The sequence below is a fragment of the Rattus norvegicus genome, chromosome 1 (assembly GCF_036323735.1).
Source record: "Rattus norvegicus strain BN/NHsdMcwi chromosome 1, GRCr8, whole genome shotgun sequence".
Taxonomy (NCBI): Eukaryota; Metazoa; Chordata; class Mammalia; order Rodentia; family Muridae; genus Rattus; species Rattus norvegicus.
This window is the reverse complement of record NC_086019.1, coordinates 57400234-57688591: the sequence shown is the minus strand read 5'-3', so window position 1 is coordinate 57688591 and position 288358 is coordinate 57400234. Positions and strand designations below refer to the sequence as shown.

The window sequence follows — 288358 nt, the reverse complement described above, 5'->3', positions numbered from 1 at the left end:
GTGCATAGCAGCATTCCTCATGCCACACAGTCAGTGTACAGCAGCATTCCTCACACCACACAGCATCCACAGCCATAAGCATCTGCACAGTATTTCACAAAGCTCGAGTGAAGAATGCCTTTCACTGTTTCCTTTAAAACAAATACTGACCACATCTGCAATACCTCCTTGGACAATGACTTAACATAGATTTCCAGTTTATACTGGCCAGCAGCCTATGCAAAAAAATGGTCAGAACAGCACAATTAAATCACACAGCAGGAAATGTGCAAAATCCTGCCCACATACACCCTAGTAGCTTGACTAGTTAGGAAAGTTTCTATTTTATGGTTCCAAACTTGTAAGAAAAATACTCCTGTAAAAATGGACAATTTGGTGAGAAAATGCCCATAGACTTGTAATACTCAAAATGATTATTTATAAAGTCTGAAACAGCTACAAATCCAAAGGAATGAGAAACACCTCAAGTGACCAGCCCTTACCCATATTAGGACAGAAAACCAGCTTGGTACTAAATAATCCAGCATCTGCCTTCTCTATCTTCTATTTAAACATAAGGTTTAAATTTCAAAACAAGAAATTAACTTCTTGGAGGAAGCAGTTAACAACACTTTGTAAGGAAATATTATCCAGAAAGTGCTCTACTGGAATTCATATCCTGGGACCGAACAGTCAAACACACTTAAATAGCATTCTATGGAAAGCTAATGAAGTGTTTTAGAAAAAGTTAGGTATTGTATATAATTTCAGGATCAAAAATATTCTGCTTAGAGATCATAATATGACAACAAAAGAGCTTTGGATCACATAGGGAAGTATTAAACCATACAGTCATGTGCATGAAGCCCTACCTGGATATTACTGGAAGTTGCACAACACTATGTGTATACTTTTGTACCAACAATAAAAATAACTTACCTTAAAAACTATGAGATAGTATTTGATATAGTAAGTATCATAAAAAGTGACTTCAGGAAATGAAGAAAAATTTCTAAAGTAGCAATCAAGAAGATGTAATTTTATGTGCAAACCATCTGTGTTTCAGCCAATAGTTAACAATTTATTTTACCTTTTTCATTGATGAGAATGGTCCATTTTCTCCCCTGCAGTAGGGAGTAGGGTCCTACAAATCAGGCAGGCAGACGAAAGAGAGACTCTTCCTTCTTCCAATGTCCTTATATAAATCTCCAGCAGAAGGTGTGTCCCAGATTAAAGGTGTGTACCACCACAGCTGGAACTGGGACTTGCTTTGTCCTAGGTGACCTTGAACTCAGAGATCTCCTTGTCTTAAACTCCTGAGATTCACAGCCACTTTGCCTCATGATCTCCATGCCAAGATTCAGTTCAGAAATTTGTGTCTCCCAGCCTCAAATCAGGATCAAAGGTGAGCTTTCCAATTCTGGATTGAAGTTCATTCCACATATAGTCATGTTCACAACCAAGAATAGCCATTACAAGTATATACAATGTGTCATTATACATATACAATACATATACATATAAATTTGAAAATACCATAACATTTTATTAGTATATGTTAACCGAGTAAAGTGACAGAGGTGGCTGTGTCATTTGTTTGCACATCGTGCATGGGTGGGAGAAGAACTTATAAGCCCATGCATCAAATGAGGAGCTGCAGTTAACAACAGCTGATAGAAATTCACTCTTCCTTGGGGACAAGCGACTGGTAGGACTCTGATAATGCAGTGAATGTCTGTACACACAGTATGCATGTATGACTAGCACTAATAGGGCTTACTGGGATACAAAAAATGTGTGTATGTATATTTCCGTACACACACACACACACACACACACACACACACACACACACACACACACAGAGGAATGGTTTAGTGGTGCTGACTTTTAAGCCCAGGATCAGATTCAGGTGGACCTCTGTGAGTTCTAGGCTAATCTGATTTACACAGCAAGTCCCAGACCAACCAGGGCTGTAAAGTCAAACGGGGAATTCTGAGAGGGATCTTTTAGAAGTTGGAGGACAGATGTTAGGGTGGATATGACCATATTTTACTGTATACATGTATGGAAATTTAAATAAATGAAAAATACATAAAGTAACTGAGATGAAAAAAGTACACTCAATAATCGCAACTTTTGAACTGACATTTGTCTAGTTATGTGGCAAAGAAGAAATAAATATGCCTTTAACTGATTTCATCTATGGCAATGCCAGTTTCCTTGAGTCAAAACACTTAACATAGATGATTGGAAATGACCTTGAAATCACAGTTACCTGTGGGGAGCGGGTGTGGCGGTAGTCCCAAGATGGCGCCTGGGACTGCAGCTAAGTCTCGTGACTAGCATCTGACTTCCTCACACACCTGAAACTAGCCACGTCCATTGTGAGAGCTGTGCAGGCGCACCATGATGCAAGATCAGGCCATGTGACGTGGACCTATGAACTGAGATTACACAGTCTGGACTGAGGAGGCGGAGTTGAGGGAGGGTATAAGGGAGTGTGCTCCGGGGGCTGGGCTGGGAGGGAGACAGAAGAAAAGAAGATTCCTGTTTGCATGTTGTAAGGTTCCTGAATAAACCGCTTTGAGAAGAACGCTGTGTAGTCGCTCTTTTCTGCGGGTCGGAAACAGAAGCGACAGTTACCATCAGCATCCATGGGCTAGATTGAAATTTTATAGTTCTGATTAATGAAGCTGGAAGATATTTCAAACTTTATATTATCCACTGCAGAGGTTATTTTATAGATCTATAGAATTCCACAACTCAGCTGTTAAATCATTCCATTCTCCCAGTAAACATCCATGATACAATAATGATATTCTAATCTCTTTGAACAGGTGCTCCGGTGCAGAGTTTGCCTGAGATAGCCCAACAGCTGCATCCTGTCTTGTCTCCTTCTAGAGAGCTTCGTGACTTTTCTGAACAGAATACAAGGTGGGTTATTTGTTTGGATTTTAGTTGGGATTTTTGACTTTAGCTTTTTCCCTGATATCTTTTCCATAATTTGTATTCTATTTTCCTAACTTTGACTTTAGTTTATTTCAAGCACTTTTTGTTACATGTAATTTTAAAATAACCCCACACTAAGTCTGGCTAAACACAGGCATCAGAGTTTCACCCAGTCCCTATGGCTACTTCTATGCACTTGTTACCCTGCATCCTGAGGCTTGATTGCTAAGCCAATTGGGAACCAGTTTAACATAAAATACCTTGACTACTCAAGATGAAATTCTGCTCTTTGTTTAAGCATGTGAAAAGATAGTCTTTTTATGAGCCAAATTTAATAATAACTAATCATAAGTCTTCGTTCATGCATTGTGAACAATGGCATAAGGAATCTTTACCTTTCTTGCTTGGTTCTCTTGAACTTTCTAGTTCTTCAGGGTGGTTCCCTCTGCCCTTTCTGACCCAGAGAACCCTGGAAGGAGTGCAGTGCCTAATTACTTTTCCTATAAGCAGAAACATAAGGTCTTTCTCCCAAATTAGCATGCGCTTTAGCCAGTAACCAGAAAGATTTTTAGGTTGACATCTTTCCCAGAGGAATAGTAAAATAACCAGAAAATTCAAAATCACATACATTTCGAAAATTAAATACTCATACGAGGGAACTAAACCAAACAAGCAAAGTAGAAACAGTTTTTTCGGGCCTTTTCTAATCTGCCAAGACAGGATATTTAACCCTCTTTTGAGAGAATAGGAGAATCCTGTGATACACTGAGACTTTCCTAGAGGATTTCATCCTTATCCAAATTCTGCTGTCTGCCTTGGAGGCTGTAGTTTTTCTGTTAGCTCAGTTTGTCCCTGCACAGCACGAGCTCCCAGATAATCTGGGCCCATTTGCCCTGAGTTAGCTCTGAACCTCAGGAGGAATTCCCCAGGTGACTCTGGCCAAAATTGTGTCCTCTTCTATCTTTAAACAAAATTACACCAAATTAGCAACAACTAAACCAAACTTCATTAAAAGCAGGCAGTCTTCAGTCTCCCTCTCTGCCTGGATCCATTTATTATACTGATTCTTTTTACAAGAGGAGAACTCAGAGCCTGATTTGGGTCTGTCTATCACTGTGTTTGATTAAGATTCCCATGTGCTGGAGTCACTTGACTCATCTCTGCTCATTCAGGAATCTAATTCTCTCATCCCTAGGACAAGAATCCTAACTCCCTAGTGGATTGTTGACTACCACACGCAACATCATCTATTGCATGAAGTTTTAAATTAAACCCATGCAAATTCCTGCTATGCTCTGGTATCAGTGGTTATGCTGAACCCACATGGCTAGCTCTATGCAGCCATCTTGTCCTGTTTCCTGCTGGTAGTTTGCTACTCTAAACAAACAAATTTAATCTGAAATGCCTGGACTACTGCTTGCATTTCTCATCCCATCCACCACCTCTGGCTGACCTGCAGAAGGTTGGATAATGCTCCTTTCACAGGACTTGCCTTAGTCTTTTGAAATGAAAACCCAGAAGCTTATACTAGCCAGATTTATAGTGGTAAATCTCAAACTCCAAAAGTCCCAGTCAAAGAACAGAAAACTCAATAATATAAGTACAAGCTGAGTGCTTAGATTAGACAAATCTACCACTACACTACTCTATTGCCCATTTATGAAATCTCTAGCTACTTGTGGCTCTTGCAAGCCCATGGGCCTGCTCCATTTCCCACCTCTTCTCCCCCATCTTCTTCTTCTTGCCCGCATCATCCGTCTCTATTCTTTCTCTCCCTTTGCCAAAACATTCTGCTCTATCTTTTCCTTCCATTGCCCAATGACAGGCTGTAGCCTTTATATGGCTAATTACTATTTCACTTGACATCATCTGAATATGTGATCTATTGCACTACAGGGCCGCCCTCTTGAGAGGAAAAAATTCAAACAGTAATCCACAAGACATTTTGCTCATTTTAGTTAACACATGAAGTGACAATAGCTTCGGTTTCCAAACATCTTTTTCATTATTTTTATTCTACACTTTTAAAGTTATTTCTAGGTATTATTTGTAGTATTTTTAGCTACAATGCTTACACATAGCAAGGAGGATTTCCCACACCCTAGGCCCCAGCAGAGGGAAACTTCCACACTCAGTACAAAGTCTTAAGGACTTAAGGAGCAATGCCAAGGTCCCGATATCACATCATCGCCTCCCTAGCAGTCCCATGGCCATCAAACTGCTTGTAAAGAAGCATTGGTGTAGGCCACACATGGCCAAGGCAGAAACAATGATGATGGTCGACAACCTGAACAGCATCTCACTTCCCCAAGTAAGAGCTTGTTGAAGGACAACAGCTTTACCAAAACACCTGAAAATGGGGCCACCTAGAGGAGGACAAAGGCAGGAAATATTTAGGCAAATAATAGCAACTGTGACCTAATGCCATGAGCACGGTATAGTACACAGTGAACTGAAACCAGATAAGATTATGTTGGACATAAATGGAAAAGTGAAAATCATCGACTTTTGCCTTAGAACTCAAGTGGAACCAGGGCAATGCTGAACTGGCACTGTGGTGCTTTCTCTTTTGGAGCTCCTGAACTCTTCCTCAGAAAACTTTATGATAGTCCACAGAATGACATATGGACCATAGTTTTACATTTAATGGTAGATAAAAAAGTCAGATTTTACTCTGTCTTCATACTACAGTTTTGAAGACCGGTTGTGGCAAGTATGTATCCTAACCTCTGTGGGGTGTCAGAAGAGATAAATGTAGGACCTCTTGGCCTCTTAATGATAGTCAACACGAAATATAGGTTGACAGTCACAGATGTGATGATGTACCCCTGGTTAAAGGAAGATTGAAAGGCTTTCCCAAATCCCTACAAAGGACTGAGCTCTGTCAGGTAGACCCTGCAATTGTGGAAGAAATAGAACATACTGGGTACAGAGCCTAAGATATCACAACATATAATCAAACCGTGGGATCATGTGGCTTACTGTACAGGCAAGTTCTCCAGGTGCAAGGCTGAACAATGGAGGCTCACACATTGAGTCCAGTTATTCCCTCCCCTTGATGATGATGATGCATTCCTGTTGGGCTGTAGAGGAGTGGTAGCTACCCCGCCCTATATGCACAGGCCTCATCATCATCCAATGGTCTAGTGACTTCCTTTGACCACAATCTGGTCAAAAAGTAGGCAGAAGAGTCACTGGGGCTGCCCTTTGTTTCTTCAGGCCACACCAGATTACACCCACACTGGACAAACATACATCCACGCCAGCAGTGTCGCCTGAATTCACTCAATAATCATCCTCAGAGAGAACACAACAGCAATGAGAACACAGGAATGCAAATTCCTGCTATGCTCTGGTATCAGTGGTAACGCTCAACCCACATGGCCAGCTCTATGCTGCCATCTTGCCTGGTTCCTGCTCCTAGTTTGCTACTCTAACCAAACAACTTTAATCTGAAATGCCTGGACTGCTGCTTGCGTTTCTTATCTCATCCACCCCATCTCCCTGACCTGCAGAAGGCTGGCCAATGCTCCTCTCACAGGATTTGTCTTAGTCTTTTGTAATGAAAACCCAAGAGGCTTATACTAGCCAGATTTATAGGGGTAAATCTCCAACGCCAAAAGGCCCATGCAAGAACAGAAAACTCAATTATATAATTATAAGCTGAGTCCTTAGATTAGACAAATGTACCACTACACTACTCTATTGCCCATTTATAAAATCTCTACCTACTTGTGGCTCCTGCAAGCCACGTGTGCCTGCTCCATTTTCAACCTCTTTCTCCCCCATCTTCTTCATGCCCGAATCTTCCGCCTCTATTCTTCTTTCTCTCCATTCCCCAAAAAGTTCTGCTGTGTCTTTCCTTCCATTGCCCAAACACAGGCTTTAGCCTTTATGTGGCCAATGACTATTTCACCTGACATCATCTGAATATGTGATCTATTGCACTACAGGGTTGCCCTCTTGAGAGAGCCAAAAAACAAAGAAAAAAACAAAAACAAAAAGTAAAACAAAAACAAATAAAAGAATAAATTGCAATCCCAAAGACATTTTGGTCATTTTAGTAAACACATGCTGTGAATTTAGCTTCAGTTTCCCTACATCTTTTCCACTATTTTTATTCTATACTTTTAAGTTATTTGTAGGTTATATTTGTAGTATCTTTAGCTACAATGCTTACACATAGTAAAGAGCAGACCCCACACCCTAGCCCTCAGCAGAATTTCTGATGAGGGAAAATTCCACTCTCAATACAAAGTCTTAAGGACCATGGGACACAGGAGCAACGCCTTCGACTCAGTGGCAGCCCCAGAGCAATCGAACCCCTTCTAAAGAAGCAATGGTGCCTGACACTCATGACCAAGGCAGAGACAATGATGGTCGACCACCTGAACAGCATCTCACTTCTGCAAGTAAGAACTTGTTGAAGGACAACAGCTTTACCAAAGCACCTGAAAATGGGGCCACCTAGGGGAGGACAAAGGCAGGGAAATATTTAGGCAAATAATCATAACTGTGAGCTAATGAAATGACCAGGGTATAGTGCACAGGGAAGAGAAACCTGATAAGTTTACCATTGGACATAAATGGAGAAGTCAAAATCATAGACTTTTGCCTTAGAACCCTAGTTGAACCAGGGCAATGCTGAAGTGGCACTGTGGTGCTTTCTCTTTTGGAGCTCCTGAACTCTTCCTCAGCAACTTTATGATAGTCCACAGAATGACAAATGGACCTGAGTTTTACATTTCATGGTAGTTAAAAAAGTCAGATCTTACTCTGTATTCATACTACAATTGAGAAGACCATTGTGGCATGTATGTATCCTAACCCCTGCGGGGTGTCAGAAGAGATGGAGGACCTCTTAGCCTCCTAATGATAGTCAACATGAAATATAGGTTGACAGTCACAGATGGGATGATGTACCCCTGGTTAAAGGAAGACTGAAAGTCTTTCCCAAATCTCTATGAAGGACTGAGCTCTGTCAGGCTAGACCCTGCATTTGTGGAAGAACTGCACCATAATGGATTCTGAGTCTAAGATATTACAATGCATAATCAAACCAGGAGATCATCTTGCTTACTGTGTGCCAAAATATGCCTACCTAGAGCAAGTCAAGGCTAGGGAAATATTGTGCAAATAATAGCTGTGATGAGCCACTTCTACGGGCAAACAATACTTCACAGGGACGTGAAGCCAAAGAGTGCTGGTTTGTATATCAATTGAAAAGTCAAGATTATGAACTTTGGCCTAGTACCTCATTCTACCCAGGGGAAATGCTGAACCAGCACTGCGATACTTATACTTTTGGTGTCCCTGAACTCTTATTTGAAAAATTTTATTATGTTCCAAAGAACAAAATATGGACCTTGGGTGGAATTTTATAATTTTTGGCAGTCAGAAAGTTTCCATTTGATTCTCTCTTAATTTTGGAGCTGAGAAGACAGGCTGTAATAGAGGTATATGCTGCCTCTGGTGGGGTGTCAGAAGAGCTGGAGGACCTACTTAGCCTCTTAAAGATAGTCAACCATAAATATAGGCCAACAGTCATTGTGGTCATGATGCAACCCTAGTTCAACTAAGACTAGAAGCAGTTCCCAAATCCCTATGAGCAACTGATCCCCCTCAGGCCAGACCCTGCTAATGTGAAAAAGCAATGGAATACATTGGGTTCTAAGCCCTAGAAACTAAGGACACTTCAACCAGATAATATACTAACCAGACCATGTCATCCTACTTCCTTCTGCAATGGCAGGAAGTTCAGGGGCAAGGCAACAAAACATAGGCTTGGACAGACAGTACAGTGGATGTGTTGGGAAAAAGCAGGTGCTAAGACAGTGGATGTTCTGATACAGTGGCCTCCAAGTCCTTGTGAGGAAGAAGCACTTATGCCATCCAGTAATGACCATGGCAATGACAACAATTGTGTTTATCTACCCCAACATCATCCAGAAGTAATTGAGACCAAAACAAGTGGATACCTTGTCATGGAGCTGGGTGAGGTTCAACATCTTTACAAATGTATCTCAAAGTATAGCTACATAGTGAAGGACAAGGCCTGGCAAAGTTTATGCAAATATTAACAGCCTGGATCTACTCTCAGGGGCACAGAATAATCACAGGACAAACAAATAATATGTTGGATAAGAAACAAAAAGCCAAAATCATTGACTTTGACCTTAGTACCCAAGACAATCAGAGCAAATGATGAACCTGTACAATGGTGCTAACACTTTTGATGCCCATGAACTCTTCCTAGGATAAATTTATGACGGTTCAAAGAACCACATATGAATGCTAGAGTCTTACATTTTAAGGTAGTTGGAAATGTTGCCTCTATTTTCATACACGAGTTGAGAAGACATGTGGCAGGTGTGTATCTTGACCACTGTTGGGTGTCAAGAGAGCTAGATGACCTGCTTAGCAACTTAATGACAGTCAAACCCAGATATATCCATCATAGACATGATAATGCACCCCTGCTTCAAAGAAGAATGGGAGCATTTCCCAAATCCCTATGAGGAAATGATACCTCTCAAGCCACACCCTGGAATTTTGGAAGTAATGCAATATGTTCCATTCAAAACACAAGACATAATGTTCCTTTATATCAAAGAAAGTCTAAGCAGATCATGGCATTCAACTGATTACTGTAAGGACAGGCTATCCAGGTGCCTGGCTTCACAACCAGCCTCAGACAGTTACTCCAGTTATGGCTCCATTCCCTACCCTTGATGAGTATGCTACTTCCGCACTAGGCCTGGACTGCAGAGAAGTGGAAACCAACCCACCATTGCCACGTTGGACTTGTCATCTCCCATAACCTTGTTTATGCCTATGTCCATAATACTAGTCATAGAGGATTCAGAAGAACCACTGAGACTGGCCTTCTCTTCAGGCCACTCCAGAGGACATCTGCACTGGACAAAACATATATGCCAGGGTGTCTTCTGCCTTCAGTCAACAAGCAGCCTTAGGGTGAAAAGAAGCAGCAATGAGAACACAGAAGACAACCTATTATTCCTCTGTGCCTAAGGAGAGGGCAACACTGTCCCCAGTAGTGGCCATCCAAAAGGCTTTAAGGATGGAACAAGAAATAAAAAAATGTCCTGATGAAATGTGTTGCTGCTCTCCATCAAGAAAGAAATCTCACCTGAGGCAGAACACCTTGTCTCTTTTGAGAAATGAAGCACAGTTAGAGCATCCAGAGAACAAGTTGCAGGCACAACCCAGGTACCTTTGTGCTAAGTCCTACCCAATTTACTCTATGAGGGTCCTCCTGTGTCTCTGATTTCCATTTGTTCAAAATTGTTTCCTTTTTAACTTCTGTAAGTACTATATGATTCTTGGTCTATGCCAAGCCCTCTTGCTGTTCTATATTTCTCAGGTTCCCAGCAGGCATTAAATATGACTGATGTGTACCACACTCTACAGACTTGTCCTGCTGACCCCATGCCTTCATCTGTACTTAGAGCACCCCAAAATACAACAGCTCCCACAAGGTCAGGCCTAGAGGCCTACTATGGGCTAATGGAATCTTCCAGAGGCAACTGTTCCTAACATATCTGGCAATTAATCACAAGAGCTGAAGAACAAATTCTTAAGTTGTCAGAAGTAACATCACATCCCATTAAGCCTCAAAAGTAATAACCAACAATTCCTTCAAAACAGTGACAGTGGAGTTAGTGAACAGTGTGGATCCTGTGACAATGTAGGTCCTGCAATACTGGAGGCAATGAGATAGTGCAGGTACTTTTACATTGGAGGTCAGGCAACATTGGAGGACCAGCATGAGTAGAGGTCCTGGGAAAGTGGAGATGGGACTGGTACAGTGGAGGTCCTGACTAAATGCAGGTGCTGCAAGAGTGGAGGTCCTGCAAGAGTGGAGGTCCTGCAAGAGTGGAAGAACGGTGATAGTGGAGGTGCTGGGTCATTACCATACTGGAACAGTGGATGTCCTGCTACAGTGGCTGTCAAAGTGCTGGTAAAGAAGAAGCAAGGGTGACAGCCAGTAATGAAGATGGCACATGTACTGATGATTTTTGACCATTCCAACATCATTTCACTACTCCAAGTAATTGAGTCTGAAACAAGACAATACCTTGTCATGACGCTACTTGAAGGTCACCAGTTTTACAGACACATCTGAACAGCTGGCCAGTTGGTGGAGAACAAAACCAGGGAAACATTTAGGTAAATACTATCAGGCATGAACTACTGCCATAGTCACATAATAGTTCAAAGAAACCTCAAAACACATGATATTTTCTTGGACAAGAAAGGAAAAGTCAAAGTCATGGTCTTTGGCCTTATGAACCAAGTTGATATAGGGCAAATAGAGAACCGGCACTATGATGATTACCTTTTGCTGCCATGGAGCTCTATCTAGGCAAATTTTATGATAGTCCAAAGAATGACACAGGGAAGACATGAGTAGTCTTACATTTCATGGTAGTCAGAGGTTTCATTTGACTAGTCAAACAAGGGCTGAGAAGTCAGGTTGTAGCCTGTGTGAATCCTGCCCCCTGTGGGAGATGAGAAGAGCTGGATGACCTGCATAAGTTCTTAATGAGAGTAAACCCCAGATACAGGCTGACAGTCATGGACGCCATCATGCAAATCTAGTTCAAGAGAGACAGAAAAGCATTCCCAAGTCCCTCTGAGCAACTGATCACACTCAGGACAGAACTTGCAATTGTGGAAGCAATACAATATATTTGGTTCCAAGCCCTAGATAATACAGGTACCAAAAAAAGTATATCAAGACCATGGCATCCTATTGCTTACTGCAAGGGCAGGCTCTCAAGGGACATGGCTGCACAACACAGTGTCACCTAGTGAGAACAGTTATGGCACCATTCCCTAACATTGATGCTGATGCTGCTTTCCCTCTAGGAATAAAGAAGAGCAGAAGCCAGCCCACCATCAGCACATTAGTTTCGTCATCTTCCAATGGTCTAATTTCTGTTTTTATCCAAAATGCTTGTTATAGAGTAGGCAGAAGACCCAGTGGGACTGGCCTTCTCTTCAGGCCACTCCAGATGACACCAACACTGGACAAAAGACACTGTCTCCCACATTTACTGAATGAGCAGCTTCAGGGAGAAGAGTAGCATCAATGAGAACAGAAAAAACAACATATTCTCTGTCTGTGCTTCAGAAGAGTGCAAGATATTCACCAGCTGGTGTCGGAGCAGAGGCTTTAAGAGATGGAGGAAGAAATGGGGGAACTTCCCTGATGAACCTTTGTCATGGCTTTACATCAAGAAAGAAACTTCACAAGAGGCAGGACAGAGATTCTCCCAAAAAAGAAGGAATAAGGATAGCATGCAGAGAACAAGGACCAGGTACAGCCCAGGTACCTTGGTGCTTTGTCCTACTCAGTTGGCTCTGTGCTGGTTCTTCCTCTATCATTTCCATTTCCTTAAAATTGGTACCTTCTTACCTTCTGTAAGTACTGTTTGATTCTTCCTCTATGCCAAGGGTTATTCCTGTTCTGGATTTCTCCTCTTCCCATCAGGAACTCAATGTGACTGATGTATACCCCACTCTACAAAGTTATCACTTGCTGATCCTATCCTTTCACCTGAATTGCATTACCCTCTGAAAGGCAACAGCTCCCACAAGGTGAGGAATAGAGGGATATGAGCTCTTGTGATCTTCCAGGGGACAACAGTCCTAGAACATGTGGAAATCAGTCACATGTGCTAAAAAAAAACAAATTCTTGGGCTTTCAAAAGTAACATCACATAGTAACATCACATTCCAGTAAGGGTCAAATATAATAGCTAGCAATGTCAATAAAAATTGAAAGTGAACTTGATGCAGCTGTGCCTATCATGAGTCAGTGTAGGTCCTGGAACAATGTAGGCACAGAGATAGTGGAATTACTGTAACAATGGAAGTCCACCATTATTGGCAATCATAAAATATTGGAGATAATGAGAGAGTGGAGATTAGGCTGGAACAGTGGGTGTCCTATAACAATGGAGGCACTGTATAAGTGGATGTCCTGCAACCAGAAATGTCCTTCAATAATGGAGCTACTTGGACTGAGGAAGTCCGTAATACTGGAGGTCCTGGGACAGTGGAGGTTCTGCAAGAATGGTATTCCTTTCAATGTAAAAGTAATGAAACTGTGGAGAACCCTCAACAATGGAGGTCATGTGCCAGCAGAAATCCTGTAAAAGTCTAAAAGAGTTGATATCCTGTGACAGGGGAGGCCCTGTGACAATGGAGGTCCTGCCCCTGAGGCAGTACAGTTGCTCCAACATTGGAGGTCCTGAAACAGTGAAGGTCCTGAGACAGTGGAGGTTCTTTGATAGTTAAGGTGATTGGAGAGTGAAGGCCCAGTGTCAGTTGAGGTCCTGCGTCATTGGAGGTCCTAGAGATATAGTAGAAGTCCTGAGACAGTGGAGATGAGCCTGGAAGAGTGGAAGTCCTGTGACAGAGGAGGTCCTGTGACAGCGGTGGACATGCAACAGTGGACATCCTTCTACACTGGAGGTCCTACAAAGGTAGAGGTCCTGAGACAGTAGATTTTCAGTGAGAATGGTGGTCATGCAACAGTGGACTTTCTGTGCCAGTTGACATCCTATAAATTCTAGTTGGTGAGATAATCGATGTGCTTCAACAGTGGAGGTCCTACAATAGTGAAGGTCCTTCAAGAGTGGCGGGGCTGAGACACTGGAAAACCTGCAACAGTGGGCATCCCTTAAGAGTTGAGTTGCTGCAACAGTGAAAGTCCAGCAAATGTGTACATCCTGTGCTAGTAGATGTCCTCAAATTTGGAGTCCTTAGAAAGTGGAGTTGCCTAGACAGCAGAGTATCTATCACAGTGGAGTTGCTGCATAGTGGACATCAAAGTCCTGCTAATGTAGAAGCAATGATGCCAGCCAGTAATGACCATGGCATTGATGATGATGGGTGACCACCTCAACATGATCTCACTTCTTCAAGTCATTGTGAGCAAAACAAAATTATGTCTCATCATGGAGCTTGTTGAAGGTCAACAGCTTTCCAAATTCATCCAAAAGTATGGCTACCTAGAACAGGACAAGGTCAGGAAAATATTTTGCAAAGAACAGCAGTGATGATCTACTGCCATAGGCACACAATGTTTCACAGCTACCTGAAGCCATATAATATAATGGTGGATTTCAATGGAAAAGCCACAATCAGCAACTTTATCCATAGTACCCCAATTGAACAGGGCAAATGCTAAACCGGCACTATGGTGCTCACAATTTTGGTGCCCTTGAACTCTTCTTTGTCAATGTTTATGGTCAACCATCATAATTTTCTATTACTAACAGTAAACTCCAGATGTAAGCTGACAATCACAGATGTAATAACGCAATCCTGCTTCAAAGAATGGGAGGAAAGTAATAAAATATATTCAGTTGTAAGCCTAAGATATAAAGAATCTTTATATCAAAGATAGTATAACCAGACCATGGCCTCCAATTGCTTACTGGAAGGGCAGGCTATCCAAGTGCCTGGCTTCACAACCAGTCTCAGACTGGCTCCATTCCCTACCCTTATGATTATGCTGCTTTCCCACTAGGACTTTAGAGTGGAAATCAACCCACCATTGGCACATTGGACTTGTCATCCCCCCTGGCCTCGTTTCTGCCTATGTCCATAATGCTAGTCATAGAGGATTAAGAACCACTGAGACTGGCCTTCTCCTCCAGGCATTCCAGATGACACCCACGCTAGAAAAAGCATACATGCTAGAGTGTCTGCTGCCTTCAGTCAACAAACAATCTCAGGTAGAACAGAAGCAGCAATGAGAACACAGAAGACAATACATGATATTTTCTTGGAAAAGAAAGGAAAAGTCAAAGTCATGGTCTTTGGCCTTATGAACCAAGTTGATATAGGGCAAATACAGAACCAACACTATGAGGATCACCCTTTGCTTTTATCCCTCTGTGCCTCTGGAGTAGGCAAGTCTGTCCCCAGCATGGCCTGGCCCAGAGGATTTAAGAGATGGTCTAAGAAATTAGGAATATCCAAATGAAGCAGTGTTCTTTTGTTCGATCATGCAAGAAAACTCCCCTGGGACAGGACAGTGTCTGTCCTGAGAAATGAGGGATAGACACAGCATCCAAAGAACAAGCAGCAGGCAGGCACAGCCCAGGTACCTTTGTGCCTTGTCCTGCCCAGTTTGCTCTGTGCTGATTCCTCCTGTGTCTCTGGTTTCCATTTCTGCAAATAGTTTCCATTTAACTTCTGTAAGTACTGTCTGTTTCTTCCTCCTCCCCACGCCTTCTCCCTCTTCTGGATTTCTCCTTTTCCCAGCAAGGACTCAATGTGACTGATGTGTACCCCGGACTACAGAGTTGTCCTGCTGACCGCATGCCTTCTGGACTGTAACACCCCGAAACAAAACAGCTGCCACAAGGTGAGGTCTACAGGGCTGTGGGCTCGTGCAACCCTCTAGGGGCAACTGATGCTAGCACATCTGGTAATTAATCACAAGATGTGCAGGAAAAATTGTTATTTTTTCAAAAATACCATCACATTCCATTAAGCCTCAAAACTAATAACCAGCAATGCTTTCAAAAAAGGGACAGGGGAATTAATGAAACAGTGCAGATCCTGAGACAGTTTGGGGCCTGCAACTGTGGAGGCACTGGGATAGTGTAGTTTTGTATTTGAGGTTGTGAACATTGGAGGTCCTGTAAGAGTGGAGGTCCTGAGACATTGGAGATGGGACTGGTACAGTGGAAGTCCAGAGACAATGCAGGTGCTGCAAGAGTGGATGTCCTGGAACAGCGGAATTCCTTGGACAGTGGAGGTCCTGCAATAGTGGATGTGTTTAGACAGGGGAGGTCCTCCAACAGTGGAGGTCTGTGATGGTGGAGGTTCTACAACAGTGGCATTCCTGTGATAGTGGAGGTTTGGAGACAATGTAAGGCCGGCAACAATGGAGATGCTATGCCAGGAGAGGTTCTACAAAAGTCTAGTCGGTTATAGAGTGGATGCTCTGAGACAGTGGAGATCTGGTGACAGTGGAGGTCCTGCACCATTGGAGGTTCTGGAACAATCGAGGTCCTGAGACAGTGTAGTTGCTCAGGCATTGGAGGTTAGGCAACATTGTAGGCCATGTGACAGTGGAGGTGCTGGGAGAAATAAAAGTGATGGGACAGTGGAGGACCTGTGACTGTGGTCCTGCAACGTTGGAAGTCCTCCATCAATTGGGGTCCTGGGATGTTTGAGGACCTGAAATATTGGATGTTCTGCAGTGTTGGAGGAGCTGATTCAGCAGAGATGAGCCTGGTACAGTTGAGACCTGGCTAAAATGGAGGTGCAACCACACTGCAGGTCCTGCAAGAGTAAATGTCCTAATACAATGCAGTTGCTCCAAGTTGATAATTCCTGCAATACTTGGTTTTCTAGGACAGTGAAAATCCTACAAAAGCAGAGGTTGTGTGTCAGTTGAGGTTCTTTGACAGGGAATGTCCTAAAACAATGGACATCCTTCAACATCAGAGGTCTTGCAACAGTGGAGGTCCTGAGACAGTGCATTTGCACTGTCAGTGGAGGTCCAGAACAGAGGAATTTTTTTGGGCCAGTAGAGGTCCTGCAAAAGTCTAGCTGCTGAAAATGTGGATGTCCTACCACATCGGAGGTCCTGCAACAATTGAGGTAATGCAACAGTGTAAGTATACCTACTGTGGACATCCTGTGCTAGTAGAGGTCCTGCAAGTTGGCGTTGCTGAGACTGTGAAGGTGCAGGGACACTGAAGGTTCTGCAACAATGGAGGTCCTTATAACAGTTGAGGAACTGCAACTGTGGATGACCTGTGCTAGTAGAGTTCCTGCAATTTGAAAGTCCTGAATCAGTGGAGGGACTGAGACACTGGAGGTCTTTTGACAATGCAGGTCCTTGTCACCGTGGAGGTGCTGTGATATAGGAGGTCTTACAACAGTAGAGGTCCTTGTAACAGTTGAAGTGCTGTGACAGTGGAAGTCCAGGGGCAGTACAATTCCTGTGCCAGTAGAGATCTTGCAGTTTGGAGGTAATGAGACTGTGGAGTTTCCTGACAGCTGCGGTACTACCACAGTGGAGGTCCTGTGACAAGGGAGGTCTTAGGATAGTGCAGTGACTGGGACAGTGAAAGTCCTGCTACTGTGGTTATCAAAGTGCATGCAAAGAAGCAGCAAGGGTGACAGTCAGACAAGAGCATGGCCAATATAATGAAGATATACATCCACCCAATATCATATTGCTTCACCAAGTAATTGAGTCTGAGACACATCTATACCTTCTCATGGAGCTAGTTGAAATTCTATAGCTTTACAAATTCATCTGAAGTCTTGCCACCTCGAGGAAGACAAGGTCAGGGAAATATTTAGGCAAATATTAGCAGACTCGATATACTGGGATGGGCACAGTGTAGTTCACGGAGACTTGAAATCGAGTGATATTTTGTTACACAAGAACGGAAAAGTCAAAATCATCAACTTTGGCCTTTCCTACCAAAGTTGAACCTGAGCAAATGATGAGCTGGCACTACGGTGTTCACAATTTTGATGCCTGTTATTACAGCCTAGGCAAATGTTGTAATGGTCCAAAGAACAATATTTGAGTTAAGGAGTAGGCTTATAATTCACTGTTGTAGGATTTGACTCAGTTGTTATAAAAAGGTGAGAAGATATGTTGTGGCCGGTGCGTATCCTGCCCACTGTTGGGTGTCCGAAGAGCTGGAGATCTGTGTAGCATCTTAATGGCAGTCAACCCCAGATATGGGCTGATAGTCATAGAAGTAGTGATGTACCCCTGGTCAATGAAGACTGGAATTGGTTCCCAAATCCTTGGAGGAACTGATCCCCCTCATGCCAGACACTGCTAATGTGGAAGCAATTGGATATTTTGGGTTTTGAGCCTAAGATATTATAGATACATCAAAGAAAATATTACCAGACCGTGGCATCCCATTGCATACTGTAAGGGCAGGCTCTCTATGGGCATTGCTGCAGATCCCAAGGTCAGCAAGTTTGTCCAGTTATGGCAAACATTCCCTACCCCTGGTGATGGCACTGATTTCCCTTTAGGACTAAAGAGAAGTAGAAGTGAGAACACCATAGACACATTGGTCTCCTCATCTTCCAAGGGTCTAATGTCTGCCTATAATAATGAGGCTAGTCAAAAGGAAGCAGAAGAGTCACTGGACTGCCCTTCTCTCCAGGACACTTCCGATGACAGCCACACTGGACAAAGCATACATGCATGACAGAGGTTTGCCCTGCATTTACTCAGCAAGCAGGCACACTTACAAGAGCAGCACCAATTAGAACATAAAGGACAACCTATTCTCCAGGTGTTTGTCAGCTGAGAGCAGGCCTTTCCCCAGCTGGGGCCTTCCCAGAGGACTTAAAGGATGGACCAAGAAGATGAGAAAATCCCTGAAGTTGTGTTGCTCCTTTCCATCAAGAAAGAAACCTTACTGAACTGAGAATAGGTCCCCTATTGAAGGAATCAGAGAAAGAACTGGAAGAGCTTGAAGGGGCTCGAGACCCCAAAAGTACAATGCCAAGCAACCAGAGCTTCCAGGGACTAAGCCACTACCTAAAGACTATACATGGACTGACCCTGGACTCTGACCCCATAGGTAGCAATGAATATCCTAGTAAGAGCACCAGTGGAAGGGGAAGCCCTGGGTCCTGCTAAGACTGAACCCACAGTGAACTAGTCTATGGGGGGAGGGCGGCAATGGGGGGAGGGTTGGGAGGGGAACACCCATAAGGAAGGGGAGGGGGGAGGGGGATGTTTGCCCGGAAACCGGGAAAGGGAATAACACTCGAAATGTATATAAGAAATACTCAAGTTAATAAAAAAAAAAAAAAAAAAAAGAAAGAAACCTTACATAAGGCAGAACTGTGTTCTCTCATAAATGAGGCACAGGGAGAGCATACCGAGAACAAGCAGAAGGCACAACCCAGGTACCTTTGTGCTTTACCCTTCCCACTTTGCTCTGTGGTCATTCTTCCTCTGGCTCTGTTTTCCATTTCCTCACAATTCTTACCTCCTTATACTCTCTAAGTACTTTACGGTTCTTCCTCCACCACAAGCCTTCTCCCTCTTGTGGATTTCTCCTTTTCCCAGCTGGGACTCAATACGACTTAATTGTACTCCACTCCACAGAGTTGTCTTGCTGATCCAATCCCTTCACCTGAACTGTATGACCCTCTAAGGACAACATCTTCAACAAGATGAGGGCTACAGAGCTATCAGATCAGGGAATCTTCCATAGGTTACTGGTCCTAGCACATGTGGCCATTAATCACAAGTGATACAGGACAAATTCTTATGTTTTCAAAAGTAACATTACATTCCATTCATCCTCAAATCTAATAACTGGTAATGCCTTTGAAAAAGTGTAATTAGAGTTGCTGCAACAGTGCAGATCCTGTGAAGAGGTAGGTCCTGTAACAGTGGAGGCACTGAAATAGTGCAGGTTCTGTGACAGTGAAGGTCCTTTGAAAGTGGAGGCACTGCGATAGGGGAGGTCATTCTACCTACAGTGGAGATGCTGCACCATTGAAGGTTTGGCTACAGTGGAGGTCCTGTGACAACTGAGGTCCTGCAAAATTGTAATTGCTGATCCAGGAATATTCCTGTAAATGTAGAGATCCTGTGACAGTGAAGCTGCAGCATCATTAGAGGTCCTGCTTCAGTTGATGTCCTGAAACACTGTAGTTGCTTTGACCCTGGTAGTGCTACAACAGTGGAAATTCTGGGACAGTGGAGGTTATAGGCTAGTGGAGGGCCTACCAACAGTGCTTATCCTGTGCCAATGCTGGTCCTACAAAAGTGTAGTTGCTGAGTCATTGGAGGTCCTGTGACAGTGGAGGTCCTGCAGCAATGGAGGTCCTGTGACAGTGGAGATTCTTCAACATCTCAGGCTCTGGGACAGTGGAGCTGGTTGATGTATGGACAGTGGAGGTTCTGCAATAGTGGAGGTGTTTAGACAATGGAGGTCCTGTAATAGCATTTTCTCAGTTCTGGATTTCTACTCATCCCAGAGGGGACTCACTATGACTGATATGTAGCCCACTCTACAGAACTGTGTCCTGCTGATCCCATCCCTTAACCTGGATTCAACTTCTCCCAAAACACAACACCTCCGACCAGGTGAAGACTGGTGGACTAAGGGCTCATGGAATCTTCCAGGGGATATCAGTCCTAGAATATGTGGTCATCAATCACATGTGATGCAGAAAAAAATTCCTGTGTTTTCAAAAGTAATATCCCATTCCATTAAGACTCAAATCTAATAACCAGCAATGTCAACAAAATGTGAAAGTAGAATTGGTGCAACAGTGCAGATCCTGCTACGGTGTAGGTCCTGCAACACTGGAGGTACTGCAACAGTAGAAGTCCAGCAACATTTGAGATCCTGCAATAATGTAGGTCCCGAGACAGTGGAGATGAGGTTGGAACAGTGGAGGTGCTACAAGAATGGAGGCACTCTAAGAGTGGAGGTCCTGCACCCATGGAGGTCCTTCAAAAATGGAGGTACTTAAGACTGACGTTGTCTGCAATAGTGGACATCCTAGGACAGTGGAGGTGCTTCAACAGTGGAGGTTCTGTGTTAGTTAAGGTTCTGAGACAGTGGAGGATCATCAGCAATGGAGGTCCTGGGCCAATATAGGTCCTGCAAAACTCTACTAGCTATCCTGCAACTGTGGATATCTTTTAACAGTGGAGGTCATGCAACATTGGAGGTCCCTGAGACAGGAAATTGGTCCGATATTGGAGGTCCTGCAACAGTGTAGGTCCTGCGACAGTGAAGGAGTTGGGACAGTTAATGTGATTGGACAGTGGAAATCCAGTGTCATTTGAGGTCCTGTGACATTAGAGGTCCAACAGTTATAGTGTAGGTCCTGAGACAGTAGAGATGAGTCTGCGAGAGTGGAGGTCCTGCAAAAATAAGTGTGCTAAGACATGGGAGATCCTGCAACAGTGAATGTCCCGAGACACTGGAGTTTCTGAGACAGTGGATGTGCTTGACCAGTGGAGGTTCTCCGAGAGTGGAGGTCCAAAGCAATGGAGGTCCTGTGATTGCATAAGTGCTGAGAGAGTGGCGATCCTGTGACAGAGAAGGTCCTGTGACAGTGGTGGCCCTGAAACAGTGTATGTGATTCAACACTGGAGGTCCTGCAACAGTGAAGGTGCTGATACGGTGGATTTATCATGAAATTGAAGAACCAGCAACTGTGGACTTTCTATGCCAGTTGACATTCTGCAAAATTCTAGATGCTGAGAGAATGGATGTGCTGCAACAGTGGAGGTCCTACAATAGTGGAGGTCCTTCAAGAAGGGCAGTGCTAAGACACTGGAAATCTTGCTAAAGTGGATGTCTTTTAAGAGTTGAGTTGCTACAAGAGTGAAAGTCCTGCAAAAATGTACATTCTATGCCAGGGGAGGTCCTGCAATTTAGAGGTCCTGAGAAAGTGGAGTTGCCCTGAGAGTGGAGGTTCTACCACAGATTAGGTCCTGTGACAGTGGCTGTCAAAGTCCTTGTAATGGAGAAATAATAATGCCAGCCAGTAATGACCATGGCAGTGATGATGATGGGTGACAACCCCAACATCACGTGGTTTCTTCAAATAATTGAGACCAAAACAATATTATATCTTGTCTTGGAGCTTGTTGAAGTTCAACAGTTTTACAAATACATCCAAAAGTATGGCTACCTAAAGCAGGACAAGTCAGTAAAATATATTGCAAATATTAGCAGTGATGAACTACTGCCCTGGGCACACAATATTTCACAGGGACCTGAAACCAAATAGCATTTATCTTGGTTATTAATGGAAAAAAACAAAATCATCGAATTTCGCCTTAGTACCCGAGTTGAACCAGGGCAAATTCTGAAGCACCACTGTGGTGCTTACACTTCTGTTGCCCCGAACTCCTCTTTGTCAACGTTTATGATGGTCAACCATCATCATTATCTCTTAATCACAGTAAACCCCAGATATAGGCTGACAGTCACAAACCTCATAATGCAACCTCAATTCAAAGAATGGGAGGGTTTCCCAAATCCCTATGAGGAAATGGTATCTCAGGCCACACCCTACAACTGTGGAAGTAATGCAATATATTCAGTTCTAAGCCCAAGAAATAAAGATTCTTTAAATAAAAAAACTATTAACGGACAATGGTGTTCAATGGATTACTGAAAGGGCAGGCTATCCAGGTGCCTGGCTTCACAACCAGGCTCCCTCACTGAGTCCAGTTAGGGCTCCATTCCCTACCCTTAAAGATTATGCTGCTTTCCATCCTGGACTTCAGAGGAGTGGAAACCAACCCACCATTGGCACATTGAACTTGTCATTCCCCATGGCCTCGTTTATGCCTATGTCCATAACTCTAGTCATAGAAGATTCAGAAGAACCACTGGGACTGGCCTTTTCTTCAGGCCATTCCAGGTGACACCACACTGGACAAAACATACATGCCAGGGTGTCTTCTGCCTTCAGTCAACAAGCAGCCTCAGGGAGAACGAAAGCAGCAATGAAACCACAGAAGACAACCTATTATCCCTCTGGGCTTCAGGAGAGGGCAAGACTGTCCCAAGCAGGAGCATGCTCAGATGCTTTACAGGGTGGACCAAGAAATTAGGAATATCCAAATCAAGCAGTATTCCTGTGCTCAATCAAGCAAGAAAACTCTCCTTGGACAGCACAGTGTCTCTCCTGAGAAATAAAGGCTAGAGTACATCCAAAGAACAAGCAGCAGGCAGGCTCAGCGCAGGTACCTTTGTGATTGGTCCTACGCAGTTTGATCTGTGCTGGTTCCTCCTGTGTCTCTGGTTTCCATTTCTGCAAAATTGTTTGTTTTACCTATTCTAAGCATTGTATGATTCTTGCTCCACCATAAGCCTTCTTTCAGTTCTGGATTTCTACCCTTCCTAGCAGGAACTCAACACAACTCATGTGTACCCCACACTAGAGTTATCCTTCTGACCGCATGCCTTCACCTGGACTTTAGCATTCCCAAAAGACAACAGAACACCACAAAGTGAGGCTTCGAAGGCTATCGGCTCATTGAGTCTTCCAGGCGCTACTGATCTAGCACATCTGGACATTAATCATAAGAGCTGAAGAAGAAATTCTTAACTTTTCAGACGTAGCATCACACTCCATGAAGCCTCAACACTAACAACAAGCAATGCTTTCAAAAATGTGACAGTGGAGCTGGTGCCGTAGTGCAGATCCTCTGACAGTGTAGGTCCTGTAACAGTGGAGGCACTGAGATAGTGGAGTTACTTTCACATTGGAGGTCATGCAACATTGGAAGACCTGCACGAGTGGAAGTCATGATACAGTGGAGATTTGACTGATGTAGTGGAGGTCCTGAGACAAGGCACATGCTGCAAGAGTGGATGCCCTGCAACAGTGGAGTTCTTGGACAGTGGAGGCCCTGTGACAGTGAAGGTTCTACAACAGTGGCATTTCTGCGATAGTAGAGGTCTTTAGACAATGTAAGACCAGCAACAATGGAGATCCTGGGCCAGTAGAGGTCCTGCAAAAGTCTAGGTGGTGATAGAGTGGATGTCCTGAAACAGTGGAGGTCCACGACAGTGGAGGTCCTGCATCATTGGAGGTTCTGGATCACTGAGGTCCTGAGACAGTGCAGTTGCATAGACATTGGAGTTCCTGCAACAGTGTAGGTCCTGTGAGAGTGGAGGTGCTAAGAGAGTGAAGGTGATGGACAGTGTAACTATTGTGTTCCTATAATGATGGAGGTCCTGCAACAGTTGAGGTCTTGATACAGTGCAGTTCTTCTAACTTTGGAGGCCCTGCAACAGAACAGTTCCTGGGAAAGTGGAGGTTCTGGGACAGTAAAGGTGATAGGAAAAAGGAGGTGCTGCATCACTTGAGGTCCTGGGACATTTGAGGCCCTGCAATATTGGAGGTCCTTAGAAAAGTAGAGGTCCTGAATGAGTGCATTTGCACTGACAGTGGAGGTCCAGCAACAGTGGACTTTCTCTGCCAATAGAGGTCCTGCCAAAGTGTAGCTGTTGAGAAAGTGGATAATATCCTACAACGTTGGAGGACTGGCATTAGTGAATGCCCTAAGACACTGGAGATCCTGAAATAGTTGGTTTGCTTGGACAGTGAAGCTGCTACAAAAGTGGAGATCCTGTATCAGTGGAGGGGTTTTGAAAAAATGGAGGTGCTGCTACACTATTGGTCCAGCAACAGTGAATATCATGAGACAACGCATTTTAAATGACAGTGGAGCTCCAGCAACAGTGGAATTTCTGTGCCAGTAAAGGTCCTGCAAATTCTAGAAGCTGAGAGGGTCCATGTCCTGCAACATTGGAGGTCCTGCAACAGTTGAGGTACTGCAACAGTGTACGTCCAGCTACAGTGGATATCCTGTCCTAGTAGAGGTCCTGCAAATTGGCCTTGCTGAGACAGTGGATTATCCTGTGAGAGTGGAGGTCCTATGACACTGGAGGGGATGGGACAGTGGCGGTCATGCCAAAATTGCGGTCCTTGTAATGGTTGAGTGGTTATGACAGTGGAAGTCTAGCAACAGTGGACATCTTGTGTCAGCAGAGGTCCTATAACATAAAGGTCCTAGGACAGTGGAGTTACTGAGACATAGGCGGTCCTGTGAGTATGGAAATTCTTTTAACAGTTGAGGTGCTGTGACACCGGAAGTACAGCAAATGTAGATATCCTCTGATAGGAGAGCTCCTGCAAATTGGAGTTGCTGAGAGAGGGGAGGTCCTGCAACAGTAGTGATCCTGAGACAGTAGAGATCCTGCAACAGTGGAGGGGCTGAGACACCGGAGGTCCTTTGACAGTGGACTTCTTTGTAATTGTAGAGGTGCTATGACAAGGGGGTTCTGCAATGGTAGGGGTCCTTGTTATAGCTGAGGTATTCCAACAGTGGAAGTTTAGGGACAGTAACTTCCAGTGCCCGTAAAGGTCTTGCAATTTGGAGGGTCTGAGACAGTGGAGTTGCCTGACCGCAGACGTCCTACTGCAATATTGGTCCGGTGAGAGTGGAGATCTTGGGATAGTGCAGGTGCTGGGACAGTGGAAGTTCTGCTACAGGGGTTATCAAAGTGCATGCAAAGAAGAAGCAATGGTGCCAGCCAAACATGACCATGGCAAATATAATGAAGATTTTCATCAACCCCAACATCATCTTGCTTCTCCAATTGAGTCTGAGACAAGTCTAATAACTTATCATGAAACTGGTTGAAATTTTACAGCTTTACAAATACATTTGAAAGTCTTTCCCCTTAGAGGAGTACAGGGTCAAGGAAATATTTGGGTAAATTTTAGCAGACTTAATCTACGGCTATGGACACTGTAAAAGTACACAGTGACCTGAAACCAGATTATATTCTATTAGAGAAGAATGGAAAAGTCAAAATCATCAACTTTGGCCTTCAAGGCAAGTCAAACTTGGGCAAATGCTGAACTGGCAGCATGGTGCTTATCCTAATGGTGCACCTGATCTCTTCCTAGGAAAACATTAGGATGTTCCAAAAACAAAACAAAACAAAACAAAACAAAACAAAAAAAACAACCCCCCCAACATATGGACTTAGGAGTAGGGTTACATTTTGTCATACAAGTGCTGAGGAGACAGGTTGTGAGTGGTATGTATCCAGCCCACTGTGGGATGTCAGAAGAGGCAGCTTAGCCTCCTAATGACAGTGAATCACAGATATGGGCTAACAGTCACATAGGTGATGACACACCCATGCTCAATGAAGACTGTAAGTGGTTCCCAAATCCCTATGAGGAAATGATCCCTCTCATGCCAGATACTCCACTTGTGAAAGCAATGTAATATATTGGGTTTTGAGGCCAAGAGATTATAGATTCACTGTATCAGGGAAGGTACAACCAGAGCATGGCATCTTACTACTTAATGTAAGGGGAAGCTATTCACCGGCATGGCTGCATAACCCAGGCTCAGCAAGTTTGTCCAGTTAGGGCCCCATTCCCCACCCTTGCTGATGGCACTTATTTCCCTCTAGGACTAAAGAGGAATAGAAGTGAGTACACCGTAGACACATTGGTCTCATCTTCCAATGGTCGAGTGTCTGACTTTGATCATCACCTAGTCAAAGAGGCAGAGGCGCCTACCCTTCTTTTCAGGATACTCCCAATGCCACCCACACTGAATAAAGCATACATACATGCTAGAAGTGCCCTGTGTCTTCAATCAACAATCAACCACACTTAGAAGAGCAGTCGCAATGAGAACACAGAGGACAACCTACTTTCCTGCTGTTTCTCAGCTGAGAGGACTTTCCCCAGCTAGGGCCTTCCCAGAGGCTTTGAAAGAACGAACAAATTTCAATGGGGAAATTCACTGATGAAGTTGTGTTGCTGCTTTCTTTCAAGAAAGAAACTTTATATGGGGAGAAGAGAGTGTTCTCCCAGAAATGAGGCACAAGGCGATCGTCCAGAGAACATGCAGAAGGCACAACCCAGGTACATTTGTGCTTTGTCCATCCCAGTTTGCTCTGTGCTCATTCTTCCTCTGGCTCTGTTTTCCAGTTCCCCATAATTCTTACCTTCTTATATTCTCTAAATATTTTATGATTCTTCCTCTAACCCAAGCCTCCTCCCTCTTCTGGATTTCTTTTCTTCCCAGCAAGGACTCAATATGACTGCTGTGTATCCCACTCTAGAGCGTGGTCTTGCTGACTGCATCCCTTCACCTGAAGTTTATCACACTCTAAAAACACCAGTTTCCACAAGGTGAGGTGGAGAGTGCTATGACCTCAAGGAATCTTTCCATAAGTTACTGGTCCTAGCACAAGTGGCCATTAATCACAAGACGCACAGAACACATTCTTATGTTTACGAAAGTAACATCACATTCCATTCAGCCTCAAATCTAATAACCAGTAATGCCTTTGTAAACGTGCAATTAGAGTTGTTGCAACAGTGCAGATCCTGTGAAAAGGTAGGTCCTGCAACAGCGGAGGCACTGAAATTGTGCAGGTTCTGTGACAGTGAAGGTCCTTTGAAAGTGGAGGCACTGTGATAGGGGAGGTCATTCTACCTCTAGTGGAGGTGCTGCAAAATTGAAGGTTCGGCTACAGTGGAGGTCATGTGACAACTGAGGTCCAGCAATTGGAATTGCTGATACAGGAGTATTCCTGTAACTGTAGAGATCCTGTGACAGAGAAGTTGGAGCATCATTGGAGGTCCAGCTTCACTTGATGTCCTGAAACAGTGTAGTTGCTGTGACCATGGTAATGCTACAACAGTGGAAGTCCTGGGATAGAGCAGGTTATAAGACACTGGAGATCCTGCGACAGTTGTAGTGCTCCTACAGTGGAGGTCCTGTGACAGTGGAGGTCTGCAGCAATGGGGGATCTGCGACAGTGGAGTTGATGTATGGACAGTGGAGGCCCTGCCATAGTGGAGGTGTTTCCACAGTGAATGTCCTGCAATCATAGTGTTGTTTGGACTGTGCAGTTCCTTGGACAGAGGAGTTCTTGTGACATTGATGGTCCTATAACATTGGACGTTGTAAGACACTTGAGCTCCTGCACAGTAGAAATCCTGTGATAGTTGAGATGCTGAGAAACTTGAAGTCCTGTAACAGTGGAGTTGACACACAGACAGTGGACTTCCTGAGGTAGTGGTGGTGCTTAAACAGTGGATGTCCTGTGACAGAGGAGGTCCTGCAATATAGGAAGAACAACATATGCTGGCTGGACCACGCAGTGCTTCCAGTAAATAGACCACCAACCAAGGGGTGTACAGGGATGTGATATATATCTATATCTATATCTATATATCTATATATATCTATATCTATATCTCAGAGGATGGCATTATCTGAAACCAATAGGATGAAAATCCCTTGGTCCTGTGGAGATGTGATGCCCCAATATAGGAGGATGATGGAATGGTGGGTTTGGAAATGGTGGTGGGTTTAGGAGCACCATCATAGTGGCAAGATGGACTGATGAGATTGAAGATGTAGGAGTGGGAGTTTGTGGAGTGGCACCTGGAAAGTGGGCTATCATTTGAGATGTTAAAAAAAAGTGAAAATGATAAGGTTTACATTGTCTGACCAAAACCCAAGGGACACTACATAAGGAACACAAAAACCCACAGGTGCTCACCAACAATCAGATAAAATTTGGCCTTCGGTGGTCTACTCCAAAGAAACTATTCCAAGAATACTGTTTAATTTTTTCAAACACAGTTTAAAACTCTTAAGTGTGCTCTCAAATCTGCCCTAATTCACATAAATCAATCAAAACTGTTGGCTTTGTAAATAGTTCTCTCGTGTCCCAATGTTTATATGCTGGTCACACCAACAACACTATACTTGTCTACATGTGACTCAAACAATGTGGGATCCTTGTCCCAAGTGGGCCAGGCAGACCCTGAGCTCACCTTCAGGTTCTCACATACACATACAAGCACACACACACACACACACACACACACACACACACACACACACAAACACACACACACATACACACACACACACACACAGAGAGAGAGAGAGAGAGAGAGAGAGAGAGAGAGTGTGCTTATCATCTATTTCTAAGGCATAATGTGTGCTCTTGGAGTTGGGCACTAGGACTTGCACATGTAAACAAGTGCTGTACACCTAGGAACATTTTCTGATCTGTATTTTCTCTTTTATATGCAGTTCCTTGGATATCTTCAAAAGCAAGTAGGGCATTGACATACCATGAATTCTTGAGCCTAAAGGTAAATTTTAATACAAAGCTCACATGTCACTCACAGATGACTCTAATAGGAAGTACATTAAGTTCAGTATCATTCAATCTGAAACCCTCAATGTGTATACACCACTCTCACTGCCCTCATGAAATCTCATGTTTGAACCACTCTGCCTAGCTGGAGATACCTGTTTATCTCCCAGAATAAAAGGGAGGCTCCAGGCTCAAGTGGAACAGCAGATTCAAGGTGGGACTGTTGGGTGACATTACAGTGAACACCAGGGACTTCCCCTGAGAGGCAGGAAGTGGTCCTTTCATTCCTGCTGGGGAAACAGTATCTAGATTGTCCTGCATGGGACAGAATCCTCTCATTCTAGCAGATATCCTGGGTGACAGAAGGAATGTAGGTAGATTATGAAATCAAACTACCACATTTCTTTCTGAGGCAGAGACATTTGAGACCCTTGGCCCAGGAGTTAACAGCTCCAGATAGCAAGGTGATGTCAGTGTGGGCCCTGTATTGACCTATGTATAGTTATTTATGTTAATCACCAAATATTTAAAATTTACAGCACTTAAGAGCAAAGTCTCCCAGGAGACTCAGCTAAAACTAATCAGTGAGTTTTTAAGGGCGGCAATGGGGGGAGGATGGGGAGGGGAGCACCCATAAAGAAGGGGAGGGGGAGGGATTAGGGGGATGTTGGCCCGGAAACCGGGAAAGGGAATAACCCTTGATATGTATATAAGAAATACTCAAGTTTAAAAAAAAAGAAAGAAAGAAAGAACACAAACAAGTAGGAAATTTAAATTCATGTGACTGCTAGAAGTAAAGCAAGATGCTCTTGGTAGATAAGGTGATAACCTTTGTGTAAGACCCCTAAAATCATACCAACTTAAGATATGAAGTGCTCAGCTAGGATGCTTAGTGCCATGAACCCAAGACAGAGCTTCTCTATGTCTCATCATCTCTGAAGCACAGTCCACAAACAGTTGCAACAAACCTTCTCTTTCTCCAAGTTCGAAGTTACCTTTACTCTTATTGTTTCCACAGTTAATTGAGCTCTCCTGGATACACAGGTTTGACTAACCTTCTCTGAACTTCTCCCAACCATGTACAGATGGACCTCCCTCTGCACATGAGGCCTGTTCCTCTCAGGCCTGCTGTTCTCCCTCCCAGATTAGAATTGGACACCTTTCAAACCTACATTCTTAAGTCATCTATCAACATTGGGTACATGATAGGCACAAGTTGACTTTGAGTGCAAAATGACACTTTCCTACCGGACAATGAATAGGGTCCAGGGGTTCCAAACATGAAAACTGGCCAGGTAAGGTCAGGTAAACCTCATACTGTCTTTATGTAGAGATAAAAATTGACACACCTTCCCAAAGCAGACTTGCTCAGCTGTCTCAGTCCACACAGCAGTCCTTTCTTGAGCTTCCTTACTTCCAGTGACTGATGAGAGTACATGAGAAGATGCTTGATTTCTACAAAGACCTGGGCCCCATGAACCACAGTAGCAGCAGCTTCTGATCAAAAGTTATACCAGGAACTGAAAATAGCTAATGTTCATGTGGTGATTTAAATATGATCAGCCCAGGGAGTGGGGCTATTTAAAGATGTGCCCTCATTGGATAGGTGTAGCCTTGATGGAAGAAGTGTGTCACTGTAGATGTGACCCTTATGTTCCTTGTCCTAGCTGCATGAAAATCAGTTTTCTAGTAGCAACCTTCAGATGATGATGTAGAACTCCCAGCTCCTCCTGCAACATGTCTGCCTAGATGCTACCATGCCCCTACCTTGATGATAATGAACCAAACTGCTGAACTTGAAGGCAAACCCAAATAAATGTTCTTCTTATAAGAGTTGCTTTGGTCATGGTGTCTGTTAATAGCAGGAAAACTCTAAGTAAGTCACTTTCTACCACAGATTACTAAGTTAGTTGAGTGATGTCTTCACCTGAGGAGACATGGCCTCTTATTAAGGTGCTAATCTCCAAGCAATTTCAGGCTCTCTTCTGGTATAGGCATTGGCTATAATATTAATCTTCCCAGTGTCTTTTTCTTTCCCAACTCTACATTTTGTATTTCTTTTTGCCCCATTTGTTCTTTTTCATTGAAGACTTATAACCACAGTAAGACCGAGGCCATACTGGGCCCTCTTCAAATTTTCATCAAAGAAATTTGTTTATTACTTTTAAATTTAGCCTCAGATAAGTTTTTAGGATGTGGGCAGAAAGGAAGCCACATTTTTGTAAAAGCTTTGTAGGAATTATCCTAGACCAGTTACAAACATTTTTTCCTCCTGAATCCCCTTCTCCTGGGCTTCCACAGTCTGAATACCTCTTGGCACTCCTGACTCCCAAGTGCCTGCCAGTATAGCCCATTAAACTCTTCTTAGAGCACTGGAATTCTTACATATTTCCCAAAACAAGAAACAACCTGGCATCATGAGGTGTCACACAGCAAGAGTCCACTCCATTATGTCACCTTCTGCATTTGTTACCTTTGTATTTCTGTGACAGAAATGCCATGAGCACAGCAAACTATAAAACAAGTAGGACATTAGTGATTCTATTTCAGAGAACATGTGTTAGCAGAGGTTAAGTTCCATGACTACAGGGCATGGCGGAAGGAGGAGGAGGCTGAGGTATGACATCTAGAATCACAAGTACAAAGCAGAGAGTGCACAGGGAGTGGTGCAGAGCACTAAAACCTCAAAGCCCAGCCCCGCTGACATTCTTTCTCCAGCAAGGGCATACCTCCTGGATCTTCCCAAACAGAGTCACCAACTGGGAAAGGAGTACTCAAATGCCCGAGACAGTGGAGGATAGCTCATGCAAAATGTCATGGTGATTCAGGAATTCGAATCAGTAACAGAGAGAACCTTCACTCTGGGTCACTGTGTGCTGATGCAGAGCCAGCAAGCTGCTCTCCCTCCTCTTGCACATAAGATGTGGATTAAGTAAAAATGTAAACAAGCATCTCCATGGAAAATCAACAGCCCTGTTAATCTGGTCACACTTACAGTATAGGTCTAGAGGTATTGGACACTGAAATCGCAGAAGGAGCCAACACAAACTAAAACCCTTTAGTCTATAGGAATAAAAGTACCACAGAAGGCAAAAGGTGCAAGGACATGAAGCAAACACTCACTCACTCAGCAGATAAAATTACAGCTAATCCTAACCCACAGATCTACTTCTTAAACAGCGTACATTCTGCTGGTACCTATTCAACATGATCCTAAATGCTGCAGTCAGAACAAATGGTTTCTTACTTTGTGGAGTATGACTTAAAAACACTAAAGTCGTCTGAAGGAAGCGAATGGAATCTTCTCAGGGCTTAGGGAGGTCGGCTAAGGGAGTACAGAATAACAAAACAACACCACCCAATTTCCCCACCAGCAAGCAGAAACTGGTCTGCTGTCAGTTGCCAATTGCTGCAGGTTTAACAGAAGCCTCCACACTGGAAGGACTGAGGAAGTTGAGGTTAAAATACAATTACACTGAAAGGTCACTTTAGGAATGAGAAGGGTAGCAACTGGACAGTGCTCTCTCTCGCTCTCTCTCTCTCTCTCTCTCTCTCTCTCTCTCTCTCTCTCAGTGTGTGTGTGTGTGTGTGTGTGTGTGTGTGTGTGTGTGTGTGTTCCATGCACGTGTTTGTGTGTGAGTGTGGTTGGGTTGTTGTTGTTTGGTTAATTTGAGACAGAGTGTCACCACAAACTGAAGCTGTCCTAAAACTCACCCTGTAGATAAGGGAGGTTTGGACAGTAAAGAGACCTTCTCTCTCCTGAAAGGTGGAATTAATGATGTGTAGTACAAGCTATGAGTGAATGTAAATTTCAAATTCTGAAGGTTTTGTAAATCTCTTTTTGCTTGCCTTAACAATGCTGGTGCTTACAGCAATACATGGTACACTGAGGACAAAAAAGAATATACTGTGTGAGTTTGTGAGATGGATAGAAGTGAAAGGAACTAGCTGATTGAGTTTAGTTCCAGAGGCACTGTCAATATTCAAAAACAAATATAGTCAATTTTTATCATTTGTAAAAATCATTAAGGGCATCCAGTAAGAGATTAAACTATTTTTGGTGTTGTGATGCTACACAATCATAAGACTGATTCCTGTGGAACAGGCTGGTGGAGCAGACAGTAATCAACAGGACATCAGAAAACCTTCAGAGCAAGAACTAGAGAGATCGCTCAGGGTTTGAGAGCACTAGTTGCCTTTGCAGAGGACCTTCGCTTGTTTTCCAACAACTCTAAGTCAGCTCACAGCCATCTGCAACTCAACATCTAGAATATCTTACCCTCTTCCGGTTTTGTGGGCACATACTGCAGAGACAAGACAAGTCAGCCTCAGCAAGGCCTGGCCGGCTACTCACACACCCCATGGCTCTGAGCCCATCAGCACCAGACCTGAGGACTACCAGGGGTGCAAGCTTTACACTCTGGACTCTTTAACCTTTGGTCAGGAAGGTACCATGGAATGTAGCTGGGAAGCAGAGTTTACAGAGAAAGCCACAGAAACAGTTCAGCCTTAAAAAACATAATCTGATCCCTTCAAAGCCAGGTGTATGTGTCTGTCTGTCTGTCTGTCTCTCTCTCTCTCTCTCTCTCTCTCTCTCTCTCTCTCTCTGTGTGTGTGTGTGTGTGTGTGTGTGTGTGTGTGTGTGTGTGTGTAGGTGATCATAAGACATAGGTGGTTTGGAAAATCAAGGAGAGGAAGGATTTATTGAGAAGCTGAGATGGTGGGGAATGAAGGGTGGATGTTGGAAGGAAGCTAGAGCATGGTGGGATTTTAATAGCCAAAGAAGTGAAATTCGTATTTAATTCCCTTAGACAACTGGTCCAGGTGCAGTGTTCCTGGTGGTGGCTCAGTGTTCCAGCTGTGGATTCAGGGAACTCAGAACATCATGATGAAAATAATCTCTCAGACTACAGAGTCAAATTCCTGCTGGTGCTCCAGTCTCATCAGAGAAGAAATTAAGTCCCTCCTCCTATGGATCCTCTCATTTTTGTCATTCTCGCCTGCAGGAGATTCAGTCCTTCCTCTGAGGGGGCTACTCATACCTGCAGGTGATTTAGACCCTCTTGAAGGGAATTCTGTTTCCAGATTGGGATGCGGACCCTCCTGTTAGGGAATTAACTCTCTAAATCTTCTCACAGAGTATGTGTGACTACCTGGAGACAGCATTATCTGCACTTCTAAACTCTGATTGGTAAAGAGAATCCACGATATGAGTTTGAAAACCTCTGAGTTATATACTGAGTAATGAAAACTTATGAGTTATACACTGTTAATTTCTAAATGTATTCTGTTGAGTATGAAAATCTCTGTAATATTTTGATGAAATTTACTTACTTCCTAGATTTCAAACAATAATAGAAGCTATAGTTAAAAGTTTAGTATATGCTTGCTCAAAGTAATTTGAAAATATTTTTGATTTTTATTAAAGATGGTGTATGACATAGAAATTTTCCCAACTATTGTTTTGTTTACTGCTAAGATATAGAAATGCTTTATTTCTGCTGACAGAGCTCATATTCATTGGTCTGGTATAACTCACTGTTCAATGCTAAACTTTAGCAGATTCCTTAGGGTCTCTGCCATTTATAATAGGATTCCATCTACAAGTTGACTGCCTTGTTCTTCCTTTCTCATGGGATGCCTTTTGTGCAATTTCTCCCCATAAATGACAAAGTCATATCGTGAGAACAATGCTGGATAGCAGTGCCAAAAAGACCTGGGACACATTTACAAAGTCTGGTCCAATTAGAATGGGGCTCTGTGAGAAATTTCTGTCAGGTTTGCCCTGACCCTACGATTCTCTCTTCAGTGCCTTAGCTTGGACAAGATACCCCAATTCATATGGTGAAGGATGAAGTCCCTGACACTCAGCAGGTGACACTTAAAGACAGTGCCTTCAAGGTGATTGATTCAAGGAAGCCTGAAAGGTGGGCTCTGTTGTAATGTCTTTGGGGTCCTATGAAGGGAACCCTAGAGCCACAGACACTTAAAGGGTGCAGGGAGAAACCACAGAACACCAAGAGGAATCAGCTACCTACAAACTGAGGAGAACTGGAACCAACTCTTGGACCTAAGACTTCCAATCTCAAGCCCACAGAAACCTCTGCTCAGTTCTTCAGGCAGCCCAAAAATATTACAGTGTGCGTTCTTGGTGTGTCCTGGAGCCTGAAATTCACTGCTGTAAGATCAGGTCGATCTTGGGGTAGATGGGACTAAGTATTAAGTCCTAAGATTTGTCTCTCGAGGTGAGATAAAGTGGTCCTGAGTTGGGTGCTAAGGTACAGTCCCAGGGTGAAGCTTCTGGATAGCTGGGTTGGGTCTTGAAACAGACAGAGCTGTGCGGTCCCCAGGGAACTTAACACTTGTTGCTGGAACAAAGGTTTCTTCTTTCAATGTCCACTTAGGCAAATTTGCAAAGATCAAAAATGCTGATTGTGGCTCTCACCACTTTCCCTTGGAGCATGCCCACAAAGTGCCTTGTTTTCTACTGGGAAGTCAAGCCTTCTCTTATAAGGAGCTGCTCATGCAGTCATCTCACCTCTCTGGTCAGGAAGAAAACCTGCTACAAACTCACCTTTAAGAGGCAGAACAGATCGTCTTCTCTCAGGTTAAGGTCACAGCATAGTCTTTAGATATTGGCTAGGACGGTGGGGCTTGAGCTCCCATTCCCTCAGCCTCTACCTTGTTTCCAGTATACCACAAGCCCTGGCTGGTCACATATCACTTTCCACAGAGACCTCTGTCTTCTAATCCCTCAGTCTCCCCTGTTGAACAGGAGCTTTCTGTCCCTGCAGCCCAGACATGGACTCTAATTTTAGGGTGGGGCTGAGTTTAGATCATGTAATGTTCAGACTCTCTGCTTGGCAGCCATTATCAGGCATAGTGTTTATATTTTTGTTCACTTTATCGGTCTATTTTTTCTACTGTGTGCTCTGAGAAGGGAACGCGTATGGTTACATAATTCTTGGTATTAGTAGCTGTACTCCCAAATCCTGCTCAGTATGGAGTCTGTGGATGTTCAGCATAGGTGAGGGAGGTGCCAAGTCAGGAGACCTTGATGTGCTGATGCAGCAAATGAGAGGTCAGAGAGGACCCAAGTGGCAGTTGGAGAAAGGAGCCATAAAGACAGTGGGGAGTAAACAGGTCAACTTCCCTAAGATTCCTGAAAAGAAGCAGACCTAATTGGGCTCCATCCCAAGGGAACTCAAGATAAGACTCACAAAAGAGCGCTAACAAGCCAATCCCAATTCTCTTACTTTTCCCACATTCCTGAGAGCAGATATGGGCGGTTTCAAACTCCCTGGGCTCCCTTCATACTCACAGGTATTTGATGCTGAAACTGCCACAACCTCTGTTCCGAAAATCCCCTCAGTAACGAATGAAGGGCGTGGCTAAATCTGAGAGAGGGGGGCGGGTATTGTTCACTGGCCACTCATGCACATGCGCACTATGCCTACCCACAGAAATTTTCCAGTCTAGCTTACTGGTTCATTGAACACAGGATTTTGCTCCTGTCCTCTCAAGAAATACAAGGTCGCCACAGTACTTGAGAAATACAAATGAATTTACTGTGGCATTGCATACCCAAATCACCTGGAGGCATCTCTTTCCCAGCCCACTTGCGATCCTGCCTCAGACTTCCCAGAGAGCAGGCCCTTCCCCTTCCGCTCTACCATCTTGCGAGCCTACCTTACAGATAATGTTTTGTTGGGTCCTTCAGTCAACCACACAGGTTCTATGTTCATTTCTCACACCGTTAATTAAATTAAAATTAAATAACTGTTAGGCTGAGAAAGAGATGCAGACTCAACTGCGACAAGTGTTCTTATAGCACTTAAGGCACAGGAGGCACAGCAACACGCTTCTTCCTTTCCTGACAGTGTATCTACATCTCCTTATTAAATGTTCAAGGTCTGAGATAGCTGTGTTTGCCTGCCACCCACGAGCTCCCATTCTTCTCAGACGCCTTTGCTCCTACCAGCAAGAAAGCTCTGTAATGCTTTGAGAGCTCTAGATCCTTTGGAGCCTCTGAAATATTAGTTAACTTTAGAACAGAACTGTCATCTTTAATTTCCACCAGTGATTAGTCTAATGATGATTTGTATTTTTAAAATTAAATCCCTAGGATCAAATCCAAAATCTTTCTTTAGAATTTTTGAAATTAAATTATGAATTAGATATTCAATCTCAAATATTTACAATAGATAGGGAGGCTCACATTTTTGAAGAATGATGTGTTGTGCACCTTACATAAAAACCTCCTTCTAGCCACCTCATGCAAATTAAAGCACATACATTTCACCTGCACTGAGAGACTTTCTCCTGCAGACAGGGTCCACTATAACACAGTAGTTGTCTGAAATTCTAGGATATCAATCTCTGGTAGGCAAATGGAGTTTGGAGAAAGAAGGGAAAGATAATTTCTAGGCCTACTGTCCTTGGAATGACAATGGAGAAGAGAGGGTAGAGGAAACACCCTGTCATCTTTACAGCCCTTCATTCTGCCCTCTGAGTCCAAGAACCCCACAGCTAACAAGAACAGGAAACTTCACCTTAGTCAGATCACTAAGAACTAGTCAGGATTTTTCTTGGTAAAGTAAAACAAAGTTTCTTGGATTTGGAACATCTCTCAATTGCAACCATTTCAGAAAAAGAAATTAAACATCACTTAGAAGTACATTTGTTCCTTCTTCTTCAGGCCCACTCCCACAAATCCACTGCCTAGGTCAGACCTGCTTGAGTACAGGTGACCTCTCTCTTCTCACTTACTGTTCAGTTCATTCTCAAGCTCTGTTAACGTAGGAGAGGCTTTCATTTTGTCAGACACATCAGGACCTTGTGAAAAGTGGGGCAGATGCTCTTTAAATATCAGGTTTGCAGGGGCTCCAGAACTGCCAGGTAAGTCTGCATCTTGGCTGGACAAGAAGAAAACACAAACGATCATGCATAAAAATACAACTAACTTGCCTAACTAAATTTTCATCAGAATTTTCATGTTTCAGTGAAACTTATTCTTTGTTGCATATTATTTCAGTAATTTTATGTATTGCTGCTGAGATAAGCTACACCTACGCTGTGGTCTGAGCAGAACTTTAAAACCCAATCTGTGCTCATCAACTAAATGTAAGTTCAAGGAAAAGGGCAGGGTTTGTGACATAGGCCCATAACCAGTCTCCCAAAAAGTTATGAGTAGAACTTAAAATATAACAAAAGTCTAATAAACCAAGAAACAATTCCATGTAGAAAAGGGACAATATATTCTCTTGACAGTAACTTTCAAAAATAAATATGCACACTACAGATGGCCCAGTGGTCAACTGAAGATTACATAAATGCTAGAAAGACAAGGCAAACAGCTTAGCCATTGAGAGACCCTCTCTCAATGAGTAACAGACAGTAATCTGAGGATAATTTCTGTCAAACTCAGGGCAAGCCTCCCCATGCACCTACGTACACAGATATATATGGTAATGCAACAAACCCACACTAAAAATGGAGAAAGAAAATAACAAAGACAGTGTGCTCAATTTCAGTAAGCAGGCAATTTGCGCCACCTAAGCAAGCATAACTACGGGGGTAGTTTAAAAGTACAGCGTTTCCACAAACTTTCCCCAATCTAATATGGAGAGTCAGACCAGCCCTGATTAATGTAATTCAGTGTTACAAAGGCAGAGGACATCTAACCTGAATGGATGTTTAACTATATACATATATACTTATGTAGATATATAACCTTATACAACAAACAGACAATATCAAACAAAATGGAGAGAAATTTGAAGCAATCCTACTAAAATCAGGGACAAGGCAAGCCTTCTCATTCTCCCAGTATCTATTCAGTATTTTATGGGAGGTTCTAGCCAGAACAATTACATAACAAAAATAGATCAAAGGACTACAAATTGGGAAGGAGGAAGTTAAGATATCACTATTGGTCGATGATATGATAGTATCAACCGGTGACCACAAAATATTCTACCATAGAACTCCTTCAGCTGATAAACAATGTAAGCAAAGTGGCTAGTTAGAAAAATTCACTCTATCAAATCAGCAATCTTCCCCTACTCAAAGGAAAAATGGGCTGAAAAAAATTAGGGAAACAGCACCCTTAAAATTAGTCGCATATAATATAAAATACCTCAGGGTGACTCTAACAAAGCAAGTGAAAGATCTGAACAATAAGAACAAGACTCTGATAAAAGAAATTGCGGAAGACCTCAGAAGATGGAAAGATCTCCCATGTTCTTGGATCAGCAGGATAAACATAGTAAATTGGCCATCTTACCTAAACCAATCTATAGAGTCAAAGCAATCCCCATGAAAATTCCAACTCAATTCTTCATAGAGTTAGAGCAATTCTCAAATTCATCTAGAATGACAAAAAACACAGGATAAAGAAAAATATTCTCAACAATAAAAGAAACTCTGGGAGAATCAGCATTCCTGACCTCAACCTGTACTACAGAGAAATAATTAAAAAAAAAACACAGTTATTGATACAGGGACAGGCAGGTAGATCAAGGTAATACAATGTACAACCCAGAAAATAACCCCATACACCTATGTGCACTTAACCTGTGACAAAGTAACCAAATCTATCCAGTGTAAAATAGACAGCAGTTTCAAAAAAGGTTCTGGTTCAAATGTTAGTGAGCATGTAGAAGAATGCACATGATCCCTTATGTTTATACAAGTCTTATTTATAATACCCAGAACTTGTAACCAATCCAGATGTCCTAAAATGGAAGAATGGATATAGAAATTGTGATACATTTGCACAATGGAGTACTACCTAGCTATTATAAACAGTGACTTCATGACTTCATGAAATTTGGAAGGAAATGGATAGAACTAGAATATATTAACCCGACTGAGTAAACAAGACGCAAAAGGACACACATGCTATGTACACACTGATAAGTTGATATCAGCGCAAAAGCTCAAAATGCCCACAATAACACTCACAAACCATGTGGAGCTTAAGAACAAGGAAGACCAAAGTGTGGATGCTTCAGTCCCACATAGTAGGGGGAACAAAATAATAACAGGTGGTAGAGCAAGGCAGGGACCAGGGAGCGAGAGAGGAGGGGAAGAGAAATATGCAAGGGTTGGAGAGGACAGGATCAGATTTTAGAAGGGAAATGGGCAAATTAGATTTTCAGGAAATTGATTAAAAACTGGGTATAGCCACTACAAAGTCCCAGGTGTTAGGGCAGTGAGAGTCTCCCAGGACGCAAAAAGGATTAATTTATCTGAAGTATGCAACAAAGGGGACATACAACCTGTAGAGACAACCTCAACTAGATAGACACGGCCCCAAGTTGAAGGATTGGGACACACGACCATCTCAAAAAATTTTACTTAGATATGTTCCTGTCCAAAGTAAACACAAAATAAAAACTGGAACAGACACTGAAGGAAAGGCCATACAGAAACTACCCCACCTAGGATTCCATCCCATCAGCAGATACCAATTCTATACACTATTCCTAATGCCAAGATGTGTTTACTGACAGTAGCTTGGTATTGCTGATCCCTGTTATATCAGCATCTGACCAATACAGCTGCAGATACTCACAGCCGACCATCAACCTGAGCCTGGGGACCCCAAAGGAAGAGCTAGGTGAAAAACTGAAGTAGCTGAGGGAATTGAACCCCATAGGAAGAACATTATCAGCTAACTGGACCACCCAGAGCTCTGATAGACAAAACAGAAACTAAAGAGTATACATGGAAGAAACCATGATTCCAGACACATGGCCTTCGCTGACATCAATGGGAGAGGAGGCCCCTGGTCCTGTGGAGGTTTGATGTGCCAGAATAGGGGGATGTTAGAGTGGTCAGGCGGGAGTAGGGGAGAGAATGGAGGAGCTCCCTCATAGACGCCAAGCTGAGGGGCATGGGGAAGATGGAATGGGTGGTTGTGGAGGGGCAACAAGGAAAGGGGATATAATTTGAAATTAAATGAATAAATTGATTAATTTAAAAAAAATCTCATGATCATCTCAGTAGACTCTGAAAAGGCCTTTGACCAAATGTGACAGTCCCTCATGTTAAAAGTCACGGAGAGAGAGGGTTACAGAAGAGTACATGAACACAATTAAGGTAACATACAGCAATCCACTAGCCAACATCACATTAAATAGAGAGAAACAAAGCAATTGTCCTAGGCTCAGGGGCAGGGTAAGGCTGTCCACCCTCTCCCTATCATTTCAATATGGTTCTTGAAGTTCAGGCTAGAGCAATAAGAAAACTAAAGGTGAACAAGGAGATATACATTGGAAGGGAAGAAGACATCATATTGGTATTTGTAATGATATCATTGAATATAGAAGAGACACAAAAAATTCTATCAGAGAACTCCTACATTTGATAAATACCTTCAACAAAGTGGATAGATACAACATTAATTAAAAAATTCAGTATCACTCTTTTAAACAAACTATAAAGGGGCTGACAAATAAATTAGGGGAACACCACTCTTTACAATAGCGACAAAAAATATAACAAAAAGGTCTCAGTGAAATTATAAGAAAATGAAAGATCTGTATGACAAAAATTTTAATCTCTGATTAAAGCAATTGAAGAAGATATCATAAGAAAGGTCATGGACAGGTAGGATTAATAATTTAAAAATGACCATCTTACTAAAACCAATCTAAATTGTGAATGCAATAACCGTCAGAGCTGAAAACAAGTCTTTACAGACCTTAAAAGAGCAATTCTCAACTTCAAGTGAAACATTTAACAAATCCAGGATAGCTAAACCTTTCCTGAACAATAAATGAATTTCAGGAGGAATCACCATCTCTGATTTACCGCTGTCCTACAGAGCTATAGCAATAAAACTACATGGTATTGGCATAGGAACAGGCAGGCTGATCGATAAAATGAAATCCAAGACCCTGAAATAAACCCACACAACTATGGATGCTTATTATCAACAAAGTAGGCAAAATCATATGACAAAAAATAAGAAAGCATCTTCAACAAATGGTGCTGTGCTAATTGGATGTAGGCATATAGATGAATGCAATGAGCCTTATCTATAAACCTGTGCAAAACTCAAGTCCAATTGCATCAAAAACCGCAACATAAAACCTTATCCATCAAATCTGATACAAGAGAATGTGGGAAATACGCTTGAGCCCATTGTACAGGAGACAACTTCCTGGATAGAACACCCATGGTGCTCAGACATTGAGATCCACAATTAATAAATGAAATTTGATGAAACTGAGGAGCTTATGTAAGGAAAAGAGTACACTTAATGGGAGAAATAACAGCTGAGCTCAGGTGTCCTGGAGTCCTCCCTAGTCTGTGTCAGTGATCTCAAGTCCAAGTCACAGCCGCCTGATTTGTAGTATCAAACACAGCAATGTTTCAGGCCAAGGGAGCTGTGAACACCATGTACACCTTGCTGTTTGAATTTTACTGGAACTGCTGAGCACCAAAGGAAGCAAGGGCTACAAGGTCAGGTACTACAGGACTGGGACAGAGCTGGAATCCAAGTTCCCTTCTTCCGCTGCTATGGGCAGAAAGTGGGCCTGGTAATTGGTTCTTGGTGTGTATAGGGGACAGAATCTAAATGTCCTATGGGAGCCCTGGCACAAGCCTGCCCAAGCCTGGCTTAGGGAGCCTCATACCATCCCAGTATTTGATGTGTCCCCAGGTTTGTCTACCACCTTCTGCTGTGTGTCATATTCCCTACCACCTGCAAGGGACTCTAAATATCTTCCTACAAAAGGTTTTCAAGGAGGAGTTGTACAAGACACATGGTGGCTCTCTGGTGAAGTTAACACGGACCAATAGATTAGAGGGCTAGAGCCCCTGGACTGATGCTGGGTGGACACTCTCCTCTGAAATGCAACACAGAGATCTTTGTACAGAAATCAAGGGAGTGCTCTGAGTAGCTGTACAGAGCACCTCTGGCTCAGGGACTCAGGACTGACACCCATAGAATGCTGTAGAGCAGCCGTTTGTGATACAATGGGTCATCTGCCTGGGTCCTGAGCCTCTAGAGATGATCCCAGGACTGGGCTGTGGCTGGTTATGGGCTCAGATGGGAGGGTGGGAGGGGCTTTGTCCTTGGCTCCTGGGAGTAGAGCAGTTTTTCTTTCCCTGCCCCTGCTTTTTGGATTTTTTCACCTTGGCAAAAAAGGAAGGACTGGAAGAAGTCTGTCTATGGAGAGTGAGGCTGGCTGGGAAACTGCTCGCTGTTCTCCATTGTCATCCTGCTGGGGGTTTGGGGTTGTTGGCAGGTTAGCCTCTCCACCATTCCAGTCTGCTTCTCTCCATTTAATCCATGCATCTCTGTCTCTTCACTTCGTGACATGGATGCACAAGTCCTACCTGTAGCTGCCACTCCAGGGCATAAGTCCCTCAGTGAGTGAATTCCAGATGGTTCTGTCTAGAGCAGCATGGTCCAGGGTAATTGCTCAGTATGTAGGTACATGGAAGAGGATACTGCATGGCATCCACACACATTTCATATAACATCAATCCTCATACTCTGGTACTCATCGGTTCTATTTACACCTTTCGCAATTATTGCTATTCACTGTACTGTGAAGTGTGAATTTTTATTATGTTTCACTTCTCCAAAGGAAGAGACAGAGTTTAGCACTGGAGATTCCCTAGGGCCTGGCTGAAAGAGAGGCCTTGATACACATGTGTGGTTCTGGGAAAAAGCTTTTTCATAAAATGCCCCGTTGAATCCCATTATGTGTGGAGGGCTCTGTGCCCTATCTAGGGTTGACCTCAGTATATTAATGGGAGCTGAGCCTTCTCTCTGATAGAACAGTGCTACTCTCCTGGAAGATGTTTGTGATGGTTTGCATATACTTAGCTCAGGGAGTAGCACTATTAGGAGGCATGGCCTTGTTAGTAGATATGTTACATTGTGCATGGGCTTTAAGACCCTTTTCCTATCCACATGCAAGCCAATCTTCCCCAAGCAGCATTCTGGTGAAGATGTAGAACTCTCAGTTCCTAGGCACCATGCCTGCCTGGTTGCTGCCATGCTCCCAGCTTGATGATAATGGACTGAACCTCTGAACCTGCAATCCTGTATCCATTAACGTTGTCCTTATAAGAACTGTATTGGTTGTGGTGTGTCTCTTGTCAACAGTAAACCCCTAACTGACACAATGTCCACGTTCCTTTCTTCAGCTTCCAGACTTTAGAAGCTTCACACATGAGCAGAATTCTCTTGGGACTATGGCCCTAGGCTCTAGGCTGTCTGCTTGATCTGAGATGTAAGGACATCCTGCACACCCCTATCCTGTGTTCTGAAAACTTTTCAAAGCCCATTCATCTGAGACTGGTGAGTTCAGGACAGTAGCCCCAAGTGTCTGTCAGTTCACTCTCATGAGGCATCACCTGCCCTTGACAGCGGATTTTACTAAGGGGCATTGGATGTGCAGGAGAACTGTGTATGGTGAGACTTGTCAGATTAGCACAGGAGGGAATCAAGGTCCCATTGGCTTGTGGTTTTTAAACTCATGGTCCTGGCACTGTCTTGTTGGAGTTTAGGTCCCTGTCAGTCCTCAATTGAACTTTAGCATTGGAATCCAGGGCAGTTGTCTTCAAAGATATTCCTAGCATGGACCACATCTTCACCTCACCAGACATTAAGCACAACAAACACCAGGGAGGCAGAGAACCCTCAGGGACTGGAACTGGCATGTTCAAACACTCTGGCTTGACTTTGACCAACACAGGTTCAGAGAACAGCCTCTATGTAGAAAGATCTCCTTCCTCCTCTCAGAATTTACAACATGTAGACTTAAACTAAGGTGCTGGCACACATGTGAGCAGAGGCACCAGCCTAGGCTTGTTCAATATCAAAGCCTACATGCCACCCCTGTATCACAGTCACAGCAGCCCATCTCATGAGAATACTAGGGGTGGTGATATTCTGGGTGAATAGTCTGTGTTCTGCTGCCAGTTTCTTTGCTTCCACATGTCCAACTGTGAGAAGGGATTGAGAAAGGGAAGGTGATGAAGCCCTGCTAATATCTACTTGGTGCCACCAAAGACAATGGGGTCTGACTGGCAAGATCTTTGAGTTAGATTTTATAAAACACAACCTCAGGACAGTTAGTAGGTACTCTCAGGAAAGTGTAGAATGGTAGGTACAATGGGACAGTATCCCTGAGGCTGGTGCAGTGGGCCAGGAACCCTGAGGCAGGTAAAACTGGGTAGGGAGACTGGAACAGGTATAACAGTGCAGGGACCCTGGTGCAGGTGCAGTGGAGCAGAGACCCTGGGGGAGGTGCAATGGGGAAGTTGTCCTGGGGAGGGGACCTTGTATTAGTGATCCTGTGGCATGTATAACTGGCATGGACCCTGGGGCAGGTGCACTGTGACGTGCTCCCAAGCTAGAATGTTCAGACAGGTATGTGTTTGCTTCACGCAGCTGCTGTCTGAAGTAGAGAACACTGGCAACAGCCCCAGAGGGGATTTTGGGAGCTCCTTTCAAGAACACCATAGCTCCTAACTGAGAAACTATACATTGCACAGATGGGCCTTTATTGAGATGAGCAGATTCTAAGGGGGCTGCCTTGAATAAACAGCCAAAGAAAGCAGAAATGAATAAGAAGCAATTGCACCAGCCATGTCCAAGGTGTTTTTGCTCAGATAATAGGCCCTGATGAAATCGGTTAAGTCAAATCGTCTGTCTGTCTGTCTGTCTGTCTGTCTGTCTGTCTGTCATCTATCTATCTATCTATCTACCTACCTACCTACCTACCTACCTACCTACCTACCTACCTACCTACCTACCTACCTACCTACCTATCTATCTATCTATCTATCTATCTATCTATCTATCTATCTATCTATCTATCTATCTATCTATCTATCTATCTATCTATCTAATCTCCCTGAGGGAAGTCAGCTTTTATTTGTAGGAAGAAGGTCACATCCGCGCCCTCTTGTGGTGAAAACGAAGATCGCATGTCGTGAGATGGGTTATTTCTTCCTTTGTATCTTTGTATCTTTCTTTGTTTCTCTCTCTCTCTCTCTCTCTCTCTCTCTCTCTCTCTCTCTCTCTCTCTCTCCTTCCTTCTTTCCTTCTTTTTTTTCTTTCTGTACTTCTTTATTGCTTGATGTCCCTATCAGTATTGGCTGTACCACAGACCCAGTCACAGTGTGATCCAGAAGAAGCCTACCAGGAAAGTTTGTCCTATCTCTAAGATACACTGTATAATACCATAATCTGGACTGCCGGTCAGACAAGACCTGTGTTTAGGAGACTTGTGGACAGAATGAATGTCTGTGAGTCTGGACGTAGACTCTGTGGAAGGCTCAAGTCTCCTGACTGTCCTGAAGCTTCCCACTGTGATTTATTTCCCTCCTACAGAGACAGCCACCTCAGCAACTTCATTTCCTGGTCAGCCTCTAATCCTTTTGCACTGTGTAGAGTGTTCAATCTCAGGGAGGGCCTGGGAATCTGAGAGACACCACTGAGACCCCTGGGTCTGGCTGACTCAACTTGAGGTTGATGTGGGTTTCCTCATTTTGCTCACCCACTGAGGACCTCAAAAGTCAGCAGTAAAGTTGCTGAGAGGCCAGGAACCTCCATATTGGCCCAAGAGCAATTGTCCTCTTTTACAGGTTCATCCACAGAGCACGTAATTCTGATTGGTGCAACAGACTGGAAGAGTGAAAGACGTCATCTCCCAAGGGCAAGTGCTGTGCTAGTGGACACTGAGGAGCTGCAGGGATCAGACCCCTCCCCATCCTTCTCCAGCCTCTTTTGTTCTTCCTTGATATGTTTCCTGCAGATCTGAAAGATCCATGCAATTCATGACATGGGTTTGAACTTAATCTCAGGACATTTTATTCATTGCCATAAAACTAAGACCAGGTAATTCATTTGTTTGTTTGTTTGTTTGTTTGTTTGTTATATATAAGTACACCGTAGCTGTCTTCAGAAACACCAGAGAGGGCATCAGATGTCATTAGAGATTTTGTGAGCAACCATGTGGTTGCTGGGATTTGAACTCAGTACCTCTGGAAGTACATTCAGTGCTCTTAACCACTGAGCAATCTTTCTAATTTCCAGGCTAACTTTTTTTAATTCCAATAATGGTTTCTTTATTCAGGTTACATCCTGATCCCAGCCACTTCCCGTCTTCCTTTCTCAGTCCCACCTTACAAATCCTTTCCACCATAATGCTCTCCCTTCTCTTTGGTACTCCCTTGGGTACCACCCCATCCTGGGGCATCTAGTCCCAGCAGGATCAGGCACCTCCTGTCCCACAGATTTACAATCAGGTAGTCCAGAATGCGTAGGGTTCTAGTGGCAGCAACAGAGACTGAGACAGCCCTAAATCTACTTGTCAAATGACCCACATGGAGACCAGCTCCAGATAGCTACAGCAGGCTCTGGGGTTGGTTGCCCAGGCTCTAGCATTCTCCATGGTCCAAGGCTAATTGACTCTGCGGGTCTTCTTGTAGGGTCTTTGACCCCTCTGATTTGCTTATCCCCCACTCTTCCTCAAGACTTCCTGAGCTCCACCTGACATTTGGCTGTGGCTTTCAGCTGCTGAGTGAAGCCTCTCCAGAGACAGGTGTGCTACTTTTCTCTCTGCAAGTAAATCAGAGTAACATAAATACTGTCAGAGGTTGTGTCTGTCACATGAGATGGATCGCATTTTGGGGCAGTCACTGTTTGGTTCTTCCCTCAATCTCTGCTCTCTCTTTATCCCTGCACATTTATTGGCAAGACAGATTTTGAGTTGAACATTTTGTGAGTGTATTGATGTTGCCTTCCTTTTCTAGAAATTCTTTCTTGCTACAGGAGGTGGCCATTTCACTCTCTTGCTCTGGTTGTAATCTAAGGTAGAGTCACCCTCATAGACTCCCCCTATCCTCTACTTTACCAGGCATCTGGCAAGTCACCATAGATCCCTGCCCCTTCCTGCCAAGACAGTTTGCATTATCAATCCCTTTCCTCTCCCAACTCCTTCTCCCTAGACCTAATCACCGTTTCCATCTCCTTTCCTGTCTCTTCTCTTGTCCTGTTCCATCACTTCATCCTTCTGAGGACTGGGACTATTTTTTTTTCACTTTCTGAGTGAGATTCACAACTCCTTACATAGGACTTCCTTCTTCCTTCATTCCTATCAATCTGTTATCTTCAACTTTATGGTAATGTCCACTTACAAGTGAGTACACACCATAAATTTCTCTGTGGTTCTGGGTTACCTCCCTAAGGATGACATTGTCAACTTCATCCATTTGCCTACAAAATTCATAATGTATTTATTTTTAATAGCTGAAGAATATTCCCTTGTGTAGATATTCCATATTTTCTGTATCTTATATTCAGTTGAGGGACATCTAGGTTGCTTTTAGTTCTTGGCTATTGCAGATAAAACCACTATGAACATAGTTCATCAAGCGTCTTTGTGGGATGGTGGGGCATCTTTGGGTTTATGTCCAGGGATTATTTAGCTAAGTCCTGAGGTAAAACGATTCCCAGTTTTCTGAGGAACTGCCAAATGACTTAGAAAGTGGATGCACAAGTTTGCAATCCAAGCAGCAATGAAGGAGTGTTCCCTTTTTTCCACATCCTCATCAGCACGTGCTGGATGTCACTTGAGATTTTTATTTTAGCCATTCTGATGCACATAAGTTGGAATCTCAGGGTGCTTTTGACTTGGATATACCTGATGACCAAGGATGGTGAACAGTTCTTTAAGTGGCTCCTGGCACTTGGAAGTTCCTCTGAAGAATTTAGCTCTGCACCCCTTGTGTCACCATAGGCCCAGAGGAAAGACAGAAATAGAATCTTTATGGGACCCACGTGGCTTCTCAGGGTCAGTCAAAGGTCTTGGCTCCTTTATTCTCTGTAGACACAGGGCACAGGTCCTGACCTCCATGCACATGCTGCACACACTAAGGATGAGTTATGCTGGCCTCTGCTGCTTCTGGGAGTACTGAAAAACATAATCCCTGGGCCAGGGGAATAATGGGGGACAAGTGAGCTCAAGGCTCCTGCCACCTGCCTGAGGATAGAAGCCCCAGCAGGGTTCTCACTGCTGTGTTCCCCAAGATAATGACAAGCAGCTGTTACAGCAGGCCATGCTCTGGTTGAAAGGGCAGACAGGCACATCCAGGCCCAGAGGTGTGTACTGTTGCCGTGCTGGTTCTGTCTGCTCTTTACCGGCATACTCAACCATGCCACCCAGGATTTCCCAAGTTCTGTCTGCAGTGCTTTGGTTCCACAGAAGCTCTGTGGTCATGGAGAGACTGACAAACCAAGGACCAAGACCTTGCCAAGTACCTATCCACACTTGACTCCTGCTAGAAGCCAGCAGTATGGGCAACCATGTAAAAGTGGAGATATGGACTACTTTTTTCCTCGGGAGTACTTGTGAACCCCAGGGTCAGGTGAAAAGCTTGATGCCAGGCAAGGATAAGAAGGAGCAGAGTGACCTCACCTGAGCTTGAGGGATAGGGAACCCTTTGACTCACAAACTTCAGGGACATATGTGGTGGAAGGCGAGGCAGGCTGTACACACCCCCATGGTAGCAGGTGGTGTGTGTGTGTGTGTGTGTCTGTGTGTGTGTCTGTGTGTGTCTGTGTGTGTGTGTGTGTGTGTGTGTGTGTACCTCTATGTGTGTCCATGTATGTGTGTGGGTGGGCCTGTCTTGACACTTGTCCTGACTGATGCCAGATACCCACAGTTGGCACAGACTCCACTTAACACTAGGGTTTTTGTTCCCAAAGGTTTTCTAATGGAAGGTAATATGCTTCTCGTCAGGGCTAGTTCACCACATTTTGTATGAATGGGGAACACTTATCTATTGGGATTGCATCCTGAGCTAGCCTTGTGGGCCCTCCTCTTCCCACTGTTCCCAGTCTGTTCGGTGTCACAATGTCCAGGGAATAGAACCCTCAGATCTGTCAGCACCTCTGTGTGGGTCATTGCATCAGCTGACATGCTCAATGGTTGTGCCAAACTCACATGTTCTGGATGAGCTCAAGATGCGCACAAGAAGGCCTAGATGAGGAGGTGCTGTACTACCCAGCCAGTCAGACTTAAGTTCCACTCTGACAAACGTTAGGAAGAGGTGCAGATGTGACTCACAAAAATGCATCCACTATTGGGCTCAACTAGCAAGAACCTGTGAGCAGCAGTGACATTCAGTTTCCTCTTATCCAAGTAAAGGGACATCAAATATTTCTTTGGACCTTGGGCAGTCAAGAAATCTTGAAGACTCCATGGCTAAATAATGGACCATGCACCATCCCAGAACCCCAGGACTGAACCTGCTTGATGCCCCTGGACCTCCTTGGCTAAGGTGAGGAGAGGAGACCCCAAACAGCCCTTTACCAGTGCGTCAGCAACACTGTCTCACCAGATGGAGCAGACTCCATAGCCTGAGGTGTGCAGTGAGGGCTTTTTTCCATTTCATGCAGTGGTGTCTTGTATGTATGATCTCGTATGGAACTGAGACATACTGCAAGGGAGGCTTTGTGTTGGGTACAGTTAAAAGCAAGACATGAGAAGAGGAACTGCAGAGTCGTGATCTAGGAGACCCTGCAGTAACCAGCTCTGGGTCCTTGGAGCCTAGGCAGGCTTTGCAGTCACAGAGCTCCATCTACTGCCCAAGTCCCATTCTGACACCTTCTCTAGCAGATAAGACAAGAGCCCAAGCTGCTTCAGGGCTAACAAGACAGTTGTTTCTCTCAGACACTTTTGCTCCAGAGAATCCTAGGAGCTTGGAGACAGAACCAAGAAAAATAGGGTCAATCCCAAGCCCTAGGCTCATGTCAGAGCAGGGTCCTCCCCCGCCCCCGCCGTCTCCTACAAGTGGGCAGGGAAAGGACTGAAGTGGTGGGCAGAAGTGCTGAGGGCCAACAACTGACTTGCATGGAAATGGCTGGAGGCTGATCATGCTGGAATGCTCCCAAACCACCTTCAAGGCTGGCTGGCACAGACAGGGCTGCTATATGGCTCTTGCCCAGACCACAATGTCCTCAAGGGTAGGGTCTTCCCCAGGCAAGTATAGTTCCTGAACTTCATGCCATTGAGAGAGCTAACCTCTTGAGGACCCAGCTGGTCCACCAGTGTGCAGTCTCAGGTTGCTTTGGGTGAGAGAGTCGTGAGCCATCTGTATGATTGAGCAGACACTTGTTGTCCAGGCTGAGGACATACTGGTCACCTCTGCGGTCATTCTCTGCCTCTTCCACCTGCAGAGAGATACAACAATATGGTGGTAGTCTTCACCCTGACTTTTGGTTCTTTCTATGCTTCTACATTTCCAGGATACCAGGTCTACACAGACCACCTAATTCTGGCTATTCGATCTGTCCTGGGCCCGATAGGCCATCCTGTTGGTTTCTCTGTCTCACAACACATTTCCCTCTATGTTGCCTCGGGCTGTCTCCTCTAAGCATCCCAGCATGCATCAGCTCCATATCCTGCCCAACCTACCTTCGGGTCCCTGAGAATTCCAGATACTTTAATGTTCTCCCAGGATGGACTGTGGGCTCTTGTCTTTGCACATTGATCCTGGAAGTTCTTGGGAGCCTCCATGCCATGGCATAGGATGTCTTTGTGTCCTCAATGGGCCGAGTGATTCCCTCCAGTGCAGGACTCTCTCCTTATTGTTGAATTTTGGCACTTATGTTTTTCAGGAATGGCTCTGGATGTGTTCACCACACACTACCCTGGAAGACTGGAGAGTTCAAGGATGGCCAACTTTCACTTAATCAAACTTTTCCATAGACTGTGTGGGTCCCATCAGCTGAGAGTAGCCTCCACATTGCAATGATGTGCAAACTTTTGCTTTTCAGCTATGATGGACTTTAGGATCTGCCCTGAGGACCCTACACAAGCCACAGGTAGGAGATGTGTAAATGGCACATGTTACTGGGTCAGGTTAACAGTACAGTGAGGCTGTTCCAGACGCTGCCAGTTATCTTCCCACGCAATCATGCAGTCACTGTGGGCTCATCCACAGACACCTCCCACTCTCCCTGCTGGGAGTTAGGCTGGATGCCTGCTATGTGGGAGCTGCCTTGGCTTGTGGAGCAGAGTCAAAAGCAGTGGAGGAGATGGTGTCTGCTGCTCTTAATGTCCTCAGTGCCCAGGGCATCTCTGTGGTCTGGGTTCAGGTCCAGCTCCAGTGAATCATTGATGTAATTTCAGGCCATAGATGCTCCAGACACGATGAGGTACAGGGTAGACCAGGAATGAGGGGGAACCAAGCAATCCAGGACCCTGTGGGGACCAGGGAAGCCAATATTCCATGTCATGTCTCAGGCATGATGCAAGGCCAGGAGCACTGTGTGCCCAGACAGAGGGGGATGGGACCCTGACTCCCACAAAATGCTCCTTCAGACCTATTACACCATCAGCTTTGAGAAGGTCTTCCTCATTAAGAACATTCCACACAGCTTGCCTCTGCCATCGGACTCCATCTTCCAGGGGTGAACCCCCTCAGGAATATTGACATGTCTTCTATGAATGGTTAATATTCTGTTAAGTCGTTCTCATAAACAGTGCTCAGCAGAGTATGGGTATCCACAAGAAGTCATTTTCAATTCTCTCAGGGAAAAGGAAGCAAAATCCTCCTCCTCCTCCTCCTCCTTCTCCTTCTCCTCCTCCTCTTCCTTCTCCTCCTCCTCCTCCTCTTCATCCTCCTCTTCCTTCTCCTCCTCCTCCTCTTCCTCCTCCTCTTCCTTCTCCTCCTCCTCCTCCTCCTATTCCTCCTCCTCTTCCTCTTCCTCCTCCTCCTCTTCCTCCTCCTCTTCCTTCTCCTCCTCCTCCTATTCCTCCTCCTCTTCCTCTTCCTCCTCCTCCTCTTCCTCCTCCTCTTCCTCCTCCTCTTCCTTCTCCTCCTCCTCCTATTCCTCCTCCTCTTCCTCTTCCTCCTCCTCCTCTTCCTCCTCCTCTTTCTTCTCCTCGTCCTCCTTCTCCTCCTCCTCCTTCTCCTCCACATTTTTCTCCTTTTCCTCCTCCTCTTCCTTCTCCTCCTCCTCCTTCTCCTCCTCCCCCTTCTCCTCCACATTTTTCTCCTTTTCCTCCTCCTCCTTCTCCTCCACATTTGTCTCCTCCTCCTTCTCCTCCTCCTCCTCTTCTCTTCCTCCTCCTCTTCTCCTCCTCCTCCTCCACTTCCCCCCTCTTCTCCACCTCATCTTCCTCCTACTCTTCCTCCTTCTGCTACTGCTACTGCTGCTGGTGCTATTGCTTCTACTCCTGTTGCTGCTGTAGCTTCAGCTGGTGTCTTTTCCTTGGCCATGTCTCTGATGTCATCTCCTGTTTATACTCCGGACATGACAGAATTTCCAGATGGCACTGTGAAAGAGACAAGACAATTTATTCCAAGCCAAAAAATAAAAAAATAATGAGTTAGAATACTTAGATTACTATTTGGGGCTTTGATTGCCTTACTATTTTATTATTTCTCCTTTTCTACTTCCCAGTTGAGATCTTTGAAAGAAATTATTTAGAAATGTTACCTATAAAATCTTATATATCACTAGGTCTTAGGAGCAAAAAATCAGTATGCAAAAAACTATGCATGCATGCACGATTCTGACCATCAACAATAACCAGCAAACTAGACTGTTGATACTTATTCAATGACAAACCTTGTTATTAGTTTTGAGACTTACTGAAATGTGATGTTACTTTTGAAGAGATAAGAATCTGTTCTGAGGCACTTGTAATTAATGACCACATGTGCTAGGACCAGTAGCCCAAGGATGAGGCTATGAGCCCATGACCCTCTAGTCATCACACTGTGGGAGTTATTGTCCTAAGGGAGAGATAGAGTCCATGTAAAGGGATTGGGCAGCAAGACAATTCTGTAGAGTGGCATACATATCATTTATATTGAATCCCTGCTGGGAAGAGGAGAAATCAAGAAGAAGGAGAAGGCTTTTTGTTAGGGAAACATCATAAAGAAATTAGAGAAGGTACAAGGTAAGAATTGTGGGGAAAATGGAAACCAGAGACAGAGGAAGGACCAGCATAGAGCAAACTGGAAAGGACAAAGCACAAAGGTACCTGGGCTGTGCCTGCTGCTTGTACTCTGGACTCTCCCTGTGGCTCATTTCCAGGGCTAGTTGCTGTTCTCCCCCAGGCGAGGTTTCTTTCTCCTTGGCAAGCAGCAACACAGCTTCATTAGGGCATTTCCTTTATTCCTGGTCCACCCCTTAAATCCTCTGGGCCAGACCCTGCTCAGGATGGGCTCATCCTCTGCTGGGGCTCTGTGGGAGAGTAGATTGTCTTATTTTCTTACTGCTACTTTTCTCAGTGAAGATGCTTGTTGGTTGAAGGCATGGGATACTCATGGCACATTTGTGATAGTGGTTCTGTGTAGGTGTCTTCAGGAATGGCCTGAGAAGACCAGGGACAATGGATCTTCTGCCTCCTCTTGGAGTAGCCTTCTGGCCATAGCCAGACCTTGACCATGGGAGGATGACAGTAGCAAGGTGACAAGAAGTAGCACAATTCCACTCCTCTTTAGTTGTAATCTGAAAGCAGCAGCAGCATCAAGGCTAGGGAAATGGGGCTGTAACTGGACTCACTTGCTGTGCCTGGGCTATGCAACCATACCCTTGGAGAGCCTGCTCTTGTAGGAAGCAATAAGTTGCCATTGCCTCATTATATTTTCTTTTCATTAAAGAGTATTTTATTACAGAGGCTTGGAATCCAATACATTCCACCGCATCCAAAATTGCAGGGTCTGGTGTGAGGGGGAGTAGTTCTCCATAAGGACTTGGGAAACCCTTCCAGTATTCTTTCAACCAGGAGTGTTTCATCACCTCTGTGGCTCTTGATCTATAGCTGGGAATTACTCTCAGTAACAGACTAAGGAGGTCCTCCAGCTTTTCTGAAACCCCACATGAGGAAGCATACACTCTTGCCACAGCTTGTCTTTGAAGCTCTTGGATGATCAGTGAATCTAATTCGAACTTTCCCACCACCATATAACACAAGACCACTCCTATGGTCCACATGTCATTCTTTGGCCCGTCTTATAGATGGCCAAGGAAGAGTTCAGGGGCACAAAAAGAGTACGCACAGCAGTGCTGAGTTAGCATTTGTCCCGGTTGAAATTGGGTGCTAAGACCAAACTCGAGGACTTTGACCTTTTCGTTTTATCGATCATAATATCATCTGGTTTGAGGTCCCTGTGAACTATACCAGGCCCATGGCAGTAGCTCACTGCTGATAATATCTGTTCAAATATTTCCCGGGCCTGGTCCTACTCTATGTGCTCTGACTCTCTGTTGGCCTTCCACCAGCTCCATTATGAGGTATATTCTAGGTTTGCTCTCAATGATTTGGAGGAGCGAGATGATGTTCAGGTGGTTGGTCTTTCTCTATATATTTGCTTCCGTCATAGCTTGCTGGAACCACTGCTTGTACTTTAGGAGAACTTTGACAGACACCGGGGTGCCTGTGAGCCAGTGGTGGACCTTGGCGTGGCTCCCTTGCCCAATTGTCCCCAATAATTTGTATTGGGAGTGAACGTTTCCCTCCTCAGAGATACTGGGCTTGGGGATATGGAGTGGTAACTCCTCCTCACTCTGTGTAGACATTTGATCAGTACTGATGCTGTCTAAAAATAACATTAAAAAGTAGGAATCAAATAGTGAAAAAGATGTAGCAATACAGGAGCTAAAATTACACATGTAAATAATCAAAACAATAATATTCCACATAAGAACATAAAAACTACCACAATAAATAAAACCAGACACCCTAATAAAGCATAAAAAAAATCGAAACCTCAGTAAGGAAATAGCCAGTGGTCCTCCAAATATATGGCCTAAATCTATCTCTTGTATTCATACAAAAATCAGTCAATCTATAAATAAGAAGCCAGCCATCTACATAGGCCTTTAATCTGATATTATGGGTTGGCATACCAAAGGCCTGGGAGCGACTGGTCATCCAGCCCAGATAATTGGCCAGCTGCAGGCCAGTGAGAGAGCCTGTCTTGAAAATAAGGTTGAGGACCTACCTCAGGAACAGCAGCCGGGGTGACTTCTGGCTTCTACACTCTCTTGCACTGAGGTGCAGATAATATAGATACAAGGGGCAAAAGGGGATGGAGACACACACACACACACACACACACACACACACATACACACACACACACATCTCCCTGACATACAGGCCACCACGTAGATGTAAGAGGATACTGCACTGCACCCAAACACTTTCCATATAAAGTCAATCCTCATGCTCAGGTACTAATCTGTTGTATTTAAACCTTTCACCATTTTTGCTATTCGCTGTATTGTGAAGTGTGAATTTTTATTTTATTTTCTTCTGCAAAAGAAGAGACAGAATTTAGCCCTGGAGACTCCCTAGGACCTGGATGGAAGTGAGGCCTGGAGAGTCATGTGTGCTTCTGGAAACAAATCTCATTCATATGATGCTTCCCTGAGTCAAAGGATGTGTGGAGGGCTCTGTGCCCTATCCAGGGTTGATCTCAATATATTAATGGGAGCTGAGACTTCTTTCTGATAGAACAGTACCACCCACCTGCAAGATGTCTGTGATGGTTTGTATATGCTTAGCTCAGGGAGTGGCACTATTAGGAGGCATGGCCTTGTTAAAGCAGGTGTGTCACTGTGGGCATGGGCTTTAAGACCCTTTTCCTATCCACATGCAAGCCAATCTTCCCCAAGCAGCCTTCAGATAAAGATGTGGAACTCTCACTCTCTCTGGCACCATGCCTGCCTGGATGCTGCCATGCTCCCAGCCTGATGATACTGGACTGATCCTCTGAACCTGCAATCCTGTGTCCATTAATGTTGTCCTCATAAGAGCTGCATTGGTTGTGTTGTGTCTCTTCACAGCAGTAAACCCCTAACTGAGACAATGTCCGTGTTCCCTTCCTCAGCTTCCAGACTAGATGCACAGAACACATGAAACTCAAGAAGGATGACGAAAATGTGAATGCTTTACTCCTTCTTTAAAAGGGGATCAAGGGGCTGGGGATTTAGCTCAGTGGTAGAGCGCTTACCTAAAAGGGGATCAAGAATACCCTTGGGAGGGGATAGGGAGGCAAAGTTTATATCAGAGACTGAAGGAACGCCCATTCAGAGCCTGCCCCACATGTGACCCATACATATACAGTCACCAAACTAGATAAGATGGATGAAGCAAAGAAGTGCAGGCTGACAGGAATTGGATGTAATCTCTCCTGAGAGACACATTCAGAATATGGCAAATACATAGGCGAATGCCAGCAGCAAGCCACTGAACTGAGATCGAGATCCCCACTGAAGGATTCAAAGAAAAGACTGAAAGAACTTGAAGGGGTTTAAGACCCCATATGAACAACAATGCCAACCAACCAGAGTTTCCAGGGACTAAGCCACTACCCAAAGACTACACATGGACTGACCCTGGGCTTCAACTGCATAGGTAGCAATGAATAGCCTAGAAAGGACACCAGTGGAAGGGGAAGCCCTTGGTCCTGCCAATACTGAACCCCCAGTCAATGGGATTGTTGGGGAGGGTGGTAATGGAGGGAGGATGGAGAGGGGAACACCCATATAGAATGGGAGCGGGAGGGGTTAGGGGCATGTTGACCTGGAAACCAGGAAAGGGAATAACAATTGAAATGTAAATAAGAACGAAATTTTTAAAAAGATTAAAAAAGGGGGGGATTAAAAAAAGAAGTGAATGACTGGGACTGGGTTGTGGCTGAGCCATACATCACTGCTTGGAGTATAGTTATTTTCTCATTACGAAATATGGCCCAAGGCAGCTGAGGGAAGGGAGGGGGCTTGCTTTGGCTCATGGTTTGAGGAAACACAGTCTAGAAGAGAAGGCGCTGTGATGGGAGCATAAAGTGGTTGGGCAGATGGTGACCGCAGTCACAAAACAGTGGCTATGGAGTGCTGGTGTTCTTCTCTTTCCCTCTCCTTTTCTCCTTCAGGGTGGGATCCTAACTCATAGAATGCTGCTGCATTCATTGGAAGAAGGGAGTCTTCTCTCATCAGTTAAGCCTCTCTGGATACATCCATAGAAGTTGGCCAGAAGTGTGCGTCCTAAGTGAGTCTACATCCTGTCAAAAGGACCATCAAAATTAAACATCGCATTTAGTATGGACATTACAGAAAAATGGTAGTAAAAAGGAAGGAAGGGGAGAGAGAGAGAGAGAGAGGGAGGGAGAGAGAGAGAGAGAGAGAGAGAGAGAGAGAGAGAGATAGAGAGAGAGAAAGCAGGTGGGAGAGGGAGAAAAAGGGAGAGGGGGTAGTGAGGTGGGAGAGAGATCTAGGAGTAGAGTCACTATTGACTTGATTTCATCATTCATTCTACCAGGACTGTAAAGTATAAACTATTCTTGTTTTTAAACCTCTACATTTATGGAGATTTTAAAGGAATAGGTGAAAGGTTTTGAATGGGGAGTCGTCGGGAGGGACACTGAAATGGATCTCTGGGGAGTGAAGAACTTTTCATAGAAGTTATTAAAGCTGTGGACAGACAGAGAGGCAAATGCATCACTGTGGCTTCAAGGATCATTCAGGACCCACCAGCAGAGACAGACTGTGTGGTGGTGTCTTGGAAGAGAGGAAACTATGGCCTCACTGCAGAAGTAGGGATATCTTTTTCTGATTTCTGGAGATAGGGGATGTCTCACAGTACAAGTCTGCTGCCATACGTTCTAATTCCTAGGCAGGTGTCAGGGAAAATGATGGGAATAGAATGTCTGGCTTCTAATGCGCCCTGTGATTTAACCTGATGTCCCAGGTGAGAGATCCTGATACTGGGAACTCTGTCAGCTTAGGGCCCCAGAAACAGGGTCTCAGTGGGATGCTTGTCAGTATCTTCAAAAAGGCAGTGGTGGCATCTGCAGATATTGTGATCTGAGCAGCAACTGGGTCTCACAGGACATTCTTATAGCAGGAATAAAAAACTGATGCAGTAAGCAAAATATTAGAGAATCAACAACTGACATTGTGGTCAACTGAAGTGAGCACTTAAATGATTTCCTCAGTGTCAGAAAGACCCTAACGAGCCCTCGGAGTCTGTCAGCACAGCACCTTGAGTGGTAACTAGTACAAAAAGTGGGGCCAGGGTCCAGGTGAAGGTGGTGTGCGGGTGTTGGGGTGGGGTGTGTGTAAAACTGTCTCCTCTCACTAGTCAGGTGACTGCAGAAATGCCCTGGGTAGTTGGTGAGCGTGCGTTCGTGTGTGTGTGTGTGTGTGTGTGTGCGTGCGTGTGTGTTCATGCACACATTTGTGTGTATGTAGAGCCCAATCTAAGCAGGCTTTGGGGATGACTCGATTTCTCTACCTTTTGACCATCACTGCTTCCTCATTTGGAAGTTGGAAACAATTCTTCATACAAAGTAGTAATACTGACATGAAAGTCTGCTGTGGAGAATGCTATAGCCTCCATTGGAGACTGACTTCTCAATCTTCAAGGACCTTTGAATAGCCAAATTGAAGTCTTCAGTGTGAGGGAAGGTGTTGAGCTGCTGGGGAGCATGTGAGTCAGGATATGGAGCACTCACTTCCTCAGCAGGTCAAGAAGAGCTGAGGCCTAGCAGGCTCCTGCTAATGACTTGTCTATCTCCACACACAGGTGATGGTTTTAAGAAACATGTTCAAACTGGCTCTTTACTATGTGGGAGCAGATAAGGAGAAAAAGTTGGCTTGGCTCTCTCTGGTGGTACATATTCCCGTGCCATAATGGACCAAGGTACTTTCAACACTCACCTGCAGGGTTCAAGAGGGTTGAACCACTGTTATGGAGATCCCACTTAATGGAATTCCATTTTTGTTTCTCACTTAGTTCTGTGGTCCACATGCTGATGTCTGTTTGGAGTGCCTGGTTTTATAAGATATGCACACAGTCCCTAAATGATCCTGAACAATGACTGTTATTCTTTACTGGGCTTGGGGCTTGCTCTATGCTAGATGCTCATGGGTTTTCTTCATTGTTAGTTCTAGCTGTGGTTTTGATCACAATGCAAAGTTGGGTGAATGCCAGCCACTGCAGCATTCCTAGAGGGAAACACTGCTGCTCTCTCTGTTGGAGACATCAATGACTTCATTAACTTGCAGAGAAACCATGCTGGCCAGGGTTTTCTCTTCTGACATCTGGAGACCAAGGTGGAGAAAGTTCTCAAAGGGCCTCAGACTCCTTATCTTAAAACACAGGGAGCTCAGGTTCCTAGAAAGCAGGAGACACAGCTGGCAACTGATGCATCACGAGGAACCAGAGCAAATGTAATCAACTTGTGGGCTTCAAGAGGGCCCAGGGAGTGGTCCTTTGTCATCTGGCCCAAGAAACTGCCTTTCCCACAGGGGACTCCCTGTTTCTCAGAGGAATGTTCTCCTCACAGGATTTTACCCAGCCCAGGAAGGGCTGTGGCTGAAATGGAAATTTTGATCTTTTAGTAACAAAAACATCAGAAAAAAAGCTGAATCAGTTGTTTGAGGCTTCAGGGAAAAAAAAAAGCCTTCTGACAGTTTCCCCTCCAAGAGCTCAGCACAAGCCAGACAGAAGGTTCAGAAAGGAGCCTGCTCTCCAGGGCAGAGGCAGCATCTGTGTTCTGCAGGAGGCCACTCATTCGAGCTCCTTTCCTCTGGGTTTGAAGCCGTGGGCATCACTGTGACCTGCAGCAGTCCCAGGCAGGTAGAACACCCAAGGCCTGGCCTGAGACAAGCCAGCAGACAGTGCCCGGGATGATGGCCACCCCAGTGGAGCTGCCCCAGCTGGCCTGTGTTTTCCTGACGGTCCTGCACCCTGAAGCAAGACTAAGCAGGCAGGGGAGTCCTGTGCACAGCTTCTGTTTCAGTTCTGATAAAGCTCTTTCCTCTGTCAGAGAGGAATCTCATGGGATTCACTGTCTTGAAATATACGTGTACAGCCTGAAAACAACCTGCACTGCCACAAGTCAAATAAATGCCCAGACTGGAAAAGTCAGGGTTTTTCTTAGAAGATATTCTTTCCTTCATCAAAGAAATTGCTCAGCAGACTTTAGGCCTCAGGAGCTAGAGGCCTGGAAGTCTAAAGACCTTCCTTGCTCAGATTCTTGGTTACAATGAGCCTGCTGGGGTCTTTGCTGAACACTGTCAATGGTAGTAAACCCAAGTCCCTCAGAAAGACATGCTACTGTGGCATGCTGGCACTATCAGCAACCTGACCACACACACTAAGAAGCATAAAATAGGAAACTGCATTTATTTCTGGGCCTGTGTCTGTTAGTTTACTTTCCTCTGTGTTCTGACAAAAGCCACTTAAGGACGAATTTGTTTTGGCTCACAGTTTTGGACTACAGTCCATCACAGAAAGGGAAGCATCCACCCATCCATCTTCCATCATCCGGGTTAGGGAGCTGCTCACATTGTGTCCACATTCAGGAATCAGAGTTAATGAATGTGAGCACTCAGCTAGCTTTCTCCCTTTTAATTCATCTTAGGAATCTCAGGACATTATTACATGGTCTTCCTATATCTGTTAACTCAGTTTAGAAACTCCTTACAGATATTTCCAGAATGTTCTTTCCTAAGTGATCCTATATCCCATGCAGTTAGCAAACAGTAGTAACCATTACACTCCCTGACCATTCATCTATCCACCTCTCCATCCACTACCCTTCCATTCATCATCAATCCATCCATCATCCATCTCTCCATCACACATCCATGCATCTATCATCCATACATCATCCATCCATCCATCCATCCATCCATCCATCCATCAATGTATCATTATCCACCATTCATTCATACACCAACTCATGCACCAGTCCATCCATCAATCCAGTGATCCATTCATCCTCTATCCAAGCATTTATTACTCAGTCCCTCCCTTCTTCACACGGTCTATCCACCCATCCATTCTCTGCCTTGTTCCAATACAGGGCCAATTACTGTGAGTTTCTTGATACCTAATGAGTAGAGAAAGAAGTTGAAACCGAACAAAATAGACAACAGAGAAACGGTAAAAAGAAAATGAAAGCAATGTGAAGTCAAGTTGATCTTTTATTGGAAATCTTCCATTAAGTTGAAAAGAAATAAAAAGAGAGAGGGAAGAGTCAAAACACAGTTCTCTGTATTTAAAAAATAAGTCTCAAGCAACATAATGGTAACAATTAATAAAGCATGCAGCTGTGAATTAATATTTATTTATTTATTTATTTATTTATTTATTTATTTATTTTTGAGACCACATCTCACTATGTAGTCTATGCTGTCCTCAGCTGTGGAATCAGTGGGATCAAGTCTCATGCTGGTTTCATATTGAAAGTAAATCAAACACATCTTTCAAAATCAAGATAATTTTCTGCTAGAAATATCTAAATTTATGTGGCTTTTTGCAACAGTGTTTATTTTAAACTTAAAATCACACCAAGAAAGGAATGCATTTTTTAAAATCATTATCAGAAAAAGCACACAGAGAGGGTGTGTTTGAAAGGAATCAGGGACATCTGTCACCATGAAGGTAGAGCTGTGCAGTTTTAGCAGGTACAAGATCTACTCTGGACACGGGCCTCGCTATGCCAGGACCGATGGGAAGGATTTCAAGTTTCTTAATGCCAAATGTGAGTCTGCATTCCTTTCCAAAGGAACCCTCGGCAAATTAACTGGACTGTCCTGTCCAGAAGAAAACACAAGGAAGGACAGTTGGAAGAAATTCAAAAGAAAGGAACCCGTTTGCAGTCAAATTCCAGCAGGCCATCACGGGCGCTTCTCTGGCTGATATAATGGCCAAGAGGAATCAGAAACCAGAAGTTAGGAAAGCTCAGCGAGAACAGGCTATCAGAGCTGCCAAGGAAGCAAAAAAGGCTAAGCAGGCATCAAAGAAGACAGCAATGGCTGCTGCCAAGGCCCCCACAAAGACAACCACTAAACAATAGATCGTGAAGCCTGTGAAGGTCTCTGCTCCCCGAGTTGGTAGGAAATACTAATTTGGTAGATGAGAGTTTAAAAATAAAGATTTGTCTTTAACTCAAAAAAAAGAAAAGAAAAGAAAAAAGGAAAAAGAAAGAAAGAAAAAGAAAGGAATCAGATGTTGGAGTAGTTCCTGGGTTTGCGTTGGGTCAGATCTCCCCCTCGTCGATGTGCCTCCATCTTCCTTTCATGTCTCTGTTTCTTTTCTGTGACAAAACACTCTGACAGAAGCTCCTTAGCAGAGTGCGGTGGGTTTATTCCTGCTCACAGTTCTAGGTAACCGTTCCTTATTACAGGACAATCACAGATGCAGGAGCAGGCTCATCTGGTCACATTGCAACCACAGTCAACAATAGAGCAGCCGGATTCCTGGACTACAGACAACTTTTTCAACCTCATGGGTCAGCACAGAAAAGAAGCTCTGTAGAGGCTTTCTGTCACCCGTGGGCAAACAGTTTCAGGAGGGAGAGACATGGGTTATGGCTTCAGCATTTCCTTAGTACCAAGCCCCATACCTGACTCGTGTAAGGATTCATAGTCAGTGTTTCCCCCCTGGCAGGCCCCTCAGTCTTCCTCAGGAGAGAGGCTGCCCCTTTCTGTGTGCACTAATAAACACAGTCCCATCTGGTGAAGGTCGGACTCCTGTGTCTTTCTGTCTTCCATCTCTGTATTCTACCTTAAAAAGTAACAGTCAAGCAGCAGAGAGCAAGGCATGCAGCTAGCACAGTCCAGAAATCTCAGCAAACGACACATAGGACCAGGCAAGACAAACTAAGGGACCAGCCAGTCAGATTCCAAGACCTTATGAATTTAACCCATGTCAGGCTTTCAGAGGGTGAACACACTCGAAGACAGAAGGTGCATCAGTAGGATGGGTGGGGGTGGGGATGCGGTGGAATTCCCACAGCTGAGTAAGACCCACAGGAGTCTGGACACAGTAGCCTGGCATATTAAGCTGTGTGCTGGCGAAGACTAAATCCTGCTTCCTTTGTTTTAACTGTGGAATAAGGTAAACTTCAGTTTCTCTCTGTGTGACATTTTTCTTCACAGACGGAATCTTAAATGTAAATGTGGGTGTTGTGTGTGGTGGGAAGCATCTGTGTTATCTGAGAGCTTCAGTAACTAAGAGCAGCTGAAGCACAGAATGAGGACTTGAGCACTAGTGTGCTCTTGGGACAAGAGAGTGTCCACGGGACATTCACAAGTATGAAAACCTCAAGAGAGAGGCGAATCCTCAGTGAGAATTGGACATCCCAGGGGAGGGGAGGGGAGGAGACCCAGCAGTGATGGAAGTGGGTGGGAAGGTCCTGGGACTGCAGAGGGCTTTCTCCAATGGAGGTTGATGACAAAACCCCTGGGCAAAAGAAAAGGCAGTGCTCTGACTATGAATAGCAAACAGTACACACAGACTGGTTAGCACTTGATAATAGCAGCTTACCAGATACTTTGGGGATGTGACCACACAGTGCTTTTAGACCACCTTAGGATCACCTCAAGAGAGACAAGTAGGGGCCCATTCCAATATGTAACTTGAGGAGGGAAAGTTAAAGAACAGAGTTAGAGCTGTTCTGCTATTTAGACTTAGTGATTGCCTTTGTTACTATAGCAGTTCTCCATTGTGGAGTGCATTCAATGGGCTGGGTGCTTTCCCACGTACTTATGAACTTCATTTTTAGAAGAAGCTACAATGTAGATTAAGTTTTTAATTTATATCACTTAATTAGGTAATTCTTTGACTGAGTACACACACACAGACACACACACACATACATACACAGACACACACACATACATACACAGACACACACAGACACACAGACACACACGCAAACACACACAAACACACACAAACACACACAAACACACACACACACACACACAAACACACACACACACCACACATTATACAATTAGCAGAAACAAAGGACTCATAAGGAACAGTGTGTGTACAAACTGCCAACACCAGGGAGTCCCACAGGGAACTCGGTGCTGACATAAAGGGCGGCAGGCCCCGCTGGTGCTCTGCTTGTACTGAATGAGGCTCCCTTCATCCCCACACAGCAGAGCCACTCCTTTGGAGACAAGTGCACATCAGTGCACACACTGCTGCTCTGCTGTCTTAACGATTGCATAGAATCCCCTTCTACAAATGAGGTATAATTTATTCAGCCAGACCCCTTTAAGGAATGTTTGGATGGCTGCCAATCCTTTGCTTTTAAACCCCATTGTACAAGGGATACCATGATTTCACAAATGGTCAACTGCCCAGACTCAGCTTCTCAAATCTGATTCCAGCATATCCTCGACGTCCTCATGGGGCTTGTTTTTCCATCTCCAATCCTAAGCAAGGCCATATTTTCTCTCTACAGACAACGAAAACAATACATCGCTGTCTGTGGACAGGAGCTAAACTGGGACCCAGCTGTCTCCGTAGGCCAAACAATGAACATACTGTCATATGTAAAACAGTGCCCTCTTCCCACCGATTTCTAACAGTGTAATTGCCATGCGATGGAGTTATTTTTATTTTATGATATAGTAAATATCTATTCAATTGCTCATTTTAGCAAGCTGGGGAAATGAATAGCATACTCAGTAAAGTACTCACCTTGTAAGTCTGAAGACCTGAGTTCACTCTCTAATACACATATTAATAAAACAAAACAGCTGGGTGGGGCTAGAGCTGCCTTTAATCCCAACACTCGATGGGCAGAGGCGGGCAGATCTCTGTGAGCCTGAGGCCAGCCTGGTCTACAGAGGGCATTCCAGGACAGCAGTGGCTACAAAATAAACCATGAAGATAGAGAGGGAGAGGGAGAGGGAGAGGGAGGGGGAGGGGGAGGGGGAGGGGGAGGAGGAGGAGGAAGAGAGAAGAGAAGAGAAGAGAAGAGAAGAGAAGAGAAGAGAAGAGAAGAGAAGAGAAGAGAAGATCCAAGCATGGTAGTGCACACTTCCAATCCCGGGACTGGGAAGATGGAGCCAGGCAAATCCCTGGGGCTAAATGGCCAGTCTAGTGCTCTGACCAGGCCACCCGGTGTTGCCATTGGCAGGAGTCAGGGGCAGAATTTCTATACTCATTTCCTCAGGCCCTGCTCACCTCCACACAATCAAGGTTCAGGGTCCTCTCTCCCATGTGCTGCTGCTTCTAAGAGATTGGCCAGCTCATGGAATGACAAAGAGGGCACATATGTGTAATATGTAAGCGGTGTTGATTGCTTTCCTGGGTGTGTATCCACGCAGAGTTCTCCAGCAGAGTGCAAACTGGTGCACAGGGCTCATCGTGTGGTACAGCACTTGACTTCACCCATCCAGCTGATTAAAACCATCTGTGTGTTTTAATTGGCATCTCAGCACTGTGCGTGCACCCAGGTATTTCTGGATGTTTATGGACTGGTGATGTTTCTGTAAACCATGCATTCTTACCCCCTTTAATTTTCTATTGAGTAATTGAAGCACTTTTTTCCCTCTTGGCCACTTTTGGTCATAGATACTGGGAAGACTACTTTTTTATGTGGAATCACTCAACCACCCCCACCCCTCATGATATTTTTTTCCTCTTTACTTTGACACATGCTATTTTTTCTTTTGTATAAAATGTTTCAGAAAATCTATGTGTCCAAATTAACTAATTAATTGCATCTTTTATGACTTGAAGTTTACAAGCTATTTAAAAAAAACCTTTTGTGTTGAAGTTTATGAGAAGGAAGTTTTCTCAAGTATCACACAATACACAGGAAAAGGAGAAGTTACTTGAAACAATGTATTTCTAGGTACGATTAGTCTCAGTGGGCATCTGTGCTTGCTTTGTACAAGCTGCTTTTGCTTAATGAAGAAAACTGAAATGGGTCTGGGAGGTAGTGGTGCACACTTTTAATCCCAGCACATTGGAGACAGAAGCAGGAGGATCTCTTCCAGTTTAAGGCCAGTCTGACTTATGTAATGAATTTCAGGACAGCCAGGGATGTCATTGAAGGACCTCATGTCAAAAAAAAACAAAAACAAAAAAAAAACAAAAAAAGGAGAAGGGAGGGTATGTGGGGAGGGAAAAGGGAAACCAGGAATGGTGTAGCCACACACTTCATTAAAATGAGATTTGCTGGAGCTTCCTAACAGGGAATATGGGGATGAAATGGTGAGGAGGGTGGAACTGAGGGTGAGTCATTCATTACCAGTGCAATTCCTGAGTTCTAGTCATTCATTAGCAATGGAAGACAGTCTTGTCTCGGGTCCTTACCATTAACCACACGAGGGAGCCTGGCTCAGGTTGTGACCTAACTCAGGGACTATGAAGACAGGAGTCAGTGATTCCAACCTCCTGCTGACCCAAGGAACTCAATCCCAAGTGGCTGTGGATGGATGAACCGGTCAGTCACAGGCTCTCCCTTATCCACAGTCCCAGGGCGAGCTCTCCAGCGCTGCTCCATAGGCCACCCAATGCTGCCTTTGGCAGCACACAGGGTCAGCTCTCCTGCCCTCAGGCTCACCTCTATTCTAGAGTCCAGAGCCAGCTCCCAAGTGCTGCTCAGTCAAGGCTCAGGGTCCACTCTCCCAAGAGCTACAGCCTGGGAGGGACTGGGTGTGTCTCAGGGCGCGAAACAAAATAATTGGGACTAAGGAAAGGCAGAGATGGCAGAAGAATTGGTAACTGACGAAGGACTCTGTAAATATTTGTAAATATTTTTAAAAAATTTGTGTACAAGTGTGTGTGTGTGTGTGTGTGTGTGTGTGTGTGTGTGTGTGTGTGTGTGTATGTACATGTGTATATGTAGTACCCACGGAAGCCAGAAAAGGCCACTGGATCCTGGGACTAGAGTTACTGATGACTGTAAGTCACCATGCATGCTGGGTAACCTTGGTCCTCTGCAAGAGCAGCAATGGTTCTTTGTTACTGAGTCATCTCTCCTGACCCTGATAGGGAAGATTTTGAAAAACTGTTTTAAACATGGTGGTAGGCACCATTCAACATATGTGCCAACACTTCCAAATCGTATAGGTCTCTTAACTGTCAAGAATTATTAAAATGGACACATGTTTAAAGAATAATTTTTATTTAAAAATCCTAAGTTCTGAGAGGAGCAAAGGAGAATCCTTTCTGTTCCTCGCCAAACAGCATCAACAATAAGAAGCTCCCAACTCTTGATTCGTTTTGTGAAAACATAGGAGAGAGCAACATGATGGGGCCTTACATTGTACCTTGAATGAAAAATGTCCAGCCGGGACAGAAGGCAACCAGTTCTCCCCAGACTGCCATCTTCCTTGCCTCCTGTGCACATAGCACTCTCCAGCTGAGGTGCCTTTCAAAGGATGGGAATCGTCTGCCCCGTCTTCCTGCCAGTGCAGGTCGCCAGGTGGGACCCTGAGGAAGGGACCTGAAACTTCTGAAGAACAGAGGAACTTGTGCCACTTGATGCAAGCAAAGACAGTTTCTACCTGCCTGAGATTTTTATTACAAAGGTTGTTGAACTGTACAATTACAACTTGAGAATGGCCCAGAAATCCAAGCGTCCTCCTCCTTGCCAGAGTACAGTCTCTAAACACGACCACCACTGTCTGCTAGGTCATCTCTGAGAGTGCTGTCTCACCCAGATGAATACTTGGCCTAGATAGGCTGTGACTCAGATGGTGAATAATGTGGTTCTCAACCTTCCTAATGCTGCGACCCTGTAATATCATTCCTTGAATTGTGGTGACCCCCTAATCATAAAACTATTTCTGGTGCTACTTCATAACTGTAATTTTCCTGCTGTTATGAATCCTAATGTAAATATCTGTGTTTTCTGATGGTCTTAGGTGACCCTTGTGAATTGACCCCCAAAGGGGAACGACCTACAGGTTGAGAGCTGCTGATGTAGAAGAATGAGAGCTGGGCCTGTCAGGAGGGGCTCTGAGGGGTTTCCTGGGAGGAAGCCACCTAAGGGTCCAGGGTTGAGGACCTAGTGCTCTGCACAGAGGAACCCACCACACCCAGTCCAACAGTCTCCTGGAGAATTCCAGGGTCTGTCCGGATTAGGCTGGATCTCAGAGGGCTGTGAGTGAGAAAGGGAGAGGCCCTGTTATAAAAACTGAAGGCCTTAGGAGCACAGTGTCCTTAGCGAGCTCTTAGAATGTTCGTTGTCATGGCTCAGTGCTGGGTTCCTGCGTCCACGGCCCTGTCTGTCCATGATCGTGGCCTCAGTCATTTTAGACACCTAGGTCTGTGCAATGGTTGTCTCACCATTGCTAGCTGTGCTGAGAGAGCAGAGACTGGGCTGACAGAGGAGGCGATTGAGGATGCAGAGCCACTTGGAGGCCTTTGGGCATCCATAGAGGCGATACCGGAAGTGGGGGCTCTGCCTTGTCACTGGTGACAGTGAAGCATGCCGGTGAGGCACCTGAAGGAGTAACAAATTTGACAGAAGGGACAGGAACTCCCAGCGCCCAATCCTATGGAGGCCACTTAGAGGCAGACTATGACCAGCACACAGTGGTCCAGCATGTAAGGACCCCATTAGGACACATGACCTTCTTGGCCCTGAGGTGGGCCCTATTACCCAGCGCCAGATAAAGGAGGGAGAGGCTGGGACTTCCTGACCGCCTTGGGCCCAGGAGTAAGTATTTCACATGACTCCCATCTCACCCCAGGCCTTTTGCTTTTGCATCTTACTTGCCCCCAGGCCAGCCCTGCAGACAGAGAGGCCCAGTCCCCTTGTCCTCATCTCATGCTCAGACAGACAGGACTGTAGGACAAGCTCTGGAAGCCCAGAGCAGCCAAGGGTCTGTCCGGTAAAGTGTACCTGTGCAAGGGGGCTGGTGGAACATTAGGCGTGCAGGAACTGGCCCTGCTGCCTCCACATGCCTCACATAGAACCTCTTAGCTGGTCTCTGTGCTGGTAACTCAGAGGGAACGAGAAGAGGGACCCAAGTGCTGAGATCCAAAAGCTTTTTCATCACGGGACTTGTACTTCCTGTGAGAATTTTTGGGAAGGAAGCTGTGCAGGGTTTCTAAGAAGAACGTGTCTTTCTTTAAAATCAAGTTAATCGAGTCCCATGGAGGAGATAGAGGAAGCCAGTGTTCCAGCGGAGTAAAATAAATACTCATTTCTTAGCCATGCTTCTTGGTAGAAGCCAGATGTATTTGAAATGGGAGTGGGAACTGCCTCTGCAGGTCAGAACAGGGCTCCTGTGACCACAGTAGACACTGAGCTATGGGGTGGATGCCACTCAAACAAGGATAATTACCTCAACAAGAATACCACTTGGCTGGCTGCTTTTGCAGTAGGCTTAGGGGCAACACTTTCTGATGCCTGTCCTTCCTGATGTCCTCTGTTGGCTCCCTGACAGCTAAATAGGAACATAGCAAGTGCTCTATGCAGCAGTAAGCATTCTTCTTCATCCCAAAGGCATGTAGCTTTTCTCAGGGTATTTCATCACAACAAAAGTACAACTGGAACAGGGTGCTGCTGGGAGGGTAAAGTCGAGTGGTAAGGGGCATGCACAGTCCTTACACAGAGGATGGAGGCACTGGTGTCAAGACAAGACATCATCACTGGAAAAGAACCAGCTATGTCACAGATAGCTACGCTGAGCCTCGAGGAGACAAGTTGTGCTAGGCTCAGGCGTGGGAGTTGTTAGAATTAAGGGCAGGCCTCACAGGTTTGAGTTCCCTGCCCTGTGGTTCTTATTTATAGTTAGTTGCTGGGTAACAAGCTGTAAGACACTGAAAGGCAAAACTCCAAGCAGGCTGACTGGTGTTACTATCTCCAGAAGAAGGCCTACTTTAAAGGGATTAAGTTCACTACAGCAGCATCTATCCATCTACTCTGTCTCTCTCTCTGTTTCTGTCTCTGTCTCTGTCTCTCTCTGTCTCTCTCTCCCTCTGTGTCTCTCTCTGTATCTCTCTGTCTCTCTCTCTCTCTGCCCCTCTCTCTCCCTCTCCCTATCCCTGTCCTTCCACTCTTCCACCTCCCCCTCTTTCTGTGTGCTTGTTTCCTTTTCCTCCTTTCTTTCTTTCTTTCTTTCTTTCTTTCTTTCTTTCTTTCTTTCTTTCAGAAAGCTCAAGGGAGTCTACGAGAGTGATGAGACTACTAGCAGTTGGGGTTGGAGAGACTGAAGTGGACTTCTGTAGGCAGGCAGGATTTCCAGTATGGGAGGGAGACAGTAACCAATCCATAAAAGCTTTAACCCCAAATTTGTCCCAAGTGCAAGATGTTCAGGGATAAAGATGGAGCAGAGATTGAGGGAAAGTCCAAGCAGTGACGTTGAGATGCACCCCATGGGAGAGAGCACTATTAAAGATAGTCTAGGAATTGCAGACAGGACCTGATGTAACTGTCTTCTGCCAGGCTTCCTCCAGCACCTGATGGTAACAGATGTAGAGACCTAGAGGTAAATGTTAGGGGGAGAGTTGGGGATTTAGTTCAGTGGTAGAGCGCTTGCCTAGCAAGTGCAAGGCCCTGGGTTCAGTCCCCAGCTCTGAAAAAAAAGAAAAAAAATGTTAGGGGGAGCTTGAGGAGTCTTGTGGAAAAACGAAGTAGAATTGAGAAAGTCAGAGGGACAAGGACACCACAAGAAGAACCACAGAGTCAACCAACTTGGGCGCATGAGGGCTCACAGAGATTGAACCACTGACCAAACAGCATGCGGGGGCTAAACCTAGGCCTCCTACATATTTGTAGCAGATGTGCAGCTCCTCTTCAGGTAGGTTTCTCAACAATTAGAGCAGAGGCTCGCTTGCAATGTTGCCTGCCTTTGATCCCTTTCCCCTAGATGGGCAGCATTTTCTGTGGGTGAGGATATGCTTATTCCTGGTAGGACTAGATGCCCCAGGGCAGGGTGATACCCAAGAAGCTGGGCTCTCCTTTTCTGAGAAAAGAAGGGACTTAGGGAAAGAGAGGCATGTGAGGTGGGTCTAGGAGAAGAGGAGAGAGGGAGAGACTATGATTTGGATGTAAAGTGAATAAACAAATAAATAAACTTGAAAAACATAAGGGAGACGCTTACCTTAGAAACAATGGCCAAGGTGACTGATGGCCTTAACACTTTTCCTCACACAGGTGTTCTCACACCAACAACTAGTAGACATACAAGGCACAGACACTCACACACACACACACACACACACACACACACACACACACACACACACAGATGTACTCACAGTCATCCACAGGAATACCTACAGAAACACACATACACACATGTATACACACACAAACAGGTACTCACACATTCAAGTAAAGGTAAAAGAAAACACACACACATATACACACATGCGTGCCCCCCCCCCACATACACAAGCCACCCTCCTCCCAAACACACACTGATCTAAATACACATACAGAAGCTCACACACAAACCAATCAAAAGCAAAATCCATACACTGCTCGCTAGATACAACAAAATCACCGAGGTCTCCACTCTATGACTCTTCTCAACTCATTCAAAGATCCAGGCCTAGCCGCAGTTTACATCTGTTGACTGGACTGCCTCACAGTCACTCCTCATGAGTTAATAGCAGGGCCTATCCTGACCCAGCTCAGGTGGGCTATAAAGACTGCCATTAGGCTTTTAGAAATCAAAGCATGTAGAATATGATGCTGTCCTTAGATTTGAGCTTCTACACTTCCTACACTTTCCCCATTCAGGTACATTAGAGCTTGGTCCCTTCCAAGGCACTTTTAATTTGATGGTTTGAGGCACGAAGTTATTCTTCCTGGGGCCTTGGAATGCCACAGGGCCAATTTTCCTATGTGAAGAAGATGCAGAAAAATCTACGAGGTCATCTTTCACAAACAGCTATTTTATTCTCAGAGTCAGATAAACACATCAAGAAGCCGTATATCCTCCACTAAGAGTGAGGCGAGAACTTGTGCCAAGAGGAGGTGTGTGATGTGACCCTGGTCGGCAAAAGGGCTCTGGTCTTTACCAGCTTTGGACTGGTTTTCAACCTCCACCAGGAAGAGTGATGCCTTTGAGGTGCTCTCTTGCCACCTGGCATCTCTTCATTTGCTTTCATCCTTCGACAGCTGACCTGGAACGTGACAGCTCTCACAGCGCTCCCTTCTGCAGGTCCGTGTCCACACGTGGGTCCTCTTCAACACTGGGACTGCAGAGATGCAGCATCCGGCATCCTCTAGTGATCTTCTAAAAGGCAATGACACATGTGAGAGGGACTCTGGGACCTCTGCTGGACAGGGCATCTCTCCAGCTGTGGTCACCCTGTTCCAAACTGCTCTCCAAGCTTCTCTGAACCTCTTCCCCTCATCTCCTAGCCTCCACCCCATACCACCCTCTCCTCCCTCAGCATCTCCTTCTCTTCCTTCTCCAACTTTATCCTCCTACATTGGTCAGTATCCTGCTGTCTCTTTCTAGTTGAATGTATTTTAGTATTCCCATGAGCAGGATAAACATGGGAGTTACTGTCGGCAATGACAGATGTGCTGGTAGCTTAGACTTAACCATCGTCCCACGGTGTTTTAGACCTAGCTTCCCCGTGCATCATCCCATAGACATACACACTATGATAACCTGCCAGTTGACTCAGACATGAGCAAAATAGATACAAATACAGCAATGTACCTGGGCAGTGTTGGATGCTTGCTCTCTGGATTCCTTCTATGTTCTTCATTTCTGGGGAACAACTCTGTTGTGCCCCAGGGGAGGTTTTTTTCTGGACGGAATGCAGCAACACAGGTTCATCAGGCCATTTCGGATGTTCTTGAGCCACCCCCTAAATCTTTTGGGCCAGGGCCTGCTTGCGACAGGCTTAACCTCTGCTGAGGCACTGGATTTGTCTTCTGTGCTTTTAGTGTTGATGGTCTTCTTGCCTTTGCTGTGCACTGAATAAAAGCAGGGGTCACTAATAGAAATTCTGTGGGTTAGCTCCACTGTGGGTGTTATCTGATGTGGCCTGCAGAGAAGACTGCCAGGCCAACTGGCCCTCTTGACTAATCCATGACTAGCTGTCTGGCCGAGGTCAGAACCTTGACTATCAGAGGATGACCCGAGCCATCTGGGCTCGCTTCCTCGCCTTCTGAGCCCTCGCACTGAAGTAGCAGGGTAATCAAGGGTCGGGAATGGGGTCATGCATGGATGAGGCCGGGTTGGGATGTCACACTCTTGAAGAGCCTGCTTTTCCAAAAAGTAGTAACAAGCCATACTTTGGTTGAATTTCTTCTGATCGAGGGAGTCTTTAACCTCTTGGGCTTCAAATCCAATGTCCTGCATTGCTCTAAGAATGGCTGGGTCTGGCCTGAGGGGGATGAGTTCCTTACAAGGTTGTGGGAACCCCTCTGAGTCTATCTTAAGCCAGGGATGAGTCAAAAGGTCAGGAATTGTGGGCCTCTGCTGGGAATTCACTTTCATTAAAAGACTCAGCAGGTCTTGTAGCTCTTCTGACAGGCCAAGTGGTTCAGCATAAGTCCCTAACACAACCTGCCTTCGGAGTAGTGGTAGCCCGACAGCCTCAAATGGGAGTTTTCCAACTGTCATATAATAAAGAATTACTCCTAGGGCCCACACGTCGACCTTGGGGCCCTCATAAAATTTCCCGAGGAACAGCTCAGGAGCAGAAAATGCATAAGTCCCATAGTGCGTTCTCAACTTTTGCCCAGGCCGCACTTGAGTGGCAGAGCCAAAATCAACGATTTTAATTCTTCCCTTGGTATCGACTAGTATGTTATCGGGTTTAAGGTCCCGGTGTATAATGCCTTCTTCATGGCAGTATCCCACAGCACTTAATAATTGTCTGAATATGCCCCGTGCTTCATCCTCCTGCAGATGGCCAGCCTCTTTGATGCGAGAATAAAGCTGGTTCCCCTTGGCCAACTCCATGATGAGGTATGTTATCTTTTCAGTGTCAATGACTTGTATGAGAGATACAATATTTGGGTGGTTGATCCTCATCATGATTTCTACCTCAGATGTGACCTGCTGGCACCACTGTTGTCTCTTGAGGAGCATTTTGACAGCCACAGGGGTACCTGTGAGGCGGTGCACGGCCAACTTCACGGCCGCGTGGAAACCATGGCCGATGGTATTCAAAACCAAATATTGAGAGCAGAAACTCTCTGTGCAAGAGCTGCCCTGAGATCGGAGCCTTTCTGACTCCCGTTTGCTCCGGAAGCTCATTGGAGGTAACAGAGTATAAATGCTACCTAAGAGGAAGGAAAAAGAAATAAAGGGAAGAAAGAGAGCTAAGATGGAAAGTAAAATAGTGAAAAATAAGAAAAACAGAAAACTAAAACCAACCAAAACAACAATAGAAACCCTCAAAAGTAAAACAACGTACAAAGCCAAGGAAATCCTAAGTAAAAAACTACATACTAGTCACTAGGAGGGAGGAGCACAGCTCAGCCACACTAAGAATCAACATCACTGATCGTGTAAGAAAAAAAAATGTACAACGAAATATACGAACAATCAAAGGAATTAAAACTATTAACAGTTAGAAAACCCAAGCTACAGAAAATGAAATGAAACAAAATCAACCTCCAAACAAGCAAAACTACATAAAAGCTAAATACCTAGAGATTAAAACAAAATAGAACGCACTCATCAAAACTCCTAGAATATAGAAAGTAATAAAGAGACAACTCTAAGGGAACGTCCCAGTGAATAATTGGGATTAATTGAGATAGGGGTCTTCAAAGGGTTTTTCCCACAAGTCATGCATGGCTAAGGAATGTATGGCTAAGAAATATATATGTATATGTTCACCATCTTGGGCCATTAGGGAGATGAAAACTAAAACTAGTTTGAGACTTCATCTTATTCTAATCAGAATGGCAAAGGCAACAATGCTGGGGTGGATGTGGGGGATGGAGACCCTCATGCACAGTGTCCGTGGGAGGCTATAAACTGAGGTGGCCACTGTAGAGTGTGGGGGTTCCTCAGAAAACTAGAAATAGGTGTGCCACCTGATACAGCTACGCCATTCCTGGGATATACTCAAGGAACAATATTTCCTGCTGCAAAGACACTTGTTCATCCATGTTCACTACTGTTTCATTTGTTCACGGTGCAGGGAATGTAGACAGCCTAGGTATCCATCCAGCTGATGAATGACTAATGCGAGTGTGGTACCTACACACAGTGGAATGTAATTCAGATGTAAAAGAAACTGAAATTATCAAGTTTCCAACTAAATGCTTGGAGCTAGACAAGGTTACACTAAGTGAGCTCACCCAGACTCAAAATAACACAGCATGTTCTTACTCATATGCACATCCTTGCAAGAAGTCTTCAGATTTAATAGTACAACTCTCATATCTCAGAGAAAGTTCTTGGTGCAATAGCACAGAAACTCATAGCTGCTAAAAGACTGGAGAATACCTGTTGACAAAGTACTCAGGCGAAACAGGTGTGGGGGGTGTGTCCACATTCCCTCCCTCCCTCCCTCCATGGCTCAGGGATTATAATGGAAAACAAGGGCAGAGAAATTGTAAGATCCTGGGGTTGGGAAGAGACATATCAAAATATCTTCTCAACACAAGACCACCTCATTCATAAACTCCCAACAGCTGTGACTGCCTGCATCAGATCTCCACAAAATCAAGCAGTCCTGCATGACTAACCCAGAGAGGGAACATTGACAGTTGACGACACATAGGGAAGAGAGTCATTCCCCACACTCAGGAACACAGGACACCAGGTTATTAAAAAAACCATGAATTTGTGGGTTGTGGCAAGTGACTGTGAAGATGGATATGGGAGGAGTTGGTGAAGGATGCAGGGAGTGAAGAGGATCCAAATACATTCAATGGAAGTACGAAATTCTCCAAGAATTTATGTAAGATTTAAAAACCACAAATAATCACAAACTCAAATCCCCAGTTAGAGTAAAAACAGCAATAACCAAAACTCCCATGCATAAAGAGTCCTATGAGAGGTACCCAAATCCCATGGGGGAGACAGCTGGACTCTCAGAAGTGAGGAGAATTCTGGGAGCATGGGGGAGGCCACCAATTCTGCTCACGTTCCTGGCAGAAGAGGAACCTGCCTAGAGCCCTGTGCACCCAGGATCCTAGGAGCAGTCAGGCAGTCTCTCCCTGTGCAAGAATTGAAAGCCATTCACAAGGGGCGAAGACACACTAGAGAGCAGTTCTAAGACCATCAGTTCTGCTCCAAGGGTCCTGCCTGAAGCCCTCAGGACACACCAACCCAGGAGCAGTCTGGGATAGAACCCTTTCAATTCCTGCCTCCAACCAGAGCTGAGCCAGTCCCAAAGCTCTCTGTACCCAGAAATGACCGTGTGAAAGCCAGTCTCCAGGATTGCTGATACACAGGCTTACAGGAGGGTCAAGCCACTGTTATCGTCAGCAAGACCAGATAACACCAGAGACAACCAGTTGGCAATTGAAAATTGCAGCAACCTAAGGATAATAGAGATGGAAGAGAGAAAGATTCCAACTTAAAGGGCCAGTAAATATCTTCAAAAAATTATTGAAGGTAACTCCCCTAACCTAAAATAAAAGATGCCCATAAACATCCAGGAAGCCTAGAGAACTCCAAATAGATTGGACCACAAAAGAAACACCAAATGCACAAAACAAAGACAGAATATTAAAAGCAGTAAGGGTAAAAGGTCACGTAACATATAAAGGCAGACCTATCAGAATTGCCGCAGACTCCTCACCAGAGACCTTGAAAGCCAGAAGATCCTGGGCAGATGTCAAACAGACCCTAAGAGAACACAAATGCCAGACCAGGTTACTGTATCCAGCAAACTTCTCAACTACGATAGCTGGAGAAAAGAAGATATTACATGGCAAAACCAAATTTACACAATATCTTTCCACAAATCCATCCCTAAAAAGGATAACAGATGGAAAACTCCAACACAAGGAGCGAAACGACCCCTTAGAAAAAGGAAGAACGTAATCCCCTTGCAACACACACAAAAGAGAGCCACACAAACATAATTCCACCTCTAGCAACGAAAGCAACAGGGGACAGCAATCACTATTCCTTAATATCTCGTACCAGCAATGGACTCAATTCCCCAATAAAAAGACATAGTCCAACAGACTGGACATGTAAAAGACTACCCAGAATTTTGCTGCATAGAGGAAACATACCTCAGTGTCAAAGACAGCCTCTACCTCAGAGTAAAAGTCTGGAAAACAATTTTCCAAGCAGATGGTCCCAAGGAACAAGCTGGAGTCGCCATTCTAACGTCTAACAAAATTGACTTTCAACCAAAAGTTATCAAAAAACTTTCATATTCATCAATGGAAAAATCCACCAAGATGAACTCTCAATCCTGAATATCTCTGCTTCAAATGCAAGGGCACCTACATTCATAAAAGTATACTTAGTCAAGCTCAAAGCACACATTGCACCTCACACAATAATCATGGGAGACTTCAACACCCCACTCTCATCAATGGACAGATCATGGAAACAGAAACTAAACAGAGACATAGCTAGTCTGACAGAAGTTTAGGAACCAAATGGATTTAACAGATATTTATAGAATATTTCATCGTAAAACAAAAGAATATACCTTCTTCTCAGTACCTCAAGTTACCTTCCCCCTAACTGACCATATAATTAGTCACAAAACAGGTCTCAACAGATACAAGATTGAAACCAACACTAGCACAAAATTCTCCAAATTGTAAACATAAGAAAAACAAAAGAAGTAAAAAAAAAACCTCAACAACTCTGAAAGCCAAAAACAATCCAAGCAAAGAAAACCAGAAAATAAAATCAGAAGCATAAAAGGTTAAAACTCAAATAATCCCTGGGTCGTGATGGTCCATACCTTTCCTCACAGCACTCAGGAGGCAGAGGCAGGAAGATCTCTGAGTTTGAGGCCTGCCTGGTCTATAGAGAAAGTTCCAGGGTACTCAGGGCTAAGCAGAAAACCTAACCTTAGGAAAATAAACAAAGAAAAATCCCAAACCCAAGTACAAACCCAAACCCTCCAATATCCCCAGGCTAGGGAGATAGTTCAGTAGTTAACTAGCAAAACTCAAGGGAAAATGTTCTGATCTTTAAAACTAATATAAAAACTGTCAACTGTATAATTTTAATTTTGGATTATGAAGTAGATCAAAGACCTCAACATAAAATCAGACACACTAAATGTAATACAAATAGTGTTGAACTCATTGGTTCAGGAGACAACTTCCTGAACACAACACCAATGGCTCAGATACTAAGATCAACAATGGGACCTCATGAAACTGAAATCTTCTGAAGTGTAGAGGACACTGTCTTTAGGACAAAACAACAGCCTAAAGAGTGTGGAAAGATCTGCATGATCCTACATCTGACAGAGGGCTAATATCCAAAATACATAAAGGAGCCAAGAAGCTAGACATTGTGAATGCAAACAACCCAATTGAAAAGGGGCACAGAGCCAGAGAATTCTCAAGTGAGGAATCTCTAAAGGCTGAGAAGCACTTAAAGAAAAGTTCAACGTACTTAGTCATCAACGAAATACAAATCAAAATGACTCTGAAATTCCATTTTACACCCATCAGAATGTGTAAGATCTAAAACTCAAGTGACATCACATTCTGTTGAGGATATGGAGCAAGAAGAACACTCTTCCATTGTTGCTGGGAGTACCAACTTGCACAACCACTCTGGAAATCAATTTGGCCGTTTCTTAGAAAATCGGGAATAGTTCTAACTCAAGACCCACCTATACCACTCCCAGGCATATACCCAAAAGATGTTTCACCATACCACAGGCAACTTCCTCAACTGTATTCATAACAGCCTTATTCATAACAGCCAGAAACTTGAAACAACCCAGATGTCCCTCAATGAAGAATGGATAAGAAAATGTGGTTCATTTACACAATGGAATATTACTCAGCTATTAAAAGGAGGACACTGTGAAACTTGAACACCAATGATTAGAAACTGAACATGTCATCCGGAGTGACGTAACCCAGACCCAGAAGGACAAACCTAGTATGTATACACTTATAAATGGATATTAGCTACAAAGTGCAGGATAACCATGCTATAATCAACAGACCCAAAAAAGCTAAATAAGGATGACTCAAGGCAGGATACTTGAATCTCATTCAAAAGGGAAATTCAAAAAGTTGAGTGGAGGGAGGGAACTGATGGGGAGAGGATTGGGGACAAGAACAGGGCAGGGCACAGAGGAAGGAGAAAGGAGAAGGCTGGGTTTGGGCAATGCATCTCTGGCATGAAGGAGACTGGGGGTGGGAGGCTCCAGGGAGTCTCTTAGAGTGATGCTAGCTGAGCCTACTAGCAGCTGGGGTTGGAGAGACTGACATACCCATGTCCTGTAGGTAGAAAGGATTTTCACTAGGGGAAGGGGGACACTAACCAACCCACAAAACCTTCAACCCAAAACTTGTCTTACTTATAAGATGTTTAGGGATAAAGGTGGAGCAGAGATTGAAGGAAAGTCCAACTAATGATCGGCCCAACTTGAGACCCAGCCCATGGGACAGAGCATTGTTAATTATATTCTATGACTTGCACACAGGACTTAATATGTCTTCTGCTCCTAACAATTGGAGCAGAGCTTGTCTCTTACTCTGTTGCCTGCCTTCGGATCCCTTTCCCCTACATGGGCTGTTTTTTCTGGGTGAGGATAAACTAAGTCCTGCTAGGAATTGATGTTTCAGGGCAGAGTGATACCCAAGGGGTTGCCCACTTCTCTGAGAAGGGAAGGGAATTATAGGAAGAGGGGCATGTGAGCCGGGAGTAGGAGGAGAGGAGAGAGGGAGAGGCTATGATTGGGATGTAAAGTGAATAAACAAATAAACTTAAACCAAAATATGCTTACCTTAGAAACAATGGCCAAGCTGACTGCCGGCCTCAAAACTTTTCCTCACACAGGTGTTCTCACACCTACAACTAGTGCACCAAGAGGGCACAACAGACACTCACACACAGTTGGGCACACACACACACCCACACTCACAGATGCACTCACAGTCACCACCAAGAATACCAACACACACACACACACACACACACACACACACACACACACACAAAAGCAACTGTCCACACAAACACTGACCTAGACACTCATACACAAGCTACACACAAATCAATCAAATGCAAAATCCACACACTGCTCACTAGATCCACCAAAATCACCAAAGTCTCCACTCCACCACTCCTCTAAACGCACTCAAGGAAATCCAGGCCTGGCTACAGCTTAACATCTGTTGGCTGGACCGCCTCACACTCGCTCCTCATGAGGTCACAATAGGACCTGTCCTTGCATGGTTGGGAAGGACTCCAAGGCTCTGGCTTAGGTTGGCTATGGGGAGCCTTTAGGCTTTTAGAAATCAAAGCCTGTAGGATGGTTTGCTGTCCTTAGTTCTCTGTTTGAAGGTTTGCTGTGCCTCCTGCTTTAAAATCCTTATGTCTACCTTCCATGGGTCCCTTTTGCATTTCAACTATGGGTTTAAGAATAAACTACAGATACATATATATATATTAATTATATACACACACACGCGTGTGTGTGTGTGTGTGTGTGTGTGTGTGTGTGTGTGTGTATAATCTTCTCTTTAAGACGGAGGTGGCTGCTGCCTTTCTGACATTACTCTATCCACTTTAATACCTGTCGCCAGCCATCTTACATTATTACAGAGGACCTTTCTCATGCCCAGCTAATCATTAACTGCATATCGCACTAAGTTGTGTGGTCTGTTGTTCCTGGAAATTACCCTAACCTGTGCCCTCCTTTAGGGCCAATCATAGTTAAGTTCAGTTAGAATTGCTTTGTATGCTAGTAACAATAACCTTGGACCCGAACCAACCACCCAACTGCCTGGGAAGACTTTCGGCACCTGTGTATGAGCTCTTAGTTGCTAAGAGCTTCTGTGGTTTTGCCTTTCATACTGCAGTCCTTGGAAATAGGGTTGCAGTCTCTACTCCCCTGTGTGACATGTGTCCCTGACCAATCAGTCCCAGGATATATGTTCCATAAACTGTCCCTGCTTGACTGAAATGGCTGTTTGGTTTGTGGGGTGATTCCTGCACCCCAACACTGCTCATGAGACATAATAAAGAAGCTTATTACTACCTGTAGGGTGACAGGAAGATGCCTTCCTCACAGCTTCCAAGGCTTTTGATTCTCATCTGCCCTGCAAAGGGTGAAGACCTGATTTTGAACCCATGCGAAAGTTGAGCACACACCTGTAATATCAGAGCTTTTAGGAAGCAGGAAAAGCAGGAGAGACAGAAATTTGCCTGGGAGCTTGTCATTCAGGCAGCCTGCCATGTGCAACATCAAACCACACACCTAGTTCCAAACAAGGTAAGATAAGGTCTGACAAAAATGTCCTCTAACCTCCACACACATGGTGGGACACATCCATAACAGTGTACATACAAGATTGCTTCATTCTCTTCTCTTCTCTTCTCTTCTCTTCTCTTCTCTTCTCTTCTCTTCTCTTCTCTTCTCTTCTCTTCTCTCTCTCTCTCTCTCTCTCTCTCTCACACACACACAAGCACACACATACCACACCACACACATTCCCACCCTTTATTACAAACACACAAACTTACACTCACACGGACACACAGAATGGGTGAGTATACACAACACTATACAAAAACAGCAACACAAACACTCTTTAGGAACTATGATTTTCTAGTAAAATTTTCCTTCAAAATTGAGGAAGAAAACTAAGAAACTCCCACAGATGAAGACCGATTTAAAGGATTTCAGAATCTCAAGAAGAAATAAAGAACAGGTGATCCCCGGACAATCCCCAAAGGCAAGGTGAACTTCTGCTTCCTCCAAGATGTGAGAGTTGCCATGTTACATGACCCCAAACAGCAGTGCCACCGAGGCTCATGTACACAGACATCTCCTTCATTGACATCAGAAACTGAAGAAGTTGTTCAGGGCTGTCAAAATAGCAGTAATACAGTTCACATAGGACTGGTAGTATTTTAGCATTTTCGGTATGATCTCCATGGTAACAAAGAAAAAAAGAACCAAACCCCAGATCAACAGAAAGGAAGAGAAAGTCAAGCATTTCTTTACAAAAAAACCCAACACAGCAGAAAAGGCAATAATCAGGGAAGAGAGACAAAGCTGTAAGGCTAATGAAGAATACAGGAATGCTTCTTTGGTGGCTAGTGCATGTTCTCTCTCTCTCTCTCTCTCTCTCTCTCTCTCTCTCTCGCTTGCTCTTGCTCTCACTCTTGCTCTCTCTCTTGTTCTGTCTTTCCCTCCATCCATCCCTCTCTCTCTCTCTCTCGCCATCCTTCCATCCCTCCCCTCCCCCTCTTTACACACAGAGGTTGGCAGGATTTTATAGAAAACCAAGTCCATCCTGAGTGTAGGGCTTACTTTAAGACACTAAGGTCCAATAGTGGAACAGGTGTGTGTGAGGACAAGGAGCTCTGTGCTCCCTCAGACCAGAAGGAACAGAGTTCCTGTGCTGACACAGTTAAAATAAACTCTCAATCACAGTCTGTGACAGCCAGGTCACAGGACCCAGGCTGCTGTGTTATTTGTGAGCACCCAGTGCAGCCAGAAGTTAACTATTGAGCACTGACTGGCCCAAATCCCAAAAGGGTCTCTGTTTTTCAGAGTGCTGGGGGAAGTGCAGTGTGTAGCACTTTCCTTCTGAAGACTCTTCTGGGGTTTTCAATCCCCTGTAGAGGACCCTCATGGCTGCAGACACTAAGCCTGGGAGGAAAGATCCTCATCTGTAGTGTTCATTGAAAGGCCTGAGAGCAGAAAAGGAAAGAAACAGCAAAATGTGCCCCTTCTGCTCACTGTGGTTCAGTTTCTGCCTTTGCAGCTGAGCTCAGGTGCCCTGGAGTCCTCCCTAGCCTGAGTCAGTGATCTCAAGTTCAAGTCCCAGCCTCCCAGTTTGTAGTATCAAACCCAGCACAGTGTCAAGCCATGGGAGATGTGGACACTATCTAGGCCTTGCTGTTTGCATCTGAGTGGTGCTGTTGAGCACCAGAAGAAGCAAGGGCAACAAGGTCATGTAGAGTACTGACAGGCACTGGGCTACTAGTGACTATTAAGTCACCCTTCACCCCCACCAAGGTGTTCAGGGACATGCAGCCTTGAGCTAACCTTCCTCCCAACCTCGATTTTATGATCCCTCTAGCTCTATATTTTGGTTCTGCAACACCTCCTAGCCTCTCCTCAGACAGTTGTATCTCTGAAAGAGAAGGTAAATTGCCCTTCACCAACCCCTCCTTTGAAAGATGTCCTTTCTAATACACAGTGGCACCGCAGAGACTGGAACAGAACGAGACCGCCCTTCACGGTGGCATGGTCAGAGCAACAGGGTTTGCTGGTTCCCTGAGCAGCAGCCCTGAGTCCGTGTGAGCACTGGATCCTGGAGACCTGCATTCAGAAGGAAGATGGAACAGAACGAGTTAGACTCTTTGGCATGCTCTCCATCATGTCCTTAATTCACCCAGTGCCACAGGACAATCAGAGACACATTACTGACTTGTATTAGACCTTTATATGTTGTTTCCAGTTAGAAAGGAGACATTTGTGTTGTCTCAAGCATTCTGCAAGCACTGGTTGACTTAATGTACCATTGGTCAGGAAGGTGGTGTGGTGCACAGCCAAAAGCCTAAGTACCCAGTCCCCAAGCCTGCAGTATCCTATGGAACTGGGAATGTCCCCATTCTGCTGTGCTGGCACAGGCCACTCACAGTGCTAGAAGGGCAGAAAAACATCCACTAGGTTCACAACATAGAGGGTAGGTGCTCAAGTCTCCACTCTACCCCACACCTCCTGATTCCTTGTCCACAGCATGGACTGAAAACAAGAAACACCCTAAGTTGCTAACATGGCATCCAGAGGGTTCTTCCCACGGATACGACATCTACTGGCCTCATGCTTACTATCGTGCCTATTGGAGTGGACAAGCCAGAGTGCCTTACAGCATTTACATCTGCATACCATGCTCTGCCTTTCCATACTCCAGGGCCTGTGCCTCTTCTGAGTCCTCAGTTCACTTCCCTGAGATGTGGCCTTGGTGTTCCTTCTACACAGGCACTGGCCCTGTTGTGAAAGTAGCTAAAAGACCAGACCGCAGTTGACTGTAACACAGAGGGTAGTCATGCCCAAGCCTATCATACCCTGACTGCACAAGCCTCCTTTAAAATCTCTTCACTCATTTTGGTGTTCCTATATACATGTGTGCATGGCAGGCATGTGTGTAGAGTGAGGTGTGCATGCATGTGTGCATATAAGTACAAATGGCACGTGTGATGTGCACAGTGTATATATGTCTGTGATATATGTAATGTGCATGCACATCTGACACGTGATGTGTATGTTGTGTGGGTTTAGGAATATGGAAGATATATACATATATATATATATATATTTGTATAGTGTGTGTGTGTGTGCATGCGTGAGTTTGTGTATGTGTGTTGTGCACTGTGAACATCTGATGGGGTCCTTTAGTTTTCATACTAGCTGGCCTGCTGCAGAAAGGAAACAGGCCTCCCCAGGAGAGTCTAAGCATCCAGCCGTCCAGGGATGGGCCTGCACATGAACATAGTCTGGCCAGAAACACCCTCTAAGCTCTTAATAAAGAACATTCTCATTCCAGAAGAAGCAAGAGAAAACTAAAAAGAAGCCAGACAGCAAACTGAGCTTCCACCACAGAAAATTCTTATATGGGAAAGCTCCCAATTCCCTGAGAGTGAGATGTTTACGACCCCACTGCCTGCTCTGGAAGCAAACCCACTCCCCTGCTGAAAATTGGGGCCTTCCTGTAATCTCCTACCCTGAAGACAGGCAGAGGGAGAGTGGCTTGGATCAGGATGTAACCTGAATAAAGAATACATTCTGGGAATTTAAAAAGTTAGTCTGGAAGTTGGAAAAATTGCTCAGTGGTTAGGAGCACTGAATGCTCTATCAGAGGTCCAGAGTTCAAATCCCAGCAACTATATGGTGGCTCACAAATATCTCAAATGAGACCTGATGCTATCTGGTGTTTCTAAAGACAGCTACATTGTACTTACATATAACAAATAAATAAACAAACAAATGAATTACCTGGTCTTAATTTTAGAGCAAGGAGTAAAATGTCCTGAGATTAAATTCAAATGCATGTCATGGACTGCCTGGATCTTTCAGATCTGTAGGAAACATCTCAAGGAAGAACAAGAGAGGCTGGAGAAGGATGGGGAAGGGTCTGATCCGTGCAGCTCCTCAGTGTCCACTAGCACAGCACTTGCCCTTGGGAGATGACGTCTTTCACTCTTCCAGACTGTTGCACCAATCAGAATTACATGCTCTGTGGATGAACCTGTAAAAGAGGACAGTTGCTCTTGGGCCAATATGGAGGTTCCTGGCCTCTCAGCAAGCTCACTGCTGACTTTTGAGGTCTCTGGTGGGTGAGCAAAATGAAGACACACAGAGTAGCCTCAGGTTGAATCAGCCAGGCCCAGGGGGCTCAGTGGTGTCTCTCAGATTCCCAGGCCCTCCCTGAGATTGAACACTCTACACAGTGTAAGAGGATTAGGGGATAACCAGGAAATGAAGTTGCTCAGGTGGCTGACTCTGTAGGAGGGAAATAATTCACAGTGGGAAGCTTCAGGACAGTCAGGTGACCTGAGCACTCCACGGAGTCTAAGTCCAGACTCACAGACATTCTTCTGTCCACAAGTCTCCTAAACGCAGGCCTTGTCTGACCTGCAGTCCAGAGCACTGTATATACAGTATCCCTTAGAGAGAGGACAAACTTTCCAATTAGGCCTCTTCTGTGTCACACTGAGACTGGGTCTGTAGCACAGTGGATGCTGATGGGGACTGGCCACAACTGGCATTCTATCCTACCAAAAGCAAAAAAGAAGTAAGAAAGAAAGAAGGAGAGAGAGAGAGAGAGATAGAGAGAGAGAGAGAGAGAGAGAGGGGGGGGGAAGGAAGGAAGGAAGGAAGAAAGAAAGATACAAAGAAACAAAGATACAAAGATATAAGAAGATACAAGGAAGGAAGAAAGAAATAACCCATCTATCTCACTCCCTGCAATCCTGGTTTTCACCATAATGGGGCGCGGATGTGACCTTCTTCCTACAAATGAAAGCTGACTTCCCTCAGGGAGATAGATAGATAGATAGATAGATAGATAGATAGATAGATAGATAGATAGATAGATAGATAGATAGATAGATGGATGGTTGATGGATGGATGGATGGGTGGATAGAGAGATAGAGATAGAGATAGAGATACAGAGATAGAGAAGTGATTTGACTTAATCAGTTTCTTCCAGTCCTATTCTTCAGAGCAAAGTCACCTTCGACATGGCTGGTGCAATTGCTTGTTCTTCATTTCTGCTTTCTTTGGCTGTTCATTCAAGGCAGCCCCCTTAGAATCTGCTCATCTCAATAAAGCCCCATCTGTGGAATGTATATCTTCTCAGTAAGGAGCTGAGGCATTCTTGGTAGGAGCTCCCAAAATCCCCTCTGGGGCAGTTGACAGTGTTCTCTACTTCAGACAGCAGCTGCACGAAGCAAACACACACCTGTCTGAACATTCCAGCTTGGGTGCACATCACAGTGCACCTGCCCCAGGGTCCCTGTCAGTTGCCCATTCCACAGGGTCACTACTACAAGATCCCATCCCAAGGGCTCTTGCCCCATTGCTCCTCCCCCAGGGACCCTGGCCCACTGAACCAACCTCAGGGATCCTGTTCCATTGTACCCACCATGCTGCACCTTCCTGAGAGTACCTACTGTCCTGAGGTCACTTTTTATAAAATCTAATGCAAATATCTTGCCAGCAAAACCACATTGTCTTTGGTGGCACCAAGTAGATATTAGCAGGACTTCATCACCTTCCCTTTCTCAATCCCTTCTCACAGTTGGACATGTGGAAGCAAACAAACTGGCAGCAGAATACAGAATATTCACCCAGAATATCACCACCCCTAGAATTCTCATGAGATGTGCTGCTATGACTATGATACAGGGGTGGCAGGTAGGCTTTGATATTGAACAAGCCTAGGCTGGTGCCTCTGCTCACATGTGTGCCAGCAGCTTAGCTTAAGTCTACATGTCGTAAACTCTGAGAGGAGGAAGGAGATCTTCCTACATAGAGGCTGTTCTCTGAACCTGTGTTGGCCAAGGTCAAGCCAGAGTGTTTGAACATGCCAGTTCCAGCCTCTGAGGGTTTTCTGCCTGCCTGGTGTTTGTCCTGCTTTATGTCTGTTGAGGTGAAGATGTGGTCCATGCTAGGAATAAGTTTGAAGACAACTGCCCTGGGTTCCCATGCTAAAATTCAATTCAGGACTGACAGGGACCTAAATACCAACAAGACCGTGCCAGGCCCATGAGTTCAAAAACCAAAAGCAAATGGGACCTTGATGTCCTCCTGTGCTGCTCTGAAAAGACTCAGGACACACAATTCTCCTGCACATCCAATGCCCCTTGGGAAAATCCTCTGTCAAGGGCAGGTGATGCCTCATGAGAGTGAACTGTCAGGGTAGGAAAAGACACTTGGGACTACTGTCCTGAACTCACCAGTCACAGATGAATGGGCTTTGAAAAGTTTTCAGAACACAGGATAGGGGTGTGTAAGCAAGTGCAGGTAATCCTTGGGAAACACATAGTTCCTGAGGAGGTTCTGAGAGCTGTTGGATCCACTCCTGTAGAAGACAGCATTGTGTTCAGCGGGTAACAGAGCAGGAGCCTGCTGATGCTATAAACAGTATTGCAAGGGAGCGGTAACAATGCCCTTAGGAGCAGGATGTCCTAGCACTCTCAGATCAAGCAGACAGCCTAGCGCCTATTAGGGCCATATCCCAAGAGTATGCCGCTCATGTAGGAAGCTTCTAATGTCTGGAGGCAGAAGAAGGGAACATGGACATTGTTTGAGTTAGGGGTTTACTGCTGAGAAGAGACACACCACAACAAATGCAGCTCTTATAAGGACTACATTAATGAACACAGGATTGCAGGTTCAGAAACTCAGTCCATTATCTTCAAGCTGGGGAGCATGGCAGCATCCAGGCAGGCATGGTGCCAGAGAGACTGAGAGTTCTACATCTTCATCTGAAGGCTGCTTGGGGAAGATTGGCTTGCATGTGGATAGGAAAAGGGTCTTAAAGCCCAGGCCAATGTGACACACCTACTTTAACAAGGCAAAGTCTCCTAATAATGATACTCTAAAGCTAAGCATATACAATCACAGACATCTCCAAGGAGGGTGGCACTGTTCTATTAGAGAGAAGCATCAGCTCCCATTAATATATTGAGGTCAACCCTGGATAGGGCACAGAGCCCTCCACACATCCTGGAACTCATGGAGGCATCCTATGAAAGAGCTTTTTCCCAGAAGCACACGTGTGTCAAGGCGTCCTTTCCAGCCAGTCCCTAGGGAATCTCCAGTGCTAAACTCTGTCTCTTCTTTTGCAGAAGTAAAATATAATAAAAATTCACAGTACAGTGAATAGCAATAATGGCGAAAGGTGTAAATAGAGTGGATTAGTACCTGACCAGTAGGATTGATTTTATATGAAATGTGTTTGGGTGCAGTGCAGTATCATCTTCCATGTTCCTACATACTGATGAACGACCCTGTCCAATTTCTCTCTAGACAGAACCATCTGGAATTCACTCACTGAGGGACTTATGCCCTGGAGTGGCAGCTACTGGTAGGACTTGTGCATCCATGTCACGAAGCGAAGAGACAGAGATGCATGGATTAAATGGAGAGAAGCAGACTGGAATGGTGGAGAGGCTAACCTGCCAACAACCCCAAACCCCCAGCAGGATGACAATGGAGAACAGCGAGCAGTTTCCCAGCCAGCCTCACTCTCCATAGCCAGACTTCTTCCAGTCCTTCCATTTTCCCAAGGAAAGAAAAACTCAAAAAGCAGGGACAGGGAAAGAAAAACTGCTCTACTCCCAGGAGCCAAAAACAAGCTCCCTAGCACCTCCCTGTCTGAGCCCATAACCAGCCACAGCCCAGTCCTCTGCTCATCTCTATAGGCTCAAGGACCCAGGCAGATGAGCCCTTGAATCACAAACGGCTCCTCTACAGCATTCTATGGGTGTCAGTCCTGAGTCCCTGAGCCTGAGGTGCTCTGCACTGCTATTCAGATAAGAATTCTCTTGATCTCTGTACAAAGATCTCTGTGTTGGATGTCAGAGGAGTGTGTCCACCCAGCATTGGTCCTGGGGCTCTGGCCCTCTAATCTATTGGTCCATGTTAACTTCACCACAGAGCCACCATGTGTCCTTGTACAACCCCTCCTTGATCACCTTTTGTAGGAAGATATTTAGAGTCCCTTGCAGGTGGCACAGAAAATGGCACACGGCTGAGGGTGGTAGACAAACCTGGGGACACATCAAATGCTAGGATGTTGTGAGGATCCCTAAGCCATGCTTGGGCAGGCCTGTGCCAGGGCTCCCATAGGACCCTATCTTTCTGTCCCCTATACACAGCAAGAACCAGTTACCAGGCAGGGGTGAAGGGAACTTGGATTCCAGGCCTAGCCCAGTCCTATGATTCCTTACCTTGTAGCCCTTGCGTACTTTGGGGCTCAACAGTTCCCCTACAATGCAGACAGCAAGGCATACCTGGTATTCACAGCTTACCTGGGCTGAAACTGGGCTGCGTTTGATACTAAAAACCAGGAGGATGTGACTTGGCCTTGAAATCACTCACTCAGGCTAGGGAGGACTCCAGGGCACCTGAGCTCAACTGCAAAGGCAGAAGCTGAACCACAGTGAGCAGAAGGGGCACATTTTGCTGCTTCTTTGCTTTTCTGCTCTCAGGCCTTTCAATGAACTCTACAGATGAGGATCTTTCCTCCCAGGCTTAGTGTCTGTAGCCATGAGGGTCCTCTACAGGGAACTCAAAACCCCAGAAGAGTCTTCAAGAGGAAACTGCTACACACTGCACTGTCCCCCAGCACTCTGAAAAACAGAGACCCTTTCTGGGCTTGGGCCAGTCAGTGCTCAGTACTTAGCTTCTGGCTGCACTGGGTGCTCACACATAACACAGCAGCCTGGGTCCTGTGACCTGGCTGTCACAGACTGTGATTGAGAGTTTATTTCATGTGAGTCAGCACAGCCACTCTGTTCCTTCTGGTCCCAGGGAACACAGAGCTCCTTGTCTTCACACATTCCTGTTTTAATGTTGGACCTTAATATCTAAAGTGAAGCCCACACTCAGGATGGACTTGTTTTTCTATACATCATGCCAACTTCTGTGTGAGAGGGAGTTTTTTCGTGTATATGCATACCCCCTTATGTGCCTAGGTGTCCATGTATATCCATGGTACCCATGGACCAATTGTCTCCCGTCCCCAACCCCACCCCGCCCCTGGGATGCCCAGCACAGCCACAGTACAGCCTTCTGTGGGTCTGGATGTGCCTGTCTGCCCTACCCACCAGAGCATGGCCTGCTATGACAGCAGCTCTTCATTATTTTGGGAAACATAGCAGTGAACCCAGGTGGGGCTTCTGGTCCTCAGGGAGCTCACTTGTCCCCCACTAGTTCCCTTGGTTGAGGGATTGTGGTTTTCAGGACTCCCAGAAGCAGCAGAAGCCAATGGACTCATCCTTAGTGTGTGCAGCAGCTAAAGGTGCATGGAGGTCAGGACTTGTGCCCTGTGTCTTCAGAGACAAGAAGGAGCCAAGACCATTGGCTGACCCTGAGAAGCCACTTGGGTCCCATAAAGATTCTATTTATGTCCTTCCTCTGAGCCTGTGGAGACATTGTGGGGAACTATACCAATTTCCTTGGATGCCAGGCTGTGCAGAACTGCAGACTGTGGTCACAATCCATAGGGAATGAACAGGACAATTAAAGGCCAGGCTCTGCCATGTCTCTGCCAAAGAGAGTTCAGTGGGGTCAAGGTGTGGGCATAAGGAGGAGCCCAGGCAGATTCCAGAGTCTCTTTCCTATATTCATCTGAAGGCTGGGGAAAGAAAGTCACCACAAAATCATAGTGACTTTACATGACTGCCTATTAAAAGAAACATCAAAGATGACAGGCGTAAATCATGAAAATGGCATCTGTGTGTGCGGAGACAGCTGTCTGCATGGACAGAGTGTACCCACACTCCAAGCACAGACTACAGGCATGGGGAGTGTCTGTCTACACTTGCAGCAGGGCATACATGCTACCAAACACACAATAAAGGCCATCATGTGGGGCTGGGGATTTAGCTCAGTGGTAGAGCGCTTACCTAGGAAGTGCAAGGCCCTGGGTTCGGTCCCCAGCTCCGAAAAAAAGAACCAAAAAAAAAAGAAGCCATCATGCCCAAGCCTTGGGTCTATAAGTCACTGAAAGCCTCTCACCCCTCAGTGGGGTCCGAACTCCAACACCTTAGAGACATCCACAGACTGTGCCTGTCAGAATATGGAGAGCCATGATGAGAGTCTCCCCCGGGAACTCTGTAGTCTTGCTGGAAAATCAAGAGGAAAGCCCAGCCTATAGGCCAACGTGCAGCACAGTTAATACACAGTGTAAGCTGCATTGACACACAAAGATGCTGAAGACAGAACATGGGAGGGCCTGGCAGAACTGTAACTCGGCCAAAGGTGGTGCGGCTTACAAAAAAGAGCAATCATGCCTGTGGTAGCTCCCTAAAGCCCAGCTCTCTGCCCCCTGTATTTTGGGGTCTCTGAGGAAGACAAACTGATGGACTCCTAGAGCATCCTGTTGATTAGCTTGCTGTTCAGATGTGGGATGTGGTCACAGTGCTCTGACAAGGCCATAAGGGCATCTGTTAGGACAGCCAGACTCTAATTGATAAAGAAGGCCTCCTTCAGGGCAAACCCAGTCACCACAGACACAGCTGTAAAGTAAGCAGTCCAGTCGCTTGTGAGCATGCTATCCAGACAGGAACAGGCAAACAGAGGTGGTTCTTGGAGGGACCATGGGACCCACCCACTTCCCAGACAGGCACCATGGCCTGGTAGTCATTGAGGTCCCTTGTTGGATACCACAGTCCTTTTAACTGCAGGTAACCCTTTTTCTAGACACAGAACAACATAAGGCCCATCATGGAGTATAACATGGCCTTCTGTTGACAGTTCACAAGCTCTCTCTACTGTGTTGCCCTTTGATGACTCTGGCATTCTTGACTGGGCAGATGTCGTCCCCCGTTCACCTGCATACACACTGCTGGCCCAGTCCATGTGCTGAAACCTGCCCCCAGGAGCTGCCCAGCATGGTCGGGTGGGTCCACTGGAGATGAAGCCCAGTGCAGTGGTAATCCACAAATACCTGCCCTTGCTTTCTCGAGAAGGTCAGCTTGGCTGGACTTTGGGGCTGTGGTCCGGAGAGTGGAAAACAGAAGGGTCACAAAGGTCTGTCAATCATCAGACAGAGCTGAATGTCTGGGAATCCATTGGCAGACAACTGAGACTCCCTAAGCACCATGAGGCAGGCTTTGCTCAAGCACTGTCCATAGGGGGCAAGTCCTGGAGGTGGATGTGCCTACTAAACAGACAATGCTGCCCTAAGCAGTCTCGTCCCTTACAGAAGTGTCACTGTAGCAAGATGGAGAATGTCCATCTATACTGGCTTTCCATAGGAGTGAAAACTAGCCTGGGTGTGTCCTGCTGTGCCCAGGGCTCTGCACTCTGGCTTATGATGTGGAGGCCCAGAGCAGCTGTCCAGCATAGCATGTGAGACCTTGAACGCACTGCATTTAAGTCCTAGGGTGAGTCTCATGTGGTCAAACTGCATGACTCAGGTGGCTGACATCTAACCTGCTGTGATTGACATCGCTGGCTTTTACAATGTGGGTGTAGCCTTAGGGGCCATGTTCTCTGAGTTGCATACCTCTGTGGATGAGGCCCACAAACTCCAGGGCACTGGTGACAGACCTGGAAAAGGACAGCATGAGTCAGAGGTAACCCCCTGGATGATCTGACAAGGGATAAGCACTCTGCGCTCAGGGTAACCTTACCTTACTCATCTGACAGACAATTCTCATGTGAACCAAGTGTGGTAAGTTTAAGAAAATAGGCTGGGGCTGGAGAGCAGGCTCAGTGGTTAAGAGCATGGCTGCTCTTTCAAAGGCCTTGAGTTCGATTCCAGTCACCATATCATAGATACTAACTATGTATTATTAGATCTGATGCCCTCTTTGGACACACAGATGTACATGCAGATAGAGCACTAAAGTAAATGAATCTTAAAAGAAAGGAACAAAGGAATGAAAGAAGGAAGAAAAGAAAGATAAAGAATGAAAGAAAGAATGAATGAAAGGAAAGAAAGAATGAAAGAGACAGAGAGAGAGAGAGGGAGGAGGAGGAGGAGGAGGAGTAAAGAAAGGAGAAAGCAAACAAGCAAGCTGCTCAGCTGTAGAGAAATGGGCCTGTAATCCCAGACACTCAAGACACACAGTAGGGAGGGGGATCAGAAGTTCAAAGCTAGCCTGGTCTACAGCATGAGTTTCAGGTCTGCTTGGACAACTTAGTGACACCCTTTATCTAAAGGTGAGGAGGGCTAAGGCTACTAACTCAGTGGTAGAGCACTCATGGGGGAAGCAGACTGCTGTCCATTGATAACTCTCCTTTCTTGCTCTGAAATAGACAATGGTGTTAGAAGAGTCAAAGGTCCCTGTCTTAGCATCCACTATTCTATTTGCTACAACGTTAAGGGTCCAATTTTTGGTATTTTTTCAGTGATCAAATCTATGAAACAAAACTTAAGCAATACTCTTATTGCTGTCAGAGTGGCAGGTGGATGATAAATGCTTGCCCACCTGCATCAGTAAAAAGCTGGTTCCTTGGACTCCCTGCAAACACATCACTGCTAACTGTACGCCTTGTGTAGGCTTTTCCAGCACTGTACGTAGCTTGAAAACCTTCCCTGCTATGGACCCTTGAGTGGGCATCCTGCCTCTCAGTCTCAGAATGGAGCAAAGATCCCCTGGTCACCTCTAGGCTCACAGGTCAGGGACCTCTTCCATCCCGTGATGAGGAAGACTGGCACGGCTGCACACACCTTGGAAAAAGAACATATTGGCAACCCTTATCGAAAATGATGCTTCTCACTTTCCATTATGGCATTCTATAAAATATGGGTATTTCCAGGTATAATTAGACGTGTTGTTGATTGAGTGTGTGTATGTTTTTGGAGGTTGGAGGCGGATAATTCGTTTCTCCAAGCCCCTTCCTCAATTTTGGGTGATAAACATTGACTCTCATATAGACTTTTAATAATTTACAGTTATTTATATATTTTTAAGTTTTGCTTATTTTTACAAACTTTTTGTTCCTCTCTCTCTCTCTCTCTCTCTCTCTCTCTCTCCCTGTCTCTGTCCCTCCCTCTCCCCCTCCCTTCCTTCCTGTCTCTCTCTCTCTCTCTGGGTAATTAGATATAATACTCAGGGTCAGGACATTCTACCCTTGAGCTACCCCAAACAGAAAAAGGTTATAAACAGCTTTATTATATCTGTGACATATAAAGCTGAAACGTGTTAAGACGTGAGCATCTTGATGTTCCTAAAGACATGTACTTTCTCAGATACAGAATTCCAGCGGGCTAAAATTCCTGCTGTTACTTCAGATTAACCTTTGTCATGAACTGAACCAATGGGGAACATAGTAAGCACAGTCCCTGAGCTGCTTCCTAGGTCGGTAGCACTGGCTCCATCCCAGGCACAGCTGGAGTGGGCAGCTGTAAGGTTGAGGACCTGCACTCAGGAGACTGGGCTCCAGGAGCACCTCACCTTCAGGTCATCCTGTGTACCTCTGATCGTCACTCCTGGGTTCTCACTGCCTGGCACTTAACCATAGACATCACTGTAGAATTATCTAAGGCCAGAATGTCAAAAACATAGTTGTTATGAATTTCTACTTTGAAAATGTCAAATGTTGGGCTGCTTGAACAGTTTTCAAGAACAGGTTCAAGAAATGAACCTGGGAGAAACACAAGAAATATAGCCTGAAGTCTCTTCCAAAACAGCCACTCCAGCATAAGCTTCCACAGGCAGTCACTCTCCTCTGCACTACCGTCCCCCTTGTTTTGCAGCTCATGGATCTCCTTGCTTAGCATGTCCACAAGGTGCATTTGCTGTTGCTTCTCCAGCTTCTCCCTGGCATCTTGTTTCCATGGGTCTGGAGACAGACTATCCCCACAGGACAACTCCTCTTTACTGATAGTTTTCTACTGCAGATTCCTGTGCTCAATAGTGGGGGGCTGCTGCTGGGGCTACAGCTCCAGAGTAACTGTTTCTTGGGGCCTCTGCAGTGTGGAAGGTTTTCCTGGTTGGGCCGGTGTGGCCAAAAGAGATAAGGAAGCAGGGATCAGGGAATGAGAGTGCATCTGCCCCAGATTCTTCTCCTGCTCACCGTGCTTCCTCTCTGCTTCCTTATCCAGGCAGGCCTTCTATATCTCAGACCACCACTGCTGCTCCTCCTTCTTTTTTGCTAGCCAGCAGCCACCTGAGCAGACTGGGATCCTGCCTTGTTTGCAGAAGGTGGTGGGAGGGGCAAAGCCACTGAAATGCCATCAAAACCACTGGTGTAGGTGGACATGTGGTGGAGGAGGTGGTGGAGGGAGGTCTGTTCATATGGGCTGGAAGACAGTCACAGGGGTGGGCAGCACCTCTGCTGGGTTTTCCAATGGCCAGGACCACTCTTGGTAGAGTGGAAGCAGGGGTAACTGACTTGGAGGAATATTTCAAGTGCTCCTGGCTGGATGTCATAGAGTCCACTGAGGAGCTCTGGATCCACATATCATTGTCACACTAGAGATCCATGCTGGCCACTACTCAATGCAGCTCAAGTTGGTAAAACTCTTCCTGAAGTTCTTCCATTGAAGGGGTAACACACCGAGAAAAGAAAAGACGAAGATCTAATACTTCAGAGACTCACCAGAGATATTAACAAAATTTCATGCATGTTTCTTTCTCACAGAGGAGGTAAGAAAACTGAGGAATGGGTGTATAACCAGACCTGACACTGCTTTATGGCTCACTCTCCAAGTAACCAGCTGTACCTGTGTGTACAAAGGAATAAAAAGATTTTTCTATACACTGATGCATGCTGTTTGTGGCATTGTCACTCCTGCAATTTAGCTCCTAGCTTCAGGACTACGTAGAGGGGTCTGTTCTTGTGAAATGTAAAGAAATAAACAATGAGATTCATAAAACTGCATAAAAGGTGAACTTTGTCCTCGGGGATCTGTTTTACAATCTTTAAAAAAGCAATCATGGGGGTTGACACCCCAAAAGGAGCTTTGCCATCTCAGGAAGAGGTGATAGACGGGTTTGTATGAGGGGTTATTGGCAAGACAGGAAGGGCTAATATTGGATTATAAAATAAATAAATAAATAAATAAATAAATAAATAAATGGTTTTTTAAAGAATATATTTTAAAAGCCATGATAAAAAATGTAATTTTGACCTTATGCTTTCAATAAAAAAAAAATCTTTTTTTTTCTGAGCTGGGTACCGAACCCAGGGCCTTGCGCTTCCAAGGCAAGTACTCTACCACTGAGCTAAATCCCCAACCCCAATAAAAAAAATCTTAAATTTTCTTATTTACTCATTTACACTAATTCTCATGTTCCCCGATTCATTAATTTATTTGACTAGTGTAATAGAAATAAACTTAAATGACCAAAATTCAGGAATGATAGTTAATGTAATTTGTTGAGAACTGTATCAAAGAAGTCAGATATTTCTCAAGTAAGAAAGTGTTCCAGCTCATCTTAGACCTCAGTACAGAGTTCTCCAGTGAAGACAGATGTTAGCTGCTGTTCTAGTGCTATATGCACACTTCTCTCCAGGGATAGAAGGCTGATGTATTAGAAATAGTGTTAAAAACCCAAGTGTCACATTAAATAACAAGTAAAATAAACATAACAACATTCCTTTAAATGCAGGAGCCATGGCATACCCATCATACACTGAGGGCAGGATGTTTAGCACTGAGCCAGAGACAAAGATGTACCAGAAGTCGGCTTCACGCACCCCTACAAGTCTCCTGACGCCACAGACCAGGAGAAGGACTTTCTCCAGGACCAGATGAGATCTGGGCTAGAGACATGAGAGTAAATACGTGAAGCCTTTTGGAGGTTGAAGCCTTTTGGACGTTGGGGTCTCTATTCAGTATACTCCATCCTCACTACTTTGTTAGCAACTCTTTTAAGTGTAAAAATGATCTCCACTAACTTGGAAACCCGATCCATTTTGAAGACACATTTACAGTGCATTTTGATCTATAAGGTCAAGGGTTTTCCAAATAAAATTCTAATTTTGGACTAATATGAGACCTCTATGAAAACTGTATTCTAGCTGGCCAAGGGACACAAAAAACAATGATCAAAGTATAAACAATGATCTGGGTGACAAGGTGACTTAGAGAATGCCTCTTCTTACTTGTCACATTGGAGCTGAAAGGGTGATCTGCTCTGTTTTTCATCAGCCTGTCTTTACCAGGCAGCTTCGTTGGATGACTGTGCTCTGTCCAAGGCTCTTGAGGACTCTCTGGGGAGCCGTTTTGAGCTGAATTATTATAGAGCTCAAAACCTTTACTCTTCCACCTATCGATGTTGGATAATGCCATCCTCTGCTACATAAGTGGCTGGAGTCATGGATCCCTCCTTGTGTACTCATGAGTTCATGGTTTCCTACCTGGTAGCTGTGGGGTCTGGTTGGTTGATATTGTTGTTCTTCCTATGGGATTGCAAACCCCTTCAGCTCCTTCAGTTCTTTCTCTAACTCTTCCATTGGGGTCCCCATATTCAGTGTAATATTCAGCTGCAAGCTGAACAGGGCATTGAGATGGGAATGGGTGGGTGGGAGCGGGATCATACTCATAGAAGCATGGGCAGGGGGTTGGGAGAGCATGGGAAGGGGGTAACATTTGAAATGTAAATACATAAAATATCCAAGAAAAATAAAACTCATAAAAACTTCACTCTGTGCTCTGGGTTTACCTGAGCCATAACGATCTGAAACTGAAACCAAAGCCAATTCACTCATTCTCTCTCCGTCATTTTTTCTAAGATGAAGAGCTTCAAAGGATGCATCTAAAATTCTTATATTTAATAACTGCTCTTGGTATAATAGGGTGATCTTTTATATACATTCTTTGACCAGCCTAAAAATGCAAAAACGAGCAAGCAATCAGAAGAAACCATAGCCCAGGGTCTCACTATATATTTGAGGCTGGTCTGGAATTCAGTACACAGGCAGGAGGGCCCCAAAGTCACAGAAATCTGCCTCTTTCTGCATCCTTAGAGCTGGCATTAAAGGTACATGCCACCACAAATAGCTTTATACGAACATTTTGAAAAGCTTTTACATATATTGTCTAGAAAAACTTTTCATTCACTTAGTATTGTATCTATGGGAGAAATTGACCTTATTTATTTTCTCAGATCTGACTTATAATTTGTAAATAACAAAGTAACTATTTTTCGAGTAATATTTAAAAGTACTCAACTACTCTTCTCTCACCTGATAACACACATATTATTTTCCATCAATCAGTATGACAGCATCACATGGTGCTGTCCCCTGGTGTGATTATCAATGCCTGTTCACAGTTTAGTCTTCCTGTCTGCTCACCCGGGACTCATTCGTTACCCACTTCCCTCTTTGAGTTTTTAAATGGTGTTCTGCTTTAACATGCCAACACATGGTCTAGCCAGGATTGTTTCCTGTTCCTCGCTTTAGTATACAGGATTCTAGGCTGTCAGACACTGATATTGTTGTTGATACTGTAGCTACAAAGGTTAGGCGCTAAGGTGTGCAGGTTCCAAAGCTGAGGCAGGGTCAGAAGAGAGTTCACAATACTGCACTTAACAGACTGTAACTATATCTAGGAAACTGTACCATTAGATCTGATCTGAATCATGATCCAGAAGTATTTCTCAGCATCATGCACTCAGTCTCAACTAACTTCTTCCTTGAAGAGCTGAGCAAGAGCTGTGGTAGGAGCTACTACATGGGAATTTTAGGGCCTCTCTTTATAAAAATAATTTATGTGTATGAGTGTTTGCCCAGCATGTGTACACACGAATGCTTGACTCATGTCCAGAGAACTTAGAAAAGTGCTTTAAATCCCATAAAATTAGAGTTTTGGGATAACACTGGTGTTGTAAAATACTGAATCATCTTTCCAGCCCCAGATTTTGATAACTTTTAGGAGTAGCCATATCCCAATACAGGATCACTATATGTTGGCTAACCTGGCTTGAGTCACTAGCTCTTACCTCTCTGCACCATGGAGGACAATGGCTGGGTAAGAAAGGTGGACAGGCAGTGAAAGAGGATGCCTTGATTTGCAACTTCCAGGGTAACCATGGGACTGGTACTAGTCATGAGTTCTGCTGCCCTAGGAAGAAAATATAAAGAAACAGCGGTCACTGTCACAGTAGAGTCTATGTTCAGAATACTTGTGCTTAGGTTCCTCAGCCTGGTTGCTCTTTGGGGAAATAAACCAGGCTTTCAGAAGATTATGTCCTGTCCACATCACTTATGATAATTAATTATAAAACAGGTAAGTATATTCTATTCTATAACATTAACATTAAGATATTTAAACATTTTACAAGCTCTAAGTATATGTGTACATATTTATATAATTATTTAAGGTAATACTCTATACTAATATACATTCTTATGAGTGAACACAAATGAGATTCATGTGCTCTAACAACTAGGATTATTGAGGAAGGTGAGTAAACACAAAGATCTTTTACATCACTACTTTTTGAATTCAAATTTCAAAATGCAAAATATCACTTCAGTACATTAAAACTAACCAATCAGTTGAGGCTTTAAAGGAAACAATTAGTCATACCTTTCCTGAGAATGTCCAAATAGACTAAATCCATCCACAATGAGGACTTGGTCATGGGCACCTAGTTGTCCAACCTGAACCACCAGAAGGATGCAGGGGTAGGGAGAAAAGAAAAAAAGGCAGCAAGTCAATGCACCACAGCATTCCTCACACCACACAGTCAGTGCACAGCAGCATTCCTCACATCACACAGTCAGTGCACAGCAGCATTCGTCACACCACACAGTCAGTGCACAGCTGCATTCCTCACACCACACAGTCAGTGCACAGCAGCATTCGTCACACCACACAGTCAGTGCACAGCAGCATTCGTCACACCACACAGTCAGTGCACAACAGCATTCCTCACACCACACAGTCAGTGCACAGCAGCATTCCTCACACCACACAGTCAGTGCACAACAGCATTCCTCACACCACACAGTATCCACAGCCATAAGCATCTGCACATTATTTCACAAAGCTCGAGTGAAGAATGCCTTTCACTGTTTCCTTTAAAACAAATACTGACCACATCTGCAATACCTCCTTGGACAACGATTTAACATAGATTTCCAGCTTATACTGGCCAGCAGCCTATGCAAAAAAAATGGTCAGAACAGCACAATTAAATCACACAGCAGGAAATGTGCAAAACCCTGCCCACATACACCCTAGTAGCTTGACTAGTTAGGAAAGTTTCTATTTTATGGTTCCAAACTTGTAAGAAAAATACTCCTGTAAAAATGGACAATTTGGTGAGAAAATGCCCATAGACTTGTAATACTCAAAATGATTATTTATAAAGTCTGAAACAGCTACAAATCCAAAGGAATGAGAAACACCTCAAGTGACTAGCCCTTACCCATATCAGGACAGAAAACCAGCTTGGTACTAAATAATCCAGCATCTGCCTTCTCTATCTTCTATTTAAACATAAGGTTTAAATTTCAAGACAAGAAATTAACTTCTTGGAGGAAGCAGTTAACAGCACTTTGTAAGGAAATATCCAGAAAGTGCTCTACTGGAATTCATATCCTGGGACCGAACAGTCAAACACACTTAAATAGCATTCTATGGAGAGCTAATGAAGTGTTTTAGAAAAAGTTAGGTATTGTATATAATTTCAGGATCAAAAATATTCTGCTTAGAGATCATAATATGACAACAAAAGAGCTTTGGATCACATAGGGAAGTATTAAACCATACAGTCATGTGCATGAAGCCCTACCCGGATATTACTGGAAGTTGCACAACACTATGTGTATACTTTTGTACCAAGAATAAAATTAACTTACCTTAAAAACTATGAGATAGTATTTGATATAGTAATGTATCATAAAAAGTGACTTCAGGAAATGAAGATAAATTTCTAAAGTAGCAATCAAGAAGATGTAATTTTATGTGTAAACCATCTGTGTTTCCAGCCAATAGTTAACATTTTATTTTACCTTTTTCATTGATGAGAATGGTCCATTTTCTCCCCTGCAGTAGGGAGTAGGGAAAAGACAGCAGTCATCAAGTATGCAGTGTGTTACTGTTTCATAGGCATACAACCTGTGTTTTATTTACATATAAACATAGGGATGAATATAATAATATTATGAATAAAAAATAAATTACATTATCTATCAATAGAAATTATATATTATAAAAGAGAATTGTCTTATACAGGGTTCTTTAGAGACACAGAACTTATGGGAAATCTCTGTACAGTAAGACAATTGGTTGATGACTTGCAGTCTATAGTCCAACTCCCCAACAATGATCAGCAACAGGTATGGATAGGAGTCCAAGGATCTAGCAGTGGCTCAGTCCTACAAATCAGGCAGGCAGATGAAAGAGAGACTCTTCCTTCTTCCAATGTCCTTATATAAATCTCCAGCAGAAGGTGTGTCCCAGATTAAAGGTGTGTACCACCACAGCTGGAACTGGGACTTGCTTTGTCCTAGGTGACCTTGAACTCAGAGATCTCCTTGTCTTAAACTCCTGAGATTCACAGCCACTTTGCCTCATGATCTCCATACCAAGATTCAGTTCAGAAATTTGTGTCTCCCAGCCTCAAATCAGGATCAAAGGTGAGCTTTCCAATTCTGGATTGAAGTTCATTCCACATATAGTCAAGTTCACAACCAAGAATAGCCATTACAAGTATATACAATGTGTCATTATACATATACAATACAGATACATATAAATTTGAAAATACCATAACATTTTATTAGTATATGTTAACCGAGTAAAGTGACGGAGGTGGCTGTGTCATTTGTTTGCACATCGTGCATGGGTGGGAGAAGAACTTATAAGCCCTTGCATCAAATGAGGAGCTGCAGTTAACAACAGCTGATAGAAATTCACTCTTCCTTGGGGACAAGCCACTGGTAGGACTCTGATAATCCAGTGAATGTCTGTACACACAGTATGCATGTATGACTAGCACTAATAGGGCTTACTGGGATACAAAAAATGTGTGTATGTGTATTTCTGTACACACACACACACACACACACACACACGAGGAATGGTTTAGTGGTGCTGACTTTTAAGCCCAGGATCAGATTCAGGTGGACCTCTGTGAGTTCTAGGCTAATTTGATTTACACAGCAAGTCCCAGACCAACCAGGGCTATAGAGTCAATCGGGGGATTCTGAGAGGAATCTTGTAGAAGTTGGAGGACAGATGTTAGGGTGGATATGACCATATTTTACTGTATACATGTATGGAAATTTAAATAAATGAAAAAATACATAAGTAACTGAGATGAAAAAAGTACACTAAATAATCGCAACTTTTTGAACTGACATTTGTCTAGTTATGTGGCAAAGAAGAAATAAATATGCCTTTTACTGATTTCATCTATGGCAATGCCAGTTTCCTTGAGTCAAAACACTTAACATAGATGATTGGAAATGACCTTGAAATCACAGTTACCTGTGGGGAGCGGGTGTGGCGGTAGTCCCAAGATGGCGCCTGGGACTGCAGCTAAGTCTCGTGACTAGCATCTGACTTCCTCACACACCTGAAACTAGCCACGTCCATTGTGAGAGCTGTGCAGGCGCACCATGATGCAAGATCAGGCCATGTGCCGTGGACCTATGAACTGAGATTATGCAGTCTGGACTGAGGAGGCGGAGTTGAGGGAGGGTATAAGGGAGTGTGCTCCGGGGGCTGGGCTGGGAGGGAGACAGAAGAAAAGAAGATTCCTGTTTGCATGTTGTAAGGTTCCTGAATAAACCGCTTTGAAAAGAACGCTGTGTAGTCGCTCTTTTCTGCGGGTCGGAAACAGAAGCGACAGTTACCATCAGCATCCATGGGCTAGATTGAAAATTTATAGTTCTGATTAATGAAGCTGGAAGATATTTCATAACTTTATATTATCCACTGCATAGGTTATTTTATAGATCAATAGAATTCCACAACTCAGCTGTGAAATCATTCCATTCTCCCAGTAAACATCCATGATACAATAATGATGTTCTAATCTCTTTGAACAGGTGCTCCGGTGCAGAGTTTGCCTGAGATAGCCCAACAGCTGCATCCTGTCTTGTCTCCTTCTAGAGAGCTTCGTGACTTTTCTGAACAGAATACAAGGTGGGTTATTTGTTTGAATTTTACTTGGGATTTTTGACTTTAGCTTTTTCCCTGATATCTTTTCCATAATTTTTATTCTATTTTCCTAACTTTGACTTTAGTTTCTTTCAATCACTTTTTGTTACATGTAATTTTTAAAATAACCCCACACTAAGTCTGGCTAAACACAGGCATCAGAGTTTCACCCAGCCCCTATGGCTAGCTCTATGCAGCTGTGTTACTCTGCATCCTGAGGCTCGATTGCTAAGCCAATTGGGAACCAGTTTAACATGAAATACCTTGACTACTCAAGATGAAATACTGCTCTTTGTTTAAGCATGTGAAAAGATAGTCTTTTTATGAGCCAAATTTAATAATAACTAATCATAAGTCTTCGTTCATGCATTGTGAACAATGGCATAAGGAATCTTTACCTTTCTTGCTTGGTTCTCTTGAATTTTCTAGTTCTTCAGGGGGGCTCATCTGCCCTTTCTGACCCAGAGAACCCTGGAAGGAGTCCAGTGCCTAATTACTTTTCCTATAAGCAGAAACATAAGGTCTTTCTCCCAAATTAGCAGACACTTTAGCCAGTAACCAGAAAGATTTTTAGCTTGACATCTTTCCCAGAGGAATAGTAAAATAACCAGAAAATTCAAAATCACATACATTTCGAAAATTAAATACTCATACGAGGGAACTAAACCAAACAAGCAGAGTAGAAACAGTTTTTTCAGGCCTTTTCTAATCTGCCAAGACAGGACATTTAACCCTCTTTTGAGAGAATATGAGAATCCTGTGAGACACTGAGACTTTCCTAGAGGGTTTCATCCTTATCCAAATTCTGTTGTCTGCCTTGGAGGCTGTAGTTTTTCTGTTAGCTCAGTTTGTCCCTGCACAGCAGGAGCTCCCAGATAATCTGGGCTCATTTGCCCTGAGTTAGCTCTGAACCTCAGGAGGAATTCCCCAGGTGACTGTGGCCAAAATTGTGTCCTCTTCTATCTTTAAACAAAATTACACCAAATTAGCAACAACTAAACCAAACTTTATTAAAAGCAGGCAGTCTTCAGTCTCCCTCTCTGCCTGGATCCATTTATTATACTGATTCTTTTTACAGGAAGAGAATGCAAAGCCTGATTTGGGTCTGTCTATCACTGTGTTTGATTAAGATTCCCATGTGCTGGAGTCATTTGACTCATCTCTGCTCATTCAGGAATCTAATTCTCTCATCCCTAGGACAAGAATCCTAACTCCCTAGTGGATTGTTGACTACCACAGGCAACATCTTCTATTGCATGAAGTTTTAAATTAAACCCATGCAAATTCCTGCTATGCTCTGGTATCAGTGGTTATCCTGAACCCACATGGCTAGCTCTATGCAGCCATCTTGTCCTGGTTCCTGCTGGTAGTTTGCTACTCTAACCAAACAACTTTAATCTGAAATGCCTGGACTACTGCTTGCATTTCTCATCCCATCCACCACCTCTGGCTGACCTGCAGAAGGTTGGATAATGCTCCTTTCACAGGACTTGCCTTAGTCTTTTGAAATGAAAACCCAGAAGCTTATACTAGCCAGATTTATAGTGGTAAATCTCAAACTCCAAAAGTCCCAGTCAAAGAACAGAAAACTCAATAATATAAGTACAAGCTGAGTGCTTAGATTAGACAAATCTACCACTACACTACTCTATTGCCCATTTATGAAATCTCTAGCTACTTGTGGCTCCTGCAAGCCACATGGGCCTGCTCCATTTTCCACCTCTTCTCTCCCATCTTCTTCTTGCCCGCATCATCCATCTCTATTCTTTCTCTCCCTTTCCCAAAACATTCTGCTCTATCTTTTCCTTCCATTGCCCAATGACAGGCTGTAGCCTTTATATGGCTAATTACTATTTCAATTGACATCATCTGAATATGTGATCTATTGCACTACAGGGCCGCCCTCTTGAGAGGAAAAAATTCAAACAGTAATCCACAAGACATTTTGCTCATTTTAGTTAACACATGAAGTGACGATAGCTTCAGTTTCCAAACATCTTTTTCATTATTTTTATTCTACACTTTTAAAGTTACTTCTAGGTATTATTTGTAGTATTTTTAGCTACAATGCTTACACATAGTAAGGAGGATTTCCCAAACCCTAGGCCCCAGCAGAATCTCTGAGGAGGGAAACTTCCACACTCAGTACAAAGTCTTAAGGACTTAAGGAGCAATGCCAAGGTCCCGATATCACATCATCGCCTCCCTAGCAGTCCCATGGCCATCGAACTGCTTGTAAAGAAGCATTGGTGTAGGCCACACATGGCCAAGGCAGAAACAATGATGATGGTCAACAACCTGAACAGCATCTTACTTCCACAATTAAGAGCTTATTGAAGGACAACAGCTTTACCAAAACACCTGAAAATGGGGCCACCTAGAGGAGGACAAGGGCAGGGAAATATTTAGGCAAATAATAGCAACTGTGAGCTAATGCCATGAGCACGGTATAGTACCGAGTGAACTGAAACTGGATAAGATTATGTTGGACATAAATGGAAAAGTCAAAATCATCGACTTTTGCCTTAGAAATCAAGTGGAACCAGGGCAATGCTGAACTGGCACTGTGGTCCTTTCTCTTTTGGAGCTCCTGAACTCTTCTTCAGCAAACTTTATGATAGTCCACAGAATGACTTATGGACCATAGTTTTACATTTAATGGTAGATAAAAAAAGTCAGATTTTACTCTGTCTTCATACTACAGTTTTGAAGACCGGTTGTGGCAAGTATGTATCCTAACCTCTGTGGGGTGTCAGAAGAGATGTAGGACCTCTTGGCCTCTTAATGATAGTCAACAGGAAATATAGTTTGACAGTCACAGATGTGATGATGTACCCCTGGTTAAAGGAAGATTGAAAGGCTTTCCCAAATCCCTATGAAGGACTGAGCTCTGTCAGGCTAGACCCTGCAATTGTGGAAGAAATAGAACATACTGGGTACAGAGCCTAAGATATCACAACATATAATCAAACCATGGGATCATGTGGCTTACTGTACAGGCAAGTTCTCCAGGTGCAGGGCAGAACAACAGAGGCTCACACATCGAATCCAGTTATTCCCTACCCTTGATGTATACGATGCATTACCTTTGAGCTGAAGAGGAGTGGAAGCTACCCCACCCTAGTCACACTGGTCTCAACATCCTCCAATGGCCTTGTGTTTACCTTTGGCCATTATCTTGCCGGCAGAAGAGCGAAGAGGGCTGTTCTTCTCTTCTTCCGGCCACTTCAGATGAGACCCACACTGGACAAACATACATCCATGCCAGCAGTGTCGCCTGAATTCACTGAATAATCAGCTTCAGTGAGAACAACAGCAGCAATGAGAACACAGGAATGCAAATTCCTGCTATGCTCTGGTAGTAGTGGTGTTTCTCACCCCACCTGGCTAGCTCTATGCAGCCATCTTGTCCTGGTCCCTGCTGCTAGTTTGCTACTCTAACCAAACACCTTTAATCTGAAATGCTTGGACTACTGCTTGCATTTCTCATCCCATCCACCACCTCTGGCTGACCTGCAGAAGGTTGGATAATGCTCCTCTCACAGGACTTGCGTTAGTCTTTTGTAATGAAAACCCTAGAGGCTTATACTAGCCAGATTTATAGGGGTAAATCTCCAACCCCAAAAGGCCCATGCAGAGACCAGAAAACTCAATAATATATCTACAAGCTGAGTGCTTAGATCAGACAAATACACCACGACACTACTCTATTGCCCATTTATGACATCTCTACCTTCTTGTGGCTCGTGCAAGACACATGGGCTGCTCCATTTTCAACCTCTTCCTCCCCCATCTTCTTCTTGCCCGAATATTCCGTCTCTATTCTTCTTTCTCTCCCTACCCCAAAACATTCAGCTCTATCTTTTCCTTCCATAGCCCAAACACTGGCTGTAGCCTTTATTTGGCCAATTACTATTTCCCATGACATCACCTGAATATGTGATCTATTGCACTACAGAGTTGCCCTCTTGAGAGAGCAAGAAAAACAAAACAAAAAACTGCAGTCCACAAGACATTTTGCTCAGTTTTAGTTAACACATGCAGTGATTGTAGCTTCAGTTTCTCTACATCTTTTTCATCATTTTTATTCTATAATTTTAAGTTATTTCTAGGGAATATTTGTAGTATTCTTAGCTACAATGATTCCACATAGTAAGGAGGAGTTCCCACACCCAAGCCCCAGGCAAATTTCTGATGAGGGACACTTCCACTCTCAAAACAAAGTCTTAAAGCCCAGGGGACGCAGGAGCAACGCCTTTGCCTCAGTGGCAGACCCATGGCCATGGAACTGCTTCTAAAGAAGCAATGGTGCCTGTCACTCATGACCAAGGCAGAGACAATGATGATGGTTGACTACCTGAACAGCATCTCACTTCTACAAGTAAGAGCTTGTGGAAGGACAACAGCTTTACCAAAACACCTGAAAGTGGGGCCACCTAGAGGAGGACAAGGGCAAAAAATATTTAGGCAAATAATTGCAACTGTGAGCTAATGCCATGACCAGGGTATAGTACACAGGGAATCTAAACCTGATAAGTTTATGATGGACATAAATGGAAATGTCAAAATCATCGACTTTCACCTTAGAACTCAAGTGGAACCAGGGCAATGCTGAACTGGCACTGTGGTCCTTTCTCTTTTGGAGCTCCTGAACTCTTCCTCAGCAAACTTTATGATAGTCCACAGAATGACATATGGACCATAGTTTTACATTTAATGGTAGATTAAAAAAGTCAGATTTTACTCTGTCTTCATACTACAGTTTTGAAGACCGTTTGTGGCAAGTATGTATCCAAACCTTTGTGGGGTGTCAAAAGAGATATAGGACCTCTTGGCCTCTTAATGATAGTCAATACGAAATATAGGTTGAGAGTCACAGATGTGATGATGTACCCCTGGTTAAAGGAAGACTGAAAGGCTTTCCCAAATCCCTATGAAGGACTGAGCTCTGTCAGGCTAGACCCTGCAATTGTGGAAGAAATAGAACATACTGGGTTCAGAGCCTAAGATATTGTAATATAAAATAAAACCATGGGATCATGTGGCTTACTGTACAGGCAAGTTCTCCAGGTGCAAGGCTGAACAATGGAGGCTCACACATTGAGTCCAGTTATTCCCTTTCCTTGATGATGATGATGCATTCCTGTTGGGCTGTAGAGGAGTGGTAGCTACCTCGCCCTATACGCACAGGCCTCATCATCATCCAATGGTCTAGTGACTTCCTTTGACCACAATCTGGTCAAAAAGTAGGCAGAAGAGTCACTGGGGCGGCCCTTTGTTTCTTGAGGCCACACCAGATTACACCCACACTGGACAAACATACATCCACGGCAGCAGTGTCGCCTGAATTCATTCAACAATCATCCTCAGAGAGAACACAACAGCAATGAGAACACAGGAATGCAAATTCCTGCTATGCTCTGGTATCAGTGGTAATGCTCAATCCACATGGCCAGGTCTATGCATCCATCTTGCCTGGTTCCTGCTCCTAGTTTGCTACTCTAACCAAACAACTTTAATCTGAAATGCCTGGACTGCTGCTTGCGTTTCTTATCTCATCCACCCCATCTCCCCGACCTGCAGAAGGCTGGCCAATGCTCCTCTCACAGGATTTGCCTTAGTCTTTTGTAATGAAAACCCAAGAAGCTTCTACTAGCCAGATTTATAGGGGTAAATCTCCAACGCCAAAAGGCCCATGCAAAAACAGAAAACTCAATTATATAATTATAAGCTGAGTGCTTAGATTAGACAAATCTACCACTACACTACTCTATTGCCCATTTATAAAATCTCTACCTACTTGTGGCTCCTGCAAGCCACGTGTGCCTGCTCTATTTTCAACCTCTTTCTCCCCCATCTTCTTCATGCCCGAATCTTCCGCCTCTATTCTTCTTTCTCTCCATTCCCCAAAAAGTTCTGCTGTGTCTTTCCTTCCATTGCCCAAACACAGGCTTTAGCCTTTATGTGGCCAATGACTATTTCACCTGACATCATCTGAATATGTGATCTATTGCACTACAGGGTTGCCCTCTTGAGAGAGCCAAAAAACAAAGAAAAAACAAAAACAAAAAGTAAAACAAAAACAAATAAAAGAATAAATTGCAATCCGAAAGACATTTTGGTCATTTTAGTAAACACATGCTGTGAATTTAGCTTCAGTTTCCCTACATCTTTTCCACTATTTTTATTCTATACTTTTAAGTTATTTGTAGGTTATATTTGTAGTATCTTTAGCTACAATGCTTACACATAGTAAAGAGCAGAACCCACACCCTAGCCCTCAGCAGAATTTCTGATGAGGGAAAATTCCACTCTCAATACAAAGTCTTAAGGACCATGGGACACAGGAGCAACGCCTTCGACTCAGTGGCAGCCCCAGAGCAATCGAACCCCTTCTAAAGAAGCAATGGTGCCTGACACTCATGACCAAGGCAGAGACAATGATGGTCGACCACCTGAACAGCATCTCACTTCTGCAAGTAAGAACTTGTTGAAGGACAACAGCTTTACCAAAGCACCTGAAAATGGGGCCACCTAGGGGAGGACAAAGGCAGGGAAATATTTAGGCAAATAATCATAACTGTGAGCTAATGAAATGACCAGGGTATAGTGCACAGGGAAGAGAAACCTGATAAGTTTACCATTGGACATAAATGGAGAAGTCAAAATCATAGACTTTTGCCTTAGAACCCTAGTTGAACCAGGGCAATGCTGAAGTGGCACTGTGGTGCTTTCTCTTTTGGAGCTCCTGAACTCTTCCTCAGCAACTTTATGATAGTCCACAGAATGACAAATGGACCTGAGTTTTACATTTCATGGTAGTTAAAAAAGTCAGATCTTACTCTGTATTCATACTACAATTGAGAAGACCATTGTGGCATGTATGTATCCTAACCCCTGCGGGGTGTCAGAAGAGATGGAGGACCTCTTAGCCTCCTAATGATAGTCAACATGAAATATAGGTTGACAGTCACAGATGGGATGATGTACCCCTGGTTAAAGGAAGACTGAAAGTCTTTCCCAAATCTCTATGAAGGACTGAGCTCTGTCAGGCTAGACCCTGCATTTGTGGAAGAACTGCACCATAATGGATTCTGAGTCTAAGATATTACAATGCATAATCAAACCAGGAGATCATCTTGCTTACTGTGTGCCAAAATATGCCTACCTAGAGCAAGTCAAGGCTAGGGAAATATTGTGCAAATAATAGCTGTGATGAGCCACTTCTACGGGCAAACAATACTTCACAGGGACGTGAAGCCAAAGAGTGCTGGTTTGTATATCAATTGAAAAGTCAAGATTATGAACTTTGGCCTAGTACCTCATTCTACCCAGGGGAAATGCTGAACCAGCACTGCGATACTTATACTTTTGGTGTCCCTGAACTCTTATTTGAAAAATTTTATTATGTTCCAAAGAACAAAATATGGACCTTGGGTGGAATTTTATAATTTTTGGCAGTCAGAAAGTTTCCATTTGATTCTCTCTTAATTTTGGAGCTGAGAAGACAGGCTGTAATAGAGGTATATGCTGCCTCTGGTGGGGTGTCAGAAGAGCTGGAGGACCTACTTAGCCTCTTAAAGATAGTCAACCATAAATATAGGCCAACAGTCATTGTGGTCATGATGCAACCCTAGTTCAACTAAGACTAGAAGCAGTTCCCAAATCCCTATGAGCAACTGATCCCCCTCAGGCCAGACCCTGCTAATGTGAAAAAGCAATGGAATACATTGGGTTCTAAGCCCTAGAAACTAAGGACACTTCAACCAGATAATATACTAACCAGACCATGTCATCCTACTTCCTTCTGCAATGGCAGGAAGTTCAGGGGCAAGGCAACAAAACATAGGCTTGGACAGACAGTACAGTGGATGTGTTGGGAAAAAGCAGGTGCTAAGACAGTGGATGTTCTGATACAGTGGCCTCCAAGTCCTTGTGAGGAAGAAGCACTTATGCCATCCAGTAATGACCATGGCAATGACAACAATTGTGTTTATCTACCCCAACATCATCTACAAGTAATTGAGACCAAAACAAGTGGATACCTTGTCATGGAGCTGGGTGAGGTTCAACATCTTTACAAATGTATCTCAAAGTATAGCTACATAGTGAAGGACAAGGCCTGGCAAAGTTTATGCAAATATTAACAGCCTGGATCTACTCTCAGGGGCACAGAATAATCACAGGACAAACAAATAATATGTTGGATAAGAAACAAAAAGCCAAAATCATTGACTTTGACCTTAGTACCCAAGACAATCAGAGCAAATGCTGAACCTGTACAATGGTGCTAACACTTTTGATGCCCATGAACTCTTCCTAGGATAAATTTATGATGGTTCAAAGAACCACATATGAATGCTAGAGTCTTACATTTTAAGGTAGTTGGAAATGTTGCTTTTATTTTCATACATGAGTTGAGAAGACATGTGGCAGGTGTGTATCTTGACCACTGTTGGGTGTCAAGAGAGCTAGATGACCTGCTTAGCAACTTAATGACAGTCAAACCCAGATATATCCATCATAGACATGATAATGCACCCCTGCTTCAAAGAAGAATGGGAGCATTTCCCAAATCCCTATGAGGAAATGATACCTCTCAAGCCACACCCTGGAATTTTGGACGTAATGCAATATGTTCCATTCAAAACACAAGACATAATGTTCCTTTATATCAAAGAAAGTCTAAGCAGATCATGGCATTCAACTGATTACTGTAAGGACAGGCTATCCAGGTGCCTGGCTTCACAACCAGCCTCAGACAGTTACTCCAGTTATGGCTCCATTCCCTACCCTTGATGAGTATGCTACTTCCGCACTAGGCCTGAACTGCAGAGAAGTGGAAACCAACCCACCATTGGCACATTGGACTTGTCATCTCCCATAGCCTTGTTTATGCCTATGTTCATAATTCTAGTCATAGAGGATTCAGAAGAACCACTGAGACTGGCCTTCTCTTCAGGCCACTCCAGAGGACACCTGCACTGGACAAAACATACATGCCAGGGTGTCTTCTACCTTCAGTCAACAAGCAGCCTCACGGTGAAAAGAAGAAGCAATGAGAACACAGAAGACAACCTATTATTCCTCTGTGCCTAAGGAGAGGGCAACACTGTCCCCAGTAGTGGCCATCCAAAAGGCTTTAAGGATGGAACAAGAAATAAAAAAATGTCCTGATGAAATGTGTTGCTGCTCTCCATCAAGAAAGAAATCACACCTGAGGCAGAACGCCTTGTCTCTTTTGAGAAATGAAGCACAGGGAGAGCATCCAGAGAACAAGTTGCAGGCCCAACCCAGGTACCTTTGTGCTAAGTCCTACCCAATTTACTCTATGATGGTCCTCCTGTGTCTCTGATTTCCATTTGTTCAAAATTGTTTCCTTTTTAACTTCTGTAAGTACTATATGATTCTTGGTCTATGCCAAGCCCTCTTGCTGTTCTATATTTCTCTAGTTTCCAGCAGGCATTAAATATGACTGATGTGTACCCCACTCTACAGACTTGTCCTGCTGACCCCATGCCTTCATCTGTACTTAGAGCACCCCAAAATACAACAGCTCCCACAAGGTCAGGCCTAGAGGCCTACTATGGGCTAATGGAATCTTCCAGAGGCAACTGATCCTAACATATCTGGCAATTAATCACAAGAGCTGAAGAACAAATTCTTAAGTTTTCAGAAGTAACATCACATTCCATTACGCCTCAAAAATAATAGCCTGCAATTCCTTCAAAACAGTGACGGTGGACTTAGTAAACAGTGTGGATCCTGTGACAATGTAGGTCCTGCAATACTGGAGGTAATGAGATAGTGCAGGTACTTTTACATTGGAGGTCAGGCAACATTGGAGGACCAGCATTAGTAGAGGTCCTGGGAAAATGGAGATGGGACTGGTACAGTGGAGGTCCTGACTAAATGCAGGTGCTGCAAGAGTGGAGGTCCTGCAAGAGTGGAGGTCCTGCAAGAGTGGAAGAACGGTGATAGTGGAGGTGCTGGGTCATTACCATACTGGAACAGTGGATGTCCTGCTACAGTGGCTGTCAAAGTGCTGGTAAAGAAGAAGCAAGGGTGACAGCCAGTAATGAAGATGGCACATGTACTGATGATTTTTGACCATTCCAACATCATTTCACTACTCCAAGTAATTGAGTCTGAAACAAGACAATACCTTGTCATGACGCTACTTGAAGGTCACCAGTTTTACAGACACGTCTGAACAGCTGGCCAGTTGGTGGAGAACAAAACCAGGGAAACATTTAGGTAAATACTATCAGACATGAACAACTGCCATAGTCACATAATAGTTCAAAGAAACCTCAAAACACATGATATTTTCTTGGACAAGAAAGGAAAAGTCAAAGTCATGGTCTTTGGCTTTATGAACCAAGTTGATATAGGGCAAATAGAGAACCGACACTATGATGATTACCTTTTGCTGCCGTGGAGCTCTATCTAGGCAAATTTTATGATAGTCCAAAGAATGACACAGGGAAGACATGAGTAGTCTTACATTTCATGGTAGTCAGAGGTTTCATTTGACTAGTCATAAAAGGGGTGAGAAGTCAGGTTGTAGCCTGTGTGAATCCTGCCCCCTGTGGGATATGAGAAGAGCTGGATGACCTGCATAAGTTCTTAATGAGAGTAAACCCCAGATACAGGCTGACAGTCATGGATGCCATCATGCAAATCTAGTTCAAGAGAGACAGAAAAGCATTCCCAAATCCCTATGAGCAACTGATCACACTCAGGACAGAACTTGCAATTGTGGAAGCAATACAATATATTTGGTTCCAAGCCCTAGATACTACAGGTACCAAAAAAAGTATATCAAGACCATGGCATCCTATTGCTTACTGCAAGGGCAGGCTATCAAGGGACATGGCTGCACAACACAGTGTCACCTAGTGAGAACAGTTATGGCACCATTCCCTAACATTGATGCTGCTGCTGCTTTCCCTCTAGGAATAAAGAAGAGCAGAAGCCAGCCCAGCATCAGCACATTAGTTTCGTCATCTTCCAATGGTCTAACTTCTGTTTTTATCCAAAATGCTTGTTATAGAGTAGGCAGAAGACCCAGTGGGACTGGCCTTCTCTTCAGGCCACTCCAGATGACACCAACACTGGACAAAAGACACTGTCTCCCACATTTACTGAATGAGCAGCTTCAGGGAGAAGAGCAGCATCAATGAGAACAGAAAAAACAACATATTCTCTGTCTGTGCTTCAGAAGAGTGCAAGATATTCACCAGCTGGTGTCAGAGCAGAGGCTTTAAGAGATGGAGGAAGAAATGGGGGAAGTTCCCTGATGAACCTTTGTCATGGCTTTACATCAAGAAAGAAACTTCACAAGAGGCAGGACAGAGATTCTCCCCAAAAAGAAGGAATAAGGATAGCATGCAGAGAACAAGGACCAGGTACAGCCCAGGTACCTTGGTGCTTTGTCCTACTCAGTTGGCTCTGTGCTGGTTCTTCCTCTATCATTTCCATTTCCTTAAAATTGGTACCTTCTTACCTTCTGTAAGTACTGTTTGATTCTTCCTCTATGCCAAGGGTTATTCCTGTTCTGGATTTCTCCTCTTCCCATCAGGAACTCAATGTGACTGATGTATACCCCACTCTACAAAGTTATCACTTGCTGATCCTATCCTTTCACCTGAATTGCATTACCCTCTGAAAGGCAACAGCTCCCACAAGGTGAGGAATAGAGGGATATGAGCTCTTGTGATCTTCCAGGGGATAACAGTCCTAGAACATGTGGAAATCAGTCACATGTGCTAAAAAAACAAATTCTTGGGCTGTCAAAAGTAACATCACATAGTAACATCACATTCCAGTAAGGGTCAAATATAATAACTAGCAATGTCAATAAAAATTGAAAGTGAACTTGATGCAGCTGTGCCTATCATGAGTCAGTGTAGGTCCTGGAACAATGTAGGCACAGAGATAGTGGAATTACTGTAACAATGGAAGTCCACCATTATTGGCAATCATAAAATATTGGAGATAATGAGAGAGTGGAGATTAGGCTGGAACAGTGGGTGTCCTATAACAATGGAGGCACTGTAAAAGTGGATGTCCTGCAACCAGAGATGTCCTTCAATAATGGAGCTACTTGGACTGAGGAAGTCCGTAATACTGGAGGTCCTGGGACAGTGGAGGTTCTGCAAGAATGGTATTCCTGTCATTGTAAAAGTAATGAAACTGTGGAGAACCCTCAACAATGGAGGTCACATGCCAGCAGAAGTCCAGCAAAAGTCTAAAAGAGTTGATATCCTGTGACAGTGGAGGCCCTGTGACAATGGAGGTCCTGGAACATTGGCGGTCCTGCCCCTGAGGCAGTTCAGTTGCTCCAACATTGGAGGCCCTGAAACAGTGAAGGTCCTGAGACAGTGGAGGTTCTTTGATAGTTAAGGTGATTGGAGAGTGAAGGTCCAGTGTCAGTTGAGGTCCTGCGACATTGGAGGTCCTAGAGATATAGTAGACGTCCTGAGACAGTGGAGATGAGCCTGGAAGAGTGGAAGTCCTGTGACAGAGGAGGTCCTGTGACAGTGGTGGACATGCAACAGTGGAAATCCTTCAACACTGGAGGTCCTACAAAAGTAGAGGTCCTGAGACAGTAGATTTACAGTGAGAATGGAGGTCATGCAACAGTGGACTTTCTGTGCCAATTGACATCCTATAAATTCTAGTTGGTGATATAATCGATGTGCTTCAACAGTTGAGGTCCTACAATAGTGAAGGTCCTTCAAGAGTGGCAGCCTGATACACTGGAAAACCTGCAACAGTGGGCATCCCTTAAGAGTTGAGTTGCTGCAACAGTGAAAGTCCAGCAAATGTGTACATCCTGTGCTACTAGATGTCCTAAAATTTGGAATCCGTATAAAGTGGAGTTGCCTAGACAGCAGAGTATCTATCACAGTGGAGTTGCTGCATAGTGGACATCAAAGTCCTGCTAATGTAGAAGCAATGATGCCAGCCAGTAATGACCATGGCAGTAATGATAATGGGTAACCACCTCAACATGATCTCACTTCTTCAAGTCATTGTGAGCAAAACAAAATTATGTCTCATCATGGAGCTTGTTGAAGGTCAACAGCTTTCCAAATTCATCCAAAAGTATGGCTACCTAGAACAGGACAAGGTCAGGAAAATATTTTGCAAAGAACAACAGTGATGATCTACTGCCATGGGCACACAATGTTTCACAGCTACCTGAAGCCATATAATATAATGTTGGATTTCAATGGAAAAGCCACAATCAGCAACTTTATCCATAGTACCCCAATTGAACAGGGCAAATGCTAAACCGGCACTATGGTGCTTACAATTTTGGTGCCCTTGAACTCTTCTTTGTCAATGTTTATGGTCAACCATCATAATTTTCTATTACTAACAGTAAACCCCAGATATAAGCTGACAATCACAGATGTAATAACGCAATCCTGCTTCAAAGAATGGGAGGAAAGTAATAAAATATATTCAGTTCTAAGCCCGAGATATAAAGAATCTTTATATTAAAGATAGTATAACCAGACCATGGCCTCCAATTGCTTACTGGAAGGGCAGGCTATCCAAGTGCCTGGCTTCACAACCAGTCTCAGACTGGCTCCATTCCCTACCCTTATGATTATGCTGCTTTCCCACTAGGACTTTAGAGTGGAAACCAACCCACCATTGGCACATTGGACTTGTCATCCCCCCTGGCCTCGTTTCTGCCTATGTCCATAACGCTAGTCATAGAGGATTAAGAACCACTGAGACTGGCCTTCTCCTCCAGGCACTCCAGATGACACCCATGCAGGACAAAGAATACATGCTAGAGTGTCTGCTGCCTTCAGTCAACAAGCAGTCTCAGGGAGAACAGAAGCAGTAATGACAACACAGAAGACAATACATGATATTTTCTTGGACAAGAAAGGAAAAGTCAAAGTCATGGTCTTTGGCCTTATGAACCAAGTTGATATAGGGCAAATACAGAACCAACACTATGATGATTACCATTTGCTTTTATCTCTCTGTGCCTCTGGAGTAGGCAAGTCTGTCCCCAGCATGGCCTGGCCCAGAGGATTTAAGAGATGGTCTAAGAAATTAGGAATATCCAAATGAAGCAGTGTTCTTTTGTTCGTCATGCAAGAAAACTCCCCTGGGACAGGACAGTGTCTGTCCTGAGAAATGAGGGATAGACACAGCATCCAAAGAACAAGCAGCAGGCAGGCACAGCCCAGGTACCTTTGTGCATTGTCCTGCCCAGTTTGCTCTGTGCTGATTCCTCCTGTGTCTCTGGTTTCCATTTCTGCAAATAGTTTCCATTTAACTTCTGTAAGTACTGTCTGTTTCTTCCTCCTCCCCACGCCTTCTCCCTCTTCTGGATTTCTCCTTTTCCCAGCAAGGACTCAATGTGACTGATGTGTACCCCGGACTACAGAGTTGTCCTGCTGACCCCATGCCTTCACCTGGACTGTAACACCCCCGAAACAAAACAGCTGCCACAAGGTGAGGTCTAGAGGGCTGTGGGCTCGTGCACACCTCTAGGGGCAACTGATCCTAGCACATCTGGTAATTAATCACAAGATGTGCAGGAAAAATTGTTATTTTTTCAAAAATACCATCACATTCCATTAAGCCTCAAAACTAATAACCAGCAATGCTTTCAAAAAAGGGACAGGGGAATTAATGAAACAGTGCAGATCCTGAGACAGTTTGGGGCCTGCAACTGTGGAGGCACTGGGATAGTGCAGTTTTGTATTTGAGGTTGTGAACATTGGAGGTCCTGTAAGAGTGGAGGTCCTGAGACATTGGAGATGGGACTGGTACAGTGGAAGTCCAGAGACAATGCAGGTGCTGCAAGAGTGGATGTCCTGGAACAGCGGAATTCCTTGGACAGTGGAGGTCCTGCAATAGTGGATGTGTTTAGACAGGGGAGGTCCTCCAACAGTGGAGGTCTGTGACGGTGGAGGTTCTACAACAGTGGCACTCCTGTGATAGTGGAGGTTTTGAGACAATGTAAGGCTGGCAACAATGGAGATGCTTTGCCAGGAGAGGTTCTACAAAAGTCTAGTCGGTGATAGAGTGGATGTTCTGAGACAGTGGAGATCTGGTGACAGTGGAGGTCCTGCACCATTGGAGGTTCTGGAACAATCGAGGTCCTGAGACAGTGTAGTTGCTCAGACATTAGAGGTTAGGCAACATTGTAGGCCATGTGAGAGTGGAGGTGCTGGGGGAAATAAAAGTGATGGGACAGTGGAGGACCTGTGACTATTGTGGTCCTGCAACATTGGAAGTCCTTCATCAATTGGGGTCCTGGGATGTTTGAGAACCTGAAATATTGGATGTTCTGCAGTGTTGGAGGAGCTGATTCAGCAGAGATGAGCCTGGTACAGTTGAGACCTGGCTAAAATGGAGGTGCAACCACACTGCAGGTCCTGCAAGAGTAAATGTCCTATTACAATGCAGCTGCTCCAAGTTTATAATTCCTGCAATACTTGGTTTTCTAGGACAGTGAAAAACCTACAAAAGCAGAGGTTGTGTGTCAGTTGAGGTTCTTTGACAGGGAATGTCCTAAAACAATGGACATCCTTCAACATTGGAGGTCTTGCAACAGTGGAGGTCCTGAGACAGTGCATTTGCACTGTCAGTGGAGGTCCAGAACAGAGGAATTTTTTTGGGCCAGTAGAGGTCCTGCAAAAGTCTAGCTGCGGAAAATGTGGATGTCCTACCACATCGGAGGTCCTGCAACAATTGAGGTAATGCAACAGTGTAAGTATACCTACTGTGGACATCCTGTGCTAGTAGAGGTCCTGCAAGTTGGCGTTGCTGAGACTGTGAAGGTGCAGGGACACTGAAGGTTCTGCAACAATGGAGGTCCTTATAACAGTTGAGGAACTGCAACTGTGGATGACCTGTGCTAGTAGAGTTCCTGCAATTTGAAAGTCCTGAGTCAGTGGAGGGGCTGAGACACTGGAGGTCTTTTGACAATGCAGGTCCTTGTCACCGTGGAGGTGCTGTGATATAGGAGGTCTTACAACAGTAGAGGTCCTTGTAACAGTTGAAGTGCTGTGACAGTGGAAGTCCAGGGGCAGTACAATTCCTGTGCCAGTAGAGATCTTGCAGTTTGGAGGTAATGAGACTGGAGTTTCCTGACAGATGCGGTACTACCACAGTGGAGGTCCTGTGACAAGGGAGGTCTTAGGATAGTGCAGTGACTGGGACAGTGAAAGTCCTGCTACTGTGGTTATCAAAGTGCATGCAAAGAAGCAGCAAGGGTGCCAGTCAGACAAGAGCATGGCCAATATAATGAAGATATTCATCCACACCAATATCATATTGCTTCACCAAGTAATTGAGTCTGAGACACATCTATACCTTCTCATGGAGCTGGTTGAAATTCTATAGCTTTACAAATTCATCTGAAAGTCTTGCCACCAGGAGGAAGACAAGGTCAGGGAAATATTTAGGCAAATATTAGCAGACTCGATATACTGTGATGGGCACGGTGTAGTTCACGGAGACTTGAAATCGAGTGATATTTTGTTACACAAGAACGGAAAAGTCAAAATCATCAACTTTGGCCTTTCCTACCAAAGTTGAACCTGAGATAACGATGAGCTGGCACTACGGTGTTTACAATTTTGATGCCTGTTATTACATCCTAGGCAAACATTGTAATGGAACAAAGAACAATATTTGAGTTAAGGAGTAGGCTTATATTTCACTGTTGTAGGATTTGACTCAGTTGTTATAAAAAGGTGAGAAGACATGTTGTGGCCGGTGTGTATCCTGCCCACTGTGGGATGTCCGAAGAGCTGGAGATCTGTGTAGCATCTTAATGGCAGTCAACCCCAGATATGGGTTGATAGTCATAGAAGTAGTGATGTACCCCTGGTCAATGAAGACTGGAATTGGTTCCCAAATCCTTGGAGGAACTGATCCCCCTCACGCCAGACACTGCTAATGTGGAAGCAATTGGATATTTTGGGTTTTGAGCCTAAGATATTATAGATATATTACATCAAAGAAAATATTACCAGACCGTGGCATCCCATTGCTTACTGTAAGGGCAGGCTCTCTATGGGCATTGCTGCAGATCCCAAGGTCAGCAAGTTTGTCCAGTTATGGCAACATTCCCTACCCCTGGTGATGGCACTGATTTCCCTCTAGGACTGAAGAGGAGTAGAAGTGAGAACACCATAGACACATTGGTCTCCTCATCTTCCAAGGGTCTAATGTCTGCCTATAATAATGAGGCTAGTCAAAAGGAAGCAGAAGAGTCACTGGACTGCACTTCTCTCCAGGACACTTCCGATGACAGCCACACTGGACAAAGCATATATACATGACAGAGGTTTCCCCTGCATTTACTCAGCAAGCAGACACACTTACAAGAGCAGCACCAATTAGAACATAAAGGACAACCTATTCTCCAGGTGTTTGTCAGCTGAGAGCAGGCCTTTCCCCAGCTGGGGCCTTCCCAGAGGACTTAAAGGATGGACCAAGAAGATGAGAGAATCCCTCAAGTTGTGTTTCTGCTTTACATCAAGAAAGAAACCTTACATGAGGCAGAACAGTGTTCTCTCAGAAATGAGGCATGGCGAGAGCAGCCCGAGAACAAGCAGAAGGCACAACCGAGGTACCTTTGTGCTTTACCCCTCCCACTTTGCTTTGTGGTCATTCTTCCTTTGGCTCTGTTTTCCATTTCCCCACAATTCTTACCTTCTTATACTCTCTAAGTACTTCACGATTCTTCCTCCACCACAAGATTTCTCTGTCTTGTGGATTTCTCCTTTTCCCAGCTGGGACTCAATACGACTTAATTGTACTCCACTCCACAGAGTTGTATTGCTGATCCAATCCCTTCACCTGAACTGTATGACCCTCTAAGCACAACAGCTTCAACAAGATGAGGGCTACAGAGCTATCAGATCAGGGAATCTTCCATAGGTTACTGGTCCTAGCACATGTGGCCATTAATCACAAATGATACAGGACAAATTCTTATGTTTTCAAAAGTAACATTACATTCCATTCATCTTCAAATCTAATAACTGGTAATGCCTTTGAAAAAGTGTAATTAGAGTTGCTGCAATAGTGCAGATCCTTTGAAGAGGTAGGTCCTGTAACAGTGGAGGCACTGAAATAGTGCAGGTTCTGTGACAGTGAAGGTCCTTTGAAAGTGGAGGCACTGCGATAGGGGAGGTCATTCTACCTACAGTGGAGATGCTGCACAATTGAAGATTTGGCTACAGCGGTGGTCCTGTGACAACTGAGGTCCTGCAAAATTGTAATTGCTGACACAGTGGTATTCCTGTAAATGTAGAGATCCTGTGACAGTGAAGTTGCAGCATCATTAGAGGTCCTGCTTCAGTTGATGTCCTGAAACACTGTAGTTGCTTTGACCCTGGTAGTGCTACAACAGTGGAAGTTCTGGGACAGTGGAGGTTATAGGCTAGTGGAGGGCCTGCCAACAGTGCATATCCTGTGCCAATGCTGGTCCTACAAAAGTGTAGTTGCTGAGTCATTGGAGGTCCTGTGACAGTGGAGGTCCTGCAGCAATGGAGGTCCTGTGACAGTGGAGATTCTTCAACATCTCAGGCTCTGGGACAGTGGAGCTGGTTGATGTATGGACAGTGGAGGTTCTGCAATAGTGGAGGTGTTTAGACAATGGAGGTCCTGTAATAGCATTTTCTCAGTTCTGGATTTCTACTCATCCCAGAGGGGACTCACTATGACTGATATGTAGCCCACTCTACAGAACTGTGTCCTGCTGATCCCATCCCTTAACCTGGATTCAACTTCTCCCAAAACACAACACCTCTGACCAGGTGAAGACTGGTGGACTAAGGGCTCCTGGAATCTTCCAGGGGATATCAGTCCTAGAATATGTGGTCATCAATCACATGTGATGCAGAAAAAATTCCTGTGTTTTCAAAAGTAATATCCCATTCCATTAAGACTCAAATCTAATAACCAGCAATGTCAACAAAATGTGAAAGTAGAATTGGTGCAACAGTGCAGATCCTGCTACGGTGTAGGTCCTGCAACACTGGAGGTACTGCAACAGTAGAAGTCCAGCAACATTGGAGATCCTGCAATAATATGGGTCCTGAGACAGTGGAGATGAGGCTGGGACAGTGGAGGTGCTACAACAATGGAGGCACTCTAAGAGTGGGGGTCCTGCACCATGGAGGTCCTTCAAAAATGGAGGTACTTAAGACTGAGGTTGTCTGCAATAGTGGACATCCTAGGACAGTGGAGGTGCTGCAACAGTGGAGGTCCTGTGTTAGTTAAGGTACTGAGACAGTGGAGGACCATCAGCAATGGAGGTCCTGGGCCACTACAGGTCCTGCAAAACTCTACTAGCTATTCTGCAACTGTGGATATCTTTTAACAGTGGAGGTCATGCAACATTGGAGGTCCCTGAGACAGGAAATTGGTCCGATATTGGAGGTCCTGCAACAGTGTAGGTCCTGCGACAGTGAAGGAGTTGGGACAGTTAAGGTGATTGGACAGTGGAGATCCAGTGTCATTTGAGGTCCTGTGACATTAGAGGTCCAACAGTTATAGTGTAGGTCCTGAGACAGTAGAGATGAGTCTGCGAGAGTGGAGGTCCTGCAAAAATAAGTGTGCTAAGACATGGGAGATCCTGCAACAGTGAATGTCCCGAGACACTGGAGTTTCTGAGATAGTGGATGTGCTTGACCAGTGGAGGTTCTCCAAGAGTGGAGGTCCAAAGCAATGAAGGTCCTGTGACTGCATAAGTGCTGAGAGAGTGGCGATCCTGTGACAGAGAAGGTCCTGTGATAGTGGTGGCCCTGAAACAGTGTATGTGCTTCAACACTGGAGGTCCTGCAACAGTGAAGGTCCTGATACGGTGGATTTATCATGACATTGAAGAACCAGCAACTGTGGACTTTCTATGCCAGTTGACATTCTGCAAAATTCTAGATGCTGAGAGAATGGATGTGCTGCAACAGTGGAGGTCCTACAATAGTGGGGGTCCTTCAAGAAGGGAGGTGCTAAGACACTGGAAATCTTGCTAAAGTGGATGTCTTTTAAGAGTTGAGTTGCTACAAGAGTGAAAGTCCTGCAAAAATGTACATTCTATGCCAGGGGAGGTCCTGCAATTTGGAGGTCCTGAGAAAGTGGAGTTGCCTGAGAGTGGAGGTTCTACCACAGATTAGGTCCTGTGACAGTGGCTGTCAAAGTCCTTGTAATGGAGAAATAATAATGCCAGCCAGTAATGACCATGGCAGTGATGATGATGGGTGACAACCCCAACATCACGTGGCTTCTTCAAATAATTGAGACCAAAACAATATTATATCTTGTCTTGGAGCTTGTTGAAGCTCAACAGTTTTACAAATACATCCAAAAGTATGGCTACCTAAAGCAGGACAAGTCAGTAAAATATATTGCAAATATTAGCAGTGATGAACTACTGCCCTGGGCACACAATATTTCACAGGGACCTGAAGCCAAATAGTATTTATCTTGGATATTAATGGAAAAAAACAAAATAATCGAATTTCGCCTTAGTACCCGAGTTGAACCAGGGCAAATGCTGAAGCACCACTGTGGTGCTTACACTTCTGTTGCCCCTGAACTCCTCTTTGTCAACGTTTATGATGGTCAACCATCATCATTATCTCTTAATCACAGTAAACCCCAGATATAGGCTGACAGTCACAAACCTCATAATGCAACCTTGCTTCAAATAATGGGAGGGTTTCCCAAATCCCTATGAGGAAATGATACCTCAGGCCACACCCTAGAATTGTGGAAGTGATGTAATATATTCAGTTCTAAGCCCAAGAAATAAAGATTCTTTAAATCAAAAAAAAATTATTAACGGATAATGGCGTCCAATGGCTTACTGAAAGGGCAGGCTATCCAGGTGCTGTCTTCACAACCAGGCTCCCTCATTGAGTCCAGTTAGGGCTCCATTCCCTACGCTTAAAGATTATGCTGCTTTCCCTCTAGGACTTCAGAGGAGTGGAAACCAAACCACCATTGGCACATTGAACTTGTCATTCCCCATGGCCTCGTTTATGCCTATGCCCATAACTCTAGTCATAGAAGATTCAGAAGAACCACTGGGACTGGACTTTTCTTCAGGCCACTCCAGGTGACAGCACACTGGACAAAACATACATGGCAGGGTGTCTTCTGCCTTCAGTCAACAAGCAGCCTCAGGGAGAACGAAAGCAGCAATGAAACCACAGAAGACATCCTATTATCCCTCTGGGCCTCAGGAGAGGGCAAGACTGTCCCAAGCAGGAGCATGCTCAGATGATTTACAGGGTGGACCAAGAAATTAGGAATATCCAAATCAAGCAGTATTCCTGTGCTCAATCAAGCAAGAAAACTCTCCTGGGACAGCACAGTGTCTCTCCTGAGAAATAAAGGCTAGAGTACATCCAAAGAACAAGCAGCAGGCAGGCTCAGCGCAGGTACCTTTGTGCTTTGTCCTACCCAGTTTGTTCTGTGCTGGTTCCTCCTGTGTCTCTGGTTTCCATTTCTGCAAAATTGTTTCTGTTTCACCTATTCTAGCATTGTATGATTCTTACTCCACCCTAAGCCTTCTTTCAGTTCTGGATTTCTACCCTTCCCAGCAGGAACTCAACACAACTGATGTGTACCCCACACTAGAGTTATCCTTCTGACCGCATGCCTTCACCTGGACTTTAGCACTCCCAAAAGACAACAGAACCCACAAGGTGAGGCTTCGAAGGCTATCGGCTCATTGAGTTTTCTAGGCGCTACTGATCTAGCACATCTGGACATTAATCACAAGAGCTGAAGAAGAAATTCTTAACTTTTCAGAGGTAGCATCACATTTCATGAAGCCTCAACACTAACAACAAGCAATGCTTTCAAAAATGTGACAGTGGAGCTGGTGCAGCAGTGCAGATCCTCTGACAGTGTAGGTCCTGTAACAGTGGAGGCACTGAGATAGTGGAGTTACTTTCACATTGGAGGTCATGCAACATTGGAAGACCTGCACGAGTGGAAGTCACGATACAGTGGAGATTTGACTGCTGTAGTGGAGGTCAGGAGACAATGCACATGCTGCAAGAGTGGATGTTCTGCAACAGTGGAGGTCTTGGACAGTGGAGGCCCTGTGACAGTGAAGGTTCTACAACAGTGGCATTTCTGTGATAGTAGAGGTCTTTAGACAATGTAAGACCAGCAACAATGGAGATCCTGGGCCAGTAGAGGTCCTGCAAAAGTCTAGGTGGTGATAGAGTGGATGTCCTGAGACAGTGGAGGTCCATGACAGTGGAGGTCCTGCACCATTGGAGGTTCTGGAACATTGAGGTCCTGAGACAGTGCAGTTGCATAGACATTGGAGTTCCTGCCAACAGTGTAGGTCCTGTGAGAGTGGAGGTGCTAGGAGAATGAAGGTGATGGACAGTGTAACTTTTGTGTTCCTAAAATGATGGAGGTCCTGCAATAGTTGAGGTCTTTATACAGTGCAGTTCTTCCAACTTTGGAGGCCCTGCAACAGAATAGGTCTTGGGAAAGTGGAGGTTCTGGGACAGTAAAGGTGATGGGACAAAGGAGGTGCTGCATCACTTGAGGTCCTGGGACATTAGAGGTCCTGCAATATTAGAGGTCCTTAGAAAAGTAGAGGTCCTGAATGAGTGCATTTGCACTGACAGTGGAGGTCCAGCAACAGTGGACTTTCTCTGCCAATAGAGGTCCTGCCAAAGTGTAGCTGTTGAGAAAGTGGATATCCTACAACGTTGGAGGACGGGCATTAGTGAATGCCCTGAGACACTGGAGATCCTGAAATAGTTGGTTTGCTTGGACAGTGAAGGTACGACAAAAGTGGAGATCCTGCATCAGTGGAGGGGTTTGGATAAAATGGAGGTGCTGCCACACTATTGGTCCAGCAACAGTGAATATCATGAGACAATGCATTTTCAATGACAGTGGATCTCCAGCAACAGTGGGATTTCTGTGCCAGTAGAGGTCCTGCAAATTCTAGAAGCTGAGAGGGTCCATGTCCTGCAACGCTGTGGGTCCTGCAACAGTTGAGGTACTTCAACATTGTACGTCCAGCTACCATGGATATCCTGTCCTAGTAGAGGTCCTGAAAATTGGCCTTGCTGAGACAGTGCATTATCCTGTGAGAGTGGAGGTCCTATGACACTGGAGGGGATGGGACAGTGGAGGTCATGCCAAAATTGCGGTCCTTGTAATGGTTGAGTGGTTATGACAGTGGAAGTCTAGCAACAGTGGACATCTTGTGTCAGCAGAGGTCCTATAACATAAAGGTCCTAGGACAGTGGAGTTACTGAGACATTGGCGGTCCTGTGAGTATGGAAATTCTTTTAACAGTTGAGGTGCTGTGACACTGGAAGTACAGAAAATGTAAATGTCCTCTGATAGGAGAGCTCCTGCAAATTGGAGCTGCTGAGAGAGGGGAGGTCCTGCAACAGTAGTGATCCTGAGACAGTAGAGATCCTGCAACAGTGGAGGGGCTGAGACACTGGAGGTCATTTGTCAGTGGACTTCTTTTAATTGTAGAGGTGATATGACAAGGGGGTTCTGCAATGATAGAGGTCCTTGTTACAGTTGAGGTACTCCAACAGTGGAAGTTTAGGGACAGTAACGTCCAGTGCCCGTAAAGGTCTTGCAATTTGGAGGGTCTGAGACAGTGAAGTTGCCTGACCACAGACACCCTACCACAATATTGGTCCTTTGACTGTGGAGGTCTTGGGATAGTGCAGGTGTTGGGACAGTGGAAGTTCTGCTACAGGGGTTATCAAAGTGCATGCAAAGAAGAAGCAATGGTGCCAGCCAAACATGACCATGGCAAATATAATGAAGATTTTCATCCACCCCAACATCATCTTGCTTCTCCAATTGAGTCTGAGACAAGTCTAATAACTTATCATGAAACTGGTTGAAATTTTACAGCTTTACAAATACATTTGAAAGTCTTTCCCCTTAGAGGAGTACAGGGTCAAGGAAATATTTGGGTAAATATTAGCAGGCTTAATCTACGGCTATGGGCACTGTAAAAGTACACAGTGACCTGAAACCAGATTATATTCTGTTAGAGAAGAATGGAAAAGTCAAAATCATCAACTTTGGCCTTCAAGGCAAGTCAAACTTGGGCAAATGCTGAACTGGCAGCATGGTGCTTATCCTAATGGTGCACCTGATCTCTTCCTAGGAAAACGTTAGGATGTTCCAAAAACAAAATAAACCCAACATATGGACTTAGGAGTAGGGTTACATTTTGTCATACAAGAGCTGAGGAGACAGGTTGTGAGTGGTGTGTATCCGGCCCACTGTGGGGTGTCAGAAGAGGCAGCTTAGCCTCCTAATGACAGTGAATCACAGATATGGGCTAACAGTCACATAGGTGATGACACACCCATGCTCAATGAAGACTGTAAGTGGTTCCCAAATCCCTATGAGGAAATGATCCCTCTCATGCCAGACACTCCACTTGTGAAAGCAATGTAATATATTGGGTTTTGAGGCCAAGAGATTATAGATTCACTGTATCAGGGAAGGTACAACCAGAGCATGGCATCTTATTACTTAATGTAAGGGGAAGCTATTCACCGGCATGGCTGCATAACCCAGGCTCAGCAAGTTTGTCCAGTTAGGGCCCCATTCCCCACCCTTGCTGATGGCACTAATTTCCCTCTAGGACTAAAGAGGAATAGAAGTGAGTACACTGTAGACACATTGGTCTCATCTTCCAATGGTTAAGTGTCTGACTGTGATCTTAAGCCTAGTCAAAGAGGAGGCAGAAGGGTCTGCCCTTCTTTTCAGGATACAGCCAATGCCACCCACACTGAATAAAGCATACATACATGCTGGAAGTGCCCTGTGTCTTCAATCAACAATCAACCACACTTAGAAGAGCAGTAGCAATGAGAACACAGAGGACAACCTACTTTCCTGCTGTTTCTCAGCAGAGAGGACTTTCCCCAGCTAGGGCCTTCCCAGAGGCTTTGAAGGAACGAACAAATTTCAATAGGGAATTCACTGATGAAGTTGTGTTGCTGCTTTCTTTCAAGAAACAAACTTTATATGGGGAGAAGAGAGTGTTCTCCCATAAATGAGGCACAAGGCGATCGTCCAGAGAACATGCAGAAGGCACAACCCAGGTACATTTGTGCTTTGTCCATCCCAGTTTGCTCTGTGCTCATTCTTCCTCTGTCTCTGTTTTCCAGTTCCCCATAATTCTTACCTTCTTATATTCTCTAAATATTTTACGATTCTTCCTCTAACCCAAGCCTTCTCCCTCTTCTGGATTTCTTCCCAGCAGGGACTCAATATGACCGCTGTGTACCCCACTCTAGAGCGTGGTCTTGCTGACTGCATCCCTTCACCTGAAGTTTATCATCCTCTGAAAACACCAGTTTCCACAAGGTGAGGTGGAGAGTGCTATGACCTCATGGAATCTTTCCATAAGTTACTGGTCCTAGCACATGTGGCATTAATCACAAGAGGCACAGAACAAATTCTTATGTTTGCGAAAGTAACATCACATTCCATTCAGCCTCAAATCTAATAACCAGTAATGCCTTTGTAAAAGTGCAATTAGAGTTGCTGCAACAGTGCAGATCCTGTGAAGAGGTAGGTCCTGCAACAGCAGAGGCACTGAAATTGTGCAGGTTCTGTGACAGTGAAGGTCCTTTGAAAGTGGAGGCACTGCGATAGGGGAGGTCATTCTACCTACAGTGGAGGTGCTGCAAAATTGAAGGTTCGGCTACAGTGGAGGTCCTGTGACAACTGAGGTCCAGCTATTGGAATTGATGATACAGGAGTATTCCTGTAACTGTAGAGATCACGTGACAGAGAAGTTGGAGCATCATTGGAGGTCCTGCTTCAGTTGATGTCCTGAAACAGTGTAGTTGCTGTGACCATGGTGGTGCTACAACAGTGGAAGTCCTGGGATAGAGCAGGTTATAAGACACTGGAGATCCTGCGACAGTTGTAGTGCTCCTACAGTGGAGGTCCTGTGACAGTGGAGGTCCTGCAGCAATGGGTGATCTGTGACAGTCGAGTTGATATATGGATAGTGGAGGCCCTACTATAGTAGAGGTGTTTCCACAGTGGAAGTCCTGCAATCATAGTGTTGTTTGGACAGTGCAGTTCCTCAGACAATGGAGTTCTTGTGACACTGATGATCTTATGACATTGGACGTTGTAAGACACTTGAGCTCCGGCACAGTAGAAGTCCTGTGATAGTTGAGATACTGAGACACCTGAAGTCCTGTAACAGTGGAGTTGACACACAGACAGTGGACTTCCTGAGGTAGTGGTGGTGCTTAAACAATGGATGTCCTGTGACTGAGGAGGTCTTGCGATATAGGAAGAACAACATATGCTGGCTGGACCACACAGTGCTTCCAGTAAATAGACCACCAACCAAGGGGTGTACAGGGATATGATGTGTGTGTGTGTGTGTGTGTGTGTGTATACATATATATATATGTATATTTATATATAAAATTTTCTCAAACACAGTTTAAATCTCTTAAGTGTGCTCTCAAATCTGCCCTAATTCACATAAATCAGTCAAAACTGTTGGCTTTGTAAATAGTTCTCTCTGGTCCCAATGTTTATATGCTGGTCACCCCAACAACATTATACTTGTCTACATGAGAGTCAAACAATGTGGGATCCTTGTACCAACTGGACCACGCAGACCCTGGGCTCACCTTCAGGTTCTCACATACATATACAAGCACACACACACACACACACACACACACACACACACACACACACACACACTCATGAGAGAGAGAGAGAGAGAGAGAGCACTTATCATCTATTTCTAAGGCATAATGTGTGCTCTTGGAGTTGAGCACTGGGACTTGCACATCTAAACAAGTGCTGTACACTTAGGAACATTTTCTGATCTGTATTTTCTCTTTTATATCCAGTTCCTTGGATATCTTCAAAAGCAAGTAGGGCATTGACATACCATGAAATCTTGGACGTAAAAGTAAATTTTAATACAAAGCTCACATGTCACTCACAGATGACTCTAATAGGAAGTACATTAAGTTCAGTATCATTCAATCTGAAACCCTCAATGTGTATACACCATTCTCACTGCCCTCACGAAATCTCATGTTTGAACCACTCTGCCTAGCTGGAGATACCTGTTTATCTCCCAGAATAAAAGGGAGGCTCCAGGCTCAAGTGGAACAGCAGATTCAAGGTGGGACTGTTGGGTGACATTACAGTGAACACCAGGGACTTCCCCTGAGAGGCAGGAAGTGGTCCTTTCATTCCTGCTGGGGAAACAGTATCTAGATTGTCCTGCATGGGACAGAATCCTCTCATTCTAGCAGATATCCTGGGTGACAAAAGGAATGTGAGTAGATTATGAAATCAAACTACCACATTTCTTTCTGAGGCAGAGACATTTGAGAACCTTGGCCTAGGAGCTAACAGCTCCAGATAGCAAGGTGATGTCAGTGTGGGCCCTGTATTGACCTATGTATAGTTATTTATGTTAATCACCAAATATGTAAAACTTACAGCACTTAAGAGCAAAGTCTCCCAGGAGGCTCAGCTAAAACTAATCAGTGAGTTTTTAAGAACACTAACAAGTAGGAAATTTAAATTCATGTGACTGCTAGAAGTAAAGCAAGATGCTCTTGGTAGATAAGGTGATAACCTCTGTGTAAGACCCCTAAAATCATACACAACTTAAGATGTGAAGTACTCAGCTAGCATGCTTAGTGCCATGAACCCAAGACAGAGCTTCTCTATGTCTCATCATCTCTGAAGCACAGTCCACAAACAGTTGCAACAAATCTTTTCTTCCTCCAAGTTCAAAGTTACCTTTACTCTTATTGTTTCCACAGTTAACTGAGCTCTCCTGGATACACAGGTTTGACTAACCGTCTCTAAACTTCTCCCACCCACGTACAGATGATACCTCCCTCTGCACATGAAGCCTGTTCCTCTCAGGCCTGCTGTTCTCCTTCCCAGATAGAACTGGACACCTTTCAAACCTACATTCTTAAGTCATCTATCAACATTGGGTACACGATAGGCACAAGTTGTCATTGAGTGCCAAATGACACTTTCCTACCTGACAATGAATAGGGTCCAGGGGTTCCAAACATGAAAACTGGCCAGATAAGGTCAGGTAACCTCCATACTATCTCCATGTAGAGAAGAAAATTGACACACCTTCTCAAGCAGACTTTCTCAGCTGTCTCAGACCACACAGCAGTCCTTTCTTGAGCTTCCTTACTTCCAGTGACTGATGAGAGTACATGAGAAGATGCTTGATTTCTAGAAGACCTGGACCCCATGAACCATAGCAGCAGCAGTTTGTGATCAAAAGTTATATCAGGAACTAAAAATACCTAATGTTCATGTGTTGATTTGAATATGCTGAGCCCAGGGAGTGGGACTATTTGCAGATGAGCCCTCATTGGATAGGTGTAGCCTTGATTGAGGAAGTGTGTCACTGTAGATGTGACCCTTATGTTCCTTGTCCTAGCTGCATGAAAATCAGTTTTCTAGTAGCAGCCTTCAGTTGAAGATGTAGAACTCCCAGCTCCTCCTGCAACATGTCTGCCTAGATGCTGCCATGCCCCTACCTTGATGATAATGAGCCAAACTTCTGAACTTGTAAGCCAAACCCAAATAAATGTTCTTCTTATAAGAGTTGCTTTGGTCATGGTGTCTGTTAATAGCAGGAAAACTCTAAGTAAGTCATTTTCTACCACAGATTACTAAGTTAGTTGAGTGATGTCTTCACCTGAGGAGACATGGCCTCTTATTAAGATGCTAATCTCCAAGCAATTTCAGGCTCTCTTCTGGTATAGGCATTGGCTATAATATTAGTCTTCCCAGTGTCTTTTTCTCTGTAAACTGTACATTTTGTATTTCTTTTTGCCCCATTTGCTATTTTTCATTGAAGAGTATAAGCACAGTATGACAGAGGCCATACTGGGCTCTCTTCAAATTTTCATCAAAGAAATTTGTTTATTACTTTTGAATTTAGCCTCAAGTAAGTTTTTAGGATGTGGGCAGAAAGGAAGCCACATTTTTGTAAAAGCCTCATAGGAATTATCCTAGACCAGTTACAAACATTTTTTTTCCTTCTGAATCCCCTTCTCCTGGGCTTCCACAGTCTGAATAGCTCTTGGCACTCCTGACTCCCAAGTTCTTGCCAGTGTAGCCCATTAAACTCATCTTAGAGCATTGGAATTCTTACACATTTCCCAAAACAAGAAACAAGTACAACCTGGCATCGTCAGGTGTCACACAGCAAGAGTCCACTCCATTAAGTCACCTTCTGCATTAGTTACATTTGCATTTCTGTGACAGAAATGCCATGAGCACAGCAAACTATAAAACAAGTAGGACATTAGTGATTCTATTTCAGAGAACGTGTGTTAGCAGAGGTTAAGTTCCATGACTACAGGGCATGGTGGAAGGAGGAGGAGGCTGAGGTATGACATCTAGAATCACAAGTACAAAGCAGATGGTGCATTGGGAGTGGTGCAAAAGCACTAAAACCTCAAAGCCCAGCCCCGCTGACATTCTTTCTCCAGCAAGGGCACACCTCCTGAATCTTCCCAAACAGAGTCACCAACTGGGAAAGGAGTACTCAAATGCCCGAGACAGTGGAGGATAGCTCATGCAAAATGTCATGGTGATTCAGGAATTCGAATCAGTAACAGAGAGAACCTTCACTCTGGGTCTTTGTGTGTTGCTGCAGAGCCAGCAAGCTGCTCTCCCTCCTCTTTCACATAAGATGTGGATTAAGTAAAAATGTAAACAAGCATCTCCATGGAAAATCAACAGCCCTGTTAATCTGGTCACACTTACAGTATAGGTCTAGAGGTATTGGACACTGAAATCACAGAAGGATCCAACCCAAACTCAAACCCTTTAGTCTTCAGGAATAAAAATACCACAGAAGGCGAAAGGGGCAAGGACATGAAGCAAACACTCATTCACTCAGCAGATGAAATTACACCTAGTCCTAACCCACAGACCTACTTCTTAAACAGCGTACATTCTGCTGGTACCTATTCAACATGATCCTAAATGCTGCAGTCAGAACAAATGGTTTCTTACTTTGTTGAGTATGACTTAAAAACACTAAAGTCCTCTGAAGGAAGTGAATGGAATCTTCTCAGAGCCTAGGGAGGTCTGCTAAGGGAGTACAAAATAACAAAACAACACAAACCAATTACCCCACCAGGAAGTAGAAACCGGTCTCATGTCAGTTGCCAATTCCTCAGGGTTTAAGAGAAGCCTGCAGACTGGAAGGACTGAGGAAGTTGAGGTTAAAGTACAGTTACACTGAAAGTTCACTTTAGGAATGAGAACGGTAGCAATTGGACAGTGCTCTGTGTGTGTGTGTGTGTGTGTGTGTGTGTGTGTGTGTGTGTGTGTTCCATGCATGTGTTTCTGTGTGAGTGTGGTTGGGTTGTTGTTGTTGTGTGGTTAATTTGAGACAGAGTGTCACCACAAACTGAAGGTGTCCTAAAACTCACCCTGTACACAAAGGTGGTTTTGAAGTAACGAGACCTGCTCTCTCCTGAAAGGGGGGATTAATGATGTGTAGCACAAGCTATGTGTGAATGTAAATTTCAAAATCTGAAGATTTTAGAAATCTCATTTGGCTTGCTTTAACAATGCTGGTGATTACAGAAATACATGGTATACTGAGGACAGAACAGAATATACAGTGTGAGCTTTTGAGATTGTTCAGAGGTGAAAGGAATAGCTGATGATCTGAGTTTAGTTCCAGAGGCACTGTTAATATTCAAAAACAAATATAGTCAATTTTTATCATTTGTAAAATCATTAAAGGCATCCAGTCAGAGATTAAACTATTTTTGGTGTTGTGATGCTACACAATCATAAGACTGATTCCTGTGGAACAGGCTGGTGGAGCAGACAGTAATCAACAGGACATCAGAAAACCTTCAGAGCAGGAACTAGAGAGATCGCTCAGGGTTTGAGAGCACTGGCTGCCTTTGCAGAGGACCTTCACTTATTTTCAACACTTCCAAGTCAGCTCACAGTCATGTGCAACTCAAGATCTAGAATATCTTACCCTCTTCGGGTTTTATGGGCACTACATAATACACACAGTGCACATATACTCATGTACACCCTTGTTGGACAACCATAATCCAACCACAGAAGGGAGAGACCTTGCCACACTCAAGCTTGCCATTTTGAAGGAGGAAGCCTTCTTGTTAAAAGCACTGGAGAACAGCAGGCACAAGGACACCTGACTCACACATTCCACCCGAGATCTTGAAATGGAAGCCACACATAACTCTGGCCTTCTCACTGAAGAGAGGTCATCCTTGGGTAAGGATCTTTCATCTGATCCTGTTTTCCTCTTGGATCCCATTACAGAAAAGCATTTGTGTTTGTCTAAGTCTGCACAGATTCCCAACACCCTTCCTAGTCATGTCTGACAAATCCATATGGAAACCACTGTGTAACTGGAGTCCTAGTCTATAGCATCTCTCTCCTTCATGCTATCCTCCTTTTATAATGCATATTTGATAGGGAAAATATATTCTTTGTGTACTTACAAATCCCACATTGTTTACATGTGGCTAATGTTTCTTCCTCAGCATGTTTGCCTGGAGACAAGGCTGGATGCAGGTATCCTGGAGATAGGGCAAGATTCAGGTGCTGTGGTAGCCATAGGATAGGAGCCATCACAGCTGTAGCTCAGTGTATGGCATGCATTAACAAAGAAGACTCTGTCAGTCCCAAGGGCAGCTACATCCACAGGGGCCTAAGGAGAGAGACCTGATTGCTACTGTTGATGTTGCATTTCCTCTTTGTTCTGTTTTACATGGAATTGCCCATACACAACAAACTTCCTAGGATATCTGACAGCCACACACAGATGCACATCCAGGTAAAACACAAAAGCAAGTGAAATAAAAATAAATAATTTTAAAGTAGTATATAAGAGAAAAAGACTGGTGTTTATAAAAGAGAAACTTACCCTCAAAAACTATTTACGGTCCTGAAACCTATTTCTCATAGGCAGAGGAAAATAGGCATGGAATTCTTTCTCTCTACACTTCTCAGTGTGTTCTGAGCTACTCTAGCTTCACAGGTATTGGGTGAAAAGTTGACGATCTTAGTAAGATTAGCATCATGTTGCACGTCAGCTGTCTTCAGTCCCTCCTGAATTCCATGTTTTCAGCTGAGGATCTCTTGCAGGGGGTTCTGTATCCTGAGTTGTTGTCTTGGTCTGTGGAACTTCATTTACTACTACTACTACTACTACTACTACTACTACTACTACTACTACAACTCCACACACATACACACACACACACACTCACACACACACACACACACACACACACACACACACACACACACACACACGTACCAGTTTAAGACAAGACAGACTGTGTGTCTGCAGGGGATTCAATGCCTTCTAGAATCAGGACCTGAAAAAAGAGCACTATACTTCAAAACAAAAGTCCAAGGAAAGGAAACAACTGGAGTTTCAGTGGAGGTTGTGTCAGAAGAGCCTGTGAGGAGATGAAGGGCACACTGAACACCCAGCCACACTGGAAATGTCTGCATCTGAACTGTGCAGCATCCCACTCGGAGTGCAGCGTGCTGTGGGGTGTCTGAGAAACCATATCTGATGACCTGGGTTTGCACTTATTGAGACCAAGTATTTGGGGGTTGGAGGTGACTACTATATCTATACATCAATTAAAATTAATGTGGGTGAATCATGGTGCATAAACAGTACAACACAGCTGTCCAGGACCAGCTGTTGGATGTATCATTAAAGCATTATTCCTTAAATACTTCTGAGCACGAGGAAGAAAGATTTAGGATTAATCTCTGTTCCACTACTGGATGACACACTAAGTGGCAATCTCACTGGAGGGGACCAGCCGTCAAAGGAAAGCCGCAGTCCTTTCCATCTTTTACAACTACAGTAGTCTCCGCAAAGCTAACACTCACATGTGTCTCATCAGTCAATCAGTCTACAGGACAGAGATTACCTATGCGGATCTCAGGGTCAGAATAGCATTTTCTGTTTCCAGTTCAACTACCCTTTTTTTCTTTAACCTGCAACCCAGGATCCAAAAGAAAAATGGACCAACACAGCATGTACATGCCCACATGAAATACCATGATTGAACAGAGTGCAAGAAATGGTAGAAACAGTCTCAGCAAGGAGAAAGTCAACTGTCAGGTTGTGAAGACTCCTTCACATACTGCAGAGGCAAGACAAGTCAGCCTCAGCAAGGCCTGGCCGGCTACACACACACACCCCATGGCTCTGAGCCCATCAGCTCCAGACCTGAGGACTACCAGGGATGCAAGCTGTACACTCGAGACTCTTTTATCTTTTGGTCAGGAAGGTGCCATGGAAAGTAGCTGGGAAGCAGAGTTTACAGAGAAAGCCATAGAAACAGTTCAGCCTTAAAAATAAAAATCTGATCCCTTCAAAGCCAGGTGTGTGTGTGTGTGTGTGTGTGTGTGTGTGTGTGTGTGTGTGTGTGTGTGTGTGTAGGTGCTCATAAGACGTAGGTAGGCTTGGAAAATCAAGGAGAGGAAGGATTCATTGAGAAGCTGAGATGGTGGGGAATGAAGGGTGGATGTTGGAAGGAAGCTAGAGCATGGTAGGATTTTAATAGCCAAAGAAGTGAAATTCGTATTTAATGCCCTTAAGACAACTGGTCCAGGTGCAGTGTTCCTGGTGGTGGCTCAGTGTTCCAGCTGTGGATTCAGGGAACTCAGAACATCATGATGAAAATAATCTCTCAGACTACAGAGTCAAATTCCTGCTGGTGCTCCAGTCTCATCAGAGAAGAAATTAAGTCCCTCCTCCTATGGATCCTCTCATTTTTGTCATTCTCGCCTGCAGGAGATTCAGTCCTTCCTTTGAGGGGGCTACTCATACCTGCAGGTGATTTAGACCCTCTTGAAGGGAATTCTGTCTCCACATTGGGATGCGGACCCTGCTGTTAGGGAATTAACTCTCTAAATCTTCTCACAGAGTATGTGTGACTACATGGAGACAGCATTATCTGCACTTCTAAACTCTGATTGGTAAAGAGAGCCCATGGTGTGAGTTTGAAAACCTCTGAGTTATACACTGTCAATTTCTAAATGTGTTCACTTGATTATGAAAATCTCTGTAATATGTTGATGAAGTTTATTATTTTCTAGATTTCAAAAATAATAGAAGCTATAGTTAAAAGTTTAGTATATGCTTGCTCAAAGTAATTTGAAAATACTTTTGATTTTTTTAAACATGCTGTATGACATAGAAATTTTACCTTAATTTTGTGCTGTTTACTGATAGGCTACAGAACTGCTTCATTTCTGCTAACAGATCTTATATTCATTGGTCTTGTATAACTCACTATTCAGTGCTAAATTTTAGCAGATTCCTTAGGGTCTCTTCTATTTATAATTGGATTCCATCTACAAGTCGACTGCCTTTTTCTTCCTTACTTTCCTTTTGTTCAGTTTCCCTCCATAAATGACGGATTTATACCATGAGAACAATTTTGGACAGCAGTACCAGAAAGACCTGGGACACAAACATTTACAAAGTCTGGTCCAATTAGAATGGGGCTCTGTGAGAAATTTCTGTCAGGTTTGCCCTGACCCTATGAGTCTCTCTTGAGTGCTTTAGGTTGGACAAGATACACCCCAATTCATATGGTGAAGGATGAAGTCCCTGACACTAAGCAGGTGACACTTAAAGACAGTGCCTTCAAGGTCATCGATTCAAGGAAGCCTGAAAAGTGGGCTCTGTTGTAATGTCTTTGGGGTCCTTATGAAGGGAACCCTAGAGCCACAGACATTAGAAGGGTACAGAGAGAGAACACAGGACATCAAGAGGAATCTGCTACCTACAAACTGAGGAGAACTGGAGCCAACTCTTGGACCCAAGACTTCCAATCTCAAGCCCACAGAAACCTCTGCTCAAATGTGGAGACAGCCCACAAAGATTATTACAGTGTGCATTCTTGGTGTGCCCTGGAGTCTGAAATTGATGCTACAAGCCCAGCTGTATCTTGGGATGGATGGAAATCCTAAGATTAGTCTCTCAAGGTGAGGTAAAGTGGTCCTGAGTTAGTGCTAAGGTACAGTCCCAGGATGAAGCTTCTGGGTAGCTTCTGGAGCTTGAAGCAGGCAGGGTTGTGCTCTCCTTAAGGACCTGAGCACTTGTTGCTGGAACAGAGATTTCTTCCTTCAATGTACACTTAGGCAAATTTGCAAAGATCCAAAATGCTGCCTGCGGCTCTCACCAGTTTCCTTGGAGCATGCCCACAGACTTCCTTGTCTGCTAGTTGGAAGTCAAGCCTTGTCTTCTAAGGGGCTGCTCAGTAAGCATCTGACCTCTCTGGTCAGCAAGCACTACCTGCTAAAATCTCACTTTTAAGAGGCAGATCAGATCATCTTCTCTCTGGGTAAGGTCACAGTATAGTCTTTTTTGTTTGTTTGTTTGTTTGTTTGTTTGTTTGTATGGTTGGTTGGTTTTTTAATTTTTTATTAGATATATTTCTTTACTTACATTTCAAATGTTTTTCCCCTTCCCAGTATCCTGTCCATAAGCCTTAGGTGGGGCTGATTTCAGATCAGGTAAGGTCCAGACTCTCTACTTGGCAGCCATTACCACACATGGTGTTTATATTTTTGTTCACTTTATCCATTTATTTATTCTGCTGTGTGCTCTACGAGGGCAAAGAGTAGGGTTACATAATTTTTGGTATTAGTAGCTGTACTCCCAAATCCTGCTCAGTATGGAGTCTGTGAATGTTCAGCATAGCTGAGGGAGGTGCCAAGTCAGGGGACCTAGATGTGCTGATGCTGCAAATGCAAGGTCAGAGAGGACCCAAGTGGGAGTTTGAGGAAGGAGCCATAAAGACAGTTGGGAGCAAACAGGTCAACTTCCCTAAGATTCTGAAAATTTGATCTCCATCCCAAGGGAACTCAAGACTCAGAAAACAGTGCTACGATGACAACCCCAGTTCTCTTATTTTTTCCACGTCCCTTAGAGCATGGAGAGATGGTTTCAAACTCCCTGGGCTCCCTTCATACTCACTGGCATTTGATGCTGAAACTGCCACTAACTCTGTTCTGGAAATCCCCTCAGGGCATAGCTAAGTCTGTAGGGGGAGGGGCAGTGGGTATTGTTCATTGGCCACTCATAAGCAAAAGCTGTATGCCTACCCACAGAAGTTTTCCTGGGTAGATTACCTGCTCATTGAATATGGGACTTTGCTTCTGCCTTCTCAAGAAAAACAGAGTCCCCACAGTGCTTGTAGAGTACAAATCAATTTACTGTGGCATTGAATACTCGTATCACCTGGAGACCTAACTTTCCCAGCCAACTTGCGATCCTGCCTCCTGAGCCTTCCGATGGAGGAGACTCTTCCCCATGCCCTCTACTATCTCAAGAGAGCCTACCTAACAGATAATGTCTTATAGGGTCCTTCAATCAACCTGCACAGGTTCTGTGTTCATTTCTCACAGTGTTAACAGTTACACACACATATGGTTTCTCGTCTGATCCCCTAACCTGTCATGTATGTGACTGCCTGGGATCACAGGGTGAGCAGGGGCAGTACTATCTGTATACTGCTAAAAATGATTAAGCAACCTCAAGACTGGCACTTACCTCCCAATGCCTTGAGTGAATAAGTTGAAAAATTTTGTAAATAAACATAATCACCCGGCACTTTAGGAGATGAACATTTCTTCTGCCAAGTCAATCAACCAACCTATTCTGATTTAATTGTATCATAAATTCATGAGTATATGTGTTTCTGAAAACACTTTATTACCTGGGAATGGACAGAGGAAGACTCATGTAGGATTTGGCAGAAAATGAAGTGGTACAGAGACCAGGGAAAACAGTAGGTCAGAGCCACAAATCCCACACAGGACAGGGTGCATAAGAAGACATGGTCCTCGATGAGTACCAAATCTAGTTTCTAATGGATATCTCCACAGATTTAAAAAACCTGTAAATTAAAATATCGAAATACAAACTCTAATTCTAATATATAAATTCTGCTCTTCCAAAAATGTTCCCCCCAAATTCCTTAAACCCTCAAACATGCCTTCCCTTTCTTAAAGTTCCTTTGCATTTTTTACAGGACACTGTGGAGTGTCACAGTTTACCATATAACAGTAGTCACAGTCATTCCCTGTTCATCTGAACTTTACATCCTTTGAGTAACAACCGCCTCACTCCCTCCTTGTATTTCACCCATCCCCTGAGATTTGGATGCTGTCCTGCTGCCCTGCTCAAGCAAAGTATGCATGAGAGTGAGGGGACACAACATCTCACTGACCCTTCAGCCTGCTGGAACTGATCAGTGTACCTTGTGCCATGATAATAAAGCATACCTTCATTCCATCAGTACTGAGTGGCCACTTACATTTCAAACATGAACGACCAGAAGACCTTTAAGGCAATGGGCTTATCAGTGAATATGTTTGGGGAGTCCAGGCATTAGCATGGGGCAGTGAAAGGAGACATTTCCCCACAGTAATGTATGCTATTCAATGTGCTCTTACAACACATATTCACATCTGACCTCACTGCCCAGGGATGGCCAAGTCTATTTCACTACAGGTCTCACAAACACACATGCAGATTTTTCAGATGCTTGCAGGTTCTTGAGTGCATCTGTCTTCCCATGCACTAGGGATAGCAGGTACCTGCTCTTCTTTGGGAGGTATTGTTATGCCACCAAAGGCTGCCCATGTGCTGCAGAAACAAGGAGAATGCACTTCCTAGGCAAGACAAGTGTGCAAATCCTTCATCAGCTCTCTGGGACATTCTATTCTCTTACAGAGGAAAAAGCAAAGACACACTTTCAAATAGGAAACTCGATAAATGTAAAAAAAAATACTTATGCTTGTATTTCAACACTTGATCGTATAGCTTGTATTAAAAAGAATTTTTGGGTTGAAAATGCTTCTGTTTTATTTGAAAGTGTGCATATTTCACTGATGCACAGATTTCTATGGATCAGAAAAATCTTCTGAACTCACATTAGGGATTCTGAAAATAGAAAATGTGATGAAATCATAAAATCCCCTTTCACATAAAATAAGCAAACTGAGGTCTTTTTCCATAAATCACCTAAGGAATGACAGTGCAAAATTCAGGAATTAAAATTAAATAACTCTATTATGCTGAGAAAGAGTTGCAGACTCGACTGACACAAGTGTTCTTCTAGCACTTAAGTCACAGGAGGTACAGCAACACGCTTCTTCCTTTCCTGACAGTGTATCTACATCTCTTTACTAAATTTACATCTTTTCAGATAGCTATGTTTGACGGCCACCTATGAGCTCCCACTCTTCTCAGACATCTTTGCTCCTACCTGCAAGAATGCTGTGTAATGCTGTGAGAGTCCTAGAGTCTTTGGAACCTCTGAAGAATTAGTTAACTCTCTAACAGAACTGTCACCTATAATGTCCACCAACGATTAGTGTAATGTTGATTTGAATTGATAAAAATAAAATCCCTAGCATCAAATCTGAAACCTTTCTTTAGAATTTTTGAAATTAAATCATGAACTAGATATTCAATCTCAAATATTTACATCAGATCTGAAGGCTCACATTGTTGAAGAATGATGTGTTGTGTGCCTTACATAAAAACCTCCTTCTAGCCACCTCATGCAAATTGAAGAACATACAGGCAACATTTCACCTGCCCTAAGAGACCATTCTCCTGCAGACAGGGTCCACATGACACAGTAGTGGTCTGGAATTCTCAGCTATCACTGTCTGGTAAGCAAATGGAGTTTGGAGAAAGAATGGAAAGGTAATTTCTAGGCTTACTGCCCTTGGAATGACAAAGGAGAAGATAGGATAGAGGAAACACCCTGTCATCTTTACAGCCGTTCATTCTGCCCTCTGGGTCCAAGACTGACAAAGCTAAAAAGAACAGATAACTCCTACATTTGATAAACACCATCAGCAAAGTTTATGGATACAAGTTTAACTAAAAAAAATCAGTAGGACTCTTTTAAACAAACAATGAAGGGACTGACAAATTAGGGAAACACTACTATTTACAATAGCAACAAATAATATAACAAAAAGGCCTCAGTGCAATTATAAGAAAAGGAAAGATCTGTATGACAAAAAATTTAATCTCCGATTAAAGCAATTGAAGAAGATATCATAAGAAAGGTCATGGACAGGTAGGATTAATAATTTGAAAACTACCATCTTACTAAAACCAATCTAAATTGTGAAGGCAATACCTGTCAAAGCTGAAAACAAGTCTTTACACACCTTAAAAGAGCAATTCTCAACTTCAAGTGAAATATTTAACAAACACAGGGAGCTAAAACTTTCCTGAACAATAAAAGAATTTCAGGAGGAATCACCATCTCTGATTTACTGCTGTTCTACAGAGCTATAGTAATACAACTATATGGTATTGGTATAGGAACAGACAGATTGATCAATAAAATGAAATCCAAGACCCTGAAATAAACCCACACAACTATGGATGCTTATTGTCAAGAAAGGAGGCAAAATCATATGACAAAAATAAGAAAGCATCTTCAACAGGTGGTGCTGGTCTAATTGGATACAGGCATAAAGAAGAATGCAATGACCCTAATGTATAAAGCTCTGCAAAACTCAAGTCCAATTGCATCAAAGACCTCAACATAAAACCTTATCTGTCAAACCTGATACAAGAGAAATTGGAAAATAGGCTTGAGCACATTGGTACAGGAGACAACTTCCCGAACAGAACCCCAGTGGTGCTCAGATATTGAGATCCACAATAAACGAAACTTGAAACTGAAAAGCTTCTGTAAGGAAAAGAACACACTTGATAGGAGAAATGGCAGACTACAGGTTGGAAAAGGATCTTCACCAAGCCTATATCTCACAAAAGACTAATATCCAAATTACATAAATAACAAGTTAAACTACAAGAAACCAGATATCCTAATCTAATAATGGGGTGCAAAGCTAAATTCATCAGCGGAACTTCGAAGGGCCAAGAGACACTTGAAGAACTGTTCACCATCCTTGGTCATCAGGTATATCCAAATCAAAAGCACCCTGTGATTCCAACTTACATGAATCAGAATGACTAAAATAAAAATCTCAAGTGACATCCAGCACATGCTGGTGAGGATGTGGAAAAAAGGGAATACTCCTCCATTGCTGCTTGGATTGCAAACTTGTATATCCACTTTCAAAATCATATTGGCAGTTTCTCAGAAAAGTGGGAATCGTTTTACCACTGGACTTAGCAAAACAACCCCTGGACATATACGCAAAAGATGCCCCACCATCCCACAAGGATGCTTGATGAACTTTGTTCATACTGGTTTTATCTGTCATAGCCAAGAACTAAAAAAAGCCTAAATACCCCTCAACTGAAAAATGGATACAGAAAATATGGTATATATCTATACAAAGGAATACTCTTCAGCTATTAAAAATAAATACATTATGAACTTTTTAGGCAAATGGATGAACTTTAGAATGTTATCCTGAGTGAGGAAACCCAGAACCACAGAAAAACGTATGGTGTGTACTCACTTATAGGTGGACATTATCATACAGTGTAAGATAACAGATAGATAGACAAGAAGAAAGAAGGAGGGCCTAAATGAGGAGGTGTAAATCTCACTCAGAGGGAAAAGAAAATAGTCCTCAGAAGGATGAAGTGATGGAACAGGTTAAGAGAAGAGGCAGGAAAGGAGACGGAAATAGTGATCAGGTCAAGGGAGAGGGGTTTGGGAGAGGGATGGGAGTGGGAATACAAATTTTCTGGGCAGGAGGGAGCAGGGATCTCTGGTGACTTGCTGGATGGTTGGTAAGGGAGAGCATAGGGGGAGTCTACGGGGGTGACCCTAGGTTAGAATCCTACCAGAGCAAGAGACAGAAATGGCTACCTCTTGTTGCAAGAAAGAACTTCTAGACGAGGAAGTGGACATCAATGCACTCACAGCACCAACTTAAAATCTATCTTGCTAATGAATGTGCAGGGATAAAGATATAGCAGAGATTGAGGGAACAACCAATCAATGACTGCCCCAAAGTGAGATTCATCTATGTGACAGAGATAACCTCTGACAGTATTTATGATACTCTGATATACTTGTGGACAGAAAAGAAACATACTTGTCTCTGAAGAGGCTTCATCCACAAGCTGAAACCCACAGCCAAACATCAGATGGAGCTTGGGAAGTCTTGTGGAAGAGTGAGGGAGAATTGTGAGCAAACTAGAGGGGTCAAAAACACTACAAGAAGTCCCCTACAGTCAGATACTTTGGACCATGTATACTAGAGCATGTGCAACCAACTCCAGAGCCTGGTGTAGCTATCTGCAGTTGGTCTCCATGTGGGTCATCTGACAAGTAGATCCAGGACTGTCTCAGTCTTTGTTGCCTGCCATTGGATCTCTTCCCCATACCCGGACTGCCTGATTGTAAATCTGTGGGGCAGAATGTGCTCGGTCCACCTGGGACTAGATGTCCCAGGGTGGTGTGGTACCCAGGGAGTATCCCCATCTCCAAAGAGAAGGGAGAGTATTGTTAGAAAGGATTTGTATGGTGGGACTGGGAAGGGAAGAGGGAGAGTAGCTGGGATCAGGATGTAACCTGAATAAAGAATACCTTGTTGAAAGTAAAAAAGTTACCTTGGAAATGGGAAAGATTGATAAATGGTTAAGAGCACTGAATGCTCTTCCAGGGGTCTTGAGTTCAAATCCCAGCAACCACATGGCAGCTCACAAATATCTCTAATTAGATCTGATGACCTCTCTGTTGTTTCTAAAGACAACTACCCTGTACTTATATATAAGAAATGAATGAATGAATGAATGAATGAATGAATGAATGAATGAATGAATTTTATCTGGTCTTAGTTTTTGGGCAATGAATAAAATGTCCTGAGATTAAATTGAAACCCATGTCATGGACTGCATGGATCTTTCAGGTCTGCAGGAAACATCTCAAGAAAGAACAAGAGAGGCTGGAGAAGGATGGGGAGGGGTCTGATCCCTGCAGCTCCTCAGTGTCCACTAGCACAGCACTTGCCCTTGGGAGATGATATCTTTCACTCTTCCAGACTGTTGCACCAATCAGAATTACGTGCTCTGTGGATGAACCTGTAAAAGAGGACAATTGCTCTTGGGTCAATATGGAGGCTCCTGGCCTCTCAGCAACTTTACTGCTGACTTTTGAGGTCTTTGGTGGGTGAGCAAAATGAAGACACACAGAGTAGCCTCAAGTTGAGTCAGCCAGGCCCAGAGGGCTCAGTGGTGTCTCTCAGATTCCCAGGCCCTCCCTAAGACTGGACACTCTACACAGTGTAAGTGGATTAGGGGATAACCAGGAAATGCAGTTGCTCAGGTGGCTGACTCTGTAGGAGGGAAATAAATCACAGTGGGAAGCTTCAGGACAGTCAGGTGACCTGAGGCCTCCACAGAGTCTAAGTCCAGACTCACAGACATTCATCTGTCCACAAGTCTCCTAAACACAGGCCTTGTCTGACCTGCAGTCCAGAGTATTGTATTATACTGTCCCCTTAGAGAGAGGACATACTTTCCAGGTAGTCGTCTTCTGTGTCACACTGAGACTGGGTCTGTGGTACAGTTGATGCCAATGGGAACTGCTCACAACTGTCATTCTATCCCACCACCTGCATTAAACAAACAAACAAACAAACATACAAATAACCCATCTATCTCACTCCCTACAAACCTCATTGTTGCCAAATGGGAGTGCTTCTGTGACCTTTTTCTTACACATAAAAGCTGACTTCCCTCAGAGAGATGGATGGATGGATGGATGGATGGATGGATGGATGGATGGATGGATGGATGGAAGGAGAGTCAGATGGATAGACAGACAGATGGATAGACAGACAGACAGACAGACAAGTGAATTGACTTAATCAGTTTCTTCCTGTCCTACTCTTCTGAGCAAAACACCTTGTACATGGCTGATGCAATATGCCTGTTATTCATTCCCGCTTTTTTGGCTGGTCATTCAAGACAGCTCTCTTAGAATCTGCTCAACTCAATAAAGGCCCATCTGTGGAACGTGTAACTCCTCAGTTAGGAGCTCTGGCATTCTTGCAAGGCCCTCCCAAGATCCCTTCTGGGGCAGTTGGCAGTGTTCTCTACTTCAGACAGCAGCTGCATGAAGCAAACAGACAACTTTCCGAACATTCCACCTTGGCTGCATGCCTCAGTGAACCTCCAGCAGGGTCCCTGCCGGTTGCACATTCCACAGGGTCACAACTACAAGATCCCTTCCCCAGGACTCCTGCCCCATTGCACCACCCCCAGAGTCCCTGCTACACTGCACCTGCCCCAGGGTCCCTGCTCTGTTGTAAATGATCCAGGGTCCCTGCCCTGTTGTACCTGGCCCAGGGTTCCTACTCAGTTTTACCTGCCCCAATGTCCCTGGCCCACAGCACCAGCCTCATGGATCCTGCCCCATTGTACCACACCATGGTCCACCTTCCTGAGAGTACCTACTACCTATCTTGAGGAGGCATTTTTTAAAATCTAACTGAAAGATCTCGCCAGTCAGAGCCCATGGTCTTTGGTGGCACCAAGTATATATTTGCAGGGCTTCATCACCTTCCCTTTTTCAATCCCTTCTCCCAGTTGGCCATGTGGGAGCAAAGAAACTGGCAGCAGAACACGGACTATTCACTCAGGATATCATCACCTCTAGACTTCTCATGAGATGGGCTGCTCTGACATGTGATACAGGGGTGGCAGGTAGGCTTTGACATTGAACAAGCCCATGCTGCTGCCTCTGCTCATATGTGTGCCAGCACCTTAGCCTAAATCTACATGTTCTAAACTCCGAGAGGAGGAAGGAGATCTTCCTACATAGCGGCTGCCCTCTGAATCTGTGCTGGCCAAGGTCAAGTCAGAGTGTTTGAAAATGCCAGCTCCAGCCCCTGAGGGTTCTCTGCCTGCCTGGTGTTTGTTGTGCTTTATGTCTGGTGAGGTGAAGATGTGGTTCATACTAGGAATATCTTTGAAGACAACTGCCCTGGGTTCCCATGCTAAAATTCAATTCAGGACTGACAGGGACCTAAATAACAACAAGACAGTGCCAGGATCATGAGTTCAAAACGAAGAGCAAATGGGGCCTTGCTGCCATCATGTGCTGATCTGACAAGAGTTGGCACACACAATTCACCTGCACATACAATGCCCCTTGGGAAAATCATCTGTCAAGGGCACGTGTTGCCTCATGAGAGTGAACTCTCAGGGTAGGAAATGACACTTGGGAATACTGTCCTGAAAGCACCAGTATCAGGTGAATGGGCTTTGAAAAGTTTCCAGAACACAGGATAGGGGTTTGCAACCAAGTGCAGGTAATCCTTGGGAAACACCCAGTTCCTGGGGAGGTTCTGAGAGCTGTTGGATCCACTCCTGGAGAAGACAGCATTGTGTTCAGGGGGTAACAGAGCAGGAGCCTGCTGATGCTATTCACAGTATTGCAATGGAGCAGTAACAATTCCTTTAGGAGCAGGATGTCCTAGCACTCTCAGATCAAGCAGACAGCCTGGGGCTTCTGGTCCCATAGTCCCAAGAGAATGCAGCTCATCTTTGAAGCTGCTAAAGCCTGGAACCTGAAGAAGGGAACATGAACACTGTCTCAGTTAAGTGTTTACTGTTGAGAAGAGGCACACACAACCAATGCAGCTCTTATAAGGACAACATTAATGAACACAGGATTGCAGGTTCAGAAACTCAGTCCATTATCTTCAAGCTGGGAGCATGGCAGCATCCAGGCAGGCATGGTACCAGAGAGACTGAGAGTTCTACATCTTCATCTGAAGGCTGCTTGGGGAAGATTGGCTTGCATGTGGATAGGAAAAGGGTCTGAAAGCCCATGCCAATGTGACACCCCTATTTAACAAGGCAAAGTCTCCTAATAATGATACTCTAGAGCTAAGCATATACAATCACAGACAGCTCCAAGGAGGGTGGCACTGTTCTATTAGAGAGAAGCCTCAGCTCCCATTAATATATTGAGGTCAACCCTGGATAGGGCACAGAGCCCTCCACACATCCTGGAACTCATGGAGGCATCCTATGAAAGAGCTTTTTCCCAGAAGCACACATGTGTGTCAAGGCGTCCTTTCCAGCCAGTCCCTAGGGAGTTTCCAGTGCTAAACTCTTTATCTCCCTTTGCCGAAGTTAAATATAATAAAAATTCACACTTCACAGTACAGTGAATAACAAAAATGATGAAAGTGGTAAATAGGACTGATCAGGTCTCTGAGCATGAGGGTTGATTCTATATGAAATGCGTTTGGATGCAGTATCCTCTTCCATGTACCACGGTTCTTACCCTGCTCGATGCTGCTTTAGACAGAACCATCTGGAATTCACTCACTGAGGGACTTATGCCCTGGATGGCAGCTACAGGTAGGACTTCTGCATCCAGGTCACCTAGCCCAGGGACAGAGATGCATGGATTAAATGGAGAGAAGCAGACTGGAATGGTGGAGAGGTTAACTGGACAACAGCCCCAAGCCCCCAGCAGGGTGAGAATGGAGAACGGCATACAGTTTCCCAGCCAGCCTCACTCTCCATAGACAGACTTCTTCCAGTCCTTCCTTTTGGCCAAGGGAAAGAAAAACTGCATGAACCAGCTCCCTCCCGCCTTCCTGTCTGAGACCATAACCAGCCACAGCCCGGTTCTGTGCTCATCTCTAGAGGCACACGGACCCAGGTTGATGAGCCCTTGTATCACAAACATTCTACAGCATTCTATGGGTGTCAGTCCTGATTCCCTGAGCCTGAGGTGTTCTGCACTGTTATTCAGAGAAGACTTCTCCTGATCTCTGTACAAAGATGTCTGTGTTGGATGTCAGAGGAGAATGTCCACCAAGCATCGGTCCTGTGGCTCTGGCCCTCTAATGTGTTAGCCCATGTTAACATCCCAACAGATCCCCACCTGTCTTTGTGAAACTCCTCCTTGATTGCCTTTTGTCAGAAAACATTTAGAGTCTTTTACAGGAGGCAGGGAAAATGGCACACAGCTGAAGGTGTTAGACAAAGCTGGGGACATATCAAATATTGGGCTGGTGCGAGGCTCTCTAAGCCATTCCTGGGCAGGCCTGTGCCATAGCTCCCATAAGACCCTTTGTTTCTACCCCTGTACAGAGTAAGAACCAATTACAAGGCTCACCATCTGCCCACAGCAGAGGGAGAAGGGAACTTGGATTCCAGCCCTAGCCCAGTCCTGTAATACCTGACCTTATAGACCTTGCTTTCTTTGGGGCTCAACAGTCCCCGTCAAATGTAGACAGCAAGGTCTAGATAGTGTTCACAGCTTTTCTTGCCTGAAACTGTGCTGCGTTTGAAACTACAAACCAGAAAGCAGTGACTTGAACTTTAGACCACTGACTCAGGCTAGGGAGGACTCCAGGGCACCTGAGCTCAGCTGCAAAGGCAGAAGCTGAACCACAGTGAGGAGAGGTGGCACATTTTGCTCTTTCTTTGCTTTTCTGCTCTCAGGCCTTTCAATGAACTCTGCACATGAGGATCTTTCCTCATAGGCTTAGTGTCTTCAGACATGAGGCTCCTCTACAGGGGACTCAAAACCCCAGAAGAGTCTTCAAAAGGAAAGTGCTACACACTGCACTGCCCACAGCACTCTGAAAAACAGAGACCCTTTCTGGGCTTGGTCCAGTCAGTGCTCAATAGTTAGCTTCTGGCTGCCCTCGGTGCTCACAAATAACACAGCTGCCTGGGTCCTGTGACCTGGCTATCATAGACTGTGAGAGTTTATTTTAACTGTGTCAGCATAGCCACTCTCTTCCTTCTGGCCCCAGGGACCACAGAGCTTCTTGTCCTCACACACGTCTGTTCTACCATCGGAATGTAACAACTAAAGTGAGCCCCACATTCAGGATGGACTTGGTTTTCTGTACATCATGTTAACCTCTGTGTAAGAGGGAGTGTTTGCATGTGTATGCATACCTCCTTCTGTGCCTAAGTGTCCATGCACAACCCTACACCTATGTCCTGTAAGAGGTCATCATCTGGACAGGTATGTGCACCTGTCTGCAATTCCCAACCCCACCTCATTCCATGGATGCTGAGCTTATGGGCTTTGCTGATGCTTCCAACAAAGCTACAGCAGCAACAGGAGTAACAGCAGCAGCAGCAGCAGCAGCAGCAGCAGCAGCAGCAGCAGCAGCAGCAGCAGCAGGAGGAGGAGGAGGAGGAGGAAGAGGAGGAGGAAGAGGAGAAGGAAGAGGAGGAGCAGTAGGAAGATTTTGCTTCCCCGTGCCCATGAGAATTGCTGAATGACTTCTTCTGGAGACAGGTATCATGCTGAGAACTATTTATCAAAGTGATTTAACAGAATATTAATGTTCATAGAAGGCACGCTAATATTCCTGAGGTCCTGCAGCCCTGGAAGATAGAGTTACATGGCAGAGGCAAGCAGTGTGATATGTTCTTAATGCTCTCAGAGCTGATGACGTAATAGGTCTGAAGAAGCATTTCGTGGGAGTCAGGGTCCAATCCCCCTCTGTCAGGGCACACAGAGCTCCTGGCCTTGCATCATGCCTGAGAGGTGACCTGGTCCTCACAGGGTCCTTGGATTTATTGGTTCCCCCTCAGTCATGGTCTACCCTATACCCCATGGTGTGTGGAACTTGTATGGGCTGGATTTACATTAGTGACCCACTGGAGCTGGACCTGGACCCAAAGAGCACGGAAGCCCTGGACACTGAGGACAATAAGACCAGCAGACAACATCTCCCCTGCCTCTCACTCTGCTCCACGAGCCAAGGCAGCTCCCACACAGCAGGCATCCAGGCTAAATCCCCTCAGAGAGAGTGTGAGATGTCTGTGGAAGAGCCCACAGGGACTGCAGGATTCTGTGGGAAAACATCTGGTAGCTTCTGGAGGAGCTGCAGCAGCCAGGCCACATGGAACTACACTGGGGGTGAGCTATAGGCCCAAGTAGCAAAGAGCCTGATCTGGCCATTGCTAGTCTGAATCCCTGGGTGCACGCTGGAATGGTCACTCAGGACTACTACATTGAAGGCCAGTCAAGGGCATGCAATGTGTCACTAACACTGTGTTGTGGCTACATTCTCAAAGTCTTGTCCAGGAAAAAACCACTGGCCTTGACCACTAAAGTTGAGTCCAGACTCATGGGCTACAGGATAGCAGATTGAACTGAGTCTGAATTCCCATGAGTATGACCTCTGTCTGATCCCTGGGCTCAGGATAGATGAGCATGAGAAGGCACCATTCCTGTGTCTGCAGGAGTAGCAGAGAGCTCAGAATACATGAGCCACTCCTAACCCTGACTGGAGCCACTCTGGGGAGGACATGGCATCATTTGTGAGATGGCCTTATATGGGACACTGTGCTCTGGTTTGTGGCACATACAGCTCCTGTCTTTCTTGCTGACAGGTCAGATCCTCAGCTGGCCTCATCACGGACAGTCCCATGAGGAAGGATGTGTGGTTCCTACTTGAGAGTTACAGCAGGAATGAGCCCAGGACACGATGGGCCACCACAGTGAGTACGGGCAGTGCTCCTGTCTTGGCCCTGATTTACCTGTCTTTTCTTCCTCATCCTCCTCCAACTCATCTCAGCAGCCACCCAGAGACCTTTGCAGGAGTGTGGGTCAAGCTAATCAGGGTGCAGGGCTTGAGGTCAAATTCTGGGTAAGGTCTCCATATAGCCTGGATGGCTCCCACACACTGCCCAACTAAGATTTTCAAATTGGGTCCTCAGGGTTGTGGAGAATCCTCTACAGGTCACGCTGCAGGTACAGCCAATTCCTTGGGAACACTGGTTTAGCAGTGGTCCTCTGCTTCAGGCACAGAGCCTTAGTGGGAGGGCTTGCTGAGTGGCACACCAGGACCAGAAGAGTGTAGAGCCTTGGAGAGGTGTACATGAAGAACTGCAAGACTTTATTTCTACCCTTCTTTACCTCTATCTTGTACTAAAGGGTTTTTACCAGACCCCTAGGGACCTAAGAAACTTGAGTTTGTACCACCATAGGGCACTGGAGAAACTAAACCAGCAGCCCTGTGAAACCCCGGTAGAGGACAGTGTGGGCTCTGTGTTTCTGGACTGAATCTAGACTGGCATGAAGGCTGATTGACCAGCCAGCACGATGCTGGACTCACTGAGAGTTAGGAACAGTTAAAGAGTGGGAGGAGAGAGCATAAGAGGCAGTCACAGCAGAATCCAGGCCAACAATGGAACTAACTCATGTAATAGAGAAGCACATGCCCTCCAAAAAGTCTGTCAGCTTAAGGCACCACACTGAAGAATTGAACCAATAACATGCCCCATTTACACATCTCCTACCTGTGGTTCGTGTAGGGTCCTCAGGGAAGATCCTAAAGTCCATCGTGGCTGAAAAGCAGAAATATGCACATCACTGCAATGTGAAGGCTACTCTCAGCTGATGGGACCCACACAGTCTGTGGACAAGTTTGCTTAAGTGAAAGGTGGCCGTCCTGGAACTCTGGCGGTTCTTTCAGGGTAGTATACGATGACCACATCTAGAGCCATTCCTGAAAGACATAAGTGCTAAAATTCAACAATAGGGAGAGAATACTACACTGGATGGAATCACTCGACCCAGTGTGGACAAAAAGAGGTCCTACGCCATGGCATGGAGGCTCCCAAGAACCTCTAGGATGAATGTGAGCCCCACACGAGGCCACAGCCCAGCCTGGAAGAACATTAAAATATCTGAAATTATCAGGGATCATAAAGTAGGTGGGGCAGGACATGGAGCTGTTGCATGCTGGAAAGGTTGGAGGAAACAGCATGGGGCAATATAGAGGGCAGTGTGCCATGAGAGCTAAGACAGAGAACCAACAGGATGACCTATCACACCCAGGACAGATTGTCTATGCCAGAATTAGAACAGTCTGGGTAGACCTGGAGCCCTGGGATTGTAAGAGCATAGAAAGCACCAACAGTCATGGTGAGGACTACCACCATGTTGCTGTATCTTTCTGCAGGTTGAAGAGGAAGAGAACAACCACAGAGGTGACCAGTATGTCCTCAGCCTGGACAATGCCTGTCTGCTCAGTCATACAGACAGCTCATGACTAGATCACCCAGCGAAACCTGAGACTGCACACTGGTTAGCTCCTCTCAATGGCATGAAGTTCATTCTGTGCTAGCCTGGCAAAGATCCACCCCTGCCAGATATTGTAGTGTAGGCAAGAGCCATACAGCAGCCCTGTCTGTGCCAGCCAGCCTTTAAGGTTTTTTGGTAACATTCCAGAACCAGCAGCCTTTGGCCATGTCTGGGCAAGGCAGTTTTTGGCCCTCAACCCTGATGCACACTATAAAGGTCTTTTTGCCTGCCCACTTTTAGAAGATAGGCAGCCAGTTCTGTCATTAGCTTAGGGCATGTGGTGGGCCCTATTCTTCCTTCACTGAAACTAAGCTCCTAAGATTCTCAGGTGCAAACGTGTCTGAGAGAAACAAGTGTCTATGTTAGCCCTGAAGCAGCTTGGGCTCCTGTCTTATCTGCAAGAGTTGTCATGGTGAAACTTGGGCAGTAGAGGGAGCTCTATGACTGTAAAGCCTGCCTAAGCTCCAAGGACCCAGAGCTGGCTACTGCAGGATGTCTTAGATCAAAACTCTGTAGGTCCTTTTCCCATGTCTTGCTTTTAAGTACAGTAAGCAACACAAAGGCCTCCCTTGCAGTATGTCTCACTTCCACCCAAACCTTGCAAACAAAACACCAGTGGATGCAATGGGAAAGAATCCTTACCCCATTCCTCAGGCTGTGGGGGCTGCCTCCACCTGGCATGATAGTGTTCCTGGGGCAGTGGTATAGGGCTGTTTGGGGTCTCCTCTCCTCACCTTAGTCAAGCAGGTTCAGGGGCCAGTAAGCAGGTGCAGTTCATGGGCTCTGGGAAGGTATATGGTACGTTATCTACCCATGGAGCCCTCATGATTCCTTTACTGCCCAAGGTCCAAAGAAGTATTTGATGTCCATTTACTTGGGCAAGAGGAGACTTGAATGTCACTGCTGAGCTCAGATTCTTGGTAGTTGTGCCAGCATTGTGTGAGAGCCACATCTGGATCCCTTCTAACATTCGTCAGAGTGGAGCTCAAGTCTACCTGGCTGGGTAGGGCAGAACCTCCTCATCTAGGCCTTCTCCTGTGGGTCCTGAGCTCAGCCAGAACGTGGAGTTTGGACAACCAGTCAGGATGTCAGTTGATGCAATGACTCACACTGGGGCACAGGCAGAGCTGAGTGTTCTATTGTCTGGACAATGTGATAACAAACAGACTGGGAACCATGGGAGGAGGAGGACCCCCAAGCTAGCTCAGGTTTCAATCCCAAAAGATCAGTGTTCCCCATTCTTATGAAGTGTGTTAACTATCCCTGACCAAGAGGTATGTTAGCTTCTATTAGAAAAAGTTTGGGAACAAAAACCCTAGTGTTAAGTGGTGACTGTGCCAACTGTGAATGACCAGCATGGGGCAGGACTGGTGTCAAGACATGCCCCCCTGACACACACACAGGCACACATTCAGGTGCATATATAGGCACACATGCACATGAGCATGTGCAAACACACACACACACACACACACACACACACACACCACCTGGTACCAAGGGGGTGTGTCCTCCTTGCCTTTCCTTAGCTTCCCCTCATCACATATGTCCCTGAAGAGTCTGAGCCAAGGGTAGTCCCTCCCCTCTCTGAGGTTTTTATCCCTCAAGCTCAGGTAAGGTCACTCTGATCCTCTTTCCTTGCCTGGCCTCAAGCTTGTCACCTGGTCCTGGGGTTCACAAGTGCTACCAAGGAAGAAAGTACCCCCCCGCCAGCATGCTAGGAACATAGCATATTTGTATTTTATGGCAAAACTACTTTGAATTTGGTTGTCTGGCCCTCAGTACCCTACCCTCTCCTTTTTTAGGGCCACAGTTCCTGTCCTCTGGCTTCTGGTCCTCATCATTCTCCACCCTGGTTTCTTAAGTAGTTGGTTCGTTTTAGTCTTCCTGACCTTCAACCAGTGGTCTCAGTCCTGCTCCTCCTTGTGGCAGTTTCATATTTGCTAATACGAATTTGCTCATTAAACATTTTGTTGTATTAAAAAAAAGGACGAAAGTGCAAATGTCTCCATTTTTACCCAGCTGCTCATACTGCTGGCTCTGGTCATGAGTCAAGTGTGGACAGGAGCTTGGTAGGGTCTAGGTACTTCGTTTGTCAGTGTGTCCACCAACACAAGTCTCCTGTGGTACCAAAGCACTCCAAATAGAGCTTGGGATGTGCTGGGTGGCATGGCTGAGTATGCCTGTGAATAGCAGACAGGCCCAGTACAGCCACAGTACAGCCTTCTCTGGGCGTGAATGTGCCTGAAAACAGATGATGTTTTGTTGGACAGGAATGGAAAAGTCACAGCTATGCACTTTGGCTTCAGTACACAAGTTGAACTAGGGCAAATGCTGAACCAATACTATGGTGGTTACACTTTGCTGCCTTTGAACTCTGCCTAGGCAAACTTCATAATAGTCCAAAGAATGACATATGGGACATAGGAGTAGCCTTATATTTCACGGTCGTCAGAAAGGTCTCATATGACCCTATAATCATGCAAGAGTTGAGAAGACAGGTTATGGCCTGTGTATACCTCGTCCACATGTGGGCTGTCAGAAGAACTTAAGGGCCTACATCATCTATCTATAAGGCATATTGTGTGGTCTTGGAGTTGAGCACAGGGACTTGCACATGTAAGCAAGTGCTGTACGCCTAGGTCCGTTTTCTGAACTATATTTTCTCTTTTATATCCACTTCCTAGGATATCTTAAAAAGAAAGTAGGGCCTTGGTCTACCATGAAATCTTGAACCTGAAGGTAAAGTTTAATACAAAGATCACATGTCACTCACAGATGAATCTAGTAGGAAGTACATGAACTTCAGTAGCACTCAATATGAAACCCACAATGTGTGTACACCACCCTCACTGCCCTCATTTAAACTCATGTTTGGACCACTGTCCCTAGCTGGAGACACCTTGTCATCTCCCAGAATAAAGTGGAGGCTTCGTGCTCCAGTGGAACAACTGATTCAAGGTGCAAGTGATGAGTAACATTACAGTGAACACCAGGGACTGCCCCTGCAGAGGCAGAAAGTGGCCCTTCCATTCCTGCTGGGGAAGCAGTATCTAAATTGTCCTGAACAGGGGAGGATCCCCTCACTCTAGCTGATATATTGGGTGACACAAGGAATGTAGGTAGATTATGAAATCACAGTACCACATTTCTTTCTGAGGCAGAGACTCTTGAGAAACTTTGCCCAGGAGTTAACAGCTCAAGATAGCAAGGTGAGGTCACTGTGGGCCCTGCATTGACCTATGAAAAGTTATTCATATTAATCACCATATCTTTAAAACTTACAGCATGTGAGAGCAAAGTCTCCTCGGAGACTCAGCTAAAACTAATCGGTGAGCTTTTAAGAACACAAACAAGTAGGAAATTTAAATTCATGTGACTACTACTAGTAAAGCAACATGCTGGCAGGTAGATAAGGGCCTTTGTGTAAGGCCCCTGACAACATATAGAACTTGAGATGTCAAGTGCTCAGCTCACATGCTCAGTGCCATGAACTCAAGACAGAGCTTCTCTGTGAGTCACCATCTCTGAAGCATGGTGTGCAAACAGTGGCAACAAACCTTCTCCCAAGTTTGAAGCTGACTTTACTGTCATTGATTGTTTGCACCCTCCCCCAGATTGCCAGATTTGATTAACATTCTCTGAATTTCTCTCACCCATGTACAGATGGACCTCCCTCTGCACATGAAGCCTGTTCCTCTCAGGCCTGCTCTTCTCCTCCCCAGATTAGGAACTGGATACCTTTCAAGCCTACATTCTCAAGTCTTGTATCAAATTTGGGTACACAATAGGCACAACATGACATTGAATGCCAAATGACACTTGCCTACTAGACAATGATTACAGTCCAGGGGTCCCAAATGGAAACTGGCCAGGGAAGGTCAGGTAACCCCTATCCTGTCTCTATGTAGAGACAAAAATTGACACACCTTCCCAAGCAGACTTTCTCAGCTGTCTCAGCCCACACAGCAGTCCTTTGCTGAGCTTCTTTACTTCCAGTGACCAATGAGAATACATGAGAAGATGCCTGATTCTGGAAAGACCTGGGCCCCATGAACCACAGCAGCTACAGCTTCTGATCAAAGGTGATTCCAGGAACTGAAAATGTCTAATGTTCCTGTGGCGATTTGAAAACAGTAAGGCCAGGGAGTGGGACTATTTGGAGGTGTGGACTAAGTGTGGCCTTGATGAAATACATGTGTCACTGTGGCTGTGACCTTTACGTTTCTTGTCTGAGCTGCCTGGAAATCAGTTTTCTCCTAGAGGCCTTCAGATGAACATGTAGAACTCTCAGGTCCTCCTGCACCATGTCTGCCTAGATGCTGCCATGCTCCCACCTTGATGACAGTAAAGTAAACCACTGAATCTGTAAGCCAGACCCAAATATGTGTTCTTTAAGAGTACCTTTGTTCATGGTGTCTGTTCACAGCAGTAAAACCCTAAATCAGTTACTCCTGATTACAGAATAGAAGCTTAGTTTAGTGATGTCGTTCCTTGAGGAGAAATGGCCTCTTATTAAGGTGCTATTCTTCTAAGAAATTTCAGGCTCTCTTCTGGCATGGGCATTCATTATAATATTAATCTTCCCAGTGTCCTTTTCACTCCAAACTATAATTTTTTATTTCTTTTTTGCCTCCTTTGCTTTGATTCATTATAGACCTGTTAAGAGTAATTGCTAAGAACAACATGACAGTGGTTATACAAGTCTCTCTTCAAATCTGCACCAAGTAATTTTGTTTATTACTTTTAAATTTAGCCTCAGGTAAGGTGTTAGGGTGTGGGAAGAAGGAACCCATATTTCTGTAAGAGCATCACAGGAAATATCATTAGCCAGTCGTAAACATTGTTCCCTTCCGAATCCCCTTGTTCTGGGCTTCCCCAGTCTGAATAGTTCTTGGCACTCCTGAGCATTCCAAGCTCCTGCCAGTATAGCACATTAAGCTCTTCTTAGACCATTCAACAACTTCTAGTTCAAAGTTCCAAAGTTTTCCATAATCCCCTAAACAAGAACCAAACAAGCACAACCTGGCAGGATCAGGTGTCACACAGCAAGAGTCCACTCCATTACATCACCATCTGCATTAGTTACATTTGTATTTCTGTGACAGAAATGCCATGAGCACAGCAAACTATAAAAGAAGTAGGGAGTTAGTGATCCTATTACAGAGACCACTTGTTACCAGAGGTTAAGTTCCATGACTACAAGGCATGGTGGACATATAAAGGCAGACCTATCAGAATCACACAGACTTTTCGCCAGAAACTATGAAAGCCAGAAGATCCTGGACAGATGTCATACAGACCCTAAGAGAACACAAATGCCAGCCCAGGTTACTGTATCCTGCAAAACTCTCAATTAACATAGATGGAGAAACCAAGATATTCCATGACAAAACCAAATTTACACAATATCTTTCTACAAATCCAGCACTACAAAGGATAATGAATGGTAAAGCCCAACATAAGGAGGCAAGCTATACCCTAGAAGAAGCAAGAAACTAATCGTCTTGGCAACAAAACAAAGAGAAGAAAAGCACACAAACATAACCTCATATCCAAATATGAATATTACAGGAATCAATAATCACTATTCCTTAATATCTCGCAACATCAATGGCCTCAACTCCCCAATAAAAAGACATAGATTAACAAACTGGATACGCAATGAGGACCCTGCATTCTGCTGCCTACAGGAAACACACCTCAGAGACAAAGACAGACACTACCTCAGAGTGAAAGGCTGGAAAACAAATTTCCAAGCAAATGGTCGGAAGAAGCAAGCTGGAGTAGCCATTCTAATATCAAATAAAATCAATTTTCAACTAAAAGTCATCAAAAAAGATAAGGAAGGAAACTTCATATTCATCAAAGGAAAAATCCACCAAGATGAAGTCTCAATCCCAAATATCTATGCCCCAAATACAAGGGCACCTACATACGTAAAAGAAACCTTAATAAAGCTCAAAACACACATTGCACCTCACACAATAATAGTAGGAGATTTCAACACCCCACTCTCATCAATGGACAGATCATGGAAACAGAAATTAAACAGAGACGTAGACAGACTAAGAGAAGTCATGAGCCAAATGGACTTAACAGATATTTATAGAACATTCTATCCTAAAGCAAAAGGATATACCTTCTTCTCAGCTCCTCATGGTACTTTCTCCAAAATTGACCATATAATTGGTCAAAACACGGGCCTCAACATGTACAGAAAGATAGAGATAATCCCATGTGTGCTATCAGACCACCACGGCCTAAAACTGGTCTTCAATAACAATAAGGGAAGAATGCCCACATATACGTGGAAATTGAACAATGCTCTACTCAATGATAATCTGGTCAAGGAAGAAATAAAGAAAGAAATTAAAAACTTTTTAGAATTTAATGAAGATGAAGATACAACATACCCAAACTTATGGGACACAATGTAAGCTGTGCTAAGAGGAAAACTCATAGCACTGAGTGCCTGCAGAAAGAAACAGTAAAGAGCATATGTCAGCAGCTTGACAGCACACCTAAACGCTCTACAGCCAAAAGAAACAAATACACCCAGGAGGAGTAGAAGGCAGGAAATAATCAAACCCAGAGCTGAAATCAACCAAGTAGAAACAAAAAGGACCATAGAAAGAAACAACAGAACCAAAAGTTGGTTCTTTGAGAAAATCAACAAGATAGATAAACCCTTAACCAGACTAACGAGAGGACACACAGAGTGTGTCCAAATTAACAAAATCAGAAATGAAAAGGGAGACATAACTACAGGTTCAGAGGAAATTCAAAAAATCATCATATCTTACTATAAAAGCCTATATTCAACAAACTTGAAAATCTGCAGGAAATGGAAAATTTCCTAGACAGATACCAGGTACCGAAGTTAAATCAGGAACAGATAAACCAGTTAACCAATCCCATAACTCCTAAGGAAATAGAAGCAGTCATTAAAGGTCTCCCAACCAAAAAGAGCCCATGTCCAGATGGGTTTAGTGCAGAATTCTATGAGACCTTCATAGAAGACCTCATAGCAATATTATCCAAACTATTCCACAAAATTGAAACAGATGGGTCACTACTGAATTCCTTCTATGAAGCCACAATTACTCTTATACCTAAACCACACAAAGACCCAACAAAGAAAGAGAACTTCAGACCAATTTCCCTTATGAATATCGACGCAAAAATACTCAATAAAATTCTGGCAAACCGAATCCAAGAGCACATCAAAACAATCATCCATCATGATCAAGTAGGCTTCATCCCAGGCATGCAGGGATGGTTTAATATACGGAGAACCATCAACGTGATCCATTATATAAACAAACTGAAAGAACAAAACCACATGATCATTTCATTAGATGCTGAGAAAGCATTTCACAAAATTCAACACCCCTTCATGATAAAAGTCCTGGAAAGAATAGGAATTCAAGGCCCATACCTAAACATAGTAAAAGCCATATACAGCAAACCAGTTGCTAACATTATACTAAATGAAGAGAAACTTGAAGCAATTCCACTAAAATCAGTCACTAGATAAGGCTGCCCACTGTCTCCCTACTTATTCAATATAGTTCTTGAAGTTCTGGCCAGAGCAATCAGACAACAAAAGGAGGTCAAGGGGATACAGATCGGAAAAGAAGAAGGCAAAATATCACTATTTGCAGATGATATGATAGTATATTTAAGTGATCCCAATAGTTCCACCAGAGAACTACTAAAGCTGATAAACAACTTCAGCAAAGTGGCTGGATATAAAATTAACTCAAATAAATCAGTAGCCTTCCTCTACACAAAAGAGAAACAAGCCGAGAAAGAAATTAGGGAAACGACACCCTTCATAATAGACCCAAATAATATAAAGTACCTCGGTGTGACTTTAACCAAGCAAGTAAAAGATCTGTACAATAAGAACTTCAAGACATTGAAGAAAGAAATTGAAGAAGACCTCAGAAGATGGAAAGATCTCCCATGCTCATGGATTGGCAGGATTAATATAGTAAAAATGGCCATTTTACCAAAGCATCTACAGATTCAATGCAATCCCCATCAAAATAGCAATCCAATTCTTCAAAGAATTAGACAGAACAATTTGCAAGTTCATCTGGAATAACAAAAAACTCAGGATAGCTAAAGTATCCTCAACAATAAAAGGACTTCAGGGGGAATCACTATCCCTGAACTCAAGCAGTATTACAGAGCAATAGTGAAAAAAACTGCATGGTATTGGTACAGAGATAGACAGATAGACCAATGGAATAGAATTGAAGACCCAGAAATGAACCCACACACCTATGGTCACTTGATTTTTCACAAAGGAGCCAAAACCATCCAATGGAACAAAGATAGCATTTTCAGCAAATGGTGGTGGTTCAATTGGAGGTCAACATGTAGAAGAATGCAGATCGATCCATGCTTATCACCCTGTACAAAGCTTAAGTCCAAGTGGATAAAGGACCTCCACATCAAACCAGACACACTCAAACTAATAGAAGAAAAACTAGGGAAGCATCTGGAACACATGGGCACTGGAAAAAATTTACTGAACAAAACACCAATGGCTTATGCTCTAAGATCAAGAATCGACAAATGGGATCTCATAAAACTGCAAAGCTTCTGTAAGGCAAAGGACACTGTGGTTAGGACAAAACGGCAACCAACAGATTGGGAAAAGATCTTTACCAATCCTACAACAGATAGAGGCCTTGTATCCAAAATATACAAAGAACTCAAGAAGTTAGACCGCAGGGAGACAAATAACCCTATTAAAAATGGGGTTCAGAGCTAAACAAAGTATTCACAGCTGAGGAATGCCGAATGGCTGAGAAACATAAGAAATGTTCAACATCTTTAGTCATAAGGGAAATGCAAATCAAAACAACCCTGAGATTTCACCTCACACCAGTGAGAATGGCTAAGATCAAAAGCTCAGGTGACAGCAAATGCTGGCAAGGATGCAGAGATAGAGGAACACTCCTCCATTGTTGGTGGGGTTGCAGACTGGTACAACCATTCTGGAAATCAGTCTGGAGGTTCCTCAGAAAATTGGACATTGAACTGCCTGATGATCTAGCTATACCTCTCTTGGGCATATATCCAAAAGATGCCCCAACATATAAAAAAGACACGTGCTCCACTATGTTCATCGCAGCCTTATTTATAATAGCCAGAAGGTGGAAAGAACCCAGATGCCCTTCAACAGAGGAATGGATACAGAAAATGTGGTACATCTACACAATGGAATATTACTCAGCTATCAAAAAAGATGACTTTATGAAATTCGTAGGCAAAAGGTTGGAACTGGAAAATATCATCCTGAGTGAGCTAACCCAATCACAGAAAGACATACATGGTATGCACTCATTGATAAGTGGCTATTAGCCCAAATGCTTGAATTACCCCAGATACCTAGAACAAATGAAACTCAAGATGGATGATGAAAATGTGAATGCTTCACTCCTTCTTTAAAAGGGGAACAAGAATACCCTTGGCAGGGAAGAGAGAGGCAAAGATTAAAACAGAGACTGAAGGAACACCCATTCAGAGTCTACCCCACATGTGGCCCATACATATACAGCCACCCAATTAGACAAGATGGATGAAGCAAAGAAGTGCAGGCAGACAGGAGCCGGATGTAGATCGCTCCTGAGAGACACAGCCAGAATACAGCAAATACAGAGGCGAAAGCCAGCAGCAAACCACTGAACTGAGAATAGGACCCCCGTTGAAGGGATCAGAGAAAGAACTGGAAGAGCTCGAAGGGGTTCGAGACCCATATGAACAACAATGCCAACCAACCAGAGCTTCCAGGTACTAAGCCACTACCTAAAGACTATACATGGACTGACCCTGGACTCTGACCTCATAGGTAGCAATGAATATCCTAGTAAGAGCACCAGTGGTAGGGGAAGCCCTTGGTCCTGCCAAGACTGAACCCCCAGTGAACGTGATTGTTGGGGGGAGGGTGGGAATGGGGGGGAGGGGGAGGGGTACACCCATAAAAAAGGGGGGATTAGGGGGATGTTTGCCCCGAAACAGGGAAAGGGAATAACACTCGAAATGTAAATAAGAAATACTCAAGTTAATAAAAAACAAACAAACAAACAAACAAAAACCAAAAAAACAAGGCATGGTGGAAGGAGCAGGAAACTGAGGGCTCACATCTAGAATCACAAGTACAAAGCAGAAGGTGCACTGGGAGTCACGAAAATCACAGTAACCTCAAAGTCCAGCCCAGATGACATTCTTTCTCCAGCAAGGGCACACCTCCTGAATCTTCCCAAACAGATTCACCAACTGGGAAAGGAGTACTCAAATGCCCGAGACAGTGGAGGATAGCTCATTCAAAATGTCATGGTGATTCAGGAATTCGAATCAGTAACAGAGAGAACCTTCACTCTGGGTCAATGTGTGTTGCTGCAAAGCCAGCAAGCTGCTCTCCCTCCTCTTTCACATAAGTTGTGGATTAAGTAAAAATGTAAACAAGCATCTCCATGGAAAATCAACAGCCCTGTTAATCTGGTAATACTTATAGGATAAGTCCAGAGGTGCTGGACACGGAAATCACAGAAGGATCCCACGCAAACTCAAACCCTTTAGTCTTCAGGAATAAAAATACCACAGAAGCCAAAAGGGGCAAGGACATTGAGCAAACACTCACTCACTCAGCAGATAAAATTACACCTATTCCTAACCCACAGACCTACTTATAAACAGCGTACATTCTGCTGGTACCTATTCAACATGATCCTAAATGCTGCAATCAAAACAAATGGTTTCTTACTTTGTTGAGTATGACTTAAAAACTCTGAAGGAGTCCTCTGAAGGAGGTAAATGGAAACTTCTCAGGGCCTGGGGTGGTTGGCTAAGGGAGTACAGATTAACAAAGCAACACAACCCAATTTCCCCACCAGCAAGCAGAAACCGGTCTGATGTCAGTTGCCAATTCCTGAGGGTTTAACAGAAGCCTACAGACTGGAAGGACTGAGGTAGGTGAGATTAAAATAGTTACACTGAAAGCCCACTTGAGGAATGAGAAAGGTAGCAACTGGACATTGCTCTGTGTGTGTGTGTGTGTGTGTGTGTGTGTGTGTGTGTGTGTGTGTGTCTGTCAGTCTGTCTGTGTCTGTGTTTGTGTCTGTGTGTGCCTGTGTAGAGGTCTGTGTGTGTGTTTGGGTTTTTGTTGGTTATTTTCAGGCAGGGTCACACCACAAAATGTGGCTATCTTAATATTTAACATGTAGACCAGAGTAGTTTAGACAGTTTAGAGAGCCTCTCTCTCCCAAGTGGTGCCATTAATGATGTGTAGCACCAGTTATGGGTGACTTTAAATCTCAAATTCTGAAGATTTTATAAGTCTTCTTTTGCTTGTCTTAACAATGCTGCTTCTTGAGGCAATACATGGTGCACTAAGAACAGAATAGAATATACTGTGTTCGTTGGTGAGATGGATCAGAGGTGAAAGGAACTTACTGACGATCTGAGTTTAGTTCCAGAGGTACTGTTAATATTCAAAAACAAGTACTGTCAATTTGTATTCTTTCTAAAAATCTGTCAGGGCATCCAGTCAGAGATTAAACTGTTTTTCATGTTGTGATGCTACACAATCATAAGACTGATTCCTGTGGAACAGGCTAGTGGAGCAGACAGTAATCAACAGGACACGAGAAAACCTACAGAGCAGAAACTAGAGAGATGGTTCAGGGTTTGAGAGCACTGGCTGCCCTTGCAGAGGACCTGCACGTGTATTGCAGGACCCATAGGCAGCTCACAGCCATCTGCAACTCCTGGTCTCAGGTATCTGACCCTCTTATGACTTTGGGGACACTGCCTAATACATACAGTGCACATACCCACATATATCTGGACCATGCATATACACAAAATAAAAATACCTAACTCTAAAAGAAAATAAATCCTTCAGAGACATCAAACAGATTCATGATACCCTGTTGGACACACTGACTTTTGTGACATGAGACAATGGCCAGCTTTGCTCTTATGACCTTGAAGAGGGGCTATTAACTAACCTTCATGACCAGAGAGAGCAGGTATTCTAAATCTTATGACATGGGAGAGTGGCTATACCAAAACATGTGTCCTGACACTTGAAGTTAAATCCATAACTACCAATATTAGCAGTCAGCAGCTTTCTAAATTCATTTTGTGATGTCTACATTAAATTACAGCCAAATATATTCAAAACCTGACCCAAAATAACTATTTCTGCAGACTTTCTGACATGTACAACAACTGAGAAGTGATAGAGTTATTACTACCATTTCCCAGCATCAAACACTGAGCCTCTCCAATCTGAAGATATTCCTGCACAAACCAACTTCTCTCTTCTGGAATATACTAAACTGAAGCTGAAGAGTTAAAATAAAAACTTCATAAAAACTGCAAAAGAACAGCAGATAAGGGGACAGGACAGAGCTGGCCTGAGATGTGCCCGGCCAAGCCTATAAACAAGGTTGAGGGATTGTTCCAGGAAGGGGCCATCCGGACGGATGACTCCCTGCTCTACAGATAAAGACAAGACATTCTCCTATATTGAGAACACCCCAGCCCGCACGTACTGCTTGCAGATGAGACCTTGTGCCCATTTCCCTTGCTGATAACCACGCGAAACCCCCTGGCTTCTCATATATAAACCCCTGCCTGAAGAGGCTCGGGGCCGATTCCTCTGTCTCCTGTGTGAGATACGTGTCAGTCCGGGATCTCGTTAATAAACGCTACCTCTTGCTGTTACATCAAGACCGGCTACTCGCGTTTCTTGGGGGCACCTCAACCCGTGACTGGAGAGAGTCTCCCCATGTTTGGGGGTCTTTCAAAGCTAAAGCCATCTCAATCCTCCTCTACAGCTGCAGCCTGGTCCTCCTCTCACAGGAACTCTTAAAACATAACCCCATGACAGTAGTCACACTGTGAAATGAGTGTTGTTTTAAGGGTGCCTGAGCAAGTCCACTTTCTGTTGCAAGAACAAAATGACTGAAGCTGGCTTATGCATGAAGAGGTTTGTTTGGGACAGTTTTGTTATTGAAAGCTGGGGTGACCTCACTGGCTCAGCTTTGGTCATAGTACCATATGATATCATGGTTGGAGTGTGTGCTAGAGAGAAAGATCCCATGGCATGATGAGAAGTGAGAGGGGTTTGGGAAGAGTTTGGATCTTTTCATAGCCACCAGGTTTTGCTACACAGGCTCCCTCTAGACATGACATAACCATCTTGCAGTAGGCACCACCTTTGTGTGTGTCTGTGTGCTTGTGTGTTTATGATATGTGTAGTATAATGTAGGTTGTGTGTGTTTGTATCTATATATGTGTGTCTTTGTGTGCGTGTGCACTTGTGTGTGTGTGATTTCCATGTGTTTATTTGTGTGTGTGCCTCTGTGTGGTATGGCATGATGTGTATGGTGTGGTATATGTGTATGTGAATGTGTGTGTGCACCCGTGTGTGTGGGCATCTGAGTTGTGTGAATGCATGTATGTATGTGTGTGTGTGTTCCATGTGTGTTTTGTGAGTATGTGCATGTGTGTGGGCATGTGTGTGTGCACATGTGTGCATTTGTGTGTGCACATATGTGTCTGTATGCATGTATATGTCATGAGTGTGTGTTCATGTATGTGTGTTTGTGTGTGTGTGTGTCTTGTGTGAGCATGAAGAGACAAAATGAAAAGATTAAGTCCTTTTTTCATCACTCTCTCCCTTACAAGTTCAAGTCAAGCCACTCACTGAAACACAAGTCTGTCATCTCAGCCAGGCTGACTGTCAGCTACAAGAATAGGCTGGTATCACACTGTCCCACAGTTCTAGGATTATGGGCATATATAGTCCACAGTAACAGCTGGTTAGTCCTAATGGTTCTTACATGAGCTTCCAGCACAAGGCCTTTTGGGGACATCCATAATCAAATGATGACAGGGACAGACCTTGCTACCCTCAAGCATACCATTTTCAAGGAAGAAGCCTTCTTGTTAAAAGCAGTGAAAACAGCAGGCACAAGAACACCTGACCTCACTTTCCTCCTGAGACACAGAGATAGAAGCCACACATAACTCTGGTCTTCCCACTGAAGAGAGGTCAGCCTGAGCTAAGCAGCTCTCATCTGTCCCAGTTTTCTTCTTGGCTTTCATCATAGGGAAGCATGATAAATATTTTTCCAAGTCTGCACAGGTCACCAACACCCTTCCTAGTTGTGTCTGACAAAGCCACATGGAGACTACTGTGTAACTGGAGTCCTAGTCTATGGCATCTCTCTCCTTCACACTACACTCTTTCTAATGAAGCTTTGATAAGGAAATTATATTCTTTGTGTACTGACAAATCCCACATTCTTTACATGTGGCCATTGTTTCTTGCTCAGAATGCTTGCCTGGAGACAGGGGTGGATGCAGGTATTTTGGAAACAAGGCGAGATGCTGGTACTCTAGTAGCCATAGGACACAAGCCATCACGGCTATAGTTCAGAGCATGGCATGCATTCACAAAGAAGACGCTGTAGGCACCAAGAGCACCTACATCCACAGGGACGTAAGGAGAGGGACCTGATTGCTACTGTTCATGTTGCATTTCCTCTTTGTTCTGACTGTTTAAATGGAACTGCCCATACACAACACACTTCCTAGGATATCTGACAGCCACTCACAGATGCACATGCAGGTAAAACACCAATGCAAATGAAATACAAATAAATAATTTTAAACTAGTATATAAGAGAGAGAGACTGGTGTTTATAAAAGAGAAACTTACCCTCAAAAACTATTTACTGTCCTGAAATCTATTTCTCATAAGCAGAGGACCATAGACATGAAATTCTCCCACACTTCTCAGGCTGTGCTGGGGTACTCTACCTTTATAGGTATTTGGTGAAAAGTTGAGGAGCTTTGAAAGATTAGCATCATGTTGCATGTCAGCTGTCTTTAGTCCCTCCTGAGTCCCATGTATTCAGCTGAGCATCTGTTGCAATGGGTTCTGTATCCTGAGTTATTGTCATGGTCTGTGGAATTCCATTAACTACATGGATACAGGGGCCACAGAATGGTCATCTGGTACTTCCCCAGCCCATGAACATGACCCATGCCCAGTCACAAGTCAGAATTGGGTCCTCAAAGCTGCCACCAGGAATGCATGTAGACAAAACTACGGTATCTGAGGAGGGTAAGGAGGAACAGAGTCAGGTTGAGGCCTGTTTCAAATTCAGAATTGCCAAGTATGTATTTCAGTTAACTGCTTTCATATTTCCCTAGTGGGTGAAATCTTAGCACTTATTAGATTGGATCTTTTAAGCCAGAGAGCTAACACTGCTGAAGCAAAATAATCATACAGACAGGCTATCAGGAATGTCACCCATGTTTATTATCTCTGGTAACAGCAGAAGTGCAGAAACATTTTCTCACTCAGGGTGAGTATGGCACAAAGGAAACCAGTGCATGCTCCTTACACCCCTGAGGGCTTCCCAGTGTAGGGGCCAGCACACTGGGATCTGACAATCAATGTGTCTGTGATGTGACTAAGGCACTAGGGATTGCTTACATCATCAACAGCAAAGGTTACTTTTCTAGGGATGGCACTGCAGAGATCAGACAGTAGTTAAACCTGAAAGCTCATCACATTCAACTTCTCCCTGAGCTCATAACACACCTGACCCCACACCCTAAGCACTGGCAAGGCCTTCATGCCTGCTGCTGTACTTTCCCACTCTGCTTCCCTGCACTCTGCATTCGTCCTCCTCTGATGCTCTGCTCCCAAGGCCCTGCCTTGCACCCTGGTTTTTCTTTATTTTTATTTCATGTTTTTACCTCTTCCATGTATTCTGAGTGGGTCAGCTATGGGGTAGGATCATGAAATCTGTGGTTCTAAATACACACACACACACACACTCACAGAAAAAACACACACAGAAAAACACACACATACATACAGACACACAGACACATCCCCCCCACAGACACACACAGACACACAGAGACAGAGACAGAGGCAGACACACACACACACACACACACAGAGAGAGAGAGAGAGAAACACACACAGAAAAACACACACAGACACAAAGACACACACACACACACACACACACACACACACACACACACACACACACAGCAGTTTAAGCCAAGACTATGTGTCTGCAGGGGATCCAATTCATGCAAGATTAGGAACCTGAAAAAGATCACTAAACTTCAAAAGAAAAATCGAAAGAAAATAACTCAAAGGAGTGTCACTGCAGGTTCTGCCACCTCAGAAGAGCCCGTGAGAAGACGAAGGGCACACTGAACGACCAGCCACACTGGAAATGTCTGCATCTGAACTGTGCAGCATCCCTATCCTGGAGTGCGGCATGCTGTGGGGGTGTCTGAGAAACCATTTCTGAACACCTGGGTTTGCACTTATTTAGACCAAGTCATTGGGTGTTGAAGGTGACTACTATATCTATAGATTTATTAAAACTTATATGAATGAATTCATGATGCACAAATTGTACAACCCCACTCTCAAGAACCACCAGCTGTTGGACGTATCATTAATGAATTATTCCTTAAATACTTCTGAGCATGGGATGAAAAATTTAGGATTAATCTCTGTTCCACTTCTGGATGACACACTAAGTGTGCACCTCAGTGGAAGAAACCAACCATCTAAGGAAAGCCGCAGTCCTTTCCACCTTTTTGCAACCACAGTAGCCTACGCAAAGCAAACACTCACCTGTGGCTCATTGGTCAGAGCAAAACATTACTTCGTTATCTCTGCCAATCTCAGGGACAGAACAGCATTTTCTGTTTCCAGTTCAACTATCTTTTCTTCTTTAACCTGCAACCAAGGATCCAAAAAATGCATCAACACAGCACTTACCTGCCCACTTTGAAACACCATGAATGGACAGAGTGCAAGAAATGGTAGAAACAGCCTCAGCAAGGAGAAAGTCAACTGTCAGGTTGTGAAGACTCCTTCACATACTGCAGAGACAAGACAAGTCAGCCTCAGCAAGGCCCAGCCAGCTACCCACACACACCTCATGGCTCTGAGCCCATCAGCTCCAGACCTGAGGACTACTAGGGATGCAAGCTTTACACTCTGGACTCTTTATCCTTTGGTCAGGAAGGTACCATGGAAAGTAGCTGGGAAGCAGAGTTTCCAGAGAAAGCCATAGAAACAGTTCAGCCTTAAAAAACATAATCTGATCCCTTCAAAGCCAGGTATGTGTGTGTGTGTGTGTGTGTGTGTGTGTGTGTGTGTGTGTGTGTGTAGGGGCTCATAAGACATACGTGGTTTGGAAAATCAAGGAGAGGAAGGATTTATTGAGAAGCTGAGATGGTGGGGAATGAAGGGTGGATGTTGGAAGGAAGCTAGAGCATGGTGGGGTTTTATAAGCCAAAGAAGTGAAATTCGTATTTAATGCCCTTAAGACAACTGGTCCAGGTTCAGTGTTCCCGACGGTGGCTCAGTATTCCAGCTGTGGATTCAGGGAACTCAGAACATCATGATGAAAATAATCTCTCAGACTACAGAGTCAAATTCCTGCTGGTGCTGCACTCTCATCAGAGAAGAAATTAAGTCCCTCCTCCTATGGACCCTCTCATTTTTGTCATTCTCGCCTGCAGGAGCTTCAGTCCTTCCTCTGAGGGGGCTACTCATATCTGCAGGTGATTTAGACCCTCTTGAAGGGAATTCTGTCTCCAGATTGGGATGCGGACCCTCCTGTTAGAGAATTAACTCTCTAAATCTTCTCACAGAGTATGTGTGACTACCTGGAGACAGCATTATCTGCACTTCTAAACTCTGATAGGTAAAGAGAACCCACGATATGAGTTTGAAAACCTCTGAGTTATACACTGTTAATTTCTAAATGTATTCTGTTGAGTATGAAAATTTCTGTAATATTTTGATGAAATTTACTTACTTCCTAGATTTCAAACAATAATAGAAGCTATAGTTAAAAGTTTAGTATGTGCTTGCTCAAAGTTATTTGAAAATATTTTTGATTTTTATTAAAGATGGTGTACGACATAGAAATTTTCCCAACTATTGTTTTGTTTACTGCTAGGATATAGAAATGCTTTATTTCTGTTGACAGAGCTCATATTCATTGTTCTGGTATAACTAATTGTTCAATGCTAAACTTTAGCAGATTCCTTAGGGTCTCTGCCATTTATAATAGGATTCCATCTACAAGTTGACTGCCTTGTTCTTCCTTTCTCATGGGATGCCTTTTGTGCAGTTTCTCCCCATAAATGACAAAGTTATACCATGAGAACAATGCTGGATAGCAGTGCCAAAAAGACCTGGGACACATTTACAAAGTCTGTTCCAATTAGAATGGGGCTCTGTGAGAAATTTCTGTCAGGTTTGCCCTGACCATATGAGTCTCTCTTGAGTGCCTTAGGTTGGATAAGATACACCCCAATTCATATGGTGAAGGATGAAGTCCCTGACACTCAGCAGGTGACACTTAAAGATAGTGCCTTCAAGGTCATCGATTCAAGGAAGCCTGAAAGGTGGGCTCTGTTGTAATGTCTTTGGGGTCTTATGAAGGGAACCGTAGAGCAGCAGACACTTAAAGGGTGCAGGGAGAAACCACAGAACACCAAAAGGAATCAGCTACCTACAAACTGAGGAGAACTGGAGCCAATTCTTGGACCCAAGACTTCCAATCTCAAGCCCACAGAAACCTCTGCTCAGTTCTGCAGGCAGCCCAAAAATATTACAGTGTGCGTTCTTGGTGTGTCCTGGAGCCTGAAATTCACTGCTGTAAGCTCAGTTCTATCTTGGGGTAGATGGGACTAAGCATTAGATCTTAAGATTTATTTCTCAAGGTGAGATAAAGTGGTCCTGAGTTGGGTGCTAAGGTACAGTCCCAGGGTGAAGCTTCTGGATAGCTAAGTTGGGCCTTGAAACAAAACAGAGCTGTGCGGTCCCCAGGGAACTTAACACTTGTTGCTGGAACAAAGGTTTCTTCTTTCAATGTCCACTTAGGCAAATTTGCAAAGATCAAAAATGCTGATTGTGGCTCTCACCACTTTCCCTTGGAGCATGCCCACAGAGTTCCTTGTCTTCTACTGGGAAGTCAAGCCTTCTCTTATAAGGAGCTCTCATGCAGTCATCTCACGTCTCTGGTCAGGAAGAAAACCTGCTACAAACTCACCTTTAAGAGGCAGAACAGATCGTCTTCTCTCTGGTTAAGGTCACAGCATAGTCTTTATATGTTGGCTAGGACGGTGGGGCTTGAGCTCCCATTCCCTCAGCCTCTACCTTCTTTCCAGTATACCACAAGCCCTGGCTGGTCACATATCACTTTCCACAGAGACCTCTGTCTTCTAAGCCCTCAGTCTCCTCTGTTGAACAGGAGCTTTCTGTCCCTGCAGCCCAGACAAGGACTCTAACTTTAGGGTGGGGCTGAGTTTAGATCATGTAATGTTCAGACTCTCTGCTTGGCAGCCATTATCAGGCATAGTGTTTATATTTTTGTTCACTTTATCGGTCTATTTTTTCTACTGTGTGCTCTAAGAAGGGAACGCGTAGGGTTACATAATTTTTGGTGTTAGTAGCTGTACTCCCAAATCCTGCTCAGTATGGAGTCTGTGGATGTTCAGCATAGCTGAGGGAGGTACCAAGTCAGGAGACCTTGATGTGCTGATGCAGCAAATGAGAGGTCAGAGAGGACCCAAGTGGCAGTTGGAGAAAGGAGCCATAAAGACAGTGAGGAGTAAACAGGTCAACTTCCCTAAGATTCCCGAAAAGAAGCAGACCTAATTGGGCTCCATCCCAAGGGAACTCAAGATAAGACTCACGAAAGAGCGCTACCAAGCCAATCCCAATTCTCTTATTTTTCCCACATTCCTGAGAGCAGATAGGGGCGGTTTCAAATTCCCTGGGCTCCCTTCATACTCACAGGTATTTGATGCTGAAACTGCCACAACCTCTGTTCTGAAAATCCCCACAGTAACGAATGAAGGGCGTGGCTAAATCCTAGAGAGGGGGGGCTAGTATCGTTCATTGGCCACTCATGCGCATGCGCACTATGCCTACCCACAGGAATTTTCCAGTCTAGCTTACCGGTTCATTGAACCGGTTCATTGAACCCACAGGTTCATTTTGCTCCTGTCCTCTCAAGAAATACAAGGTCCCCACAGTGCTTGTAAAATACAAATCAATTTACTGTGGCATTGAATACCCATCTCACCTGGAGGCATCTCTTTCCCAGCCCACTCGCGATCCTGCCTCAGACTTCCCAGAGAACAGGCCCTTCCCATTCCCCTCTACCATCTTGCGAGCATACCTTACAGATAATGTTTTGTAGGGTCCTTCAGTCAACCACACAGGTTCTATGTTCATTTCTCACACCGTTAATTAAATTAAAATTAAATAACTCTGTTATGCTGAGAAAGAGATGCAGACTCAACTGCGACAAAGTGTTCTTACAGCACTTAAGTCACAGGAGGCACAGCAACACGGTTCTTCCTTTCCTGACAGTGTATCTACATCTCCTTACTAAATGTCCAAGTTCTGAGATAGCTGTGTTTGCCTGCCACCCACGAGCTCCCATTCTTCTCAGACGCCTTTGCTCCTACTGCAAAGACTCCCCACAGCTAACAAGAACGGGTAACTTCACCTTAGTCAGATCACTAAGAACTAGGCAGGGTTTTTCTTGGTAAAGTAAAACAAAGTTTCTTGGATTTGGAACATCTCTCAATTGCAACCATTTCAGAAAAAGAAATTAAACATCACTTAGAAGTACATTTGTTCCTTCTTCTTCAGGCCCACTCCCACAAATCCACTGCCTAGGTCAGACCTGCTTGAGTAGAGGTGACCTCTCTCTTCTCACTTACTGTTCAGTTCATTCTCAAGCTCTGTTAACTTAAGAGAGGCTTTCATTTTGTCAGACACATCAGGACCTTGTGAAAAGTGGGGCAGATGCTCTTTAAATATCAGGTTTTCAGGGGCTGCAGAACTGCCAGGTAAGTCTGCATCGTGGCTGGAGAAGAAGAAAACACAAAAGATCATGCATAAAAATACAACTAACTTGCCTAACTAAATTTTCATCAGAATTTTCATGTTTCAGTGAAACTTATTCTTTGTTGCATATTATTTCAGTAATTTTATGTATTGTGGCTGAGACAAGCGACACCTACGCTGTGGTCTGAGCAGAACTTTAAAACCCAATCTGTGCTCATCAACTAAATGTAAGTTCAAGGAAAAGTGCAGGGTTTGTGACATAGGCCTATAACCAGTCTCCCAAAAAGTTATGAATACAACTTAAAATATAACAAAAGTCTAATAAACCAAGAAACAATTCCATGTAGAAAAGGGACAATATATTCTCTTGACAGTAACTTTCAAAAATAAATATACACACTACAGATGGCCCAGTGGTCAACCGAAGATTACATAAATGCTAGAAAGACAAGGCAAACAGCTTAGCCATTGAGAGACGCTCTTTCAATGAGTAACAGACAGTAATTTGAGGATAATTTCTGTCAACCTCAGGGTAAGCCTCCACGTGCACCTATGTACACAGATATATATGGTAATGCAACAAACCCACACTAAAAATGGAGAAAGAAAATAACGAAGACAGTGTTCTCAATTTCAGTAAGCAGGCAATTTGTGCCACCTAAGCAAGCATAACTACGGGGGTTGTTTAAAAGTACAGCGTTTCCAAAAACTTTCCCCAATCTAATACGGAGAGTCAGAACAGCCCTGATTAATGTAATTCAGTTTTACAAAGGCAGAGGACATCTAACCTGAATGGATGTTTAACTATTTACATATATACTTATGTAGATATATAACCATATACAACAAACAGACAATATCAAACAAAATGGAGAGAAATTTGAAGCAATACTACTAAAATCAGGGACAAGGCAAGCCTTCTCATTCTCCCAGTATCTATACAGTATATTATGGGAGGTTCTAGCCAGAACAATTAGATAACAAAAATAGATCAAAGGAATGCAAATTGGGAAGGAGGAAGTTAAGACATCACTATTGGTGGATGATATGATAGTATCAACCGGTGACCACAAAATATTCTACCATAGAACTCCTTCAGCTGATAAACAATTTAAGCAATGTGGCTAGTTAGAAAAATTCACTCTAACAAATCAGCAATCTTCCCCTACTCAAAGGAAAAATGGGCTGAAAAAAATTAGGGAAACAGCACCCTTAAAATTAGTCACATATAATATAAAATACCTCAGGGTGACTCTAACAAAGCAAGTGAAAGATCTGAACAATAAGAACAAGACTCTGATAAAAGAAATTGTGGAAGACCTCAGAAGATGGAAAGATGTCCAATGTTCTTGGATCAGCAGGATACACATAGTAAAATGGCCATCTTACCTAAACCAATCTATAGATTCAAAGCAATCCCCATGAAAATTCCAACTCAATTCTTCATAGAGTTAGAGCAATTCTCAAATTCATCTAGAATGACAAAAAACACAGGATAAAGAAAAATATTCTCAACAATAAAAGAAATTCTGGGAGAATCAGCATTCCTGACCTCAACCTGTACTACAGAGAAATAATTAAAAAAAAAAAACACAGTTATTGATACAGGGACAGGCAGGTAGATCAAGGTAATACAATGTACAACCCAGAAAATAACCCCACACACCTATGGGCACTAATGTGTGACAAAGTAACCAAATCCATCCAGTATAAAATAGACAGCAGTTTCAACAAAAGGTTCTGGTTCGAATGTCAGTGAGCATTTAGAAGAATGCACATGATCCCTAATGTTTATACAAGTCTTATTTATAATACCCAGAACTTGTAGCCAATCCAGATGTCCGAAAATGGAAGAATGGATATAGAAATTGTGATACATTTTCACAATGGAGTACTACCAAACTATTATAAACAGTGACTTCATGACTTCATGAAATTTGCAGGGAAATGGATAGAACTAGAATATATTAACCTGACTGAGTAAACAAGACGCAAAAGGACTCACATGCTATGTACTCACTGATAAGTTGATATTAGCCCAAAAGCTCAAAATGCCCACAATAACCCTCACAAACCACATGGAGCTTAAGAAGAAGGAAGACCAAAGTGTGGATGCTTCAGTCCCACATAGTAGGGAGAACAAAATAATAACAGGTGGTGGAGCAAGGCAGGGACCAGGGAGCAAGCGAGGAGGGGAAGAGAAATATGCAAGGGTTGGGGAGGATAGGATCAGATTTTAGAAGGGAAATGGGCAAATTAGAGTTTCAGAAAATTGATTAAAAATATGTAGCAGTGGGGGATGATGAACTGGGTGTAGCCACTATAAGGTCCCAGGTGTTAGGGCAGTGAGAGTCTCCTAGGACGCAAAAGGATGACTTTATCTGAAGTATGCAACAAAGGGACATACAACCTGTAGAGACATCTCCACTAATCTAGACATGGCCCCAAGTTGAAGGATTGGGACACACGACCATCTCAAAATTTTTGCTTAGTTATATTCCTGTCAAAAGTAAACACAAAAATAAAAAACTGGAACAGACACTGAAGGAAAGGCAATACAGAAACTACCCCACCTAGGATTCCATCCCATCAGCAGATACAAATTCTATACACTATTCCTAATGCCAAGATGTGTTTACTGACAGTAGCTTGGTATTGGTGATCCCTGTTATATCAGCATCTGACCAATACAGCTGCAGATACTCACAGCCAACCATCAGCCTGAGCCTGGGGACCACAAAGGAAGAGCTAGGTGAAAAACTGAAGTAGCTGAGGGAATTGAACCCCATAGGAAGAACATTATCAGCTAACTAGACCACCCAGAGCTCTGATAGACAAAACAGAAACTAAAGAGTATACATGGAAGAAACCATGATTCCAGTTACATGGCCTTCACTGACATCAATGGGAGTGGAGGACCCTGGTCCTGTGGAGGTTTGATGTGCCAGCCTAGGGGGATGTTAGAGTAGTCAGGCGGGAGTAGGGGAGAGAGTGGAGGAGCTCCCTCATAGACGCCAAGCTGAGGGGCATGGGGAAGATGGAATTGGTGGTTGTGGAGGGGCAACAAAGAAGGGGGATATCATTTGAAATTAAATAAATAAATTGATTAATTTAAAAAAAATCTCATGATCATCTCAGTAGATTCTGAAAAAGGCCTTTGACCAAATGTGACAGTCCCTCATGTTAAAAGTCACGGAGAGAGAGGGTTACATAAGAATACATGAACACAATTAAGGTAACATACAGCAATCCACTAGCCAACATCACATTAAATAGAGAGAAACAAAGCAATTGTCCTAGGCTCAGGGGCAGGGCAAGGCTATCCGCCCTCTCCCTATCATTTCAATATGGTTCTTGAAGTTCAGGCAGAGCAATAAGACAACTAAAGGTGAACAAGGAGATATACATTGGAAGGGAAGAAGACATCATATTGGTATTTGTAATGATATCATAGAATATAGAAGAGACACAAAAAATTCTATCAGAGAACTCCTACATTTGATAAATACCTTCAACAAAGTGGATAGATACAACATTAATTAAAAAATTCAGTATCACTCTTTTAAACAAACTATAAAGGGGCTGACAAATAAATTAGGGGAACACCACTCTTTACAATAGCGACAAATAATATAACAAAAAGGTCTCAGTGAAATTATAAGAAAATGAAAGATCTGTATGACAAAAATTTTAATCTCTGATTAAAGCAATTGAAGAAGATATCATAAGAAAGGTCATGGACAGGTAGGATTAATAATTTAAAAATGACCATCTTACTAAAACCAATCTAAATTGTGAATGCAATACCCGTCAGAGCTGAAAACAAGTCTTTACAGACCTTAAAAGAGCAATTCTCAACTTCAAGTGAAACATTTAACAAACCCAGGATAGCTAAAACATTCCTGAACAATAACAGAATTTCGGGAGGAATCTCCATCTCTGATTTACCGCTGTCCTACAGAGTTATAGCAATAAAACTACATGGTATTGGTATAGGAACAGGCAGGCTGATCGATAAAATGAAATCCAAGACCCTGAAATAAACCCACACAACTATGGATGCTTATTGTCAACAAAGTAGGCAAAATCATATGACAAAAAACAAGAAAGCATCTTCAACAAATGGTGCTGTGCTAATTGGATATAGGCATAGGGAAGAATGCAATGAGCCTTATGTATAAACCTGTGCAAAACTCAAGTCCAATTGCATCAAAAACCGCAACATAAAACCTTATCCATCAAATCTGATACAAGAGAATGTGGGAAATACGCTTGAGCCCATTGTACAGGAGACAACTTCCTGGATAGAACACCCATGGTGCTCAGACATTGAGATCCACAATTAATAAATGAAATTTGATGAAACTGAGGAGCTTGTGTAAGGAAAAGAGTACACTTAATGGGAGAAATAACAGCTGAGCTCAGGTGTCCTGGAGTCCTCCCTAGTCTGTGTCAATGATCTCAAGTCCAAGTCACAGCCGCCTGATTTGTAGTATCAAACACAGCAATGTTTCAGGCCAAGGGAGCTGTGAACACCATGTACACCTTGCTGTTTGAATTTTACGGGAACTGCTGAGCACCAAAGGAAGCAAGGGCTACAAGGTCAGGTATTACAGGACTGGGACAGAGCTGGAATCCAAGTTCCCTTCTTCCGCTGCTCTGGGCAGAATGTGGGCCTGGTAATTGGTTCTTGCTGTGTATAGGGGACAGAACCAAAGGGTCCCTTTTTTTTTTTTTTTTTTGAGCTAGGGCCCGAACCCAGGGCCTTGCGCTTGCAAGGCAAGCGCTCTACCACTGAGCTAAATCCCCAACCCCCGAATCAAAGGGTCCTATGGGAGCCCTGGCACAAGCCTGCCCAAGCCTGGCTTAGGGAGCCTCACAGCATCCCAGTATTTGATGTGTCCCCAGGTTTGTCTACCACCTTCTGTTGTGTGTCATATTCCCTACCACCTGCAAAGGACTCTAAATATCTTCCTACAAAAGGTTTTCAAGGAGGAGTTGTACAAGACACATGGTGGCTCTGTGGTGAAGTTAACATGACCCAATAGATTAGAGGGCTAGAGCCCCAGGACTGATGCTGGGTGGACACTCTCCTCTGAAATGCAACACGGAGATCTTTGTATAGAAATCAAGAGAGTGCTCTGAATAGCTGTGCAGAGCACCTCTGGCTCAGGGACTCAGGACTGACACCCATAGAATATTGTAGAGGAGCCATTTGTGATACAATGGGTCATCTTCTTGGGTCCCTGTGCCTCTAGAGATGAGCGGAGGACTGGGCTGTGGCTGGTTATGGGCTCAGACAGGAGGGTGGGAGGGGACTTGTCCTCAGCTCCTGGGAGTAGAGCAGCTTTTCTTTCCCTGCCCCTGCTTTTTGGATTTTTTCCCCTTGGCAAAAAGGAAGGACTGGAAGAAGTCTGTCTATGGAGAGTGAGGCTGGCTGGGAAACTGCTCGCTGTTCTCCCTTGTCATCCTGCTGGGGGTTTGGGGTTGTTGGCAGGTTAGCCTCTCCACAATTCCAGTCTGCTTCTCTCCATTTAATCCATGCATCTCTGTCTCTGGGATAGGTGACATGGATGCACAAGTCCTACCTGTAGCTACCACTCCAGGGCATAAGTCCCTCAGTGAGTGAATTCCAGATGGTTCTGTCTAGAGAGAAATTGTACAGGGTCGTTGCTCAGTATGTAGGTACATGGAAGAGGATACTGCACGGCACCCAAACACATTTCATATAACATCAATCCACATACTCTGGTACTAATCGGTTCTATTTACACCTTTCGCCATTACTGCTATTCACTGTACTGTGAAGTGTGAATTTTTATTATGTTTCACTTCTGCAAAGGAAGAGACAGAGTTTAGCACTGGAGATTCCCTAGGGCCTGGCCGGAAGGGAGGCCTTGACACACATGTGTGCTCCTCGGAAAAAGCTTTTTCATAGGATGCCTCGTTGAATCCCAGGATGTGTGGAGGGCTCTATGCCCTATCCAGGGTTGATCTCAATATATTAATGGGAGCTGATGCTTCTCTCTGATAGAACAGTACCACCCTCCTGGAAGATGTTTGTGATGGTTTGCATATACTTAGCTCAGGGAGTGGCACTATTAGGAGGCATGGCCTTGTTAAGGTAGGTGTGTCACATTGTGCATGGGCTTTAAGACCCTTTTCCTATCCACATGCAAGCCAATCTTCCCCAAGCAGCCTTCAGATGAAGATGTGGAACTCTCACTCTCTCTGGCACCATGCCTGCCTGGTTGCTGCCATGCTCCCAGCTTGATGATACTGGACTGAGTCTCTGAACCTGCAATCCTGTGTTCATTAATGTTATCCTTATAAGAACTGTATTGGTTTTGGTGTGTCTCTTGTCAACAGTAAACCCCTAACTGACACAATGTCTACGTTCCTTTCTTCAGCTTCCAGACTTTAGAAGCTTCACACATGAGCAGAATTCTCTTGGGACAATGGCCCTAGGCTCTAGGCTATCTGCTTGATCTGAGAGTGTAAGGACATCCTGCACACCCCTATCCTGTGTTCTGAAAACTTTTCAAAGCCCATTCATCTGAGACTGGTGAGTTCAGGACAGTAGCCCCAAGTGTCTGACAGTTCACTCTCATGAGGCATCACCTGCCCTTGACAGCGGATTTTACTAAGGGGCATTGGATGTGCAGGAGAACTGTGTGTGGTGAGTCTAGTCAGATCAGCACAGGAGGGAATCAAGGTCCCGTTGGCTTGTGGTTTTTAAACTCATGGTCCTGGCACTGTCTTGTTGGTATTTAGGTCCCTGTCAGTTCTGAATTGAATTTTAGCATGGGAAGTCAGGGCAGTTGTCTTCAAAGATATTCCTAGCATGGACCACATCTTCACCTCACCAGACATTAAGCACAATAAACACCAGGGGGGCAGAGAACCCTCAGGGGCTGGAACTGGCATGTTCATACACTCTGGCTTGACCTTGGCCAACACAGGTTCAGAGAACAGCCTCTATGTAGAAAGATCTCCTTCCTCCTCTCAGAGTTTACAACATGTAGACTTAAACTAAGGTGGTGGCACACATGTGAGCAGAGGCACCAGCCTAGGCTTGTTCAATATCAAAGCCTACATGCCACCCCTGTATCACAGTCACAGCAGCCCATCTCATGAGAATTCTAGGGGTGGTGATATTCTGGGTGACTATTGAATGTTCTGCTGCCAGTTTCTTTGCTTCCACATGTCCAACTGTGAGAAGGGATTGAGAAAGGGAAGGTGATGAAGCCCTGCTAATATCTACTTGGTGCCACCAAATACAATGGGGTCTGATTGGCAAGATCTTTGAGTTAGATTTTATAAAACACAACCTCAGGACAGTTAGTAGGTACTCTCAGGAAGGTGTAGAATGGTGGGTACAATGGGACAGGATCCCTGAGGCTGGTGCAGTGGGCCAGGAACCCTGAGGCAGGTAAAATTGGGTAGGGAGACTCGAACAGGTACAACAGTGCAGGGACCCTGGTGGAGGTGCAGTGGAGCAAAGACTCTGGGGGAGGTGCAATGGGGAAGTTGTCCTGGGGAGGGGACCTTGTATTAGTGATCCTGTGGCATGTGTAACTGGCAGGGACCCTGGGGCAGGTGCACTGTGACATGTTCCCGAGCTAGAATGTTCATACAGGTGTGTGTTTGCTTCATGCAGCTGCTGTCTGAAGTAGAGAACACTGGCAATAGCCCCAGAGGGGATTTTGGGAGCTCCTTTCAAGAACGCCATAGCTCCTAACTGAGAAACTATACATTGCACAGATGGGCCTTTATTGAGATGAGCAGATTCTAAGGGGGCTGCCTTGAATAAACAGCCAAAGAAAGCAGAAATGAATAAGAAGCAATTGCGCCAGCCATGTCCAAGGTGTTTTTGCTCAGATAATAGGCCCTGAAGAAATCAGTTAAGTCAAATCACCTATCTATCTATCTATCTATCTATCTATCTATCTATCTATCTATCTATCTATCTATCTATCTATCTATCTATCTATCTATCTATCTATCTATCTATCTATCTAATCTCCCTGAGGGAAGTCAGCTTTTATTTGTAGGAAGAAGGTCACATCCGCGCCCCCTTGTGGTGAATACGAAGATCGCATGTCGTGAGATGGGTTATTTCTTCCTTTGTATCTTTGTATCTTTGTTTCTTTCTTTGTTTCTCTCTCTCTCTCTCTCTCTCTCTCTCTCTCTCTCTCTCTCTCTCTCTCCTTCCTTCTTTCCTTCTTGTTTTTCTTTCTGTACTTCTTTATTGCTTGATGTGGGATAGAATGCCATTTTTGGCCAGTCCCTATCAGTATTGGCTGTAACACAGACCCAGTCACAGTGTGACCCAGAAGAGGCCTACCTGGAAAGTTTGTCCTATCTCTAAGATACACTGTATAATACCATAGTCTGGACTGCCGGTCAGACAAGAACTGTGTTTAGGAGAATTGTGGACAGAATGAATGTCTGTGAGTCTGGACGTAGACTCTGTGGTGGGCTCAAGTCTCCTGACTGTCCTGAAGCTTCCCAATGTTATTTTTTCCCTCCTACAGAGCCAGTCACCTCAGCAACTTCATTTCCTGGTTATCCCCTAATCCTCTTACACTGTGTAGAGTGTTCAATCTCAGGGAGGGCCTGGGAATCTGAGAGACACCACTGAGCCCTCTGGGCCTGGCTGACTCAACCTGAGGCTACTCTGTGTGTCTTCATTTTGCTCACCCTCTAGAGACCACAAAAGTCAGCAGTAAGTTGCTGAGAGGCCAGGAACCTCCATATTGGCCCAAGAGCAATTGTCCTCTTTCACAGGTTCATCCACAGAGCACGTAATTCTGATTGGTGCAACAGTCTGGAAGAGTGAAAGACGTCATCTCCCAAGGGCAAGTGCTGTGCTAGTGGACACTGAGGAGCTGCAGGGATCAGACCCCTCCCCATCCTTCTCCAGCCTCTTTTGTTCTTCCTTGATAAGTTTCCTGCAGATCTAAAAGATCCAGGCAGTCCATGACATGGGTTTGAACTTAATCTCAGGACATTTTATTCATTGCTATAAAACTAAGACCAGGTAATTCATTTGTTTGTTTGTTTGTTTGTTATATATAAATACACCGTAGCTGTCTTCAGAAACACCAGAGAGGGCATCAGATGTCATTAGAGATTTTGTGAGCCACCATGTGGTTGCTGGGATTGGAACTCAGTACCTCTGGAAGTACATTCCGTGCTCTTAACCACTGAGCAATCTTTCTAATTTCCAGGCTAACTTTTTTTAATTCCAATAATGGTTTCTTTATTCAGGTTACATCCTGATCCCAGTCACTCTCCCTCTTCCTTTCTCAGTCCCACCTTACAAATCCTTTTCACCATAATGCTCTCCCTTCTCTTTGGTACTCCCTTTGGTACCACCCCATCCTGGGGCATCTAGTCCCAGCAGGATCAGGCACCTCCTGTCCCACAGATTTACAATCAGTTAGTCCAGAATGCATAGGGTTCTAGTGGCAGCAACAGAGAATGAGACAGCCCTAAATCTACTTGTCAAATGACCCACATGGAGACCAGCTCCAGATAGCTACATCAGGCTCTGGGGTTGGTTGCCCAGACTCTAGCATTCTCCATGGTCCAAGGCTAATTGACTCTGGGGGTCATCTTGTAGGGTCTTTGACCCCTCTGATTTGCTTATCCCCCACTCTTCCTCAAGACTTCCTGAGCTCCACCTGACATTTGGCTGTGGCTTTCAGCCGCTGAGTGAAGCCTCTCCAGAGACAGGTGTGCTACTTTTCTGTCTGCAAGTAAATCAGAGTAACATAAATACTGTCAGAGTTTGTGTCTGTCACATGAGATGGATCTCATTTTGGGGCAGTCACTCTTTGGTTCTTCCCTCAATTTCTGCTCTGTCTTTATCCCTGCACATTTATTGGCAAGACAGATTTTGAGTTGAACATTTCGTGAGTGTATTGATGTTGCCTTCCTTTTCTAGAAATTCTTTCTTGCTACAAGAGGTGGCCATTTCACTCTCTTGCTCTGGTTTTAATCTAAGGTAGAGTCACCCTCGAAGATTCCCCCTATCCTCTACTTTACCAGGCATCTGGCAAGTCACCACAAATCCCTGCCCCTTCCTGCCAAGACAGTTTGCATTATCAATCCCTTTCCCCTCCCAACTCCTTCTCCCTAGACCTAATCACCGTTTCTATCTCCTTTCCTGTCTCTTCTCTTGCCCTGTTCCATCACTTCATCCTTCTGAGGACTGGGACTATTTTTTTCACTTTCTGAGTGAGATTCACAACTCCTCAGATAGGACCTCCTTCTTCCTTCATTCCTATCAATCTGTTATCTTGAACTTTATGATTAATGTGCACTTACAAGTGAGTACACACCATAAATTTCTCTGTGGTTCTGGGTTACCTCCCTAAGGATGACATTGTCAACTTCATCCATTTGCCTACAAAATTCATAATGTATTTATTTTTAATAGCTGAAGAGTATTCCCTTGTGCAGATATTACATGTTTTCTGTATCTTATCTTCAGTTGAGGGACATCTAGGTTGCTTTTAATTCTTGGCTATTGCAGATAAAACCACTATGAACATAGTTAATTAAGCGTCTTTGTGGGATGGTGGGGCATCTTTGGGTTTATGTCCAGGGATTATTTAGCTAAGTCCTGAGGTAAAACGATTCCCAGTTTTCTGAGGAACTGCCAAATGACTTAGAAAGTGGATGTACAAGTTTGCAATCCAAGCAGCAATGGAGGAGTGTTCCCTTTTTTCCACATCCTCATCAGCATGTGCTGGATGTCACTTGAGATTTTTATTTTAGCCATTCTGATGCACATAAGTTGGAATCTCAGGGTGCTTTTGATTTGGATATACCTGAAGACCAAGGATGGTGAACAGTTCTTTAAGTGGCTGCTGGCACTTGGAAGTTCCTCTGAAGAATTTAGTTCTGCACCCCTTGTGTCCCCATAGGCCCAGAGAAAAGGCAGAAATAGAATCTTTATGGGACCCACGTGGCTTCTCAGGGTCAGTCAAAGGTCTTGGCTCCTTTATTCTCTATAGACACAGGGCACAGGTCCTGACCTCCATGCACATGCTGCACACACTAAGGATGAGTTATGCTGGCCTCTGCTGCTTCTGGGAGTACTGAAAAACATAATCCCTGGACCAGGGGAATAATGGGGGACAAGTGAGCTCAAGGCTCCTGCCACCTGCCTGAGGATAGAAGCCCCAGCAGGGTTCTCACTGCTGTGTTCGCCAAGATAATGACAAGCAGCTGTTACAGCAGGCCATGCTCTGGTTGAAAGGGCAGACAGGCACATCCAGGCACAGAGGTGTGTACTGTTGCCGTGCTGGTTCTGTCTGCTCTTTACCGGCATACTCAACCATGCCACCCAGGATTTCAAAAGTTCTGTCTGCAGTGCTTTGTTTCCACAGAAGCTCTGTGGTCATGGAGAGACTGACAAACCAAGGACCATGACCCTGCCAAGTACCTATCCACACTGGACTCCTGCCAGAAGCCAGCAGTATGGGCAATCATGTAAAAGTGGAGATATGGACTACTTTTTTCCTTGGGAGCACTTGTGAACCCCAGGGTCAGGTGAAAAGCTTGATGCCAGGCAAGGACAAGAAGGAGCAGAGTGACCTAAACTGAGCTTGAGGGATAGGGAACCCTTTGACTCACAAACTTCAGGGACATATGTGGTGGAAGGCGAGGCAGGCTGTACACACCCCCATGGTAGCAGGTGGTGTGTGTGTGTGTGTGTCTGTGTGTGTGTGTGTCTGTGTGTGTGTGTGTGTGCATATGTGTGTACCTCAATGTGTGTCCATGTATGTGTGTGGGTGGGCATGTCCTGACACCTGCCCTGACTGATGCCAGATACCCACAGTTGGCACAGACTCCACTTAACACTAGGGTTTTTGTTCCCAAAGGTTTTCTAATGGAAGGTAATATGCTTCTCGTCAGGGCTAGTTCACCACATTTTGTATGAATGGGGGACACTTATCTATTGGGATTGCATCCTGAGCTAGCCTTGTGGGCCCTCCTCTTCCCACTGTTCCCAGTCTGTTCGGTGTCACAATGTCCAGGGAATAGAACCCTCAGATCTGTCAGCACCTCTGTGTGGGTCATTGCATCAGCTGACATGCTCAATGGTTGTGCCAAACTCACATGTTCTGGATGAGCTCAAGATGCACACAAGAAGGCCTAGATGAGGAGGTGCTGTACTACCCAGCCAGTCAGACTTAAGTTCCACTCTGATAAACGTTAGGAAGAGGTGCAGATGTGACTCACAAAAATGCATCCACTATTGGGCTCAACTAGCAAGAACCTGTGAGCAGCAGTGACATTCAGTTTCCTCTTATCCAAGTAAAGGGACATCAAATACTTCTTTGGACCTTGGGCAGTCAAGAAATCTTGAAGACTCCATGGGTAAATAATGGACCATGCACCATCCCAGAACCCCAGGACTGAACCTGCTTGATGCCCCTGGACCTCCTTGGCTAAGGTGAGGAGAGGAGACCCCAAACAGCCCTTTACCAGTGCGTCAGCAACACTGTCTCACCAGATGGAGCAGACTCCATAGCCTGAGGTGTGCAGTGAGGGCTTTTTTCCATTTCATGCAGTGGTGTCTTGTATGTATGATCTCGTATGGAACTGAGACATACTGCAAGGGAGGCTTTGTGTTGGGTACAGTTAAAAGCAAGACATGAGAAGAGGAACTGCAGAGTCCTGATCTAGGAGACCCTGCAGTAACCAGCTCTGGGTCCTTGGAGCCTAGGCAGGCTTTGCAGTCACAGAGCTCCATCTACTGCCCAAGTCCCATTCTGACTCCTTCTCTAGCAGATAAGACAAGAGCCCAAGCTGCTTCAGGGCTAACAAGACAGTTGTTTCTCTCAGACACTTTTGCTCCAGAGAATCCTAGGAACTTGGAGACAGAACCAAGAAAAATAGGGTCAATCCCAAGCCCTAGGCTCATGTCAGAGCAGGGTTCCCCCCCGCCCCGCCGTCTCCTACAAGTGGGCAGGGAAAGGACTGAAGTGGTAGGCAGAAGTGCTGAGGGCCAACAACTGACTTGCATGGAAATGGCTGGAGGCTGATCATGCTGGAATGCTCCCAAACCACCTTCAAGGCTGGCTGGCACAGACAGGACTACTATATGACTCTTGCCCAGACCACAATGTCCTCAAGGGTAGGGTCTTCCCCAGGCAAGTATAGGAAGAGGTAGTTCCTGAACTTCATGCCATTGAGAGAGCGAAGCTCTTGAGGACCCAGCTGGTCCACCAGTGTGCAGTCTCAGGTTGCTTTGGGTGAGATAGTCGTGAGCTGTCTGTATGATTGAGCAGACACTTGTTGTCCAGGCTGAGGACATACTGGTCACCTCTGCGGTCATTCTCTGCCTCTTCAACCTACAGGGAGATACGAAAACATGGAGGTAGTCTTCACCCTGACTTTTGGTTCTTTCTATGCTTCTACAATTCCAGGACTCCAGGTATTCACAGACCACCTAATTCTGGCTATTCGATCTGTCCTGGGCCAGATAAGCCATCCTGTTGGTTTCTCTGTCTCACAACACATTTCCCTCTATGTTGCCTCAGGCTGTCTCCTCCAAGCATCCCAGCATGCATCAGCTCCATATCTTCCCCAACCTACCTTAGGGTCTCTGATAATTCCAGATACTTTAATGTTCTCCCAGGAATGCCTGTGGTCTCTTGTGTGCCTCACATTCATCCTAGAAGTTCTTGGGAGCCTCCATGCCATGGCATAGGATGTCTTTGTGTCCTCAATGGGCCAAGTGATTCCCTCCAGTGCAGGATTCTCTCCTTATTGTTGAATTTTGGCACTTATGTTTTTCAGGAATGGCTCTGGATATGTTCACCACACACTACCCTGGAAGACTGGAGAGTTCAAGGACGGCCAACTTTCACTTAAACAAACTTTTCCATAGTCTGTGTGGGTCCCATCAGCTGAGAGTAGCCTCCATATTGCAATGATGTGCAAACTTTTGCTGTTCAGCCATGATGGACTTTAGGATCTGCCCTGAGGACCCTACACAAGCCACAGGTAGGAGATGTGTAAATGGGGCATGTTACTGGGTCAGGTTATCAGTACAGTGAGGCTGTTCCAGACGCTGCCAGTTATCTTCCCACGCAATCATGCAGTCGCTGTGGGTTCATCCACAGACATCTCACACTCTCCCTGCTGGGAGTTAGGCTGGATGCCTACTATGTGGGAGCTGCCTTGGCTTGTGGAGCGGAGTCAGAAGCAGTGGAGGAGATGGTGTCTGCTGCTCTTAATGTCCTCAGTGCCCAGGGCATCCCTGTGATCTGGGTTCAGGTCCAGCTCCAGTGAATCATTGATGTAATTTCAGGCCATAGAAGCTCCAGACACCATGAGGTACAGGGTAGACCAGGAATGAGGGGGAACCAAGCAATCCAGGACCCTGTGGGGACCAGAGAAGCCAATATTCCATGTCATCTCTTAGGCATGATGTAAGGCTAGGAGCTCTGTGTGCCCTGACAGAGGGGGATGGGACCCTGACTCCCACAAAATGCTCCTTCAGACCTATTACACCATCAGCTTTGAGAAGGTCTTCCTCATTAAGAACATTCCACACAGCTTGCCTCTGCCATCGGACTCTATCTTCCATGGGTGAACCCTCTCAGGAATATTGACATGTCTTCTATGAATGGTTAATATTCTGTTAAGTCGTTCTCATAAACAGTGCTCAGCAGAGTATGTGTATCCACAAGAAGTCATTTTCAATTCTCTCAGGGAAAAGGAAGCAAAATCCTCCTCCTCCTCCTCCTCCTCCTCATCCTCATCTTCCTCCTCTTCCTTCTCCTCCTCTTCCTTCTCCTCCTCCTCCTTCTTCTCCACATTTTCCTCCTTTTCCTCCTCCTCCTTCTCCTCCACATTTCTCTCCTTCTCCTCCTTCTCCTCCTCTCTTCCTCCTCCTCTTCTCTTCCTCCAGCTCCCCCCTCTTCTCCTCCTCATCTTCCTCCTACTCTTCCTCCTTCTGCTACTGCTAATGCTGCTGGTGCTGTTGCTTCTACTCCTGTTGCTGATGTAGCTTCAGCTGGTGTCTTTTCCTTGGCCATGTCTCTGATGTCACCTCCTGTTTATACTCAGGACATGACAGAATTTCCAGATGGCACTGTGAAAGAGACAAGACAATTTATTGCAAGCCAAAAAATAAAAAAAAAATAATGAGTTAGAATTCTTAGATTACTATTTGGGGCTTTGATTGCCTTACTATTTTATTATTTCTCCTTTTCTACTTCCCAGTTGAGATCTTTGAAAGAAATTATTTAGAAATGTTACCTATAAAATCCTATATATCACTAGGTCTTAGGAACAAAAAATCAGTATGCACAAAACTATGCATGCATGCACGATTCTGACCATCAACAATAACCAGCAAACTAGGCTGTTGATACTTATTCAATGACAAACCTTGTTATTAGTTTTGAGACTTACTGAAATGTGATGTTACTTTTGAAAAGATAAGAATCTGTTCTGAGGCACTTGTAATTAATGACCACATGTGCTAGGACCAGTAGCCCAAGGATGAGGCTATGAGCCCATGACCCTCTAGTCATCACCCTTTGGGAGTTATTGTCCTAAGGGGGAGATAGAGTCCATGTAAAGGGATTGGGCAGCAAGACAATTCTGTAGAGTGGCATACACATCATTTATATTGAGTCCCTGCTGGGAAGAGGAGAAATCAAGAAGAGGGAGAAGGCTTTTTGTTAGGGAAACATCATAAAGAAATTAGAGAAGGAACAAGGTAAGAATTATGGGGAAAATGGAAACCAGAGACAGAGGAAGGACCAGCATAGAGCAAACTGGAAAGGACAAAGCACAAAGGTACCTGGGCTGTGCCTGCTGCTTGTACTCTGGACTCTCCCTGTGGCTCATTTCCAGGGCTAGTTGCTGTTCTCCCCCAGGCGAGGTTTCTTTCTCCTTGGCAAGCAGCAACACAGCTTTATCAGGGCATTTCCTTTATTCCTGGTCCACCCCTTAAATCCTCTGGGCCAGACCCTGCTCAGGATGGGCTCATCCTCTGCTGGGGCTCTGTGGGAGAGTAGATTGTCTTATTTTCTTACTGCTACTTTTCTCAGTGAAGATGCTTGTTGGTTGAAGGCATGGGATACTCATGGCACATTTGTGATAGTGGTTCTGTGTAGGTGTCTTCAGGAATGGCCTGAGAAGACCAGGGACAATGGATCTTCTGCCTCCTCTTGGAGTAGCCTTCTGGCCATAGCCAGACCTTGACCATGGGAGGATGACAGTAGCAAGATGACAAGAAGTAGCACAATTCCACTCCTCTTTAGTTGTAATCTGAAAGCAGCAGCAGCATCAAGGCTAGGGAAATGGGGCTGTAACTGAACTCACTTGCTGTGCCTGGGCTATGCAACCATACCCTTGGAGAGCCTGCTCTTGTAGGAAGCAATAAGTTGCCATTGCCTCATTATATTTTCTTTTCATTAAAGAGTATTTTATTACAGAGGCTTGGAATCCAATACATTCCACCGCATCCAAAATTGCAGGGTCTGGTGTGAGGGGGAGTAGTTCTCCATAAGGACTTGGGAAACCCTTCCAGTATTCTTTCAACCAGGAGTGTTTCATCACCTCTGTGGCTCTTGATCTATAGCTGGGAATTACTCTCAGTAACAGACTAAGGGGGTCCTCCAGCTTTTCTGAAACCCCACATGAGGAAGGATACACTCTTGCCACAGCTTGTCTTTGAAGCTCTTGGATGATCAGTGAATCTAATTCGAACTTTCCCACCACCATATAACACAAGACCACTCCTATGGTCCACATGTCATTCTTTGGCCCGTCTTATAGATGGCCAAGGAAGAGTTCAGGGGCACAAAAAGAGTACGCACAGCAGTGCTGGGTTAGCATTTGTCCCAGTTGAAATTGGGTGCTAAGACCAAACTCGAGGACTTTGACCTTTTCGTTTTATCGATCATAATATCATCCGGTTTGAGGTCCCTGTGAACTATACCAGGCCCATGGCAGTAGCTCACTGCTGATAATATCTGTTCAAATATTTCCCTGGCCTGGTCCTCCTCTGACTCTGACTCTCTGTTGGCCTTCCACCAGCTCCATTATGAGGTATATTCTAGGTTTGCTCTCAATGATTTGGAGGAGCGAGATGATGTTCAGGTGGTTGGTCTTTCTCTATATATTTGCTTCCGTCATAGCTTGCTGGAACCACTGCTTGTACTTTAGGAGAACTTTGACAGACACCGGGGTGCCTGTGAGCCAGTGGTGGACATTGGCGTGGCTCCCTTGCCCAATTGTCCTCAATACTTTGTATTGGGGTGAACGTTTCCCTCCTCAGTGATACTGGGCTTGGGGATATGGAGTGGTAACTCCTCGTCACTCTGTGTAGACATTTGATCAGTACTGATGCTGTCTAAAAATAACATTAAAAAGTAGGAATCAAATAGTGAAAAAGATGTAGCAATACAGGAGCTAAAATTACACATGTAAATAATCAAAACAATAATATTCCACATAAGAACATAAAAACTACCACAATAAATAAAACCAGACACCCTAATAAAGCATAAAAAAAATCGAAACCTCAGTAAGGAAATAGCCAGTGGTCCTCCAAATATATGGCCTAAATCTATCTCTTGTATTCATACAAAAATCAGTCAATCTATAAATAAGAAGCCAGCCATCTACATAGGCCTTTAATCTGATATTATGGGTTGGCATACCAAAGGCCTGGGAGCGACTGGTCATCCAGCCCAGATAATTGGCCAGCTGCAGGCCAGTGAGAGAGCCTGTCTTGAAAATAAGGTTGAGGACCTACCTCAGGAACAGCAGCCGGGGTGACTTCTGGCTTCTACACTCTCTTGCACTGAGGTGCAGATAATATAGATACAAGGGGCAAAAGGGGATGGAGACACACACACACACACACACACACACACACACACACACACATACACACACACACACATCTCCCTGACATACAGGCCACCACGTAGATGTAAGAGGATACTGCACTGCACCCAAACACTTTCCATATAAAGTCAATCCTCATGCTCAGGTACTAATCTGTTGTATTTAAACCTTTCACCATTTTTGCTATTCGCTGTATTGTGAAGTGTGAATTTTTATTTTATTTTTCTTCTGCAAAAGAAGAGACAGAATTTAGCCCTGGAGACTCCCTAGGACCTGGATGGAAGTGAGGCCTGGAGAGTCATGTGTGCTTCTGAAAACAAATCTCATTCATATGATGCTTCCCTGAGTCAAAGGATTTGTGGAGGGCTCTGTGCCCTATCCAGGGTTGATCTCAATATATTAATGGGAGCTGAGACTTCTGTCTGATAGAACAGTGCCACCCACCTGCAAGATGTCTGTGATGGTTTGTATATGCTTAGCTCAGGGAGTGGCACTATTAGGAGGCATGGCCTTGTTAAAGCAGGTGTGTCACTGTGGGCATGGGCTTTAAGACCCTTTTCCTATCCACATGCAAGCCAATCTTCCCCAAGCAGCCTTCAGATAAAGATGTGGAACTCTCACTCTCTCTGGCACCTTGCCTGCCTGGATGCTGCCATGCTCCCAGCTTGATGATACTGGACTGAACCTCTGAACCTGCAATCCTGTGTCCATTAATGTTGTCCTCATAAGAGCTGCATTGGTTGTGTTGTGTCTCTTCACAACAGTAAACCCCTAACTGAGACGATGTCCGTGTTCCCTTCCTCAGCTTCCAGACTAGATGCACAGAACACATGAAACTCAAGAAGGATGACGAAAATGTGAATGCTTTACTCCTTCTTTAAAAGGGGATCAAGGGGCTGGGGATTTAGCTCAGTGGTAGAGCGCTTACCTAAAAGGGGATCAAGAATACCCTTGGGAGGGGATAGGGAGGCAAAGTTTATATCAGAGACTGAAGGAACGCCCATTCAGAGCCTGCCCCACATGTGACCCATACATATACAGTCACCAAACTAGATAAGATGGATGAAGCAAAGAAGTGCAGGCTGACAGGAATTGGATGTAATCTCTCCTGAGAGACACATTCAGAATATGGCAAATACATAGGCGAATGCCAGCAGCAAGCCACTGAACTGAGATCGAGATCCCCACTGAAGGATTCAAAGAAAAGACTGAAAGAACTTGAAGGGGTTTAAGACCCCATATGAACAACAATGCCAACCAACCAGAGTTTCCAGGGACTAAGCCACTACCCAAAGACTACACATGGACTGAGCCTGGGTTTCAACTGCATAGGTAGCAATGAATAGCCTAGAAAGGACACCAGTGGAAGGGGAAGCCCTTGGTCCTGCCAATACTGAACCCCCAGTCAATGGGATTGTTGGGGAGGGTGGTAATGGAGGGAGGATGGAGAGGGGAACACCCATATAGAATGGGAGCGGGAGGGGTTAGGGGCATGTTGACCTGGAAACCAGGAAAGGGAATAACAATTGAAATGTAAATAAGAACGAAATTTTTAAAAAGATTAAAAAAGGGGGGGATTAAAAAAAGAAGTGAATGACTGGGACTGGGTTGTGGCTGAGCCATATATCACTGCTTGGAGTATAGTTATTTTCTCATTACGAAATATGGCCCAAGGCAGCTGAGGGAAGGGAGGGGGCTTGCTTTGGCTCATGGTTTGAGGAAACACAGTCTAGAAGAGAAGGCGCTGTGATGGGAGCATAAAGTGGTTGGGCAGATGGTGACCGCAGTCACAAAACAGTGGCTATGGAGTGCTGGTGTTCTTCTCTTTCCCTCTCCTTTTCTCCTTCAGGGTGGGATCCTAACTCATAGAATGCTGCTGCATTCATTGGAAGAAGGGAGTCTTCTCTCATCAGTTAAGCCTCTCTGGATACATCCATAGAAGTTGGCCAGAAGTGTGCGTCCTAAGTGAGTCTACATCCTGTCAAAAGGACCATCAAAATTAAACATCGCATTTAGTATGGACATTACAGAAAAATGGTGGGAACAAAGGAAGGAAGGGGAGAGAGAGAGAGAGAGAGAGAGAGAGAGAGAGAGAGAGAGAGAGAGAGCAGGTAGGAGAGGGAGAAAAAGGGAGAGGGGGGAGTGAGGTGGGAGAGAGATCTAGGAATACAGTCACTATTGACTTGATTTCATCATTCATTCTACCAGGACTGTAAAGTATAAACTATTCTTGTTTTTAAACCTCTACATTTATGGAGATTTTAAAGGAATAGGTGAAAGGTTTTGAATGGGGAGTCGTCGGGAGGGACACTGAAATGGATCTCTGGGGAGTGAAGAACTTTTCATAGAAGTTATTATAGCTGTGGACAGACAGAGAGGCAAATGCATCACTGTGGCTTCAAGGATCATTCAGGACCCAGCAGCAGAGACATACTGTGTGGTGGTGTCTTGGAAGAGAGGAAACTATGGCCTCACTGCAGAAGTAGGGATATCTTTTTCTGATTTCTGGAGATAGGGGATGTCTCACAGTACAAGTCTGCTGCCATATGTTCTAATTCCTAGGCAGGTGTCAGGGAAAATGGTGGGAATAGAATGTCTGGCTTCTAATGCGCCCTGTGATTTAACCTGATGTCCCAGGTGAGAGATCCTGATACTGGGAACTCTGTCAGCTTAGGGCCCCAGAAACAGGGTCTCAGTGGGATGCTTGTCAGTATCTTCAAAAAGGCAGTGGTGGCATCTGCAGATATTGTGATCTGAGCAGCAACTGGGTCTCACAGGACATTCTTATAGCAGGAATAAAAAACTGATGCAGTAAGCAAAATATTAGAGAATCAACAACTGACATTGTGGTCAACTGAAGTGAGCACTTAAATGATTTCCTCAGTGTCAGAAAGACCCAACGAGCCCTCGGAGTCTGTCAGCACAGCACCTTGAGTGGTAACTAGTACAAAAAGTGGGGCCAGGGTCCAGGTGAAGGTGGTGTGCGGGTGTTGGGGTGGGGTGTGTGTAAAACTGTCTCCTCTCACTGGTCAGGTGACTGCAGAAATGCCCTGGGTAGTTGGTGAGCGTGCGTTCGTGTGTGTGTGTGTGTGTGTGTGTGTGTGTGTGTGTGTGTGTGCGTGCGTGTGTGTTCATGCACACATTTGTGTGTATGTAGAGCCCAATCTAAGCAGGCTTTGGGGATGACTCGATTTCTCTACCTTTTGACCATCACTGCTTCCTCATTTGGAAGATGGAAACAATTCTTCATACAAAGTAGTAATACTGACATGAAAGTCTGCTGTGGAGAATGCTATAGCCTCCATTGGAGACTGACTTCTCAATCTTCAAGGACCTTTGAATAGCCAAATTGAAGTCTTCAGTGTGAGGGAAGGTGTTGAGCTGCTGGGGAGCATGTGAGTCAGGATATGGAGCACTCACTTCCTCAGCAGGTCAAGAAGAGCTGAGGCCTAGCAGGCTCCTGCTAATGACTTGTCTATCTCCACACACAGGTGATGGTTTTAAGAAACATGTTCAAACTGGCTCTTTACTATGTGGGAGCAGATAAGGAGAAAAAGTTGGCTTGGCTCTCTCTGGTGGTACATATTCCCGTGCCATAATGGACCAAGGTACTTTCAAAACTGACCTGCAGGGTTCAAGAGGGTTGAACCACTGTTATGACATCCCACTTAATGGAATTCCATTTTTGTGTCTCACTTAGTTCTGTGGTCCACATGCTGATGTCTATTTGGAGTGCCTGGTTTTATAAGATATGCACACAGTCCCTAAATGTTCCTGAACAATGACTGTTATTCTTTACTGGGCTTGGGGCTTGCTCTATGCTAGATGCTCATGGGTTTTCTTCATTGTTAGTTCTAGCTGTGGTTTTGATGGCAATGCAAAGTTGGGTGAATGCCAGCCACTGCAGCATTCCTAGAGGGAAACACTGCTGCTCTCTCGGTTGGAGACATCAATGACTTCATTAACTTGCAGAGAAACCATGCTGGCCAGGGTTTTCTCTTCTGACATCTGGAGACCAAGGTGGAGAAAGTGCTCAAAGGGCCTCAGACTCCTTAACTTCAAACACAGGGAGCTCCAGTTCCTAGACTGCAGGAGACACAGCTGGCAACTGATGCATCACTGAGGAACCAGAGCAAATGTAATCAACTTGTGGGCTTCAAGAGGGCCCAGGGAGTGGTCCTTTGTCACCTGGCCCAAGAAACTGCCTTTCCCACAGGCGACTCACTGTTTCTCAGAGGAATGTTCTCCTCACAGGATTTTACCCAGCCCAGGAAGGGCTTTGGCTGAAATGGAGACTTTGATCTTTTAGTAACAAAAACATCAGAAAAAAAGCTGAATCAGTTGTTTGAGGCTTCAGGAAAAAAAAAAGCCTTCTGACAGTTTCCCCTCCCAGAGCTCAGCACAAGCCAGACAGAAGGCTCAGAAGGGAGCCTGCTCTCCAGGGCAGAGGCAGCATCTGTGTTCTGCAGGAGGCCACTCATTGAGCTCCTTTCCTATGGGTTTGAAGCCGTGGGCATCACTGTGACCTGCAGCAGTCCCAGGCAGGTAGAACACCCAAGGCCTGGCCTGAGACAAGCCAGCAGACAGTGCCCGGGATGATGGCCATCCCAGTGGAGCTGCCCCAGCTGGCCTGTGTTTTCCTGACGGTCCTGCACCCTGAAGCAAGGCTAAGCAGGCAGGGGAGTCCTGTGCACAGCTTCTGTTTCAGTTCTGATAAAGCTCTTTCCTCTGTCAGAGAGGAATCTCATGGGATTCACTGTCTTGAAATATACGTGTACAGCCTGAAAACAACCTGCACTGCCACAAGTCAAATAAATGCCCAGACTGGAAAAGTCAGGGTTTTTCTTAGAAGATATTCTTTCCTTCGTCAAAGAAATTGCTCAGCAGACTTTAGGCCTCAGGAGCTAGAGGCCTGGAAGGCTAAAGACCTTCCTTGCTCAGATTCTTGGTTACAATGAGCCTGCTGGGGTCTTTGCTGAACACTGTCAATGGTAGTAAACCCAAGTCCCTCAGAAAGACATGCTACTGTGGCATGCTGGCACTATCAGCAACCTGACCACACACACTAAGAAGCATAAAATAGGAAACTGCATTTATTTCTGGGCCTGTGTCTGTTTGTTTACTTTCCTCTGTGTTCTGACAAAAGCCACTTAAGGACAGATTTGTTTTGGCTCACAGTTTTGGACTACAGTCCATCATAGAAAGGGAAGCATCCACCCATCCCTCTTCCATCATCCAGGTTAGGGAGCTGCTCACATTGTGTCCACATTCAGGAATCAGAGTTAATGAATGTGAGCACTCAGCTAGCTTTCTCCCTTTTAATTCATCTTAGGAATCTCAGGACATTATTACATGGTCTTCCTATATCTGTTAACTCAGTTTAGAAACTCCTTACAGATATTTCCAGAATGTTCTTTCCTAAGTGATTCTATATCCCATGCAGTTAGCAAACAGTAGTAACCATTACACTCCCTGACCATTCATCTATCCACCTCTCCATCCACTACCCTTCCATTCATCATCAATCCATCCATCATCCATCTTTCCATCACACATCCATGCATTTATCATCCATCCATCATCCATCCATCCATCTGCCATCCATCCATCCATCCATCCATCCATCCATCCATCCATCCATCAATGTATCATTATCCACCATTCATTCATACACCAACTCACGCACCAGTCCATCCATCAATCCAGTGATCCATTCATCCTCTATCCAAGCATTTATTACTCAGTCCCTCCCTTCTTCACACGGTCTATCCACCCATCCATTCTCTGCCTTGTTCCAATACAGGGCCAATTACTGTGAGTTTCTTGATACCTAATGAGTAGAGAAAGAAGTTGAAACCGAACAAAATAGACAACAGAGAAACGGTAAAAAGAAAATGAAAGCAATGTGAAGTCAAGTTGATCTTTTATTGGAAATCTTCCATTAAGTTGAAAAGAAATAAAAAGAGAGAGGGAAGAGTCAAAACACAGTTCTCTGTATTTAAAAAATAAGTCTCAAGCAACATAATGGTAACAATAAAGCATGCAGCTGTGAATTAATATTTATTTATTTATTTATTTATTTATTTATTTATTTATTTATTTATTTTTGAGACCACATCTCACTATGTAGTCTATGCTGTCCTCAGCTGTGTAATCAGTGGGATCAAGTCTCATGCTGGTTTCATATTGAAAGTAAATCAAACACATCTTTCAAAATCAAGATAATTTTCTGCTAGAAATATCTAAATTTATGTGGCTTTTTGCAACAGTGTTTATTTTAAACTTAAAATCACACCAAGAAAGGAATGCATTTTTTAAAATCATTATCAGAAAAAGCACACAGAGAGGGTGTGTTTGAAAGGAATCAGGGACATCTGTCACCATGAAGGTAGAGCTGTGCAGTTTTAGCAGGTACAAGATCTACTCTGGACACGGTCAGCGCTATGCCAGGACCGATGGGAAGGATTTCAAGTTTCTTAATGCCAAATGTGAGTCTGCATTCCTTGCCAAAGGAACCCTCGCCAAATTAACTGGACTGTCCTGTCCAGAAGAAAACACAAGGAAGGACAGTTGGAAGAAATTCAAAAGAAAGGAACCCGCTTGAAGTCAAATTCCAGCAGGCCATCACGGGTGCTTCTCTGGCTGATATAATGGCCAAGAGGAATCAGAAACCAGAAGTTAGGAAAGCTCAGCGAGAACAGGCTATCAGAGCTGCCAAGGAAGCAAAAAAGGCTAAGCAGGCATCAAAGAAGACAGCAATGGCTGCTGCCAAGGCCCCCACAAAGACAACCACTAAACAATAGATCGTGAAGCCTGTGAAGGTCTCTGCTCCCCGAGTTGGTAGGAAATACTAATTTGGTAGATGAGAGTTTAAAAATAAAGATTTGTCTTTAACTCAAAAAAAAAATAAAAGAAAAAAGAAAAAAGAAAGAAAGAAAAAGAAAGGAATCAGATGTTGGAGTAGTTCCTGGGTTTGCGTTGGGTCAGATCTCCCCCTCGTCGATGTGTCTCCATCTTCCTTTCATATCTCTGTTTCTTTTCTGTGAATAAACACTCTGACAGAAGCTCCTTAGCAGAGTGGGGTGGGTTTATTCCTGCTCACAGTTCTAGGTAACCGTTCCTTATTACAGGACAATCACAGATGCAGGAGCAGGCTCATCTGGTCACATTGCAACCACAGTCAACAATAGAGCAGCCGGATTCCTGGACTACAGACAACTTTTTCAACCTCATGGGTCAGCACAGAAAAGAAGCTCTGTAGAGGCTTTCTGTCACCCGTGGGCAAACAGTTTCAGGAGGGAGAGACATGGGTTATGGCTTCAGCATTTCCTTAGTACCAAGCCCCATACCTGACTCACATAAGGATTCATAGTCAGTGTTTCCCCCCTGGCAGGCCCCTCAGTCTTCCTCAGGAGAGAGGCTGCCCCTTTCTGTGTGCACTAATAAACACAGTCCCATCTGGTGAAGGTCGGACTCCTGTGTCTTTCTGTCTTCCATCTCTGTATTCTACCTTAAAAAGGTAACAGTCAAGCAGCAGAGAGCAAGGCATGCAGCTAGCACAGTCCAGAAATCTCAGCAAACGACACATAGGACCAGGCAAGACAAACTAAGGGACCAGCCAGTCAGATTCCAAGACCTTATGAATTTAACCCACGTCAGGCTTTCAGAGGGTGAACACACTCGAAGACAGAAGGTGCATCAGTAGGATGGGTGGGGGTGGGGATGCGGTGGAATTCCCACAGCTGAGTAAGACCCACAGGAGTCTGGACACAGTAGCCTGGCATATTAAGCTGTGTGCTGGCGAAGACTAAATCCTGCTTCATTTGTTTTAACTGTGGAATAAGGTAAACTTCAGTTTCTCTCTGTGTGACATTTTTCTTCACAGACGGAATCTTAAATGTAAATGTGGGTGTTGTGTGTGGTGGGAAGCATCTGTGTTATCTGAGAGCTTCAGTAACTAAGAGCAGCTGAAGCACAGAATGAGGACTTGAGCACTAGTGTGCTCTTGGGACAAGAGAGTGTCCACGGGACATTCACAAGTATGAAAACCTCAAGAGAGAGGCGAATCCTCAGTGAGAATTGGACATCCCAGGGGAGGGGAGGGGAGGAGACCCAGCAGTGATGGAAGTGGGTGGGAAGGTCCTGGGACTGCAGAGGGCTTTCTCCAATGGAGGTTGACACTATAACCCCTGGGCAAAAGAAAAGGCAGTGCTCTGACTATGAATAGCAAACAGTACACACAGACTGGTTAGCACTTGATAATAGCAGCTTACCAGCTACTTTGGGGATGTGACCACACAGTGCTTTTCAGACCACCCTAGGATCACCTCAAGAGAGACAAGTAGGGGCCCATTCCAATATGTAACTTGAGGAGGGAAAGTTAAAGAACAGAGTTAGAGCTGTTCTGCTATTTAGACTTAGTGATTGCCTTTGTTACTATAGGAGTTCTCCATTGTGGAGTGCATTCAATGGGCTGGGTGCTTTCCCACGTACTTATGAACTTAATTTTTAGAAGAAGCTACAATGTAGATTAAGTTTTTAATTTATATCACTTAATTAGGTAATTCTTTGAGTACACACACCCACACACACATCACACACACATACATACACATACACACACACACACACACACACACACACACACACACACACCACACATTATACAATTAGCAGAAACAAAGGACTCATAAGGAACAGTGTGCGTACAAACTGCCAACACCAGGGAGTCCCACAGGGAACTCGGTGCTGACATAAAGGGCGGCAGGCCCCGCTGGTGCTCTGCTTGTACTGAATGAGGCTCCCTTCATCCCCACACAGCAGAGCCACTCCTTTGGAGACAAGTGCACATCAGTGCACACTGCTGCTCTGCTGTCTTAACGATTGCATAGAATCCCCTTCTACAAATGAGGTATAATTTATTCAGCCAGACCCCTTTAAGGAATGTTTGGATGGCTGCCAATCCTTTGCTTTTAAACCCCATTGTACAAGGGATACCATGATTTCACAAATGGTCAACTGCCCAGACTCAGCTTCTCAAATCTGATTCCAGCATATCCTCGACGTCCTCATGGGGCTTGTTTTTCCATCTCCAATCCTAAGCAAGGCCATATTTTCTCTCTACAGACAACGAAAACAATACATCGCTGTCTGTGGACAGGAGCTAAACTGGGACCCAGCTGTCTCCGTAGGCCAAACAATGAACATACTGTCATATGTAAAACAGTGCCCTCTTCCCACCGATTTCTAACAGTGTAATTGCCATGCGATGGAGTTATTTTTATTTTATGATATAGTAAATATCTATTCAATTGCTCATTTTAGCAAGCTGGGGAAATGAATAGCATACTCAGTAAAGTACTCACCTTGTAAGTCTGAAGACCTGAGTTCACTCTCTAATACACATATTAATAAAACAAAACAGCTGGGTGGGGCTAGAGCTGCCTTTAATCCCAACACTCGATGGGCAGAGGCGGGCAGATCTCTGTGAGCCTGAGGCCAGCCTGGTCTACAGAGGGCATTCCAGGACAGCAGTGGCTACAAAATAAACCATGAAGATAGAGAGGGAGAGGGAGAGGGAGAGGGAGGGGGAGGGGGAGGGGGAGGGGGAGGAGGAGGAGGAAGAGAGAAGAGAAGAGAAGAGAAGAGAAGAGAAGAGAAGAGAAGAGAAGAGAAGAGAAGAGAAGAGAAGAGAAGAGAAGAGAAGAGAAGAGAAGATCCAAGCATGGTAGTGCACACTTCCAATCCCGGGACTGGGAAGATGGAGCCAGGCAAATCCCTGGGGCTAAATGGCCAGTCTAGTGCTCTGACCAGGCCACCCGGTGTTGCCATTGGCAGGAGTCAGGGGCAGAATTTCTATACTCATTTCCTCAGGCCCCGCTCACCTCCACACAATCAAGGTTCAGGGTCCTCTCTCCCATGTGCTGCTGCTTCTAAGAGATTGGCCAGCTCATGGAATGACAAAGAGGGCACATATGTGTAATATGTAAGCGGTGTTGATTGCTTTCCTGGGTGTGTATCCACGCAGAGTTCTCCAGCAGAGTGCAAACTGGTGCACAGGGCTCATCGTGTGGTACAGCACTTGACTTCACCCATCCAGCTGATTAAAACCATCTGTGTGTTTTAATTGGCATCTCAGCACTGTGCGTGCACCCAGGTATTTCTGGATGTTTATGGACTGGTGATGTTTCTGTAAACCATGCATTCTTACCCCCTTTAATTTTCTATTGAGTAATTGAAGCACTTTTTTCCCTCTTGGCCACTTTTGGTCATAGATACTGGGAAGACTACTTTTTTATGTGGAATCACTCAACCACCCCCACCCCTCATGATATTTTTTTCCTCTTTACTTTGACACATGCTATTTTTTCTTTTGTATAAAATGTTTCAGAAAATCTATGTGTCCAAATTAACTAATTAATTGCATCTTTTATGACTTGAAGTTTACAAGCTATTTAAAAAAAACCTTTTGTGTTGAAGTTTATGAGAAGGAAGTTTTCTCAAGTATCACACAATACACAGGAAAAGGAGAAGTTACTTGAAACAATGTATTTCTAGGTACGATTAGTCTCAGTGGGCATCTGTGCTTGCTTTGTACAAGCTGCTTTTGCTTCATGAAGAAAACTGAAATGGGTCTGGGAGGTAGTGGTGCACACTTTTAATCCCAGCACATTGGAGATAGAGGCAGGAGGAGCTCTTCCAGTTTAAGGCCAATCTGACCTATGTAATGAATTTCAGGACAGCCAGGGATGTCATTGAAGGACCTCATGTCAAAAAAACAAAAAACAAAAAAGGAGAAAGGGAGGGTATGTGGGGAGGGAAAAGGAAGACCAGGAATGGTGTAGCCACACACTTCATTAGAAATGAGATTTGCTGGAGCTTCCTAACAGGGAATATGGGGATGAAATGGTGAGGAGGGTGGAACTGAGGGTGAGTCATTCATTACCAGTGCAATTCCTGAGTTCTAGTCATTCATTAGCAATGGAAGACAGTCTTGTCTCGGGTCCTTACCATTAACCACACCCTGGCTCAGGTTGTGACCTAACTCAGGGACTGTGAAGACAGGAGTCAGTGTTTCCAACCTCCTGCTGACCCAAGGAACTCAATCCCAAGTGGCTGTGATGGATGAACCGGTCAGTCACAGGCTCTCCCTTATCCACAGTCCCAGGGAGAGTGCTCCAGGCTGCTCCATAGGCCACCCAATGCTGCCCTTGGCAGAGCACAGGGTCAGCTCTCCTGCTCTCCTGCCCTCAGGGCAGGCTCACCTCTACTCTAGAGTCCAGAGCCAGCTCCCAAGTGCTGCTCAGTCAAGGCTCTGGGTCCACTCTCCCAAGAGCTACAGCCTGGGAGGGACTGGGTGTGTCTCAGGGCGCGAAACAAAATAATTGGGACTAAGGAAAGGAAGAGATGGCAGAAGAATTGGTAACTGACGAAGGACTCTGTAAATATTTGTAAATAATTTTAAAAAATTTGTGTATGAGTGTTTGTGTGTGTGTGTGTGTGTGTGTGTGTGTGTGTGTGTGTGTGTGTGCGTGCGCGCGCACATGTGTATATGTAGTACCCACGGAAGCCAGAAAAGGCCACTGGATCCTGGGGCTAGAGTTACTGATGACTGTAAGTCACCATGCATGCTGGGTAACCTTGGTCCTCTGCAAGAGCAGCAATGGTTCTTTGTTACTGAGTCATCTCTCCAGACCCTGATAGGGAAGATTTTGAAAAACTGTTTTAAACATGGTGGTAGGCACCATTCAACACATGTGCAAACACTTCCAAATCTTATAGTTGTCTTAACTGTCAAGAATTATTAAAATGGACACATGTTTAAAGAATAATTTTTATTTAAAAATCCTAAGTTCTGAGAGGAGCAAAGGAGAATCCTTTCTGTTCCTCGCCAAACAACATCAACAATAAAAAGCTCCCAACTCTTGATTCGTTTTGTGAAAACATAGGAGAGAGCGACTTGATGGGGCATTACATTGTACCTTAATGAAAAATGTCCAGCCGGGACAAGAGGCAACCAGCTCTCCCCAGACTGCCATCGTCCTTGCCTCCTGTGCACATAGCACTCTCCAGCTGAGGTCCCTTTCAAAGGATGGGAATCGTCTGCCCCGTCTTCCTGTCAGGGCAGGTCCCCAGGTGGGACCCTGAGGAAGGGACCTGAAACTTCCAAAGAACGGAGGAACTTGTGCCACTTGATGCAAGCAAAGACAGTTTCTACCTGCCTGAGATTTTTATTACAAAGGTTGTTCAACTGGACAATTACAACTCGAGAATTGCCCAGAAATCCAAGCGTCCTCCTCCTTGCCAGAGTACAGTCTCTAAACACGACCACCACTGTCTGCTAGGTCATCTCTGAGAGTACTGTCTCACCCAGATGAATACTTGGCCTAGGTAGGCTGTGACTCAGATGGTGAATAATGTGGTTCTCAACTATCCTATTGCTGCGACCCTTTAATATCTTTCCTTGAATTGTGGTGACCCCCTAATCATAAAACTATTTCTGGTGCTACTTCATAACTGTAATTTTCCTGCTGTTATGAATCCTAATCTAAATATCTGTGTTTTCTGATGGTCTTAGGTGACCCCTATGACTTGAACCCCAAAGGGGAACGACCTACAGGTTGAGAGCTGCTGATGTAGAAGAATGAGAGCTGGGCCTGTCAGGAGGGGCTCTGAGGGGTTTCCTGGGAGGAAGCCACCTAAGGGTCCAGGGTTGAGGACCTAGTGCTCTGCACAGAGGAACCCACCACACCCAGTCCAACAGTCTCTCAGAGAATTCCAGGGTCTATCCAGTTTAGGCTGGATCTCAGAGGGCTGTGAGTGAGAAAGGGAGAGGCCCTGTTATAAAAACTGAAGGCCTTAGGAGCACAGTGTCCTTACCGAGCTCTTAGAATGTTCGTTGTCATGGCTCAGTGCTGGGTTCCTGCGTCCACGGCCCTGTCTGTCCATGCTCGTGGCCTCAGTCATTTTAGACTCCTAGGTCTGTGCAATGGTTGTCTCACCATTGCTAGCTGTGCTGAGAGAGCAGAGACTGGGCTGACAGATGAGGCGATTGAGGATGCAGAGCCACTTTGAGGCCTTTGGGCATCCATAGAGGCGGGCGATACCGGAAGAGGGGGCTCTGCCTTGTCACTGGTGACAGTGAAGCATGCCGGTGAGGCACCTGAAGGAGTAACAAATTTGACAGAAGGGACAGGAACTCCCAGCGCCCAATCCTATGGAGGCCACTTAGAGGCAGACTATGACCAGCACACAGTGGTCCAGCATGTAAGGACCCCATTAGGACACATGACCTTCTTGGCCCTGAGGTGGGCCCTATTACCCAGTGCTTCCTGGGGCCTTGGAATGCCACAGGGCCAATTTCCCTATGTGAAGAAGATGCAGAAACATCTACGAGGTCATCTTTCACAAACAGCTATTTTATTCTCAGAGTCGGATAAACACATTGAGAAGACATATATTCTCCACTAAGAGTGAGGCGAGAACTTGTGCCAAGAGGAGGTGTGTGATGTGACCCTGGTCGGCAAAAGGGCTCTGGTCTTTACCAGCTTTGGACTGGTTTTCAACCTCCACCAGGAAGAGTGATGCCTTTGAGGTGCTCTCTTGCCACCTGGCATCTCTTCATTTGCTTTCATCCTTCCACAGCTGACCTGGAAGGTGACAGCTCTCACAGCGCTCCCTTCTGCAGGACCGTGTCCACACGTGGGTCCACTTCAATACTGGGACTGCAGAGATGCAGCATCCGGCATCCTCTAGTGATCTTCTAAAAGGCAATGACACATGTGAGAGGGACTCTGGGACCTCTGCTGGACAGGGCATCTCTCCAGCTGTGGTCACCCTGTTCCAAACTGCTCTCCAAGCTTCTCGGAACCTCTTCCCCTCATCTCCTAGCCCCCACCCCATACCACCCTCTCCTCCCTCAGCATCTCCTTCTCTTCCTTCTCCAACTTCATCCTCCTACATTGGTTAGTATCCTGCTGTCTCTTTCTAGTTGAATGTATTTTAGTATTCCCATGAGCAGGATGAACATGGGAGTTACTGTCGGCAATGACAGATGTGCTGGTAGCTTAGACTTAACCATCGTCCCACGGTGTTTTAGACCTAGCTTCCCCGTGCATCGTCCCATAGACATACACACTATGATAACCTGCCAGTTGACTCAGACACGAGCAAAATAGATACAAATTCAGCAATGTACCTGGGCAGTGTTGGATGCTTGCTCTCTGGATTCCTTCCATGTTCTTCATTTCTGGGGAACAACTCTGTTGTGCCCCAGGGGAGGTTTTTTTCTGGACGGAATGCAGCAACACAGGTTCATCAGGCCATTTCGGATGTTCTTGAGCCACCCCCTAAATCTTTTGGGCCAGGGCCTGCTTGCGACAGGCTTAACCTCTGCTGAGTCACTGGATTTGTCTTCTGTGCTTTCAGTGTTGATGGTCTTCTTGCCTCTGCTGTGCACTGAAGAAAAGCAGGGGTCACTAATAGAAATTCTGTGGGTTAGCTCCACTGTGGGTGCTATCTGACGTGGCCTGCAGAGAAGACCGCCAGGCCAACTGGCCCTCTTGACTAATCGATGACTAGGAGTCTGGCCGAGGTCAGAACCTTGACTATCAGAGGATGACCCGAGCCATCTGGGCTCGCTTCCTCGACTTCTGAGCCCTCGCACTGAAGTAGCAGGGTAATCAAGGGTCGGGAATGGGGTCATGCATGGATGAGGCCGGGTTGGGTTGTCACACTCCTGAAGAGCCTGCTTTTCCAATAGGTAATAACAAGCCATACTTTGGTTGAATTTCTTCTGATCGAGGGAGTCTTTAACCTCTTGGGCTTCAAATCCAATGTCCTGCATTGCTCTAAGAATGGCTGGGTCTGGCCTGAGGGGGATGAGTTCCTTACAAGGTTGTGGGAACCCCTCTGAGTCTATCTTAAGCCAGGGATGAGTCAAAAGATCAGGAATTGTGGGCCTCTGCTGGGAGTTCACTTTCAATAAAAGACTCAGCAGGTCTTGTAGCTCTTCTGACAGGCCAGGTGGGACAACGTACGTCCCTAACACAATTTGCCTTCGGAGTAGCGGTATGCTGGCAGCCTCAAATGGGACCTTTCCAACTGTCATATAATAAAGAATTACTCCTAGGGCCCACACGTCGACCTTGGGGCCCTCATAAAATTTCCCGAGTAACAGCTCAGGAGCAGAAAATGCATAAGTCCCATAGGGCGTTCTCAACTTTTGCCCAGGCCGCACTTGAGTGGCAGAACCAAAATCAATGATTTTAATTCTTCCCTTGGTATCGACTAACAGATTATCGGGTTTAAGGTCCCGGTGTATAATGCCTTCTTCATGGCAGTATCCCACAGCACTTAATAATTGTCTGAATATGCCCCGTGCTTCATCCTCCTGCAGATGGCCAGCCTCTTTGATGTGAGAATAAAGCTGGTTCCCCTTGGCCAACTCCATGATGAGGTATGTTATCTTTTCAGTGTCAATGACTTGTATGAGAGATACAATATTTGGGTGGTTGATCCTCATCATGATTTCTACCTCAGATGTGACCTGCTGGCACCACTGTTGTCTCTTGAGGAGCATTTTGACAGCCACGGGGGTACCTGTGAGGCGGTGCACGGCCAACTTCACGGCCGCGTGGAAACCATGGCCGATGGTATTCAAAACCAAATATTGAGAGCAGAAACTCTCTGTGCAAGAGCTGCCCTGAGATCGGAGCCTTTCTGACTCCCGTTTGCTCCCGAAGCTCATTGGAGGTAACAGAGTATAAATGCTACCTAAGAGGAAGGAAAAAGAAATAAAGGGAAGAAAGAAAGCTAAGATGGAAAGTAAAATAGTGAAAAATAAGAAAAACAGAAAACTAAAACCAACCAAAACAACAACAGAAACCCTCAAAAGTAAAACAACGCACAAAGCCAAGGAAATCCTAAGTAAAAAACTACATACTAGTCACTAGGAGGGAGGAGCACAGTTCAGCCACACTAAGATCAACATCACTGATTGTGTAAGAAAAAGAATGTACAATGAAATGAACGATCAAAGAAATTAAAACTATTAACAGTTAGAAAACCCAAGCTACAGAAAATGAAATGAAACAAAATCAACTTCCAAACAAGCAAAACTACATAAAAGCTAAAAACCTAGAGATTAAAACAAAATAGAACGCACTCATCAAAACTCCTAGAATATAGAAAGTATTAAAGAGACAACTCTAAGGAAACGTCCCAGTGAACAATTGGGATTAATTGAGATAGGGGTCTTCAAAGGGTTTTTCTCACAAGTCATGCATGGCTAAGGAATGTATGGCTAAGAAATATATATGTATATGTTCACCATCTTGGGCCATTAGGGAGATGAAAACTAAAACTAGTTTGAGACTTCATCTTATTCTAATCAGAATGGCAAAGGCAACAATGCTGGGGTGCATGTGGGGGATGGAGACCCTCATGCACAGTGTCCGTGGGAAGATATAAACTGAGGTGGCCACTGTAGAGTGTGGGTGTTCCTCAGAAAACTAGAAATAGGTGTGCCACCTGATACAGCTACGCCATTCCTGGGATATACTCAAGGAACAATATTTCCTGCTGCAAAGACACTTGTTCATCCATGTTCACTACTGTTTCATTTGTTCACGGTGCAGGGAATGTAGACAGCCAAGGTATCCGTCCAGCTGATGAATGACTAATGCGAGTGTGGTACCTACACACAGTGGAATGTCATTCAGATGTAAAAGAAACTGAAATTATCAAGTTTCCAACTAAATGCTTGGAGCTAGACAAGGTTACACTAAGTGAGCTCACCCAGACTCAAAATAACAAACACAGCATGTTCTTACTCATATGCACATCCTTGCAAGAAGTCTTCAGATTTAATAGTACAACTCTCATATCTCAGAGAAATTTCTTGGTGCAATTGCACAGAAACTCATAGCTGCTAAAAGACTGGAGAATACCTGTTGACAAAGTGCTCAGGCGAAACAGGTGTGGGGGGTGTGTCCACATTCCCTCCCTCCCTCCCTCCATGGCTCAGGGACTATAATGGAAAACAAGGGCAGAGAAATTGTAAGATCCTGGGGTTGGGAAGAGACGTATCAAAATATCTTCTCAACACAAGACCACCTCATTCATAAACTCCCAACAGCTGTGACTGCCTGCATCAGATCTCCACAAAATCAAGCAGTCCTGCATGACTAACCCAGAGTGGGAACATTGACAGTTGACGACACATAGGGAAGAGAGTCATTCCCCACACTCAGGAACACAGGACACCAGGTTATTAAAAAACCATGAATTTGTGGGTTGTGGCAGGTGACTGTGAAGATGGATGTGGGAGGAGTTGGTGAAGGATGCAGGGAGTGAAGAGGATCCAAATACATTCAATGAAAGTATGAAATTCTCCAAGAATTTATATAACATTTAAAAACCACAAATAATCACAAACTCAAATCCCCAGTTAGAGTAAAAACAGCAATAACCAAAACTCCCATGCATAAAGAATCCTATGAGAGGTACCCAAATCCCATGGGGGAGACAGCTGGACTCTCAGAAGTGAGGAGAATTCTGGGAGCATGGGGGAGGCCACCAATTCTCCTCACGTTCCTGGCAGAAGAGGAACCTGCCTAGAGCCCCGTGCACCCAGGATCCTAGGAGCAGTCAGGCAGTCTCTCCCTGTGCAAGAATTGAAAGCCATTCACAAGGGGCGAAGACACACTAGAGAGCAGTTCTAAGACCATCAGTTCTGCTCCAAGGGTCCTGCCTGAAGCCCTCAGGACACACCAACCCAGGAGCAGTCTGGGATAGAACCCTTTCAGTTCCTGCCTCCAACCAGAGCTGAGCCAGTCCCAAAGCTCTCTGTACCCAGAAATGACTGTGTGAAAGCCAGTCTCCAGGATTGCTGATACACAGGCTTACAGGAGGGTCAAGCCACTGTTATAGACAGCAAGACCAGATAACACCAGAGACAACCAGATGGCAACTGAAAATTGCAGCAACCTAAGGATAATAGGGATGGAAGAGAGAAAGATTGCCAACTTAAAGGGCCAGTAAATATCTTCAAAAAATAATTGAAGGTAACATCCCTAACCTAAAATAAAAGATGCCCATAAACATCCAGGAAGCCTAGAGAACTCCAAATAGATTGGACCACAAAAAAAACACCAAATGCACAAAACAAAGACAGAATATTAAAAGCAGTAAGGGTAAAAGGTCACGTAACATATAAAGGCAGACCTATCAGAATTGCCGCAGACTCCTCACCAGAGACCTTGAAAGCCAGAAGATCCTGGGCAGATGTCAAACAGACCCTAAGAGAACACAAATGCCAGACCAGGTTACTGTATCCAGCAAACTTCTCAACTACGATAGCTGGAGGAAAGAAGATATTACATGGCAAAACCAAATTTACACAATATCTTTCCACAAATCCATCCCTAAAAAGGATAACAGATGGAAAACTCCAACACAAGGAGCGAAACTACCCCTTAGAAAAAGGAAGAACGTAATCCCCTTGCAACACACACAAAAGAGAGCCACACAAACATAATTCCACCTCTAGCAACGAAAGCAACAGGAGACAGCAATCACTGTTCCTTAATATCTCGTACCAGCAATGGACTCAATTCCCCAATAAAAAGACATAGTCCAACAGACTGGACATGTAAAAGACGACCCAGAATTTTGCTGCATAGAGGAAACATACCTCAGTGTCAAAGACAGCCTCTACCTCAGAGTAAAAGTCTGGAAAACAATTTTCCAAGCAGATGGTCCCAAGGAACAAGCTGGAGTCGCCATTCTAACGTCTAACAAAATTGACTTTCAACCAAAAGTTATCAAAAAACTTTCATATTCATCAATGGAAAAATCCACCAAGATGAACTCTCAATCCTGAATATCTCTGCTTCAAATGCAAGGGCACCTATATTCATAAAAGTATACTTAGTCAAGCTCAAAGCACACATTGCACCTCACACAATAATCATGGGAGACTTCAACACCCCACTCTCATCAATGGACAGATCATGGAAACAGAAACTAAACAGAGACATAGCTAATCTGACAGAAGTTTAGGAACCAAATGGATTTAACATATTTATAGAATATTTCATCGTAAAACAAAAGAATATACCTTCTTCTCAGTACCTCAAGATACCTTCCCCCAAACTGACCATATAATTAGTCACAAAACAGGTCTCAACAGATACAAGAAGATTGAAACCAACACTAGCACAAAATTCTCCAAATTGTAAACATAAGAAAAACAAAAGAAGTAAAAAAAAAACATCAACAACTCTGAAAGCCAAAAACAATCCAAGCAAAGAAAACCAGAAAATAAAATCAGAAGCATAAAAGGTTAAAACTCAAATAATCCCTGGGTCGTGATGGTCCATACCTTTCCTCACAGCACTCAGGAGGCAGAGGCAGGAAGATCTCTGAGTTTGAGGCCTGCCTGGTCTATAGAGAAAGTTCCAGGGTACTCGGGGCTAAGCAGAAAAACCTAACCTTAGGAAAATAAACAAAGAAAAATCCCAAACCCAAGCACAAACCCAAACCCTCCAATATCCCCAGGCTAGGGAGATAGTTCAGTAGTTAACTAGCAAAACTCAAGGGAAAATGTTCTGATCTTTAAAACTAATATAAAAACTGTCAACTGTATAATTTTAATTTTGGATTATGAAGTAGATCAAAGATCTCAACATAAAATCAGACACACTAAATGTAATACAAATAGTATTGAGAACTCATTGGTTCAGGAGACAACTTCCTGAACACAACACCAATGGCTCAGATACTAAGATCAACAATGGGACCTCATGAAACTGAAATCTTCTGAAGTGTAGAGGACACTGTCTTTAGGACAAAACAACAGCCTAAAGAGTGTGGAAAGATCTGCATGATCCTACATCTGACAGAGGGCTAATATCCAAAATACATAAAGGAGCCAAGAAGCTAGACATTGTGAATGCAAACAACCCAATTGAAAAGGGGCACAGAGCCAGAGAATTCTCAAGTGAGGAATCTCTAAAGGCTGAGAAGCACTTAAAGAAAAGTTCAACGTACTTAGTCATCAACGAAATACAAATCAAAATGACTCTGAAATTCCATTTTACACCCATCAGAATGTGTAAGATCTAAAACTCAAGTGACATCACATGCTGTTGAGGATATGGAGCAAGAAGAACACTCTTCCATTGTTGCTGGGAGTACCAACTTGCACAACCACTCTGGAAATCAATTTGGCCGTTTCTTAGAACATCGGGAATAGTTCTAACTCAAGACCCACCTATACCACTCCCAGGCATATACCCAAAAGATGTTTCACCATACCACAGGCAACTTCCTCAACTGTATTCATAACAGCCTTATTCATAACAGCCAGAAACTTGAAACAACCCAGATGTCCCTCAATGAAGAATGGATAAGAAAATGTGGTTCATTTACACAATGGAATATTACTCAGCTATTAAAAGGAGGACACTGTGAAACTTGAACACCAATGATTAGAAACTGAACATGTCATCCGGAGTGACGTAACCCAGACCCAGAAGGACAAACCTAGTATGTATACACTTATAAATGGATATTAGCTACAAAGTGCAGGATAACCATGCTATAATCAACAGACCCAGAAAAGCTAAATAAGGATGACTCAAGGCAGGATACTTGAATCTCATTCAAAAGGGAAATTCAAAAATTTGAGTGGAGGGAGGGAACTGATGGGGAGAGGATTGGGGACAAGAACAGGGCAGGGCACAGAGGAAGGAGAAAGGAGAAGGCTGGGTTTGGGCAATGCATCTCTGGCATGAAGGAGACTGGGGGTGGGAGGCTCCAGGGAGTCTCTTAGAGTGATGCTAGCTGAGCCTACTAGCAGCTGGGGTTGGAGAGACTGACATACCCATGTCCTGTAGGTAGAAAGGATTTTCACTAGGGGAAGGGGGACACTAACCAACCCACAAAACCTTCAACCCAAAACTTGTCTTACTTATAAGATGTTTAGGGATAAAGGTGGAGCAGAGATTGAAGGAAAGTCCAACTAATGATCGGCCCAACTTGAGACCCAGCCCATGGGACAGAGCATTGTTAATTATATTCTATGACTTGCACACAGGACTTAATATGTCTTCTGCTCCTAACAATTGGAGCAGAGCTTGTCTCTTACTCTGTTGCCTGCCTTCGGATCCCTTTCCCCTACATGGGCTGTTTTTTCTGGGTGAGGATAAACTAAGTCCTGCTAGGAATTGATGTTTCAGGGCAGAGTGATACCCAAGGGGTTGCCCACTTCTTCTCTGAGAAGGGAAGGGAATTATAGGAAGAGGGGCATGTGAGCCGGGAGTATGAGGAGAGGAGAGAGGGAGAGGCTATGATTGGGATGTAAAGTGAATAAACAAATAAACTTAAACCAAAATATGCTTACCTTAGAAACAATGGCCAAGCTGACTGCCGGCCTCAAAACTTTTCCTCACACAGGTGTTCTCACACCTACAACTAGTGCACCAACAGGGCACAACAGACACTCACACACAGTTGGGCACACACACACACCCACACTCACAGATGCACTCACAGTCACCACCAAGAATACCAACACACACACACACACACACACACACACACACACACACACACACACACACAAAAGCAACTGTCCACACAAACACTGACCTAGACACTCATACACAAGCTACACACAAATCAATCAAATGCAAAATCCACACACTGCTCACTAGATCCACCAAAATCACCAAAGTCTCCACTCCACCACTCCTCTAAACGCACTCAAGGAAATCCAGGCCTGGCTACAGCTTAACATCTGTTGGCTGGACCGCCTCACACTCGCTCCTCATGAGGTCACAATAGGACCTGTCCTTGCATGGTTGGGAAGGACTCCAAGGCTCTGGCTTAGGTTGGCTATGGGGAGCCTTTAGGCTTTTAGAAATCAAAGCCTGTAGGATGGTTTGCTGTCCTTAGTTCTCTGTTTGAAGGCTTGCTGTGCCTCCTGCTTTAAAATCCTTATGTCTACCTTCCATGGGTCCCTTTTGCATTTCAACTATGGGTTTAAGAATATACTACAGATACATATATATATATATATTAATTATACACACACACACACACACGTGTGTGTGTGTGTGTATAATCTTCTCTTTAAGACGGAGGTGGCTGCTGCCTTTCTGACATTACTCTATCCACTTTGCTTAATACCTGTCGCCAGCCATCTTACATTATTACAGAGGACCTTTCTCATGCCCAGCTAATCATTAACTGCATATCACACTAAGTTGTGTGGTCTGTTGTTCCTGGAAATTACCCTAACCTGTGCCCTCCTTTAGGGCCAATCATAGTTAAGGTCAGTTAGAATTGCTTTGTATGCTAGTAACAATAACCTTGGACCCAAACCAACCACCCAACTGCCGGGGAAGACTTTCGGCACCTGTGTATGAGCTCTTAGTTGCTAAGAGCTTCTGTGGTTTTGCCTTTCATACTACAGTCCTTGGAAATAGGGTTGCAGTCTCTACTCCCCTGTGTGACATGTGTCCCTGACCAATCAGTCCCAGGATATATGTTCCATAAACTGTCCCTGCTTGACTGAAATGGCTGTCTGGTTTGTGGAGTGATTCCTGCACCCCAACACTGCTCATGAGACATAATAAAGAAGCTTATTACTACCTGTAGGGTGACAGGAAGATGCCTTCCTCACAGCTTCCAAGGCTTTTGATTCTCATCTGCCCTGCAAAGTGTGAAGACCTGATTTTGAACCCATGCGAAAGTTGAGCACACACCTGTAATATCAGAGCTTTTAGGAAGCAGGAAAAGCAGGAGAAACAGAAATTTGCCTGGGAGCTTGTCGTTCAGGCAGCCTGCCATGTGCAACATCAAACCACACACCTAGTTCCAAACAAGGTAAGATAAGGTCTGACAAAAATGTCCTCTAACCTCCACACACATGGTGGGACACATCCATAACAGTGTACATACAAGATTGCTTCATTCTTTTCTCTTCTCTTCTCTTCTCTCTCTCTCTCTCTCTCTCTCTCTCTCTCTCTCTCTCTCACACACACACACACACACACACACACACAAACACACACATACCACACCACACACATTCCCACCCTTTATTACAAACACACAAACTTACACTCACACGGACACACAGAATGGGTGAGTATACGCAACACTATACAAAAACAACAACACAAACACTCTTTAGGAACTATGATTTTCTAGTAAAACTTTCCTTCAAAATTGAGGAAGAAAACTAAGAAACTCCCACAGATGAAGACCGATTTAAAGGATTTCAGAATCTCAAGAAGAAATAAAGAACAGGTGATCCCCGGACAATCCCCAAAGGCAAGGTGAACTTCTGCTTCCTCCAAGATGTGAGAGATGCCATGTTATATGACCACAAACAGCAGTGCCACCGAGGCTCATGTACACAGACATCTCCTTCATTGACATCAGTAACTGAAGAAGTTGGTCAGGGCTGTCAAAATAGCAGTAATACAGTTCACATAGGATTGGTAGTATTTTAGCATTTTCGGTATGATCTCCATGGTAACAAAGAAAAAAAGAACCAAGCCCCAGATTAACAGAAAGGAAGAGAAAGTCAAGCATTTCTTTACAAAATACCCAACACAGCACAAAAGGTAATAATCAGGGAAGAGAGAAAAAGCTGTAAGGCTAATGAAGAATACAGGAATGCTTCTTTGGTGGCTAGTGCATATTATCTCTCTCTGTCTCTCTCTCTCTGTCTCTCTCTCTCGCTTGCTCTTGCTCTCACTCTTGCTCTCTCTCTCTTGTTCTGTCTTTCTCTCCATTCATCTCTCTCTCTCTCTCTCTCTCCATCCTTCCATCCCTCCCGTCCCCCTCTTTACACACACAGGTTGGCAGGTTTTTGTAGAAAACCAAGTCCATCCTGAGTGTAGGGCTCACTTTAAATATTAAGGTCCAATGATGGAACAGGCGTGTATGAGGACAAGGAGCTCTGTGCAACCTGGAACCAGAAGGAACAGAGTGGTTATGCTGACACAGTTAAAATAAACTCTCAATCACAGTCTGTGACAGCCAGGTCACAGGACTCAGGCTGCTGTGTTATTTGTGAGCACCCAGTGCAGCCAGAAGCTAACTATTGAGCACTGACTGGCCCAAACCCCAAAAGGGTCTCTGTTTTTCAGAGTGCTGGGGGCAGTGCAGTGTGTAGCACTTTCCTTCTGAAGACTCTTCTGGGGTTTTGAGTCCCCTGTAGAGGACCCTCATGGCTGCAGACACTAAGCCTGGGAGGAAAGATCCTCATCTGTAGAGTTCATTGAAAGGCCTGAGAGCAGAAAAGGAAAGAAACAGCAAAATGTGCCCCTTCTGCTCACTGTGGTTCAGTTTCTGCCTTTGCAGCTGAGCTCAGGTGCCCTGGAGTCCTCCCTAGCCTGAGTCAGTGATCTCAAGTTCAAGTCCCAGCCTCCTGGTTTGTAGTATCAAACCCAGCACAGTGTCAAGCCATGGGAGATGTGAACACTATCTAGGCCTTGCTGTTTGCATCTGAGTGGTGCTGTTGAGCACCAGAAGAAGCAAGGGCTACAAGGTCATGTAGAGTACTGACAGGCACTGGGCTACTAGTGACTATTAAGTCACCCTTCACCCCCACCAAGGTGTTCAGGGACATGCAGCCTTGAGCTAACCTTCCTCCCAACCTCGATTTTATGATCCCTCTAGCTCTATATTTTGGTTCTGCAACACCTCCTAGCCTCTCCTCAGACAGTTGTATCTCTGAAAGAGAAGGTAAATTGCCCTTCACCAACCCCTCCTTTGAAAGATGTCCTTTCTAATACAGAGTGGCACCGCAGAGACTGGAACAGAAAGAGACCGCCCTTCACGGTGGCATGGTCAGAGCAACAGGGTTTGCTGGTTCCCTGAGCAGCAGCCCTGAGTCCGTGTGAGCACTGGATCCTGGAGACCTGCATTCAGAAGGAAGATGGGACAGAACGAGTTAGACTCTTTGGCATGCTCTCCATCCTGTCCTTAATTCACCCAGTGCCACAGGACAATCAGAGACACATTACTGACTTGTATTAGAACTTTATATGTTGTTTCCAGTTAGAAAGGAGACATTTGTGTTGTCTCAAGCATTCTGCAAGCACTGGTTGACTTAATGTACCATTGGTCAGGAAGGTGGTGTGGTGCACAGCCAAAAGCCTAAGTAACCAGTCCCCAAGCCTGCAGTATCCTGTGGAACTGGGAATGTCCCCATTCTGCTGTGCTGGCACAGGCCACTCACAGGTCTAGAAGGGCAGAAAAACATCCACTAGGTTCACAACATAGAGGGTAGTTGCTCAAGTGTCCTCTCTACCCCACACCTCCTGATTCCTTGGCCACAGCATGGGCTGAAAACAAGAAACACCCTAAGTTGCTAACATGGCATCCAGAGGGTTCTTCCCACGGATACGACATCTACTGGCCTCATGCTTACTATCGTGCCTATTGGAGTGGACAAGCCAGAGTGCCTTACAGCATTTACATCTGCATACCATGCTCTGCCTTTCCATACTCCAGGGCCTGTACCTCTTCTGAGTCCTCAGTTCACTTCCCTGAGATGTGGCCTTGGTGTTCCTTCTACACAGGCACTGGCCCTGTTGTGAAAGTAGCTAAAAGAACAGACCGCAGTTGACTGTAACACAGAGGGTAGTCATGCCCAAGCCTATCATACCCTGACTGCACAAGCCTCCTTTAAAAATCTCTTCACTCATTTTGGTGTTTCTATATACATGTGTGCATGGCAGGCATGTGTGTAGAGTGAGGTGTGCATGCATGTGTGCATATAAGTACAAATGTCACGTGTGATGTGCACAGTGTATATATGTCTGTGATATATGTAATGTGCACGCACATCTGACACGTGATGTGTATGATGTGTGGGTTTAGGAATATGGAAGATATATACATATATATATATATATATTTGTATAGTGTGTGTGTGTGCATGCGTGAGTTTGTGTATGTGTGTTGTGCACTGTGAACATCTGATGGGGTCCTTTAGTTCTCATACTAGCTGGCCTGCTGCAGAAAGGAAACAGGTCTCCCCAGGAGAGTCTAAGCATCCAGCCGTCCAGGGATGGGCCTGCACATGAACATAGTCTGGCCAGAAACACCCTCTAAGCTCTTAATAAAGAAATTCTCATTCCAGAAGAAGCAAGAGAAAACTGAAAAGAAGCCAGACAGCAAACTGAGCTTCCACCACAGAAAATTCTTATATGGGAAAGCTCCCAATTCCCTGAGAGTGAGATGTTTACGACCCCACTGCCTGCTCTGGAAGCAAACCCACTCCCCTGCTGAAAATTGGGGCCTTCCTGTAATCTCCTACCCTGAAGACAGGCAGAGGGAGAGTGGCTGGGATCAGGATGTAACCTGAATAAAGAATACATTATGGGAATTTAAAAAGTTAGTCTGGAAGTTGGAAAAATTGCTCAGTGGTTAGGAGCACTGAATGCTCTATCAGAGGTCCAGAGTTCAAATCCCAGCAACTATATGGTGGCTCACAAATATCTCAAATGAGACCTGATGCTATCTGGTGTTTCTAAAGACAGCTACATTGTACTTACATATAACAAATAAATAAACAAACAAATGAATTACCTGGTCTTAATTTTAGAGCAAGGAGTAAAATGTCCTGAGATTAAATTCAAATGCATGTCATGGACTGCCTGGATCTTTCAGATCTGTAGGAAACATCTCAAGGAAGAACAAGAGAGGCTGGAGAAGGATGGGGAAGGGTCTGATCCGTGCAGCTCCTCAGTGTCCACTAGCACAGCACTTGTCCTTGGGAGATGACGTCTTTCACTCTTCCAGACTGTTGCACCAATCAGAATTACATGCTCTGTGGATGAACCTGTGAAAGAGGACAGTTGCTCTTGGGCCACTATGGAGGCTCCTGGCCTCTCAGCAAGCTCACTGCTGACTTTTGAGGTCCCTGGTGGGTGAGCAAAATGAGGAGGCTCACATCAACCTCAGGTTGAGTCAGCCAGGCCCAGGGGGCTCAGTGGTGTCTCTCAGATTCCCAGGTCCTTCCTGAGATTGAACACTCTACACAGTGTAGGAGGATTAGGGGATAACCAGGAAATGCAGTTGCTCAGGTGGCTGACTCTGCAGGAGGGAAATAAATCACAGTGGGAAGCTTCAGGACAGTCAGGTGACCTGAGCCCTCCACAGAGTCTAAGTCCAGCCTCACAAACACTCATTCTGTCCACAAGTCTCCTAAACACAGGCCTTGACTGACCTACAGTCCAGAGTATGTTATTATACAGTGTCCCTTAGTTAGGCCCCTTCTGTGTCACACTGAGACTGGGTTTGTGGTACAGCCAATGCAGATGGGGACTGGCCACAAGTGGCAGTCTATCGCAGATCATGCAATCAATAAATAAATAAATTAAATAAATAAATACCCACTTATCTCACTGCCTGCAATCCTCATTGTCACCACAAGGGAGCGCTGCTTTGACCTTCTCAGAAATAAAAGCTGACTTCCCTCAGGGAAATGGATGGATGGATGGATGGATGGATGGATGGATGGATGGATGGATGGATGGATGGGTGGGTGGGTGGGTGGGTGGATGGATGGATAGACAGAGAAGTGATTTGACTTAATCAGTTTCTTCCAGTCCTAATTTTCTGAGCAAAAACACACTGAACATGTCTGCTGCAATTGCTTGTTCTTCATTTCTGCTTTCTTTGGCTGTTCATTCAAGGCAGCCCCCTTAGAATCTGCTCATCTCAATAAAGGCCCATCTGTGGAATGTATAGCTTCTCAGTTAGGAGCTGAGGGATTCTTGGAAGGACTTCCCAACATCCCCTCTGGGGCAGTTGCCAGTGTTCTCTACTTAAGACAGCAGCTGCATGAAGCAAACACACACCTGTCTGAACATTCCAGCTTGGGTGCACGTCACAGTGCACCTGCCCCAGGGTCCCTGCCAGTTGCACATGCCACAGGGCCACTACTACAAGATCCCATCCCTAGGGCTCCTGCCCCATTGCTCCTCCCCCAGGGACCCTGGCCCACTGAACCAACCTCAGGGATCCTGTCCCATTGTACCCACCATGCTGCACCTTCCTGAGAGTACCTACTGTCCTGAGGTCGCTTTTTATAAAATCTAATGCAAAGATCTTGCCAGTCAGACCACATTGTCTTTGGTGGCACCAAGTAGATATTAGCAGGACTTCATCACCTTCCCTTTCTCAATCCCTTCTCACAGTTGGACATGTGGAAGCAAAGAAATTGGCAGCAGAACACAGACAATTCACCCAGAATATCACCACCCCTAGAATTCTCATGAGATGGACTGCTGTGACTGTGATACAGGGGTGGCATGTAGGCTTTGACACTGAACAAGCCTAGGCTGGTGCCTCTGCTCACATGTGTGCCAGCAGCTTAGCTTAAGTCTACATGTCGTAAACTCTGAAGGAGGAAGGAGATCTTCCTACATAGAGGCTGTTCTCTGAACCTGTGTTGGCCAAGGTCAAGCCAAAGTGTTTGAACATGCCAGTTCCAGCCCCTGAGGGTTTTCTGCCTGCCTGGTGTTTGTCGTGCTTTATGTCTGGTGAGGTGAAGATGTGGTCCATGCTAGGAATAAGTTTGAAGACAACTGCCCTGGGTTCCCATGCTAAAATACAATTCAGGACTGACAGGAACCTAAATACCAACAAGACAGTGCCAGGACCATGAGATCAAAAACCAAAAGCAAATGGGACCTTGATGTCCTCCTTTGCTGCTCTGAAAAGACTCAGGACACACAATTCTCCTGCACTTCCAATGCCCCTTGGGAAAATCCTCTGTCAAGGGCAGGTGATGCCTCATGAGAGTGAACTGTCAGGGTAGGACAAGACACTTGGGACTACTGTCCTGAACTCACAGACACAGATGAATGGGCTTTGAAAAGTTTTCAGAACACAGGATAGGGTTGTAGAAGCATGTGCATATAATCTGTGGGAAACACATAGTTCCTGAGGAGGTTCTGAGAGCTGTTAGATCCACTCCTGGAGAAGACAGCATTGTGTTCAGGGGGTAACAGAGCAGGAGCCTGCTGATGCTATTCACAGTATTGCAAGGGAGCGGTAACAATGCCCTTAGGAGCAGGATGTCCTAGCACTCTCAGATCAAGCAGACAGCCTAGCGCCTATTAGGGCCATATCCCAAGAGAATGCCGCTCATGTAGGAAGCTTCTAATGTCTGGAGGCAGAAGAAGGGAACATGGACATTGTTTGAGTTAGGGGTTTACTGCTGAGAAGAGACACACCACAACAAATGCAGCTCTTATAAGGACAACATTAATGAACACAGAATTGCAGGTTCAGAAACTCAGTCCATTATCTTCAAGCTGGGAGCATGGCAGCATCCAGGCAGGCATGGTGCCAGAGAGACTGAGAGTTCTACATCTTCATCTGAAGGCTGCTTGGGGAAGATTGGCTTGCATGTGGATAGGAAAAGGGTCTTAAAGCCATGCCAATGTGACACACCTACTTTAACAAGGCAAAGTCTCCTAATAATGATACTCTAAAGCTAAGCATATACAATCACAGACATCTCCAAGGAGGGTGGCACTGTTCTATTAGAGAGAAGCATCAGCTCCCATTAATGTATTGAGGTCAACCCTGGATAGGGCACAGAGCCTTCCACACATCCTGGAACTCATGGAGGCATCCTATGAAAGAGCTTTTTCCCAGAAGCTCACATGTGTGTCAAGGCGTCCTTTCCAGACAGTCCCTAGGGAATCTCCAGTGCTAAACTCTGTCTCTTCCTTTGCAGAAGTGAAATATAATAAAAATCCACAGTACAGTGAATAGCAATAATGGCGAAAGGTGTAAATAGAATGGATTAGTACCTGACCATGAGGATTGATTTTATATGAAATGTGTTTGGGTGCAGTGCAATATCCTCTTCCATGTACCTACATACTGAGCAACTACCCTGGACCATGCTGCTCTAGACAGAACCATCTGGAATTCACTCACTGAGGGACTTATGCCCTGGAGTGGAAGCTACAGGTAGGACTTGTGCATCCATGTCACGAAGTGAAGAGACAGAGATGCATGGATTAAATGGAGAGAAGCAGACTGGAATGGTGGAGAGGCTAACCTGCCAACAACCCCAAACCCCCAGCAGGATGACAATGGAGAACAGTGAGCAGTTTCCCAGCCAGCCTCACTCTCCATAGACAGACTTCTTCCAGTCCTTCCTTTTTGCCAAGGAAAGAAAAACTCAAAAAGCAGGGGCAGGGAAAGAAAAACGTCTCTACTCCAAGGAGCCAAGGATAAAGCCCCTCCCACCCTCCTGTCTGAGCCCATAAGCAGCCACAGCCCAATCCTCTGCTCATCTCTAGAGGTTCAGGGGTCCAGGCAGATGAGCCCTTGAATCACAAACTGCTCCTCTACAGCATTCTATGGGTGTCAGTCCTGAGTCCCTGAGCCTGAGGTGCTCTGCACTGCTATTCAGATAATACTTCTCTTGATTTCTGTACAAAGATCTCTGTGTTGGATGTCAGAGGAGTGTGTCCACCCAGCATTGGTCCTGGGGCTCTGGCCCTCTAATCTATTGGTCCCTGTTAACTTCACCACAGAGCCACCATGTGTCCTTGTACAACCCCTCCTTGATCACCTTTTGTAGGAAGATATTTAGAGTCCCTTGCAGGTGGCACAGAAAATGGCACATGGCTGAGGATGGTAGACAAACCTGGGGACACATCAAATGCTAGGATGTTGTGAGGATCCGTAAGCCATGCTTGGGCAGGCCTGTGCCAGGGCTCCCATAGGACCCTTTCTTTTGTCCCCTATACACAGCAAGAACCAATTACCAGGCAGGGGGAGAAGGGAACTTGGATTCCAGGCCTAGCCCAGTCCTATGATTCCTTACCTTGTAGCCCTTGTGTCCTTTGGTGCTCAACAGTTCCCCTACAATGCAGACAGCAAGGCATACCTGGTATTCACAGCTTACCTGGGCTGAAACTGGGCTGCGTTTGATGCTACAAACCAGTAGGATGTGACTTGGCCTTGAAATCACTCACTCAGGCTAGGGAGGACTCCAGGGTACCTGAGCTCAACTGCAAAGGCAGAAGCTGAACCACAGTGAGCAGAGGTGGCACATTTTGCTGCTTCTTTGCATTTCTGCTCTCAGGCCTTTCAATGAACTCTACAGATGAGGATCTTTCCTCCCAGGCTTAGTGTCTGCAGTCATGAGGGTCCTCTACAGGGAACTCAAAACCCCAGAAGAGTCTTCAAGAGGAAACTGCTACACACTGCACTGTCCCCCAGCACTCTGAAAAACAGAGACCCTTTCTGGGTTTGGGCCAGTCAGTGCTCAGTACTTAGCTTCTGGCTGCACTGGGTGCTCACACATAACACAGCAGCCTGGGTCCTGTGACATGGCTGTCACAGACTATGATTGAGAGTTTATTTCATCTGAGTCAGCACAGCCACTCTGTTCCTTCTGGTCCCAGGGAACACAGAGCTCCTTGTCTTCACACATTCCTGTTTTAACGTTGGACCTTAATATCTAAAGTGAAGCCCACACTCAGGATGGACTTGTTTTTCTATATATCATGCCAACTTCTGTGTGAGAGGGAGTTTTTTCGTGTATATGCATACCCCCTTATGTGCCTAGGTGTCCATGTATACCCATGGTACCCATGGACCAACTGTCTCCCGTCCCCAACACCACCCTGTCCCTGGGATGCCCAGCACAGCCACAGTACAGCCTTTTGTGGGTCTGGATGTGCCTGTCTGTCCTTCCCACCAGAGCATGGCCTGCTATGACAGCAGCTCTTCATTATTTTGGGAAACATAGCAGTGAACCCAGGTGGGGCTTCTGGTCCTCAGGGAGCTCACTTGTCCCCCACCAGTTCCCTTGGTTGAGGGATTGTGGTTTTCAGGACTCCCAGAAGCAGCAGAAGCCAATGGACTCATCCTTAGTGTGTGCAGCAGCTAAGGGTGCATGGAGGTCAGGACTTGTGCCCTGTGTCTTCAGAGACAGGAAGGAGCCAAACCATTGGCTGACCCTGAGAAGCCACTTGGGCCCCATAAAGATTCTATTTATGTCCTTCCTCTGAGCCTGTGGAGACATTGTGGGGAACTATACCAATTTCCTTGGATGCCAGGCTGTGCAGAACTGCAGACTGTGGTCACAATCAATAGGGAATGAACAGGACAATTAAAGGCCAGGCTCTGCCATGTCTCTGCCAAAGAGAGTTCAGTGGGGTCAAGGTGTGGGCATAAGGAGGAGCCCAGGCAGATTCCAGAGTCTCTTTCCTATATTCATCTGAAGGCTGGGGAAAGAAAGTCACCACAAAATCATAGTGACTTTACATGACTGCCTATTAAAAGAAACATCAAAGATGACAGGCGTAAATCATGAAAATGGCATCTGTGTGTGCGGAGACAGCTGTCTGCATGGACAGAGTGTACCCACACTCCAAGCAGGGACTATAAGCATGGGGAGTGTCTGTCTACACTTGCAGCAGGGCATACATGCTACCAAACACACAATAAAAGCCATCATGCGGGGCTGGGGATTTAGCTCAGTGGTAGAGCGCTTACCTAGGAAGCGCAAGGCCCTGGGTTCGGTCCCCAGCTCCGAAAAAAAGAACCAAAAAAAAAAAGCCATCATGCCCAAGCCTTGGGTCTATAAGCCACTGAAAGCCTCTCAAACCTCAGTGGGGTCCGATCTCCAACACCTTAGAGACATCCACAGACTGTGCCTGTCAGAATATGGAGAGCCATTATGAGAGTCTCCCCCGGGAACTCTGTGGTCTTGCTGGAAAATCAAGAGGAAAGCCCAGCCTATAGGCCAACGTGCAGCACAGTTAATACACAGTGTAAGCTGCATTGACACACAAAGATGCTGAAGACAGAACATGGGAGGGCCTGGCAGAACTGTAACTCGGCCAAAGGTGGTGCGGCTTACAAAAAAGAGCAATCATGCCTGTGGTAGCTCCCTAAAGCCCAGCTCTCTGCCCCCTGTATTTTGGGGTCTCTGAGGAAGACAAACTGATGGACTCCTAGAGCATCCTGTTGATTAGCTTGCTGTTCAGATGTGGGATGTGGTCACAGTGCTCTGACAAGGCCACAAGGGCATCTGCTAGGACAGCCAGACTCTAATTGATAAAGAAGGCCTCCTTCAGGGCAAACCCAGTCACCACAGACACAGCTGTAAAGTAAGCAGTCCAGTCGCTTGTGAGCATGCTATCCAGACAGGAACAGGCAAACAGAGGTGGTTCTTGGGAGGGACCATGGGACCCACCCACTTCCCAGAGAGGCACCATGGCCTGGTAGTCATTGAGGTCCCTTGTTGGATACCACAGTCCTTTTAACTGCAGGTAACCCTTTTTCTAGACACAGAACAACATAAGGCCCATCATGGGGTATAACATGGCCTTCTGTTGACAGTTCACAAGCTCTCTCTACTGTGTTGCCCTTTGATGACTCTGGCATTCTTGACTGGGCAGATGTCGTCCCCCGTTCACCTGCATACACACTGCTGGCCCAGTCCATGTGCTGAAACCTGCCCCCAGGAGCTGCCCAGCATGGTCGGGTGGGTCCACTGGAGATGAAGCCCAGTGCAGTGGTAATCCACAAATACCTGCCCTTGCTTTCTCGTGAAGGTCAGCTTGGCTGGACTTTGGGGCTGTGGTCCGGAGAGTGGAAAACAGAAGGGTCACAAAGGTCTGTCAATCATCAGACAGAGCTGAATGTCTGGGAATCCATTGGCAGACAACTGAGACTCCCTAAGCACCATGAGGCAGGCTTTGCTCAAGCACTGTCCATAGGGGGCAAGTCCTGGAGGTGGATGTGCCTACTAAACAGACAATGCTGCCCTAAGCAGTCTCGTCCCTTACAGAAGTGTCACTGTAGCAAGATGGAGAATGTCCATCTATACTGGCTTTCCATAGGAGTGAAAACTAGCCTGTGTGTCCTGCTGTGCCCAGGGCTCTGCACTCTGGCTTATGATGTGGAGGCCCAGAGCAGCTGTCCAGCATAGCATGTGAGAACTTGAACGCACTGCATTTAAGTCCTAGGGTGAGTCTCATGTGGTCAAACTGCATGACTCTGTTGGCTGACATCTAACCTGCTGTGATTGACATCGCTGGCTTTTACAATGTGGGTGTAGCCTTAGGGGCCATGTTCTCTGAGTTGCATACCTCTGTGGATGAGGCCCACAAACTCCAGGGCACTGGTGACAGACCTGGAAAAGGACAGCATGAGTCAGAGGTAACCCCCTGGATGATCTGACAAGGGATAAGCACTCTGCGCTCAGGGTAACCTTACCTTACTCATCTTACAGACAATTCTCATGTGAACCAAGTGTGGTAAGTTTAAGAAAATAGGCTGGGGCTGGAGAGCAGGCTCAGTGGTTAAGAGCATGGCTGCTCTTTCAAAGGTCTTGAGTTCGATTCCAGTCACCATATCATAGATACTAACTATGTATTATTAGATCTGATGCCCTCTTTGGACACACAGATATACATGCAGATAGAGCACTAAAGTAAATGAATCTTAAAAGAAAGGAACAAATGAATGAAAGAAAGAAGAAAAGAAAGATAAAGAATGAAAGAAAGAATGAATGAAAGGAAAGAAAGAATGAAAGAGACAGAAAGAGAGAGGGAGGAGGAGGAGGAGCAGGAGGAGGAGGAGGAAGAGGTAGAGGAGGAGGAGTAAAGAAAGGAGGAAGCAAACAAGCAAGCTGCTCAGCTGTAGAGAAATGGGCCTGTAATCCCAGACACTCAAGACACACAGTAGGTAGGGGGATCAGAAGTTCAAAGCTAGCCTGGTCTACAGCATGAGTTTCAGGTCTGCTTGGACAACTTAGTGACACCCTTTATCTAAAGGTGAGGAGGGCTAAGGCTACTAACTCAGTGGTAGAGCACTCATGGGGGAAGCAGACTGTTGTCCATTGATACCTTTCCTTTCTTGCTCTGAAATAGACAATGGTGTTAGAAGAGTCAAAGGTCCCTGTCTTAGCATCCACTATTCTATTTGCTACAACGTTAAGGGTCCAATTTTTGGTATTTTTTCAGTGATCAAATCTATGAAACAAAACTTAAGCAATACTCTTATTGCTGTCAGAGTGGCAGGTGGATGATAAATGCTTGCCCACCTGCATCAGTAAAAAGCTGGTTCCTTGGACTCCCTGCAAACACATCACTGCTAACTGTATGCCTTGTGTAGGCTTTTCCAGCACTGCACATAGCTTGAAAACCTTCCCTGCTATGGACCCTTGAGTGGGCATCCTGCCTCTCAGTCTCAGAATGGAGCAAAGATCCCCTGGTCACCTCTAGGCTCACAGGTCAGGGACCTCTTCCATCCCGTGGTGAGGAAGACTGGCACGGCTGCACACACCTTGGAAAAAGAACATATTGGCAACCCTTATCGAAAATGATGCTTCTCACTTTCCATTATGGCATTCTATAAAATATGGGTATTTCCAGGTATAATCAGACGTGTTGTTGATTGAGTGTGTGTGTTTTTGGAGGTTGGATGCGGATAATTCGTTTCTCCAAGCCCCTTCCTCAATTTTGGGTGATAAACATTGACTCTCATATAGACTTTTAATAATTATACAGTTATTTATATATTTTTAAGTTTTGCTTATTTTTACAAACTTTTTGTTCCTCTCTCTCTCTCTCTCTCTCTCTCTCTCTCTCTCTCTCTCTCTCCCTCTCTCTTGTTCTCTCTCTCTCCCTCCCTCTCTCTGTCCCTCCCTCTCCCCCTCCCTTCCTTCCTGTCTCTCTCTCTCTCTGGGTAATTAGATATAATACTCAGGGTCAGGACATTCTACCCTTGAGCTACCCCAAACAGAAAAAGGTTATAAACAGCTTTATTATGGTATCTGTGACATATAAAGCTGAAACGTGTTAGACGTGAGCATCTTGATGTTCCTAAAGACATGTACTTTCTCAGATACAGAATTCCAGCGGGCTAAAATTCCTGCTGTTACTTCAGATTAACCTTGTCATGAACTGAACCAATGGGGAACATAGTAAGCACAGTCCCTGAGCTGCTTCCTAGGTCGGTAGCACTGGCTCCATCCCAGGCACAGCTGGAGTGGGCAGCTGTAAGGTTGAGGACCTGCACTCAGGACACTGGGCCCCAGGAGCACCTCACCTTCAGGTCATCCTGTGTACCTCTGATCGTCACTCCTGGGTTCTCACTGCCTGGCACTTAACCATAGACATCACTGTAGAATTATCTAAGGCCAGAATGTCAAAAACATAGTTGTTATGAATTTCTACTTTGAAAATGTCAAATGTTGGGCTGCTTGAACAGTTTTCAAGAACAGGTTCAAGAAATGAACCTGGGAGAAACACAAGAAATATAGCCTGAAGTCTCTTCCAAAACAGCCACTCCAGCATAAGCTTCCACAGGCAGTCACTCTCCTCTGCACTACCGTCCCCCTTAGTTTACAGCTCATGGATCTCCTTGCTTAGCATGTCCACAAGGTGCATTTGCTGTTGCTTCTCCAGCTTCTCCCTGGTATCTTGTTTCCATGGGTCTGGAGACAGACTATCCCCACAGGACAACTCCTCTTTACTGATAGTTTTCTACTGCAGGTTCCTGTACTCAATAGTTGGGGCTGCTGCTGGGGACTACAGCTTCAGAGTAACTGTTTCTTGGGGCCTCTGCAGTGTGGAAGGTTTTCCTGGTTGGGCTGGTGTGGCCAAAAGAGATAAGGAAGCAGGGATCAGGGAATGAGAGTCCATCTGCCCCAGATTCTACTCCTGCTCCCCGTGCTTCCTCTCTGCTTCCTTATCCAGGCAGGCCTTCTATATCTCAGACCACCACTGCTGCTCCTCCTTCTTTTTTGCTAGCCAGCAGCCACCTGAGCAGACTGGGATCCTGCCTTGTTTGCAGAAGGTGGTGGGAGGGGCAAAGCCACTGAAATGCCATCAAAACCACTGGTGTAGGTGGACATGTGGTGGAGGAGGTGGTGGAGGGAGGTCTGTTCATATGGGCTGGGAGACAGTCACAGGGGTGGGCAGCACCTCTGCTGGGGTTTTCCAATGGCCAGGACCACTCTTGGTAGACTGGAAGCAGGGGTAACTGACTTGGAGGAATATTTCAGGTGCTCCTGGCTGGATGTCATAGAGTCCACTGAGGAGCTCTGGATCCACATATCATTGTCACACTAGAGATCCATGCTGGCCACTACTCAATGCAGCTCAAGTTGGTAAAACTCTTCCTGAAGTTCTTCCATTGAAGGGGTAACACACCGAGAAAAGAAAAGACGAAGATCTAATACTTCAGAGACTCACCAGAGATATTAACAAAATTTCATGCATGTTTCTTTCTCACAGAGGAGGTAAGAAAACTGAGGAATGGGTGTATAACCAGACCTGACACTGCTTTATGGCTCACTCTCCAAGTAACCAGCTGTACCTGTGTGTACAAAGGAATAAAAAGATTTTTCTATACACTGATGCATGCTGTTTGTGGCATTGTCACTCCTGCAATTTAGCTCCTAGCTTCAGGATAAGTAGAGGGGTCTGTTCTTGTGAAATGTAAAGAAATAAAAAATGAGATTCATATAACTGCATAAGAGGTGAACTTTGTCCTCAGGGATCTGTTTTACAATCTTTAAAAAAGCAATCATGGGGGTTGACACCCCAAAAGGAGCTTTGCCATCTCAGGAAGAGGTGATAGACGGGTTTGTATGAGGGGTTATTGGCAAGACAGGAAGGGCTAATATTGGATTATAAAATAAATAAATAAATAAATAAATAAATAAATAAATAAATGGTTTTTTAAAGAATATATTTTAAAAGCCATGATAAAAAAATGTAATTTTGACCCTATGCTTTCAATAAAAAAAAAATCTTAAATTTTCTTATTTACTCATTTACACTAATTCTCATGTTCCCCGATTCATTAATTTATTTGACTAGTGTAATAGAAATAAACTTAAATGACCAAAATTCAGGAATGATAGTTAATGTAATTTGTTGAGAACTGTATCAAAGAAGTCAGATATTTCACAAGTAAGAAAGTGTTCAAGCTCATCTCAGACCTCAGTGCAGAGGTCTCCAGTGGAGACAGATGTTAGCTGCTGTTCTAGTGGTATATGCACACTTCTCTCCAGGGATAGAAGGCTGATCTATTAGAAATAGTGTTAAAAACCCAAGTGTCACATTAAATGACAAGTAAAATAAACATAACAACATTCCTTTAAATGCAGGAGCCATGGCATACCCATCATACACTGAGGGCAGGATGTTTAGCACTGAGCCAGAGACAAATGTGTACCAGAAGTCGGCTTCACGCACCCCTACAAGTCTCCTGACGCCACAGACCAGGAGAAGGACTTTCTCCAGGACCAGATGAGATATGTGCTAGAGACATGAGAGTAAATACATGAAGCCTTTTGGAGGTTGAAGCCTTTTGGACGTTGGGGTCTCTATTCAGTATACTCCATCCTCACTACTTTGTTAGCCACTCTTTTAAGTGTAAAAATGATCTCCACTAACTTGGAAACCCGATCCATTTTGAAGACACATTTACAGTGCATTTTGATCTATAAGGTCAAGGGTTTTCCAAATAAAATCCTAATTTTGGACTAATATGAAACCTCTATGAAAACTGTATTCTAGCTGGCCAAGGGACACAAAAAACAATGATCAAAGTATAAACAATGATCTGGGTGACAAGGTGACTTAGAGAATGCCTCTTCTTACTTGTCACATTGGGGCTGAAAAGGTGATCTGCTCTGTTTTTCATCAGCCTGTCTTTACCAGCCAGCTTTGTTGGATGACTGTGCTCTGTCCAAGGCTTTTGAGGACTCTCTGGGGAGCCGTTTTGAGCTGAATTATTATAGAGCTCAAAACCTTTACTCTTCCACCTATCGATGCTGGAAAATGCCATCCTCTGCTACATAAGTGGCTGGAGCCATGGATCCCTCCTTGTGTACTCATGAGTTCATGGTTTCCTACATGGTAGCTGTGGGGTCTGGTTGGTTGATATTGTTGTTCTTCCTGTGGGGTTGCAAACCCCTTCAGCTCCTTCAGTTCTTTCTCTAACTCCTCCATTGGGGTCCCCATATTCAGTGTAATGTTCAGCTGCAAGCATCTTCATGCCAGGGCACTGAGATGGGAATGGGTGGGTGGGAGCGTGATCATACTCATAGAAGCAGGGGCAGGGGGTTGGGAGAGCATGGGAAGTGGGTAACATTTGAAATGTAAATACATAAAATATCCAAGAAAAATAAAACTCATAAAAACTTCACTCTGTGTTCTGGGTTTACCTGAGCCATAACGATCTGAAACTGAAACCAAAGCCAATTCATTCATTCTCTCTCCCTCGTTCTTTCCAAGATGAAGAGCTTCAAAGGATGCATCTAAAATTCTTATATTTAATAACTGCTGTTGTATAATAGGGTGATCTTTTATATACATTCTTTGACCAGCCTAAAAAAGCAAAAACAACCAAGCAATCAGAAGAAACCATAGCCCAGGGTCTCACTACGTATTTGAGGCTGGTCTGCAATTCACTACACAGGCAGGAGGACCCCAAACTCACAGAAATCTGCCTCTTTCTGCATCCTTAGAGCTGGCATTAAAGGCACATGCCACCACAAATAGCTTTATATGAACATTTTCAAAAGCTTTTACATATATTGTCTAGAAAAACTTTTCATTTACATAGTATGTATCTATGGGAGGAATTGACCTTTTTTATTTTCTCAAATCTGACTTATAATTTGTAAATAACAAAGTAATCTTTTTAGAGTATTTTTTAAAAAGCACTCAACTTCTCTTCTCTCACTTGATAACACACATATTATTATCCATCAGAATGACAGCATCACATGGTGCTGTCACCTGGTGTGATTATCCACACCTGTTCACAGTTTAGTCTTCCTGTCTGCTCACCTGGGACTCATTTGTTACCCACGTCCCTCTTTGAGTTTGTAAATGGTGTTCTGCTTTAACATGCCAACACATGGTCTAGCCAGGATTGGTTCCTGTTCTACGCTTTAGTATACAGGATTCTAGACTGTCAGACACTGATATTGTTGTTGATACTGTAGCTACAAGGTCAGGGCTAGGGTGTTCAGGTTCCAAAGCTGAGTCAGGGTCAGAAGAGGGTTCACAATACTGCACTTAACAGACTGTGACTATATCTAGGAAACCGTACCATTAGATCTGATCTGAATCATGATCCAGAAGTATTTCTCAGCATCATGCACTCTGTCTCAACTAACTTCTTCCTTGAAGAGCTGAGCAAGAGCTGTGGTAGGAGCTACTACATGGGAATTTTAGGGGCTCTCTTTATAAAAATAATTTATGTGTATGAGTGTTTGCTCAGCATGTGTGCACACGAATCCAGAGAACTTAGAAGAGTGCTTTAAATCCCATGAAATTAGAGTTTCGGGCAGTTTTGGGCTAACACTGGTGTTGTAAAATACTGAACCATCTTTCCAGCCCCAGATTTTGATAACTTTTAGGAGGAGCCATATCTCAATATAGCATCACTATATGTTGGCTAACCTGGCTTGAGTCACTAGCTCTTAACTCTCTGCACCATGGAGGACAATGGCTGGGTAAGAAAGGTGGACAGGCAGTGAGAGAGGATGCCTTGATTTGCAACTTCCAGGGTAACCATGGGACTGGTACTAGTCATGAGTTCTGCTGCCCTAGGAAGAAAATAAAAAGAAACAGCGGTCACTGTCACAGTAGAGTCTATGTTCAGAATACTTGTGCTTAGGTTCCTCAGCCTGGTTGCTGTTTAGGGAAATAAACCAGGCTTTCAGAAGATTATGTCCTCTCTACATCACTTATGATAATCAATTATAAAACAGGTAAGTATATTCTATTCTATAACATTAACATTAAGATATTTAAACATTTTACAAGCTCTAAGTATATGTGTACATATTTATATAATTATTTAAGGTAATACTCTATACTAATATACATTCTTAAGAGTGAACACAAAATGAGATTCCTGTGCTCTAAGAACTAGGATTATTGGGGAAGGTGAGTAAACACAAAGATCTTTTACATCACTACTTTTTGAATTCAAATTTCAAAATGCAATATATCACTTCAGTACATTAAAACTAACCAATCAGTTGAGGCTTTAAAGGAACCAATTAGTCATACCTTTCCTGAGAAAGTCCAACCAGACTAAATCCATCCACAATGAGGAGTTGGTCATGGGCACCTAGTTGTCCAACCTGAGCCACCAGAAGGATGCAGGTGTAGGGAGAAAAAAGGCAGAAAAAAGGCAGCGTCAATGCACAGCAGCATTCCTCACACCACACAGTCAGTGCATAGCAGCATTCCTCATGCCACACAGTCAGTGTACAGCAGCATTCCTCACACCACACAGCATCCACAGCCATAAGCATCTGCACAGTATTTCACAAAGCTCGAGTGAAGAATGCCTTTCACTGTTTCCTTTAAAACAAATACTGACCACATCTGCAATACCTCCTTGGACAATGACTTAACATAGATTTCCAGTTTATACTGGCCAGCAGCCTATGCAAAAAAATGGTCAGAACAGCACAATTAAATCACACAGCAGGAAATGTGCAAAATCCTGCCCACATACACCCTAGTAGCTTGACTAGTTAGGAAAGTTTCTATTTTATGGTTCCAAACTTGTAAGAAAAATACTCCTGTAAAAATGGACAATTTGGTGAGAAAATGCCCATAGACTTGTAATACTCAAAATGATTATTTATAAAGTCTGAAACAGCTACAAATCCAAAGGAATGAGAAACACCTCAAGTGACCAGCCCTTACCCATATTAGGACAGAAAACCAGCTTGGTACTAAATAATCCAGCATCTGCCTTCTCTATCTTCTATTTAAACATAAGGTTTAAATTTCAAAACAAGAAATTAACTTCTTGGAGGAAGCAGTTAACAACACTTTGTAAGGAAATATTATCCAGAAAGTGCTCTACTGGAATTCATATCCTGGGACCGAACAGTCAAACACACTTAAATAGCATTCTATGGAAAGCTAATGAAGTGTTTTAGAAAAAGTTAGGTATTGTATATAATTTCAGGATCAAAAATATTCTGCTTAGAGATCATAATATGACAACAAAAGAGCTTTGGATCACATAGGGAAGTATTAAACCATACAGTCATGTGCATGAAGCCCTACCTGGATATTACTGGAAGTTGCACAACACTATGTGTATACTTTTGTACCAACAATAAAAATAACTTACCTTAAAAACTATGAGATAGTATTTGATATAGTAAGTATCATAAAAAGTGACTTCAGGAAATGAAGAAAAATTTCTAAAGTAGCAATCAAGAAGATGTAATTTTATGTGCAAACCATCTGTGTTTCAGCCAATAGTTAACAATTTATTTTACCTTTTTCATTGATGAGAATGGTCCATTTTCTCCCCTGCAGTAGGGAGTAGGGTCCTACAAATCAGGCAGGCAGACGAAAGAGAGACTCTTCCTTCTTCCAATGTCCTTATATAAATCTCCAGCAGAAGGTGTGTCCCAGATTAAAGGTGTGTACCACCACAGCTGGAACTGGGACTTGCTTTGTCCTAGGTGACCTTGAACTCAGAGATCTCCTTGTCTTAAACTCCTGAGATTCACAGCCACTTTGCCTCATGATCTCCATGCCAAGATTCAGTTCAGAAATTTGTGTCTCCCAGCCTCAAATCAGGATCAAAGGTGAGCTTTCCAATTCTGGATTGAAGTTCATTCCACATATAGTCATGTTCACAACCAAGAATAGCCATTACAAGTATATACAATGTGTCATTATACATATACAATACATATACATATAAATTTGAAAATACCATAACATTTTATTAGTATATGTTAACCGAGTAAAGTGACAGAGGTGGCTGTGTCATTTGTTTGCACATCGTGCATGGGTGGGAGAAGAACTTATAAGCCCATGCATCAAATGAGGAGCTGCAGTTAACAACAGCTGATAGAAATTCACTCTTCCTTGGGGACAAGCGACTGGTAGGACTCTGATAATGCAGTGAATGTCTGTACACACAGTATGCATGTATGACTAGCACTAATAGGGCTTACTGGGATACAAAAAATGTGTGTATGTATATTTCCGTACACACACACACACACACACACACACACACACACACACACACACACACACACAGAGGAATGGTTTAGTGGTGCTGACTTTTAAGCCCAGGATCAGATTCAGGTGGACCTCTGTGAGTTCTAGGCTAATCTGATTTACACAGCAAGTCCCAGACCAACCAGGGCTGTAAAGTCAAACGGGGAATTCTGAGAGGGATCTTTTAGAAGTTGGAGGACAGATGTTAGGGTGGATATGACCATATTTTACTGTATACATGTATGGAAATTTAAATAAATGAAAAATACATAAAGTAACTGAGATGAAAAAAGTACACTCAATAATCGCAACTTTTGAACTGACATTTGTCTAGTTATGTGGCAAAGAAGAAATAAATATGCCTTTAACTGATTTCATCTATGGCAATGCCAGTTTCCTTGAGTCAAAACACTTAACATAGATGATTGGAAATGACCTTGAAATCACAGTTACCTGTGGGGAGCGGGTGTGGCGGTAGTCCCAAGATGGCGCCTGGGACTGCAGCTAAGTCTCGTGACTAGCATCTGACTTCCTCACACACCTGAAACTAGCCACGTCCATTGTGAGAGCTGTGCAGGCGCACCATGATGCAAGATCAGGCCATGTGACGTGGACCTATGAACTGAGATTACACAGTCTGGACTGAGGAGGCGGAGTTGAGGGAGGGTATAAGGGAGTGTGCTCCGGGGGCTGGGCTGGGAGGGAGACAGAAGAAAAGAAGATTCCTGTTTGCATGTTGTAAGGTTCCTGAATAAACCGCTTTGAGAAGAACGCTGTGTAGTCGCTCTTTTCTGCGGGTCGGAAACAGAAGCGACAGTTACCATCAGCATCCATGGGCTAGATTGAAATTTTATAGTTCTGATTAATGAAGCTGGAAGATATTTCAAACTTTATATTATCCACTGCAGAGGTTATTTTATAGATCTATAGAATTCCACAACTCAGCTGTTAAATCATTCCATTCTCCCAGTAAACATCCATGATACAATAATGATATTCTAATCTCTTTGAACAGGTGCTCCGGTGCAGAGTTTGCCTGAGATAGCCCAACAGCTGCATCCTGTCTTGTCTCCTTCTAGAGAGCTTCGTGACTTTTCTGAACAGAATACAAGGTGGGTTATTTGTTTGGATTTTAGTTGGGATTTTTGACTTTAGCTTTTTCCCTGATATCTTTTCCATAATTTGTATTCTATTTTCCTAACTTTGACTTTAGTTTATTTCAAGCACTTTTTGTTACATGTAATTTTAAAATAACCCCACACTAAGTCTGGCTAAACACAGGCATCAGAGTTTCACCCAGTCCCTATGGCTACTTCTATGCACTTGTTACCCTGCATCCTGAGGCTTGATTGCTAAGCCAATTGGGAACCAGTTTAACATAAAATACCTTGACTACTCAAGATGAAATTCTGCTCTTTGTTTAAGCATGTGAAAAGATAGTCTTTTTATGAGCCAAATTTAATAATAACTAATCATAAGTCTTCGTTCATGCATTGTGAACAATGGCATAAGGAATCTTTACCTTTCTTGCTTGGTTCTCTTGAACTTTCTAGTTCTTCAGGGTGGTTCCCTCTGCCCTTTCTGACCCAGAGAACCCTGGAAGGAGTGCAGTGCCTAATTACTTTTCCTATAAGCAGAAACATAAGGTCTTTCTCCCAAATTAGCATGCGCTTTAGCCAGTAACCAGAAAGATTTTTAGGTTGACATCTTTCCCAGAGGAATAGTAAAATAACCAGAAAATTCAAAATCACATACATTTCGAAAATTAAATACTCATACGAGGGAACTAAACCAAACAAGCAAAGTAGAAACAGTTTTTTCGGGCCTTTTCTAATCTGCCAAGACAGGATATTTAACCCTCTTTTGAGAGAATAGGAGAATCCTGTGATACACTGAGACTTTCCTAGAGGATTTCATCCTTATCCAAATTCTGCTGTCTGCCTTGGAGGCTGTAGTTTTTCTGTTAGCTCAGTTTGTCCCTGCACAGCACGAGCTCCCAGATAATCTGGGCCCATTTGCCCTGAGTTAGCTCTGAACCTCAGGAGGAATTCCCCAGGTGACTCTGGCCAAAATTGTGTCCTCTTCTATCTTTAAACAAAATTACACCAAATTAGCAACAACTAAACCAAACTTCATTAAAAGCAGGCAGTCTTCAGTCTCCCTCTCTGCCTGGATCCATTTATTATACTGATTCTTTTTACAAGAGGAGAACTCAGAGCCTGATTTGGGTCTGTCTATCACTGTGTTTGATTAAGATTCCCATGTGCTGGAGTCACTTGACTCATCTCTGCTCATTCAGGAATCTAATTCTCTCATCCCTAGGACAAGAATCCTAACTCCCTAGTGGATTGTTGACTACCACACGCAACATCATCTATTGCATGAAGTTTTAAATTAAACCCATGCAAATTCCTGCTATGCTCTGGTATCAGTGGTTATGCTGAACCCACATGGCTAGCTCTATGCAGCCATCTTGTCCTGGTTCCTGCTGGTAGTTTGCTACTCTAACCAAACAACTTTAATCTGAAATGCCTGGACTACTGCTTGCATTTCTCATCCCATCCACCACCTCTGGCTGACCTGCAGAAGGTTGGATAATGCTCCTTTCACAGGACTTGCCTTAGTCTTTTGAAATGAAAACCCAGAAGCTTATACTAGCCAGATTTATAGTGGTAAATCTCAAACTCCAAAAGTCCCAGTCAAAGAACAGAAAACTCAATAATATAAGTACAAGCTGAGTGCTTAGATTAGACAAATCTACCACTACACTACTCTATTGCCCATTTATGAAATCTCTAGCTACTTGTGGCTCCTGCAAGCCCATGGGCCTGCTCCATTTCCCACCTCTTCTCCCCCATCTTCTTCTTCTTGCCCGCATCATCCGTCTCTATTCTTTCTCTCCCTTTGCCAAAACATTCTGCTCTATCTTTTCCTTCCATTGCCCAATGACAGGCTGTAGCCTTTATATGGCTAATTACTATTTCACTTGACATCATCTGAATATGTGATCTATTGCACTACAGGGCCGCCCTCTTGAGAGGAAAAAATTCAAACAGTAATCCACAAGACATTTTGCTCATTTTAGTTAACACATGAAGTGACAATAGCTTCGGTTTCCAAACATCTTTTTCATTATTTTTATTCTACACTTTTAAAGTTATTTCTAGGTATTATTTGTAGTATTTTTAGCTACAATGCTTACACATAGCAAGGAGGATTTCCCACACCCTAGGCCCCAGCAGAGGGAAACTTCCACACTCAGTACAAAGTCTTAAGGACTTAAGGAGCAATGCCAAGGTCCCGATATCACATCATCGCCTCCCTAGCAGTCCCATGGCCATCAAACTGCTTGTAAAGAAGCATTGGTGTAGGCCACACATGGCCAAGGCAGAAACAATGATGATGGTCGACAACCTGAACAGCATCTCACTTCCCCAAGTAAGAGCTTGTTGAAGGACAACAGCTTTACCAAAACACCTGAAAATGGGGCCACCTAGAGGAGGACAAAGGCAGGAAATATTTAGGCAAATAATAGCAACTGTGACCTAATGCCATGAGCACGGTATAGTACACAGTGAACTGAAACCAGATAAGATTATGTTGGACATAAATGGAAAAGTGAAAATCATCGACTTTTGCCTTAGAACTCAAGTGGAACCAGGGCAATGCTGAACTGGCACTGTGGTGCTTTCTCTTTTGGAGCTCCTGAACTCTTCCTCAGAAAACTTTATGATAGTCCACAGAATGACATATGGACCATAGTTTTACATTTAATGGTAGATAAAAAAGTCAGATTTTACTCTGTCTTCATACTACAGTTTTGAAGACCGGTTGTGGCAAGTATGTATCCTAACCTCTGTGGGGTGTCAGAAGAGATAAATGTAGGACCTCTTGGCCTCTTAATGATAGTCAACACGAAATATAGGTTGACAGTCACAGATGTGATGATGTACCCCTGGTTAAAGGAAGATTGAAAGGCTTTCCCAAATCCCTACAAAGGACTGAGCTCTGTCAGGTAGACCCTGCAATTGTGGAAGAAATAGAACATACTGGGTACAGAGCCTAAGATATCACAACATATAATCAAACCGTGGGATCATGTGGCTTACTGTACAGGCAAGTTCTCCAGGTGCAAGGCTGAACAATGGAGGCTCACACATTGAGTCCAGTTATTCCCTCCCCTTGATGATGATGATGCATTCCTGTTGGGCTGTAGAGGAGTGGTAGCTACCCCGCCCTATATGCACAGGCCTCATCATCATCCAATGGTCTAGTGACTTCCTTTGACCACAATCTGGTCAAAAAGTAGGCAGAAGAGTCACTGGGGCTGCCCTTTGTTTCTTCAGGCCACACCAGATTACACCGACACTGGACAAACATACATCCACGCCAGCAGTGTCGCCTGAATTCACTCAATAATCATCCTCAGAGAGAACACAACAGCAATGAGAACACAGGAATGCAAATTCCTGCTATGCTCTGGTATCAGTGGTAACGCTCAACCCACATGGCCAGCTCTATGCTGCCATCTTGCCTGGTTCCTGCTCCTAGTTTGCTACTCTAACCAAACAACTTTAATCTGAAATGCCTGGACTGCTGCTTGCGTTTCTTATCTCATCCACCCCATCTCCCTGACCTGCAGAAGGCTGGCCAATGCTCCTCTCACAGGATTTGTCTTAGTCTTTTGTAATGAAAACCCAAGAGGCTTATACTAGCCAGATTTATAGGGGTAAATCTCCAACGCCAAAAGGCCCATGCAAGAACAGAAAACTCAATTATATAATTATAAGCTGAGTCCTTAGATTAGACAAATGTACCACTACACTACTCTATTGCCCATTTATAAAATCTCTACCTACTTGTGGCTCCTGCAAGCCACGTGTGCCTGCTCCATTTTCAACCTCTTTCTCCCCCATCTTCTTCATGCCCGAATCTTCCGCCTCTATTCTTCTTTCTCTCCATTCCCCAAAAAGTTCTGCTGTGTCTTTCCTTCCATTGCCCAAACACAGGCTTTAGCCTTTATGTGGCCAATGACTATTTCACCTGACATCATCTGAATATGTGATCTATTGCACTACAGGGTTGCCCTCTTGAGAGAGCCAAAAAACAAAGAAAAAAACAAAAACAAAAAGTAAAACAAAAACAAATAAAAGAATAAATTGCAATCCCAAAGACATTTTGGTCATTTTAGTAAACACATGCTGTGAATTTAGCTTCAGTTTCCCTACATCTTTTCCACTATTTTTATTCTATACTTTTAAGTTATTTGTAGGTTATATTTGTAGTATCTTTAGCTACAATGCTTACACATAGTAAAGAGCAGACCCCACACCCTAGCCCTCAGCAGAATTTCTGATGAGGGAAAATTCCACTCTCAATACAAAGTCTTAAGGACCATGGGACACAGGAGCAACGCCTTCGACTCAGTGGCAGCCCCAGAGCAATCGAACCCCTTCTAAAGAAGCAATGGTGCCTGACACTCATGACCCAGGCAGAGACAATGATGGTCGACCACCTGAACAGCATCTCACTTCTGCAAGTAAGAACTTGTTGAAGGACAACAGCTTTACCAAAGCACCTGAAAATGGGGCCACCTAGGGGAGGACAAAGGCAGGGAAATATTTAGGCAAATAATCATAACTGTGAGCTAATGAAATGACCAGGGTATAGTGCACAGGGAAGAGAAACCTGATAAGTTTACCATTGGACATAAATGGAGAAGTCAAAATCATAGACTTTTGCCTTAGAACCCTAGTTGAACCAGGGCAATGCTGAAGTGGCACTGTGGTGCTTTCTCTTTTGGAGCTCCTGAACTCTTCCTCAGCAACTTTATGATAGTCCACAGAATGACAAATGGACCTGAGTTTTACATTTCATGGTAGTTAAAAAAGTCAGATCTTACTCTGTATTCATACTACAATTGAGAAGACCATTGTGGCATGTATGTATCCTAACCCCTGCGGGGTGTCAGAAGAGATGGAGGACCTCTTAGCCTCCTAATGATAGTCAACATGAAATATAGGTTGACAGTCACAGATGGGATGATGTACCCCTGGTTAAAGGAAGACTGAAAGTCTTTCCCAAATCTCTATGAAGGACTGAGCTCTGTCAGGCTAGACCCTGCATTTGTGGAAGAACTGCACCATAATGGATTCTGAGTCTAAGATATTACAATGCATAATCAAACCAGGAGATCATCTTGCTTACTGTGTGCCAAAATATGCCTACCTAGAGCAAGTCAAGGCTAGGGAAATATTGTGCAAATAATAGCTGTGATGAGCCACTTCTACGGGCAAACAATACTTCACAGGGACGTGAAGCCAAAGAGTGCTGGTTTGTATATCAATTGAAAAGTCAAGATTATGAACTTTGGCCTAGTACCTCATTCTACCCAGGGGAAATGCTGAACCAGCACTGCGATACTTATACTTTTGGTGTCCCTGAACTCTTATTTGAAAAATTTTATTATGTTCCAAAGAACAAAATATGGACCTTGGGTGGAATTTTATAATTTTTGGCAGTCAGAAAGTTTCCATTTGATTCTCTCTTAATTTTGGAGCTGAGAAGACAGGCTGTAATAGAGGTATATGCTGCCTCTGGTGGGGTGTCAGAAGAGCTGGAGGACCTACTTAGCCTCTTAAAGATAGTCAACCATAAATATAGGCCAACAGTCATTGTGGTCATGATGCAACCCTAGTTCAACTAAGACTAGAAGCAGTTCCCAAATCCCTATGAGCAACTGATCCCCCTCAGGCCAGACCCTGCTAATGTGAAAAAGCAATGGAATACATTGGGTTCTAAGCCCTAGAAACTAAGGACACTTCAACCAGATAATATACTAACCAGACCATGTCATCCTACTTCCTTCTGCAATGGCAGGAAGTTCAGGGGCAAGGCAACAAAACATAGGCTTGGACAGACAGTACAGTGGATGTGTTGGGAAAAAGCAGGTGCTAAGACAGTGGATGTTCTGATACAGTGGCCTCCAAGTCCTTGTGAGGAAGAAGCACTTATGCCATCCAGTAATGACCATGGCAATGACAACAATTGTGTTTATCTACCCCAACATCATCTACAAGTAATTGAGACCAAAACAAGTGGATACCTTGTCATGGAGCTGGGTGAGGTTCAACATCTTTACAAATGTATCTCAAAGTATAGCTACATAGTGAAGGACAAGGCCTGGCAAAGTTTATGCAAATATTAACAGCCTGGATCTACTCTCAGGGGCACAGAATAATCACAGGACAAACAAATAATATGTTGGATAAGAAACAAAAAGCCAAAATCATTGACTTTGACCTTAGTACCCAAGACAATCAGAGCAAATGATGAACCTGTACAATGGTGCTAACACTTTTGATGCCCATGAACTCTTCCTAGGATAAATTTATGACGGTTCAAAGAACCACATATGAATGCTAGAGTCTTACATTTTAAGGTAGTTGGAAATGTTGCCTCTATTTTCATACACGAGTTGAGAAGACATGTGGCAGGTGTGTATCTTGACCACTGTTGGGTGTCAAGAGAGCTAGATGACCTGCTTAGCAACTTAATGACAGTCAAACCCAGATATATCCATCATAGACATGATAATGCACCCCTGCTTCAAAGAAGAATGGGAGCATTTCCCAAATCCCTATGAGGAAATGATACCTCTCAAGCCACACCCTGGAATTTTGGAAGTAATGCAATATGTTCCATTCAAAACACAAGACATAATGTTCCTTTATATCAAAGAAAGTCTAAGCAGATCATGGCATTCAACTGATTACTGTAAGGACAGGCTATCCAGGTGCCTGGCTTCACAACCAGCCTCAGACAGTTACTCCAGTTATGGCTCCATTCCCTACCCTTGATGAGTATGCTACTTCCGCACTAGGCCTGGACTGCAGAGAAGTGGAAACCAACCCACCATTGCCACGTTGGACTTGTCATCTCCCATAACCTTGTTTATGCCTATGTCCATAATACTAGTCATAGAGGATTCAGAAGAACCACTGAGACTGGCCTTCTCTTCAGGCCACTCCAGAGGACATCTGCACTGGACAAAACATATATGCCAGGGTGTCTTCTGCCTTCAGTCAACAAGCAGCCTTAGGGTGAAAAGAAGCAGCAATGAGAACACAGAAGACAACCTATTATTCCTCTGTGCCTAAGGAGAGGGCAACACTGTCCCCAGTAGTGGCCATCCAAAAGGCTTTAAGGATGGAACAAGAAATAAAAAAATGTCCTGATGAAATGTGTTGCTGCTCTCCATCAAGAAAGAAATCTCACCTGAGGCAGAACACCTTGTCTCTTTTGAGAAATGAAGCACAGTTAGAGCATCCAGAGAACAAGTTGCAGGCACAACCCAGGTACCTTTGTGCTAAGTCCTACCCAATTTACTCTATGAGGGTCCTCCTGTGTCTCTGATTTCCATTTGTTCAAAATTGTTTCCTTTTTAACTTCTGTAAGTACTATATGATTCTTGGTCTATGCCAAGCCCTCTTGCTGTTCTATATTTCTCAGGTTCCCAGCAGGCATTAAATATGACTGATGTGTACCACACTCTACAGACTTGTCCTGCTGACCCCATGCCTTCATCTGTACTTAGAGCACCCCAAAATACAACAGCTCCCACAAGGTCAGGCCTAGAGGCCTACTATGGGCTAATGGAATCTTCCAGAGGCAACTGTTCCTAACATATCTGGCAATTAATCACAAGAGCTGAAGAACAAATTCTTAAGTTGTCAGAAGTAACATCACATCCCATTAAGCCTCAAAAGTAATAACCAACAATTCCTTCAAAACAGTGACAGTGGAGTTAGTGAACAGTGTGGATCCTGTGACAATGTAGGTCCTGCAATACTGGAGGCAATGAGATAGTGCAGGTACTTTTACATTGGAGGTCAGGCAACATTGGAGGACCAGCATGAGTAGAGGTCCTGGGAAAGTGGAGATGGGACTGGTACAGTGGAGGTCCTGACTAAATGCAGGTGCTGCAAGAGTGGAGGTCCTGCAAGAGTGGAGGTCCTGCAAGAGTGGAAGAACGGTGATAGTGGAGGTGCTGGGTCATTACCATACTGGAACAGTGGATGTCCTGCTACAGTGGCTGTCAAAGTGCTGGTAAAGAAGAAGCAAGGGTGACAGCCAGTAATGAAGATGGCACATGTACTGATGATTTTTGACCATTCCAACATCATTTCACTACTCCAAGTAATTGAGTCTGAAACAAGACAATACCTTGTCATGACGCTACTTGAAGGTCACCAGTTTTACAGACACATCTGAACAGCTGGCCAGTTGGTGGAGAACAAAACCAGGGAAACATTTAGGTAAATACTATCAGGCATGAACTACTGCCATAGTCACATAATAGTTCAAAGAAACCTCAAAACACATGATATTTTCTTGGACAAGAAAGGAAAAGTCAAAGTCATGGTCTTTGGCCTTATGAACCAAGTTGATATAGGGCAAATAGAGAACCGGCACTATGATGATTACCTTTTGCTGCCATGGAGCTCTATCTAGGCAAATTTTATGATAGTCCAAAGAATGACACAGGGAAGACATGAGTAGTCTTACATTTCATGGTAGTCAGAGGTTTCATTTGACTAGTCAAACAAGGGCTGAGAAGTCAGGTTGTAGCCTGTGTGAATCCTGCCCCCTGTGGGAGATGAGAAGAGCTGGATGACCTGCATAAGTTCTTAATGAGAGTAAACCCCAGATACAGGCTGACAGTCATGGACGCCATCATGCAAATCTAGTTCAAGAGAGACAGAAAAGCATTCCCAAGTCCCTCTGAGCAACTGATCACACTCAGGACAGAACTTGCAATTGTGGAAGCAATACAATATATTTGGTTCCAAGCCCTAGATAATACAGGTACCAAAAAAAGTATATCAAGACCATGGCATCCTATTGCTTACTGCAAGGGCAGGCTCTCAAGGGACATGGCTGCACAACACAGTGTCACCTAGTGAGAACAGTTATGGCACCATTCCCTAACATTGATGCTGATGCTGCTTTCCCTCTAGGAATAAAGAAGAGCAGAAGCCAGCCCACCATCAGCACATTAGTTTCGTCATCTTCCAATGGTCTAATTTCTGTTTTTATCCAAAATGCTTGTTATAGAGTAGGCAGAAGACCCAGTGGGACTGGCCTTCTCTTCAGGCCACTCCAGATGACACCAACACTGGACAAAAGACACTGTCTCCCACATTTACTGAATGAGCAGCTTCAGGGAGAAGAGTAGCATCAATGAGAACAGAAAAAACAACATATTCTCTGTCTGTGCTTCAGAAGAGTGCAAGATATTCACCAGCTGGTGTCGGAGCAGAGGCTTTAAGAGATGGAGGAAGAAATGGGGGAACTTCCCTGATGAACCTTTGTCATGGCTTTACATCAAGAAAGAAACTTCACAAGAGGCAGGACAGAGATTCTCCCAAAAAAGAAGGAATAAGGATAGCATGCAGAGAACAAGGACCAGGTACAGCCCAGGTACCTTGGTGCTTTGTCCTACTCAGTTGGCTCTGTGCTGGTTCTTCCTCTATCATTTCCATTTCCTTAAAATTGGTACCTTCTTACCTTCTGTAAGTACTGTTTGATTCTTCCTCTATGCCAAGGGTTATTCCTGTTCTGGATTTCTCCTCTTCCCATCAGGAACTCAATGTGACTGATGTATACCCCACTCTACAAAGTTATCACTTGCTGATCCTATCCTTTCACCTGAATTGCATTACCCTCTGAAAGGCAACAGCTCCCACAAGGTGAGGAATAGAGGGATATGAGCTCTTGTGATCTTCCAGGGGACAACAGTCCTAGAACATGTGGAAATCAGTCACATGTGCTAAAAAAAAACAAATTCTTGGGCTTTCAAAAGTAACATCACATAGTAACATCACATTCCAGTAAGGGTCAAATATAATAGCTAGCAATGTCAATAAAAATTGAAAGTGAACTTGATGCAGCTGTGCCTATCATGAGTCAGTGTAGGTCCTGGAACAATGTAGGCACAGAGATAGTGGAATTACTGTAACAATGGAAGTCCACCATTATTGGCAATCATAAAATATTGGAGATAATGAGAGAGTGGAGATTAGGCTGGAACAGTGGGTGTCCTATAACAATGGAGGCACTGTATAAGTGGATGTCCTGCAACCAGAAATGTCCTTCAATAATGGAGCTACTTGGACTGAGGAAGTCCGTAATACTGGAGGTCCTGGGACAGTGGAGGTTCTGCAAGAATGGTATTCCTTTCAATGTAAAAGTAATGAAACTGTGGAGAACCCTCAACAATGGAGGTCATGTGCCAGCAGAAATCCTGTAAAAGTCTAAAAGAGTTGATATCCTGTGACAGGGGAGGCCCTGTGACAATGGAGGTCCTGCCCCTGAGGCAGTACAGTTGCTCCAACATTGGAGGTCCTGAAACAGTGAAGGTCCTGAGACAGTGGAGGTTCTTTGATAGTTAAGGTGATTGGAGAGTGAAGGCCCAGTGTCAGTTGAGGTCCTGCGTCATTGGAGGTCCTAGAGATATAGTAGAAGTCCTGAGACAGTGGAGATGAGCCTGGAAGAGTGGAAGTCCTGTGACAGAGGAGGTCCTGTGACAGCGGTGGACATGCAACAGTGGACATCCTTCTACACTGGAGGTCCTACAAAGGTAGAGGTCCTGAGACAGTAGATTTTCAGTGAGAATGGTGGTCATGCAACAGTGGACTTTCTGTGCCAGTTGACATCCTATAAATTCTAGTTGGTGAGATAATCGATGTGCTTCAACAGTGGAGGTCCTACAATAGTGAAGGTCCTTCAAGAGTGGCGGGGCTGAGACACTGGAAAACCTGCAACAGTGGGCATCCCTTAAGAGTTGAGTTGCTGCAACAGTGAAAGTCCAGCAAATGTGTACATCCTGTGCTAGTAGATGTCCTCAAATTTGGAGTCCTTAGAAAGTGGAGTTGCCTAGACAGCAGAGTATCTATCACAGTGGAGTTGCTGCATAGTGGACATCAAAGTCCTGCTAATGTAGAAGCAATGATGCCAGCCAGTAATGACCATGGCATTGATGATGATGGGTGACCACCTCAACATGATCTCACTTCTTCAAGTCATTGTGAGCAAAACAAAATTATGTCTCATCATGGAGCTTGTTGAAGGTCAACAGCTTTCCAAATTCATCCAAAAGTATGGCTACCTAGAACAGGACAAGGTCAGGAAAATATTTTGCAAAGAACAGCAGTGATGATCTACTGCCATAGGCACACAATGTTTCACAGCTACCTGAAGCCATATAATATAATGGTGGATTTCAATGGAAAAGCCACAATCAGCAACTTTATCCATAGTACCCCAATTGAACAGGGCAAATGCTAAACCGGCACTATGGTGCTCACAATTTTGGTGCCCTTGAACTCTTCTTTGTCAATGTTTATGGTCAACCATCATAATTTTCTATTACTAACAGTAAACTCCAGATGTAAGCTGACAATCACAGATGTAATAACGCAATCCTGCTTCAAAGAATGGGAGGAAAGTAATAAAATATATTCAGTTGTAAGCCTAAGATATAAAGAATCTTTATATCAAAGATAGTATAACCAGACCATGGCCTCCAATTGCTTACTGGAAGGGCAGGCTATCCAAGTGCCTGGCTTCACAACCAGTCTCAGACTGGCTCCATTCCCTACCCTTATGATTATGCTGCTTTCCCACTAGGACTTTAGAGTGGAAATCAACCCACCATTGGCACATTGGACTTGTCATCCCCCCTGGCCTCGTTTCTGCCTATGTCCATAATGCTAGTCATAGAGGATTAAGAACCACTGAGACTGGCCTTCTCCTCCAGGCATTCCAGATGACACCCACGCTAGAAAAAGCATACATGCTAGAGTGTCTGCTGCCTTCAGTCAACAAACAATCTCAGGTAGAACAGAAGCAGCAATGAGAACACAGAAGACAATACATGATATTTTCTTGGAAAAGAAAGGAAAAGTCAAAGTCATGGTCTTTGGCCTTATGAACCAAGTTGATATAGGGCAAATACAGAACCAACACTATGAGGATCACCCTTTGCTTTTATCCCTCTGTGCCTCTGGAGTAGGCAAGTCTGTCCCCAGCATGGCCTGGCCCAGAGGATTTAAGAGATGGTCTAAGAAATTAGGAATATCCAAATGAAGCAGTGTTCTTTTGTTCGATCATGCAAGAAAACTCCCCTGGGACAGGACAGTGTCTGTCCTGAGAAATGAGGGATAGACACAGCATCCAAAGAACAAGCAGCAGGCAGGCACAGCCCAGGTACCTTTGTGCCTTGTCCTGCCCAGTTTGCTCTGTGCTGATTCCTCCTGTGTCTCTGGTTTCCATTTCTGCAAATAGTTTCCATTTAACTTCTGTAAGTACTGTCTGTTTCTTCCTCCTCCCCACGCCTTCTCCCTCTTCTGGATTTCTCCTTTTCCCAGCAAGGACTCAATGTGACTGATGTGTACCCCGGACTACAGAGTTGTCCTGCTGACCGCATGCCTTCTGGACTGTAACACCCCGAAACAAAACAGCTGCCACAAGGTGAGGTCTACAGGGCTGTGGGCTCGTGCAACCCTCTAGGGGCAACTGATGCTAGCACATCTGGTAATTAATCACAAGATGTGCAGGAAAAATTGTTATTTTTTCAAAAATACCATCACATTCCATTAAGCCTCAAAACTAATAACCAGCAATGCTTTCAAAAAAGGGACAGGGGAATTAATGAAACAGTGCAGATCCTGAGACAGTTTGGGGCCTGCAACTGTGGAGGCACTGGGATAGTGTAGTTTTGTATTTGAGGTTGTGAACATTGGAGGTCCTGTAAGAGTGGAGGTCCTGAGACATTGGAGATGGGACTGGTACAGTGGAAGTCCAGAGACAATGCAGGTGCTGCAAGAGTGGATGTCCTGGAACAGCGGAATTCCTTGGACAGTGGAGGTCCTGCAATAGTGGATGTGTTTAGACAGGGGAGGTCCTCCAACAGTGGAGGTCTGTGATGGTGGAGGTTCTACAACAGTGGCATTCCTGTGATAGTGGAGGTTTGGAGACAATGTAAGGCCGGCAACAATGGAGATGCTTTGCCAGGAGAGGTTCTACAAAAGTCTAGTCGGTGTTAGAGTGGATGCTCTGAGACAGTGGAGATCTGGTGACAGTGGAGGTCCTGCACCATTGGAGGTTCTGGAACAATCGAGGTCCTGAGACAGTGTAGTTGCTCAGGCATTGGAGGTTAGGTAACATTGTAGGCCATGTGACAGTGGAGGTGCTGGGAGAAATAAAAGTGATGGGACAGTGGAGGACCTGTGACTGTGGTCCTGCAACGTTGGAAGTCCTCCATCAATTGGGGTCCTGGGATGTTTGAGGACCTGAAATATTGGATGTTCTGCAGTGTTGGAGGAGCTGATTCAGCAGAGATGAGCCTGGTACAGTTGAGACCTGGCTAAAATGGAGGTGCAACCACACTGCAGGTCCTGCAAGAGTAAATGTCCTAATACAATGCAGTTGCTCCAAGTTGATAATTCCTGCAATACTTGGTTTTCTAGGACAGTGAAAATCCTACAAAAGCAGAGGTTGTGTGTCAGTTGAGGTTCTTTGACAGGGAATGTCCTAAAACAATGGACATCCTTCAACATCAGAGGTCTTGCAACAGTGGAGGTCCTGAGACAGTGCATTTGCACTGTCAGTGGAGGTCCAGAACAGAGGAATTTTTTTGGGCCAGTAGAGGTCCTGCAAAAGTCTAGCTGCTGAAAATGTGGATGTCCTACCACATCGGAGGTCCTGCAACAATTGAGGTAATGCAACAGTGTAAGTATACCTACTGTGGACATCCTGTGCTAGTAGAGGTCCTGCAAGTTGGCGTTGCTGAGACTGTGAAGGTGCAGGGACACTGAAGGTTCTGCAACAATGGAGGTCCTTATAACAGTTGAGGAACTGCAACTGTGGATGACCTGTGCTAGTAGAGTTCCTGCAATTTGAAAGTCCTGAATCAGTGGAGGGACTGAGACACTGGAGGTCTTTTGACAATGCAGGTCCTTGTCACCGTGGAGGTGCTGTGATATAGGAGGTCTTACAACAGTAGAGGTCCTTGTAACAGTTGAAGTGCTGTGACAGTGGAAGTCCAGGGGCAGTACAATTCCTGTGCCAGTAGAGATCTTGCAGTTTGGAGGTAATGAGACTGTGGAGTTTCCTGACAGCTGCGGTACTACCACAGTGGAGGTCCTGTGACAAGGGAGGTCTTAGGATAGTGCAGTGACTGGGACAGTGAAAGTCCTGCTACTGTGGTTATCAAAGTGCATGCAAAGAAGCAGCAAGGGTGACAGTCAGACAAGAGCATGGCCAATATAATGAAGATATACATCCACCCAATATCATATTGCTTCACCAAGTAATTGAGTCTGAGACACATCTATACCTTCTCATGGAGCTAGTTGAAATTCTATAGCTTTACAAATTCATCTGAAGTCTTGCCACCTCGAGGAAGACAAGGTCAGGGAAATATTTAGGCAAATATTAGCAGACTCGATATACTGGGATGGGCACAGTGTAGTTCACGGAGACTTGAAATCGAGTGATATTTTGTTACACAAGAACGGAAAAGTCAAAATCATCAACTTTGGCCTTTCCTACCAAAGTTGAACCTGAGCAAATGATGAGCTGGCACTACGGTGTTCACAATTTTGATGCCTGTTATTACAGCCTAGGCAAATGTTGTAATGGTCCAAAGAACAATATTTGAGTTAAGGAGTAGGCTTATAATTCACTGTTGTAGGATTTGACTCAGTTGTTATAAAAAGGTGAGAAGATATGTTGTGGCCGGTGCGTATCCTGCCCACTGTTGGGTGTCCGAAGAGCTGGAGATCTGTGTAGCATCTTAATGGCAGTCAACCCCAGATATGGGCTGATAGTCATAGAAGTAGTGATGTACCCCTGGTCAATGAAGACTGGAATTGGTTCCCAAATCCTTGGAGGAACTGATCCCCCTCATGCCAGACACTGCTAATGTGGAAGCAATTGGATATTTTGGGTTTTGAGCCTAAGATATTATAGATACATCAAAGAAAATATTACCAGACCGTGGCATCCCATTGCATACTGTAAGGGCAGGCTCTCTATGGGCATTGCTGCAGATCCCAAGGTCAGCAAGTTTGTCCAGTTATGGCAAACATTCCCTACCCCTGGTGATGGCACTGATTTCCCTTTAGGACTAAAGAGAAGTAGAAGTGAGAACACCATAGACACATTGGTCTCCTCATCTTCCAAGGGTCTAATGTCTGCCTATAATAATGAGGCTAGTCAAAAGGAAGCAGAAGAGTCACTGGACTGCCCTTCTCTCCAGGACACTTCCGATGACAGCCACACTGGACAAAGCATACATGCATGACAGAGGTTTGCCCTGCATTTACTCAGCAAGCAGGCACACTTACAAGAGCAGCACCAATTACAACATAAAGGACAACCTATTCTCCAGGTGTTTGTCAGCTGAGAGCAGGCCTTTCCCCAGCTGGGGCCTTCCCAGAGGACTTAAAGGATGGACCAAGAAGATGAGAAAATCCCTGAAGTTGTGTTGCTCCTTTCCATCAAGAAAGAAACCTTACTGAACTGAGAATAGGTCCCCTATTGAAGGAATCAGAGAAAGAACTGGAAGAGCTTGAAGGGGCTCGAGACCCCAAAAGTACAACAATGCCAAGCAACCAGAGCTTCCAGGGACTAAGCCACTACCTAAAGACTATACATGGACTGACCCTGGACTCTGACCCCATAGGTAGCAATGAATATCCTAGTAAGAGCACCAGTGGAAGGGGAAGCCCTGGGTCCTGCTAAGACTGAACCCACAGTGAACTAGTCTATGGGGGGAGGGCGGCAATGGGGGGAGGGTTGGGAGGGGAACACCCATAAGGAAGGGGAGGGGGGAGGGGGATGTTTGCCCGGAAACCGGGAAAGGGAATAACACTCGAAATGTATATAAGAAATACTCAAGTTAATAAAAAAAAAAAAAAAAAAAAAAGAAAGAAACCTTACATAAGGCAGAACTGTGTTCTCTCATAAATGAGGCACAGGGAGAGCATACCGAGAACAAGCAGAAGGCACAACCCAGGTACCTTTGTGCTTTACCCTTCCCACTTTGCTCTGTGGTCATTCTTCCTCTGGCTCTGTTTTCCATTTCCTCACAATTCTTACCTCCTTATACTCTCTAAGTACTTTACGGTTCTTCCTCCACCACAAGCCTTCTCCCTCTTGTGGATTTCTCCTTTTCCCAGCTGGGACTCAATACGACTTAATTGTACTCCACTCCACAGAGTTGTCTTGCTGATCCAATCCCTTCACCTGAACTGTATGACCCTCTAAGGACAACATCTTCAACAAGATGAGGGCTACAGAGCTATCAGATCAGGGAATCTTCCATAGGTTACTGGTCCTAGCACATGTGGCCATTAATCACAAGTGATACAGGACAAATTCTTATGTTTTCAAAAGTAACATTACATTCCATTCATCCTCAAATCTAATAACTGGTAATGCCTTTGAAAAAGTGTAATTAGAGTTGCTGCACCAGTGCAGATCCTGTGAAGAGGTAGGTCCTGTAACAGTGGAGGCACTGAAATAGTGCAGGTTCTGTGACAGTGAAGGTCCTTTGAAAGTGGAGGCACTGCGATAGGGGAGGTCATTCTACCTACAGTGGAGATGCTGCACCATTGAAGGTTTGGCTACAGTGGAGGTCCTGTGACAACTGAGGTCCTGCAAAATTGTAATTGCTGATCCAGGAATATTCCTGTAAATGTAGAGATCCTGTGACAGTGAAGCTGCAGCATCATTAGAGGTCCTGCTTCAGTTGATGTCCTGAAACACTGTAGTTGCTTTGACCCTGGTAGTGCTACAACAGTGGAAATTCTGGGACAGTGGAGGTTATAGGCTAGTGGAGGGCCTACCAACAGTGCTTATCCTGTGCCAATGCTGGTCCTACAAAAGTGTAGTTGCTGAGTCATTGGAGGTCCTGTGACAGTGGAGGTCCTGCAGCAATGGAGGTCCTGTGACAGTGGAGATTCTTCAACATCTCAGGCTCTGGGACAGTGGAGCTGGTTGATGTATGGACAGTGGAGGTTCTGCAATAGTGGAGGTGTTTAGACAATGGAGGTCCTGTAATAGCATTTTCTCAGTTCTGGATTTCTACTCATCCCAGAGGGGACTCACTATGACTGATATGTAGCCCACTCTACAGAACTGTGTCCTGCTGATCCCATCCCTTAACCTGGATTCAACTTCTCCCAAAACACAACACCTCCGACCAGGTGAAGACTGGTGGACTAAGGGCTCATGGAATCTTCCAGGGGATATCAGTCCTAGAATATGTGGTCATCAATCACATGTGATGCAGAAAAAAATTCCTGTGTTTTCAAAAGTAATATCCCATTCCATTAAGACTCAAATCTAATAACCAGCAATGTCAACAAAATGTGAAAGTAGAATTGGTGCAACAGTGCAGATCCTGCTACGGTGTAGGTCCTGCAACACTGGAGGTACTGCAACAGTAGAAGTCCAGCAACATTTGAGATCCTGCAATAATGTAGGTCCCGAGACAGTGGAGATGAGGTTGGAACAGTGGAGGTGCTACAAGAATGGAGGCACTCTAAGAGTGGAGGTCCTGCACCCATGGAGGTCCTTCAAAAATGGAGGTACTTAAGACTGACGTTGTCTGCAATAGTGGACATCCTAGGACAGTGGAGGTGCTTCAACAGTGGAGGTTCTGTGTTAGTTAAGGTTCTGAGACAGTGGAGGATCATCAGCAATGGAGGTCCTGGGCCAATATAGGTCCTGCAAAACTCTACTAGCTATCCTGCAACTGTGGATATCTTTTAACAGTGGAGGTCATGCAACATTGGAGGTCCCTGAGACAGGAAATTGGTCCGATATTGGAGGTCCTGCAACAGTGTAGGTCCTGCGACAGTGAAGGAGTTGGGACAGTTAATGTGATTGGACAGTGGAAATCCAGTGTCATTTGAGGTCCTGTGACATTAGAGGTCCAACAGTTATAGTGTAGGTCCTGAGACAGTAGAGATGAGTCTGCGAGAGTGGAGGTCCTGCAAAAATAAGTGTGCTAAGACATGGGAGATCCTGCAACAGTGAATGTCCCGAGACACTGGAGTTTCTGAGACAGTGGATGTGCTTGACCAGTGGAGGTTCTCCGAGAGTGGAGGTCCAAAGCAATGGAGGTCCTGTGATTGCATAAGTGCTGAGAGAGTGGCGATCCTGTGACAGAGAAGGTCCTGTGACAGTGGTGGCCCTGAAACAGTGTATGTGATTCAACACTGGAGGTCCTGCAACAGTGAAGGTCCTGATACGGTGGATTTATCATGAAATTGAAGAACCAGCAACTGTGGACTTTCTATGCCAGTTGACATTCTGCAAAATTCTAGATGCTGAGAGAATGGATGTGCTGCAACAGTGGAGGTCCTACAATAGTGGAGGTCCTTCAAGAAGGGCAGTGCTAAGACACTGGAAATCTTGCTAAAGTGGATGTCTTTTAAGAGTTGAGTTGCTACAAGAGTGAAAGTCCTGCAAAAATGTACATTCTATGCCAGGGGAGGTCCTGCAATTTAGAGGTCCTGAGAAAGTGGAGTTGCCCTGAGAGTGGAGGTTCTACCACAGATTAGGTCCTGTGACAGTGGCTGTCAAAGTCCTTGTAATGGAGAAATAATAATGCCAGCCAGTAATGACCATGGCAGTGATGATGATGGGTGACAACCCCAACATCACGTGGTTTCTTCAAATAATTGAGACCAAAACAATATTATATCTTGTCTTGGAGCTTGTTGAAGTTCAACAGTTTTACAAATACATCCAAAAGTATGGCTACCTAAAGCAGGACAAGTCAGTAAAATATATTGCAAATATTAGCAGTGATGAACTACTGCCCTGGGCACACAATATTTCACAGGGACCTGAAACCAAATAGCATTTATCTTGGTTATTAATGGAAAAAAACAAAATCATCGAATTTCGCCTTAGTACCCGAGTTGAACCAGGGCAAATTCTGAAGCACCACTGTGGTGCTTACACTTCTGTTGCCCCGAACTCCTCTTTGTCAACGTTTATGATGGTCAACCATCATCATTATCTCTTAATCACAGTAAACCCCAGATATAGGCTGACAGTCACAAACCTCATAATGCAACCTCAATTCAAAGAATGGGAGGGTTTCCCAAATCCCTATGAGGAAATGGTATCTCAGGCCACACCCTACAACTGTGGAAGTAATGCAATATATTCAGTTCTAAGCCCAAGAAATAAAGATTCTTTAAATAAAAAAATTATTAACGGACAATGGTGTTCAATGGATTACTGAAAGGGCAGGCTATCCAGGTGCCTGGCTTCACAACCAGGCTCCCTCACTGAGTCCAGTTAGGGCTCCATTCCCTACCCTTAAAGATTATGCTGCTTTCCATCTAGGACTTCAGAGGAGTGGAAACCAACCCACCATTGGCACATTGAACTTGTCATTCCCCATGGCCTCGTTTATGCCTATGTCCATAACTCTAGTCATAGAAGATTCAGAAGAACCACTGGGACTGGCCTTTTCTTCAGGCCATTCCAGGTGACACCACACTGGACAAAACATACATGCCAGGGTGTCTTCTGCCTTCAGTCAACAAGCAGCCTCAGGGAGAACGAAAGCAGCAATGAAACCACAGAAGACAACCTATTATCCCTCTGGGCTTCAGGAGAGGGCAAGACTGTCCCAAGCAGGAGCATGCTCAGATGCTTTACAGGGTGGACCAAGAAATTAGGAATATCCAAATCAAGCAGTATTCCTGTGCTCAATCAAGCAAGAAAACTCTCCTTGGACAGCACAGTGTCTCTCCTGAGAAATAAAGGCTAGAGTACATCCAAAGAACAAGCAGCAGGCAGGCTCAGCGCAGGTACCTTTGTGATTGGTCCTACGCAGTTTGATGTGTGCTGGTTCCTCCTGTGTCTCTGGTTTCCATTTCTGCAAAATTGTTTCTGTTTTACCTATTCTAAGCATTGTATGATTCTTGCTCCACCATAAGCCTTCTTTCAGTTCTGGATTTCTACCCTTCCTAGCAGGAACTCAACACAACTCATGTGTACCCCACACTAGAGTTATCCTTCTGACCGCATGCCTTCACCTGGACTTTAGCATTCCCAAAAGACAACAGAACACCACAAAGTGAGGCTTCGAAGGCTATCGGCTCATTGAGTCTTCCAGGCGCTACTGATCTAGCACATCTGGACATTAATCATAAGAGCTGAAGAAGAAATTCTTAACTTTTCAGACGTAGCATCACACTCCATGAAGCCTCAACACTAACAACAAGCAATGCTTTCAAAAATGTGACAGTGGAGCTGGTGCCGTAGTGCAGATCCTCTGACAGTGTAGGTCCTGTAACAGTGGAGGCACTGAGATAGTGGAGTTACTTTCACATTGGAGGTCATGCAACATTGGAAGACCTGCACGAGTGGAAGTCATGATACAGTGGAGATTTGACTGATGTAGTGGAGGTCCTGAGACAAGGCACATGCTGCAAGAGTGGATGCCCTGCAACAGTGGAGTTCTTGGACAGTGGAGGCCCTGTGACAGTGAAGGTTCTACAACAGTGGCATTTCTGCGATAGTAGAGGTCTTTAGACAATGTAAGACCAGCAACAATGGAGATCCTGGGCCAGTAGAGGTCCTGCAAAAGTCTAGGTGGTGATAGAGTGGATGTCCTGAAACAGTGGAGGTCCACGACAGTGGAGGTCCTGCATCATTGGAGGTTCTGGATCACTGAGGTCCTGAGACAGTGCAGTTGCATAGACATTGGAGTTCCTGCAACAGTGTAGGTCCTGTGAGAGTGGAGGTGCTAAGAGAGTGAAGGTGATGGACAGTGTAACTATTGTGTTCCTATAATGATGGAGGTCCTGCAACAGTTGAGGTCTTGATACAGTGCAGTTCTTCTAACTTTGGAGGCCCTGCAACAGAACAGTTCCTGGGAAAGTGGAGGTTCTGGGACAGTAAAGGTGATAGGAAAAAGGAGGTGCTGCATCACTTGAGGTCCTGGGACATTTGAGGCCCTGCAATATTGGAGGTCCTTAGAAAAGTAGAGGTCCTGAATGAGTGCATTTGCACTGACAGTGGAGGTCCAGCAACAGTGGACTTTCTCTGCCAATAGAGGTCCTGCCAAAGTGTAGCTGTTGAGAAAGTGGATAATATCCTACAACGTTGGAGGACTGGCATTAGTGAATGCCCTAAGACACTGGAGATCCTGAAATAGTTGGTTTGCTTGGACAGTGAAGCTGCTACAAAAGTGGAGATCCTGTATCAGTGGAGGGGTTTTGAAAAAATGGAGGTGCTGCTACACTATTGGTCCAGCAACAGTGAATATCATGAGACAACGCATTTTAAATGACAGTGGAGCTCCAGCAACAGTGGAATTTCTGTGCCAGTAAAGGTCCTGCAAATTCTAGAAGCTGAGAGGGTCCATGTCCTGCAACATTGGAGGTCCTGCAACAGTTGAGGTACTGCAACAGTGTACGTCCAGCTACAGTGGATATCCTGTCCTAGTAGAGGTCCTGCAAATTGGCCTTGCTGAGACAGTGGATTATCCTGTGAGAGTGGAGGTCCTATGACACTGGAGGGGATGGGACAGTGGCGGTCATGCCAAAATTGCGGTCCTTGTAATGGTTGAGTGGTTATGACAGTGGAAGTCTAGCAACAGTGGACATCTTGTGTCAGCAGAGGTCCTATAACATAAAGGTCCTAGGACAGTGGAGTTACTGAGACATAGGCGGTCCTGTGAGTATGGAAATTCTTTTAACAGTTGAGGTGCTGTGACACCGGAAGTACAGCAAATGTAGATATCCTCTGATAGGAGAGCTCCTGCAAATTGGAGTTGCTGAGAGAGGGGAGGTCCTGCAACAGTAGTGATCCTGAGACAGTAGAGATCCTGCAACAGTGGAGGGGCTGAGACACCGGAGGTCCTTTGACAGTGGACTTCTTTGTAATTGTAGAGGTGCTATGACAAGGGGGTTCTGCAATGGTAGGGGTCCTTGTTATAGCTGAGGTATTCCAACAGTGGAAGTTTAGGGACAGTAACTTCCAGTGCCCGTAAAGGTCTTGCAATTTGGAGGGTCTGAGACAGTGGAGTTGCCTGACCGCAGACGTCCTACTGCAATATTGGTCCGGTGAGAGTGGAGATCTTGGGATAGTGCAGGTGCTGGGACAGTGGAAGTTCTGCTACAGGGGTTATCAAAGTGCATGCAAAGAAGAAGCAATGGTGCCAGCCAAACATGACCATGGCAAATATAATGAAGATTTTCATCAACCCCAACATCATCTTGCTTCTCCAATTGAGTCTGAGACAAGTCTAATAACTTATCATGAAACTGGTTGAAATTTTACAGCTTTACAAATACATTTGAAAGTCTTTCCCCTTAGAGGAGTACAGGGTCAAGGAAATATTTGGGTAAATTTTAGCAGACTTAATCTACGGCTATGGACACTGTAAAAGTACACAGTGACCTGAAACCAGATTATATTCTGTTAGAGAAGAATGGAAAAGTCAAAATCATCAACTTTGGCCTTCAAGGCAAGTCAAACTTGGGCAAATGCTGAACTGGCAGCATGGTGCTTATCCTAATGGTGCACCTGATCTCTTCCTAGGAAAACATTAGGATGTTCCAAAAACAAAACAAAACAAAACAAAACAAAAAAAACAACCCCCCCAACATATGGACTTAGGAGTAGGGTTACATTTTGTCATACAAGTGCTGAGGAGACAGGTTGTGAGTGGTATGTATCCAGCCCACTGTGGGATGTCAGAAGAGGCAGCTTAGCCTCCTAATGACAGTGAATCACAGATATGGGCTAACAGTCACATAGGTGATGACACACCCATGCTCAATGAAGACTGTAAGTGGTTCCCAAATCCCTATGAGGAAATGATCCCTCTCATGCCAGATACTCCACTTGTGAAAGCAATGTAATATATTGGGTTTTGAGGCCAAGAGATTATAGATTCACTGTATCAGGGAAGGTACAACCAGAGCATGGCATCTTACTACTTAATGTAAGGGGAAGCTATTCACCGGCATGGCTGCATAACCCAGGCTCAGCAAGTTTGTCCAGTTAGGGCCCCATTCCCCACCCTTGCTGATGGCACTTATTTCCCTCTAGGACTAAAGAGGAATAGAAGTGAGTACACCGTAGACACATTGGTCTCATCTTCCAATGGTCGAGTGTCTGACTTTGATCATCACCTAGTCAAAGAGGCAGAGGCGCCTACCCTTCTTTTCAGGATACTCCCAATGCCACCCACACTGAATAAAGCATACATACATGCTAGAAGTGCCCTGTGTCTTCAATCAACAATCAACCACACTTAGAAGAGCAGTCGCAATGAGAACACAGAGGACAACCTACTTTCCTGCTGTTTCTCAGCTGAGAGGACTTTCCCCAGCTAGGGCCTTCCCAGAGGCTTTGAAAGAACGAACAAATTTCAATGGGGAAATTCACTGATGAAGTTGTGTTGCTGCTTTCTTTCAAGAAAGAAACTTTATATGGGGAGAAGAGAGTGTTCTCCCAGAAATGAGGCACAAGGCGATCGTCCAGAGAACATGCAGAAGGCACAACCCAGGTACATTTGTGCTTTGTCCATCCCAGTTTGCTCTGTGCTCATTCTTCCTCTGGCTCTGTTTTCCAGTTCCCCATAATTCTTACCTTCTTATATTCTCTAAATATTTTATGATTCTTCCTCTAACCCAAGCCTCCTCCCTCTTCTGGATTTCTTTTCTTCCCAGCAAGGACTCAATATGACTGCTGTGTATCCCACTCTAGAGCGTGGTCTTGCTGACTGCATCCCTTCACCTGAAGTTTATCACACTCTAAAAACACCAGTTTCCACAAGGTGAGGTGGAGAGTGCTATGACCTCAAGGAATCTTTCCATAAGTTACTGGTCCTAGCACAAGTGGCCATTAATCACAAGACGCACAGAACACATTCTTATGTTTACGAAAGTAACATCACATTCCATTCAGCCTCAAATCTAATAACCAGTAATGCCTTTGTAAACGTGCAATTAGAGTTGTTGCAACAGTGCAGATCCTGTGAAAAGGTAGGTCCTGCAACAGCGGAGGCACTGAAATTGTGCAGGTTCTGTGACAGTGAAGGTCCTTTGAAAGTGGAGGCACTGTGATAGGGGAGGTCATTCTACCTCTAGTGGAGGTGCTGCAAAATTGAAGGTTCGGCTACAGTGGAGGTCATGTGACAACTGAGGTCCAGCAATTGGAATTGCTGATACAGGAGTATTCCTGTAACTGTAGAGATCCTGTGACAGAGAAGTTGGAGCATCATTGGAGGTCCAGCTTCACTTGATGTCCTGAAACAGTGTAGTTGCTGTGACCATGGTAATGCTACAACAGTGGAAGTCCTGGGATAGAGCAGGTTATAAGACACTGGAGATCCTGCGACAGTTGTAGTGCTCCTACAGTGGAGGTCCTGTGACAGTGGAGGTCTGCAGCAATGGGGGATCTGCGACAGTGGAGTTGATGTATGGACAGTGGAGGCCCTGCCATAGTGGAGGTGTTTCCACAGTGAATGTCCTGCAATCATAGTGTTGTTTGGACTGTGCAGTTCCTTGGACAGAGGAGTTCTTGTGACATTGATGGTCCTATAACATTGGACGTTGTAAGACACTTGAGCTCCTGCACAGTAGAAATCCTGTGATAGTTGAGATGCTGAGAAACTTGAAGTCCTGTAACAGTGGAGTTGACACACAGACAGTGGACTTCCTGAGGTAGTGGTGGTGCTTAAACAGTGGATGTCCTGTGACAGAGGAGGTCCTGCAATATAGGAAGAACAACATATGCTGGCTGGACCACGCAGTGCTTCCAGTAAATAGACCACCAACCAAGGGGTGTACAGGGATGTGATATATATCTATATCTATATCTATATATCTATATATATCTATATCTATATCTCAGAGGATGGCATTATCTGAAACCAATAGGATGAAAATCCCTTGGTCCTGTGGAGATGTGATGCCCCAATATAGGAGGATGATGGAATGGTGGGTTTGGAAATGGTGGTGGGTTTAGGAGCACCATCATAGTGGCAAGATGGACTGATGAGATTGAAGATGTAGGAGTGGGAGTTTGTGGAGTGGCACCTGGAAAGTGGGCTATCATTTGAGATGTTAAAAAAAAGTGAAAATGATAAGGTTTACATTGTCTGACCAAAACCCAAGGGACACTACATAAGGAACACAAAAACCCACAGGTGCTCACCAACAATCAGATAAAATTTGGCCTTCGGTGGTCTACTCCAAAGAAACTATTCCAAGAATACTGTTTAATTTTTTCAAACACAGTTTAAAACTCTTAAGTGTGCTCTCAAATCTGCCCTAATTCACATAAATCAATCAAAACTGTTGGCTTTGTAAATAGTTCTCTCGTGTCCCAATGTTTATATGCTGGTCACACCAACAACACTATACTTGTCTACATGTGACTCAAACAATGTGGGATCCTTGTCCCAAGTGGGCCAGGCAGACCCTGAGCTCACCTTCAGGTTCTCACATACACATACAAGCACACACACACACACACACACACACACACACACACACACAAACACACACACACATACACACACACACACACAGAGAGAGAGAGAGAGAGAGAGAGAGAGAGAGAGAGAGAGAGAGAGAGAGTGTGCTTATCATCTATTTCTAAGGCATAATGTGTGCTCTTGGAGTTGGGCACTAGGACTTGCACATGTAAACAAGTGCTGTACACCTAGGAACATTTTCTGATCTGTATTTTCTCTTTTATATGCAGTTCCTTGGATATCTTCAAAAGCAAGTAGGGCATTGACATACCATGAATTCTTGAGCCTAAAGGTAAATTTTAATACAAAGCTCACATGTCACTCACAGATGACTCTAATAGGAAGTACATTAAGTTCAGTATCATTCAATCTGAAACCCTCAATGTGTATACACCATTCTCACTGCCCTCACGAAATCTCATGTTTGAACCACTCTGCCTAGCTGGAGATACCTGTTTATCTCCCAGAATAAAAGGGAGGCTCCAGGCTCAAGTGGAACAGCAGATTCAAGGTGGGACTGTTGGGTGACATTACAGTGAACACCAGGGACTTCCCCTGAGAGGCAGGAAGTGGTCCTTTCATTCCTGCTGGGGAAACAGTATCTAGATTGTCCTGCATGGGACAGAATCCTCTCATTCTAGCAGATATCCTGGGTGACAGAAGGAATGTAGGTAGATTATGAAATCAAACTACCACATTTCTTTCTGAGGCAGAGACATTTGAGACCCTTGGCCCAGGAGTTAACAGCTCCAGATAGCAAGGTGATGTCAGTGTGGGCCCTGTATTGACCTATGTATAGTTATTTATGTTAATCACCAAATATTTAAAATTTACAGCACTTAAGAGCAAAGTCTCCCAGGAGACTCAGCTAAAACTAATCAGTGAGTTTTTAAGGGCGGCAATGGGGGGAGGATGGGGAGGGGAGCACCCATAAAGAAGGGGAGGGGGAGGGATTAGGGGGATGTTGGCCCGGAAACCGGGAAAGGGAATAACCCTTGATATGTATATAAGAAATACTCAAGTTTAAAAAAAAAGAAAGAAAGAAAGAACACAAACAAGTAGGAAATTTAAATTCATGTGACTGCTAGAAGTAAAGCAAGATGCTCTTGGTAGATAAGGTGATAACCTTTGTGTAAGACCCCTAAAATCATACCAACTTAAGATATGAAGTGCTCAGCTAGGATGCTTAGTGCCATGAACCCAAGACAGAGCTTCTCTATGTCTCATCATCTCTGAAGCACAGTCCACAAACAGTTGCAACAAACCTTCTCTTTCTCCAAGTTCGAAGTTACCTTTACTCTTATTGTTTCCACAGTTAATTGAGCTCTCCTGGATACACAGGTTTGACTAACCTTCTCTGAACTTCTCCCAACCATGTACAGATGGACCTCCCTCTGCACATGAGGCCTGTTCCTCTCAGGCCTGCTGTTCTCCCTCCCAGATTAGAATTGGACACCTTTCAAACCTACATTCTTAAGTCATCTATCAACATTGGGTACATGATAGGCACAAGTTGACTTTGAGTGCAAAATGACACTTTCCTACCGGACAATGAATAGGGTCCAGGGGTTCCAAACATGAAAACTGGCCAGGTAAGGTCAGGTAAACCTCATACTGTCTTTATGTAGAGATAAAAATTGACACACCTTCCCAAAGCAGACTTGCTCAGCTGTCTCAGTCCACACAGCAGTCCTTTCTTGAGCTTCCTTACTTCCAGTGACTGATGAGAGTACATGAGAAGATGCTTGATTTCTACAAAGACCTGGGCCCCATGAACCACAGTAGCAGCAGCTTCTGATCAAAAGTTATACCAGGAACTGAAAATAGCTAATGTTCATGTGGTGATTTAAATATGCTCAGCCCAGGGAGTGGGGCTATTTAAAGATGTGCCCTCATTGGATAGGTGTAGCCTTGATGGAAGAAGTGTGTCACTGTAGATGTGACCCTTATGTTCCTTGTCCTAGCTGCATGAAAATCAGTTTTCTAGTAGCAACCTTCAGATGATGATGTAGAACTCCCAGCTCCTCCTGCAACATGTCTGCCTAGATGCTACCATGCCCCTACCTTGATGATAATGAACCAAACTGCTGAACTTGAAGGCAAACCCAAATAAATGTTCTTCTTATAAGAGTTGCTTTGGTCATGGTGTCTGTTAATAGCAGGAAAACTCTAAGTAAGTCACTTTCTACCACAGATTACTAAGTTAGTTGAGTGATGTCTTCACCTGAGGAGACATGGCCTCTTATTAAGGTGCTAATCTCCAAGCAATTTCAGGCTCTCTTCTGGTATAGGCATTGGCTATAATATTAATCTTCCCAGTGTCTTTTTCTTTCCCAACTCTACATTTTGTATTTCTTTTTGCCCCATTTGTTCTTTTTCATTGAAGACTTATAACCACAGTAAGACCGAGGCCATACTGGGCCCTCTTCAAATTTTCATCAAAGAAATTTGTTTATTACTTTTAAATTTAGCCTCAGATAAGTTTTTAGGATGTGGGCAGAAAGGAAGCCACATTTTTGTAAAAGCTTTGTAGGAATTATCCTAGACCAGTTACAAACATTTTTTCCTCCTGAATCCCCTTCTCCTGGGCTTCCACAGTCTGAATACCTCTTGGCACTCCTGACTCCCAAGTGCCTGCCAGTATAGCCCATTAAACTCTTCTTAGAGCACTGGAATTCTTACATATTTCCCAAAACAAGAAACAACCTGGCATCATGAGGTGTCACACAGCAAGAGTCCACTCCATTATGTCACCTTCTGCATTTGTTACCTTTGTATTTCTGTGACAGAAATGCCATGAGCACAGCAAACTATAAAACAAGTAGGACATTAGTGATTCTATTTCAGAGAACATGTGTTAGCAGAGGTTAAGTTCCATGACTACAGGGCATGGCGGAAGGAGGAGGAGGCTGAGGTATGACATCTAGAATCACAAGTACAAAGCAGAGAGTGCACAGGGAGTGGTGCAGAGCACTAAAACCTCAAAGCCCAGCCCCGCTGACATTCTTTCTCCAGCAAGGGCATACCTCCTGGATCTTCCCAAACAGAGTCACCAACTGGGAAAGGAGTACTCAAATGCCCGAGACAGTGGAGGATAGCTCATGCAAAATGTCATGGTGATTCAGGAATTCGAATCAGTAACAGAGAGAACCTTCACTCTGGGTCACTGTGTGCTGATGCAGAGCCAGCAAGCTGCTCTCCCTCCTCTTGCACATAAGATGTGGATTAAGTAAAAATGTAAACAAGCATCTCCATGGAAAATCAACAGCCCTGTTAATCTGGTCACACTTACAGTATAGGTCTAGAGGTATTGGACACTGAAATCGCAGAAGGAGCCAACACAAACTAAAACCCTTTAGTCTATAGGAATAAAAGTACCACAGAAGGCAAAAGGTGCAAGGACATGAAGCAAACACTCACTCACTCAGCAGATAAAATTACAGCTAATCCTAACCCACAGATCTACTTCTTAAACAGCGTACATTCTGCTGGTACCTATTCAACATGATCCTAAATGCTGCAGTCAGAACAAATGGTTTCTTACTTTGTGGAGTATGACTTAAAAACACTAAAGTCGTCTGAAGGAAGCGAATGGAATCTTCTCAGGGCTTAGGGAGGTCGGCTAAGGGAGTACAGAATAACAAAACAACACCACCCAATTTCCCCACCAGCAAGCAGAAACTGGTCTGCTGTCAGTTGCCAATTGCTGCAGGTTTAACAGAAGCCTCCACACTGGAAGGACTGAGGAAGTTGAGGTTAAAATACAATTACACTGAAAGGTCACTTTAGGAATGAGAAGGGTAGCAACTGGACAGTGCTCTCTCTCGCTCTCTCTCTCTCTCTCTCTCTCTCTCTCTCTCTCAGTGTGTGTGTGTGTGTGTGTGTGTGTGTGTTCCATGCACGTGTTTGTGTGTGAGTGTGGTTGGGTTGTTGTTGTTTGGTTAATTTGAGACAGAGTGTCACCACAAACTGAAGCTGTCCTAAAACTCACCCTGTAGATAAGGGAGGTTTGGACAGTAAAGAGACCTTCTCTCTCCTGAAAGGTGGAATTAATGATGTGTAGTACAAGCTATGAGTGAATGTAAATTTCAAATTCTGAAGGTTTTGTAAATCTCTTTTTGCTTGCCTTAACAATGCTGGTGCTTACAGCAATACATGGTACACTGAGGACAAAAAAGAATATACTGTGTGAGTTTGTGAGATGGATAGAAGTGAAAGGAACTAGCTGATTGAGTTTAGTTCCAGAGGCACTGTCAATATTCAAAAACAAATATAGTCAATTTTTATCATTTGTAAAAATCATTAAGGGCATCCAGTAAGAGATTAAACTATTTTTGGTGTTGTGATGCTACACAATCATAAGACTGATTCCTGTGGAACAGGCTGGTGGAGCAGACAGTAATCAACAGGACATCAGAAAACCTTCAGAGCAAGAACTAGAGAGATCGCTCAGGGTTTGAGAGCACTAGTTGCCTTTGCAGAGGACCTTCGCTTGTTTTCCAACAACTCTAAGTCAGCTCACAGCCATCTGCAACTCAACATCTAGAATATCTTACCCTCTTCCGGTTTTGTGGGCACATACTGCAGAGACAAGACAAGTCAGCCTCAGCAAGGCCTGGCCGGCTACTCACACACCCCATGGCTCTGAGCCCATCAGCACCAGACCTGAGGACTACCAGGGGTGCAAGCTTTACACTCTGGACTCTTTAACCTTTGGTCAGTTAATTGCCAGAGAAAGTAGCTGGGAAGCAGGGTTTACAGAGAAAACCATAGAAACAGTTCAGCCTTAAAAAACATAATCTGATCCCTTCGAAGCCAGGTGTGTGTGTGTGTGTGTGTGTGTGTGTGTGTGTGTGTAGGTGATCATAAGACATAGGTAGGCTTGGAAAATCAAGGAGAGGAAGGATTCATTGAGAAGCTGAGATGGTGGGGAATGAAGGGTGGATGTTGGAAGGAAGCTAGAGCATGGTGGGGTTTTATAAGCCAAAGAAGTGAAATTCGTATTTAATGCCCTTAAGACAACTGGTCCAGGTGCAGTGTTCCTGATGGTGGCTCAGTGTTCCAGCTGTGGATTCAGGGAACTCAGAACATCATACTGAAAATAATCTCTCAGACTACAGAGTCAAATTCTTGCTGGTGCTCCAGTCTCATCAGAGAAGAAATTAAGTCCCTCCTCCTATGGACCCTCTCATTCTTGTCATTCTCACCTGCAGGAGATTCAGTCCTTCCTTTGAGGGGGCTCATACGTGCAGGTGATTTAGACCCTCTTGAAGGGAATTCTATCTCCAGATTGGGATGCGGACCCTCCTGTTAGGGAATTTACTCTCTAAATCTTCTCACAGAGTATGGGTGACCACCTGGAGACAGCATTATCTGCACTTCTAAACTCTGATTGGTAAAGAGAATCCACAATATGAGTTTGAAAACCTCTGAGTTATATACTGAGTAATGAAAACCTACGAGTTATACACTGTTAATTTCTACATGTATTCTGAGTATGAAAATCTCTGTAATGTTTTGATGAAATTTACTTACTTCCTAGATTTCAAACAATAATAGAAGCTATAGTTAAAAGTTTAGTATGTGCTTGCTCAAAGTAATTTGAAAATATTTTTGATTTTTATTAAAGATGGTGTATGACATAGAAATTTTCCCAACTATTGTTTTGTTTACTGCTAAGATATAGAAATGCTTTATTTCTGCTGACAGAACTCATATTCATTGGTCTGGTATAACTCACTGTTCAATGCTAAACTTTAGCAGATTCCTTAGGGTCTCTGCCATTTATAATAGGATTCCATCTACAAGTTGCCTGTCTTGTTCTTCCTTTTTCATGGGATGCCTGTTGTGCAGTTTCTCCCCGTAAATGACAAAGTCATATCATGAGAACAATGCTGGATAGCAGTGCCAAAAAGACATGGGACACATTTACAAAGTCTGGTCCAATTAGAATGGGGCTCTGTGAGAAATTTCTGTCAGGTTTGCCCTGACCCTACGATTCTCTCTTGAGTGCCTTAGCTTGGAAAAGATACCCCAATTCATATGGTGAAGGATGAAGTCCCTGACACTCAGCAGGTGACACTTAAAGACAGTGCCTTCAAGGTGATTGATTCAAGGAAGCCTGAAAGGTCGGCTCTGTTGTAATGTCTTTGGGGTCCTATGAAGGGAACCCTAGAGCCACGGACACTTAAAGGGTGCAGGGAGAAACCACAGAACACCAAGAGGAATCAGCTACCTACAAACTGAGGAGAACTGGAACCAACTCTTGGACCTAAGACTTCCAATCTCAAGCCCACAGAAACCTCTGCTCAGTTCTGCAGGCAGCCCAAAAATATTACAGTGTGCGTTCTTGGTGTGTCCTGGAGCCTGAAATTCACTGCTGTAAGCTCAGGTCGATCTTGGGGTAGATGGGACTAAGTATTAAGTCCTAAGATTTGTCTCTCGAGGTGAGATAAAGTGGTCCTGAGTTGGGTGCTAAGGTACAGTCCCAGGGTGAAGCTTCTGGATAGCTGGGTTGGGTCTTGAAACAGACAGAGCTGTGCGGTCCCCAGGGAACTTAACACTTGTTGCTGGAACAAAGGTTTCTTCTTTCAATGTCCACTTAGGCAAATTTGCAAAGATCAAAAATGCTGATTGTGGCTCTCACCACTTTCCCTTGGAGCATGCCCACAGAGTTCCTTGTTTTCTACTGGGAAGTCAAGCCTTCTCTTATAAGGAGCTGCTCATGCAGTCATCTTACGTCTCTGGTCAGGAAGAAAACCTGCTACAAACTCACCTTTAAGAGGCAGAACAGATCGTCTTCTCTCAGGTTAAGGTCACAGCATAGTCTTTAGATATTGGCTAGGACGGTGGGGCTTGAGCTCCCATTCCCTCAGCCTCTGTCATGTTTCCAGTATACCACAAGCCCTGGCTGGTCACATATCACTTTCCACAGAGACCTCTGTCTTCTAATCCCTCAGTCTCCCCTGTTGAACAGGAGCTTTCTGTCCCTGTAGCCCAGACATGGACTCTAATTTTAGGGTGGGGCTGAGTTTAGATCATGTAATGTTCAGACTCTCTGCTTGGCAGCCATTATCAGGCATAGTGTTTATATTTTTGTTCACTTTATCGGTCTATTTTTTCTACTGTGTGCTCTAAGAAGGGAACGCGTAGGGTTACATAATTCTTGGTGTTAGTAGCTGTACTCCCAAATCCTGCTCAGTATGGAGTCTGTGGATGTTCAGCATAGCAGAGGGAGGTGCCAAGTCAGGAGACCTTGATGTGCTGATGCAGCAAATGAGAGGTCAGAGAGGACCCAAGTGGCAGTTGGAGAAAGGAGCCATAAAGACAGTGGGGAGTAAACAGGTCAACTTCCCTAAGATTCCGAAAAGAAGCAGAATCTTGGCCTCCATCTCAAGGGAACTCAAGATAAGACTCACAAAACAGTGCTACCAAGCCAATCCCAATTCTCTTATTTTTCCCACATTCCTGAGAGCAGAGAGGGGCGGTTTCAAACTCCCTGGGCTCCCTTCATACTCACAGGTATTTGATGCTGAAACTGCCACAACCTCTGTTCCGAAAATCCCCACAGTAACGAATGAAAGGCGTGGCTAAATCCGAGAGGGGGGGGGCGGGTATCGTTCATTGGCCACTCACGCACATGCGCACTATGCCTACCCACAGAAATTTTCCAGTCTAGCTTACTGGTTCATTGAACACAGGATTTTGCGCCTGTCCTCTCAAGAAATACAAGGTCGCCACAGTACTTGTGAAATACAAATCAATTTACTGTGGCATTGCGTACCCATCTCACCTGGAGGCATCTCTTTCCCAGCCCACTAGCGATCCTGCCTCAGACTTCCCAGAGAGCAGGCCCTTCCCCTTCCGCTCTACCATCTTGCAAGCCTACCTTACAGATAATGTTTTGTAGGGTCCTTCAGTCAACCATACAGGTTCTATGTTCATTTCTCACAGCGTTAATTAAATTAAAATTAAATAACTGTTATGCTGAGAAAGAGATGCAGACTCAACTGCAACAAGTGTTCTTATAGCACTTAAGTCACAGGAGGCACAGCAACACGCTTCTTCCTTTCCTGACAGTGTATCTAAATCTCCTTACTAAATGTTCAAGGTCTGAGATAGCTGTGTTTGCCTGCCACCCACGAGCTCCCATTCTTCTCAGACGCCTTTGCTCCTACCTGCAAGAATGCTGTGTAATGCTTTGAGAGCTCTAGATCCTTTGGAGCCTCTGAAATATTAGTTAACTTTAGAACAGAATTGTCATCTTTAATTTCCACCAGTGATTAGTCTGATGATGATTTGTATTTTTAAAATTAAATCCCTAGGATCAAATCCAAAATCTTTCTTTAGAATTTTTGAAATTAAATTATGAATTAGATATTCAATCTCAAATAGTTACAATAGATAGGGAGGCTCACATTTTTGAAGAATGATGTGTTTTGCACCTTACATAAAACCTCCTTCTAGCCACCTCATGCAAATTAAAGAACTTACAGGCAACATTTTACCTGCACTGAGAGACTTTCTCCTGCAGACAGGGTCCACTATGACACAGTAGTGGTCTGAAAATCTCGGATATCAATAACTGGTAGGCAAATGGAGTTTGGAGAAAGAAGGGAAAGATAATTTCTAGGCATACTCTCCTTGGAATGACAATGGAGAAGATAGGGTAGAGGAAACACCCTGTCATCTTTACAGCCCTTCATTCTGCCCTCTGTGTCCAAGATTCCCCACAGCTAACAAGAACGGGTAACTTCACTCTAGTCAGATCACTAAGAAGTAGGCAGGGTTTTCTTGGTAAAGTAAAACAAAGTTTCTTGGATTTGGAACATCTCTCAGTTGCAACCATTTCAGAAAAAGAAATTAAACATCACTTAGAAGTACATTTGTTCCTTCTTCTTTAGGCCCACCCCACAAATCTACTGCCTAGGTCAGACCTGCTTGAGTACAGGTGACCTCTCTCTTCTCACTTACTGTTCAGTTCATTCTCAAGCTCTGTTAACTTAAGAGAGGCTTTCATTTTGTCAGACACATCAGGACCTTGTGAAAAGTGGGGCAGATGCTCTTTAAATATCAGGTTTTCAGGGGCTCCAGAACTGCCAGGTAAGTCTGCATCTTGGTGGACAAGAAGAAAACACAAACGATCATGCATAAAAATACAACTAGCTAGCCTAACTAAATTTTCATCAGAATTTTCATGTTTCAATGAAACGAATTCTTTGTTGCATATTATTTCAGTAATTTTCTGTATTGCTGCTGAGACAAGCTACACCTAAGCTGTGGTCTGAGCAGAACTTTAAAACCCAATCTGTGCTCATCAACTAAATGTAAGTTCAAGGAAAAGGGCAGGGTTTGTGACATAGGCCTATAACCAGTCTCCCAAAAAGTTATGAATACAACTTAAAATATAACAAAAGTCTAATAAACCAAGAAACAATTCCATGTAGAAAAGGGACAATATATTCTCTTGACAGTAACTTTCAAAAATAAATATACACACTACAGATGGCCCAGTGGTCAACCGAAGATTACATAAATGCTAGAAAGACAAGGCAAACAGCTTAGCCATTGAGAGACGCTCTTTCAATGAGTAACAGACAGTAATTTGAGGATAATTTCTGTCAACCTCAGGGCAAGCCTCCACGTGCACCTATGTACACAGATATATATGGTAATGCAACAATCCCACACTAAAAATGGAGAAAGAAAATAGCGAAGACAGTGTGCTCAATTTCAGTAAGCAGGCAATTTGTGCCACCTAAGCAAGCATAACTACGGGGGTAGTTTAAAAGTACAGCGTTTCCACAAACTTTCCCCAATCTAATACGGAGAGTCAGAACAGCCCTGATTAATGTAATTCAGTGTTACAAAGGCAGAGGACATCTAACCTGAATGGATGTTTAACTATATACATATATTCTCATGTAGATATATAACCATATACAACAAATAGCCAATATCAAACAAAATGGAGAGAAATTTGAAGCAATCCTACTAAAATCAGGGACAAGGCAAGCCTCCTCATTCTCCCAGTATCTATTCAGTATATTATGGGAGGTTCTAGCCAGAACAATTAGATAACAAAAATAGATCAAAGGAATACAAATTGGGAAGGAGGAAGTTAAGATATCACTATTGGTGGATGATATGATAGTATCAACCGATGACCACAAAATATTCTACCATAGAACTCCTTCAGCTGATAAACAATTTAAGCAAAGTGGCTAGTTAGAAAAATTCACTCTATCAAATCAGCAATCTTCCCCTACTCAAAGGAAAAATGGGCTGAAAAAAATTAGGGAAACAGCACCCTTAACATTAGTCGCATATAATATAAAATACCTCAGGGTGACTCTAACAAAGCAAGTGAAAGATCTGAACAATAAGAACAAGACTCTGATAAAAGAAATTGCGGAAGACCTCAGAAGATGGAAAGATCTCCCATGTTCTTGGATCAGCAGGATAAACATAGTAAATTGGCGATCTTACCTAAACCAATCTATAGATTCAAAGCAATCCCCATGAAAATTCCAACTCAATTCTTCATAGAGTTAGAGCAATTCTCAAATTCATCTAAAATGACAAAAAACACAGGATAAAGAAAAATATTCTCAACAATAAAAGAAATTCTGGGAGAATCAGCATTCCTGACCTCAACCTGTACTACAGAGAAATAATTAAAAAAAAACACAGTTATTGATATAGGGACAGGCAGGTAGATCAAGGTAATACAATGTACAACCCAGAAAATAACCCCATACACCTATGGGCACTTAACCTGTGACAAAGTAACCAAATCCATCCAGTGCAAAATAGACAGCAGTTTCAACAAAAGGTTCTGGTTCAAATGTTAGTGAGCATGTAGAAGAATGCACATGATCCCTTATGTTTATACAAGTCTTATTTATAATACCCAGAACTTGTAGCCAATCCAGATGTCCTAAAATGGAAGAATGGATATAGAAATCGTGATACATTTGCACAATGGAGTACTACCTAGCTATTATAAACAGTGACTTCATGACTTCATGAAATTTGAAAGGAAATGGATAGAACTAGAATATATTAACCTGACTGAGTAAAGGAGACGCAAAAGGACACACATGCTATGTACTCACTGATAAGTTGATATCAGCCCAAAAGCTCAAAATGCCCACAATAACCCTCACAAACCACATGGAGCTTAAGAACAAGGAAGACCAAAGTGTGGAAGCTTCAGTCCCACATAGTAGGGGGAACAAAATAATAACAGGTGGTAGAGCAAGGCAGGGACCAGGGAGCGAGAGAGGAGGGGAAGAGAAATATGCAAGGGTTGGGGAGGACAGGATCAGATTTTAGAAGGGAAATGGGCAAATTAGATTTTCAGGAAATTGATTAAAAACTGGGTGTAGCCACTACAAAGTCCCAGGTGTTAGGACAGTGAGAGTCTCCCAGGATGCAAAAAGGATGAATTTATCTGAAGTATGCAACAAAGGGGACATACAACCTGTAGAGACCACCTCCACTAGATAGACACGGCCCCAAGTTGAAGGATTGGGACACACGACCATCTCAAAATTTTTTACTTAGATATGTTCCTGTCCAAAGTAAACACAAAAATAAAAACTGGAACAGACACTGAAGGAAAGGCCATCCAGAAACTACCCCACCTAGGATTCCATCCCATCAGCAGATACCAATTCTATACACTATTCCTAATGCCAAGATGTGTTTACTGACAGTAGCTTGGTATTGCTGATCCCTGTTACATCAGCACCTGACTAATACAGCAGCAGATACTCACAGCCAACCATCAACCTGATCCTGGGGACCCCAAAGGAAGAGCTAGGTGAAAAACTGAAGTAGCTGAGGGAATTGAACCCCATAGCAAGAACATTATCAGCTAACTGGACCACCCAGAGCTCTGATAGACAAAACAGAAACTAAAGAATACACATGGAGGGAACCATGGCTCCAGATACATGGACTTCGCTGACATCAATGGGAGAGCAGGACCCTGGTCCTGTGGAGGTTTGATGTGCCAACCTAGGGGGATGTTAGATTGGTCAGGCGGGAGTAGGGGAGAGAATGGAGGAGCTCCCTCATAGACACCAAGTTGAGGGGCATGGGGAGGATGGAATGGGTGGTTGTGGAGGGGCAACAAGGAAGGGGGATATCATTTTAAAAGTAAATGAATAAAATGATTAATTAAAAAAAAATCTCATGATCATCTCAATAGATTCTGAAAAGGCCTTTGAGCAAATCTGACAGTCCCTTGTGTTAAAAGTCACTGAGAGAGAGGGTTACAGAAGAATACATGAACACAATTAAGGTAACATGTCGTGCCCACCTCGGCCGGCAAGGAAGACGCAACAGGGTTGGATTCTTCTCAACAGCCTTTACTGCAGGACACCTTCATTGTTGACAGGGGGATTCAAGCATCAAAAGCGCTCGCCTTATATACACAAAAGTATGCTAATATTCTTTCAGGGATTTGGGGGGGCACGAGTCACCCCACTGTCATCCCAGCTACTTGACCTCCAGAGATTGGCAAGGCATGAACCTCTATTAGCATAGTACCACCCCAGCCAGGCTGACTTCAGGTGCAAAACCATGCCCATGCGCAGTACTGTTGTTCACCACAAGAGGGCGCCGGATCACCTCATTATCATACAGCTGCCCTGAGGAGGGGACAAGCCTGAGCACTGGTGGTAAGTTATTCACAATGGAAAGGGGCTGGCTGTAGGCGCCTCTCACTACAGTAACATACAACAATCCACTAGCCAACATCAAATTAAATAGAGAGAACCAAAGCAATTGTCCTAGGCTCAAGGGCAGGGCAAAGCTGTCCGCCCTCTCCCTATCATTTCAATATGGTTCTTGAAGTTCAGGCTAGAGCAATAAGAAAACTAAAGGTGAACAAGGAGATATACATTGGAAGGGAAGAAGACATCGTATTGGTATTTGTGATGATATCATAGAATATAGAAGAGACACAAAAAATTCTATCAGAGAACTCCTACATTTGATAAATACCTTCAACAAAGTGGATGGATACAACATTAATTAAAAAAATCAGTATCACTCTTTTAAACAAACTATAAAGGGGCTGACAAATAAGTTAGGGAAACACCACTCTTTACAATAGCAACAAATAATATAACAAAAAGGCCTCAGTGAAATTATATGACAATGAAAGATCTGTATGACAAAAATTTTAGTCTCTGATTAAAGCAATTGAAGAAGATATCATAAGAAAGGTCATGGACAGGTAGGATTAATAATTTAAAAATGACCATCTTACTAAAACCAATCTAAATTGTGAATGCAATAACCGTCACAGCTGAAAACAAGTCTTTACAGACCTTAAAAGAGCAATTCTCAACTTCAAGTGAAACATTTAAAAAATCCAGGATAGCTAAACCTTTCCTGAACAATAAATGAATTTCGGGAGGAATCACCATCTCTGATTTACCGCTGTCCTACAGAGCTATAGCAATAAAACTATATGGTATTGGTATAGGAACAGGCAGGCTGATCAATAAAATGAAATCCAAGACCCTGAAATAAACTCACACAATTATGGATGCTTATTATCAACAAAGTAGGCAAAATCATATGACAAAAAATAAGAAAGCATCTTCAACAAATGGTGCTGGGCTAATTAGATGTAGGCATATAGAAGAATGCAATGAGCCTTATCTATAAACCTGTGCAAAACTCAAGTCCAATTGCATCAACAACCGCAACATAAAACCTTATCCATCAAATCTGATACAAGAGAATGTGGGAAATACGCTTGAGCCCATTGTACAGGAGTCAACTTCCTGGATAGAACACCCATGGTGCTCAGACATTGAGATCCACAATTAATAAATGAAATTTGATGAAACGGAAGAGATTCTGTAAGGAAAATAATACACTTAATGGGAGAAATAACAGCTGAGCTCAGGTGTCCTGGAGTCCTCCCTAGTCTGTGTCAGTGATCTCAAGTCCAAGTCACAGCCGCCTGATTTGTAGTATCAAACACAGCAATGTTTCAGGCCAAGGGAACTGTGAACACCATGTACACCTTGCTGTTTGAATTTTATGGGAACTGTTGAGCACCAAAGGAAGCAAGGGCTACAAGGTAGGTACTACAGGACTGGGACAGAGCTGGAATCCAAGTTCCCTTCTTCCGCTGCTATGGGCGGGAAAATGGGCCTGGTAATTGGTTCTTGGTGTGTATAGGGGACAGAATCAAAAGGTCCTATGGGAGCCCTGGCACAAGCCTGCCCAAGCCTGGCTTAGGGAGCCTCACACCATCCCAGTATTTGATGTGTCCCCAGGTTTGTCTACCACCTTCTGCTGTGTGTCATATTCCCTACCACCTGCAAGGGACTCTAAATATCTTCCTACAAAAGGTTTTCAAGGAGGAGTTGTACACGACACATGGTGGCTCTGTGGTGAAGTTAACACGGACCAATAGATTAGAGGGCTAGAGCCCCAGGACTGATGCTGGGTGGACACTCTCCTCTGAAATGCAACACAGAGATCTTTGTACAGAAATCAAGGGAGTGCTCTGAGTAGCTGTACAGAGCACCTCTGGCTCAGGGACTCAGGACTGACACCCATAGAATGTTATAGAGCAGCCGTTTGTGATACAAGGGCTCATCTGCCTGGGTCCCTGAGCCTCTAGAGATGATAGCAGGACTGGGCTGTGGCTGGTTATGGGCTCAGACTGGAGGGTGGGAGGGGCTTTGTCTTTGGCTCCTCGGAGTAGAGCAGTTTTTCTTTCCCTGTCCCTGCTTTTTGAACTTTTCTTTCCTTGGGAAAACGGAAGGACTGGAAGAAGTCTGTCTATGGAGAGTGAGGCTGGCTGGGAAACTGCTTGCTGTTCTCCATTGTCATCCTGCTGGGGGTTTGGGGTTGTTGGCAGGTTAGCCTCTCCACCATTCCAGTCTGCTTCTCTCCATTTAATCCATGCATCTCTGTCTCTTCGCTTCGTGACATGGTTGCACAAGTCCTACCTGTAGCTGCCACTCCAGGGCATAAGTCCCTCAGTGAGTGAATTCCAGATGGTTCTGTCTAGAGAGAAATTGTACAGGGTCGTTGCTCAGTATGTAGGAACATGGAAGAGGATACTGCACGGCATCCACACACATTTCATATAACATCAATCCACATACTCTGGTACTAATCGGTTCTATTTACACCTTTCACCATTATTGCTATTCACTGTACTGTGAAGTGTGAATTTTTATTATGTTTCACTTCTCCAAAGGAAGAGACAGTGTTTAGCACTGGAGATTCCCTAGGGCCTGGCCGGAAGGGAGGCCTTGACACACAGGTGTGGTTCTGGGAAAAAGCTTTTTCATAAAATGCCCCGTTGAATCCCAGGATGTGTGGATGTCTCTGTGCCCTATCCAGGGTTGACCTCAGTATATTAATGGGAGCTGAGGCTTCTCTCTGATAGAACAGTGCTACCCTCCTGGAAGATGTCTATGATGGTTTGCATACACTTAGCTCAGGGAGTGGCACTATTAGGAGGCATGGCCTTGTTAAAGTAGGTAAGTCACATTGGTCATGGGCTTTAAGACCCCTTTCCTATCCACATGCAAGCCAATCTTCCCCAAGCAGCCTTCAGATGAAGATGTAGAACTCTCAGTTCCTCAGGCACCATGCCTGCCTGAATGCTGCCATGCTCCCAGCTTGATGATACTGGACTGAGTCTCTGAACCTGCAATCCTGTATCCATTAACGTTGTCCTTATAAAAACTGTATTGGTTGTGGTTTGTCTCTTGTCAACAGTAAACCCCTAACTGACACAATGTCCACGTTCCTTTCTTCAGCTTCCAGACTTTAGAAGCTTCACACATGAGCAGAATTCTCTTGGGACTATGGCCCTAGGCTCTAGGCTATCTGCTTGATCTGAGAGTGTAAGGAAATCCTGCACACCCCTATCCTGTGTTCTGAAAACTTTTCAAAGCCCATTCATCTGAGACTGGTGAGTTCAGGACAGTAGCCCCAAGTGTCTGACAGTTCACTCTCATGAGGCAACACCTGCCCTTGACAGAGGATTTTACTAAGGGGCATTGGATGTGCAGGAGAATTGTGTATGGTGAGTCTTGTCTGATTAGCACAGGAGGGAATCAAGGTCCCATTGGCTTGTGGTTTTTAAACTCATGGTCCTAGCACCGTCTTGTTGGTGTTTAGGTCCCTGTCAGTCCTCAATTGAATTTTAGCATGGGGAGCCAGGGCAGTTGTCTTCAAAGATATTCCTAGCATGGTCCACATCTTCACCTCACCAGACATTAAGCACAACAAACGCCAGGGAGGCAGAGAACCCTCAGGGGCTGGAACTGGCATGTTCAAACACTCTGGCTTGACCTTGGCCAACAGAGGTTCAGAGAACAGCCTCTATGTAGAAAGATCTCCTTCCTCCTCTCAGAGTTTACAACATGTAGACTTAAACTAAGGTGGTGGCACACATGTGAGCAGAGGCACCAGCCTAGGCTTGTTCAATATCAAAGCCTACATGCCACCCCTGTATCACAGTCACAGCAGCCCATCTCATGAGAATTCTAGGGGTGGTGATATTCTGGGTGAATAGTCTGTGTTCTGCTGCCAGTTTCTTTGCTTCCACATGTCCAACTGTGAAAAGGGATTGAGAAAGGGAAGGTGATGAAGTCCTGCTAATATCTACTTGGTGCCACCAAAGACAATGGGGTCTGACTGGCAAGATCTTTGAGTTAGATTTTATAAAACAGAACCTCAGGACAGTTAGTAGGTACTCTCAGGAAGGTGTAGAATGGTAGGTACAATGGGACAGGATCCCTGAGGCTGGTGCAGTGGGCCAGGAACCCTGAGGCAGGTAAAACTGGGTAGGGAGACTGGAACAGGTACAACAGTGCAGGGACCCTAGTGCAGGTGCAGTGGAGCAGAGACCCTGGGGGAGATGCAATGGGGAAGTTGTCCTGGGGAGGGGACCTTGTATTAGTGATCCTGTGGCATGTGTAACTGGCAGGGACCCTGGGGCAGGGGCACTGTGACATGCTCCCAAGTTAGAATGTTCATACAGGTGTGTGTTTGCTTCATGCAGCTGCTGTCTGAAGTAGAAAACATTGGCAACAGCTCCAGAGGGGAATTTGGGAGCTCCTTTCAAGAACACCATAGCTCCTAACTGAGAAACTATACATTGCACAGATGGGCCTTTATTGAGATGAGCAGATTCTAAGGGGGCTCCTTGAATAAACAGCCAAAGAAAGCAGAAATGAAGAACAAGCAAATGCACCAGCCATGTCCAAGGTGTTTTTGCTCAGATAATAGGCCCTGAAAAAATCGGTTAAGTCAAATCGTCTGTCTGTCTGTCTGTCTATCTATCTATCTATCTATCTATCTATCAATCATCTATCTATCTATCTCTATCTATCTATCTATCTATCTATCTATCTATCTATCTATCTATCTATCTATCTATCTATCTATCTATCTATCTATCTATCTATCTATCTATCTATCTATCTATCTATCTATCTATCTATCTATCTATCTATCTATCTATCTATCTATCTATCTATCTATCTAATCTCCCTGAGGGAAGTCAGCTTTTATTTGTAGGAAGAACGTCACATCCGCGCCCTCTTGTGGTGAAAACGAAGATCGCATGTAGTGAGTTGGGTTATTTCTTCCTTTGTATCTTTTATCTTTGTATCTTTCTTTGTTTCTCTCTCTCTCTCTCTCTCTCTCTCTCTCTCTCTCTCTCTCCTTCCTTCTTTCCTTCTTTTTTTTCTTTCTGTACTTCTTTATTGCTTGATGTGGGATAGAATGCCATTTTTGGACAGTCCCTATCAGTATTGGCTGTACCACAGACCCAGTCACAGTGTGACCCAGAAGAGGCCTACCTGGAAAGTTTGTCCTATCTCTAAGATACACTGTATAATACCATAATCTGGACTGCCAGTCAGACAAGACCTGTGTTTAGGAGACTTGTGTACAGAATGAATGTCTGTGAGTCTGGACGTAGACTCTATGGAAGGCTCAAGTCTCCTGACTGTCCTGAAGCTTCCCAATGTGATTGTTTCCTCTCCCACAGAGCCAGGCACCTCAGCAACTTCATTTCCTGGTCATCCTCTAATCCTCTTACACTGTGTAGAGTGTTCAATCTCAGGGAGGGCCTGGGAATCTGAGAGAAACCACTGAGTTCCCTGGGACTGGCTGACTCAACTTGAGGTTGATGTGAGCCTCCTCATTTTGCTCACCCACTGAGGACCTCAAAAGTCAGCAGTAAAGTTGCTGAGAGGCCAGGAACCTCCTATTGGCCCAAGAGCAATTGTCCTCTTTTACAGGTTCATCCACAGAGCATGTAATTCTGATTGGTGCAACAGTCTGGAAGAGGGAAAGACGTCATCTCCCAAGGGCAAGTGCTGTGCTAGTGGACACTGAAGAGCTGCAGGGATCAGACCCCTCCCCATCCTTCTCCAGCCTCTTTTGTTCTTCCTTGATAAGTTTCCTGCAGATCTAAAAGATCCAGGCAATCCATGACATGGGTTTGAACTTAATCTCAGGACATTTTATTCATTGCCATAAAACTAAGACCAGGTAATTAATTTGTTTGTTTTTTGTTTGTTATATATAAGTACACCGTAGCTGTCTTCAGAAACACCAGAGAGGGCATCAGATGTCATTAGAGATTTTGTGAGCCACCATGTGGTTGCTGGGATTTGAACTCAGTACCTCTGGAAGTACATTCAGTGCTCTTAACCACTGAGCAATCTTTCTAATTTCCAGGCTAACTTTTTTAATTCCAATAATGGTTTCTTTATTCAGGTTACATCCTGAGCCCAGGCACTCCCCCTCTTCCTTTCTCAGCCCCACCTTACAAATCCTTTCCACCACAATGCTCTCCCTTCTCTTTGGTATTCCCTTGGGTACCACCCCAACCTGGGGCATCTAGTCCCAGCATGATCAGGCACCTCCTGTCCCACAGATTTACAATCTGGTAGTCCAGAATGTGTAGGGTTCTCGTGGCAGCAACAGAGATTGAGACAGCCCTAAATCTACTTGTCAAATGACCCACATGGAGACCAGCTCCAGATATCTACAGCAGGCTCTGGGGTTGGTTGCCCAGGCTCTAGCATCTCCATGGTCCAAGGCTAATTGACTCTCCGGGTCTTCTTGTAGGGTCTTTGACCCCTCTGGTTTGCTTATCCCCCACTCTTCCTCAAGACTTCCTGAGCTCCACCTGACATTTGGCTGTGGCTTTCAGCCGCTGAGTGAAGCCTCTCCAGAGACAGGTGTGCTACTTTTCTCTCTGCAAGTAAATCAGAGTAACATAAGTACTGTCAGAGGTTGTCTCTGTCACATGAGATGGATCTCATTTTGGGGCAGTCACTGTTTGGTTCTTCCCTCAATCTCTGCTCTGTCTTTATCCCTGCACATTTATTGGCAAGACAGATTTTGAGTTGAACATTTCGTGAGTGTATTGATGTTGCCTTCCTTTTCTAGAAATTCTTTCTTGCTACAGGAGGTGGCCATTTCACTCTCTTGCTCTGGTTTTAATCTAAGGTAGAGTCACCCTCATAGACTCCCCCTATCCTCTACTTTACCAGGCATCCAGCAAGTCACCATAGATCCCTGCCCCTTCCTGCCAAGACAGTTTGCATTATCAATCCCTTTCCTCTCCCAACTCCTTCTCCCTAGACCTAATCACCGTTTCCATCTCCTTTCCTGTCTCTTCTCTTGCCCTGTTCCATCACTTCATCCTTCTGAGGACTGGGACTATTTTTTTTTCACTTTCTGAGTAAGATTCACAACTCCTTACATAGGACTTCCTTCTTCCTTCATTCCTATCAATCTGTTATCTTCAACTTTATGGTAATGTCCACTTACAAGTGAGTACACACCATAAATTTCTCTGTGGTTCTGGGTTACCTCCCTAAGGATGACATTGTCAACTTCATCCATTTGCCTACAAAATTCATAATGTATTTATTTTTAATAGCTGAAGAATATTCCCTTGTGTAGATATTCCATATTTTCTGTATCTTATATTCAGTTGAGGGACATCTAGGTTGCTTTTAGTTCTTGGCTATTGCAGATAAAACCACTATGAACATAGTTCATCAAGCGTCTTTGTGGGATGGTGGGGCATCTTTGGGTTTATGTCCAGGGATTATTTAGCTAAGTCCTGAGGTAAAACGATTCCCAGTTTTCTGAGGAACTGCCAAATGACTTAGAAAGTGGATGCACAATTTGCAATCCAAGCAGCAATGGAGGAGTGTTCCCTTTTTTCCACATCCTCATCAGCACGTGCCGGATGTCACTTGAGATTTTTATTTTAGCCATTCTGATGCACATAAGTTGGAATCTCAGGCTGCTTTTGATTTGGATATACCTGATGACCAAGGATGGTGAACAGTTCTTTAAGTGACTCCTGGCACTTGGAAGTTCCTCTGAAGAATTTAGCTCTGCACCCCTTGTGTCACCATAGGCCCAGAGGAAAGACAGAAATAGAATCTTTATGGGACCCACGTGGCTTCTCAGGGTCAGTCAAAGGTCTTGGCTCCTTTATTCTCTGTAGACACAGGGCACAGGTCCTGACCTCCATGCACATGCTGCACACACTAAGGATGAGTTATGCTGGCCTCTGCTGCTTCTGGGAGTACTGAAAAACATAATCCCTGGGCCAGGGGAATAATGGGGGACAAGTGAGCTCAAGGCTCCTGCCACCTGCCTGAGGATAGAAGCCCCAGCAGGGTTCTCACTGCTGTGTTCCCCAAGATAATGACAAGCAGCTGTTACAGCAGGCCATGCTCTGGTTGAAAGGGCAGACAGGCACATCCAGGCCCAGAGGTGTGTACTGTTGCCGTGCTGGTTCTGTCTGCTCTTTACCGGCATACTCAACCATGCCACCCAGGATTTCCCAAGTTCTGTCTGCAGTGCTTTGGTTCCACAGAAGCTCTGTGGTCATGGAGAGACTGACAAACCAAGGACCAAGACCCTGCCAAGTACCTGTCCACACTTGACTCCTGCTAGAAGCCAGCAGTATGGGCAACCATGTAAAAGTGGAGATATGGACTACTTTTTTCCTCGGGAGCACTTGTGAACCCCAGGGTCAGGTGAAAAGCTTGATGCCAGGCAAGGACAAGAAGGAGCAGAGTGACCTCACCTGAGCTTGAGGGATAGGGAACCCTTTGACTCACAAACTTCAGGGACATATGTGGTAGAAGGCGAGGCAGGCTGTACACACCCCCATGGTAGCAGGTGGTGTGTGTGTGTGTGTGTGTGTCTGTGTGTGTGTCTGTGTGTGTGTGTGTGTGTGTGTGTGTGTGTACCTCTATGTGTGTCCATGTATGTGTGTGGGTGGGCCTGTCTTGACACCTGTCCTGACTGATGCCAGATACCCACAGTTGGCACAGACTCCACTTAACACTAGGGTTTTTGTTCCCAAAGGTTTTCTAATGGAAGGTAATATGCTTCTCATCAGGGCTAGTTCACCACATTTTGTATGAATGGGGGACACTTATCTATTGGGATTGCATCCTGAGCTAGCCTTGTGGGCCCTCCTCTTCCCACTGTTCCCAGTTTGTTCGGTGTCACAATGTCCAGGGAATAGAACCCTCAGATCTGTCAGCACCTCTGTGTGGGTCATTGCATCAGCTGACATGCTCAATGGTTGTGCCAAACTCACATGTTCTGGATGAGCTCAAGATGCGCACAAGAAGGCCTAGATGAGGAGGTGCTGTACTACCCAGCCAGTCAGACTTAAGTTCCACTCTGACAAACGTTAGGAAGAGGTGCAGATGTGACTCACAAAAATGCATCCACTATTGGGCTCAACTAGCAAGAACCTGTGAGCAGCAGTGACATTCAGTTTCCTCTTATCCAAGTAAAGGGACATCAAATACTTCTTTGGACCTTGGGCAGTCAAGAAATCTTGAAGACTCCATGGCTAAATAATGGACCATGCACCATCCCAGAACCCCAGGACTGAACCTGCTTGATGCCCCTGGAGCTCCTTGGCTAAGGTGAGGAGAGGAGACCCCAAACAGCCCTTTACCAGTGCGTCAGCAACACTGTCTCACCAGATGGAGCAGACTCCATAGCCTGAGGTGTGCAGTGAGGGCTTTTTTCCATTTCATGCAGTGGTGTCTTGTATGTATGATCTCGTGTGGAACTGAGACATACTGCAAGGGAGGCTTTGTGTTGGGTACAGTTAAAAGCAAGACATGAGAAGAGGAACTGCAGAGTTGTGATCTAGGAGACCCTGCAGTAACCAGCTCTGGGTCCTTGAAGCCTAGGCAGGCTTTGCAGTCACAGAGCTCCATCTACTGCCCAAGTCCCATTCTGACACCTTCTCTAGCAGATAAGACAAGAGCCCAAGCTGCTTCAGGGCTAACAAGACACTTGTTTCTCTCAGACATTTTTGCTCCAGAGAATCCTAGGAGCTTGGAGACAGAACCAAGAAAAATAGGGTCAATCCCAAGCCCTAGGCTCATGTCAGAGCAGGGTCCTCTCCCGCCCCCGCCGTCTCCTACAAGTGGGCAGGGAAAGGACTGAAGTGGTGGGCAGAAGTGCTGAGGGCCAACAACTGACTTGCATGGAAATGGCTGGAGGCTGATCATGCTGGAATGCTCCCAAACCACCTTCAAGGCTGGCTGGCACAGACAGGACTACTATATGGCTCTTGCCCAGACCACAATGTCCTCAAGGGTAGGGTCTTCCCCAGGCAAGTATAGTTCCTGAACTTCATGCCATTGAGAGAGCTAACCTCTTGAGGACCCAGCTGGTCCACCAGTGTGCAGTCTCAGGTTGCTTTGGGCGAGAGAGTCGTGAGCCATCTGTATGATTGAGCAGACACTTGTTGTCCAGGCTGAGGACATACTGGTCACCTCTGCGGTCATTCTCTGCCTCTTCCACCTGCAGAGAGATACAACAATATGGTGGTAGTCTTCACCCTGACTTTTGGTTCTTTCTATGCTTCTACATTTCCAGGATACCAGGTCTACACAGACCACCTAATTCTGGCTATTCGATCTGTCCTGGGCCCGATAGGCCATCCTGTTGGTTGCTCTGTCTCACAACACATTTCCCTCTATGTTGCCTCGGGCTGTCTCCTCTAAGCATCCCAGCATGCATCAGCTCCATATCCTGCCCAACCTACCTTCGGGTCCCTGAGAATTCCAGATACTTTAATGTTCTCCCAGGATGGACTGTGGGCTCTTTCTTTGTCACATTGATCTTAGAAGTTCTTGGGAGCCTCCATGCCATGGCATAGGATGTCTTTGTGTCCTCAATGGGCCGAGTGATTCCCTGCAGTGCAGGACTCTCTCCTTATTGTTGAATTTTGGCACTTATGTTTTTCAGGAATGGCTCTAGATATGTTCACCACACACTACCCTGGAAGACTGGAGAGTTCAAGGATGGCCAACTTTCACTTAATCAAACTTTTCCATAGACTGTGTGGGTCCCATCAGCTGAGAGTATCCTCCACTTTGCAATGATGTACAAACTTTTGCTTTTCAGCCATGATGGACTTTAGGATCTGCCCTGAGGATCCTACACAAGCCACAGGTAGGAGATGTGTAAATGGCACATGTTACTGGGTCAGGTTAACAGTACAGTGAGGCTGTTCCAGAAGCTGCCAGTTATCTTCCCACGCAATCATGCAGTCACTGTGGGCTCATCCACAGACACCTCCCACTCTCCCTGCAGGGAGTTAGGCTGGATGCCTGCTATGTGGGAGCTGCCTTGGCTTGTGGAGCAGAGTCAGAAGCAGTGGAGGAGATGTTGTCTGCTGCTTTTATTGTCCTCAGTGCCCAGGGCATCCCTGTGGTCTGGGTTCAGGTCCAGCTCCAGTGAATCATTGATGTAATTTCAGGCCATAGACGCTCCGGACACGATGAGGTACAGGGTAGACCAGGAATGAGGGGGAACCAAGCAATCCAGGACCCTGTGGGGACCAGGGAAGCCAATATTCCATGTCATGTCTCAGGCATGATGCAAGGCCAGGAGCTCTGTGTGCCCTGACAGAGGGGGATGGGACCCCGACTCCCACAAAATGCTCTTCAGACCTATTACACCATCAGGTTTGAGAAGGTCTTCCTCATTAAGAACATTCCACACAGCTTGCCTCTGCCATCAGACTCTATCTTCCATGGGTGAACCCCCTCAGGAATATTGACATGTCTTCTATGAATGGTTAATATTCTGTTAAGTAGTTTTCATAAACAGTGCTCAGCAGAGTATGTGTATCCACAAGAAGTCATTTTCAATTCTCTCAGGGAAAAGGAAGCAAAATCCTCCTCCTCCTCCTCCTCCTCCTCCTCTTCCTCCTCCTCTTCCTTCTCCTCGTCCTCCTTCTCCTCCTCCTCCTTCTCCTCCACATTCTTCTCCTTTTCCTCCTCCTCCTTCTCCTCCACATTTGTCTCCTCCTCCTCCTCCTCCTTCTCCTCCTCCTCTTCTCTTCCTCCTCCTCTTCTCCTCCTCCTCCTCCTCCTCCACTTCCCCCCTCCTCTCCTCCTCATCTTCCTCCTACTCTTCCTCCTTCTGCTACTGCTACTGCTGCTGGTGCTATTGCTTCTACTCCTGTTGCTGCTGTAGCTTCAGCTGGTGTCTTTTCCTTGGCCATGTCTCTGATGTCATCTCCTGTTTATACTCCGGACATGACAGAATTTCCAGATGGCACTGTGAAAGCAACAAGACAATTTATTCCAAGCCAAAAAATAAAAAAATAATGAGTTGGAATTCTTAGATTACTATTTGGGGCTTTGATTGCCTTACTATTTTATTATTTCTTCTTTTCTACTTCCCAGTTGAGATCTTTGAAAGAAATTATTTAGAAATGTTACCTATAAAATCCTATATATCACTAGGTCTTAGGAGCAAAAAATCAGTATGCAAAAAACTATGCATGCATGCACGATTCTGACCATCAACAATAACCAGCAAACTAGACTGTTGATACTTATTCAATGACAAACTTTGTTATTAGTTTTGAGACTTACTGAAATGTGATGTTACTTTTGAAAAGATAAGAATCTGTTCTGAGGCACTTGTAATTAATGACCACATGTGCTAGGACCAGTAGCCCAAGGATGAGGCTATGAGCCCATGACCCTCTAGTCATCACCCTGTGGGAGTTATTGTCCTAAGGGGGAGATAGAGTCCATGTAAAGGGATTGGGCAGCAAGACAATTCTGTAGAGTGGCATACACATCATTCATATTGAGTCCCTGCTGGGAAGAGGAGAAATCAAGAAGAGAGAGAAGGCTTTTTGTTAGGGAAACATCATAAAGAACTTAGAGAAGGTACAAGGTAAGAATTGTGGGGAAAATGGAAACCAGAGACAGAGGAAGGACCAGCATAGAGCAAACTGGAAAGGACAAAGCACAAAGGTACCTGGGCTGTGCCTGCTGCTTGTACTCTGGACTCTCTTTGGAGCTCATTTCCAGGGCTAGTTGCTGTTCTCCCCCAGGCGAGGTTTTTTTCTCCTTGACAAGCAGCAACACAGCTTCCTCGGGGCATTTCCTTTATTCCTGGTCCACCCCTTAAATCCTCTGGGCCAGACGTGCTCAGGATGGGCTCATCCTCTGCTGGGGCTCTGTGGGAGAGTAGATTGTCCTATTTTCTTACTGCTACTTTTCTCAGTGAAGATGTTTGTTGGTTGAAGGCATGGGATACTCATGGCACATTTGTGATAGTGGTCCTGTGTAGGTGTCTTAGGAGTGGCCTGAGAAGACCAGGGGCAGTGGATCTTCTGCCGCCTCTTGGACTAGCCTTCTGGCCATAGCCAGACCTTGACCATGGGAGGATGACAGTAGCAAAGTGA

General features: G+C 44.5%; 2 protein-coding genes, 1 long non-coding RNA gene and 2 pseudogenes across 13 annotated transcripts; 2 read left to right on the top strand and 3 right to left on the bottom strand.

Moving 5' to 3' along the window:
* The first annotated feature begins 62128 nt into the window (after positions 1–62128).
* LOC134484155 (large ribosomal subunit protein eL24-like) lies at positions 62129–62600 on the top strand (annotated as a pseudogene).
* Positions 62601–72340: 9740 nt separating this feature from the next.
* Positions 72341–174015, bottom strand: Smok2al2 (sperm motility kinase 2A like 2). 6 transcript variants are annotated; one of them, XR_010059383.1, is made up of 10 exons: positions 173930–174015; positions 170746–170850; positions 153251–153459; positions 149253–149353; positions 146472–146568; positions 100306–146035; positions 88040–99837; positions 80345–87021; positions 73141–73400; positions 72341–72705 (listed from the first exon to the last, which is right to left on the bottom strand). XR_010059383.1 is itself a non-coding variant. In XM_063276992.1 (3 exons), exon 2 carries the CDS (start codon positions 74689–74691, stop codon positions 73186–73188), a length of 1506 nt encoding a protein of 501 aa, XP_063133062.1. In that variant the 5' UTR covers positions 74692–74717; positions 80345–86214; the 3' UTR covers positions 72341–72705; positions 73141–73185. The 6 variants fall into 6 exon arrangements, 3 of the variants coding, with proteins under 3 accessions (XP_063133062.1, XP_063133063.1, XP_063133061.1); XR_010059379.1 differs by lacking the exons at positions 72341–72705; positions 73141–73400; positions 80345–87021; ... (1 more) ...; positions 100306–146035; positions 146472–146568 and adding an exon at positions 146575–148527; XR_010059384.1 differs by lacking the exons at positions 72341–72705; positions 73141–73400; positions 80345–87021; ... (1 more) ...; positions 100306–146035; positions 149253–149353 and having other exon boundaries at positions 146043–146568.
* A 25249-nt stretch (positions 174016–199264) lies between these two features.
* On the top strand, positions 199265–199832 carry LOC134484869 (large ribosomal subunit protein eL24-like; annotated as a pseudogene).
* A 6458-nt stretch (positions 199833–206290) lies between these two features.
* Positions 206291–214923, bottom strand: LOC134485006 (sperm motility kinase 3A-like). 2 transcript variants are annotated; one of them, XR_010062907.1, is made up of 3 exons: positions 214295–214908; positions 207086–207345; positions 206291–206650 (listed from the first exon to the last, which is right to left on the bottom strand). XR_010062907.1 is itself a non-coding variant. In XM_063280829.1 (3 exons), exon 2 carries the CDS (start codon positions 208634–208636, stop codon positions 207131–207133), a length of 1506 nt encoding a protein of 501 aa, XP_063136899.1. In that variant the 5' UTR covers positions 208637–208662; positions 214295–214923; the 3' UTR covers positions 206291–206650; positions 207086–207130. The 2 variants fall into 2 exon arrangements, 1 of the variants encoding a protein (XP_063136899.1); XM_063280829.1 differs by having other exon boundaries at positions 207086–208662; positions 214295–214923.
* Positions 214924–225182: 10259 nt separating this feature from the next.
* LOC102555078 (uncharacterized) lies at positions 225183–270176 on the bottom strand. Of its 5 annotated transcripts, XR_010062903.1 has the most exons (9): positions 264216–267762; positions 252982–261800; positions 246549–252557; positions 236433–237575; positions 235241–235570; positions 234006–234079; positions 233391–233536; positions 232145–232307; positions 225183–230097 (listed from the first exon to the last, which is right to left on the bottom strand). It is a non-coding gene; the product is annotated as an uncharacterized LOC102555078 (long non-coding RNA). The 5 variants fall into 5 exon arrangements; XR_010062902.1 differs by lacking the exon at positions 264216–267762 and adding an exon at positions 270089–270176 and having other exon boundaries at positions 235241–237575; XR_010062904.1 differs by lacking the exon at positions 264216–267762 and adding an exon at positions 269345–270107 and having other exon boundaries at positions 235241–237575.
* Positions 270177–288358: the final 18182 nt, after the last annotated feature.

Excerpts from the sequence above, each read along its gene's own strand:
- Smok2al2 (XM_063276991.1), bottom strand. The coding sequence starts at position 74,691 with ATGAGCTTCCGGAGCAAACGGGAGTCAGAAAGGCTCCGATCTCAGGGC.
- LOC134485006 (XM_063280829.1), bottom strand. The coding sequence starts at position 208,636 with ATGAGCTTCGGGAGCAAACGGGAGTCAGAAAGGCTCCGATCTCAGGGC.